This window comes from Malus domestica, chromosome 09 (genome assembly GCF_042453785.1).
Source record: "Malus domestica chromosome 09, GDT2T_hap1".
Lineage (NCBI taxonomy): Eukaryota > Viridiplantae > Streptophyta > Magnoliopsida > Rosales > Rosaceae > Malus > Malus domestica.
Genome location: NC_091669.1, coordinates 6,427,193 through 6,699,140, shown reverse-complemented (window position 1 = coordinate 6,699,140; position 271,948 = coordinate 6,427,193). Strand labels below are relative to the sequence as shown.

Below are 271,948 nucleotides of genomic sequence, written 5' to 3'. Positions count from 1 at the left end.
AGTTGCAGTTGAACACCATTAGGCCATGCCAAGCAAATAACAACCCTATAACTACAAGACTTTGTGCATCGAAAAGAGCCTCCTTCAAATCAACACACAAATTGCCTTGCGCAAAGTTTCTTAACAAACTTGAGATTTTTCCCTTCCCTTTCTTTCGGCCAACACATCTTCAGTTTGGATAAACAGTATTGTGAAGACAACTGGCGACATCTTCAGTTTGGATAAACAACACTGGAGCCATAGAATCAGCTAGAGCACCTTCAGTTTGGATAAACAACACTGCTTTGAGACTTATTATGTAAGTCTCGGTCGACAAGGATATTCGAGTCCTTGTTGGAAAATGTCATCTCATCACCCTTCTCGGCGAAGTGAGGTGTTATCAGGTTACTACATTCGGCACACTGAAAGCCAAATTTGATATTGAACTTTGCAGAACTAGCAGCCTTGTCTTCAGACTCTAAAACCCAAAGGTCGAGACCTGTTCCTTCCTCGACCGCAGTCGCAAGATCAAGAAATCAGCAGCGCCCCCAATGCCACATCAATATATTGTACTCCTCGGCCGAGCTTGGCCGAAGAGTTGGCACGCCCCGCACATAACTGAAGGACGTAGTTAATTAACTTATTAGTTACTCAATCTGAACGCTACGTAGGCTTGATAGTTTTTAAGATCAACAAAACGAGAAACAATTAACTAAGGGGTGGAGTGGTAGCGAATCTAGTGATTTAGCTTCTAAAGTAGTGAGCAAAATCCAATACTTAAAATGAAAATTAAAGAAAGTGTGTTAGGTGTCAATCTTATCCAGTTGTAGAGCCAAACGTGTATATGCTAATCTTCCACTCATGTGATAATATGCCTTTCTTTGCTTTAATGTCGATGCAGGCAACGTGCACCCTATTGTTTTTTAATTTCAGTCCACAACCATTTCCTCAGTTAAACACCATAGGATCATGTATTGTATATGAGAAGAGAATCACACCTTGGGAATCCATCAAAATAAACAAGCAACGTGAGAGAAAAAAATGGTTTAATTAGTGTGATCGTCATACGAGGTGGTACACCACGTGTCTTTATATAAATTGTGAGTTATGTGTGTTAAAAGATTAATAACTTAAAAATTAAAAATTTTCACTACTTGCATAAAAACAGGTGGTTTCCGTCACAACTAAAAATTTCTCGCTATAAATTTGAAGCGAATATGGAAATATAATGCCAAGTGAAGCACCACAGTGTTGCACCATGGTCCTTAATGTAATAAAATATTTGATACACTGTTATGGTTTACTGTGAGAATAAACAACCGTGAATCTAAAAGTATGGTAGCGATAAACAAAGATGGGAATAATATTGTCAATATGAAAGTTTCATTAAATTAGTATTGTTAAAAATAAAAAAAATAAAAAAAATAAAAAAAATAAACGTTTTTTTTTATAAGCATGCATAGAGCTGCTTATACTTTCTGTTGTTTTAGATCCATATTATTGAAAGAAAAAAAAAACATTTGTTTCATCTACAAAACACATTTAAGACCTCAACTTTTTTTAAAAGCTACTTTTAAAAATTATTTAGCACCCCGAGCTAGCCTTGTCATGTGAATTATTTTCCACTTGGTTAGCTAGATATAGCAAATCATATCTTATTATTAATCAGAATTACACCTAAAATAAATTACTCCACTAATTTTGGCAGCTATTTTATATGCTAGACCTTTTCTCTGCCTATATATGAAACTTGGTTCCCCAAGTTCTAAGCCACCCCAACTACTAAAACATTACTTTCATTTGAAATGATTCAAATATCACAAGTAATGCAAGGAAGAGGAAGCACTAATGGTGACCAAGTTTCTAAAGGCAAGGCATGTCGCAAAGAATCGACCACAGAATTTTCTGGTGCTGTAAACAACAAGAATAGTACCAGCAGCTGTGATCGTCAGTGCAGGCGTAAACAGCAGGCTGAGGAATCGCTCCGAACTGTAATGTACTTGAGTTGTTGGGGTCCAAATACATGAAAGATGAGTTTTAATTACCTACTAAAATATATCTGGAAATTCAACTCCCAGTTAACCTGTTAATTAGTGTTTAATTAGATGGTCCATACAGATGCACTGATGTGGTCATCTTACTAGTCCTTTTGTTTTCTACCGTTAATAATATGTACAGATAATTTTGTAGAATTAATTGTATGCATCAAGATCGATCTTGATCTTCCCTCTTTCCCCGTGCAATGTAAAAATATTATGCGTTTTTTATATAAGATGTTGTTGACACTTCAAAAATGTCATCATGCAGTTCTCTATGTATAAATTTTCCCTTGTGCTTTTAGAAAAGTGGAGTGCAGATCTTTATAGAGTCCCAAAACATCTCTTTTATATCTTAACGAAAGAGAGAATTTTAAAAGATGATGAAACGGGATGAAACAGATGAGAACGGTTTTTAATTTAGTTCCTTTATTTCATTACCCCTCCCATGAAGTTTGTATTTGTTAAGAACAAAATTGCAGAGCAGCACAAGGCAAGTATTTATGTAATTAGTTATTTTACCTTGCAAAAATTACATCCCATATGTGGGCTTGAATCCAAAACTCTCTTTTTTGAAGGAAGTAAGCTGCCCTGCCTAGATCTAGTATAATGAGGAGATAGTGCATTACATGCACAGTATACATCTATATAGTTAATTGTAGTAACCTAATGCGATCCGTCTCTCTTCCACTTCAATCTTCTTCTTCACGGCATCATAGATCGTAGGAAACCATATTTCAGAAGACTTGTGATGATGATCACATTCTGGTTTAAATTTTTTTTCTTGAGAAGCAGGCATGATTCATGTTGCCTAGCTTCTTATTTAATCATTGCTAATTTAATCAGTCTATACATCATCTAATTTTTACAAAATTAATTTTTTTTCATTTATTCCAAGAATGTGGCTTTTCGGATCTTGTTAAACGGGATTTGGTTAAAATTTGTGCTTCTTTATTGGAGTAATGGTTACTAGCTTTTAGGGTTAAAAAAATATTGATGAAAAATGAGCTTAAGTTTGTAAATAATGTGATAACCAAGTGACAATTCATTTTCATCCTAAATTATGTAAGGGTTGATGTTGATTGATTCTAACAACAAATGAGTTAAGCCATCGCAGCAACTTGAGTAGAGCCACGTTTAGGATTATTGAAACCGTAATTCGAAAATTAGCACTGGAAAAAATAATAATAGGTCAGTGACCAAAATTTGCACTCCAAAATTCCACATAAATACCCATACTAAAAAACGGATCAAGTTGGTACGCATATGACACAAATTCAATAGGGCGAAAACAAATCCAGTACAATACGCAGTAGCACGAAATGAATCATATGTATCCGGCACACCTTGCTGAAAGATGTAGATAAGACCATAACCAAAGGAAGCAGTAAAAGATGTAGCAGGGATGAAAGGGTGCATGGACGATGGCATGATAACCTGTACAATTTTTAACAAATAAGCTGAGATCATAATATCCCTCTTCCATTACTTGCTTGATCAACTATTGTAAAACAAGCTGCAAAATCCTCAGGTTTTTTCACAGAAAACCACTGCATAACTTGTCACGTTATATATAATAACTGCACAAAGAACAAAGCCAGCTAGCTTCCGGAATTCAACAAATCTCACAACAACTTTTTCTTTCGTCGCTTTTGAATCTATCTGGTTTTAGCCTCAATTCTCTCCCCTATATATTCATTCACTAAAATTAGTGGTACCGTGGAAATAGCCGAGTGAAAGTTTGAATATATAAAGATGTAAACAAGAGGACTTAGAGGAGGGTGGATCGAAGCGGTTAGCGTTCTTTAACTTTTAATTATACATCTTAAAAAAGAAACAATAATGTTTGAACCTCTTGCACTTGTATGGTCAAAGGGCGGGGCAACTAAGTTTTATAGCATTATTTAACTTATAATTATAAGCTATATAACTGGTTTTGCATCTAAGCTGAGGTCAATTAGAGAATGAAAATGATTTGTGCACACTTACTTTTTCAGCACTAGTTGTCTTTAGTCATTAGATTGAACAAATGAAATGAGAATTATAAGGTACACAATTAAAAGGCGCTGAGTGAGCAGAATGTGAAAAAGGGTGTAAAAAATACTCACCATAAAAAAATTCTCAACTAAGTTAACCGTAGAGATATATAAAGGATCCCAGATAAATTAACTGACATATAGCTTAACATGCTCAGTTCTCCAATTAAAAAAAGTTTTATGTAGCACATGTTGAGAAATTTCTTTTGAACACCGGGTGGGTATAGCTCACAAACTTTGTTAAAAATGCGATTGTTGAGTTTTTCAAAAGATTTCTGGAAAATAGTCCTACTACTTACTAAATCTCGTAAGTGATTTTTGTTGAATTTTTAACCTGAAAAAATAAAAGAATCAATAGAAATATTAGTAGTTCCACAATAGATTCCGATAGTTGGAATAAATTATTTGGCGATCTAAAACATCTTTGGAATGTTCTGCATGAAGTTTAAGACTTAAAGTGTAAAAAATTCCACAAAAATATGGCCATAATTGTCCGATGTGATGATTGATGGGTATAAATTCGTCAAAAATGTGATTGTCAAGTAGCAATTGATGCTTTAATTAATTCATTTTTATGCTAAATTATGTAAGGTTTGATGTTGATTTATTCTAAGAACAAATTAGTGAAGTTATCACCTGTAACTTGTGTGACAGCCCGTCCCTAAAAATTATAGTTTTTATAATTTTTAAATTGTGAAATTACAAAAATGCCCTAGAAGTGAAGGTGTTGACTTTCATTGACCAACGCGTAGTGAAACATACTAAATATTATTTTAGTGTATTCCTAAAGTATTCGACGATACGAATGCATAAACGCAAGCAAAAGTGAATTTGGAGTTACAATTAAAGTTTTATGGAGCTACGAACCGAATGTATTTTGAAGAAATAATTTATTCTAAGAATATTATATTATTTTGTACTAAATGATTGGGCCACATGGGTGTGGCTGAGAAGGGGGAACCGGGAAGAAGAAGAATTAGAGGAGAAGGAGAGGGCTACTGCCCAATCAAAAAGAAGGGAGGGATGAGACTGACCAACCAAAGAGGAGAGAAAGGAAGGAAAGGAGGGAAGGTGAGTAGGAGGGGAAGTCGGGTCTTCTTCTTGACCCGCGCGACCCAGCCAAGCTTCAAGGCCAAATTCGTTCATTTTTCGGCTAATTTCTGGTGAATTGTCTTGAACCACTACCTGGAAACACCACCCTAGCCCTCCCTCTTCCATTTCCATCCAAATTTTGAAGGAATTTGGCTTAAGTTTGGTGGAAAAACTACCATGGGGTGCCGCGGGAAAAATTGCTCGAGATCCACCAAACCTAAAACTATTTCATTCAATTACCACTACCAAAACACTCCCCTAGAACCCAGGAACAAAGCCCAAGTAGTGGTGGAGGCGTTGGAGCAAGTTTGGAGGTCGAATCGAATCACACCCAATTCTAGGGTTTTGTACGGTTTTAGCAAAATTGGAGCTTTTCCCGGCCAAATTGGCCTTGGCTGCAGGTATAAAGTTTGCTCTACTCTTTGAGATCTTCATTTTTGTAATTTTTGAGAATTTTTAGAAATAGTTGAATTTTCCGGCGAGCCGGGACGGCCGATCACCATCCACGGCGGCTGGTGCAACAGCGCATGGCCAAGGGGCTGCCGATGTTATTCTTAGGCTAATTAGATGCCTTGAGTTCAGTTTTGGTAGTTGTATGACGTAGGTTGATTGTTGGAATCTAAATTCTCTACGTTACGTTAATAGGTCATTATATGAATCAAGAATCCGACCGTTGGATCGTCACCAAACTTTAATATGTTATAGTACATAATATTTGAGAACCACAGGAACTTAAGGATTGGGAATCCGACGTACAAATCTTCCCAAATTAGATTTGTAAGTTCATAAAATAAAATGTTGACCGCCACTTGATTTTAGCAATTAGCAGAGATCCAACCGTTGGATCATAATGAAATCTTAGGATGTTATTCTAGAAGTATAATATGGATCTTTGGAAGCAACGAATTGGAAATCCGTGATGCAGATCTTCCCAATTGAATTGCGTAGGGATGCGTTTTATGTAAATTATGTATTTTATCGGTCATAATTCTGAGATGTGATTCGATAATTGGTTATAGGTGACGATGGTTCGTGATGTCTCGATATGCATGCTAGGGAGTCGTAGCGCAAACCTCAGGTGAGTGGGTATTTTCCTTGCTACTGTATATATATATATATATATATATATATATATATATATATATATATATATATATATGATTGACAATCTCATAAATGTTTATAAATTGATTATTGCTTATGATTACTGTGAATGCTTTGAAATACTATTGCAAACTACGAATGGCTTGATCCCGATTAGGGTACGTAGGCAGTCTAACAAGACGTTAGATGCAGCCATATAATAAACGAGAATGAATAATCGAGATAATAGCCTAGTTTGGGAATGGGGCATTACAATTTATGCATTCTAGACCATTTGTTTATATGTTTATATATCTGGAAATATTATGATATGTTGAATTTTAGACTTAAATCTTGGTATTTTCATCTGTATATTCCTTGCACATAATTATTGTGAATGTTCCGAAATGCAAAGGTGAATTTATGTTTTAAGCAACTCCAACACTGTCGTACATGTTGCAATAGTAGGCAACTCCGGCATTGTCGTACAAGTTGCTTATGAATCGTACATGTTGTATTAGATGCATTTAAAGCTCATAAACCTGCACCCCGGTGTTAGTGCTTCCGCTCGTGACCAGGGCACAGTACTTCACGTAATGTTCACTTCCCGCACCATACGCTCACCTTGAATTCAAGGTAGGTGCACATGCCTGTCGTACATGCCACTATAGATGGTTCTGACTCGTAGGTGACTTTTCACATGATTGTAGCACTTGAGCGTATTCATTCACACCCAGTCTTGTCGTACAGACCACTACAGTGGTTCCAACTCGTGTGCAGGCGTAATGCCTTATAGGTCACTATAGGTGACTTTGGCTAGATTGATTGATGAGATATAAATATGCTATATAGGTCACTATAGGTGACTCCGGCTAGATTGATTGATGAGATATGAATATGTCGTATAGGTCATTATAAGCAACGTCTAAAATATCGATATTATCGGCGAAATATCACCGATAATATCGTTTTTTTTTCAACAACGATATTTTCACAATGTTCCACTTGATTATCATGATAATATCGCTTTCTCTCTCCGTCGTCGCAACAGCAGCCGAGGCTCCGTCGTCGCAGCTGCCAAGATATGCGCCTCTCCCCCAGTCTCGCCGTTTGCCTCTCTGTGCACCACGACTTTTTTAGCTGTCGCGACTCCTCTCTTTGAAATCCATCGAATAAGAGGAACTCGCAACTCAAAACAGAAGAAGAGGAAACAATAAAAAGGGGGAGAATTTATAGAGGGAAAACGGAAAAAAAGAAGAAGAAGAGGAAACGGAAAGAAGGTTCATCGATTATTAGAGAAGGAAAGTCAAGATTTGTGACTGGGAAGTGAGATGCGGCGAGACCTCCTCGAAGGATCCAAAGAAGAATCCAGAGAGAGAGATAAGGAAATAAGAAAAATTGGGAAAAAAGTAAAGTGGGAGAGAGGTTTGGTTGGATTGGGAAAGGAATACAGAGCTCAGAGTAGACAGGCGGGATGATTGAGAGAGAGAGGGAGAGAGAGAGAGAGGAGAGGAGAGAGGAATTGAGAAGAGGTAGTGAGGTGTGAAGATTGAGGAGAGGAAGTGCAAAAGGCACGAAAACATTAATAGTGTCTTTGTAAATTAATAAAAAAAATGTATCTGACATTGAAGAACACATGCAAGTTGGATGGACACCAAAAGCATAAAAGTCCTATTTTTCAAGGCATCATGGGGAAGGATGCAATGATGCAGGCACCTCTTCATGATTTTATTTATGATTTTATAGGTTTCTGATCGGTTTTGGTGCTCCAAAGTTCAAAGTGAGACACCAACCCAAATAAAATCATAAATAGAAAAGAGAGGATTTTGGAGATGATACCAATGTGGTTTGGTTAAGGGATGTGCTTTCTAGTAGTTTTATTTTATTATGAACCACCCCACCCATTACATGGGATTTTTACTTTAAAAAAAAAAAAAAATTAGATATAATCATTTAAAATGTCTTAAGTTATATGACATATATGCTTAATATATTTTTAAATTTTGGACTTGCTTGATACTCTTTTTGTATTTTATCATTCTTTTGTTATCTTATTCATAGATTTTATAAAGTATAATTTTTATGTGTCAATATGCACTTAATTACAAGATATACAAGAAATTTACCTAAATCCGCCTAGGCGCCCGCCTAGATCCCACCTAGCCGCCTAGGCGCTAGGTGTCAACCTGCCGCCCGACTAGCACCTAGCGTTTTCTTAAACTTATTTCATTAATTACTACATATCTTAATTTTATTTATTTACAGCCAATTCATCATATATAAATGATTATGGTGTACCCACTTAGATTCATTAGAAATTGAATTGAACCTGCATACTTGCACGCATGATTCGAATTAATGTTATATTTCCCAAAAAAGTAAAAAAAATCACAGATGATGAGAGAGCTTTGATTCTCTCTGATTTTTATTATTGAGCATTAGCATTGCTATTTTTACTCTATGGCTTGTATATTGGGTGTTATTGAGCGCCACTTTTACTAATGGTACGAAATTATTCACGCATGGCATGTGAACCATGCATTTACATCTTTGAAAGAGAGAATAATTTTTGGAACTTGCTATTATATGGCAAGGGTGTGTCAAGTATGTTTTAGCTTATAAGTTATAAAATTGGGTTTGCATCTAAAGTTATAAGGGTAACTCCAATTGAACGAGCTTGTCTATTGAGATTCTAATCAAGTATAATTTTCCGTTCCTTGATTGCGGATTAAAGCATTTGGGTTGTTCGACCTTGAACGGGCTAATTTGGAAGTGATCTAAGTAGAATTATCAGAGATATGAGCCAAAGGTCCATTCCAGCAACACTGATATCGTCTCAAACTTGATGATTACCATCTGCATAATCCGTCAGGTGTGAGCTTTTATCACAAAAGACCTCGGTTTTAGTTGGAGTGGGGTTGAAATATTAATTTTTTTTTCTTCTCAAAGATACGTTCGATATGGGATATTTCAACACGCCCCTCATGTGGGACCCAATTAGTGGGTCACATTTTGAGAGATCCACACATTGACAATCACTAGAGAGCCAAGGGGACTCACCCATCACGTGGTAGTACGAGCCCGCTCTCTGACTGTGATACCAAGTAGAATTATCAGAGAGACGGGCCAAAGGTCCCCTCCAACAACACTGATATTGTCCTAAACTTTGTAACTACCACACGCACAATTCGTCAGGTGCTGAGTTTTATCATAAAATGCCTTGATATTAGTTGGAGCGAGATTCCGATATTTAAACTCTTATTTTCTCAGAGATACGGTCAATATGGAATATTTCCACAATCTACACGTTCAAGGGTATTCACCCTTGAATATGCCGACTTGTAAGTGAACTACCTCGAGTGGAAGTGCATACGGGGTTGTTGGCCACGAACTGGAAGTGAGTTCAGGCTTACGACCTCAACGAGAAATGTTCGACCTTGAATGGTCCAACTTGGAAATGTACCCCTCGATTTGAACAAGGGATGACAAATCTAGGTCCAAACACAATTACACTCGAAAGTTGCTTATATATCTACATCACTAAATTTGTACCATGTGTTTGGTCTGAAAATTTGCCACTCATGAAGGAATATGAGAATATAAAAGACAAAGTCTCCTAGTGGTGATACACCAAATCTTGAATGTACTTAGGGCTGGTTTGGTATTACTGTACTTTGAAAAAAAAAACAGCTTCTGATGTGCTGTGAGCAAGGTATTAAATATCGGTAATATCAGAAATATCGGTAGTCCGAAAACACGGAAATATCGATGGAAATATCGGGATAATATCGATATCGATAAAAATTACATGGAAACCACAGAAATTGTAAGAAAAACTTGGAAATTTTTATTGAAACTTTGCAGGATGTTTATTTAGTCAATTATTTATTAGTTTATCACAAAAAATTGGAAGGAAATGCATTGCATGATGGATTTAACATTATCAAGTTGATTATATAGCGAGATGACAAACATTGTGAGTGTAGAAAATATGAAGTAATTAATGAAAGAAGTCTAAACTAAACACACCATAATCATTTATATATAATGAATTAGTACAATATTTTACACTTTATACATTGCATGGTAAGATACATGAGTGACTTAGTACCACATAGAGTTCCTATGAGGTTCAAATTTTTCACTATTTTCATCATCTCTATGTGTAGAGTGAGTGTATTGTGAAGAGTAGTTATCAAATGATAAATCCCCAAAATAGTTTTGCATGTAATTGTTAACATGCCACCCATATGGATTCGAGATTGGTTGACCTTGTCCATAAACAAAATCATTTGAAGATTGAGTCTCGAATTGTTTCCATGAGTCGCTTGATTCCATCCCAACAGGATTGGGATATGAAGGGTAGGGAAATGGTTGGTTATGAGTATAACCATAGTTACTACTTCCCAATCCAACAGATTCCGAAGTTATAAATAACGAGTCATCTTCTTGACTTGACAAAATCCCCTTGCCTCTTTCTCTACGAGTATAGTCCTTCCCTATGGCACCAATTCCTGGTCTTGCCCGCCTACTGCCATGGTCATCATCCTGTGTTGCATGCGTGAAGTTTGCCTCACCAATGAAGGGGCTCATAAATCCGGGAAGTGGTACAACATAGTTTCCATATCCACCACCACTACCTCCAGCTCTACTATATCCTTCATCATTCCCACATCCGGTGGTAGGTGAGTCTGTTGATCTTGTATTAGAGCTATCATTAGTATCAGCACGATGTTGTGGTTGTGTAGGATTGGAAAAAGGTGGAATTCCAGTGTTTCTTGGTCTTGGGCGCAAAAGTTCTTCCAAAGAGTCAGCGCTGCTAGATCCCACCTCCTCCTCTAATACTCTTTCTACATTTATCCTTTCATTACGTGATTCTTTAGCAACTTTGGGAGCTGGGTTGCCTTCATCATTATCTAAATGAAGAGGTCCATTGATAAAGTTGGTTACCCTCTGTATCATCATCTTCACCAACAATATCAAACACATCTAGTGGGTCACCACGGTCGACATGATCTATTTCTGCTTCCTTATCTCGAATTTGAAGCTTCATGTTGTAGTAGCAATAAACTAATTTTTCCAACCTACTATGAGCCAACCTATTTCTTTGCTTTATGTGTATGAGTGCAAATGTGCTCCAATTTCTTTCACAAGCAGATAAGGAAGCTGTTTGTGATAATACTTTGATTGCTAACTTTCTCACAGTTGGTGCATCGGTCCCATACATGATCCACCATTCAGCTACAATGAAAAACAATGTTGATAAGCCTAATAACTCCAACAAATTCTATTATAAACTTATAGTGAAATATGTTTACACTCACTAGGAGACATTGTTGTTCGAGCAGCAATTGACGTTAGTTCTCCAAAAGTTATTCTTGCATCTTTAAACCATGTTAGCTGAATTCAATAAATCGTGTTAGTTTAATCCAACAAAGTAATTATTATAATTTAAGTAATTGTGTACCTCATTTCCAAATTGGCCAACTGCTGGTGATGCATGGTCTAATTTAGAGTATACATTATGTACAACACGTATAAGGGTACCATCATGTCCAACACCGGGTCTGTATTGGTATCGAGGATTCAAATAATATGCTGTTCAGAGAAACACATACTCTAATAAGAGAAATAATACTTACGCAACTAAAGAAATGAATTGCAAATTATGACATAATTTATACCTGCTGCATGCAAATCGTGGTATAATGTTTTATACCATCGGTCTTCAATTATCTTTATGACCCACCTTGCACCATGTTTTCTTTCCAATTCATCCTTCACTACACGCATCAACTCATATACTGCCCCCATAGTAGGATACACTTATGTGTCAACAATCCGTAAAACCTTGTAAAGATGTTCAAACACTTGGCACATATGTTCTGATTGAGTCCAAAAAGCATGATCAAACACTATACTTTCCACCATACAACCTGCATTTGAGCGGCTGAAATTGTGGTTGGCCTAATCGTCACTAGTGAATAGTTGCTTCAACCCTATTTTCTTCTTAAGTAGGCTGTCTAATGCAATATAGTTGGTGGCAAATCGAGTGGTAGCTGGACGAATAATTTCTCCTTTGCAAAATTCACGCATCTTTGCCAACAACCAACTGTGATTGTAAATATAATTTGTGATCGTTCTAGCTCTTTTGACCACAGTAGCAACATTCTCTCTCTTCCCCATTGCCTCAAACATGAGATCAATACAATGTGCTGCACATGATGTCCAAAACACATTATGATGCTTCATTAACTTTTTTCCAACTTTGACAAATGCAGAACCGTTGTCGGTCACGACTTGGACAACATTATGCTCTCCCACCTCCATGATTACATCTCTCAATAATTTGTAAATATACTTGTAGTTCTTTATATGGTCTGAAGCATCAACAGACTTCAAAAAAAAATTGTCTTTCCCTTGGAGTATACCATGAAGTTTATGATAGACAATCTGGTCGGGCTGGTCCATCCGTCACACATGATTGTGCAACCATTAGTTTCCCACTTTGACCTCAACTTGTTAACATACTCACCAATGTCTTTATACTCCATATCCAAATATTTGTTTCTTATCTCATAGGGAGTGGGAGGTTGTACTCTAATACCGGCATGTTGACATCCCACTACCATATTTTTGAAACGATGTGATGATGCTTTCTGAGCAGGGACATTTTCATAGATAAAGAACTTGCTAATTAGACGCCACATTCCCTCCTTCACATTACCTCCAGTGAAATAACTCCAAACACTCTTTTGACGTGCTTTGGACGACTTATATAAACTTGGGGCTATTGGTGGTGTTGGTTGTGATTCTCTAAGACTGCCTCCCCGTCTCATTTGTGCACCACCACTTGTCCCGGAACCTTGTGTTCTATTAGGAATTTTATGAAGGTGTTCTCTTTCCCATGCTGACTGTTTGGAGGCACGTAATGCTTGTTTCAAACTGCGTCGTTCTTCAGGTCCCATGTCATCATCACATTCGTCCTCATCGTCATCATCATCACTATCAACCGCTTGGCCATAGACTTCTCCCCGTAACCCAGGTCGAATATTTTCCATTCCATGTGTTATCTTTTCCTTCTGTTGTTTTTTATTTTTTAATAATGTGATGATGAATGCCTTCACTTCTGGGGGGACATTATCGCATCGTTGGACATTTTTTGCTGGATCTAATCCACTAAGATGGTACTTAAGTCGTGTCACTCCGCCACTCTTTATTACCCGACCACAATATTTGCAAATTGTGCCATGTTTGTTTCCGTCTATTGGGTTTCCATGTTCCCAAGCTGGATTACGTTTAGTAACTCCACTGGACATCTTAAACGTACCTATATTTATTTTTCATGAAAATTAGACAATTATTTTTTGGCCAAAAAATATAGTAGTGATGACGGTTATATAAGAGAACCTAAATAATAAAGTTATTCTACAAAAGAATTAAATACGAAGTAAAGAAATGATTCTAAAAATTTAAGTAATTATAAAAATAATATGGAATAATAAAATCTAATATTAATGAATAATAATCCAATTTGATAAAAAAAATAATCCTAATATAAAACATAGTGATGAATAATAATCCAATTTGATAATAATCCAATTTAATAATAATCCAATTTAATGAATAATCCAATTTGATAATAATCCAATTTAATGAATAATAATCCAATTTGATAATAAAAAAAACCTAATATTAATGAATAATAATCCAATTTGATAATAAAAAAAAACCTAATATTAATGAATAATAATCCAATTTGATAATAAAACCTAATATTAATAAAATAATAAATAACATTAAACATATTAAAATTATCCTAGGGAATAATTATACAACATTACTTAATTACTTAAAAAAATTAACATGTAATTGTTAACATTACTTAATTACTTACAAAAACTAACATGCAAGTATTAATTACTTAAAAAAATTAACATACGAGTCCACACAAATTTTTTTGTTGTTGTATAAATTACAATAATATAAATATAAGTTTGTAAACTTACTTTAAATATGGAACCCTTTGTGTTCAAGCTCTGGAATGGATCTGGAATGACTTTGAAAGGGGTCAGGGAAGAAGAAGAAACGAAAATGCTCTGAATGGCTCTGATACTCCACCTCTTGAAAGAATATCACAGTGGCAGCTTTGAAAGGGGTAAGGGAAGAAGAAGAAACGAAAATGCTCTGAATGGCTATGTACTCCACCTCTTGAAAGAATATCGGCACACGGTTTTGAATGAAACCACCATCCATGGTTTGAAATTGTACAAGTTATAATTATAAAAGTGGTCTGAAATTGTCAAAATAATTGTAAAAGTTGTCAGGAATCCTAAGTGAGTCATGTGTCCTCCTAACAGGAGGAACCCCACACACACACACAACGCACGCAACCACACACGCACACAACGCACGCACACAAACATCACACACGTAGACACAACCTCTGTCTCTCTCTTTCTCGATCCTTCTCTATTCTCTCCATTCTCCACTCCCACACACACACACACACACAGATCCCTCGATCTCTTTTCTCCCTTCTCCCACACACACACCACGGTCTTCTGCTCCTCCCTCTCCTTTCTCTCTGCACCGAGACCCACATACACCTCTCATTTTTGTCTGCATCGAGACCCACACACACACCACGGCCTTCTGCTCCTCCCTCTCCTTTCTCTCTGCACCGAGACCCACATACACCTCTTATTTCTCTCTGCACCGAGACCCACACGCATACCATCGCACCTGCTCCAGCGAGTTCCTTCAATCTATCCGGTTAGGTAAGCTTTGGGTTTTTCTTTTTATGTTCTAGATCGAAGCTTAGATGTGAAATTGAAGTTCTATCTCGTGTTTTTGCAAGGTTTTTGGGATGAAATCGACTCGGGAATAGGCACGCCCATCTCCGGCGAGGCCGTGGGTGTCGACGAACTTTCCGAACACCTCCGGCCATTTCACGGCAAACGGACGTTATAAAAACGTTCATCTCGTCTTCTATTTCATTTTCATACCTAGATCAGAGTTTAGGGGGCTGTTTTACAGTCGGCTGGAGCTGTAGAAGCTCCGGCGTTCGTCTTCGACTTGCACAGTTTCAAAATTTCGCGATAATACCGCGATATTTTGACGAAAACCCCTTGGATACCTATTAAAATATCGGTTCGGGGAAAAACCGATAATATCGGCGATATATCGCCGATATTATTGGCATTTTGTTCCTTAGCTGTGAGAATAAGCTCATTTTTGCTGCTTCACGTTTTTAGTTTTTTTTTTCACCCAAAACTGTGAAAATAAGCTGTTTTTAAGTGTTTATCAAACACTTTTTTGAGCTCAGCATTTTTTGATACTCACTTTTTATAAAAGGAAAACTAATGAAAAGGGTTTCAAAACTTTGAGTTTTAACCAAAAACCACCTACTAACTTTATTTAATGATAAGGACAAGAAAAAAAAGTACATAACAAAAGTTTGGTGTAGCCCCTAATTACTACACCAAGTACACCCGCGAGAACTTCGTCAATTACAGAGAGGTCGAGGCCAATGACGACCAAGCCCTCCACGAGCTTTTCCTCAGGGCCTACAATCAATCCATTTAGGTCCCCAACAAGGTAAATAATGGTGTATGATCTAGATGAATATGGAAGGAAAGGGCACAAAGAATAAACAGAGTTTGATTTTTCTTTTTGGTCTTTTGTCGTGGTGAATGCTTCCATTGGTGTAAGCTAGAAAGATCTCACTCCTAAGTTCCCAACCCACTTTGGCATTTATCATTGTGGACGTAGTGACCTTGTTGTCATGTTCTACTTTCAAGTTTCTTTCTGAAACATCAATTTTTTTTTGACACTTTCGTGTGAGGTTCTAGTAAACCCAATTAGGGTTTCTTGCGATTGCAATACTCAGTGGATGAATCTGCGACTGATAAGTTGAAGAAAATTTGCTTCGCTTAGCGCGCTTGCCAAGTGTTCGTTGTAATGCTCGAAAGAACACAAAGATATCTAGGCTGCAAAATGTGACTTAAGTTATAATAATGAAAAAACTTGAATTAATTGAGTCATCATCTGTGCCAATATATGTGGAATACTTTTGTAAAGTTTCAGGAAAACCTAATGCCAACATTGATGAAGGGAAGAAATAGAGATTTGTTCAGAGTTCAAATTGATTTTGCATTTAAAATGTAAGAGAGAAAGGAACGCGTGTGCATAGCCGTAGTGGTTGAAAGGATGTGCAACACAACAGAACATCCACCATTGAAAAGGTGAGGCCCTTGAGGGCTTCAATGGTGCCCTCTTCTCCATTGGGCATGAATTCACAACAACCATCTGTAGCAGTCCCTCCTATGGCTGCTGCATGGTTCTTAAGGCATTCCTTGTAGTAAGTTTTCATAAACAATTTCGTAAGTTTCATAAATAGTGTCGTAAGTTTCATAAATTGTCATAAGTTTTCTTAAACAGTGTAGTAAGTTTCATAAACAGTGTACCATTAGTCCGCGATTTTTTGTCATTTTTATTAAAATTATGTATTTTTCATTAAAATTTAAGTTCTTTTGTCTTTTTTATTAAAATTTAAGGGGTTTTAATTAAAATTTAGGTCTTTTTAATTAAATAAAGTTATAGCATGGTTTTTTTATTAAAATAAACTTAGCCCAAGTCATTTTCATGAAAGTTCCCTTGTATAAAAGTACATCAGTACTAAATCAGTACTTAGTGACTCAACTTCCTTCCCTTTGTCATGGTGCCCTTTCCATCTCCTCCTATTTGTGCGGTCACAGTTAAGCCACATAAACATTTTATATTGATTTTTTATAAAGATAATAAGACAAAAAGCAATAGGAATATAAAATATTAACGTGACTTAATCGTGACCGCACAATAGGATGAGATGGGAAAGACTCCATAATAGGAGGGCAGACAATTTGCCTCCTTAGATAGTGTGACAATTACACTAAAAAAATTCTCGCAGATGTTAAGAATATCGTCAGCATTTGACGCGTGATACCAAATGAATCCAACACGTGTGACAACAAAGAGATCCACGAAATGGAGGCAGATTGTCTGCCCTCTGATTACCATGCCCTTTCCATCATCTCCTACATTGTGCGGTCACGGTTAACTCACGTCAACATTTTATATTGATTTTTTTATAAAGATAATAAAACATATTGACGTGATTTAACCGTAACCGCACAAATACGGATGGAAATTGCATGGTAAAAGAAGGGCAGACAATCTGCCTTTCCACGCTATTGCATCAGCAATTGGTAGCAGGCCACATATGACGTATCAACAAGCGAACTACTGGCATCACTCTTCAAACTTCGTGCCAAAATAATTGTTTTTTTCTCACAATCCTCACCAGGCATGTAAACAATGGTTTTCACTTTCATTTTTGCCAAACAATGGTGGCTTAAATGGATAATTAAATAGAAAAACCACGTGCCCATGTGGCAGCAAAATGTTGTACTTATCCGAATCTTACCTTTTATGTTTAGAAGTTTTAATAAAACACTTTTGATACTGTTTATTTTTAACATTAAAGATATTTTTAATCTAAAAAGTCAGTCTTGATATTATTCACTTACACATTTATTTTATCATTTTGAGTAAAACTAAAGTTTTTGAGGAATTTTCGTTACTTTTCCTTTTATTTTTTTCATCATTTCAACCCCCTACATACATGGGCGAAGCTACATAAGGGCGAGGAGGGGCGGCCACCCCTCCTCTCGTCGGAAATCAAGCCCAGGAGTGGTGGTTCTGCCTCTCTGATCCCGTCGAAAGTGATGAAATTCCGTCTGGTGCTCTGGCTTTCTGGGTTTCCCTTCTGCTGCGTAGCGCAGGCTGCGCGTAAGCTGTCTATTTTTTTCAAAATACCCAAGGCCAAAGAAAGGAGGAAGGGAGACCTGTAATTTGCAGTTTCTGAAATGGAGTTTAGGTTCCAATGAAGAAAACGAGGGAGGAAGAAGAGACTCTCTCCCTCCCATCCCATCCCACGTGTCCTTGTAAAATTCACCCAATTTTAACTATTGTCCAACCAATTTGCACCACCTAACTTGATATTTACATGTACTTTTCTTTTATTTGTTTTTTAGTTATTGTCTAATTAGTTTGCCCACATAGTTTTCAAACTACGTATTTGCCAATCTTATTTATGTTAAAATTAACTATAAATTCATACTAGCTTCAAAAATATTTTGTTGTATTATGAACTCGTAATGCTTTGAATTTTTATGTCTTACATGAAATTCAACAAATAACAAATAAAATTGTCAATATTTTTATATATTATGTGTTTTTTAATCAATTTTTTTATAGATATTATCACTATATAATAAATAAACACTTATTTATACGTACAACCTAGTTCATCTAGATCCTCGCCTAAGCGTTGGGTCACGTCCACCGCTCATCCAGCACTTACGTCTTAGAACTTTACTCGTTATATAGTTATGTAATGACATGATACAACAAGAAAGGATAAAGGATGCTTAAATCGTCCTCCACATAATAATGTAGTTCAAATACTCTTTCGAATATTTTGGTCAGTGCAAATTCTCCTACGAATATTCTGGGTAGTTCACATAATCTTCTTGCCAACCCAAGACTTGGACCTTGAATGGATGTCCACATTTTTTAGGACCTTAAACCTTTTAAATGACGCCCCTCCCCTCAACAATTTCTGGCTTCGCCACTGCCTACATAAATAGTAACTCGTCATATCTTCATCAACACTATCAAACATTCACATTCACAGCTGAGGAGTTTCAAATAATCAAGAGTAAATTTAAAAATCATGAGTTCAACAAGAAGCAAAGTTATAGTGGCTGCAAGTGTGGGAGTTGTGGAGGCATTGAAAGAACAAGGAAATATGTGCAGATGGAACTCTGCTTTGAGATCCATGCACCAACAAGCCAAGAACCAAATTAGGTTATTTTCTCAGGCTAACCGCAAGCTCTCTTCTCCTACTTCGTCAGCTCTGAGCAGATCAGTGAGAGACGATAAGGTGAAGAAATCAGAGGAGTCTTTGAGGACAGCCATGCACTTATGCTGCTGGGGTCCTAACTAATTGAAGTGACCAAAAACACCAAAGCAAATATTATTGCTTGCATGTTTTTCTTCAATTAAGCGGTTTGCTGATGGCACAACCCAACCGTGAAGGAACTTATGAGTTTTCATTGGTGATCGTTTGGGGTTGTAAAATTGGGGCCAAATTCATGATGTTTGCTCAGGGCAAATTGATGTAAATTTTTTGCTCTAATTATCAATTTATCATATGAATTGATTTATATATTTCTATTGCTGTCTTGATCTACTCATTAGTGCTCTTTTATTTTAGGATGTTATTTTTAGGGCTTTTTAAGCTATTAATAACATTACATGTTAGAACGTTTGGACTTTCATTATAAAGTCGATTGACATAAAGTTTGGACTTCCATTGTAAAGTCGACTAACAGAGTATTTCAGTTTACTTATAAGCTCATAGACCGTCCTCCTTTCATTAATGTTGAATTTATTTTTATTTTTAATACGTCTCTCATGTGTAACAAATTTTTAAGTCTAATATGTAGATAACACAATTGTAGTGATGAGGTGCGCGTGCCTATTGGACTTTATGTGACAACATGCTCTGATACTACAAAAAAAGTTAAAATGCCATTATAAAATCAAGGGATAATATAAAAAGGAGCCTAACTTACGTATAAGTCAATGCAAAGCCCTCTACCTATCAATATAATACTCAATCTCAACATAAACATTACATTATAACCACAAAGTACATAATTAAAAATGAATTAGTGCTTGATAAAGAAAAAAAAGAAGATGAAATTGGGTTAGTTCATTATCAATCTTGAGCAGAATTACAAAATACGAGTTAGCTTGTCAAACAACGCGACAATTTTCACTTATACAATTCCTCCCATACATGAGGCTTAAATGGATTTTATAAGCAAGACCGTGTGCTTGTTTGTAGTCTAGTGGGCACTGAGTTGCTTCTTCCCACCCAGCCCAATTTTCTCTCCATCAATGAGTGTGACAGAAGTTAACACTGGTAATGACTAATGAGTGTGACAAAAGTTAACAAATATCATTGGCTTTACACTCTCTGAACGCCCCTGGTTTTGGTGACAAGGCCCACCTTTTGTAATCCCCCTATATAGAGAGCACTTGATGCTCATCTTCTTCATCGAACTCTTAAAACGTTCACAATCACTACTACAGAAGTTCAGAAGATCAAAGAGAGAAGAAATCATGAATTCAAGCAAGGCTATAGTGGCAGCAAGTGTTGGAGTTGTGGAGGCACTCAAGGACCAAGGGATTTGCAGATGGAACTCGACTTTGAGATATGTAGGTCAAAAAGCCAAGAGCCAAGTGAGGTCATTTTCTCAGGCCAACAACACGCTCTCTTCTCCTTCTGCTTCGGCTCTGAGTAAAGTGAGAGATGAGAAGCTCAAGAAGTCAGAGGAGTCTTTGAGGACAGTCATGTTTTTGAGCTGCTGGGGTCCCAACAACTAATTCAATGACTCATTCACAAAAACAAGAGCTAAGATTAGGGTTGTAAATTAGGGCTAATTGTCAAGCTGGCTTGGGGCCAATTGATGTAAATTTTGAACAATTACCATATAAAACAGAAATTGTTGCTCAGAATTTCTTCCTCGATCTTTTTTCTTTATAATTATTAGCCAGTAGTTACTTTGTCCTGAGGGGAAGATTTATCATCCCATAATAGCTTTAAGTTTTGCTAGCATTCAAGAAAAAATTTAGAGGTCTTTCATATGGATTCAAAATAACTAAAAATTGAACTTATTTCAAAAGTCAAAAGTCACTAAAAATTGGATCTATTTCAGAAGTAGGCTATAAAATTGAACCTATTTTAAAATTTTCCAAAAATTTATTCAAAGTTTACAAGCCTGTGCAAGCACGCTATTTATGGGTGAGATGAGGAAGAATGCAAGGACTCTGGAAATCACTGACACTTTCCCATGGAGCGACAGAAATACTACAATTCACTTCCTCTTTTCCTTTGAAACTCGTGAACATAGTTAAGTATTTAGAATCCGGATCCACGGATTCTTTTTGTGAGAATTTTGAAATTCGTTAATCATATTATTTATCGTATATCGTGTGATTAAAAATTATTTTAAATATTTTTATTTAAAATTAAACATAAACAGTATTTTACAAAAACTGATTCCACGATATACAATGAACGGACATAATTACGAATTTCTAAGATCCTCACCAAAAGGATATGGAGAGGATCTTGTTGGAAGTTGAGATGGTTAAATATCCAACATGATTCTCTCCAAATCTTTTTGGTGACGATTTTAGAGATTCATAAATTTTGTCCGTTCATAATACATCATGTGATTAATTTTTATTAGGTATTATTTATGTTAAATAAAAATATTTAAAATGATTTCTGACCGTATAATATACGATAAACGAACATGATTCATGGAATTTCAAAATCCTCACAATGAGAATTAGACCAAGATCCGGATTCGTTAAATATACTGAAGACTATTAGTTAAGAGTATTGAAGTACGAGGCTTGTAGATGAAGTGACTGGACTGACTGGACTTGCTTGGGAGTAATTTTGGTAAGGCTACAATCATTTCAGGGTAAAATCACTTGAAAATCAAATGGTGAGTCACTTGAAAGTCAAGAAGTGAGAGCAGGTATCATCAGAAAGTGAACGATAACCTTTATTGAGGAGAAGCATTACACAAGAAAAACCACAGAAGAAAAATCTGGATCAGGAATGAGAGGCCAATCATGCTAAAAGAAATACTGCAATTACGAACTCATAAAAAAGACCACCACCCGGAGAGTACAAATCAAGACGGAGAAATACTATAACGGCATCACGAGAAAAAGATTACACAACCTTTTGATGATCATGTAATCGTTGGCAAAAAAAACACCTCAGCACGCCCTTTATGTGCGGGGTCATTTTAAGTATAAATCGTAGATAACATATCTTAGTTGGTGTGTAGGCACGCAGACCTTTCTGAAGAGAGTTGAAGTTCTACCATAAAACTAATTAGTAAATGAAGAATAACCCAACTTATTTATAAGCCTATACAAAGTCTCTCATATTATCAATGTGAGATTCATTCTCAAATGTCCCCTCACGTGCGGGAAATTTTCAAACCTAACATGAGGACAACACAAACAGGGTGATGTGGAGCATGTGGGACAACTTACTCTGATAGGACGAAAAAAATTGAGGTTTCATCATAAAACTAATGGGCAATATAGCGAGCAGCCCAATTTCTTATAAGCTTGTGCAAGGTTTATTATTTCACCAATGTGAGACTCTTTTACTTTCACATCCTCACATGCCCTCTCATTTGTAGTGAATTTTCAAACCAAACACGTGGACAATATGAATTGGATGATGCAAAACATTTGTTTGTTTTAAAAATTTGCCACATGCGAGGGGGCCGTCTGAAGATGTGAAAGTAAAAGAGTTCCACATTTGTGAAAGAAAAAATCTTGCAAGGAATTATAAGAGATTGGCTTACTTCTTATATTGTTAATTGATTTTATAATGGAACCTCAATTTTCTTCATGATATCAAAACATATTGCATCATAGACGAAACCCAACAACTACAAGCGTTCCACGTCCCCCAATTTATTTTATCCACATATTGAGCTAGCAAATTCACTACTCTCAAAGTAATTTTTTGAACAAAAAATTAATATTGCTACAGCGGGTTTGTCACTCTCAAAGTAATTGGATATGGTTGTTTAGCTGAATAGATTTCCTTTTATCACCACGTAAAAGGCCCCTTCCTCCCGTACTTGAGGCTTAGATGGATTTTATAAGGAAAATCGTGTGCTCCTTTGTATAGTTAGTGGCAATGAGTGTGACGGAAAACCCGAAAATAAATATACCATTGGCCTTACACTCTAAACGGCAGGCGGATCCTTTCCAGATCCTTTTTGTGAGAATCTTATGGATTCTTAAATTATGTTTGTTTATTGTATCTTGCGGTCAGTTTTTGTCAAGTACTATTTATATTTAAATTTAAATAAAAATATTAAAAATAATTTCTGCCACATGATGTACGATGGACAGACAAAATTTAAGGATTTCTAGGATCCTCATTCCTCTAAACCGCCTCTAGTAATTGATGGAAAGGGCCCACCATTTCTAGTTCCTATATAAAGAGCACTCCTTTCTTATCTCCTTCATCAAACATTTAACATTCACAATCACTACCAAAAGAATTCAGAATATCAAAGGAGAGAAAAGAAATCATGGGTTCATCAAGCACAAGCAACTGTATAGTGGCAGCAAGTGTTGGAGTTGTGGAGGCACTCAAGGACCAAGGGATTTGCGGATGGAACTCTGCCTTGAGATATGCAGGCCAACAAGCCAAGAGCCAAGTGAGGTCATTTTCTCAGGCCAACAGCAAGCTCTCTTCTCCTTCTTCTTCAGCTCTTAGTAAAGTGAGAGATGAGAAAATGAAGAGATCAGAGGAGTCTTTGAGGACAGTCATGTACCTCAGCTGCTGGGGTCCCAACAACTAGTTCAATTATTCATTCACAAAAACAAGAGCTAATTAAGAGTGCATGGTTTTGTGTAAGCGGTCGCTGATGGAACACCCCATGAAGGGCTTCTTGAGTTATTAGCACAGGCAATCGTTTGAGATCGTATGATGCAGGCACTTGATGTCTGCTCGGTCGTGGCAAATTGATGTAAATTTTGATATGTTATGACAATTGCAATATAAATTACCACATACATATGTATATTTCTGAGAATTGTTGCCTTGAGCTATTGAGTTTAATTAGGAATTTCTTATGGAATTTGAAGTTTAATTAACTATTGCTCTCACAAAAATTGTTCTACGATGGATTGACAAAAGCGCCTACTATACTCTCACTTTCCTTGAAATGTAGGCGAACGTACTTAAGTGATTTCAGTTTGAGACAAAACTCTATGTATCCCTGTTAACTCTATTATTTGGATATTTTAATTTTTCAAGTTTTGTATACTTATTTATCTGAAAGAGTTAATTGATTCAAAGAATCAGAAACATCCAGCTATGCCAAAAGATAAAGGAGCAAAAACATCCGATTAGACCAAAGGAAAAGAAATAGAAACGTTCAAGTCTGAAGCTAGGATAGATGAGATCCCATTCAATCCACCAAACCGACTGATCGAATCTGATTCAATCCGATTGTAAATGGTTTTGAAGATTTAAAGTATTACTTGGAGAGTAATATTACACTTACCAATATATGTGGATCATATCTCTATTAGAGACAGTACAAATAATGATATAAAATATGTGGTAAGAGAGTTATATCTTTATTAGAGACGATACAAATAATGGTATAAAATATGTGGTAAGATTAATATTTTTGTTACTTGGATCCCTAAATATCAAAACCAATATGATTGAATCGGATGACGACCTACATGATTGGATTGAATTTGATGACTTTATTAGTGATGTCCAATCCAATAGTTTGTTTCATCCTTTTATCCGTATGACTCTCAAATCTCAATATTTCCTATGAATCATTCTTTTAAAATATAGGAAAATTGTTAGGATATAAATTTTAGGGTTAATCTCAGTTTATTACTATAAAGTTTCTTGATTTTCAACATTGATATATCAATTTTTTTTGTTCCAGTTTGGCATCGAAAATCATAATTCTGGGATACTTTCATACTTCTGTTAAGTTTTCGTTAAAAACTTTGTTAACTGATAACGTGGCGTCCACATGAACAAGAACTGGACGCCACGTGTGCACGTAATTATTAAAAAATTAAAAAATTAAAAAATTAAAAAATTAAAAAAAAATTAAAAATTAAAAATGTTAAGAGCTTGTTTATACCATATTTAGGGTCTCGTATTTAGATCTCATACAAATACGCGGGGGACTTAAATGTAATTATGTGATAAATGAAGAGGCAAATATGTAATAAGTGAAGAGCCCTTATTCTATAAAAGGACTCCTCACCCTCACAATTGGGGGAGGCCATTTTTTAGGCCAATTCCTAAGGCTCCTCACCCCCTCTCAAAGCTCTCACTCTCAGAGCTCTCTCTCCCTCAGATAAATACAATATCAGTGTGGACGTAGCCCAAACCTTGGGGTGAATCATGATACATCTTGTGTTATTTACATTTCATGCAGATTCACGGTCGATTTACGTTGTTCCAAGACCTCCGGTTTTATGCATCAACAGAGCTGATGACTTTCTTAGCAGCTCTGCACATTTCTGCAACTCTTCCCATAAAAAACCAACTCACCCATTACAGCCACTCCAAATTCCTCACAACCCAAAACCAACTCACCTCTCTCTTCCCCCATTTCTATAAAAACCCACAATTCCAGTCAAGATATCAAAGAAATTGGACCCCAAAACTTGTGTATGCAGCAACAAATCAACGGCTTGGATCACTGAACAAGAACAAGCCTAGGAAGAAGAAGAAGATGCAGAAGCGGAGGAAAAAGAAGAGCTTCGAGAAGATGCAGATGCAGATGCCGGAATCCCAAAGGCTAGAACCGCCACTAACAACCCCACTAAATTTCTCCATCCTTTTCTTCCTCCTCTCTTCTAAATTTGGGGTTTTTTTTACTTTTTCAAATTTTATGGTTTTCTGGGGGCAGATTTAAGAAGTTTGGATGGTTGAATTGATTAGCAGTCGGAGGTGAGAGGGTTAGAAGAAATCTCAGAGAGGTGGAGAGACTTTGAAAATGTGGATGCTGGGGGGGGTAAGACTCGTGAGAGTTTTTGAGAGTTTTGGTTTTTAATTTTTAATTTTTTAATTTTTAAAATTTGTAATATTCACGTGAACTCATATTGACATGCGCTCAATTATTATTCACTTGAGCGCCACTTCATTTAGTTAACAGAATTTTTAATGGAAAACTTAACGGAAGTGTGAAAGTGTCCCAGAATTATGACCTTAGGTACCAAACTAGGACGAAAAAAAACTTGATGTATCAAATGTTGAAAATCAAGAAATTTCAGGGTAGTAAACTGATATTAATCTTGAATTTTATATTGAAAAAAAAATTTACATGTACTTATAAATAGTTGAATTATTTTTTATATTGTCAAATGGTAATGTTAGAAAAAAATTAAATTTTAAATTAAATTTACAAACTAAGTGGTGTACTACCAATAAAAAATAAGCACGGTAGTTAACACTTAAAGAATAATTCAATCATCAACGACCACATCATTTAGTTTACAAAATTTAGAATGATAGAAACTTCAACTTCCTTTGAAAATGAGATCTCTAATTTTTAAAAGGGTATTGCATCCACACACCAATTTTTACTTCTTACACTTCTCTTAATTTTTAACCGTAAGATCAAATGAATTGAAGGAGTTCAATAGTCAAAACTTAATAAGACTGACTAAAAATAGGTGTGTTAATAACATTTTTCTTTAAAAAAAGTTGGAGTCACTGTTTTAGAGCCTCATAAATTAAAACAAGTGGTGTCTCCTCTTCTCCAAAACTTGAGGCTTAAGAGAAATTTTTAATTGTGACGGGAACACAGGTGGTACATCACGTGTTTTTATGTAAGTGATGAGAAATTTTATTTTTTAAATTATTAACTTTTTAACACACATATCCCACCATTTATATAACAATATATGGTGTACTATCCGTATGATGGTCACACTGAAAAATCTCTTGGGGCTTAAATGGGTTTTATAAAGGAAAATCGTGTGCTTTTGCTTGGCCTACCCAACCTAATTTTGTCGCCTCTATCAATGAGTGTGTCTAGCTTGTAAAAACCATTGGCTTAATTCCCATGGGTTTTCCCCTCAGCCACATTTTATGGGCTTCCACTTTCCTTCCACATTCATGGACTTAGTTGAACTGCACTCTCTTCATATAAAGAGCAACACCCACTCACCAGTTTCTTCATCAAATCAAATTTCAAACACATCAACCAAACATCAGTTTTATTTACTTCCAATTTTCCATCAAGATTATTGTGTTAAAAATATATATAGACAGTATGACTAGTTCATCAGTTGCAGCAATGAGCGGTTGGGTAGTGGCATCAAGTGTTTGAGTTGTGGAGGCCTTGAAAGACCAAGGGATCTATAGGTGGAATTACACCATGAGATTTCTGCAGCAGCATGCCAAGAACCACTTTGGTCATTTTCTCAGGCCAACAAGTTCTCTTCCTCATCTTCTGCTTTGGTCTCAAGTTTTACACAAGATGAGAAAGTAAAGTAATCTGAAGAATCTCTGAGGAAAGTCATGTACCTCAGCTGCTGGGGTCCCAATTGATCATTCATTTGGCCACTCTTTCAATTTGTAGTTAAGCAAGAACTCGCAGGCCATTTGATCAAACAAGTTGTAGACTGTAGCCTGAAGGAATTGTAACTTTTCATAACAAAATGTTAAATACTAGGGCAGCCAAGCTAATCCAAGTCTAGATATTCGGAGTGTAAAGTTTATCCTCCCGTCTTGGAGAGCTGACCCATATAGGTGTCGAGGAATTGGTTTACCCTCTCACACTGGAGAGCATGGTTGGTCCTTCGTCGGGTGCAATTCATGCGATGAGTCCCTAAGAAGGGCGCGTTCTTCTTTTAAAGTGCATAAGTGATCAATTGTTGTAAGCATATAGCCGAGCCAAGTTGTGATTACTTCTGAATTCCTCATTGAAAAACGAGTGAAACGAACGAGAACTTAGCTATAAGGTAGGAATTGCATAACAACTGGGTAATCTTTGGCTTGTGAGGTGGTGCCCGTCGAGCTTCTTGAGTCTTCAAGCTTTGATGTAGCGGGAGGTTACACATGGTACTTCTTCAGATTGTAGGCGCTCCACTGCTTTTCGATCTTTTTATCGTTTCATGGTGGCGAGGGTGTAATTACTCTTGCCGCCTACTTTGCCAATCTTGTATAGACCTTCCCAGATGGGATCCATCTTTTTGGAGCCTTCTCTAGGGGCAATGATAAAGGCTTTTCTAAGGACTAGATCTTTGGGATGGAACTGCCGGATCTTGGCCCTTTTGTTGTAACTGGAGAGAAGTGGCTACTAGTAGGTTGTGATGCGGGTGATGGTCTACTCGCGCTTCTCCTTTGCCAGATCTAAGCTTGTGGCCATCTCTTTATTATTTTACTCAATGCTTGGAAGTAGAGCAGTGATACTTGGCTTGATGACATTGGGATGAATGATTGCTTTTGAGCCAAATGCCAAAGAGAAAGAAGTCTAACCGGTTGCTCGTCTTTTGGTGGTGCGATATGCCCATAAACATCTGGGGAGTTCGTCTGGCCATTTTCCCTTCTTGTTGGTGAATGATTTCTCGAGGCAGTCGAGGATCATCTTGTTGGATGCTTTGGCCAGCCTATTGTCTTGAGCATATCTTGGCATAGACATGTGCTGCTTGATGCTATATTTTTGGAAAAGCTTCACCAAATCTTTGCCTACGAATTACGGGTTGTTGTCAGTGATGATAGATTGAATGATGCCAAATCGATAAATGATATTCCCCCATATGGAGTGCTCTATGTTCGTCTAAGTTATGGTCTTCATGGGCTCTGCCTCTACCCATTTGGTGAAGTAGTCGGTTGCCACGATCATCATGCCTCTGCCCCTAGTAATAGGCGGCATAGGCCCTACTAAGTTGATTGTCCATTGCGTGAATGGCCAAGGATTCGTCTGCGAGTGTAGCTCACTAGCAGGCAGTAATGGTATCGGCTTGTAACGTTGGCAACGGTCTCATTTTTGTACTAACTTCTTAGCATCTTGGTGTATAATAGGCCAACAGTAGTCTGTGTTAAGAGCCTTTTATGCTAAGGATCGACCTCCAGAGTGATTTCCACAAACGACTTCATGGATTGAGCTTAGAACATTCAGGTTATTGGGAGGTGCTAGGCAGCCGAGTTCTGTGACACCTCGGCTGCTAGCTTTGCCTCTATGCTTGGCTTGTCTAGATACTCCACCAGAATATAGCGTTTGAGTTGGTGGTTGAAGGCGAAGCCTAGGCCGGCTAGTGTATCCACGTGAGCGTTGTCTGCTTGTGGAACTTGAGTGATAAGTAAGTCTGAAACGCCTCAAGTAATCTGGCTAGTGATTAGCTAGGAATCAGAATGAATCGCGAGTTTTTCACTGCCAAGCCTTTTGCTATTCAGAGGACTGCTAGTAGGGTCTCATATTCTGCTTCGCTGTTGGATGCTTTGAAGCCTAGAGTGATCACCTGCTCGAGCATTGAGCCGTCTTGGGTGATAAGAACCACGGCTGCTCGCGAGCCTTTGTAGTTGGATTCGTCGTCGACATGCAAATGCCAGAAATCTCCATTGAGGGAGCATGTGTGGCTAAAGTGTGCTCGGCTGCCTTCGGGGCGTCATTGGGCCGCTCTGTTGCGTTGTCAAGGCTAGGCGTGAAGGTGCAGTAAAGAGCCGTGGAGTTGGGGCCATGTTACATGTAGCAGGGGATGCTCAACTGTCGGTATTGGGCCACTCTTAGAGCTGAATAATAGAACAATGGTCGGCTAGGGCCGTGTGACACGCAGCAGGAGGTAGTGCTCAACTGCCAGTATTGGGCCCCTTTGAAATATGTGAAATGTGGCATGTTGAACTTGCGTAGAGGCTTTGCCTGCTTAATCTCGTATGTGAAGGGTGACCTGCTTATGTTAGTCATGTTTCGTCATAGTGTCTCGTCGGTGACCTTGTTGCGTTGAAATTACACAATCGTTTGGTCAAACGTCTCTCTACTTCTTCCTCAATTTACCTTTGTTGAGGTATTAGAGCTCTCGGCTACCCCCAATCGTGACTTGTTGGTCTAGGCTGTTCTTCCATGTGTTTGGCTTGTCTATACCGCGGATGTGGTGCATATAGCTCGTTCCTAGCAAGTGAGCGAGTTCTTCGCAGAATGCCGATTGAACTTGAGCCAGATTGAGTTACTGCTTCTCTCCGTCCGTCGTGCTGCCTACTCCGATATGAGGTGGATGATGCTCATTGCGGGCTTAGCCATAAATGAACACTTCGCCTGGAAGGTTGCTCATGTTGACTATCAGAGTGTGACCCTAACCGTGAATATATGCTCGTCTGTGGGCTTAGTCGAGAGTGCACGCTCCTCCACACTCTAAGACGGGAGTATACGCTATCTCGAGAGCCCAATCGGGAGTGTATACTACCTGAACGCTCGGTTCGTGGCTGGTCGAGTGGCTGCTTACTGGGACGCTGCTGGAGATGTTCTTTGTCTGCCATTATCCTACTTCAGGACACCTCATCTGGGGCACGTTGCATCTCGGTGTGCTGCAAGAGCTGGTTCACCAAGGTCGTTTGTTGTGTGAGGGCGCTTGCCAACTCTATGAATTGTCGAGACAAGTGTTGTTCTTCATTTGGGTTGGAATAGCTTGGAAGGAATGCGTCTTCTTGAGCAGTGGAAGTGTGGTAGACTCCAGGCGTGAGATTTGAGTTGGGAAATGCCAAATCTGCAGAAAAATGTGGTGAAGATGCTCCATGTTCGATCATCGGTCAGAAAATTTAGAGCTAGGACGGTTGAACTAATCTTGAATCGATTCGAGCTACTTGAAAGGCCACTGGAGTAGACTGGGCTGCGGAAGCAGGTTGGGCCACGAGAGTGAGCTGCTTGGCGGGAGCAAGCTGGGCCACGGGAGTGGGTTGCTCGGCTAGAGCAGGCTGGGCCATGAGAGTGGGCTGCTCGGTTGGAGTAGGTTGTGCTACGAAAGTGGCTGCTCAGCGACAGTAGGCTGGGCCACGGGAGTGGGCTGCTCGGCGGGAACAGGCTGCTCGTAGTGTGATGCATATGGGTTCTAGGCTTGGGCTCGGCTTGGCAACGCGTTGAGTTCACGTTGGACTTGGAGTGACATGGCTTGGGCCGTGGTAGCAGTGCCATGGACCATGCCGCGGGTAGTGGTGACCGTGGTGGCCATCGCGGTCGTTGCCATGGTGGAGCCATGTAGCGATGGTGCCGCTCCTATGATCACATTTAGCCTCGTGGATTGCTGTGGTCCCATTTCTTGAATATTGGAATTTTCACTTGTGGATTTTTCTAAATTTCTAGCCATTGTATTTCTCTTTTACGTTTTATCAAATAATCTTTGCAAATAAAAAATTCTAATAATAAGAACGTACGAAAAATCTACACATGGACAAGAAAACAGAAAAACCTTTTGATGCGGGAGTCTTTTACGAGCGTGTGACTCTTCTCTCAATGAAAGCACCAACGTATGGATGCAAATTTCTTCCTCCTTCTTCTTGGACAAAATTGCACCTACAAAACAATCAACACCTTAGGATCAAGGCCAAGAGCCTCACGTGCCCACGATGAATGAGGGGTTTTTGGCCGAAAAACCTTCGATGCCAAAGTTAGAATTTAGAGAGAAAAGTGTTTAGAAAGTTTTTGGAGTTTTGCAAGAGTGTTGGAAGTGAATTTTGGAGAAGAAAATGGGGTTTTTATAGGAGAGGGTGTAGCTTATGGTTTAATGTGTGATTTAATGGATTACTTAGGAAATTAATCCATTAATTGGTTAATCAACACATTTTGGTATAAATATTTTGGGGGTTATGTGATTTATGTGAAATATTTTGTAAGTTATGGAATGATTACCTTGTGGAAAATATAGGATGAGGATGGATGAAATAATTTTGAATTTGTTACCTATTTTGGGCACTTTTGATTTGATTGACGGGGATGATGTCCGCTGCTAGCGCGTAGGAATCCCAATATGCCTCAAGGGTATTTTTGTCCTCTTTTACCCAAAAATTCACGTGTCGCCTTGTGATTATTTTTGGCTCCACAATTATATCTTACCCTAGGATTATTTTTAGGTTTGTGCAAATTGTAGAGTAGAGCTGTAGATGGCAGTCAGCTTTTAGCCTCTTACAAATATTGTTACCATAGAATTATTAGGGATGAAAGATGAAAATTTATGCAAATACTGCAATTACGAACTCATAAAAAAGACTACACCACCCGGAGAGTACAAATCCAGACGGAGAAATACTATTAACGACATCATCAGGAAAAGACTACATCACCTTTTGATGATCTTGTAATCGTTGACAAAAAAATAAAAAATCTCAGCATGCCCTTCATGTGCAAGGTCATTTTAAGTATATATAACATGTGGATAACATATATTAGTTGACGTGTAGGCATGTAGACCTTTGTGAAGGGAGTTGAGATTCTACCATAAAATCAATTAATAAATGAAGAATAATCTAATTTACTTATAAACCCATACAAAGTCTCTCTTCCCACCAATGTGAGATTTATTCTCAAATGCTTCCTCAGATGTGGGAAATTTTCATACCTAACATAATGACAACACAAACAGGGTGGTGTGAAGCATGTGGGACAACCTACTTTGATAGGACGAAAAAAGTTGAGATTCACCATAAAACTAATTGGCAACATAGCGAGCAACCCAGTTTCTTAATTATAAGCATGTGCAAAGTTTATCATTTCACTGATGTGAGACTCTTTTACCTTCACATCCTCACACACCATCTCATTTGTGATGAATTTTGGAGCCAAACATGTGAACAATATGAATTGGGTGACGCAAAACACGTGTTTGTTTTGAAAATTTACCACATGTAAGAGGGCTGTGTGAGGATGTGAAAGTAAAAGAGTTCCACATTGATGAAAGAAAAAACCTTGCAAGGAATTATAAAAGATTGACTTACTTCTCATATTGCCAGTTGATTTTATGATGGAACCTCAATTTTCTTCATGACATCAAAACATATTGAACTACAAACGGAGTCCAACAACTACAAGTGTTCCACGTCTCCCAATTTATTTTAAGGAAAACTAATGAAAAGTAAAAAAAAACTTTAGTTTTAATGAAAAATGACAAATAAATGTGTAGTGAATAGTACCAAGGAAAGGTAAAAATGTTGTTTTTCGTTAAAAATGAACAGTAATGAGAGTGTTTTGTTAAAATTTCCTTTATTTTATCCACATATTTAGCTAGAAAATTCACTACTCTCAAAGTAATTTTTTGAAAAAAAATTAATATATTGCTACAACGGATTTGTCACTCTCATGACACACTTATGTACCCATAATCGGAATCAATTTACGGAATTAGATTTCAATTACAGGATACACCTTTGTTTATGTAATCTTGGAGAATCAAAATACATGTGGGGTCCACACGCATTAAGGAATCCAACTCCTAATTTTGGAGGAATTTGACTCACTACATGAGGAAGGTATTTCAATTCCTTGACACTTTAGGAATCCGAAATAGATTTCTTCTACCAATTATGCCCTCACTTGTTTATTATTATCCCAACATTGCCCTTCATTTGACACTCATTATGCCATCTTTTAATAAATAATTAAAACCTATTTGTATAGATGAATTTTATTATATAAATTTAATTAAGAATTTAATTTAATTAATTAGCATGAAAATAATTTATTTATGTAAGGGCAATTTAGTAATCAACTTAGTTTTCATTCCGATTGAAGGGAATTAGTAAACAACTTATATGGACTCAACATCATTTTTACTCCGATTCCAGATAGTTTTACTAAACAACTTCAACATGAATCTGATTCTGATTCCACCTCATTTCAATTCATTCTTAATCCAATTCATTCTCAATTCAATTCATCTCAATTTGATTACAAATTAGTAAACGTACCCTCAAAGTAATTGGATATAGTTGTTTAGCTGAATAGATTTCCTTATCACCACGTGGAAGGCCCTTTCCTACCATACTTGAGGCTTAGATGGATTTTATAAGGAAAACCGTGGGCTCCTTTGTGTAGTTGGTGGCAATGAGTGTGACGGAAGGAGGCAGATTCTCTGCACTTCTATTTCTCGTGACTTCTGTTTATGTGGTCACAGTTAAATCACGTTAACATATTATATTACTATTCATTTTTGACATATTATCTCTATAAAAAAATAATATAAAATGTTGACATGTTTTAACTGTAACTACACAAAACAGGAAAGCACGGGAGGACACGAAAAATTGAAGGGCAGAGAATCTGCCTCTGTGACGGAAACCCCAAAAATAAACATACCATTGGCCTTACACTCTCTAAACCGCCTCTAGTATTTGGTGGAAATGGCCCACCATTTCTAGTTCCTATATAAAGAGCACTCCATTCGTCTCTCCATCAAACATTTAACATTCACAATCACTAGCAAAAGAATTCAGAATATCAAAGGAGATAAAAGAAATCATGAGTTCATCAAGTGCAAGCAAGGCTATAGTGGCAGCAAGTGTTGGAATTGTGGAGGCACTCAAGGACCAAGGGATTTGCAGATGGAACTCTGCTTTGAGATATGCTGGCCAACAAGCCAAGAGCCAAGTGAGGTCATTTTCTCAGGCCAACAGCAAGCTCTCTTCTCCTTCTTCCTCAGCTCTGAGTAAAGTGAGAGATGAGAAGATGAAGAAATCAGAGGAGTCTTTGAGGATAGTCATGTACCTCAGCTGCTGGGGTCCCAACAACTAATTCATTTGTTCATTCACAAAAACAAAAACAAGAGCTAATTAAGATTGCATGTTTTTGTGTAAGCGGTCGCTGATGGAACACCCCATGAAGGGCTTCTTGAGTTATTAGCACAGGCAATCGTTTGAGATCGTAAGATGCAGGCACTTGATGTCTGCTCGGTCGTGGCAAATTGATGTAAATTTTGATATGTTATGACAATTGCAATATGAATTACCACACATATATGTGTATTTCTGAGAATTGTTGCCTTGAGATATTGAGTTGAATTAGGAATTTCTTATGGAATTTGAAGTTTAATTAAATATTGCTCTCACAAAAATTGTGCTACGATGGATTGACAAAAGCGCCTATTATACTCACTTTCCTTGAAATGTAGGTGATTTCAGTTTGAGACAAAACTCTATGTATCTAACCTGTTAACTCTATTATTTGGGTTTAATTTTTCAAGTTTTGTATACTTATTTATCTGAAGGAGTTAATTGATTCAAAGAATCAGAAACATCCAACTATGCCAAAAGATAAGGGAGCAAAAACATCCCATTAGACCAAAGGAAAAGAAATAGAAACATTCAAGTCTGAAACTAGGATAGATGAGATCCCATTCAATCCACCAAACCGACTGATCCAATCTGATTCAATCCGATTTTAAATGGTTTTGAAAATTTTAAAGTATTACTTGAAGAGTAATGATACACTCACAATACCACTACTACAAAAGGGGATATTACTGTCGGATTAAAAACGACAGGAAAAACCCCTTACTATCGGATTATTGGGCAAATCCGACATTAAATCGTGCAATGTCGGATATAGGAACCGACACCATGAAGCAAAGTAAATAAAATAAAAAGGAACAAAGGCGTCGCTTAAAAGCGACATTACGACTGACGTCGCTTACGACTAATGTCGGTTTGAACCGACATCAAATAGTAAATAAATAATTATAATATCACACTTGGTGTCGCTTCCAACTGACATCAATTGAGTTAAAATAATAAAATACGCAAGTTAACGTCGATTACAAGCAACACTACACATATTAAAAATAAAAAAATTTACACATCCTCACGTCAGATTGTAATTGTTATATTTTGACATATTTTTTCAAGTCTTCACGTCAGTTTTTAATTAATAACAATTACAAAAAATTATATGAAAATAATTCCAACCAATATATCATTTATAGGCCAAGTCTTAGTCAACCATTAACAAAAACTCATAACAAATATTTTATATTTCAAATAACATACAAAAACTCATCCCTCATAACAAACACCAAATTTGACATTACAAATACAACATACAAAAAACAGAAATAGAAACTATAAACGCTAGCACAAGTGTCATACATATCCGACAAGAAAACGAACCACACTATTCAGCGGAACCAGAGCCTGAATGTGACCCCGTTCCTTCTCGAGTTCCTTCTCAAGATGCTTGTTGAGATCCTCCTTGTGATCTAATAAACCTCGTCATGTCCACATCTAAAGGACCACCTGCAAGCATGCCAGAAAAACCTCCAATTGGAACATCCAGGCAAATCCCATCATGAGAAGCCATATTGGGTCGATATACAAGCATTTGATATGGCGGCTACTGCTGCATGTATGCCATGGGCTGTGTCAGATACATCGGATATGGAGGTTGCTGATTATAGCCTGTATACGGATATATAGGTGCACCAGAAGGCTGATTTTAAGGTGACTGTTGGGTTCCTTATGGGTATGGATATGGAGGAGGAGGCTGACCCTGGCCTGATTGTTGGGTTCCCTGGCTATACGGTGGTATCAGTTGAATTTTTTGCAGTAACAACTTAAACAGCTGATTCTATTCATGCTGCTGGCTGCGTGTTTCTGCAAGCATAAATTCTAGATATGCCATCTGTTTAGAATGAGCTTCTTCCTTCCTTTTCAATTCATTGTTCTCGGTCAACAACACTGCCACTGAACTCTTGGATGATCTTCTGGAAGAATTAGAAGAAGTTGAGGAAGATGCATATAACACCATATCCGGAGTCACCCCATGTCCATACCCTCGTACTCTATTATGACGCTCAGGACCCATCATCTTCACATAAACCTGGGTCCTAAGCTCATCACCATCATCATGCCCAGACTCAATCATAGTTTGAATATTCCCCTCCATATTATCTTGCAATAAAATTTTTAAAAATAAGAATTCAACTATAGATAATAAAATTTAATAACAATGATATACTACAAAAAAAAAAAATCAATTACCCCAGTGTGCTCCGATGTTTCATCAATCCAAGTGCAATCCTTTCGAGTATGACAGTGACGAAAAAACGAAACAGGATCAGCCTCCTTGCCATGCTTTTTCCGCTATAATTATAAGTCAACAAAAAAAAAGAACAATTTTCACCAACCATCAAATTATAAATAAATTTCTACCAATAATATATTAAATTTAAAAATATCTACAATTCTTGAAAATGAACAACCCTTACAAGTTCTGCCCTAACTTTTGCATAAAACTTTGCACCAGTTGTGTGGTTCATCGTTTTCAACCGCCGATTATACTTATTTTTTGCAGCAATCTCCTAGAAAAAAATAATTTATTAAACACATTACAAACTTTAATAAAATAAATAATAAAAAGTTTACCTTCGTTTTTTCTTTGTTCCAGTAGGAGACCAATGCAGCCCACTGTTGAGGATCCACATTAGGAGGAGTTATCTGGTACTCCTCCACTGGTTTACCAGTATAATATTTTTTTTTCAATTTATTTCTATACTCCTTATGCGCATGCTCCGCAATATGAAGTGTCATGTGCCGGATCATTGGCATTTTCGCCATATCCTCTTCTTGAAAAATAATAGTTTCCTATACGCATAAAAAAAATTCAAGCAAATTAATTATTACTACAAACATTGACTAATTATACTCTCTTCTAGTAACAAAAAAATAATTCTACCTTTATTCTTATCCAAAAAGCTTCTCTGTGATCTTCCTTGATTTGACTCCAATCACTCACCAACGGCATATGTCTAAAATCTCTTACCTCTGCCGCTACATGTTTTGAAAATGCACTGGAATTTTCACTAATGCATTTTCTCGACGCATCAAAACAACAAACTTGTTCCTTCCAGTTGAGAATCGACATTCCCCGTCCTCGTTGAGTTGTTCCTTATAAACAAAGAAAAAACAATTAAAAACCATGGACCTAAACAAAAAAACTGAAAGTAAAAACCATAATAAATTAAATATGAACAACCTTCAACTTCTTCCTCTTTGAAATGGGGTTCGTCAGCATGTTCATCTTCAAAATGATCCATAACAAAACAATTTGTTGCAAGAAGTAAAAAACTAAAAAGTGAAATGAGAGAAGAAGTGGAAAAACGGACGAAATTGGGAGGGATATGGACAAACTGAATTTTGGGAAGAAAAGAAAGTGCGGGCGAAATGGGGGGGGGGGGAAGAAGGGGATTAAATATGGATGCTAACATGGCGTCGGTTAAAACTGACATTAAACCACTGACGTCGCTTTAACACCTACTGGTGTCGAAATAATTGAGTCAGTGTCAGTTTAAACCGACAATACCACTGATACATTTACTGATAAAATTAAACTCACCTACTTCTAACAAAATTTAATGAAATAAACGTTGCGTCGGTTTAGCTACACTTGGTGTCGGTTCAAACCGACACCATCACTGACACAGTTACTACTACAATTAAATCTAGACTTCTGACAAAATTTAATCAACTAGCGACAACATCGCTTTAGCTTAATTTGGTGTCGGTTTACACCGACACCACCACTGACACATTTACTACCTCTACACACTTCTGACAAAAGTTTTTAAACCAGTGTCGCTTTAATTAAACTTCGTGTCGGTTTAAACCGACACCATCACAAACACATTTACTGCTGCATCTAATCAGACAACAACTTTCTAACATAGTTATTTGAAATTTACATGGCGTCACTTTAGTTAATCTGGATGTCGCTTAAAATCGACACTATTGTCTGACAAGCTTTAATGATGTGGTCGTTGCATCAGTTTAGTTATATTTAGTGTTAGTTTAAACCGACACTACAACTGACACACTTTATTGCCACATTAAATCATACAGCCGCTTTCTGACCCACTTCACTTACGAAGTGACTAATTGAAAGCGGTCTTCCCAAGTCCACTTCACGTCGGTTTTAGCCGACACTACCTCACCCATGCCGTCACCTAAAAGCAATAGCAAAATAGTTTTAAAAAAAATGTTTAACCCATAAAAAATAAATATCGAGTTTTTTTTTTTTTTTTGTTATCTCATATAACATTTTAAGATTTTAATAAATAAAATTGAACTTAAACCATATACGTAATAGAAAACAAAAATATTGTCTAATTAATACTTAAAACACATAAAATAGTTACTATATTTATTCCATGTCTTCATCTGTCGTGTCGTCGTCGGCATTGTCATTACTAGCAAACTGGGTAGGCAACGGTAATGATTCATGAAAATGAGTCTCTTCCACGCCAACCCTTGTATGGAAATTTTCATGGTCAAGTATCTGATCATCCAAATTTGGTACCCCATAATCTTCAATTGCATCACTATCCTCTAATATGTCAAACAAATCCCTTGGCTACGTTCAAACAACTACGTGCCAATCTTTTTCAATTGTGTCCTCGACGTAAAATGCTTGTAATGCTAATATGAAAGGATCCTTTTTAAATCCTAATCGACTAAAGTTCACCATAGTAAGTCTTCATTCCTCGTGGACTTTCACTATTAACCCATTCGCACTTAAATAACATCACAGCTCGACCCCTATCTCCTGGCTCAGCATGACCACAATATTTAACTTCGAACATATCTACAACTCTACCATAACAATTCACTTGCCCAATTGCACCAAGAACATTTGCGGGTACAAAGATACCACAATTTTGATTCTTATGCTTGTCATCCTCAGATTTTATACGAAATCTGAACACATGAACAATGTGACTTTTATATCTACTCACAACCTTGCTAGGATAATTAGCTAGCCAACGCAAGTCTTGAGATATCAACGTGTCATTAGGATGACATCTTGAATTCATCTGTAATAAAAATGATGATAAAAGTTGACATGATAACTATAATCATGTTATAATTAAAATGTAAAAATATAAATAAATAATGTGATTGTTGTATCAACTCACATGTTGCTTGAACCATTCTGGAAATTCTTTCTTGCTTAGCTCCTGAATTTGTCGCATAGTTAACCTTTCTTGACGATGTTTCATTTTCAAGAATTCTTCATGTTGCCTGGGCATTTATATCCAAATTTAGATAATTAATTTTTCAAAGTTAAGAAAACCAATAAAACATTAAGACATGAGATTAAACGTTCTTACCTTCTAAATCGGTGAACTTCATCACAATTATTTAGAATGTATCTATGGCACTGATCAAGAACATTTAGATCGAGCTCCACATTTTCTCCTGAACCCATATAACATCATTTGGAGTAAAAAATTGATAACCCACCATACACTCCATGTCCAATACCATCTTCATTTCGGCCTTTACGGGTGCGACGAGACTCGACATCTCTAAGATACATGGAACAGAAGGACAAACACTCATCCACCAAATATGCTTCAGCAATAAAACCTTTAGGACGACCCTTATTATGAACATAGTGATTCAACGTTTGCAAATACCTACAATTATAAACGAAACACAAATTATTATAATTATAAATTAAAGCTATGACTACAATTGTAAAAAATTTATAAAAATTTATTAACTACCGTTCAATTGGATACATCCATCTATATTGAACAAGTCCTGCAAGAGCTGCTTCATCTGCCAAGTGAACTAAAAGGTACACCATTATATCAAAAAATGCAGGAGGGAATATTTCTTCAAGTTGACATAATGTCAAGGCAATTCTTGAATTCAGTTGCTTGAATCCTTCCTCAAACTCTTTCTTACTACACAACTGTTTGAAAATTGCACTCAACTCTAATAATACCATAGTAACAGCTTTAGGAAAAATCAGGCGTATTGCGAACGGGAGTAACAGCTACATTAAAACATGGCAATCGTGACTTTTCAACCCATGTATTTTTCGTTCATTCACATGCACACATCTCGATAATTTTGAAGAATATCCATCGGGGACCCGAATGGTAGACAACAGTTTGCAAAACATAGTTTTTTCTTCTCTTTTCAACGTGAACAATGCTGGAGGTAGAAATGTTCTACTTCTTTCTCTACATGGGTGTTAACTACGTCTTATGTTCAAGACTTCAGGATCTGCACGTGCAGCCAATCCATCTTTAGACTTTTCTATATCTAGCAATGTTCCCACCACACTGTCACATATATTTTTCTCGATATGCATAACATCGAGATTGTGTCTAATCAACAGATGCCTCCAATAAGGTAGTTCATAAAAAAATAAATTTCTTCTTCCACTGACTGTTACTACTTGTACTGCCCGAAGTTCTTTTTCTGCGTTGCCCAATAGAAGCATCTTTCTTTGGTTTTCCAAAAGTAAATCTCAATGTAGAAAGTTCTTGGAGACATTGTAAACCAGTCCACTACCTTGGTGCACTGTAGTGCTCTCGAAGACCATTAATATTCATGGTTTGCCTTCGAAACCTATGATTATCTTAAAGAAAACATCGATGCCCCATATAACAAATCTTACGACTCGCCGACAAGTAAATAGATTCTTTATCATGCATGCAATGAGGACAAGCTTTATAGCCATGTGTACTCCATCTTGACAACATTCCATAAGCTGGAAAATCATTTATAGTCCATAAGACGGCAACCTTCATTGTAAAACTTTGGTTGGAATATGCACCATAAGTGGGAGTGCCCACCTCCCACAACTCATTCAACTCGTCAATCAGTGGACGCATGTATACATCAATCTCTTTACCAGGACTGCGCGGTCCTGGTATTAAAAGAGACAACAACAAATTTGGTTGCTTTATGCATATCCAGGGCGGCAAATTGTAAACAGAAAGCACCACATGCCATGTGCTATGGTCATGCCTCATTTTCCAAAAAGGATTAAATCCATCACTGGCCAACCCTAATCTGACATTTCGAATTTCTGACTCAAAATCCGGATATAAATTATCCAAATGCTTCCATTCTGGAGAATCTGAATGATGCCTCATAAACTCATCCTTAGGACATTCAGTTGCGTGCCACCTCATATGTTCAACAGTATACTTCGACATAAAAAATTGTTGCAATCGTGGTTTTAAAGGAAAATACCACATAACCTTAGCTGCGATTTTTTTTCTTGAGCTATCCTCTGTGTTGGTAATTTTATATCTTGATTCACCACAAACCGAGCACACGGTCAACTCCAAAGTATCTTTCCAATAGATCATGCAATCATTGGGACATGCATCAATTTTCACATACGTCAGACCCAAGTCATTTATAAGTTTTTTTGCATTATAACAGGAATCAGGCAAACAATCCCCTTTAGGCAACATTCTTTTAATTAACTCCAGTAAAGTGGTGAACATCTCGTCTTGCATTCCCGCTAAACACTTGATCTGATACAGTCTTACAACTGCTTCCAATTTCTTAAACTCTTTACATCCTGGCCACAAATCTTGATCTGCCTCTTCAAGCAACCTAAAAAAAGTCTCCTCCTCTTCTGGACGCCTTTCCCCAATAAGGGGTTCAGTAGACGGCGCAACACCTTCTTCTGTTAATGGTTAGACAAATACATCATTAAGAAAATCATGCATACCAGCCACCTCATCTCCTGTTTCTTCTTCTCCGATTGCCACATTTTGCTCTCCAATATTTTTCTCACCATGATGTCACCACCAAGTGTTTTTATAATCTTTATCCGTATCATACAATATGAGATGTTCAATAACAGTGTTCCTAACAAAAGTATATCGATTACAACATCTTTTGTAAGGACATCTAAACTTATCAGGGCCAACACCATTTGCAACTGCTTGATCCAAAAACAAATTAATTCTAGCTATATAAGCTTCCAAATTTCGAGCTATCGTCAACCAACTCATGTCCATGTTTTACCGCTTTACGAGGGCAAAATATTACGTTGACACTAAGATGCCTACAATCTTTCAATCCCTATCATGTAGGCATAACTATTAGAATTTTCAATTTCTATCTTTCAACCCTCGAACTCTATCACGATTGCAATCTTTTAATTTTGAGCACCTATTATAGTAAAAACAAATTAAAATAACAACAAAAAGTTATCAAAATTATGCTCATCTAATCCATTCTAGTAAATAACAACCAAAAGTTATCAAAGTTATCAAAATAACAACAAAAACAAATTAAAATAACAATTAGAGTGCAAAACAAATTAATTTAACATAATATATTCTTATATTACTAAATATTATAAGTTTATGTTATATTTAATATGTCAATTTCACATAAATGCTTATAAATATTATTCATTTCCCTTTTCTCATAACAATTCAAGTGACAAAATTAATTAATTCGACTAAATATTTATTAATTTAACAAAAATAGTATAAATTTATCTAAGTACTTAAATTAGAACTTTTAAATAAATAAACTTGTGTATTATACAATATAAAAATTAAGGAATTTAGTGATAGAAACCCGAATTATGGAAGAATTCCGTCGTCGATCAAATCTTTATGTACTTAACCAGCTCAAATAAATTTCCTACAAAAATAAATTGTAAATAAAAATTAAACATAAGTGGAGAAAATAAAAATATTAGAAGTAAGAAAAACTTACTGTTGTGAAGAAGGAACAAATGAAGTTGGAAAAACAAATAAGAAAGGTGCAAGAGAGAACACGGGATGGTTTAAAGTTGGAAGAACAAAGGTGCAAGAGAGAACACGGGAGGGTTTGAAGTTGGAAGAACAAAGGTGCAAGAGAGAACACGGGAGGGTTTGAAATTGGAAGAACGAATAAGAAAAATGCAAGAGTGGAAGAAGACAACACGGGGGGAAAGTATATAAAGACAATTATTCTGTCGCTTACAACCGACACCGGATTTTAAAATATTTAAAAAAACTAAAATCTATGTCGCTAAGAACCGACGCAAGCTTTAAAATATTTAAAAAAATAAGGACAAGTTTGCGTCGGTTAAAATCGACGTGTCCCTGACAGTCTTGATAGTCGCAGCATGCGGCCTCGAAATAGGCCAAGTTTGCGTCGGTTTAAACTGACGTGAGCCTGATGTGGCGTCGAAATAAGGAAGCTTTTGCAACCCTGATTGAAAAGCTCTCCTACTTTATGTCACTTAAAAGCGACACCAGTATTTAAAAATATTAAAATGTATGTTTACGTCGGTTTAAAAACGACACTATTATTTAAAAATATTAAAATGTATGTTTACGTCGATTTAAAAGCGACACCAGTATTTAAAAATATTAAAATGTATGTTTACGTCGGATTAAAAGCGACGCCATTATTTAAAAATATTAAAATGTACGTTTAAGTCGGTTTAAAAGCGACACTAGTACTTTATGACGCTTATAAGCGACAGTAAATCCGACGTCATGTTCAGTTAGTGTCGCAACTGTCTTATTCGCCACTATATTAAATTAAATCGACACCATCTACTGACACTATAAGACCATTTTGTAGTAGTGTACATGTGTGTCCTATCTCTATTGGAGACGATTCAAATAATAGTATAAAATATGTGGCAAGAGAATCCTATTTCTATTATAGACGATATAAATAATGTCATAAAATATGTGATAAGACTAACATTTTTGTTACTTGGATCCCTAAATATCTAAACCAATATGATTGAATCGGATGACGACCTACATGATTGGATTGGATTTGATGACTTTATTAGTGAGAATCCAGTCCAATCCAATAGTTTGTTTTATGCTTTTATCCTTTGTAGGTATTTGGTATAACTCTCAAATCTCAATATTTTCTATGAATCATTCTTTTAAAAATAGGAAAATTGTTAGGAGTAATATTGGAAAAAAAAAAAACATGTACTTATAAAGATTGGAATTATTTTTTATATTGTCAAATGGATAATATTAGAGATATTAAAATTTTAAATTAAATTTGCAAACTAAATTATGTGTTACCAATAAGAAATGTAATGTAGTCAACACTTAAGTAATAATTGAATCATCAATGACCATATCATTTTGTTTACGAAATTTAGTCTTCCTAACATTATCCTTATCAAATTAGTTTAATAACAGAAACTTCAACTTCCTTTGAAAATGAGATCTCTAATTTTAAAAATGGTATCGCATCCACACACCCATTTTTACTTCTCACATATCTCTCAATTTTCGACCGTCGAATCGAATGAATTGAAAAATATCAATAATAAAAACTTAATAAGAGTGTGAAAGATAAAAATAGATGAGTGAATAATACGTTTCTTTGAAAAAAAAAGTTTGAGTCACTGTTTTAGCTCCATAAATTAAAACAAGGGGATCTCCTCTCCTCAAATGGATTTTATAAAGGAAAACCGTGTGCTTTTGCTTGGTCCTACCCAACCTAATCTTGTTTCCTCTATCAGTGAGTGTGACCAGCTAGTAAAAACCATTGGCTTAATTCCCATGGTTTTCCCCTTTCCCACATTTTATAGGCTTCCACTTTCCTCCTACATTCTTGAACTTTAGTTGAACTGTCACTCCCTTCATATAAAAAGCAACGCCCGCTCAACGGTTTCTTCATCAAATCAAAATTCAGACACATCAACCAAACATCAGTTTTATTTACTTCCAATTTTCCATCAAGATTATTGTGTTAAAAATATATACAGACAGTATGACTAGTTCATCAGTTGCAGCAAGGAGAGGTTGGGTAGTGGCAGCAAGTGTTGGGAGTTGTGGAGGCCTTGAAAGACCAAGGGATCTGCAGGTGGAATTACACCATGAGATTACTGCAGCAGCATGCCAAGAACCAACTTGGGTCGTTTTCTCAGGCCAACAAGTTCTCTTCCTCATCTTCTGTTTTGGTCTCAAGTTTTAGACAAGATAAGGTAAAGCAGTCTGAAGAATCTCTGAGGAAAGTCATGTACCTCAGCTGCTGGGGTCCCAATTGATCATTCATTCGGCCACTCTTCAATTTGTAGTTAAGCAAGAACTCGCAGGCCATTTGATCGAACAAGTTGTAGACCGTAGCCTGAAGGAATTGTAACTTTTCACAACAAAATGTTAAATCTAGATCTTTGAGATCTCTGTAATTAATGTATTTACAAATTAATATATGAGAACTAATTTGTGATGCGATCAACATTAACTTAGCCCCTTTTTTTCTCTCTTTGGATTACATATATTCCTTTCCCTTCCAATTTCATTGGTGAACCAAAGTATTTTAATCGACATAGCAGTCAACAAGTCCCCGTCCACCAAATTAGCCATAGATTCAATTAGTTTCTTCTCTTAAATGAGGATATAACTTCTGTGTTGAATAACTAGTATGTATCGATATGTTAGCTCTTGGATTGTGGGGCAACAGTTGGAGTTGTGGAAGCCCTGAAAGACCAAGGGGTATGCAGGTGGAACGACTCCATAACACTGATGCACCAACATGCCAAGAACCATCTGACCAGGTTGTTTTCTCAGGCCAAGGAGCTGTATCCTTCTCCTTCTGCTGCTTCTAGGGTTTAAAGCACAATCATGAGAGAAGAGAAAGCAAAGCCGTCAGAGGAGTCTATGAGGAAAGTTATGTATCTTAATTCTTGGGTTCCCAACTGAGACCCAATTAAATTCAGCTTAAGTCATTGTAATTTGTACCTACTTTGGAAACATCTTATGTCGGCACATTAATCTTTATTATCAATTAATTAAGAAAGGGAGGAGAACTTCGTTACAGAATACAAAGGTCGGAGATTCATCCCCGAAATATAATTTTTGGAAAAACTATTTTTGTTCACGTACCCATCAATTACTCATTGGATGAGTTTAATCTATCTACTATAAAAATTACAAAATTTAAACTTATGTAACAATAATTCAATTAGCGAGCAAAAATGTACTATTAATTTTTTGAATCGTACCTCACCTCGCTTGTGCTAGAAAATGATTATCTCTTACCCCAAGATTATTTTCAGGTTTGTGCAAATTGTAGAGTAGAGCTGTAGAGGGCAGTCTGCTCTTAGCCTCTTACAAATATTGTTACCATAGAACTTATTGGGGATGAAAGATGAAAATTTAGGCAAATAAAGATCCCTGCAGAGCTACCAACATGTAGTAATTAACAACATGATCGACGCCACTGTCTACACAAGTGGGAGAATCTTCTTCAGAAAAAAAAAAATGGTGTCAAAGAAGAAGGGGACTATGAAGCAATCAGAAGAACCACTTGGACTAATAATGTACTTGAGTTGTTGGGGACCCAACTGAGCTGGAAAGATCCTATTCCTGCCCACTCCCATGTTTATGAAATCATTATCAAGCGTTATGTATGTTGTGTGTTTTTGGTCTCATTATATCCTTTTAATTTGTTCAGAATGATGAAATCACATTTTCCTTAGAGTTTGACACATAGAAAAGCAAATAATTAAAGGAAAACTAATGAAAATGGCTTGAAAACTTTAAGTTTTAACGATAAGGACAAAATAAAGGGTAAAGTGAATAGTACTAGGTTTGACTTTTTAATGTAAAAATGTGGTTTTTCATTAAAGTGAATAATACCGCGGGTTTTTTGTTAAAACTCCCAATAATTAATTGAATGTCATCTCTAACAAAAATAAAACAATAAAACTTTGAATTCTAATTAACATAGTCCTATTATTATGTGAAACTAATCATCCGATTATTTGATACTATATACATTAGTTATGTGCCCTTTAAATTTTAATTACCTGTCGTGTTCGCAATTTTTGTATAAACATTAGTGTGTACTATCAAAATATAAACATGCATCGAGTGATTTTGAAGTCGGGGATTAGATTGATGTGTATAACATAATTTAGAGAGACACCCTTCAATATTAAGATTCACTTGTCAATTAATGATCTAAGTAAGGATCGATCATGAAATTAGAGCATGCAATTATGTAGCTGCATCTTATACGGTAGTGCTCCAATCTCCAAGCAATAAGCCTCCTTGGGTTGATCAAGTGAACAGTACAGCGGACTTTTCGTTAAAACTCTCTTATATATATATATGCATTGTAAGAAAAATAAAGGGAACAGAAGTAACTTTACGCAAAAGCTGTTTGAACTTTGTAATTTTCCCAAGTGAAAAATGGCAGGTCCAAAACTATGGTGTATGAAATATGATTTCATTGATTTGGGACGTGGGAAAAAGATGAGATGCCTTTCACAAGAAGGAGGGCCACATCGGAATATCACTGGAGTTGCTGATTGCAGGGTCGTTATCTTTGACGGCACCACTATAGGAGAACATGTTCTAATGCCCTAAACATCATTACCTATTTTAATTATGGTCTCATGCGATTGATCCGGTCTTTTTAAAACAAAAGTAGAATGACAAAAGAATAAAAAGAGAGACGAAAGGAAAAAGAAATCGCAGGAAGATTTGAAAGAAAGTTTGGATTTGGTGCATGTCATATCCGAAGCTATAGTTCTTCCACCACTGATTTGGGTATTCTTCCTATAGCTGTCAATTTTCTGTTTGGAAATTAATACCAAGCTATCGATTATTGTTTGGTAATTAAACTGTACTATGATATTTGACCAAACGATTTCTAAACTGTTCCAATGTTTAGGAAGACAATTGTACTTAGACGTAAGAGGGTATGGACATTAATGAAATTGATTGACCTTGTTCAGATGTGTTGATATTTTCGGATTTTGTAGCTTTAGCGTTCATCACATTACATCTGTAGTCATGTAATAAGAAATATATAATTGGTGGCAACTATGCTCTTATAGACTATAGTCCAATAATTTTAATGCAGATTTTGGCATAGTCACTCAACTAAAATTGGAATTCCCTCTCATTGGTTTAAATCGGACTACGACGTTACTTGAATCAAAAATATAAGTTCAATAGTTTGAATGAAATTGAAATGTATAAGTGCCCATAATATGTTTTTAAACTTGATCCTCAGCTGCCAACTGCCAGCCAACAACAACAGAACAGATTGGAGTGAGTAAAAGTAACCACCGCCAGTTCCGACAATCCAAAAAGTCCAGAACGAAAGGTCGCATTCATCCGCATTCGGCGTTCGCATTCCATAAAGACCTTTCACAAACGCTACGTACCACCAAAGTCTCAATCTTTCAACTTTCGCCTTCAATCCGCGCAAAACGAAATCTCTCTTTTGACTGTTTTACCACCATCTCCGGCGAAACCCGTTTGCCTGCGGCACCGCGAAGTGATTTCCGGCGAGTAGGGTCGACAATGGCTGTGGAGGCTGAGAAATCTGGGCCTGACGGGAAGCTTTGGAGTCTGTTCAAAATACCGTTTTGGCAGTCCGGAAACGCCTCTTCGTCTTCCTCTTCGTCATCGTCCTCGTCCTTGTCTTCTATGCATCATAATGTTCACCACCAGCTGGGTCACGAGTCTGCGGCTGAGCGTACGGCTCTTCATTCTGCCAGTACGGTGTCGTATGTGACGAAGTCTTTGCTTCCTGCTCGGAGAAGGCTGCGTCTTGATCCTCCAAATAAGCTATTTTTTCCATGTTTGCCCCTTTTACTTGTCTATATAGTTATCTTTGTTCTTATGTAATAATTCTGATCTAGGTTTTTGTTTTTTTTAGATTGTGTAATTGGTTGCATGCATGATATGTCTGTTTGTGAGCTTAGATTGGTGCTTTGCTAATATAAATGCTTACAAAAAGCCACATTCTTTGTTCTTTGATTTGCTTAAGTTTCATGATTTGTTGATTTCATGAGTTAGACTATAAATGACTTGGGACCGTTTGGGATTTGCTTATATGAGAAATACTTGTGCTTATAAGCACTTTTCTAGAAGTGATTTTGTTTTAAACTCGTAGAACAACTTCGAAGTTTTTTGCCAAAAGTAGTCAGAAATGTTTTAATTGTCACAAAACACTTTTAACCCTTCAAAAATCAGTTCCAAACAAGCCTTACAGTAATTCCAAATGTTTATTGCTGATATGGTCAATTCTTATTGGGGTCTCTATCTATGTCTCATATGCTCTCTTCTTTGGCTTGTTTCTGTTGCATGATGTATCCATCTGTGTGGTTGGGAGTGGATGCATTTAATCTGATCTGGCCTCTTCTCACATTATTAGCTTCACCTAGGATTTCTTGTAAGATTTTCACTCAGAAATATTTGCTATCATTATAAAAGTGTAATGTTGGCTGAGTTCCTTTGCTGGTATATGAATCAAGCTAGATATATTTGGCCTCACAATGTATTTGTTTCGTCCGAAGATGAACCTGGTAAACAGGTCAGGAGTGCAATTGGAATAAAGAACACAAGCAAAACTATTGTAGCTTTCAAGGTATGGATTGAATCCTCTAAGTTCCCCTGTTATGTATTTTACATATCTGAAACTAGTCATATCTAATTGGACAAACTGACCTTTTGACCAGTACTATGATCAAATTCGGTTAACATAGTTTTGAAAATTGTATAGCATTGGATGACAGTATACATCTAGAGTTTTCCTACTATAAATTTGATGCGACTATCTAACTGCTTACGTGTTGATTGCTTTAGTTCCAAACAACTGCACCAAAGAGTTGTTACATGCGTCCTCCTGGGGGTATACTTGCTCCTGGTGAAGGTCTTATTGCAACTGGTAATTCTTACTTCATGATCTTCCATTTTCGGGTTATATTTCACTTCCATATATTTACAATGAATAACATACTTGTTAGTCATATTCTAGTAAGTTCATCGTTGAAAATTGTAATTTTAATGACAGTTTTCAAGTTTGTGGAACCTCCTGAGAACGATGAGAAACCAGCTGTAGACCAGAAGAGCAGGGTTAAGTTCAAGATCATGAGCTTAAAAGTGAAAGGAGATATGGACTATGTGCCAGAACTGGTATAGTTGCAGGCATTTCTTATATAACTTTAACCATATTTAATTACATTGGTTTTCCCCTACATACTTTTACATTCCCTCAAAGATAATATCAGTAAAATGTTTGTCTATAACCTTAGGCGCCATATGTTAATAAGTGAAAATTCAGATGTCATGTACTACATTAGCAAACATTTGGCAGAATTCTAATTCAAGCTTCCTTATAATTTGTTTAGGACATATATATTTCTTCTGCAACAGTTTGATCTCGCAATATCTGATTTATACTTGAAATCTATTGTATATTTTTTATGTTATGACAAGATAGAAACTAGTGTGCATCATAATTCACAGACGTTAAACATTAACTGTGACATGTGTTTATGCAGTTTGATGAGCAGAGGGACCAAGTCGTGGTTGAGCACGTTTTGCGTGTTGTTTTTCTTGACCCTGAGCGCCCTACCCCTGTAAGTAGATAGATACATCTCTAGTTTGTCATTTCTTTCACTATATATACATTTTTTGATTGTCTTAGCTTAGCCTGAGTAATAAGCCTTTTCACTTTCAATTTGTTATTTTATTAAGGCAATGGAAAAACTTGAGCGGCAATTGGCCGAGGCTGAGGCTGCCCTTGAATCACGAAAAAAGCCTCCAGAAGAAGCAGGTCCCCGGATTGTAGGGGAAGGACTTGTCATAGATGAATGGGTAAGGCATTCTCAACACATTTTTGTTTCTTTTGGTAGAATGACGGTGTTGAGCGTTATAGAATTCTTCTTTGTCACATTCTTACTTGTGGTATGTGCGGTTTCCTTTGTAGAAAGAGCGCAGGGAAAGATACCTAGCGCAGCAGCAGGTTGAAGGGGTTGATTCAGTGTAGAGTTGTGTCCCCTTTTGTTTAGACCATTTCTTTCTATAGTGTGGAAGTTTCAATTAATATGTGAAATTGAATGATCGGCTTATTCATGTATGGGAGAAATTTGAATCTCCATCTCCAACCTTATAGCCTGTAGATAGTATAAATGAATGTTTTTATTTTGACAGAAGATATACTCTCTGTTCTGATCTGGCTGGCTGTTTTGCCACATTTTTGTTTTGAGACATGCAACACGAACACCTCTCGATACGGCGAATTTACTGTTTCCTTGCTGAATTTGCAAAAATTATATGCAATTATTTGTGCCATCTTGATTCATATCACTAAAAACTTCATAAAAGTGTGGTTTCTAAACACTTATACAAGTAATTATAATTTGCTATTGCCTAAAGTTGACAGCTTGAAAGAGAGCAATACTGAGGCTGCGCTCCATTTCTTAATTGTATGGAACTAGTGGAAAGTAGGAGTGGGCACGGTTCAGTTCGGTGTTGTTTTGAGTGAAATCGAAACTGAAATCGAAACTTTTTGCGGTTCGGTTCGATGCGGTTTTGAAGCCAAAACCGAAATGAAACCAAACTGTTTAGTTCAGTTTGGTGCGGTTTTAAATGGTTTCAGTTTTTTTTTTTTTTTTTAAATACATCTGCCATGAGTCCATGACATTGGATCATTTATACATCTGCCACGCAAAAATTTTAAGGCTTTGCAACTTTACATGCATAATCTATGTAGTAGATAACATGTATCAATGATCCAATGTCATGGACTCATGGCAGAAGTATATTATAATTGCCTAGCAAATAGACTTGCATGGTTGCACCCTCAAATCTATGAGGAAGTTGTGCATTATTTCCATTACAATTTTGATTTCTCAATATCACCCGTTGATCACATATCCAATGTAGGACAACGCATTCAAGTGCCCACCCCTACTCATGAGTGATGATATTATGTCGAAGAGAAAGAAAGTGATTATTGCTGATTCTAGTGTGGTTGGATTCATACTAAATGTATGAACTCTAACAAACAACATATTGAAACATGACATCTAATATGGACGTTTAATTAAATGCTTATTAATATTTATGGTGCGGTTTGGTTTCTATTTTGGTGCGGTTTTCAAAAGCCAAAATCGAAACCAAACTGTTTCCTACTTTGCGGTTCGGTTTCAAAATCGATACCGTTTCAAAACTGCAAAACCGAACCGTTCGATGCGGTCCGATTTGTTTCGTGTTTTGATTTTGATTTTCGGTTTTTAAGTGCCCACTCCTGGTGGAAAGTGGATTGAGATCTGAGTTTAATTCTTATTTTCTGGTCCACTAAAAATAAATTAAAATATATGCCAATCTTATCCATCAAAGACCAGTTCTTGGGATCCCTTTTATTTTCACGGTCTTGCTTAACTTATGGCTGCATGCATGTCTATGATCTTTGAGATTCTAGTTTACGATTTTTTTAGCCCGATACAAAGAGAACCAAAACTCAAAGCTTAAACAATAAAGAAACACAAATTAATAAAGGGGTAATGCTACAAATTATGTATAATGTTCAGGAGATTAAAATTTTAAACTAAACGATATGGTTGGTGATTATTGGATTATTACTTAAGTATTGATTAATGTGTTTACTTTTTATTGGTGACACATCATTTAGTTTTCAAATTTAGTAGTGTTAATATGCTTGCTTTATATATATATATATCACCAATAAGAAATAAACAAGTTAATCAGCACTTAACTGATAATTCAATCATCAACAATTACATCATTTAGTTTACAAAATTTGGTTTAAAATTTGGTCTCCCTAGCATTATCCTTTCATTAAAGATCCCTTTATTGTTGGTGAAATCTCTTTTTTTTTCTTTATCGAAATAAATTCGTTAAAAATAGTAAAAAAAAGTTCGAAGTTTCATTAAAACGTTGTAAAAAGTTCTATCTACATGTATTTCTTTGAGAGCAAGTCCACCGGGGCTTGCTTTGCCCAGGACCCAGCACAAAAAACAGACTGGCCCTCAGTCAATTTGCTCCAGCCCACAAAGTTACCTGGCACCCAGCCCATGCTAGGCAACAGACTAGCCCAATTTTGACAGACCCAAGAGCCGGCCTATTTGGCTGGCGCGTGCACGACACTCGCGCCCAGGGCGAGTAGCCGACAAGCTTGCAGAGAGCTGTCAGCCCACTTGTGCTCCGGAGTGATGCGGCATGCTTATAGCCGTTGGATTTCCAACGGCTAGTTTTTCTAGACCGTTGGATTTCCAACGGTAAAAAAAATTTAAATTTGACTTTTAAAATGGACCGTTCGATCATAGATCAACGGTCCACATTAATTAACTAAATTAAAAATTATTACAAAATACAGAAAATTAAAAAAAAAAATTCTATAAATACCTAACCCTCATCTTCCACCTTACACCACATTTCAATATTTTCTACACTTTCTACCAAAGCTTTCATATACTTTTTGTGCCAAAAAGCTTGTGGTTGAAGAATAAAGAGTATTTGATGAGTTTATGTAATTTCATTTTAGTGTGTTTTTTTTATAGTTTCTTTGATGAGTTTATGTAATTTTATTTTAGTGTGTTTTTTTTTCAAAGTTTATTTTATGAGTATGTAATTTTATTTTAGTGTGAATTTTTTTTTTAAGTTTATTTGAAATTTTATCCAAAATTGGTTAAAAATCTTATCCGAAATAAACTAAAAAAAAAAAAAACACACCAAATAAATGAGCTGGGTGCCAGCGCATTTTTTTAGGGGTGGAGATGCCTTGGCCTATTACTGTTCACTCCAGTCTATAACTGTTCACTTGAGTGGATAAATGCGCTAGGTGCTGGCGCAAAGTCCTTAGGTGTGGACTTGCTCTGAAGAATAGGTGTGCAGTAATTTGAGCTAGACAGATGGCAAAGTTATCCTCTAATAAAAAAGATTATATGATGTTGGAATAAGGGGAAGATCTTATCTTGTAAACTAATTGGAAGGTAAGCCAATGACAATGGTTAGGTACCTGCCTCTAATTCTTATAAATTAATCCCCAACTGTGTATTATCGCTTTCACAACCTTATTTAACAATGGAATTCCTGCCTGTAATTACAAATTAAAAAGTAATCACTATGTGATACTATCTAGACTCCTTGAACCCTTTTTGGAAGATCTGTATGTTCAATCTGAAATTTTATTATATATTATTCATATATCTTAAGTGATAGCATGAAACACTGAGAATGAAAAATCAACCATCCTCATTAGTGGATTATACTTAAACCAATAACCTGCATTAGTTCAAAATCTATTAAAAAAATGAATGGATATGTAACACATTTTGGTATCAAATACCAGCAGCACAATTGGGTTTCTTTTTATTTTCTCATTGTTGGCAGAAGTCTAAAAGCGATTATTGTAAAAGCACTTTTGGAGCTGTAGATATAATAGAGATATAATAGAGATACAAAATGGGGACCAATTCTTATTATCTGTACAATTTCCACCGGCTCCCCCACCCTGATATTGACTAGAGCATATTGTAAACACAATTATTATTTTGAAAACTTTCCTGATGGGGGTGGACCTCTTTAGTGAAATGGAAGCCCCACTCTAATTATATGAAGGCGACCCATTTGCACTAATGATAAGACTAGAGCAAGTTGTAATCAGTTTGAAACCCATCCTAAACTCAAACCCTAAGATTATCTAGCACCTAAATTAAGTGAGATTCAAAGACAGAATCGAATACAGAACTTTTGTAATGCTATTTATAACTTGAGCTACAATCCTTTTGTATTTCACGATTTATCCTAGTGTGTGCTAGAAAATGCTAACAATCTTAAGATTCCTCTTCCTCTCACATTCAAAAAGGTCATTTCTCCTAACTTTTGTATCTACAAGTATTTCATACATGTTATACCACGTCAAATAATTAATTAAACTTAATCAGATGAAAGAAATATCTCTTTTAATCAACAGAGGTGAGAACTCGAATTGAAAAGGTGTTTTCAATTGTAATAGAGATTACTACTAAACCAATACCTAATTAGTTATAATATGAAAAACAAAACAGAGAAAAATGAATATACAAACCCCTTCATGCAAGTTTTTCCTTGCATCAACATGATTGATGATACCGTACAACCTTTAACCAAAATTTTCTCAATGTTTGTACTAGTAAACATTAGCACGATGATACCGTACAAGGTACAGCCAAAATTTTCTCAAACATACATGAAATGGAAATTTGAAGAGAAAACAAAGTTCTGTTACAAAACAAAATGAAAATTTAATGTTGTCGGTCGAGTTTCAACAGAAGGAGAAAAAGACGTGACCGTCGGATGACCAACAGACTGAGATCAAACACCATTCGATCACGCTGCATGAAATCTCACCCGTCCAAAAAGCTCAAATCAGTATACTAAAAGTAAAAACATAAAATTATTCATTTTTAGAGCTTCAAACCCGAGGATAACAAAGACGAGAGACCCACGTGATGGCCATGCATGCACCCATGAGTACGAGTATGAGTATGACCGCCCAAAGGCGCCAAAGGGAACAACAGCGCCAACCGCCTCTCACGTGTCCCTCTCCCTCCATAACCCCATCGTTTTCCGATCACGTCGGAAAGACGAAACTGACCCTTGAGAAGAGTTAGCCGATTTTATAAAAACTGGGGGAATAGGACGAGTGGCGAGCCCCATGCTGATAGAGGATGTGAGGGCAGCAGGGGACAATGAAACGTAGTTGGACACCTGTTTGCCTGATTGGATCCATGAACGGATGAACCGATGAGTCATGAGATGAACGGTGAAAGGGAATTGGATCCCATGCGAATTTATTTTGTGGGGATTTCTTTACCATATATCGTGCACTTAGAAATCATTTGATTTTTTTTATTTAAAATTAAACATAAATAATATCTGACGGAAATTGACCATACGATATACGATGAACGGTTATGATATGAAAATTTATAGGATCCCATAAAATGAATCAGAAGAGGATCCGTTTCCCGAGGAAAGTTCGGATAAGCTCGACACCTGTTTGCCTCATTTGCTGGCTGCCTTCTAGCTAGTACAAAAGATTCTCTTTCTCCTCATTTCTTGCAATGTATTTTTCTTCCAAGGGGTTATAATAGTCACCATTGTATTCATTAGTATGGAATGAGTTTAAATTGAGTAGTGCTATCGACTCCAATTTTTGTTTCTTATACTTTTTTTTTTAATTTTCGATCGTTCGATTAAATAAATAAAAATAAATTCAATGATAATTCCAATTTTTATTTCTTACATTTTTTTTTAATTTTTAATCATCTGGTTTGAATAAATAGAGAAATATCAATGATAAAAAAATTAATAAGCGTGTGTGAATAACAACATTTATAAATTTGAAAGTTGTATTTATTCAATACACAGATTTGAAATTTAAATTTATCGAGCGATTATAAACAAAATGTTTTAGTATTGAGTAAAAATATTCTCCATTTATTTTCGGTTTCATATCACAACATATCGCGATCAATCTTATCCTTGTTAGAAAAGTCTAATTAGGAATGGAATATATTGTCTAAACAAGTTTTAAAGCAATATAATGAGTAGTATGATGTAATGATTGCTACACGTTATTTTTTAATTGATAAGTTTATTTTGGATCTCGCTTTCGTTCTTTAGTAAAACATAACTTGTGGAAAAAAGGATTAATAGAACTAAAAGTCCAAAATTTCTCCAATAAGTTAATTATCAAACTTTAAAAAGATAAATAGCTTCATCTTTCGTATTTTCTTAATATATTTGTAAGTTCTTTAGAGGAGCATTGGTAACTCTTATTTTTTTAAACATAAATCCATCTATCTTACAACCAAATGAAACCCAAAATTCAAATTGACATACGATAAAAGATTAATGTATCGTTACAAATTATTTACAATTTATTCCACATACGCCAATTATGTATGAATTTTTTTATTACTTACAATATTGATAAATATCGTTTCAGTAATTATAAACCCCGAAAAGTCCTTATTTTCTTTACAATATTGATAATTTCGTTTGAGTAATAATATCATCCTATAAGTCCTTATTTTCGTCAAGTTTTTTTCTCTCCCCAGTTTAACATTTTAAAATTTAAATAATAGGTGCCAGAGAGAGATTGAAATGCCTCTGTGAGTCTTCCGGCTCCTAAAAATGGTGGATAATGTCTCCCTTAAAAAAAAAAAAGTAGATGCACTATTTGTGGGAGTGAAAAATTGTAGTTTCTATGTGGATGGCGCTTTACAACACTCGTTAAAAGCAATAATGTTTATACATCCTAGTGTGGGTTGAATGTTACGAATTTTATGAATTTTAACATGCGTCAAATGTTACAAATTTTCAAACAAAACATGATAATACAAAAAAATAAAAAAGTAACAGAGTACGTCGCCGTTAAACTTCACAAACGAAAAAACTGACTCTAATACTATTAAAAAATTAATTAAAACTAATAAAAATATATATAACAATCGAATTAATTAGAAGCACGTACAAAGGTTTTTCTTTCTCCGAATCTCACTTTACCCTAAACTGATGAACATTAATTACATCAATTTGCGAGAACAAAACAGCACATCACAAATCAAACTCGCGATCAATTGAGGATAAATCACAATGTGGATTTTGGACACAATCAATTATGAAAACCATCGACACATCCAAAGCAAAGACAAAACGCTAAAACTAATGGGCCACCATGCATAACGAAAATTGAGTTTAAATCTTCCGTATTTATTTGATTTATAGTTTTGATCATTAATTGATACGTGTTAAATTTAGACAAAAAGGTTAAAAGTGGTTAAACTTTTAAACACATGTTATGCATGTTAAAAGTCACAAAGAGACCACATACAAATAAACACAAAAAATTTAATCAAAATCACCACTTATTTGCCACTTAGTACTATGATCTGCTGGTATTCCTCTTCACTTGTGAGTGAGAGGTCTTAAGTTCAAATCTTGTGGAAGACGAATTTAATATCAAATTAGATTGTCTATTATGTTGCTTAACCGAACACCTTCTTTTCTTAGTGTAAAATATATCTTTGTATTGAAACAAAGTCACCACTTATTTTCCCAAAACTACTTTCCACTCGTCCATAAACCACCGGTTTCACAAAATAAGAAGATTCACCTCCTACCTTTGCCTATAAAATAATCGTCTATGTCTCCACAGTTCAACACTCAAACGAGCTTCTCCGAAACACAAGCATCAAACAAACGACTATCTCACCTTCATTTTTCAAGTTAAAAATATCTTTTTACAACGAATCAATTGAGCCGAGTTTGGATGGCGCCGAGCGTGGCGGTGGTGCAAGGCCCTGCTGACCAGGGCCATAAGTGGAAATCCGGCCTAAAATCATTTCAGCTAAACCGGAGTCGCTCATCTTTCTCTGGCGGCGAAGCATCATCGGACCTCCGACCGTTATCCGGCGCAGTTGGGTCGGGCTTCTCCGGAATGTTGGTAAATTGCGAGGAAAGACGGAACCAAACTGACGAGTCCCTCCAAAAAGTCATGTACTTGAACTGTTGGGGGCAGGGCTGAGGTTGCCGGAGTTTGGGATTTCCAGCCGAACATAGTTGGAGTTTTGATCGGGAGTTTCTCCGTTAAAGAGCGTCATGAAAAAACATAGTTGAAAAACGGACAACTCAATTATGGAGATAACTCGGATGGATGATTTATGTAAATTGTAAATCTTGAGAGTGGAGATAATCATAGAGTAAGAGATCTCAACGGTTTAGGTGTTTCAATTGTGTTTTTATAAACTTTTTATGTCAGTATTATTTACAATTGTACTACGAACTAACATCCACAAATCCTCAATTGACAAAGGACAAAGAAAAATTTAATACTACGAAGTAAACATTAACAAAAAGAAAAGCTATAAATTGAAAGATCAGAATGATCAACTCTGCAATCGTTGTTATAATTGAAAGGTTTGAATGATTAACTCTGCAATCAGTTGTTAGAATCAATATGTCTTTGTTCATTTGAAAACATTGAGACCCTTATGAATTGAAAGGTTCAAAACGAACTGAAATAAAGGAGAATAAGGATGAAACACGGATGAAAATGTTGACCGAATTTGGTACAATTTGAATGAAAAAAGTTTATCAATTTAGTTTCATTTTTCAAGTTGATTTTTTTTTTTTTTTAAATGAATCAATTACGGTGAGTGTGGTGGTGGTTCAAGGTCCTGCCAACTAGGGGCATAAGTGGACATCCAGCGTAAAATCCTTTCAGCTAAGCCAGAGGCGATCATCTTTCGCTCGCGGAGATGCATCAACAGATTTCCGGCTATTAGAGTTTGATTTTCTGGGTAGTCTCAATGAAACAGTAAGAACACACAGAGAACAGAGTTTCTAAGATTTCAATATATTCAACTTGTTCTCTAAGCAAGAAGCTCAAAGAATATGATTTATCGTTGGAGGAGTGAGACACAACTTCACTCTCTCACAACATTACAAAGACATCACAACCATTCATTTCTAAGCCATCATGTAAGACGCTTACACATGTCATGAGCTATGACTCATTACCATCTAATTCTAAATACCAATTGGAATATGATCCAAGGGTTCACATTAAATCCTACACACTGTTTATAATGAAACCATCACAGCAAATACATTTATACTCCAATACTCCCTTCTAAATGTTTTGCTGATTTCACACCAAGAGCAGTTCTCAAGTATTCGAATCGATCCTTAGGAAGAGCCTTGGTAAAGATATCTGCCAATTGCTCCTCTGTGCTGCAATAGTGTAGTTCAATTGTCCCATCTTGAATGGCATCTCTTATAAAATGATACCTCCGATTAATATGCCTGGTTTTATGATGGAACACTGGATTCTTAGACATGGCTATGGCAGAAGTGTTGTCACACAACAAAGGTGTAGCCTCCACCTGTTCTTCTCCAAAATCAGATAAAACAAACCTCAACCATATTGCTTGTGTTGTAGCTTCTGCAGCACTTACATACTCGGCTTCTGCAGTAGATAAAGCCACATTGCATTGTTTAACAGAAGCCCAAGAAAACACTCCTGAACCTAAACTAAATGCATAGCTCGAGGTGCTCTTCATGTCATCCAAGCTTCCTGCCCAATCACTATCACAGTAGCCTATCAACACAGCAGCTTTTCCTTTCACATATTCGATTCCAAAATCCAATGTGCCTTGTACATATCTCAAGACTCTTTTAGTTGTCCCCATGTGTTTTCTAGTAGGTTTATGCATGAACCTTGCCAGCAAACATGATGCATACATTAGATCGTGTCTAGTAGCTGTCAGGTATAACAGACTACCAACCACTGTCCTGTACAAACTTTCATCAGTATCCTCACTCCCATCTTCCTTAGATAACTTGTCATCAACTGCAAGTGGAGTTTTTACAGCTTTACATTCTTTCAATCCAAATTTCTCAAGTAGTGACTTGGCATATTTCTTCTGATGAATAAATATACTCTTATTAGTTTGAATTATGCCCAGACCAAGAAAGTGATGTAACAATCCCAGATCTGACATCTCATATTGCTTCATCATATCCTTCTTAAATTCTTGAATCATTTCATCAGAATTCCCTCTGTAGATAATGTCATCTACATACAGAGATACAATAAGCACACTTGCATCACTGAACTTTGTATACAAAGTAGCTTCACTATGGCTTTTCTTAAAACCAGATCGATTGAAATAATTGTCTATCTCATCATACCAAGCTCTGGGAGCTTGTTTCAGACCGTATAAAGCCTTTTTCAACTTGTAAACCTTATCTTCTTGTCCTTGAACTTCAAATCCCTGTGGTTGATTCACATATACTTCCTCATGTAGTGTACCATTTAGGAATGCAGACTTAACATCTAATTGAAACAACTTCCATTCCTTTTGAGCTGCCAATGCAATTAGAGTTCTAATGGTATCAAGCCTTGCCACAGGTGCAAATGTCTCATTGAAGTCCACTCCAGGCTTTTGAGAATAACCCTTAGCCACTAGCGGTGCCTTGTTCTTCTGCACTGAACCATCCAGATTAAGCTTTGTTTTGTAGACCAATTTTACACCAATTACAGGTTTATTAAATGGCATTTTGACCAACTCCCATGTGTCATTCTTTTCGATCATCTCAATCTCTATGGACATAGCTTTTCTCCAAGCCTCATCTCCTGATGCTTCTTCAAAACATTCAGGCTATATTACACAGAAATGACACCTTTCATAAATATCATTCAAGCTTCTGAACCTTAAAGGAGTATGATCATACACTTGTGAACCAGTGTGATCTATTTGCTCTTTTTGTCTTGAAGAAGAAGCAATAACTTGCTTATGTTGCTCATGTAGTAATTCTATGCATTCAAATACTGCATCATCTTCAGCAGCTTCAACCTCATTCTCTTTGCTTCCATCAACGTCACTTGGAATTAAGATGGACAGAGTCTTCTTATTACCAGATTTCCAATCCCAACAAGAGTTCTCATCAAAGATTACATGTCTAGAAATAACCATCTTGTTAGTTTTAGGATTGAACAACCTGTAACCCTTTTCACAAGTTCCATAGCCAAGGAATATGCACATTACACTTGTTGCATCCAGTTTCTGCCTCATCTGTGATGGAACCTGTGCATAACATAGGGATCCAAACACTCTTAAGTGTTTTACTCCAGGCTTTCTTCCACTGTAAGCTTCAAATGGAGTATTCTTATGCAAAACCTTGGTAGGACATCTATTGAGAATGTAGACTGCAATGTTAACTGCTTCTGCTCAAAACTCAAATGGAATCCCTTTCTCCAACATCATGCATTTAGCCATTTTTACAATGGTCCTATTTCTTCTCTCAGCAACACCATTTTGTTGAGGAGAATAGGCCACTGTGAGTTGTCTTTCTAGACCAAGATCTTCACAATACTGAGAAAATTCCAGAGAAGTGTACTCCCCTCCCCTGTCACTTCTTAATTTCTTCACTTTGAATCCACTTTGTAATTCAACAGTTGCCTTGAACCTTTTAAATATGCTAAATGCTTCAGACTTGTTTCTCAGAAAATAGACCCATCCCATTCTGGTACAATCATCTATGAAAGTGATGAAATACTTGTTTCCAGCTTTGGTAAGTGTTTGCATTGGTCCACATATATCAGTATGTATTAACTCCAATGGTAGTGCAGCTCTCCAGTTTGTTTCTTTAGGAAAAACATCTCTAGAATGCTTTCTAATGGCACATCCCTCACATACCGTGGAGTTAATTCTAAGCTCAGGTAAACCAATCACCATGTCATGCTCTTGAAGTTGCATGAGAGCATTCATATTTAGATGCCCGAGTCTTCTATGCCATATCTCAGCTGCTTGTTTAACACTTGCCTTCATAGCAATTTGTATTCCTGGTTGCAACTTCAAAGGAAAGCTTCGATTTCCTTTCATAGGAATTTTAACAACTAGATTAGAGCATGTAAAATCTTCATAAATTCTGACTTCAATTCCCCCAAACACAAGATAATATCCATACTCCATCATCTGTCCCACACTCAATAGATTCTCCTTTAAACCAGGTACTAACATGATCTCCTTGATGTACCGTTTGCCTTGCTTAGTTGCAACCATTAACTCTCCTTTTTCAACTACATTAACCAACTCCCCTGTGCCCATCTCAACTTTGGCAGTAACACTTCTATCAATGTTCTCCAGTAAATCTTCTCTTCCTGTTATGTGATTACTGTAGCCACTATCAACATACCAAACGTCTTCTCCCTTCTTCACTACAGCAGCTATACACACATAGAACATAGTTGGATTGTTCTCCACTTGTTTGGCATAATTGGCCTGTTGAGTAACCTTCTTTGACCTGCAATCCTTGGCAAAATACCCTGGCTTATCACAGTTATAACACCTTGGTTTCCCCTTGAACCAACACTCTCCAAAGTGAAGTTTATCACAGTACTTACAAGCATTCTTGACATTATCAGAAGGCCCAGTAAATTTTCCTTGATGGTGTACAGATTTGTTATCCCATTTCTTATTCTTTGTCTGCCAGTTCTTTGTGGGTTTAAAACTTTGATTGCCATTGTAATTGTTCTTCCTAGGAGCTATACTTAAACTAGCAAAGGCTTTTTCCGTATTATTTTCAGAGTGTCTCTCAATTCTTTGCTCATACCCTTTTAGAGTAGCAACTACATCCTGCACATCAACTATCTCCAAATCCCGTGTATTCTCAATCACAGCTACAATACTATCATAGGATCTAGGAAGACTAATCAATAATTTCTGCACTATTCTTTGATTTCCAATACTCTCACCATAACTTTTCATTTGTGTAATGAGATCAAACAAACGCACAAGATACACAGAAAATGATTCATGTTCACCCATTCGAGTATATTCAAAATCACGCCTTAAGCTTTGAAGTTTTACAGATCTCACCTGTTTATCTCCAATAAACTCCTGTTTCAGTATATCCCAAGCCTCTTTTGCTGTCTCCAGAATGGCAATCCTTAGAAAAATTTCATCTGACACAGCTCCTTGAATAATTCCGAGAGCCTTAGCATCCTTGATCATGTTTTCCTTCAGATGCTTTAGCTCAGCTGCAATGAGTTCTTCTCCTTCTTTCTTCGCCGGAGGATTATACCCCGTTTCAACCATATCCCACAGATCGTGAGATCTGAAGATGGTCTTCATCTTTATCTGCCAGAAATCAAAGTTTTCTCCATTGAAAATCGGTGCTCGAAGATTAGCACCACTCGATCCAGCTATATTAGACTTGTTATCGAGTTACCCAGAGATTTTCAGATCGTTCTTCAATCGCAATAAACTCGATTCTCTGTCGAGTTCCTTAGCTGCAACCCTTGTCATAGATTCACGCCCAGATTGAGATCCAACCTGGCTCTGAGGCCATATTAGAGTTTGATTTTCTGGGTAGTCTCAATGAAACAGTAAGAACACACAAAGAACAGAGTTTCTAAGATTTCAATATATTCAACTTGTTCTCTAAGCAAGAAGCTCAAAGAACATGATTTATCGTTGGAGGAGTGAGACACAACTTCACTCTCTCACAACATTACAAAGACATCACAACCATTCATTTCTAAGCCATCATGTAAGATGCTTACATATGTCATGAGCTATGACTCATTACCATCTAATTCTAAATACCAATTGGAATATGATCCAAGGGTTCACATTAAATCCTACACACTGTTTATAATGAAACCATCACAGCAAATACATTTATACTCCAATACCGGCCATTATCCGGCACAGTTTGGGTTGGTTTTCCAGAGTGTGAGAACTGCACGGAGAGACGAAACCAGCCCTACAAGTCTATCCAAAAAGTCACCTACTTGAACTATGTGGGGCTAAGGGTTGAGGTCTTCTTTGGCGAGAATTAGTGGGAGATTTGAATTGGGAGTTGTGGTTGACTTGTTACAGAGTTGTGAAAAAAGATGATCAGAGGAAATGAACAACTTGTGGATGAAAACATTTATGTAAATTGTACAAAAATCTTGAAATTGTGGTGATGAAATGGAGAATGATGAATAAAAGATGGCTGTTTTTAGTATTTCAAATAAATTAAATGAATACATAATTCCCCATTACAAGTAAATTAACAAAGGCTTTACAATTTTCTTTTAGTCCTCCTCTCTTTGGATGACTATGTCTCCTCTTGTTTCTTTTCATTAAGGCCTCGTTTGGCAGCTCGTATAAAAGATCGAATAGTACTAAATATACGAAGCCAGTTGTTTGGAGCTTTATGTGTGAAATAGCCACTGGATTAAATAATCAGGTCCCTCAAATTTAGTACACCATATACCCACTTAGTTATCTTATCGAATACCTTCGTATAATTAGTCGGGTTCACGTCGCTCTTTGCTCCTGCGCGAACTCCTCCTCAACCAAGGAATTGCTGCGCTCTCTGTCTCTCCCTCCCTCCCAACCGCCACCAGAGGCTCCGACGACGGAGGAGCCCAAGAAGGAAGAAAAGCCAGCTAGGTAGACGAAACGCAATACTCCATAAGAAAGGAAGCTCGCACAGCCAAAACCTAATACTAAAACCGCGATTTCAGTTCTCGATTTCTTCTTGGGTTTTGGGTTTTCTATTTCTGAGTACTTTAATTCACAATTTCTTTTGGGTTTTCTACTTCTACTTCTGGGTTTTCTTATGGATGAATGAAGCCATTGATCATGGGTCAAGGACGGAATGAAGAACGAACGAAAGTACACTTTAATAATGGTTCTTTAGCTTTATTTCGGCGAGTCTTCAATCTTGGTCCCAGCTCATGAACAAGCAAGGTGGGGATCCCATTCCTTAGACCAAAACGACCTCCTTTGTGGATTGTTTCTATGGATTATTCTATCAATATTTTTTTTCTTAAAACTAATATGGAAATTGAGTTTTATAAAAAATAATAATAGTACTATTTATCCACTAAAGTATCAAATATAGTATTAAATAATCAGTCGTTATTCGAGACTGCACTAAACGCTCGATTAATTTAGTCAGTACTATCCGACTATTATTTATCTTGTCCAACTGAAATAGTCAATACAGTTCAAATCGGCAAACGAGGCCTAATAGTTTAACTTCAGTCTATGTTTATTGTTTCTTCAATTAAATTTTGATCATACAACAGTAATTATTCAGTCAATTCTTATATACTAACTAATACATGCATTTAATTGACTCCAGTATCGGATTCGTACATATATACATATATATACATATATAGGGTAAATTACACAGAACTACCTCAACTATTGGGTTATTAACAATTTCATACCTCGTCTTTAAAAAGTTTCAATGTCATATCTCATCTAAAAATTTGTTACAATTTCATACCTTCCGTCAATTGTCTGTCAATTCCTCCGTTAAAATGCTGATGTGGCAAGTGATGGGACCCATTTTCTATTAAAAAATTAATTAAATATTAAAAAAATTAAAAAAAAAAAAGAAACCCATCTTCCTCATTTGTCCCCCCCTTCCAAACCCAGAACCCTACCCCCACCTCCCCCTCAACCCCCAATTTCTCCCTCCCTCTCCTCCACTCTCTTCACCTCCCCTCCCGAGCCTCCTAACCACCCGTCTTCCTTCCCTCACACCCTTTCTCCCTTCACTCCAGAACCCCCCACCACCCGCGCCCCTCTCTTCCTCCATCTCCTTCTCTCTCCCATGACGTTCGTCCCCCTCCCTCTCTCTTTCTCCTCCTTATTTTCCTCTTCATGCTTCACTAACCTCTCCTCCCATCCTTCACTAACCATCTTCATCTGGTGCAGGGAAATAGGGGTCGGGGAAGAAGGGATCTGGGTTTTTTTTTTTTTTTTTTTCTAGGTTGCAGGTTGGGCTCGAGTGGGGGGAAGACGAACTAGGGGTTTTGAATGGAGGGAATGGGTGTGGATTTAAGGAGTGAGGTGTGTAGAGAAGGGAAGAAGGTGGGTGCGAGGGTTGGTGCGGAGGAGGAGGTGGATGATGGGTGCGCAGTGGGTTTGGGGAAGACGGGAAGGGGAAGAAAGGGGTGGGTTGCAGGGAAAGGGTTTTGGGCTTGGAAGGAAGGTTTTGGGGGGTGGGGGGGAGGATTGATGGGGAAGATGCGAAGGGAATGGGGGGTTGGAGCTGTTGGATGGAGGAGGAAGAGAGGATGTGGGGAAGGTTGGAGATGTTGACGTAGGTGGGGAAGGGGTCGGGGGTTGCAGGGTAGGGGAAGGGGAAGGGGTCGAGGAAGATGGGTGTGGGTTTTTTTTTAAGGGTAAATTATTATTTTAATAATATTTTATTAATTTTTTTTTATAGAAAATGGGCCTTGTCTCAAGTCACGTCAGTATTTAATAATGAATTAATAGACAACTGACGGGTATGAAATTGTAGCAAATTCATAGATGAGGTATGACATTAAAACTTTTTAAAGACGAGGTATGAAATTGTTAATAACCCAATAGTTGAGGTAGTTTTATGTAATTTATCCATATATATATATATACACACACAAATATACATATAATTAATCTATATGTATGTGTGTATACATATAAACTGAAACATTAATGGATTTGATCCTTTACTTTCTGCTACAGGTTGAAGGACTAATCTATTCAGGCAAAAACAAAAAAGAATGAATAAAAAGAGAAAAGAAACTGGTGAGCGCAGCAGGAAATGACATAAAAATTATAGGGCAAAAGACTGTTTACTATCCTCAAGTTTAATGGTTTTCAACATTTAGTACATCAATTTTTTTTCGTCTCAGAATCATACCTAAAGTGTAAATTTTGGGACAATCTCATACATCCGTTAGTCAAACTGTTAGTTCTCCCGTTAAGTGATGACGTGGCGCCTATGTGGACAATGACTGGGCGCCACGTGTCATTAAAAATATTTAAAAAATTAATTAAATAATTAAAATTAAAAAAAAAATTAACAATCCATTTTCCCCCTCTCCCTCGTGCCCCCAACCCAGAGGAAGAAGAAGGAGAAAAAAAAAAAAAGCCGTTTGCAACCCAGAAAAAGAAGAAGGAGGAAGAAGAAGGAAGAGAGGAAGAAGAGAGTTTCAGGAGAGAAAGGGGAGAGTTTCGGCCAAGGGGAGGAGGAGAGAGAAATGAGATGGCGAATGAGGGAGGAGGAAAGGAGAGAAAGGAGGGAGGGGAGAAGGAGGGGAACAGCCGGGTCTCTCCTTGACCCGCGACCCGACCCGTATCATTCTTTGTTTTCGGACAAATTTTCACCCATTTTTCCGGCAAATTGCACTACCTAACCACCTAGAATCAACTTCATGACCTTCCCTCTACCTATTACATCCCAAATTTGGAGAGATTTGGTGGTGAAAATGGAAGAAACCGTAGGGGTGCGGCGAGGTGGTGTGACGGCGATCCGCCATTTTTGAAGTAAATCTCGTCAACCACCACCACCATTAGACTCCCGTAGAACCCAGGAACAAAGCCCAAGCAGTTGTGGAGGCGTTGGAACAAGTGGGTCGCGGGGGGGGGGGGACAAATTCATCTTTGCCGATTTAGGGTTTTTTTTTTTTTCTTCTTCTTCTTCTTCTTCTTCTTCTTCTTCTTCTTCTTCTTCTCCTTCTTCTTCTTCTTCCTCCTCCTTCTTCCTCCTTCTTCTTCTTCCTTTTCTTCTTCTTCTTCTGGGTTGGTAGACAGTTTTTTTTTTTTCTTCTCCTCCTTCTTCTTCTTCTGGTGTTGCAAATTCTTTTTTTTTTTTCTTTCTTTCTTCTTCTTCTTCTTCTTCTTCTTCTTCTTCTTCTTCTTCTCCTTCTTCTTCTTCCTTCTTCCTCTTCTGGGTTGGCAGACAATTTTTTTTTCTTTTTTTTTTCTCCTTCTTCTTCCTCTGGGTTGGGGGCGCGGGGGGAGGGAGAAAATGGCTAGTTTGTTTTTTTATTTAAATTTTTAAATTTTAAATTTTAATTATTTAATTAATTTTTTTAATATTTTTAATGACACGTGGCACCCAGTCATTGTCCACGTGTGCGCCACATCATCACTTAACGGGAGACTTAACAATTTGACTAACGGATGTATGAAACTGTCCCAAAATTTACACTTTAGGTATGACTCTGAGACGAAAAAAAATTGATGCACTAAATGTTGAAAACCACGGAACAGGCGGCAAAGCCTGCTCAATGCGCAATATTCGCATTATGCACAACACAGTTAAGGTAGATTTATTAAACAAATATATGTAGTTACTTTCGATAAGCCGTCTGGTAATCTACTAATCTCTGCTCCTCTACCTAGCTATAAATATGGCTCTGCACTGCCTCAAAACATCACCCACACTAAACACGATTAGCTTCTTACTAAAGCTAATCAATTAGAATTCCATTGTTCAAAAAGGAAACATTAAGAAGGTAGAGATGGCTAAGTCTAGCAACAAAATGGCAACACTACTTAACTTGATTCTAGTGCTCTCTCTAGTTCTTATGATTTCCATTGCTGAGAGTAGAAAGCTCGGCAGTAAGAATATTTATTCCATTAATTTCATTTTCATCGTCTACATACATTAATTACTTATTGCGTTTAAATTAATTCTTTTTAGTTTCAAATAAATATTAAAATAAGTTTCAAGTTTCTATATTGATGCAATGCAATGTTCCACTTGAATTTGCAGAAAAGGCTGTGGCTTGCGACTCGGTTTATGTTGCCGAAGAGGGTGATACATGTGAATCTGTTATTCAAAAGTTCCAATTGGGTGCTGACTTCTTTCTTTCAATCAACCCTAATCTCAACTGCGACAACTTTTTTGTGGGTCAGTGGCTTTGTACTGAAGGGACTATGAACTGATAAGCTGCAGTAAGTTCATGCTCAGTACAGAAAATATATGCATCATTGTACGAATAAAGAGGATGAGCTTTGACGTCGTCTAAGGCATCGTTTCTCCTCTAGTAATTGTTATTCCCTTGATGAGTTATTTCTTCACCTTGGAAACTGATGGACGTTGTTATCAGTCATTATGGCTGCAGCAACTTATTCCGTTTTATATAACACAGCAAATTAATTAAACTTTTCTAGTAGTGTTATTTGTTTTCTAGTAGTTACAAACTAGTTAATCAAAGTCGAGTGACATAACTGACTTGATCATATCATGCGACTAATGACAACTGTTTATAATTTACATTACCAAACCGAAACTTCCCAAAAACAATAGAAGGTTTTCCCAACACTATGCCTCATATACATTTATTCAAATACCGAGCAAGTCACAAAAATATCAAATTTAAAAGTAAAGGCCAAATCGGATTAATAGTCCATGTGGTTATAGGATATTCGGAAGAACGACTCCATTGTAAAAGATATAGGAATTAAGCTTTTGTGGTGAGATCCGTTGGGATTCAAAGCCAAAATTGAAAGTTTAGCTAATTCTTCCGTTAATTGGTTGGAATGACTCCCCTTCATTGGAGACTGTGTGCTTCATTACATTTGAATTTACTTGGCTTAACTGGTTTTCGATTTCCAAATTAATGTGCATCTTGGTTTACAGGCTTCTTCTTCTTTATGATATGTGTTTTTTCTTTTTTTTCCTAACCCATTTCGTTTGAGTCGGGTTTCTCCGGAGTGTTGGGAAATTGCAAGGAAAGATGAAACAGGTTGATGAGTCCATCCAAAAAGTCATGTATTTGAACTGTTGGGGTTAGGGCTGAGGTTGCCGGAGTTTGGGATTTCCGGTGGAACATAGTTAGAGATTTGATTGGGAGTTTCTCCGTTAAAGAGCGTCATGAAAAAACTTAGTTGAAAAACGGACAACTCAATTATGAAGACACTAGTAAAAAAAAATAGGTTGCACGACGACATTTTGCACGATGAACAAAAATTCGTCGCACAAGATGCACTTGCGCGATAAAAAAAAACTTCGTCGCACAAAATAGAAAAAATAGAGAAAATAAATAAATTAAACTTGCGCGACGAAAATTTCATCACTTTACGTATTCTTGCGCGATGAATATTTTTTGTCAGCTTAAAGTCAGCAAGAAAACACGGGTAATTTAATTTGTCGCGCAAGTTCCACCAACTTTTCACCTTCCAATACATCTGAATCAGGTAAATCTGAGGCTATTTAATGCAGATGTTTGAGCGACAAAGAGTTCGTCGCGCAAAGATCCTAACTTTGCTATAAATAGGCACTTCTACTATCCTTTTCTTCACAATTCTGTTCGTGCTAAGATGGCGGATAAAAACAACAATGAGAGTGTGCGCAAGGCCGACGCGCATGATATGAGAGAACATTTTGCGTTTGCTCATGCAATTGCTACAGCTATGAGGAATAATTGCCCCACTGCTGAGTGGCGTTCTTGGAAAGATGTGCCGGGAAATGTGAAAAAGCTTGTGATGGATGAACTATTAGTAAGTATATTGTTGATGGATCAATAATTTAATTTGCGAAATTTTTAGTTATATGTTGGAATTAATTATATGTATATATGTGTAACAGCGTAAGTATGTTTTTGATGATGAACCAAAAGAACAATTGATGAAGTTGCTGGAGGATGCGTTGGAGGAAGGTTACAATATGTGGCGTTATGAAGTCTTGACCTAATGTAAGCACCCTGGCTATGGTTTATATGTGTTTTTAATCTTTAATGAATATCGTACTTATGCTGAAAATAATTGTATGGATGAAGACATAAATTATTTGTAGAATAAATATTTAAGGTATTAACTATTTTTAGAATAATATATTAGGTATTAATTATTTATAGAATAAATATTTAAAGTATTAATTAATTTAAGAATAAATATTTAAGGTATTAAATCGTTTGTGAATATTTGTTTGTAATTACAAAGTTTACGTAAACATAGATATCTATGTTTACGTAAACTTTGTAATTACAATTATTTTATTATATTCGTCACTCAATATATTGCGCGACGAATATGTGTTTGTCACGCAGTGCGTTGTCTGAATGCGTTCAAACCTTCCAATTTATTGCTAATTAATGACACATTTTGTGCGACGACTATTTCGTCGTTCAAATTGGCATTAGTGCTATATAAACACAGTTTCAGAGTCGAAGTTTTCAAAATTTTTTTTGTTTAAAAAAGAATGGCCGATTATGGGGAAGGCTTTGGGAAAAAGAAAGTTGTAGTACGAGTAGAAAGGTACCGACGGAAGCAAGTGCCGTACTTTGAAGGCAAAAATTTGGCTGAGGTGTACGCCGAATTCATTTATGACATTGGGAATTTGGTGCGGAGGGATTGTTCTGCCGAGTTTGAGTCTTGGAAAAAGGTCCCTGAGGAGCTGAAGAAGTCCATGCTGGGAGAGTTATCGGTAAGTTTATGGTAAATAATGAAAAATTATTTTTGATAAAACGTAATATTTTTTAAATTACTAATTTATTGTTATTGGCATTAATGTAGGTTCATTGGGATATTGATGAAACCGATGAGAAGCAACGAATTTATGTGGATGGGCTTTTCAAGCAGAGATTCCGGAAGTGGAAGTTTGATGTGTTGCAGGCGAGGGAGGATTGAAGTTGATGAGGGTTGTTTTTTTTTTGTTTTTCGTTTTTTTAAATAAGATTTTGTGGACTTTATGTTGAATTTAATGAATAAATATATGTTATGTGGATGAGTATTAATATTTGCAGTTATTATAATTTTTATTTGGGATCCTAAATTAGTTTTGTTAATTAATTTAATGTTTAATTAGGTTTGAGTTTTTTATTTGTAATAAAATAAAAATTTACAGTACATACAAATAAAGAAGGAAAACATAAAAAATAAAAAATATAATTTTTAGCGCGACGAACGTCTTCTTTCGTCTCGCAAATAACATTTGAGCGACGAATACAGGCATTCGTCGCGCAAGAAATATTTGCGCGACGAAAAAGTTTTCTTCGTCACTCAAAGGTTCTTTGCGCGACTAACATATTATTCGTTGCGCAAAATCGTTCGTCCTTTTTTTATCTAAAATCAGCCTTGTGCAGAGGCAAACTGCAAAAAATTTGTAGATTGGGCCTCTGCACTCATCCCTGTGATTTTGCTGAATCTGGTATCCGTCATTTTCATTTTCTCTCAATTTCATCATCTAAACTACTCCCTCCATCTTCTCTAGGTTGATCGAGCTATCTCGGTGTGTTTGGTAAGCGTTTTTTGTCGTTACGGTAAAAGTATTAATGTAAATTCATACTAACGCCATTAATTTCGTTCTCTATAGGGATATTGTGTGTGATTAGCCATTGGTGGATAACGATTGAAAAGGTAATTTTTTTGTTTTATTTTTTAAACATACACCATTAATTAAATTATGTTGAACTTAGTTTGTTATGTTTATATTGTGCTATGAAATTATATTTATATTATGTTGTTAAATTTGTACTTAACGTACAAATATGTGTTGTGATGTACGGAGTTAATTGAAATTAACTTCGTACTTGTTTTTTATTTTTAGTAAAACTTAGTTTCCCGTTTAAGGATTAGTTGGATTTTGCGCATGGATGTGAAAGCATGACTGCGGTCCAATTAATTCTTGAATTGTCCCATTATTTGGACAGTTTGGGAATGCACGGTTATGACTCGTAGTTTATGGTTGAAGGATTAGGTTTCAGTTGTGGAGATTTTGGTATCATCTCTCTACGTTCTTCGGGTCGTACACCTGAAGAACTGTATCGAGATGCTGCCGAAATTCATCCACGTCGAAATCTAATCTGATGTAGTTGTAACTTATGTGACATAACTATGCATTCCCGAATGGGATAGGGCCCATACTGGAGGCATAAGGTGACATTATCAGTTTGTATGAAGTTGTTGTGATTGTTGTAGTGTGATTGTTGTATTGTTATTGTGGTTCCAAGAATTATGGACAAGACGTGGATACAGAACCCGAATAGATGCACAGATGCATACTTGGATGGAATCGAGGATTTTATTGACTTTGCAAGTACACATAACTCGGGTGCAACTAGAATTCGGTGTCTTTGTAGGAGGTGTAACAACACGTTAAGGGAGACAATGGAAAATGTTCGATTTCATTTAGTAAGGAATGGAATGATTGAGACATATAATACTTGGAACCATCATGGGGGACAATTAGACAATGCTTCGTCTTCAAATGCCACAAGAATGGATTATGTTGAACCTATTGTTGATCCTAATGAACAAGTCATGGAGATGTTTTTCCATTTGCATCAACAAACACCAATAATGAAGAGGAAGATGACGTGCCTACACCAATGGACAATGCAAAGTTCGAACAATATGAAAAACTATTAAAAAATGCCAACCAAGAGTTATACTCGGGGTGCGAAAGTTTTTCCGTTCTCACGACCATTGTGGAACTAATGCATGGAAAAATAAAGCATTGTATGTCGAACCAGTGTTTCGATTACTTTTTGGAGGTTTTCAAGAGAATGCTTCCCTAGGGCAATTGTTTGCCGAAAGACCATATAGACGCGCAAAAGGTGTTGAAAGGTCTTGGATTGGGTTATGAAAAAAATTCATGCTTGCAAAAACAATTGTATTTTATTCTACAAAAGTATAAAAACATTGGATAAATGTCTTGTATGCAATGAGTCGAGGTTCAAAATGACATCTCATAATAGAACCACTAAGATCCCACAAAAAGTCATGTGTTATCTGCCCCTGAAACCTAGGTTGCAGCGATTGTATATGTCGTCGCATACTGCCACAAACATGAGATGTGATGTGACATCCTGCATATGGGGAAGCATGGAAAGAGTTCGATCGAACGTTCCCCGAGTTTGCTGCTGATTCTCGTAACGTTAGATTGGGACTTGCCACTGACGAATTTAATCCGTTTGGGGTTTTAAACCAACACCACAGTACTTAGCCGATTTTCGTATTTCCGTATAATTTGCCACCATGGAAATGTATGAAAAAAGAATACATGATGATGACTCTATTGATAACTGAGGATCTTGGTAGGTCAATCGATGTATACTTACGACCATTGCTGGATGAGCTAAAAGATTTATGGACACACGGTGTGCGCACATACGATAAATGTACTGGCAAGATGTTCACTTTGCGGGCTGCAGTGATGTGGACTATGAACGATTTCCCCACATATGCAATGGTTTCCGGGTGGAGCATCCTGTATGCAAGGAAGACGTAACAGCTAGTTGGCACGCTGGAAAAGTTTGTTACCTTGGTCATCGAAGATGGTTGCCTTGGGACCACAAGTGGTGAGAGAAGGATAAAGAGTTTGACAGGGAGAAAGAGCATCGCCTCAGACCCAGAGAATGGTCCGGTGCTCAGATTTTGGAACAGCTTAACCGTTTTGATTTTGCTCATTTCGGGACCAATGTCACTAGGACAAGACCTGCTACACATATGAATTGGACGCACAAGTCTATGTTTTTTGAGCTCCCGTATTGGTCTAAACTAAATTTGAGACACAACCTCGATGTTATGCATGTTGAGAAAAATGTATTTGACACATTGGTCAGCACAATTCTAGATATTAAAGGCAAGACAAAGGACACGATCAAAGCTTGTCTTGATTTGGAACGAATGGGAATACGACGAGGTTTATGGATGAATAGGGACAATGATAAAGGCAAAAGGGATCTTGCATTTTTTTTCAATGAAACCAAATGACAAGAAAGAATTTTTAAAGTTTTTATCGTCTGTAAAGTTTCCCAATGGGTATGCTTTAAATATCGCGCGTTGCATGAACGTTGACGAGGGTAAATTAGCTGGCTTAAAGAGTCATGATTGCCATGTGGTTCTGCAACGCCTACTTCCTGTGGGTATTCGACATCTCTTGCGAGTGTAGTGAAACCAATCATGTTGTCCAGTTTTTTTTCGCAATTGACGTAAAAAACGTTACAAAGAATGGACGTTAATCAGTTGCGCCATGACATTGTGTAAGTTCTATGCAAGTTTGAGATGATATTTCCTCCATCCTTCTTCACAAGTATGATACACATGATGGTTCACTTACTAGAAGAGGCATTGCTTGCTGGACCAGTTAATTTTCGATAGATGTATCCAATAGAAAGGTATATATTCCTCATCTTTTTTATTAATCGATATTAAATATATTACGATTAGTAATATGTGTATCGTATCATTTTCTTTTGGCAGGCTTCTCGAAGACTTGAAGAAAAGTGTACGAAACAAAGCGAAGCCCGAAGGATCCATTATACAAGCTTGGGTGTCATATGAGGCACTTGCATTTTGTGGAATGTATTTAAAAGATGTTGAGACAACTTTCAATCGTCCTCCTTGGAATAATGACGGGGGTGTGAGAAAGGAGAAACTTTCAGTTTTTGCCAAGGTCGCTCGACCATTCGGAGATCCGATTTGTGGCGAGTCGTTTTCCAAGAAGGACATGGATGTAGCACATTGGTTCGTACTCAAAAATTGTGATGAGACACTGTCACACCTAGACGAGCATGAAAATATGATGAAGCAGGCACATCCTTCACATTTGTATGCCAAGAAACACCGTGAATTGTTTCCGCAATGGTTTCTCGAATATGTAAGTTTGAAGTGTTTTGTATTGGACATATATATTGTACCAATTAAGTTGCTCGAACTAACAAATTTAAATGTTTGTCTAATATTAGGTGAATCAACTGAAAGCATCGAATTTCCCCGTGTACAGTGAAGAGTTATATAACTTAGCGTTCGGACCAATTCACGTTGAATTGTACTCGGGCTGCCATGTCAACGGCGTCAAGTTCTTAACGGGTGCACGAGATGACAAGTTGTGTACACAAAACAGCGGTGTTCATGTCCCCGGAGGAGGCGAAAGTATAGACATTGAATTCTATGGCAAACTAACAAGTGTCATGTAATTGCTTTATAAAGACCGGTGCCAAGTGATCCTATTTAAGTGTCGGTGGTTTGATACACACCCAAATAGGCATGGAAGTGTGAAAACAGATCATGGATTACTATCAGTGAACACTACCAAAACTTGGTACGATGACGACTCTTACATATTAACAACCAATGCAAAACAAATTGTGTATCTAGATGACCCTAAATCCGGGAGGGGTTGGAAAGTTGTTCAGAATCATAGGCACGTGTATGCTTTACCAGAACAAGACCGTACTGACGACGACATCAACAATGTTGCTGACCAACGTCTTGAATCTTTCATGGAAAGTGGTGCGGAAACACTCCGAGGTACTAATCTTATCCAAGAACCATTTCAGATAAATAGAGTATCTTCAATCGAAATACCGATTCAGTCCATCACGATTGACCTTGGTAATATTCCACAATATGATGGTCCAGTGCGCATGAACGACGATGGTGACGTACCGATCGATGATAAGGAATGGGAGACTGAAAAGGATGATAGTGACGAAAGTGAAAGTTATTATAGTTCGTATTAAGATTAAGGCAATTTATTTGTAATTTTTTTGTAAAACACATGAAATGTTTAATGCATTATATAGAGTGACGGAAAAAATGGTATGAATGATTCCCATTTTATATGTGAATTACTTTGTAAATAAAGTTGTTTTGTTTGTATTTTATAATAAATTGTAAACAAAATAAAAAATAAAAAAAACCAATTTAAAACACAATTGTGCGACGCATAAAATTTTTTTGGTCGTGCAAATATACTTTCCGCGATGAAATATATGTATTCGTCCTTGTGGCCTAAATCTAACCTGAGATATGTTTCTGGATCGAGGATATAGCATAGAAATAACTCGGGAAAGTGTTTTCTAGATTTTCCGACGAGCACTGTCACTTTCGAGGCAATTTTCGGCCAAACTACAACGATTTAGCCAGCGTGCAAGGTATCAATCTCTTCGTCTCGCTAAGTACTACAACTTTCCTTTTTGTTTCACCCAATTGTGTTGAGTATTGAAGAAGTTATACTCATTTGAATCTTACCCAGTTTCCGGCGACCTCCGAGGCTTTCAAGACATTTTCCGGTCAAACCATGGAGAGTTAGATGTCGTGTCAGGTATCATGCTCTTCGTCTCTTCGAGAACTACAACTTTCGTTTTTGAATCACTCGATTTCGTTGAGTTTTGACAAAGTTATGGCCGTTTAAAGTTGATGTAAAATTCTAGCCTTCTTCTTCCTTGGGTCCGGCGACCCATCAAGAATAGGCATTTTGGGGCTTTCCTGCTGAGCCCAACCCAAACCCATTTCTGTTTTCTTATTATTTTGTTTTATTAAATTGTTTAAGTTAGTGGCCTTTGGGCTATTGTAAATCAAGGCCTTGGGCCCATCCTCCTTAAAAGCCGAAAACCATTTACTTTAAGTTGTTTTATCTTATTTACTAAACTAAAGGCCTTTAGGCCATTTTCCTTTAGGGTCTTAGGCCCGTGCATCCTAAGACAACCCTCTAACCTTTCAAAACCCTTAATCCTAACCAGTCCAAACACTTTATGGGAAATATTCTGTTAGGGAATATTCTAAGAATATTCTATTGACTTTTACAAAATTTATCCGGGACCCTTCTTAGGGTAATTCGACGTCCTGAATCCGTTTCCAACGTCCGTTTTCCCAAATTCAATTGTTATAATAGATTTTTATTAATTAGACCATTTATGTGCTTAGGGGCAATATTTGTGATGTTTTCGTGGTTGCTAGTTTGCGTGGCTCTTCGGCGGCTAAGTACTGTGAGTGAACCCCTTTTAAAAATGCATGTTTTAATAGTAGAAAGGCATACATAAAAGGCATGATTTAATGATTACGTTTTATGAAACGCTTTGAGATAACATGCTTACTGAGGCTAGTTTGAATTATTACTATTTTTCCTATAACCCGTGTTCTTATAGAATATCTGATGGATGACGATATGATATTTAGAACATGTTTTGAACACCTTTTTATGGTATAGATGATGGATGACTTTATACTATGAAGTTGTTTTTCAATATATATATGTTCAGTGGTTTTGTACTTACCTAGTGGTCATTTCCGCTACGGGACGTAGGGATAGATTCTGGTTCATCCCAGACGACGGTTTGGTGTTAGCATAGGGCCTGGAGTGTGTTTCCTCTGGCTATTTAGCACAGGGACGGGGAGCCGGCATGAGGCCTGAAGTGTATTTTCCTCTGATTGTCTGCTCAGAGACGGGGAGCCAGCATGGGGCCTGGGGGTTATCGGACAATTCACTAGTGATTATTATATATACAAGTTATGATTTGAGACATTGCACGGCATGCTAGGTTTCGGAAAACCTATATTTATCATGATATATATGTGTTTTCATAAAACCTGGGGGTTAGTACGTTGATAACTGTTGTACTATATATATATATATAGATATATCAAATTGGTCCACTCATGATTGTTTTGCGCCCCCTTCAGAACTTAGAATCGAGACATACAATTCCGGCATCAAAGCACTTCCGCATTGGCATCTTCGAGTCCTCTCGGTGTAGGACCCATTCCTTGTTCATTCAATTTTTATATTATTTCTTTTAGTATTCTAGTTAGTTATATGCTCTGAACACGTTCTTGAAATGCATATTCATTAGTCTTTTATATTTATAAGTCTTATTTACTCCTTATTTTCAGCTTTTGCACTCAATAAATGACTTTCGTCACCCTCGGGTGTCAGCCAGCACATGCCTATCCTGGTATTTGGGGAATATCAGGATCGGGGCGTGTCACCGGGAGTTTGATGATCCGCATGTCGCTCTTGAGGAGGGATGTCCGAAAGAGTTGGATGACCGACAAGACAGTTGGGTTTGGCTTTGAGGTCATTTTAAGGACCCAACATATGTGGTGCGTTTTTAATGACAACTTCTTTCATTTTACTTTTTTTATTTTTTAATAATGTTTATTATTAGTTTTTTTAATTTTCTTTAACTATTACAACTAATACATTTATTTTTTGTATAACAGAAGAAGGTGAAGGCGAACAAGATCAATCGAGAGAAGAAGACTCTTATCCACCATTCGAGTTCGAGGCCTTTCTCTTATAGGATGGAGGCGCAACGGAAGGTATATATTACAACTTTCATTTCCAATTTTAAATGTCGCTAATAATTTTTTTTCGTACTAACATTTTTCTTATCTTTTTCGATTTTAGGAGGGTTTAAAATTTCCGGAGATCAACGTCTTTGCTGACGTTTATGTTGGGCCTGGGAATGAGTTGACCCAGTCCCTTCATGTAAGTAATTTCTTATGCATTAAACATTTATACGAATTCTTTCATATTGTTTTCTATTAATAATCCATGTTTTTTTTCACAGGCAACTATGGTGGAAAAGCGACAGGTGGTGCTTCAGGAGTCTGCCTCCCACCTTCCCTCGGACACGCCGATGGAGTCTGTAGATCCCCCTGAGGATGTAGGGTTTCACATCGTCACAGAGACGTTGGACCAGACTTTCGGTCGGAGGCCAGGGACATATTGTCGGGGGATGGGAAATGCCAGGCGTCGGGAGACTGGAGCCTCGTCATCCTCGCAGTCAAAGACCAAGGTTACGGCTTTGACGCAGGAAGTCGTTGGGTTGAGGAGTGAGCTGGCATCGTACAAGTCTCAAATGTCAATGCTTGTACAAGCCCTCAGTTCCTTTGGAATACATCTCCCCGGTTTTTCTACACCATCGCCCTCATAGCCCTTCCACACCGAGCAAGCACAGCAATCAGGCCTGTTGACCTCCGACCCTGTCCCCAACCAGCAGCAAGATTACGAAGCACCTCCGAATGACATGCCTATAGATTTTGCCTCTTTATTTTCGTAGTTTTGTTCCCTTTTTTTTATAAACTTTATATTTGTACGTACATTTTTATTTATATTATAAATAAAAAAATTATTCATTAATTTGTTTTTTTTTTCTTTCTCATTAGTATGAAATCTGTTTTTTTTTTCCTTTTATTCTATTTTTTAATTAAAAATTACACGTGCGCGATGATGAAATGTCGTCGTGCAAAATTAAGCGCGTCTTACTCTTCGTCGCGCATTACCACGCGCCTACTATAGATTTCTTCGCGCAAAAAGTTTTGAGACAAATTACCCACAAACGCACTTGTACTCATTTATATCGTACAACGAAAACCTTTGTCTGTATAACTTTCACGCAATGACTAGTAAAGCGTCGCGCAATTGTTAAGATGTGCGAAAAATTTGAAGATGTTCGTTGCACAATGTCTTTTTTTTCACGAGCTTTGCGCGACAAAATATGCGCGACGATTTTCTGATTGCCATAGTTTATGTGCGACCAAATAATTCTTTGCGCGACAAAATGTCCCTAGTCGCGCAAACTATTTAATGTAGTAGTGAGATAACTCGGATGGAATGATTTATGTAAATTGTACAAATCTTAAGAGTGGTGATAAAATCATGAGTAAGAGATCTCAACGGTTTAGGAGTTTCAATTGTGTTTTTATAAACTTTATATGTCAGTATTATTTACAATTGTTTCTCAATTGAAAACAATTGTACTACGAACTAACATCCACAAATCCTCAATTGACAAAGGAAGCAATGTTTAATACTACAAAGTAAACATTAATAAAAGAAAAGCTATATGAACTGAAATGTTAGAATGAACAACTCTCCAATCAGTTGTTATAATTGAAAGGTTTTAACCATCAACTCTATAATCTGTTAGAATCAATGTCTTCAAATGGTTCATTTGAAAAAATTGAGACCCTTATGAATTGAAAGGTTCAAATCTTTCATTTGAAAAAATTGAAACCGTTATGAACTGAAATAAAGGAGAATAAGATGAAACGCGGATGAAAATTTTGACCGAATTTGGTACAATTTGAACGAAAAAAGTTGATCAATTGAGTTTCATTTTTCAAGTTGAAATTTTATAAAAATGAATCAATTACGGTGAGTGTTGTGGTGGTTCAAGGTCCTGCCAACTAAGGGCCTAGGTGGACATCCGGCATGAAATCCTTTCAGCTAAGCCAGAGGCGATCATCTTTCGCTCGCGGAGATGCATCATCAGATTTCCGGCCATTATCTGGCGCAGTTTGGGTTGTTTTCCAGAGTGTTGGGAATCGCAAGCAGAGACGAAACCAGACATACAAGTCTATCCAAAAAGTCACCTACTCGAACTGTGGGAGGATTCTCTTGGGATCAACTTTGTAAGGATATTAATATTTGTGTTTAATTTTAAATAAAAAAATCAAATAATTTCAAACTGCACGATGCACAGTCAATGGCTAAGATGTGAGGATCATAGGATTCCTGCAATTTGGATCCAGATGGGATCCAAATCCTTATAATACACAGGCGGCTAAGCCTGCCCAATGATATTCGCATTATGCACAACACAGTTCATATAGATTTATTAAACAAATATATGTAGTTACTTTGGATAAGCCGTCTGGTAATCTTTGCTCCTCTACCTAGCTATAAATATGACTCTGCACTGCCTCAAACCATCACCCACACTAAACACGATTAGCTTCTTACTAAAGCTAATCAATTAGAATTCCATTGTTCAAAAAGGAAAAATTAAGACAGTGGAGATGGCTAAGTCTGGCAACAAAATGGCAACACTTCTTAACTTGATTCTAGTGCTCTCTCTAGTTCTCATGATTTCCATTGCTGAGAGTAGAAAGCTCGGCGGTAAGAATATTTATTCCATTAATTTCATTTTCATCATCTACATACATTAATCACTTATTGCGTTTAAAATTTAAATTAATTCTTTTTAGTTTCAAATAAATATTAAAATAAGTTTCAAGTTTCTATATTAATGCAATGCAATGTTCCACTTGAATTTGCAGAAGAGGCTGTGGCTTGCGACTCGGTTTATGGTGCCGAAGAGGGTGATACATGTGAATCTGTTATTCAAAAGTTCCAATTGGGTGCTGACTTCTTTCTTTCAATCAACCCTAATCTCAACTGCGACAACTTTTTTGTGGGTCAGTGGCTTTGTACTGAAGGGACTGTGAACTGATAAGCTGCGACAAGTTCATGCTCAGTTCAGAAAATATAAGGATCATTGTATGAATAAAGAGGATGAGCTTTGATGTCGTCTTAGGCATCGTTTCTCCTCTAGTAATTGTTGTTTTCTTGATGAGTTATCTTTATCTTGTAAACTGATGGATGTTGTCATCAGTCTTCAGTGTTTAATGCAATGTCGCCCAGCTGCATGGGCTATATATATGGCTGCAGCAACTTATTCCGTTTTATATAACACCGCAAATTAATTAAACTTTTCTAGTAGTGTTCTTTGTTTTCTAGTAGTTGCAAACTAGTTAATTAAAGTCGATTGACATAACTGACTTGATCATATCATGCGACTAATGATAACTGTTTATAATTACATTACCAAACCGAAACTTCCCAAAAACAATAGAAGGTTTTCCCAACACTACGGCTCATATATATTTATTCAAATACCGAGCAAGTCACAAAAATATCAAATTAAAAAGTAAAGAAAAATCGGATTAATAGTCCATGTGGTTATAGGGCATTCAGAAGAATGACTCTGTTGTAAAAGATATAGGAATTAAGCTTTTGTGGTGATATCCATTGGGATTCAAAGCCAAAATTGAAAATTTAATTAATTCTTCCGTTAATAGGTTGGCGTGACTCTCCTTCATTGGAGACTGTGTGCTTCATTACATTCGAATTTTCTTGGCTTGCTTGGTTTTTGATTCCAAATTAATGTGCATCATGGTTTACATGCTTCTTCTTATTCATGATATGTGTTTTTTATTTTTTTCCTGACCCATTTCGTTTGGGTCGGGTTTCTCCGGAGTGTTGGGAAATTGCAAGGAAAGATGGAACAGGTTGATGAGTCCATCCAAAAAATCATTATTGAAACCGGTTTGTATGGATAGGTTGAATGTATGAGTTGTCATCCTCACTTTAGCTAAGTAGGCTAAAGTCACTTTCCATAGCTTGTCATTCACCTTACATCAACCTTTCCATAGCTTGTCATTCACCTTACATCAACCTTTCTTAGTTGCTTGTAAAAGCTTCTTTACTTGTAATTTGGTTTTTGCTTTTCCACTTGTTAGGGCAGATATTAGGGATTGTGTTTGTGTAGTTATCCTATAATCTATTGTAGCTTTCTTTTGGTTCTCTATAAGAGTTGTCTTCACTCTCTTGTAACATTTATAATGAAATATACAACAAATATTGAAACTAAAACTCAACATGGTATCAGAGTAGGAACCATAGGGTCCTAACTCTGTTCTTTTTTTTACTTATTCATTTGCTCATCATCGATAGAGATGGCAGAAGAAAATGTGTCTAGTGCCGACAGTACCTCATCCTCCTCCCCAAACTTAACCCAAGGGGTTGAGAACAATCCAAATCAACGACTCTGCTCGGTGCTACTGAACGAGTTCAACTATCTTCCTTGGTTAAAAGTTGTGTCACTTGCTTTAGGGGGAAGATCGAAGCTAGGGTTTATCAATGGAAGCTATGAGCCCCAGAATCCACTTCACCAACTTACGATGCATGGCATACTACTGATCAACTGGTCATGTCCTGGTTACTTAACTCCATGGAGCCAAAACTGTCTGAGCTTTTCAGCTACTCAGAGTCTTCCCTTCTCTTATGGGAGTCTGTTAAAGACATGTATGGCAGCTAAAACAACTCAGTTTGCATTTTTCAACTGAAGAAGAGTGTGGCTAGTTTAAAGCAAGGTGATCACTCATTTGTTCAACACCTTGGAAGTATGAAATCCATATGGAATGAACTCGATATGTATCGTCCACACACGACTGATTCCGCTATGATACTGAAAATGGCTGATGAAGACAAGGTTTTTCAACTCTTAGCAAGCTTAGGAACGGAGTATGAAGACATGTGTAGTCACTTGTTAATGACTTAAGAGCTGCCCTCCTTTACCATTGTGTGTCATGCAGTCCAGAGAGAAGAAACTCGACGAAGAGTGATGAACGTTGAGCCCAAATCCAACTCTGAAGCTAGGGTTTTCACGACAAATCACAAAGCAACTGGTGATAGGGTGCTTGGCAAGAAAGCAGACTGGAAATGTTCTTATTGCAACATGAATGGACATTTGAGAGAAAAATGTTGGATTCTTCATCCGGAGTTAAAGTCTAAGTTTGATAGGGAAGGCAGGATGATCAAAGATAGGAAGGGTGGAGTCACTCCAAAAGCATTTCATTCAGCTTGTTCCTCAACTGATGGAATGGCTAATTTCTCAAAAAATCATGTGTCCTTGATCAACGAGTTTGCTGCTTTTCTTCAAAAGAAGCAAGGAAGCACTGAACCTGATGAAATGACACCTGAAAACCCTACTGCAATGCTAGGGAAATTTGCTGGATTCTTGGCTGACTCAGAGAACACATCGAAAGGCAATATTCTAGGTATTATCAATGCCATTTCCACTACTCTTAATGTAAATGTTACACATGATTTTTGGATTATTAACTCTGGTGCCACTGATCATATAACTAATAAACCCTCTAGTCTCCATGATTTTCAAAGAACTATTGATTCAATTCATGTATCTGTTGCAAATGGGAAAGGGGAACCTATTCTAGGGAAATGAAAGATTAGATTGCTAAGTGAGCATACTGATTCCACTACTCTTTATGTACCTTCTTTTCCTTTTCAACTCTTGTCAATAGGAAAAATCACAAAAATCTTAAACTGTCTTGCCATATTTTCCCCTCACAATGTTGTGTTTCAAGACCGAGTTACTCATAAGAAGATTGGTGAAAGGTTCTTCTTGAATGGACTCTACTATCTCTCAAAGAAGTCTAATTTTGTCAAAAAGCTCAGTGTCAACTTAAGTCAAGTTCAGGAACACCAACTCTGGCATCAACGCCTTGCCCATCCCTCAGAACATGTGATGACCAAGTTGTTTCCCTTTTTTTTTTTTTTTGTAAAAACACATTGGAGTGTGAAACTTGTCAAATGTCAAAAGCCACTAGATCCTTTTGTTTCCTTTAATTCTAGAACTAGTAAACTTTTTTAGTCTGTTCACTCTGATATTTGGGGTCCTTCTCGTGTAGAATCCTTTGATGGGTATAGATATTATGCTACATTTATTGATGACTATTCTAGAGTAACATGGTTGTATCTTTTAAAACTTAAAAGTAATTTTTTGATGCTTTTAAGGACTTTCACAACCTAATCAACAATCAATTTTCATCTAAGTTATATATGTTAAGATCGGATAATGGTACCGAGTACACTTCCAATAACATGAGTAATTACTTGAGCAATCATGGCATTTTGCATTAAACAAGCTGTGTTAGTACACCACAACAAAATGGTGTGGCAGAGAGAAAGAATCGAGACTTATTGGAGAAGATTCGATCACTTATGATCCAAATGAATGTTCCTAAGAAATTTTGATCTCAAGCTCTACTCACTGCCACGTACATCATTAATAGACTGCCAACTTGGGTGTTGAATACTAAATCTCCTTTTGAAGTCATGAAGGGCAGGCCTATAAGCTTGTCTCACCTCAGGACCTTTGGTTGTACTTGTTATGTGTACATTCAAGCTCTCCATCGTGACAAACTCGACCCTCGAGTTGTCAAATGTGTGTTTATGGGATACGCCAGTTCTCAAAAGGGTTACAAAGTGTACAACCCTAACATGGGGAAGCTGGCAGTCTCTAGAGATGTGCGATTTGATGAATATTCACCTTATTTCCACAAAAAGGTTGGAGACTAATGCTAATATGGAAGATCTTATGGACCTATTTCCACTACCTATTCCAGCAGAAATTCATGAAGTCACTCATGCTCATATCAGCACTGATAATTCTCAACTCACTAAGAGTGTAACTGATACAGTGCCAAGCTCCTTTGAACCATCAGAAGCTCAACCAAATCAGCAAGCTATAAGTGCACTAAGAAGAAATCCTACACGAGATAGACATCCACCAGTGAGGTTACAAGAGTATGTTACTTACACTGCAAGACATCCTATCTCTGCAGCCATTTCTTATCACAGATTCTCATCTTCTCATACTTCTTTCCTTAACAAAGTGTCCCACACTTTCGAACCAAGGAATTTTCATGAAGCCACATGCATGCCTGAGTGGCAAGATTCTATGGCTAAATAGCTTCAAGCTCTAAATGGCAACCAGACATGGAGTGTGGTGGATCTTCCAAATGGCAAGAAGGTCGTGGGAAGTAGGTGGATATATAAGACCAAATTCAACTCCAATGGAAGCATTGAAAGACACAAGGCATGGTTAGTAGCTCAAGGCTTTACTCAAACCTATGACATTGACTTTAAGGAGACCTTTGCTCCTGTTGCCAAAATGAACACAATGAGGGTATTTTTATCTGTGGCAATCAATAATGCATGGCCCTTATTCCAAATGGATGTGAAGAATGCATTTCTTCATGGGGATCTTGAAGAAGAAGTGTACATGAAGTTGCCTCATGGTCATCCAAGAGAAAATGAACCCAACAAGGTCTGCAGACTTCACAAAGCCATATATGGTCTCAAACAGTCCCATTGAGCTTGGTACTCGAAGCTTAGTTCATTCCTTGAAGCTGCAGGGTTCAAAAGGAGTCATGCTGACTCTTCTTTGTTTGTTCGAAGTAGTATTGCTGGCAAATTGGTTGTGCTTAAATATGTTGACGACCTAATTATTACAGGTGACAATATAAGTGAAATCAAGACGCTTAAGCAGTCACTTCACCAAACATTTACCATTAAAGACTTGGGGCCCTTGAAATACTTTCTTGGAATTACGGTGCCTACCTCTTCAAAGGGATTGTTCTTGAATCAAAGAAAGTATGTTCTCGATCTTCTAGATGAAGCTAACATGATGGAATGTAAACCAACTCGGACACCCCTAGCTAGCAAACTTCAGTGGCATGAAAAAGGTGAACCTCTCTCGGACCGTAGTGTTTATTAGCGAATGGTTGGGAAACTTATTTATCTCATCATTACTAGGCCTGATATCTCATATTCAGTTAGCCTAGCCAGTCAGTTCATGCACTCTCCTACTCTAGTTCACTGGGAAATCGTCAAGAGAATACTTCGATATCTCAAGGGCTCAGTAGGAAGGGGGATAATTATGAAGAACAATGGATCAAATCACATCTTGGCCTATACAGATGCTGACTGGGCTGGAAATGCCCTTGATCGAAAATCCACAACAGGTTTTTGCACATTTGTTGGAATGAACCTTGTCACTTGAAAGAGCAAGAAACAAACTGTTATTGCTTGATCTAGTGCCGAAGCTGAGTATAGGGCTATAGCAGCAACAGCCTGTGAACTCATATGGTTGAAAGATCTTCTTTCCGAGCTCGGATTCACAAGCATGACACATATGTCCCGTATTGTGATAACCAAGCTACCATGCACATTGCCTCCAATCCAGTATTCCATGAAAGAACCAAACATATTGAAGTTGAATGCCATTATATTCATGCTCAAGTTCAATCCAAGGTGATAGACACCATGTTCACATGCAGCCACGATCAACTTGCTGATTTATTCACAAAAGCACTAGACTCTACTCAGTTTCAGCATTTGTTGTGCAAGCTTGGATTAATCAATCCCTTGATCCAGCTTGAGGGGGTTGTATGGATGGGTTGTATGTATGAGTTGTCATCCTCACTTTAGCTAAGTCATAGGCTAAAGTCACTTTCCATAGCTTGTCATTCACCTTACATCAACCTTTCTTAGTTGCTTGTAAAAGCTTCTTTACTTGTAATTTGGTTTTTGCTTTTCCACTTGTTAGGGCAGATTTTAGGGATTGTGTTTGTGTAGTTATCCTACAATCTATTGTAGCTTTCTTTTGGCTCTCTATAAGATTTGCCTTCACTCTCTTGTAACATTTATAATGAAATATACAACAAATATTGAAACCAAAACTCAACAATCATGTACTTAAACTATTGGGGTTAGGGCTGAGGTTGACGGAGTTTGGGATTTCTTGCAGAACATAGTTGGAGATTTGATCAGAAGTTTCTCCGTTAAAGAGTGTCATGAAAAAACGTAGTTGAAAAACGAACAACTCAATTATGGAGATAACTCAGATGGAATGATTTATGTAAAATGTACAAATCTGAAGAGTGGAGATAAATCATGAGTAAGGGATCTCAATGGTTTAGGTGTTTCAATTGTGTTTTTATAAACTTTATATGTCAGTATTATTTATAATTGTTTCTTAAGAGAAACAATTGTATTACGAACTAACATCCACAAATCCTCAATTGACAAAGGACAAAGCAATGTTTAATACTACAAAGTAAACATTAATAAAAGAAAAGCTATATGAACTGAAATGTTAGAATGAACAACTCTGCAATCAGTTGTTATAATTGAAAAGTTTGAATGATAAACTCTGCAATCTATTAGAATCAATACGTCTTCAAATTTTTCATTTGAAAAAATTGAGACCCTTATGAATTGAAAGGTTCAAATCTTTCATTTGATAAAATTGAAACCCTTATGAACTGAAATAGAGGAGAAGAAGATGAAACACGAATGAAAATGTTGATCGAATTTGGTACAATTTGAATGAAAAAAGTTGATCAATTGATTTTCATTTCAAGTTGAAAATTTTATAAAAATGAATCAATTACGGTGAGTGTTGTAGCGGTTCAAGGTCCTGCCAACTAGGGGCATAAGTGGACATCCGACATGAAATCCTTTCAGCAAAGCCAGAGGCGATCATCTTTCGCTCGCATAGGTGCATCATCAAATTTTCGGCCATTATCTGGCGCATTTTGGGTTGGTTTTCTAGAGTGTTGGGAGTTGCAGGGGAGAGATGATGAGTAGAATTTATTGGTACCACACATATTGGGCCTCAGACTTTGATACATTGGGCCTCAACATTTGGGCCTCATTACCCATCCCATAATTATGTAAAAGGAGGAGCCCCTTATTCTATAAAAGGGGACTCATCCCCCCTCACAAATGAGACTCTGGGATACCCCCAAAACATACAAGTCTCAAACAACTCCGAGACAACACTCTCTTCCTCAGGGGGACTCCCTTTGAGCTTGTAATCCATACATACAGTTACATACATACATAATTAACATCAGTGTGGACGTAGCCCAAACATTGGGGTGAACCACGATACATCTTTGTGTTATTGGGCATTTGCATGATTCACGGTCGAATTTACGTTGTTCCAAGACCTTCCAGTTTTGTGCATCAACATTTGGCGCCGTCTGTGAGAATCAATACAAAAAGCTATGTCGGTTCTCTCTATATTTTTCATCTCACCATCGTGAAACCTTCACAACCTCACCACTGTCCACCGTGGATCTGCAAAACCCAAGAAACAACCAACTCATCTCTGCTCATCTATCTCGCTCCACCACCACCTACGTCGAGCACGGCCCCTGTACCTCCTCAACCAGATTACACTGACCCCACAGCTACCCTGATAGTGAAGAGTTATCGACCCAGTCCAAATACCAGAGTGAAGAAAATCCAGAAAGCAACAAGCTTTGAATGCGAGTGCAACTCGGGTGAGTCAGTGACCGAATCAGGAGGACCCTGTCGAGTCCGAGTTCGAGGGTGGCGGTAGAAAAGAAGTGGGTGGGCAGAGAGTACATCTCTCCCCGCGAGCTGGAACCTTCTCCCTCCTTCCTTCAATTTTCTCTCGTTGTCTCTAATTTTCCCACCAAGCAAAAACCAGAAGAAAACTAGAAACATTTGCTTGCACGATCTTTGAAGCAAAATCCTTCACACCCAAAAAAAGCAAAGAGCAAGAAGGACTAGACCACTCTCTCTCTATGTTCTCCATCTGAATCCCCAACAAATGGCCTCGCGAAGGCTTTTATCCTCTCTTGCCCGGTCCTCCGTTCACCGGGCGCCGTCCAAATCTTCGATCTCAACGTCTAACCCGAGGGTCACATCCCCATCTCCGTCTTCCCGATCCGCTTCTCCCTGCGGCTATCTTCTCAACCGCGCTGCTCAATACGCGACCACCGCCGCCGAACCCCAGATGGTTTCAGCGTCTCCGAAGAACAAAGATTTCGGGAAGGGAAAAATCATCGACGAATTCACCGGGAAAGGCTCGATCGGGCAGGTATGCCAGGTGATCAGAGTCGTCGTCGATGTAAGGTTCGAGAAGGGGCTTCCCCTCATCCCGAGCCAACCATATACAATCGACAGTCAAGATCAGAGCTTTTCCGTCGTCATCTCGCCGGAGTGCCATGGATTCTGGTACGACGCCGTTCTGGTGGTTCCCGCAGTCGTTTTCATGGTGTACCGGCGTTTAAAGCTAAGAAGAACGTCATCAAGCTCTCCAATGAAGGATCATACATCATGATATCCTATTATGCCCTTATCTAGGTCGCCAGCCTTCTCAACCTCGCTTGGTGCGCCCTTCAGGCATGGCAGTGCTCAAGAGGATTATGCAAGTGGGGTTGAAGCTTTAGCTCATACTTTCTTGGTCTCTGGGATTGTTGTTAGTGCAGTCATGTAAGACGGATCTGCTCACAATTCGGGAAACCAACAATAAAAGCAACAACGAGCATCACATCTGACCCAATATGTCGGGAAAGCTTCGGACCCCATGCCCATTTTCTGAAAAAGCCATGAGAAAGAAGGAGATAAGATCATTTTCTTTTTTTTTGTTATTTTATTACTTTATTATTGTCTATTAACATGATGGCATATTAGTTAAATAATAAAATCGTTCATTTACATGTGATATCACAGTGATCATTATCATAAAACGTGGTAAAAGTCTGTACATCCATTACACCATTTACATTATATAATGATTTTGTCACATGCTCACTGTCAAAAACATTACAAAGCACATCACATAAAGTTATATATATATATATATATATATGTACATACATACATACATATATGTACATACATACATACATATATGTACATACATACATACATATATATATACACACATACATATGTATATATATATGTATACACATACATACATACATATATATATATACACATACATATGTATATATATATGTATACATATATATATATATGTATGTATGTATATATATATATATGTATATCTATATATATGTATATATATGTATATCTATATATATGTATATATGTATACTTTAGTGGAGTGATGATTGACGAATGGAGCAGCAGCTCCTCATTGTTTAGGCTCTGCATCTTTCTCTCTTCTCTGCCAAAAGAAATAAAACACTTTACTTTTTCTTTTCAGCAGACATCATTACGTTTTCATCATTTATTTAATATGTTATTGATATATGTTATGATGAAAGTAATTTTTATTATTTAAACGTTATGATAAAACCTTCATCATGAAGGGACAAAAGGAAAAAATAAAGAAAGCTTTACCTTTCCTTTTCAAAAAACATCATTATATTTCATCATTTATTTAATATTTTATTGATATTATATTATGATATTTGTTAACATGTTGCCTAGTGACATATATTTAACTCAAGTACACGTCCAGTATTTATTCATGGCTTAGAATATTATGATTGTCATTAAACTATGTCACTTATACAACATGTGATTTACCACACGGCTGAATAAATTATTTATTTATAGAAGGCACATAGTACAATATTTTGCCTTGACAAACTTTGTAAATTTGATTTATTCATTATACGGTCGTACTTATACTGTCATTTATTGTCAGAAATTATTGAGCAACTAGATCCACTGATCAACATTGTTGCTGATTAAAGAAGTCTACCAATTTATAGACTGATGAGCCACGTGCTCATGGTAATCTCTTGTCTGACCGAACACCCATTTGCTCGGACATTCGCTTATTAGGACACCTATGTGCCTGGACCCAACTCGATGACCCTACAGATAGCCCTAACTTGATGACCCTCTGTATGGCCCCAACTCAAAGACCCGACTTGCAGACCAGATCCGTGGATCCGACACATAGACCCAATATGTGAACCCGACAAACGGACCCAAATCATGTCGAGAATCAACTCAAACTGAGTGCATGTCGACATAAAGTAGATACTTGCAATGAGGAATACCACGAGCCGAGCCACCTCATAGCGAGCATAGCCTCTAGCCGAGTAGCCTCGCAACGAGCATCGCATCCAACCGAGCAAACGCCTCGCCGCGAGCATAGCCTCTAGCTAAGCAGCCTCGCAACGAGCATCGCCTCCAATCGAGCAGTCTTGTAACTTGTGATACCTCTAGCCGAGTATTGCTTTATGTGGAGCATTGCCTTGGGTTGAGTACTGGTTCAAGACATCTAGCTACTTCGGCTCACACATGGACTGGATTTGAAGTCTCCAGCCAAAAGACTCTCTTAACTGAAGATTTGGGGACTACTGTTGGTACCACACATATTGGGCCTCAGACTTTAACTCATTGGGCCTCAACATTTGGGCCTCATTACCCAGCCCATAATTATGTAAAATGAGGAGCCCCTTATTCTATAAAAGGGGACTCCTCCCCCTCACAAATAAGACTCTAGGATACCCCAAAAACATACAAGTCTCAAACAACTCAGAGACAACACCCTCTTCCTCAGGGGGACTCCCCTTGAGCTTGTAATCCATTCATACAGTTACATACATACATAATCAATATCAATGTGGACGTAGCCCAAACATTGGGGTGAACCACGATACATCTTTGTGTTCTTGGGCGTTTGCATGATTCACAGTCGGATTTACGTTGTTCCAAGACCTTCCGGTTTTGTGCATCAACAGAATTTATATTATATATTTAACCCTATTCTTAGTATATTTTGGAAGAATTTTGATACGTTGAATTGTATTTCTAATATAGGACTTTTAACTTCTTCTGGAGCAAAATATGGTCAAATGGACGAATTTTCGAGTAATTTTAGTTGGAGGACGGTCGTGAGTCACTTAGTTTAATCTTATCAAAATATCATATTTTTCCACCAAGCGGTTATTTTCTGGCAATAAAATAAATGAGTGATGCGCAGTACTGAAATAGTGACGTTTTAGGCTTGAATTGCGTTTTTGGAGCCCAAAATGACCTTGGATGGGTTGTGGCCTTCTGGAGATGTGTTCAAAATGTCTTGATCTTCAAAACAAGCTATCATGGGCTGGATTTGGAGGATATATGAGGATAAAACGTAGATGGACAAGTGCTTCGAAGATTCTCCTAGTTTAATTAGGACTTTATTTTCTAAGATATTTTATTATTATTTAGTTTCCTAGTTGGAATAAAAGACCTATGTCTTAGGGTTTGTGCGATGGCTTAGCAAATATATTGCTTTGCCGTCTACAGTTTTTCTCCACGCTTATTGTTATTCAACTTCAGAGACAAAAAACTTTGCTAGGGTTCTTGGAGATTTTCTACTTTAAGGTGTTATTCCTTTTATTCTTAATAATATTTTCTATGATTTCAATTATGAATATGCGTAACTAATTCCTTTTGTTAGAGCGAAGCCTTGAGCTTTAGCATAAATATGTGATTTTTATTTAATTGCTTATGATTGATTACATGCATACTTTGAATTATTGATCACTGTGATTAAAACTATCTAATTGTCTTAATGCCTGATCACCATTAGGATCTTTAGAAAAGTATTTTGATGCAATTTTTGTTGGAATGTTCCCTGAAATTGACGCTGGCTTCTTGTGATTAATAATTGTAATTTCACTTAGGATGAACGCCACGTCTTAAGGGTTGCATGGTTTTTCAAAGGGTTTTCTTATAGCATAATGAGTCTCTCATGTTCAGATTTGATCCGAACGTTCGGACGGGTTGCATGTTAGATATACATTCTATGTTGGAGGTTCCAAGTAGAATATAAATTAGGAAGACCTAACCTTCAAAGTGGCATGTGTAGATTATAAGTAATTGGTTAAAATACATAGGATTGTTAGGTGATAGTGGAACCCTAGTACTCTTATAAATTGGTATTTAAAACTCTTTTCTTTTGTAATATTAGTTTTTAATTAAAATTCGTTTTTAATATTATCCAATTTCAGAATCTCTTTTCTCAAATTTTAACTAATTAGGAATTGTTTCTACATAAATTATCCAAATAGTTCTTGAGGAGAACGACTTTGCATGAGCATCTATACTACAACATCCTTGTATTCTTGCAAGTATATTCTTGCAAGTATTTCATGTGATTTTGACCCTATTTGCATAGATGTTAAAAATCATATCAAGAGACGAAACCAGCCCTACAAGTCTATCCAAAAAGTCACCTACTCGAACTGTGTGGGGCTAGGGTTGAGGTCTTCTGGCGACAATTAGTTGGAGATTTGAATTGGGAGTTGCCGTTGACTTGTTACAGAGTTGTGAAAAAAGATGATCAGATGAAATGAACAACTTGTGGATGAAAACATTTATGTAAATTGTAGAAAAATCTTGAAATTGTGGTGATGAAATGGAGAATATTGATGAATAAGTGATGGCTGTTTTTAGTATTTCAAATATATAAATGAATACACAATTCCCTATTACAGGGTAGATTAAGAACGGCTTTACAAATTTCTCCTCTTGATTTCTTTTAATCCTCCTCCTCTCTTTGGATGACTATGTCTCCTCTTGTTTCTTCTCATTAATAGTTTAACTTCAGTCTATTTTATTGTTTCTTCAATTAAATTTTGATCATAAGACGGTAATTATTCAGTCAATTCTTATATACTAACTAATTAATACATGCATTTAGTTGATTCCAGTGTCTCAAATACATATGTGTGTGTGTGTGTGTGTCTACATATAAACTGAAATATTAATGGATTTTGATCCCTTACTTTCTGCTATAGGTTGAAGGACGACTAAGCTATTCAGACAAAAACAAAAAAGAATGAAGAAAAAAAGTAAAAAAATGTTGAGCGCAGCAGGACATGACATATAAATTATAATACGGAAGAGATCCAAATCCTTATAATACACGGGCGGCAAAGCCTGCCCAATGTCCAATATTCGCATTATGCACAACATAGTTCAGATAGATTTATTAAATAAATATATGTAGTTACTCTGGATAAGCCGTCTGGTAATCTTGCTCCTCTACCTAGCTATAAATATGGCTCTGCACTGCCTCAAACCATCACCCACACTAAACACGATTAGCTTCTTACTAAAGCTAATCAATTAGAATTCCATTGTTCAAAAAGGAAAAATTAAGACAGTGGAGATGGCCAAGTCTGGCAACAAAATGGCAACACTTCTTAACTTGATTCTAGTGCTCTCTGTAGTTCTCATGATTTCCATTGCTGAGAGTAGAAAGCTCGGCGGTAAGAATATTTATTCCATTAATTTCATTTTCATCATCTACATACATTAATCACTTATTGCGTTTAAAATTTAAATTAATTCTTTTTAGTTTCAAATAAATATTAAAATAAGTTTCAAGTTTCTATATTAATGCAATACAATGTTCCACTTGAATTTGCAGAAGAGGCTGTGGCTTGCGACTCGGTTTATGGTGCCGAAGAGGGTGATACATGTGAATCTGTTATTCAAAAGTTCCAATTGGGTGCTGACTTCTTTCTTTCAATCAACCCTAATCTCAACTGCGACAACTTTTTTGTGGGTCAGTGGCTTTGTACTGAAGGGACTGTGAACTGATAAGCTGCGACAAGTTCATGCTCAGTTCAGAAAATATAAGGATCATTGTATGAATAAAGAGGATGAGCTTTGATGTCGTCTTAGGCATCGTTTCTCCTCTAGTAATTGTTGTTTTCTTGATGAGTTATCTTTATCCTATAAATTGATGGACGTTATCATCAGTCTTCAGTGTTTAATGCAATGTCGCCTAGCTGCATGGGCTATCTATGGCTGCAGCAACTTATTCCGTTTTATATAACACAGCAAATTAATTCAACTTTTCTAGTAATGTTCTTTGTTTCTAGTAGTTACAAACTAGCTAATCAAAGTCGAGTGACATAACTAACTTGATCATATCATGTGACTATATGATAACTGTTTATAATTACATTACCAAACCGAAACTATCCCAAAAACAATAGAAGGTGTTCCAACACTACGGCTCATATAAATTTATTCAAATACCGAGCAAGTCACAAAAATATCAAATTAAAAAGTAAAGTCCATATCGAATTAATAGTCCATGTGGCTATAGGGTATTCCGAAGAATGCCCCGTTGTAAAAGATATAGGAATTAAGTTTTTTTAGTGAACTCCATTGGGATTCAAACCCAAAATTGAAAGCTTAGTTAATTCTTCCGTTAATAGGTTGGTGTGACTCCCATCCACCGGTGATTGTGTGCTCCATTACATTCGAATTTTCTTGGCCGCTTGCCTAGTTTTCGATTTCTAGATTAATGTGCATCCTGGTTTACAAGTTTGTCCTTCTTCATGATGTGTGTTTTTTCTTTTTTTTCCTGACCCATTTCTTTTGGTGTGCCTTTGCATCTTGTTTTGCAGGTTTAGACTTTCTAGGTTTTCCTTTAGAGGTTTTAGGCCTACATTCCCTCTCTTTTCTTGTATTTTGTTTGTTTTCTTAAGAGGGGTCAGGTTTATGTCTCACCCTCTTTTCTTGTATTTTTCATTTTATTATTATTTCTTATATTATCAAGAGTAAGGTTTATGCATCATGACTAAGTGTAACTTCTTTTTCTGATTCAATAAAAAATTTCCTACTATTGAGGTTTCCCTAAGAAAGAAAGAAAAATCCATGCATGAATATCTAAGGGAAAAAAAAACCTTAGCAGCTAGCATAAGGAAATGGATGGTGAGTCAATTTCATATTATATATTTTACCATATTCTTAGTTTATTTTGGTTAATATTTTGGAAGAATTTTGATACTTTGAATTGTATTTTCAATATAGGTCTTTCGACTTCCTCTGGAGCAAAACAGGACCAAATTGACAAATTTTGGAGTAATTCCAGTTGGAGGACGTTTGTGAGTCACTTAGCTTAATCGTATCAAAATTTGGGATTTTTCCACCAAACGGTTATTTTCTGGCTATAAAATAAAAGAGCGATGCGTGTTGTTGGAAAATGAAGTTTATGGGCTTAAACTGCGTTGTTGGAGCCCAAGATGACCTCATATGGGTTCGTGGCCTTTTGAAGAAGTGTTCAGAATAGTCCAAGCTATAAATCCAGCTATTTTGGGCCAGTTTTGGAGCTAATTTGGGTTCAAAACGTGGCTGTGCAAATATTTGGACGAATTTACCAAGTTAATTTAGGATTATGTTTCTTATTTTATTTCAATTTATTAGGTTTCCTAGTTTTATCCTAAGACCTTTTAGGGTTTTATTTTGTATGAGTATAAATAAGATATTTAGCCATTAGGTTAAAAGGGGGGGGGGAGAGAACGCATGAAATTTTTGGGAGAGAAGATTTTGTGCGAAACTTAGAGATTTCAAGACTTTTACTTTCAAGGTGTTTTCACTATTTTTCTATTTCAATAAAGACTTTATGATTTTTATTATGAATATGCGTAACTAATTTTCTTTTGCTAGGGTGAGGCCATGATCCTTAGCAAGAATATGTAGTTTCTTCTTAATTTGCTTATGAATTCATGCATGCAAGTTTTGAATTTTTAATCACTTATTTAAATTATCTATTTGTCTTAGTGATTCGCGACCATTAGGATATTTAGAAAAGTAATTTGCTGCAATTTTGGCGGAGGGTTGTCCCTGAAATTGACTAAGGCTTCTTGTGATTAATATGTGTAATCTCTTAGGATGGATGACACGTTTTAAGGGTTATATGGTTTTTCAAAAGGTTTTCATAAAACTTAATGATTCTTACATGTTCACATTCGATCTGGACACCACAAACAGGTTGCATGTTAGATATACGCTCTATGTTGGAGGTTCCAAGTAGGATATATTTTAGGAAAACCTAACCTTCAAATTATGCATGTATGGTTCATAAGTAATTAGAAGAGCTACATAGGGTTGTTAGGGTGATAGTAGAACCCTAGTATCTTCTCATTTTGAATTCTAAAAATTGTTTCTTTCTCTTTCTTTAAAATTGCAGTTTTAAGTAATCTTTTTAATTAAATTCGTTTTTCTTAATTTAGGTCATTAAATCACCTTTTTCCAAAATTTTGTTCTAAATAATTAGTTGAGAATTGATTTGGCGTTAACCTATTTAAATTAATCCTTGTGGAGAACGACCTTGCTTGAGCCAACTATACTACGACAATCTTGTTTCTCTTGCAAGTATTTTAGGTGTTTTTAACCCTTTTGCGCAGGTGGTAAAAATCCTATCAAGAAATTGGCGCCGCTGCCGGGGATTGATTTAATATAGATTTTTGTTTATCTTATTCAAAAATAATTATTCCCGTTTATAATTAAAAAAACAATTAATTTCATTTTTTTATTATATTTTATTCTCTGCAGATTGTGCATTGCATGGTTTGTACCAGATCATAAAAACAGCAACTTGCAAATTTTGATTCAGAACCTGAACGAACAGCTAGACAAAGACGAAGAGAGAAGAATCTGCAGTGGGAACCTTCACTACAGGAAACAATTTTGCATATCCTATTTACTGGGGTTTTGGATAGCACAGAAGTTATGGCATTTGTTCTACCAACAGCGGGTCAACCACTGAGGGAATCCCTGGCAGCTCATGCCATAGAGGTGCCAAGCTGCATTACCTATCCTGAAGTTGAAGATAGGTCTACGTTTGAGATACGACATCATATGTTGGAGATTTTGCCCTCTTTTCACGGTTTGTCAACAGATAATCCTAACATGCATCTAACTGAATTTCTGATGAGGTGCAAAAATATTTTGGTGAGAGGATTTTCAGCAGAATCTATCAAACTCAGACTTTTTCCGTATACTTTGGATGGTGCAAGAAAATGGTTACTTACACTTCCATCTAGAAGCATTACCTCGTGGAACCAACTCAGTGCTGCGTTTTTAAGCAAATACTACCCAGCTTCAAAAACACTTGATATGCACACTCAAATTTTAACATTTGCTCAAAAGCCTAATGAAGCAATTCATGAAGCATGGGAACGTTACAAGGCTCAGGAAATGTCCACATTCAGGCATTAATGGTAACACTCAAATGAATTTATTTTACAGAGGGCTGAATTTGACTATTAAGACTCTTGTTAATGCTTCTTGTGGAGGAACATGTTCAGACAAAAATGCACTGCAAGCGTATCAATTGTTTGAGAACATGGCGACAGAATCTCAACAATGGGCAGTTGATATACCTCAGACCAAGGGTGTTTTTGAGTTGTCCAGTGGCTCACCTCATGTATCTGCACAAATAGAAAAGATGGAGAAAAAGTTAGAAAATTTTGATGCAAAATTTGACATGCTTTTACAAAGAATGGCAGCACCTGTGCAGCAGGTTGCTGTTCAGCAGCCTACTACAGCAGCGTGTACCATTTGTGGCATCACAACATATGATTTTACAGGCTGCCCACATAGGGACACATATCCGGAGCATGTTACTAAATAGATTAATGCATTCAATAATTATCAAAGGCCTAGGAATGATCCCTATTCAAATTTTTATAACCCGGGGTAGAGAGATCACCCAAATTTCAAGTGGGATAGAGATCAACAGGTTAAACCACAGTTTCAACAACAAATACAGCAACCTGCTGCTCAAGCTAAACCTTCTTGGGAAGTTGCAATTGAAAAATTGGCAGATCACACTAAGGCAAGTTTTGATGCAACAAAACAAGAAATTCAGAAAACCAACCAAAACATTCAGAACATACAAGTAACAATGAAAGATCTACAGCAACAAATGGGGCAGTTTTCACTCCAGTTTTCGGGCAAAGAACCAGGAAAATTTATGACAACCGTGATGCAGATTGTAACGTTGTTAGAATATTGCGTTGTGGTAAAAGTTATGACAATAGTGATGTAGAAAATACAGAAAACAGTGCTGGAACTACATGGGCAGCACATGTGCAGCCACAAACAGTTCTAAAATTTATGCAGAATCTGCACAGCCACCTGACAGATCTGAAAATACACCAGTACCTGCTGAAGAAATTACAGAAAAGTCCGAACGAGTTTATGTGCCACCTATGCCATATCCGGAAAGATTAAAGCCACATTCAAAAGATCAACAATTAACAGATTTCATGAAGACTTTGGCTAAAGTTCAGATTAATCTACCATTAATTGAAGCAATCAAGAACATTCCCTTATATGCCAAGTTTTTGAAAGATGTGTGCACAAAGAAAAAGAAGCTTGTGGATTTCGAAAAAGTGATTCTCACAGAACAATGCAGTGCAGTTTTATTACAAAAACTGCCACCAAAGAAAAAAGATCCAGAGAGTTTTACAATTTCATGCACAATTGGAAATTCTGATTTTAAACGCGCTTTAATTGATTTGGGTGCTAGTGTTAATTTAATGGCTTTTTCTGTTTTTCAGCGGCTGGGACAAGGAGAAATCAAACCAACATTAGTTATTTTACAGTTTACAGATCGTTCGATGCTTATCCAAGGGGTATTATTGAAGACCTTATTATCAAAGTGGACAATCTCTGCCTTCCAGCAGATTTTGTGGTTTTGGATATGGATGAAGATATGTAAACAACACCAATTATTTTGGGGCGCCCATTCATGGCAACTACTAGAACTTTGATAGATGTGGAAGCTAGCACATTGACACTTAGAGTATAAGAACAGTCTGTTATGTTTAATTTATTTGAAGCAACTAAGAGGCCTAGTGATATGCAAGATTGTATGAAAGTTGACGTGTTATAAGGCATCATGCATGCAAATATTATGCCCAGTTTGACAGCAGATCCACTGTTAAAATTTTACATGGTTTTGAAGACATAAAAACAGAAGATAAAGAGGCTTTCGAGTATGTTACAGCTTTGGAAAGTGTCCCTTTACACCAGCCAAAGTGGAGGCATGTTTTTGAGAGTTTGGGAGAACCAAAAACACCATTACAGCCTTCAAAAATACTACCACCTAAGCTGGAATTGAAGCCATTACTAAAACACTTAAAATATGCTTATTTGGGTGCTAATTCATCGCTACCTGTTATTGTTTCTGTAGATTTATCTCCAATTGAGGAAGACAAATTGCTGAGCATTTTGAGAGATTTTCAAGATGCCATTGGGTGGACAATTGCAGATATTAAGGGGATCACCCCAACACTCTGTATGCACAGAATTTTGATGGATGAGGGTGTCAAACCCACCATTGATACTCAACGCCGATTAAATCCAATTATGAAGGAAATTGTTCGAAATGAGGTTATGAAGCTTTTAGATGCTGGAATGATTTATCCAATTTCAGGTAGTACATGGGTAAGTCCTACTCAAGTGGTACCTAAACGCATTAGAATTACAGTTGTGAAAAATGACAATAACGAGCTTGTGCCTACACGTTTAACTACTAGGTGGTGAATATGCGTTAACAACAGGAAGATCAATACAGGTACAAGAAAAGATCATTTTCCTTTACCATTTACTGATCAAATGTTAGAGAGATTGGTTGGTCGGGCTTTCTATTATTTTTTAGATGGGTATTCAGGTTACAATCAAATTTCAGTAGCACCAGAAGATTAGGAAAATACCACCTTTACATGCCCTTTTGGTACGTTTGCTTACAGAAGAATGCCTTTCGGATTATGCAATACACCTGCAACATTCCAAAGCTGCATGATGAGCATATTCTCAGGTTTGGTTGAACGAGTTGTTGAGGTATTTATGGATGATTTTTCTATTTTTGGGGATTCGTTTGATCATTGTTTGCAGAATTTATCTTTGGTTCTTGAGCGTTGCAAAGAAACTAATTTGGTATTGAATTGGGAGAAATGTCATTTTATGGTTAAATAAGGCATTGTTTTAGGGCACTTAGTATCTAGCAAGGGTATTGAGGTTGATAAAGCTAAGATTGATGTTATTGCTAAGTTGCCACCTCCTACTACTGTGAAGAGCATTCGTTCGTTTCTTGGGCATGCTGGGTTTTACAGACGGTTTATCAAGGATTTCTCCAAGATTAGCCAACCTTTGTGTAACTTATTGGCTAAGGATGCACAGTTTGTTTTTGATGATGCATGCTTGGAGGCTTTCAACAAGTTGAAAACACTCCTAACTTCAGCACCAATTATTGCAGCTCCGGACTAGAACTTACCATTTGAATTAATGTGTAATGCATCAGATTATGCAGTTGGGGTAGTTCTTGGACAGCGGAAAGACAAGATTCCTCAAGTCATTTATTATGCCAGCAGAACTCTCAATGATGCATAGTTGAACTATGCAACCACTAAGAAAGAATTGTTAGCAGTTGTTGCATTAGAGAAATTTCGTTCTTATTTAATTGGGGCTAAGGTAATTGTCTACACAGATCATGTTGTTTTGAAGTATTTATTCTCTAAAAAGGATGCTAAACCTCGACTTATTCGGTGGATTCTTTTACTTCAAGAGTTTGATTTGGAAATTAGGGACAAAAAGGGCAGTGTAAATGTGGTGGCTGATCATTTATCAAGATTAATAAATTCTGCTACTGCAGAAGAAGACATATTGCCTCTTAATGAAAATTTTCCTGATGAACAATTGTTGGCTGTTCAGCACAAAACATCATGGTTTGCAGATTTGGTTAATTATTTGGCCAGAGGAGTTATTCATCCATATTTTAGTTATCAGCAGAAAAAGAAATTTTTGGCAGATGGGAAATTTTATTTTTGGGATGAGCCGTATCTGTACAAATATTGTCCAGATCAGAATATTCGCAGATGTATTCCAGAAGAGGAACAGAACAATGTTTTAAAGTTTGCACATCATTATGCTTGTGGTGGACATTTTGGGCCTAAAAGGACAGCAGCTAATATTCTACAAAGTGGGCTGTTTTGGCCTTCTCTTTTTAAGGATGCTAATAATTGGTGTAAATCTTGTGATCAGTGTCAGAGAGTGGGAAATCAATCCAAACGGAATGAGATGCCACAACATGGTATATTAGTTGTTGAATTATTCGATGTTTGAGGTATTGATTTTATGGGACCATTTCCATCTTCACATGGCAATCAATATATTTTGGTGGCGGTTGAGTATGTTTCTAAGTGGGTCGAGGCGATTGCAGCACCAACTAATCAGGGATCAGAGGTTTTGAAATTCCTCTAGGGGTTATTTTTCCACTGTTTGGAATACTGCGAGTTATACTTAGTGATGGGGGAAAGCATTTTATTAATAAACAGTTTATTACATTACTTGCAAAATATGGGATAACTTATCGTGTTGCCACTCCTTACCATCCACAAACATCAGGACAAGTTGAGGTTTCAAATAGGGAAATAAAGCGTATTTTGGAGAAAATAGTTGGCGTCACTCGTAAAGACTGGAGTTTGAAATTAAATGATGCACTTTGGGCATACAGAACAACATTTAAAAAACCGATTGGGATGTCCCCATTTCGGCTTGTGTATGGCAAGGCTTGTCATTTACCTATGGAGTTAAAGCATAAGGCGTTTTGGGCTATTAAGGAGTTAAATTTTGCTTACGATTCAGCAAGGGAAAAGCATAAGCTACAGCTCAATGAGCTTGATGAAATTCGTCGTGAGGCTTATGAAAATGCACGCATATACAAAGACAAAACAAAAGCATTCCATGACAAACAAATTCTCAGGAAAGAGTTCCAGCCAGGGTAGAAAGTGTTGTTATTCAGTTCCAGATTAAAGTTATCTCCATGGAAATTGAAATCTCGTTGGAATGGGCCCTACTTGGTTACTAAGGTTTATCCACATGGAGCAGTTGATCTAACAAGCGAGATTAATGGCAACACATTCAAGGTGAATGGTCACAGGCTGAAACCATATTTGGAGTCACCCTTCAATAATGCAATCAAGTCAGTGACTATGAAAGATCCAGCGATTTAACCACCGGGCTTCTGTTCAGTCTAGTTACAGACATTAAATAAAGCGCTTATTGGGAGGCAACCCAATTTTCTAACGCTTTCTTTTCTTTCTGTCTCTTTTATTTCATTATTTTCAGTCTAGATGCATCTAAATTCCTAGGCTGTCATTTAGTTTCAAAAATAATCATAAAAAAAACAAAAAAACAAAAACAAATAAAAAATAAAAACTTTTTACTTGTTTAATTTTTAATTTACAGTTACTATTTTCTATATTCTATCTCTGATTTCATAATGTGGGTTTTTGCAGACAGCAACCAAAGTAACCAAGTAGATTATTCTAGGCTAGAATCATGCACCCAGCAGCAAGTCTACATTACCATTAACCACATTTCTCGACTATACTGAAATATAATGCAGAAATCTAAAGGATCTTGCAGAATCTCATATCCAGCCACAAAAAGATAGACTATTATACCTTTGTTTTGCTACGCGGCCATTTTTCAATGCAAGCCTTAGACACCATTGAGCTGTTTTTGTGGATCTCCAGTGTTCCTGCAACAAAACAAATCAAGTTGATAAGTACTGAGGAGCTTTCATTATTTTTATGCAGATCTACACCTTTTAGTTTCAAAGACGTCGGGTATGCCATTATTTAAGTTTGGGGGTGAGTTCTTTTTCCGTCCTCAGAATGGGTCAAGTCCAAAAGGTTCGTACATATGTTCAGGGGTGATCCAGGTTGTCATTCACGAATATTATAGGGAGAAGCAGTGTTCTAAGTTCCAAATGGTCCACATACATGGTCCCCATACAGATCTCAGTGTTATTTATTTTGTCCAGTAACAACAGTCTCCGGTTATTCCTTATATTAAGTTTGGGGGTGATCTCACAGATAATACATGCATGCCATACTCATCTACATAAGTTTACATATTCAACATGAAGGCTAGTAGAGATAAGGGTTATACCTTTCAAATTCGAAGTCGCTACCACTTGGACTCTTGTTTTTCCATTTGAACCGCTAAATATGCAGCTTGGGTGCTTTTTTTTCTCTCGGGTATCAACTGGATCCAAGCTATCTACACACACATAGATAGAAATTTGAGATATGAACTGACATTTCACTATCTTTGCGGTACGTAGTAAGAACATTTCAAAACACGCATTTGTACCTTTTGCATGCTCGAATCTGTGCGGTCCGAGAGGTTTCTTTTGTTTTTCTCCCTACAGATGATGGATCTGTGAGTATCCTACACATATTTTCCCTTCAACTGTCATCATTCATGTAAACCAGCAGATCTTCAACACGCATGAATAGCACAGTCGCATGCGAGTATGGATTGTTACCTTTGATCTTCGATTTGTGTTATTTGTGTCTGGCTTGGCTGTTTTTTGTCAAATCTGGGGTCTTTATCCTTTCTTCCTTTGTCATGCCGTCATCCAAGCCTTCGAACTCCACTCTGTGCATAACTCAGAACACAGATGGGTGTTATATTTTTTTCCGTCTTTTGGTCATTCACATCATAGAGAAATGTTACTTAGAAACTAAAATCAGAACCAAAGTGTAGAGGAGACTGAGTTTCTACCTGCTGATGGATGAGTTTTGGATTATTAGCTATGGATCTATGAAGATTGGGTGTCGGTGCCCCTCTTTTGTTATGGATCCGAGAACCCTCGCAGAGAAACCAGTTGCATGTGTTAGTTTTGTAATTTTCCCGTGCAAATCAGCTTAATGGAACGCAATTGTAGCAAGGAAAGAGTTTTACCATTGAGATTTCGGGTTTTGTTAACGCAGCATTGATGTTGCAATGAAGTTGGAGGAGCAGCTAGTGTTTTCCAGTGTAGAGAAATGAGAACCATTTTAAAGAAAAAAAGGGCTGAGAGAAATGTGAGACCTCTCAGTTTCTATAGAGCAACAGGCTTAGGATTCTTCAATATAATCAGAAATGAGAGAGAGGAGAAGTTTTGAAATCGTGAGCTTTGGGCTCGAGGAAAGCAGTGAGCCGTTTGGCTCTATGCTCGAGGTTATAAGTGCAGGCATGGGAGGGAAATCCAAAGTTTTTCACAAGCCGGTAAGCATGTGAGGTGTACGGATGCATTCCGTGTGTCTTCATTGCTTTTGTATTCTTTTTAGCCCATCACGTTTGTTCTGCACAATGGGTTTACACCCACACGTTTTTCAATGGGCCCTTATGTCATCCTTCCACTGCCCAACATTTTTCCCATGCTCAATGGTTTCCAAGTCCACCCCAAGATGCTCAGTCAGCCTATATAGCGCCACTTCCAGGTCACGAGTTCGACTCCAGGTGTATCCACTTCCTTTTCTTTTATTTTATTTCTTTTGTAGTGGATCATTTTATTGTTTGCTTGTCTTTTGTTTTATTTTCTCATTTTATTTTTCGTCTTTCTCTTTCTAGTTATTTAAGGAGGATATTTATTTTTATTTTGTTGTGTTAGTTTTTTTTTCTTTCATTTTTATTCTATTTTCCACACCTTGAGGACAATGTGTGATTTAAGTTTGGGGGTGGGAATTAGAATTTTTAATTTTAATTTTTGAGTCAATAAAAAAAATTTCATTCTTTTTAAGTTAATATCCATAGATTATTTTAAACGTTAGAACAAATGGACATGGTAAAGATTAATCCCACAGTAGTCTTTTCTATTTATCGTTTCTTAGACACTAATTCATGGGTTATACTTTGACAAATTGCACATTCACATCAACATGGTTTTGTGGGGAGTGAGATTGAAGCATTTACTTTTAGTCTAAGTTTAATTTTAATCTTTGTTTTAAGTAAATAAAATAAATGAGCGATGTACAGTACTGAAATAGTGACGTTTTAGGCTTGAATTGCTTTTTTGGAGCCCAAGATGACCTCAGATGGGTTGTGACCTTCTGGAGATGTGTTCAGAACGTCTTGATCTTCAAAACAAGCTATCATGGGCTGGATTTGGAGGATATCTGAGGCCAAAAACGTGGCTGGACAAGTGCTTCAAAGATTCTCCTTGTTTAATTAGGACTTTATTTTCTAAGATATTTTATTATTATTTATTTTCCTAGTTGGAATAAGAGACCTATGTCTTAGGGTTTGTGCGATGGCTTAGCAGATATATTGCTTTGCCGTCTACAGTTTTTCTCCACACTTATTATTATTCAACTTCAGAGACAAAAAACTTTGCTAGGGTTCTTGGAGATTTTCTACTTTAAGGTGTTTTCATTCCTTTTATTCTTAATAATTTTTTCTATGATTTCAATTATGAATATGCGTAACTAATTCTTTTTGTTAGGGTGAAGCCTTGAGCCTTAGCATGAATATGTGATTTTTATTTAATTGCTTATGATTGATTGAATGCATACTTTGAATTATTGATCACTGTGATTAAAACTATCTAATTGTCTTAATGCCTGATCACCATTAGGATCTTTAGAAAAGTATTTTGATGCAATTTTGGTCAAAATGTTCCCTGAAATTGACACTGGCTTCTTGTGTTTAATAATTGTAATTTCACTTAGGATGAACACCATGTCTTAAGGGTTGCATGGTTTTTCAAAGGGTTTTCATAAAACATAATGAGTCTCTCATGTTCAGATTTGATCCGAACGTCCGGACGGGTTGCATGTTAGATATACATTCTATGTTGGAGGTTCCAAGTAGAATATAAATTAGGAAGACCTAACCTTCAAAGTGGCATGTGTAGATCATAAGTAATTGGTTAAAATACATAGGATTGTTAGGTGATAGTGGAACCCTAGTACTCTTATAAATTGGTATTTAAAACTCTTTTCTTTTGTAATATTAGTTTTTAATTAAAAATCGTTTTTAATATTATCCAATTTCAGAATCTCTTTTCCCAATTTGTAACTAATTAGGAATTGTTTCTACATAAATTATCCAAATAGTTCTTGAGGAGAACGACTTTGCATGAGCATCTATACTACAACATCCTTGTATTCTTGCAAGTATTTCATGTGATTTTGACCCTATTTGCATAGATGTTAAAAATCATATCAAGAGACGAAACCAGCCGTACAAGTCTATCCAAAAGGTCGCCCACTCGAACTGTGTGGGGCTAGGGTTGAGGTCTTCAGGCGACAATTAGTTGGAGATTTGAATTGGGAGTTGCCGTTGACTTGTTACAGAGTTGTGAAAAAAGATGATCAGATGAAATGAACAACTTGTGGATGAAAACATTTATGTAAATTGTAGAAAAATCTTGAAATTGTGGTGATGAAATGGAGAATATTGATGAATAAGTGATGGCAGTTTTTAGTATTTCAAATATATAAATGAATACACAATTCCCTATTACAGGGTAGATTAAGAACGGCTTTACAAATTTCTCCTCTTGATTTCTTTTAGTCCTCCTCTCTTTGGATGACTATGTCTCCTCTTGTTTCTTCTCATTAATAGTTTAACTTCAGTCTATTTTATTGTTTCTTCAATTAAATTTTGATCATAAGACGGTAATTATTCAGTCAATTCTTATATACTAACTAATTAATACATGCATTTAGTTGATTCCAGTGTCTCAAATACATATATGTGTGTGTGTGTGTGTGTCTACATATAAACTGAAATATTAATGGATTTTGATCCCTTACTTTCTGCTATAGGTTGAAGGACGACTAAGCTATTCAGACAAAAACAAAAAAGAATGAAGAAAAAAGGTAAAAAAATGTTGAGCGCAGCAGGACATGACATATAAATTATAATACGGAAGAGATCCAAATCCTTATAATACACGAGCGGCAAAGCCTGCCCAATGCCCAATATTCGTATTATGCACAACACGGTTCAGATAGATTTATTAAACAAATATACGTAATTACTCTGGATAAGCCGTCTGGTAATCTTGCTCCTCTACCTAGCTATAAATATGGCTCTGCACTGCCTCAAACCATCACCCACTCTAAATACGATTAGCTTCTTACTAAAGCTAATCAATTAGAATTCCATTGTTCAAAAAGGAAAAATTAAGACAGTGGAGATGGCTAAGTCTGGCAACAAAATGGCAACACTTCTTAACTTGATTCTAGTGCTCTCTCTAGTTCTCATGATTTCCATTGCTGAGAGTAGAAAGCTCGGCGGTAAGAATATTTATTCCATTAATTTCAATTTCATCATCTACATACATTAATCACTTTTTGCGTTTAAAATTTAAATTAATTCTTTTTAGTTTCAAATAAATATTAAAATAAGTTTCAAGTTTCTATATTAATGCAATGCAATGTTCCACTTGAATTTGCAGAAGAGGATGTGGCTTGCGACTCGGTTTATGGTGCCGAAGAGGGTGATACATGTGAATCTGTTATTCAAAAGTTCCAATTGGGTGCTGACTTCTTTCTTTCAATCAACCCTAATCTCAACTGCGACAACTTTTTTGTGGGTCAGTGGCTTTGTACTGAAGGGACTGTGAACTGATAAGCTGCGACAAGTTCATGCTCAGTTCAGAAAATATAAGGATCATTGTATGAATAAAGAGGATGAGCTTTCATGTCGTCTTAGGCATCGTTTCTCCTCTAGTAATTGTTGTTTTCTTGATGAGTTATCTTTATCCTATAAATTGATGGACGTTATCATCAGTCTTCAGTGTTTAATGCAATGTTCCGTTTTATATAACACAGCAAATTAATTCAACTTTTCTAGTAATGTTCTTTGTTTCTAGTAGTTACAAACTAGCTAATCAAAGTCGAGTGACATAACTAACTTGATCATATCATGTGACTATATGATAACTGTTTATAATTACATTACCAAACCGAAACTATCCCAAAAACAATAGAAGGTGTTCCAACACTACGGCTCATATAAATTTATTCAAATACCGAGCAAGTCACAAAAATATCAAATTAAAATGTAAAGTCCATATCGAATTAATAGTCCATGTGGCTATAGGGTATTCAGAAGAATGCCCCGTTGTAAAAGATATAGGAATTAAGTTTTTTAGTGAGCTCCATTGGGATTCAAACCCAAATTGAAAGCTTAGTTAATTCTTCCGTTAATAGGTTGGTGTGACTCCCATACCGGTGATTGTGTGCTCCATTACATTCGAATTTTTTTGGCCGCTTGCCTGGTTTTCGATTTCCAGATTAATGTGCATCCTAGTTTACAACTTTGTCCTTCTTCACGATGTGTGTTTTTTCTTTTTTTCCTGACCCATTTCTTTTGGTGCGCCTTTGCAACTTGTTTTGTAGGTTTAGACTTTCTAGGTTTTCCTTTAGAGGTTTTAGGCTTTACATTCCCTCTCTTTTCTTGTATTTTGTTTGTTTTCTTAAGAGGGGTAAGGTTTATGTCTCACCCTCTTTTCTTGTATTTTTCATTTTATTATTATTTCTTATATTATCAAGAGTAAGGTTTATGCATCATGACTAGGTGTAACTTCTTTTTCTGATTCAATAAAAAAAATTCCTACTATTGAGGTTTCCCTAAGAAAGAAAGAAAAATCCATGTATGAATATCTAAGGGAAAAAAAAAACCTTAGCAGCTAGCATAAGGAAATGGCGAAGAAGAAGAAAATATCTTACACATCGGTCATGTAAATAAGGAAAAGAGAGAAGGTATTAAACCCGGTAATCTGGGCAATGCAAGGTAAATATCTAATTTGGATACAGTCACGCAATTACCCTCATTGATACTACTATGTCAAGATTTCAGCAAGATGGGTCAACAACAACTCACAAACTAACCTATACCTTTCCCATCATATATCTTACCGCATGCACAACATGGCATGTACAAGGATTTTATCATAAAAGTCATCGACGTAATTAGAAGTTGAACCATTCAATATAAGTCATATTTAAACTTATCAATTATTCAATGTGAAATTCTTGTATTTTTTTAAATCATCACATAAATAAGCTTAAATCTAATTTAGTTACAAACTAGCTAATCAAAGTGGAGTGACATAATCATATATCTTACCGCATGCACAACATGGCATGTACAAGGATTTTATCATAAAAGTCATCGACGTAATTAGAAGTTGAACCATTCAATATAAGTCATATTTAAACTTGTCAATTATTCAATGTGAAATTCTTGTATTTTTTAAAATCATCACATAAATAAGCTTAAATCTAATTTAGTTACAAACTAGCTAATCAAAGTGGAGTGACATAATTGACTTGATGCATGTCATGGAGTGAAATCTTTTGCAGTATTTCATGTTAGGAAACAACAAGAAAGAGAGACAAATGGGCGAGCAGGACATAGCAAATAATACAGAGACAGCTAAGCCTGCCCAATGCGTGATATTCCCAAAACACACAACACAAAATTGCCTAAACAAAAATATAATTACTTTGGGAAACCAAAGCAAACACACTAGAAAATGGACGTTAGCCAAGCCGGCTTCTAAATAGGCATACCATCTCTACCTATAAATATAGCTTTACACTCTCATCAAATCATCACCCAACACACTAAACACACTTGTTTTTTTTCATCATCTCCTTTGCTGAGGGCAGCCAAATAGGCAGAGTAAGTTTTATGGTATTAGAATTTTAATTATCGAATTATAGATGATAATCACTTATCATTGTTTTTTTTAAGGAGCTGCTATTGGGACTCTAGCAAGTATCATGCATTGCACACTCCCCTCCCCTGTGTAATATACAAAACAAGGGGAAAATGCAGATTGACTTTTTAAGAGTGCTAACGACAGTTTTCTTTGTGGGCTTATAAGGGATATTTATATGTTGTATTTTGTGTTTGATTCCTGTTTTATGAATATTTGATGGTGTAGTTGGGTTTGGGGGTGTGAAAGCAACTGCAAGATGCCAAAACTTTTATGGGGTAGAAGCTGGGGATACTTGCAATGGAATCATGGACAAGTTCAAGCTGAGTGCTCACTTCTTTGCAATCAACCCTAACGTCAACTGCAACACCATCTGTCGGTCAATGGCTTTGTATTGCTGGAACAGCAAAATAAGTTGGGAGCCTGAAGAGGGAGAGTTCGAGTTCAAGAAAAATAAATGCACGAATAAATAGAGCACAAGCAAGAATCAGTGTTCTTTCCAGATTTCACTTTTTCTTTTAAGTTTTCAATTTTGTTGAAAAATAAATAAATAAAAAGACGTTGTTGAATCTTATTCCTATGCTGAGCTTTGCCTCTTTATTTTTTTTATTTATTTTTAGGGAGCTTTATATATAGAGACAAAAACTTTTACCACATTTTAAGAAATTTCACTAGTTTTTAAACATGTCAAGAAGAGACAAAAATATAAAAACAACCAAAGTCCAGGCCAAAAAAATAGAAACAATGTTTTGAATACCAGTCATACCTCTAAGGCTCTAGGATTGTTAATAGAACTCAACTCTCACAACACCAACAAAATTAATATGTGTCATGAGCTCAACCCATCCTCAACTATTTCTGCAAAATCAGTTTTGAAACAATATGTAGAATCAATTACTATCATTTATTACTAGAACCAGTTCAACCGTCCTCGACCATTTTTGTAGAATCAGTTCAACCCGTCTTCGATCATTTTTGCAGACTCAGTCCTTGACGATCTTTGCAGAATCAGTTCTCAACCATTTTTCCAGAATCAATTCAACCCGTCCTCGATTATTTTTACATAATTAGTTCAACCCACAGCCTCAAAACCCCTAAAACCCTAAACCCCAAAACCCAAAATACAAACCCCAAAACTACCCTAACCCCTAAAACCCAAACCCTAAGGGGGCGTTTGTTTGCCCTCACTAAGTATCACTAGACTAGACTGGACTAACTATTAGTCTAGTCCCGTGTTTGTTCCACAGTGGGATTATATTTAATGAGACTAAAGGGGACTCGCACGGACAAACTCCTTCGCTAGGAGTTCTTAGCGAAAACCCCCAATACCCATGGGATTGCTAAGACCTCATCTACTTCATCTTTGTATGTTACATCTCATCCTCTCTCTGCTCTCTATTATCTTGAGCACCGACAACCACCATCACACCACAACTCGCTAACTCCAGTGAGATCACACCACCAGCCCACCACCACTCTTTCCCTCTCTCCTCACCCCGAACCCAAAATTTTGAACTAAAGAAGATCCTGCTCTTACTGTTGTTCGTCCAGCTCTAGTCGTCTACTCTGCTTCGCTGCACTTCGAACTCGACCTTGGACTCGTCTGATTCGCTTCGAACTCAACCTCGGACTTGTCGACTTCACACAATTGACGAGATCTTGTGAACCCAATGGTGGGTGAGCCACTAGTGCGCTTGAAGGAATATGGGAGGCCAAGAACGCTGGACCCTACGACGGCGATGGAGAAGTTGGCTGGATTGGGACGACAACGGTGTGTTCTGAATCAAGGGCAGTAGCTTGGGATTCTTGTTTTCATTTGGTTTTGATTTAAATTGGGTTTTGATTTCGAACTGGGTTTGATGTGATCTGGAATTGGCATTTGATTTGCGTTGTAATTGTTTGAATGATCTGCACATGTGGAATGAATTTTGGGGAGAGAGGAAGAGAATGTAGAAAAAGAAAAAGAGACTAAATAATAAAATATTAATATATATTAGATTAAATAATATAATATTAAAATTTGTTATTATCTTGCTTCCAAGGTCTAAAATATCGATATTATCCCCATATTTCCATCGAAATTTCTGTGTTTTTGGAGTACCGATATTTCCGATATCATCGATATTTTAGACCTTGATAGGAACTCTATGTGGTACTAAGTCACCCATGTATCTTACCATGCAATGTATGAAGTGTAAAATATTGTACTAATTCATTATATATAAATGATTATGGTGTGTTTAAACTTCTTTCATTAATTACTACATATTTTATACACTCACAATGTTTGCCAGCTCGCTATATAATCAACTTAAATCAGTTAAATTCATCATGCAATGCATTTTTTTCCAATTTTTTTGTGATAAACTAATAGATAATTGACTAAATAAACATCCTGCAAAGTTTCAATAAAATTTTCCAAGTTTTTATTACAATTTCCGTGGTTTTTATTCAATTTTTATCGATATCGATAATATCCCAATATTTCTATCGAAATTTCCGTGTTTTTGGACTACCGATATTTTCGATATCATCGATATTTTATACCTTGTCTGCTTCTTAGTCTGACATTGCACCAAACGCTTCACTAAGCTAGTCCAGCTTAGTCTAGTCTAAGCCAGCCCAACTTTGTCCCTGAAGCTAGTCCAGTCCGAGACAATCCAGTAACAAACGCACCCTAAACCCATAAAACCCAAGCCCCTAAACCCTAAACACCAAAACCCAAAACCCTTAAAAAACCCTAAAACCCTAAACCTACCCTAAATCCTAAAATAACCCTAAACCCTAAAACCTTAAACCCTAAAACTCTAAACCCTAAACCCTTAAAACTCAAAAACCCTAACCCAAGGTTGTGCCATCACGGATAGGATTGCAAAGCAAATTGTGTATAATAAAGAGAAATTTAGTACCGATCATAAACGAAAATAAAAAAGATTAACCATTGAACTCTTGTTCTTGATCTCCCTTCCTATTGGTTTTGATCCAGGCTAAGGATAGAATTGTAAAAGACACGTGATTCATGTAGTGAAGGATACGTCTATTGACCGGTAAGTATGTACAGAAAACGAGAGTAAGTGTTATTTACACAATGTCGCTAAATTTGTGAAATAACATTGTATAGTACATGCTCCATTTTCCATAATCTAATTAAATGTGCATTTTCCAATTCAAACACATCCGACAATGGGTGAAAGATGATTGGTTAGTCTTTCCAAAATGTAACCGTATCGTTGCATTTAATTCACGTTAAATAAGTGTGATTTATTCTCTTTATTAAACAAATTTCGAAATTCGGATTCACATCTAAAAGTAATCATTGTGTGTTGAAATATTTGGTACTGTCAATTCGTACATTGGCAGGCGAATCGAGTGCATCAATGGTGCGGCCCCAACAATCAGTCAGGAAGTGAAAGACAAACTCCTGGGAGTCCATTGTGGTGTTTTTAGCCACGTAAATCTGGCAGCCTGACAATGTTAGTGTCATTCGTGGTAAGTTAAGAGAAATGTGTTAATAATATCATCCGATAAATTAACGAAAACGACAAACATAACAAAAAGGATGAACCTTAATCTGAGATACTTTAACAAATTAACAACCTGTTTGTCTTCTCTATAAATATTGTGTACAAATAAAACTCCAGTAATTCAGCATAACCCAATGTACCATTGAAGGAGTTTTGTACAAGTGAACCAAAGTGGATTCGTCTTCAATCCAACAGACAGTCCCTTCAGTTGGGCCACATCTGATGAAGTGCAACGGAAGTTCACTGCTTGGAGAAGAATAACTCAACTGACATACGCTTCAAGATTTGACTGGCAAATTACAATTGAAGATGAACAGAAAAATAGGCTTGTCTGAGAAATGGTAGACAAATGGGCCTTATCTTGCCTCATTTCTCGAATCTAAGTACAGGTTGAAAAACAGAGTAAGGATAATGAACATAAAATAATAGCAAATTTACTAATAAACTGGCTACAAACATATGCAAAAGGTAAAAACGAATCTGTCCAAAAAAACGAGAGAAAACATTAAATCTCGTATAGAAAACAAACTTTAACTCAAATCGGAGCGTCTATAGGAGCCGTTTAGCATCCAACGGCTACGATTACATGGAGTATCAGGCTGGCCCCAACGTCTAAATTTCTTCCCAACGGTCAAAAATCTCAAAATACAGAGAAAATCAATATCCTTTCTCTCTCTCTCCTCTCTCTCTCTGTCACATCCAAGAATCGCAAATCAGCAGTTACAGTACAAAAACCCGTCATCTAATCTTCCATATCCTCCTAAAATCGTTCGAACCCAGTGAGCGAAAATGAGTGTTGTTGAATACCCAGACGCCATTAACGCACCAGACCTTCAGGTTTGGAACAACGCCGCCTTCGACAACGAAGACTCCGAAAGCGGCTCCTCCGTCGTAAAAGCTTCCTGGTCCGAGCTACTGCAACCCCTTTCGCTGATTCGTTCTTCCGAGTCGTTTGATTCGGGTTGCAGCAAAGAGAACCTGAGCCCAGAGATTCTGAAAACCCCTGTCTGTGTCAAATCTTTGGTGCCCTTCAAGCCGCTGGACACAAATACGAATCTTGAGCCCATCTCGGTGGTCGCGAAGAAGAAGGGTATTGGGGAGGTTGAAGAAAGAGAAGAGAAAGTTCGAGATGAGGGAAAGATCGATGCTGAAATTGAAGCGATTGAGAAGGAGATTAGTCGATTGAATTCGAGACTCGAAGCGCTTAAACTCGAAAAGGCTGGGAGAAACGAGAAGGCGGTAGAGAAGCGCGGAAGGGTTGTGGCGGCGAAGTTCATGGAGCCGAAACAGAGTGTGAAGAATTTGGACGGGTTGAAAAAGATTGAGTCTTTGATGATGAGTGTGAGGCCAAAGGTTAATCGGAGAGGAATGAGTTTGGGGCCCTCTGAGATTATAGCTGGAGCAGAATTTCGGAGGCCGAGTAAGCTCGAGATCACCCCTGTTCAGGAAACCCAGAGTCGCCGGAAATCTTGCTTTTGGAAGCTTCAGGACATTGATAAATTGAGGGCTACAAAAGAGCGGGGCAAGAGTTTGAGTTTGAGCCCGAAATCACGGAAAACTGTGTCCAAGGCTCAAGCTCCTAAACAGGCAGCGACTACTGTTGGAGGGTCTAAGAGACCTGTGAAGAAGGAAGACAAGGTTCTTGCATCAATTGAACCCAAGAAGCTTTTTAAAGACGGAGCCGAGAAGTCTGCGCCCGCCAAGAAAACACCATTCAAGCCTGGGAGGGTTGTGCCTAGCAGGTACAATCAGATAGGGAATTCGGCAGTGAGTGATGGCCGGAAGCGGTCTTGGCCCGAGGATGACAAGGATGACAGCAAGCGGTGTGACAAGAGGCGGGTATCCTTGGCAGGGAAGCCGCGTGGCATTGGCCGTGAAATGTCCAGGAGTCAAGGACCGGAGTGCCGGGTGAAGAAGAGGTGGGAGATTCCAAGTGAGGTAGTGGTGTACCAAGGTGTGGCGGAGGATGGTAAGTCACCTTCAGTTGTTGCTGAGATAGGAGATGTCCTTCCAAAAATTAAGACTGTCCGATGTGGTATTGATACTCCGAGGGGTTCGGGGCCAGCCAAAAGGGTTGCTGAATTGGTTGGGATGAAATCCTACTTTAGCACCAATGGGGAGGTTTGCCAGGGATTGAATTTTGCAGAAGCGGATGCTGAGGAAGAATAAGTGAAATCGCCGAGGAACTTCACGTCCACTGAAATTTTTAATTTTTGTTCTGAAATTTAGCTTGATTTTCGATTAGCCATAACTCTTGTTATGGAGTAACTATGCATTTTGTATTGATTAATCGGGTTTGTAAGTCTGGTTTCTCTGCTATGCAATAATGGATGAAGCTACTTTTCTTGCTTCCTAGCAAGATGAGTTTGTTTCAGCCTTTACAATCTGAGTTATCAGTCTGCTAATAAAACAGTTTCACTCAAAGAAAAATGTCGAATTTGAATCATGTTTGATACAAATCATTCGAAAATAGGCAAAGAAAGTGATTTAATAGATACTATACCAATTGACAATAGCGAGAGACCTTCAAATCGAAAACCGAATAGTCTGCTAAAAACAACAATTTTGCTCGAAGAAAACTGTCGAAATTTGAGTCATATTTGATACAGCATTTCGAAAACGAGCAAGGGAAGTGAACGGCAGATTCAAAGCACTATACCACTACTGTTTGCTCCCTAAATTCGCCATGGGCCTCGTTGGCATGCCGGAAATTTACTCAAACATGAAATTGGTGGGTGTGGGCGTGCCACTACAAGATGCTGCTAGTAGACGGGATCTAAATGATTGAGTTTGCGGCTGAGTTTGGCTTCAAACCAAGAGATTATGCCATTGAGTGGGAGTGGCTCAAATCAAGGTTCTTTGTTTGCCTTAAAGATAAGAACTTTACTTATATGTAGAGATTGAACAATATGTAAATAGCAGGGTTGCTAGAAGTGTGAATGACTGAGGAAAGTAAATGATTAGTGTTGTACATAAATGTATTTGTTCAAAGTACAAAGCATTCTAAGTATAGAGGGATGCCAAACTGGAAATGAGTTGTATAGAAAATAAAAAGGAGATCCATACTACTAGTGAGCAGCAGAGCTAATAAACAAGGAAAGCAATGGATGCTTGGCTAAAGCTAAATGTCTACAAGGAAGCTGATCAGCTAATTTGAGTAAAATTGATTGATTGGTTGTTTGAGTGTTCATAATCCTTCTGCCTCTGTTTCTTTATATAGAGATTTGAAAGAGCGCCCTTGCTGAGAACAATGAACTTGCCCAAAAGACGCTTGGCTAGCTTGCATTGTGAAATAATATTAAAAGGGGAACTTGCATTTCCACCACGTGTTTTCACCACTTGCAATAAACTATTAATTAAAAGAAGCAAGTTAGCCTTTTTCACCATGTATCCTCTGTCAAAATGTTTGTGTATTCCCATCCACTTGCATTAGGAAAATATGCAATTGTTGTTTAAGCAAAGCTCTTGACAAACCTCCACCACCCAAACAAATGGGAAAAACAATATTATAATGTCCAATAACTCCACTTGCAGCCAAATATCTTTCCAAGTTAGCCTTCTTGCACATTAATCCTCCAAATACCATATTTTACCCAAATAGCCCAAATAAGTGAAATGGTGCATATTTTAGGTGCAAACAACTACACCAAACTATATCTTGTAGGAATATCCCAAGAACCTAACAGCATGTATTAGGATTACAAAAGGAACAATATACAGAAGAACAATATGCAACCAATCCTGCATACGCACACTGCATGGCATTATCGCCATGCATGCCTACGAACATGAGACACTTACCTGATGCCATAGCCGCTTCTGGTGCAAGATCGAAACAACCTTCTACTTCCAATACCTCTTTTATGAACTCAACTAACGAAATAGGTTTGTAGTGTTCTGAGATTCAGCGGTATGGAAGCAATGACTGCTTCTTAATTATATACTTAGGGTTTCTATCAATTCCACCCTATTAACGGAAAGGATATCCACCCTAATATTCTCTAATCAATCATAGTCCTATCATGACTCATTTACCTTATATTCTCTTAATGAAAAGACCCTAAACTGATTGCAAGATGTTAGGACTCCAATATATTTACTTCTTTAAGGTTCCGAGAATCATGGAAGATTTCATCAACTTGATTGCCAAGTCAACTACTCTTTCAAGGACTCTCGGTATAAGTCATTGTCATTCACAAATGGTTTTACATTCTCCCACTTGAATGTCAATGAGAACCTCTCAATGAAATAAATATATATGGTGATCACTAGAGTCCACTAAAGTTTGCAGCCATGCCCTTTCGTAAGTAACCTGTCACTCTTGAGATTAAGTGCAGAACCAAGGAAATAAAAATACAAGTAAGACTGTATTTTACCTCCATGATCACATACACACTTATCTCAAAAGTACTGTGTTACTAATGAGATCATGATGTTCAGAACTGGCCATCTAAATTCCAGTTCTTTACAATACAAACTGATTCTTTCATCAGTACAAAATCATCTGTCAAAGAACTTCAATTATTAATTCTCAATGCAATTGTCAAATAACAATTCAAAATAACTTAAGGAAAACATTTATCAATCAATTGAGTGCTTACTCCCACTCATTAACTGAATCAAAAGTCTCTCTAATTCCCATATTGTGAACATGCCGCTTAAAGACTCCCACTGATAAAGCCTTTGTCATGGGATCAGCTATCATCATCTCAGTGTTGATGTGTTGTATATCGACTATCCCTTTTCTCACCTCATCTCTAACTTTCAGATATTTTATGTCCATCAGTCTACAAGCCAAGGATCTTTTGTTGTTCTTCGAAAAGAATATTGACACCTTGTTATCACAATATATCCTCAGTGGTTTCTCAATGTTGTCGACAACCCTTAGTTCTTTCACCATATTTCTCAACCAAATAGCTTGTTGAGTTGCTGCATAACATCCAATGAATTCAGCTTCCATCGTGGAAGATGCAATAAAGCTTTGCTTTGCGCTTTTCCACGAGACAGCTCCACCTGCAAGTAAGAAGATATAACCATTGGTTGATTTTCTGTCATCCACACATCCAGCCAGATCCGAATCTGTGTATGCCACCAATTGCAGATTATCAACATTGCTATAAGTTAGCATGTAGTCCCTTGTCCTCTTCAAATACTTGAGAACTTTCTTGGCTGCAATCCAATGAGCAGTGTCAGGATTTGATTGAAATCTTCCTAGTACGCTTACTGCAAATGCCAAGTCAGACCTTGTACACACCTGAGCATACATCAAGCTGCCAACTAAGGATGCATAAGGCTTGTCCTTCATGCTTTCTTTTTCCAACTCATTTTTTGGACTTTGTTCAGTACTCATTTTATCCCATTTCCCAATAGGCAGTTCCCCACTAGAGCACTTCTCCATGTTGCATCTTTTGGTGACTCTATCAATGTACTGTTTTTGCAAAAGACCAAGTACTCTTGTGCTACGATCTCGTATTATTTCAATGTCAAGCACAAACTGAGCTTTTCCTAAATCTTTCATATCAAAATTTTATGTCAACAGTTTCTTGGTTGCATGTAACAATGATATATCCGAGCTTGCCAACAATTTATCATCAACATAAAAAACCAAGAATATGAACTTAGAAGCACTGACCTTTAGATACACACACTCATCCATCTTGTTCTCTTGAAAACCTGCTGCCATCATCACTTGATCAAACTTCTTGTTCCACTGTCTTGAAGCCTGTTAGCCCATAAATGGACTTGTTTAATTTGCAGACCAATGATTTTTTCCCCCTTTCAACAAATCCTGGTGGTTGTGCCATGTAAATGTCTTCCTCCAAGTCTCTATTGAGGAAAGCAGTCTTGACATCCATCTGATGAAGCTCGAGATCAAAGTGTGCAGTGAGAGCTAGGATAACTCTCCTGGAATCCTTGGTAGACACGGGAGAGAAGGTTTCATTGTAATCAAATCCTTCTCTCTGTGTAAACCCTTTAGCCACCAATCTCGCTTTATGTTTGTCAATTTGTCCCTGGGAGTCTCTTTTTGTCTTGTAGACCCATTTGCAGCCCACTACTTTTGTAACTTGCTGATCATGTGGAACTAGGGTCCATACATTATTCTTGTGCATTGAATGCAGTTCTTCTTCCATAGCTACATACCATAACTTTGATCTAGGACTCGAGACTGCTTGATTAAAAGAGATAGGATCATCATAATCTCCTACATTATGCTCAGCTTCATTTAGATACACAAAGTATGATGAAATGTTAGCCTTTCGATTTCGTTGAGATCTCCTTACAATCGGTGCTTCCTGTTGGACTTCAGTTGGCATGGGGAATGATGTAGCTGCTGCTTCATTGAATTCAGTAGGAGATGATGCTGCAGTGACCTCAGTTGGTGTAAAATCATTTGCATGGTCAGTGTAACCAGGATGCACTGACTCACTCTCTTGAAAATTAACTGTGTCACTTTGGGGCAGCATTCTTTGGGGTATTTCTGTAACTGGGACAGTGATTGCTTGCAGATCAAGTAATGGAAGACTCGTTGTTTCTTCAAATTCGGATGCTGCATTAGTTGAATTACTGATGGAACTCTCTTTGATAAATTTGGCATTATTTGTTTCCATGATTCGAGTACTGGAGTTGGGACAATAAAATTTGAATCCTTTAGACTTATCTAGATAGCCAATAAACCAGCAACTTGTTGTTCTTGGATCCAACTTTTTCTCGTTAGGGTTATAGAATCTAGCCTTAGCTTTGCACCCCCACACGTGGAAGTGATTAAAGCTAGGTTTTCTCCCCGTCCAACATTCAAAAGGTACCAACTTTACTGACTTACTTGGAACACGGTTCAAGATGTAATTAGCAGTCTTCAGTGCTTCTCCCCAAAGAAAAATTGGCAGTTATGAATGTGCAAGCATTGAACGAACCATGTCCTTGAGAGTTCTGTTCTTTCTTTCTGCCACTCCATTTTAGTGTGGAGTTCCAGGAGTTGTATATTGAGCAACAATGCTATTTTGTTCAAGGTAAGTTGCAAAAGGTCCTTTGTGCTGTCCAGTTTCAGTATACCTGCCAAAATACTCACCACCTAAATCGGATCTCACAATCTTAATTCGTTTCTCCAGTTGTTTTTCAACCTCCAAATGAAATATTTTAAAACAATCAAGTGCTAAAGACTTATCAGAAATCAAAAACACATATGAGAACCTTGAAAAATCATCAATAAAAGTGATGTAATAATTGTTTCCACAGATAGTTTTATGTGGAAAAGGTCCACAAATGTCAGTATGAATGATTTCCAGCAAGTTTTGACTTCTGTTTAATCCTAACTTTCTTGTGTTCGTGAGTTTTCCTTTAAAACAGTCAATACACTCTTTGAAATCACTAAAATCTAGTTGTGGCAATAGATTGTGTTGAGAAAGTGTTAACATTCCCTCTTTCGAAATGTGTCCCAATCTATTATGCCAAAGCATGGATGATTTTTCAGAAGTTATCTTGCTATTGGAACCGTTTATTGACACATTAAAACATTCATTGTAATAACTACAATCCATTTGCCACATGTCGATTTTAAGAAAAGCACTACCGAGCAAGGTGTTCAAATTATTAGAATGGAAAAACTTTACACTTTCATTGTCTCCAACAAAGGTAATTCCTGACTCAACTAACTTTGATGCTGAAATCAAACTCATTCGCATGGAAGGTACAAATAAAACTGGACTCAAATTCAAAATAAAACCAGACGCTAAAACCAATTTGACACTCCCTATGGACTCTACGGCCAGCTTGCTCCCATTTCCTACAAAGACATTGTAAACCTCATTGTCTATCTCCCTTGTTTTTAGAACCCCTGCAAAGAATTGGTTATGTGGATGGAGCATCCAGTGTCAAACCACCAGCTTTGAGGAGGAATGAAAACCAAATTTGACTCAACACACACAAAAACATTAATTGTTTTACCTTTTCTAACAAGCCAGTTTTTGAAACCAGTGCAATTCTTCCTCATATGGCCTGTTTCTTTGCAGAAATAACACTCATTTTCCTTATCAATTTCAGTGTTCACAGGTTTAAGTTTGTGAGATCCTTTAAAAGTGTTCGTATTCTTAATTGGAGGGGAAGAAATGACCTTCTTTTTCTTCTTGTAGGCAGCATTCACAGAACCAGCATTTGGAGCCTTTATACCTTTTTCAGTTTGAACAAAGTGCACTTCCATAGTCTTATCAGTCTTCAGCCTGTCTTCTTCTTGAGCACACATTGAGATTAACTCATCAATGCCCCACTTGACTTTTGAAGTGTTATAAGACACCTTGAGCTGTCCATATTTTGCAGGTAGTGAATTCAGTGCCATGTGCACCAGAAACTGATCAGTTACAGCCACCTCAAGGTCCTTTAGTTTTTTTAGCAAGATCTGTCATTTTGAGAATGTGCTCACGCACACTCCCCACTCCATCGAACTTTATGGAAGTGAGTTGAGTGAGAAAAGTGCCAGTCTCAGCCTTCTCAGATTCTTTGAACTTTTCCTCAATAGCTGCAAGAAAACCTTTGGCACTGGTATGCTTTGGGATTCCTCCTTTCACCGACTGAGCCATGGCCTTCTTCATTATCATCATTGACATCCTATTCGCTCTCTCCCATTTTTCAAATTTGATTCTATCCTCAGCAGTGCTTGTATCAGTGAGTCCTGCAGGCTTATCTTCTCTTAATGCCAAATCCAGATCCATCAAACCCAGCACGATTTCAATGTCCTCTTTCTACTTCTTAAAATTCAAACCAGTCAATGTTTCAATACTGGTAAAATTGAGCGATGTGGTGTGAGGTACTGCATCCAGTAAACAATCAATTTATTAATATTTGATATAAAATGTCAAGACAGATATGGAGAGAATAACTTTAGTACAAGTTTCCTCAGTTCTTCAAGAGCATATAAACACAACAACATCTTTGGACTGAAGTCGCTTATATTAATTTTGCATAATCCAAACATAGAACACAAGGGCAATATATATATATCCAACACTTTTGAGCAGATGGATTACATATTCTTGTCAGTTCCATGCTCCATTATACACTAACTCATTTGAATTTCAACAATAGTAATTAAACACCTTTAGGCAGATTAATTATTTCAATTTAATCAAATGAGTCAGATCCAATTAGATTGGACAACAAGCAACCAAAGCATGCTAAACACTTTTGAGCAGATTAGCTATTATGATTCTTGTAAATATATTCATCAGTTTAACATTGATGAACAAATTCTCTTCTAGTCAGTTTATGATCCATGTTCTTTGCTTCTTTCTTTTCCATCTAAACCTGATGCCAGGTTAAAACAGCAGCAATATATATACATATATAAAAGAAAAAATATCATCAGTGCAGCGGAAGTTTATTATAACAGGAATCTTTTGTCCATGGATCATATTTGTAAGACTTTAATATTGAACCCCAACCACACTGTGTGGCTCTGATACCACATGTAGGAATATCCCAATAACCTAACAGCATGTATTAGGATTACAAAAGGAACAATATACAGAAGAACAATATGCAACCAATCCTGCATACGCACACTGCATGGCATTATCGCCATGCATGCCTACGAACATGAGACACTTACCTGATGCCATAGCCGCTTCTGGTGCAAGATCGAAACAGCCTTCTACTTCCAATACCTCTTTTATGAACTCAACTAACGAAATAGGTTTGTAGTGTTCTGAGATTCAGGGGTATGGAAGCAGGGACTGCTTCTTGATTATATACTTAGGGTTTCTATCAATTCCACCCTATTAACGGAAAGGATATCCACCCTAATATTCTATAATCAATCATAGTCCTATCATGACTCATTTACCTTATATTCTCTTAATGAAAAGACCCTAAACTGATTGCAAGATGTTAGGACTCCAATATATTTACTTCTTTAAGGTTCCGAGAATCATGGAAGATTTCATCAACTTGATTGCCAAGTCAACTACTCTTTCAAGGACTCTCGGTATAGGTCATTGTCATTCACAAATGGTTTTACATATCTCCCACTTCTAATTACTTACAATCGTTCATGTCGTTAGGACCAACAAGCTCCAAACTACACGAATTCATCTCCTGCATTAAACCCAATGCCATGTCCACCTTCCCCATCTTCTTCAGGTTCGTGATTAGCAATTGATAAACATACAAGGAAGGACGAATCCCTGGCCTTCATCTCATCGAAGAATCGGCATATACAGTATGGACTGGCATGGATTTATGAAGTAATGTTAGACCTCCCCCACTGCTAACGTTTGCAATGCAAGTGAGAAAAAATTAAAGTATACAGCGTTTCATTTGAAATAAAATGCCAAAGATCTTCCATGTACCGTAAAATACAATCGGCAAAGAGAAAACGACAAAATCCTTCCAAATAGAAACTATGCAAGCTTGTATAAAGATGCATGTTAAAATAACAGAAATTCTTTGTACATAACGTCTTTTCTTTATTAAAAAAACAAACGCACATTAATATTTTAAAAAATATATCGATATTGGCAATCTATTATTTTCTTTAATTAAAGAACGTACGTCATTTTCATGAACAGACATGGTCCTAAAAGTCACAACAAGAATCTTGGACAAAGAGGAACGTTGATGAAAAAGCCTAGAGGCTGTCTCAAAGAAAGAATGTCCCCCATTGCGAAACCCAAATTTTTCTGTTTCTGATTCTTTATGGGAAGAAAAGGTTTAGAAAGTTACAATGGCGGAATATATTTTTCTTTGATTTAGAGAAATACGAAAACTGGGGAGCGACAGATTCTAATGGCCGGGGTATGCGAGGGTCCGAGGTCTAAAGGTTAATCGGACACACTGCTTTTCTGGGTCCGAGGTTGACTTGTCAAACCGGAGAGTTAGGAACACAAGTAAAGTTAAAAAATGAATAGTATCATGAGTGTTTCATTAAAACTTCTTATAATAAAAAAAGTAAAAGAAAACCACCTCACCACATGGGAGATTTTTCGATATGCATGTAACACGGGACAATAATCATATGTAATTATATAATTAGAGTAACATTTGAAAAAAAAAAAATTTCTCACTACTTAATAATAATAAGTGTTGTACTGCCTCGTGTTGAAGAATATCTCCACATAGAGGAAGTCAGCTACTAACCAATTTTTTTAAAATCTTTAACTGTAAATTAGGTTTTTTGTTTCAAATAAAATTAAAATATATAAAAAAAAACAATACAGATTAAGCTAAAAAAGGAGCAAATTGCAACACGCGTTCACGTGGCATTCATTCGGTCAGTCAGTCATTTACATTCCACAACTATTTCGCTAAATTTGTCATTAAAGCATCTCCAGAGGTGGTAACATTTGGATAGCAAAAGCTAGATTATAGCTATGCTGCGTTTTTTTTCAAGAAAGTAACAACCTGATTAGCAAATTAAAGAATTAGCAACTCCAACAGGATCCTCTCTGGATCATTTTGGTGAGAATTCTAGAAATCCATGAGTTATGCCCGTTTATCATACATCGTACGATCAGTTTTTATGAAATACTGTTTATGTTTATTTTTAAATAAAAATATTTAAAATGATTTTTAACTGTACAAGGTATGATGAACAGACACAATTCACAAATCCTCGAGATCCTCACAAAAATGATCCGTCGATGATCCGGACTCTTAGCAACTTACTTTGTATATTTACAAGTTCATTTGCTACTTGTAGTTATCAACTTTTCCAAGTTAGCAACTTTTAAAGAAAATTTTTGCTAACTCTTGGAAATGCTCTTATACCAATCAAACATGTATCATGTGAGTCTGTGACATTGTGTTGATATTGTACGTGCCATAAAATAATCCAATTATTTGCCCGAAAATTCTAATTCAATAGAATGTATAGAACAACATATTTACTGCAGCAAGTTCGACATATCGTACATTCAGAAGAATTGATAAAACAACCAATCTACTGCAGAAACGGCGACATTCGCACATTCAGAAGGATTTGATACAACAACATATTTACTACAGTACGTTCGACATTTCGCACATTCAGCAGAGTGTACAAAAGAACATATTTACTGCAGTAAGTTTCGACATTTTGACAGTAAACGAATCACATAAGCAAATGCAAACACTCATCATGGCACAACAATGAACCTAGCTAATAAGAATATCAATTTAAATGTGCCAGAAATGCGCTTTGCCCTCTTCAAATACGACTTGAATCTCTCCCGAAAATGAATCTCCTGGTCCAGTCCGATACCACAAGAACCCTAGTTCGCCAGCTCACTTGCTTGCTGAATAACGAAAACATCGTATTAAATCAGATTCAATTGTGTGCGTATTGTATTACAACTTACAACAAGTAAGCAGATGTGGAATACCTTGCATATACAGAATACCAGAGCCACTGTGTGCTATGACCCATGGAAACCCAGTCTCCGGGTAGCTCCGCTGCTGCTTGCTCTCCCCCCAACGGAGCAAATTGCCCGAAATGCTTGTACCTAGTGATTCACAGGTTACCGTTAACACATTGGTTAGAAAAATAAAAAGAAAGCAAATGAGATATATAGTATGAACTTGATATTGTACATTGTGTCAAATGAAGAATCGTCAGAAATTTAGCATGAAAATAAGAAGGCATTTATGGAAGTTCTTGAAACTTTCATTGCCATTTTCAAATCATGAACAGAAGCTGCCATTTCATGTACTAAACATTTGGGGATGACAATTTTTGTGAAGCTATATGTGAACGAGTGATAGCACAATTTGGTTTCCACTAAATGCCATTAAGGCGAATATTTGTGTTGTTTTCCAGGTGAATCTTTGAAGTATATGGTTGAAAGACAAGTAGAAGTCAAAAAATCATATAACGTGAATAGGTTATATGACATGCAGTAATAAATGGCACGAGTGAGCACATACCGAAAGGGAAGAAACTCATGTTGCCCAGAACTTTTAAAACGCCTCGGACCTTCAGGATGCTCTTTGCAGTGCTCTCTCCGGTTAAAGCAACTAGAAAGATATGTTCCCTGTTGCGCAGCAACCTGAATGCCAAAAGAGCGTACAAATTGAGGTCCCTTTCTTATATTTGGTCGACCTGAAATCATACGTCACAACCAAGAAAGAAGTTTACTCCAACCATAAGATTAAAGACATATACCTGAGCAGTTGCAGGCAGACTCTTCATCTGTGAATCCACTTGAGAAAGGGCTAATTTAAATTCTTCCACGGTCACTTCCTTCTTATCACTACCATCGAGATCTTTCCATAGGTCTGTCACATCCTGCAGATGCCTGCTCTTTAAATAGAGTTCCACTTGGGGGTACCTTATGATGATGTCGTCAACTACATCTCGAAATTCATCAACTGTTAAGGTACCAGAGTTATCTTTGTCCGCAGCTTTAAATATGGTGAAGATATCTTCCTGAAGATGACAAGATAGTGATTAAGTATAAGTAAACAATAACACGTATAAAATAGCTTCAACTATAAGTTTAAAAAGGTTGAACACACTCTGCATACCATGATTTTACGTTGACTAATTGAAGCACAATCACCAATGGCATACACATCTTCACATCCCTTTACACGCAGCCATTCGTCAGTTACTAGAACACGTTTATCAGCCTGCACATTGAGCAGAAGATAAATTATGACTGAATAACCATGTCGCCCATAGAACAGTTGATTATACTGTAAATTCTGTATTTCTCGGTTGTGTATGTGCATAAAATTTATGAAACAAACCTGCCCAATTTGTTGCATAAAGTCCCTCACAACTGGACGAGTCCCAACACCAGTAGACCACACAACCAACCCATGTGGTATAGAGCAAACCTCTCCCTTCGATTTCACCTTCATCGTGATTTCCTTATCAGAAACACTGACAACCCGACATCCTGTTTGAACATCGATACCATCTCTAGTAAACTTCTTCTCGGCAAAAGTACTAATTCTGTCGTCAAACCTACAGTGTGAGGATATGAATTCTAGTTAGTTCTCTGAATGAACTTGCTATTTGCTCTTAGATATAATAAAAGTTCATGATTAAATCGGGTTTATTATCAAAATGGTTCCAAAAAACAATCAATAATCTAAAACATGAGTGCATCCTTCGTACATGTTCAAGATGTGATCTCCAGATTGGATAACTGTTATTTTCACAAGATCCTTAACCATAGGATATAACTTGACTAAATCTTCTTGGAAATAATCATGCAGCTCTGCAGCAAATTCCACACCAGTAGGACCTCCTCCAACAATTACAAAATGAAGATTTCTCCTCCGCTCTTCTTCACTTAGACCTGGAAGTACAGCCATTTCAAAGCAATCTATCACACTCATACGTATCTTTTGAGCATCTTCCACTTCCTGCATGAGAAGCCAAATATGTTTCGTTAGAAAAAATTCATATCAGCACCTTATGAAAGAAGTGTAAAAGCAATTTAGTTTTGCTGAAAAAGTTCAATAAACCGGACTTGCCTTCAGAAAATGACAGTTCTCCTTGACACCAGGGGTGTTAAAAGTGTTCACTTGTGCTCCTAAAGCTATGACCAAGTAGTCATATTCAAGGGAAAATTCCTTATTTCCCACCAAGTTTTTGTCAAAATTAGCCCGCAAGGAAACATTTTTATTTGCTGCATCAATCTTGACGCATTCTGCTTCCCAAAATTTGATCTCTCCATTTCTCTGCCATGAAATAAAAGTAAGGCACACACGACTTGTATATCAAGTAAATGATGTTTAAGAAGAAAAGAACAGTGCGATAATGCATGTCTCAATTTGAGACAAATCTCCATTAATTTTTCATATGAATTGGAACCGTTGAATTTGTCATTTACCTTTTTTATGATATTTCGAATGGGTTCTACTATGCTTCGTGCTTCAACCGTCCCACATGTGACACTCGGTAACAAAGGAGTAAACGCAAAATAATTTCGGGGTGAAACAACCTGAACATCATAAGCTGAAGCATCCAGGTACTTAAGGAAACTAGTACCAGCCCATCCTGTCCCAAGCACCACCACTCTCTTTTTCCTAGGCTCGTTTTGATTAGGATCAACAATAGGAGAGCCAACGTTGGACTGCGATTCTGCATACGCCAGGAGACCTCCGCTACTGCAATAGTCCAAACGGAAACCAAAACAGAAAAAATATGATCGACAATGAGGTTAAGCGAACGAAGTTTTCTTCTCTTTTTTATAAATTGTGCATTTTGTGTACATTTGCTTGTCTCTAAACATGTGGATGGATGTCAAATTGGCAAAAACAAAACATTGTGAACTACTAAAAAAGGTTAGGATTCAAACAAAACAAAAAGGTAAAAAGACATGCTTTAATAAAGTATTATAAATCTTCAACATAACCCTTTTAGTAGTAGATCTATGTCAAGTTACTTGGAATATGTAAAGTAATTGTTAATCTACAAGCTAATCAAGCAAAAGGCTAACTTAAGGGGTGAGGATTCTTTTCCACAGTGAAAGATCACATGAAAAGAATTAACAACCTTAAAAGGCATGTTTGGTTGCTCAGAACACAGAGAGAAAATTAAATAAATTCAGCATAGCTAAGAATCCAAAACAAACATTTGCAGTCTATTTTCTCAGTAACCAAACAAAATCTAGTGTCTGGTGGCTGAGAAACTGAGATTCAAAGAAAAGTTTAGATTCAGAGTTAATGAGCTGACATTTTGCTTAAACTAGAGAAAAAAAAAACTGACACTTCGTTGAAATATAACCAAAACTAAAAAAGAATGTGTCTTTATATGCTATGATAGAAAATATTCAACCCAACTCATTTTCTGGTCATGCATTTTCTCAGAAGCCAAACAGATCGAAAAGAAAATAACATGGTAGGCAAGAAAATTGCGAACCTGATAGTACAGAGCACCAGAAGCTTGGAGGCAGCAGGGTGGCCATTGAAAGCTCTTGAAGCTCTGGTGAAGAAGGACAAGATCGTCATTTGGGGTTGACCAGAATCCAGAGGCTGATCAAGTGAGAAGAGACAGGTCCTCAAATCGCTCAACAAGAGCAGGGAGTGAGTTGCGGAGCAACTGTATTATTCATTAATTGACTAAAATAAAATAAAATTAGTCACTATCTAATGGACGCGTGCCACTTGCTAACTTGAGTTATTTTGTTGGATGAGGAAACTGAGTTGGTCCCACTCCTCTCCATCGGACAGTCGACATGTAGCCTGTAGGTAGGCTGCACCCTACAGTATTGCCAATGTGTGATCCAATTATTTTGCGGTTTATCCTGAGTCATCTGTTCATCATTTACGTTTGAAATCAACCAATGTCTTCTTTCACGTTTGATTGTGATTGGATGCAACACATGAAGAACGACGTGATATCAGGGAAATGTTTTAATTTGGACGAGGAGTGTCTGTCCTCCCGTACCTTTCTATTTTGTGTGGTTATAGTTAAGCCACGTCAACATTTTATATTATTTTTTTATAGAAATAATAAGACAAAAATGAATAGTAATATAAAATGTTGACGTGGTTCAACTGTGACTACACAAACAGAAAGACACCGGAAGTGAAAGTGCAGACAATCATTGTCCTTTTAATTTTAATAGTTTAAGTATTACGTAGTGTTATCAATTATCGTCATTGCTCTATATTACGCATGATGTTCAAAAATTCAATTCCTATCGTACTTATACATGTAATGTTATAAAAAAATGACAAAACACTGACACACAACAATTAATCTGATGATCCTGTCCCACACAATAATTTTAAAAAATTAGGGAATAAAGCAAGCAATGGCCAATGGGCAATGAACAAGACCACCTACCATTGCCACAATCATGATCTATCCAACGCTTACTAAGCCACCTTATCTTCTCTCTTTGGATTGAAACAAGAACTACCTACCAAAACAACAAGATGTTCTCTTTTGCATTGGGTGCGTAGGTTTAGTAGCGTTACCTACCAATGAATGCTGTTTGCGATTTTAAAAAGTAAAACCTATATTCAATAAAAATCGGCACGTGATACATTTAGTTGGATAAGATAAGGCTATCTCTCCAAAACAACAAACATAAGTACCCTGCCTCCATTTTACATCAAAATGGGTAAACTTCACAATTGTAGGGACCCCATATACAAGGGAAACCAAATAAGGCAGAAAAAAAGTTAACATGAAACGATGCTACCTGCCTTACCTACAACATTCTTACTTAGCGATTTAAGCCATGAGATAAGAACTTGAATTTTAGAATTATAAAAACTAAATTGTTACTAGCAGTTGAGCTATTCATATCGTGAATCGATACGAATATTTGATGACTGAAAGAACAAAAGAAGAGAAAAAGAATATGAGTTTACAAGTTGCTCAAAGCCAATCTAGAAAATTTGTAAGAGAATCAACAATCAAATTAGGAATGCCAAACAGTTTTCTTTTTATTTCCCCTTTCGTTTTTCACGTCAATGCTTTATTCTCACAAAAGAAAACAAACATGAGGGAAACTCAAGTTCGAATCGTTGTTGATAAAAAATTGATCGGGCACATAGTTTCCTTGTAGTTCTAGTTGCCAAACTTTCTATTCCAACTCTAGGAAAATCCGTGTTGTCAATTATGGATATACTAATGTTAAATCCTTTGTTCTAGACCAATTTTGTTTTTAGTTTTTATCTTCTGAAAGTTAGATGTAAAAAAAAATCTCCTCTTTATTCCTTTGATACAAGCGACATTCTATTTTAAACTAATACAAACGACATTCTATTTTATTTCCCTTTTGATAGAAGGGGTGTGGCGGGAACATATCTTGAAGTATGGTTACACGCACATTTGCACTTGAAAAATACATAACATAAATTTAATCTGCTGCTATTATAGGTTTAGTTTGGAAGGGCAAAAACCATACAACGCACAAACAGCTTGGGTAATGTGTAATTGAACCCTTGAAGTATTTGTATAAAATTGCTAGTCGTCGGGGTGTTTATTCTAATATACTATACTATTTTCTAAACTGCTTGCCAGTCATTGCTCTTCCAATGCCTATCGACCTTCTGGCAAACTCATGGTGACTGTGTTTTGGGAAAAAATGGTAGGCGTTTCAGAAGAGTGAACATGACTGGAATTTCTGTGTGTTGAAAAGGCAGGTTCTTTGGAAGATGGAAGAGATGTAGATTCATTGCCCTGCAGCATACGAATTATTGAAGACATTGTTGGTTGATCAGCTGGAGCTTCTTGAACACACAAAAACCCTACATGGATGCACTTCAAAGCTTCATCAAGCAGGCATGTTTCCCTTACTGATTCATCAATCACCTTCGTTCCTCTTCCGTCTTTCCATATCTCCCATGCCTAATAAAAATGTTGAACTTACGGTCATTTGCGAATATGGAAGGCTTAAAAACATAATGATAATGAGTTAGAGTAATTTTTCAGTGCTTACCCATCCAGCAAGAGTCGATGAATGTTCAAAGCGATAAAAATCAGCATTCTTCTTTCCGCTTACAATCTCCAATAACAACACTCCAAAGCTAAATACATCTAATTTCTCAGAGAAATGACCATATCTCGCATATTCGGGTAACATGTAACCGCTGCACATGAATAGACAGTATGTATAGAAGTAAGCAATAGAACATTACTTGAATGAAAACGTGTGCGAGATATATGTAGACTTACTATGTGCCAACAACCCTATTTGTATTTGCTTCAGTCTAATTCATCCCGAAAATTCTTGCCATTCCAAAGTTTGAAATTTTGGGGTTCAAGGTTCCATCCAACAGTATGTTACTTGCTTTTAGGTCCCTGTGGATGATTTTCAATCTCGAGTACTTGTGGATATAAAGTACTCCTTGAGCAATGCCGTCTATAATTTGAAAACGTCTTCCCCAATCTAGTTCTCCTTTTTCAGATGCATCTGATGATTGGAAAAACCATGAAGAAAGATGAGCAAGTGTTTTTCTTTAATTTCCTTTTAGATCAAAAGTTGGACACGGTGCATTTGATCTTGCAGTACACGGCATTTAAACACAAGGAAAACAATTTGCAGAAACAAAGAATCAATACGTCATTATCATGCATATATATAAGTACACATACCAAACAAAAGTTTGTCCAAACTCCGATTGGGCATGTACTCGTAGATCAATATCATTTCCTCGTCTTCAAGACAGCAACCCAATAGCCTAACGAGATTGGTATGTTGGAGCTTAGCAATAAGTTTTAACTCATTCATGAACTCCTGTTGTCCTTGGCCTGACTTTTTTGATAACCTTTTTATGGCTACTTCTTGATTTTCACCCAAAATTCCCTGTACAGAGGAAGAAAAGTGCACAAGAGAAAAGTTTGTAAAAGCAAAAAGGAACGGTCGTAATTTTTAAAGGATAAAATTATTTTTGAACACCCTTTTTTCTTCTCACATCTATGTGTAATTTGTCCCGTGATTCGTCTTTTTGGAATTATTCGATTCAAAAATTATAAATAAACAAGGGTGTATGAGAAGAAAAATATAATAGTATTTAGAGTACACAATGGAAGTGTCACCTTGTAGACAGGGCCAAATCCTCCCTCTCCGAGTTTATTAGCTTCGGCGAAATTGTTTGTAGCAGCTATTATAGCCCTTAAACCAAAGATAGGCAGTTCTGCATCGTTCTTTTCACCATTTCTTTTCCTATGCTCTCTTTTCTTTTCCAATGTTTTCTTCCGTAAGTAATAGCCAAAAATGACAACCAGCAAACCTGTGATTATTGAGACAATTGCAATCACAACACCAACATTCAATCCCTTGTTACTTTGAGAACTCTCAAACTCAGAAGCTGCAAGTCTGAGGTATAAAGTTCTTCCTTGTTTGTCACTTGATGTTGGTTGTTGCAAATCCAAGAGTTCTCCGTTCCAAATCGAACATCCGCTGCTGTCATAAGCAAAAGCAGTGCAAGAACAGCTTCTAAGGCAGAACGGTTCACATTCCGCAATACTCCCAACCTCCATAGTGTAATTATTTTTAGGCAATGACATGCTAGGAAGTTCAAGAAACCGGTCTGGCTTTCTGCTCGCAGTAGTAGCATTTCCACAATGCAGATCGGTTTTTCTCGAACACCCACCAGAGTAGTCCTTTAAATCCCAATCTCTCATCACCTTCGGCTCAAAACCTTTCAAGCAATTACAGGCGAGGGGACCTTCCTCATTGCAACTTCCGAAGGCCCCACACAAATCATAAACTTCACATTGCTTTCTCGGTTGAGACCAAACCAAATTCCATTGCGTGGAATTCTCAATCCATGTCAGCTGTTGAATCTGGCCCGAAGTAAGCAACACGAATCGAGATATTCTCCTAGGATCATAAACAGAATGGGTGAAATAACCTTCGGTTGCGTTGGTAACATAGCTGAGGTTGTATATTTTTTTATTGAGCCCCGTACTTACCAAGCGGAAAACCCTTAATTTTGCATCCCATGATCCACTAGTCCAATTCTGCCTAGACCTATTCCACATTATGAAAAACGCACTGCTTCCGTTCGGGTCTAACTCGAGCGAGAAAAGACCTGGTGCAGGATCCTCCGAACTCTTCCATGAAGTAAGAATTTGGGTTTGTTTGGTAACAGTGTTAAACCTAATTCTACCTCCTGGCAGCCAAGTATGCGTTGGATGATCAAAGCTCTGCCATAACGGCTCTGAACTATTACTAGACTCGGCTCTCAAGACCAGGTTTCCGGTATCCAAAAGACATGCAGTGGCGGAGGAGGAGGAGGTTAAATTCGTTGACCAAACAATCGCTTTGGACTAGTTAAGCAGGACTAAATTACCATCTGAAATCATTAGAACTGAAGAAAATATATCGGAAACTGGGTTTTCCCTGTTTGCCACCCAAACAATGGTCCTCTCGGATACTACTCGGTCGGTGTACCACATGCCTATGTAGAAGTTTGAAAGTTTACCTGGTTTGAAGAAACCGAGCTCAAAAATCCTACCTGGGGAGACAATGGTTTGATTGCCCGAGAGAGAATGGTTTTCGCTGATCGTGGCAGCTGCTAGGTAAACATGGTACTCGAGAAATGCACATAATAAAATAACGGAGAACACGAACTTTGAGTTTGGTTTGGTATTCATGGCTGCACAAAGAATTCAGCAGGCAGGCAAAGATTTACCGTATGCATGTTACTGGAACTTAACCTATATGCCCTTTTTGTGATGATCATTGCAAATCAACTAAGTCAACTATTCAACCCTTCACATACGGTTCATTAGCTGGAAAATGAACAAAGTCTTTGGAAACTTAAATGCATGGGAAAGGGCATGAACATTGGCCTCCCTCTGTCAAAGCTTCTGATAGTATTGCGGTTCTATTCAAATTCATCAATACTCTACGGTTACGGTTCTGTTCAAATTCATCAATACTCTATAGTCTACAATGTGTAAACCCTGGAGGCATCACATATCCAAAACCCGAGAAGAGATGGAGGTATGAGTTAGGTTTAGAACATGTTCGAGTTAGATTGCTTCAACTTCAAGCTAATGTACCGTACTAAGCACTCATGCTTATTGCAACTGGTAATGCTAGGACGACCAAATTTCTAAACCAAATTGTTTAAATTAAATAATGTGGAACAAATAGGAAATAAGCACATTAAAAACATTCAAGTAAAAATCCAATCATCAACATTCACATCATTTGGTTACAAAATTTGGTTTAGAAATATGGTATTTCTAGCATTACTCTAATACAAATTTTGGTTCATGTGTTAGTGACGCTTTGAGCTTAAATGTTGATAATTATCATAATCTTTTCCGATCCATACAAGTTTAACTAACAAAAATTGATCACAAAAACAAAAATATGTTAAAATTTTCAAATTCCGATTACAACAAAGTTTACAACATTCATAGACAAGTAGACGTCCGTTTTTGGCCTGAATTCCAATAAAAAAATTTGTACAATCTGAACCCATCAAGACATGATTAATCGAAGGTAATGATTTTCGCATGCCATTTTCTCCACCAAACATCCTCTTGTTTCGATCCTTGTTTGTACCAATTGATCCTCCTGCAAACAAATTAATCAGTACACAATCTAAATCCTCCAACAACAAATTGATTAGCAGGGCTTTGCGTTTGCCTGCCGATTTCTTTAATTCCAGCTCGGCCGCGAAATGCGCTGGGAACAGAAGATAGCTAATTTGATTGAATTCGAAAGCCATAATCATAGGGAAAAATAATCCACATACGAAGCCAAAAACAGCTGGGGAGAGGAAAGGTTCAATTTTCTAGGGCACTCGGTGGAGACGGGATGGGGCCTGTAGATTTTAGAAATTATTCACTATATAAATTTCTAGGGTTCTCAGTGGAAACGGGGTGGGGCCTGTAGGCTACTGAGCATACATTTTGGAGTCTATTTTCTCTAATTAAATAAAGTCAGCATAGCTAGGACTCCAAAACAAACATTTGCAGCCTATTTTTCTCAGTAACCAAACAAAGTCTAGCGTCTGTTGGCTTAGAAAACTGAGATTCAAAGAAAAATTTAGATTCAGAGCTTATGAGCTATGACATTTTGCCTGAACTAGGAAAAAAATGATGCTTCGTTGAAATACAACCAAAACTAAAAAAGAATGTGTCTTTATACGCTATGATAGAAAATATTTCAACCCAACTCATTTTCTTGTCATGCATTTTTCTCAGAAGCCAAACAGATCGAAAAGAAAATAACATGGTAAACAAGAAAACTGAGAACCTGATAGTACAGAGCACCAGAAGCTTGGAGGCAACAGGGTGGGCAGCCATTGAAAGCTCTTGTGCTCTGGTGAAGAAGGACAAGATCGTCATTTGGGGGTTGACCAGAATTCAGAGGCTGATCAAGTGAGAAGAGACTGGTCCTCAAATCACTCAACAAGAGAAGAGAGTGAGTTGCGGAGCAACTGTATTTTTCATTAATTAACAAAAATAAAATAAAATAAGTCATTATCTAACGGACGCGTGACACTTGTTAACTTCAGTTATTTTGCTCGATGAGGAAACTGAGTTGGTCCCACTCCTCTCCCTCAGACAGTAACGTGGTTACATGTAGCCTGTTGGTAGGCTGCTTCCAACAACTGACTTTTCCGACACGTGACGTACTATATAGTATTGCCAATGTGTGATGCGATCCAATTATTTTGCAGTTTATCCTTGGGTCATCAGTTTCATCATTTACGTTTGAAATCAATCGATGACGTCTTTCACATTTGCTTGTGCGTGGATGCAAAACGTGAGGAACGGCGTGATATTAGGGAAATGTTTTAATATTTGTAGCTAGAGTATTACGTGGCGTTATCAATTATCGTCATACCTCGTATAATGTATAATGTTGATCAATTTGATTCCTACCGCACATATAGATGTAATTTCATCAAAGTTAACACAATACTGACATATGCAATAATTAACCTGATGTTCATGTCCCAGGCAATAATTTTTTAAAAATCAAGGAATAAAGCAAGTAATGGTCAATGAGCAACGAACAAGACCTCCTACTACTCTCACAAGCATGATCTATCCAATGCTTACTAAGCCACATTATTTATCTCTTTTGACTGAACAGGAATTACTTGTCAAACTAACCAGAGGGTCTCTTTTGCATTGTGTGCAGAGTTTTAGTGACGTCACTCACCCAATGAACGTTGTTTACGCTTTTAAAAACTAAATCTTATATTCAATAAAAGATTGACACATGAGTTGGATAAGATGAGACTATCTCTCCAAAACAAAAAGCATAAGTACCCTGCCCCCATTTTGCATCAAAATGGGTAACTTCACAATTGTAGGGATCCAAAATATAAGGGAAACCAAATCAGGTAGAAAAAAAGTAACAAGAAACAATGTTACCAACCTTATCGACAACATTCTTATTTAGCGATTTAACCCATGAGACAAGAACTCGACTTCTAGAATTACAAAGACAAAATATCACTAAACTAAATTGTTATTAGTGGTTGGACCATTCTTATTGTGAATCGATATGAATGTTTGATGACTGAAGAACAAAAGAAAAGAGAGGGAATATGAGTTTACACGTTGCCCAAAGCCAATCGAGAAAACTTGTAAGAGAATCAACAATCATATTAGGAATGCCAAACAGTTTTCATTTTATTTCCCCTTTGGTCTCGATTCTTTTTCTTTCTGCTTTAGCTGAAAACACAAAAGCTAGTCCCGATAAAGAATCAACACAACCATGGGTTTCAGGGTTGTGGAGAACAATAATGCCGAAACTGGCAGGAAGCTTTATTCGACATCAAACTGATGTCCTTACTGGTGCTAATTGTAACCAAACTGACTCTTACATTACATTGGTGGCAATCCGACTCAAATTTATGTTATTGACGCCGTTAGAGTGGTGCATTCGTTTGTTGATCCATACTGCTATGTTGGTTTATTTTGCAGCTGTAGCTTGTAAGTGAAACTATCCTAGGTCCCTCAATTTTCTAGATCGAAGCGATATTCACTGTCTATTTATATTCACTAACAGTTAGTTTAATTGATTTACTAGTCTCCTTGAACGCGCTCACGCACATGGAGAAGACTCTTTTATAATGACATTGTTTTACGCACAACTTATACAATTTAAATGTATTTATCTATGTAGATTTGAAAAGTGAATTATACATTAATAAAATCAATGTAACCTTATTATATATTTGATAGAAGCAAAATATCTTTGTACACAACATTTCTTGTGAAAACTCTTTCGTGACCGTGTAATTCTCCTTCCTTCATCAACCATTACTCTGTCTAACCCCGAACCAAATTACAATTTGGTAGGGTTCAGATCAGTATGCAAGGGCGTGCAGAAGTTGTACCAAACTTTTCAGAATTGGTTTTGTTTTGGTACAAAACGGTATGGATTCGGTTTTTTAAAAGATGCATACTAATTAGGACACGAAATATGATGCATTGTAGCATTGTAAGAGAAATATAACACAAACCAAGCATTGGAAAATAGCTAGGTGATGAATACACGGATTGCACAAATAATTAGGACATGCGGTTGAGTTTAATTACAGATGAAGATCGAAGATGTGAGAGCAATGACCAACTAACAAATGAGACTTTGATTTCCGAACGAATATGTTTGGTTCCAGTTCTTTTGGAATCTTTAAACAGAATGCCACGTGAAAAATGTTGTACCGCAACCATCTTATGCTTTTTCCATTTCAGACTACATATTTTCTAATGGATAATGAGGTAAATTCCCTAATCTAAGACTCGTCACAATACAAAATAGTTCGCTTTCTTACCCGTCGACTCTCAAGGAATGTGTGGTTTGAGATGGATGGGAAGGTTAAACAGTGCTCTTTCAAACTACCAGTATCGCAGGACAACCACTCCCAATTTGCATACATGCTTAATTTGTAAAAAAGCCAGAGCATCGTTTTCAGGGGATACTGACTTGCGGTTGGTAAGAACATCAGGCAACTTTAGCCTATACTTCTTTGCCATCGATCTGCAAATTTTCTTCCCATTCAAAGAAAAAAAAAACAGAGAAACCATCTGAAACAGTGCAATCAGCCAGAAAAAGAAACTCTTCACACGACAGACGATCGACACAGAGAGAGAAGCAGTGTAAAAAGATCCAATCTTTAACCAAACAATCTAAACCCTAAACCCTACCAAAATTACAAAGGAGAAGAGAGAAATAAAATAAAAAAATTAAATATATATGCACCACACAGAGATTGGATAAACATTTAACGATGAAATATAGCACAGCTGCAATTAGGGTTTCATCAAATTTTGAGTAATTAATCCTTGAAATTAAGCTGATGATCTAGATTCAACAGAAGTTGAAACGAAATTAGTGAAAGGGAACAAACCTTGATCCATTTGACTTGCACCAGAAAACTAAAATACCACGAATACTGCTGAGGACTAATCAAACAACAGTAAAAATTAAACCCTACTTTATATTTTTTTTAATTCGAAAAAAGAAAGAGGGTAATGAATTTTCTTCACAAACCTCTCTAACCCAATTAAGGGCGCTCCTATTAAGTCCTTTAGGGTGCGTTTGGTACGCAGACGGGACGGAATGGGACGGGACGGAACGGGACGGGACGGAACGAAGGTGTAATTTTTGAAAAAGACATGGGGTATATTTGTCTTAAAATGGTAAAACATTGTGTTCCACAAACGTGGAACAAACTCGTTCCAGGGGGGCAGGTGGGACGCAAAAACACCCAAAATCTGTCCCGTGGAACAGCCCGTTCCACCCATTTTTGGCGCACCAAACGCGGGACGGAACACCTCGTCCCGTTCCGTCCCGTCCCGTCCCACGTACCAAACGCACCCTTAGTGAACATATTTCTTCTGGGTTCTTCCTTTACCTGCACAAAAAAAAAAAAATTAAAAACCCACAAACCAAAAACTTAAAAAAAAAATCAATTCACTCAACAAACTCAAGTATAGGTAGAAAGATCGTCAGGAGAGTGATCAACTTTCTCTCTTGGGCCGAGACCAAATTCATGCGGGATTGGGCGGAATCAGCAAAACTCCGCCAAAAAACCGTCACGGTTCTAGTCTCCATCTTTGAGCACAGTTGATTTTGAGGTGTGGGTATCATATCAGATGGAAGAAAATTCGGATACGAATCTATAGGCTCCGACCTTGTGCGATTTCGTTGCCGTATGAAAAAGTTTATGATGAAATGAAGTTTTTCGAGTGGATGAATTAAGGAGGAGAAGAATATCTGCATGCAGCAGATGAAGAAGAAGCAGCATCAGCAGCGGAACCAGAAGAAACAGAGGCAGAGGAGGCCGATACAAACGGAGCAAAGGAAATGAAGCAGAAGAAAAGGAGGGTAACCCAATTGACCTCGAGGGTATTCCAATGATCCTAACAGACATTAACCCCAAATTATAATTAAATACTGTTTACATGACGAAAATGTCCCTGGATTATTTGATGTAGAATTTTTGTCAAAGACAATGACACCAAATACTGTTCATCCCGCTGCTGGCTTTATATATAGACTAGCCTCCCTGCACACGCTCACGCGCGTGTGGATGGCCCTTTTATAATTACAGCATTCTATGCTCGACTTATACAATTTAAATGTATTTATCTACGTGGATTTGAAAAGTCAATTAAACATTAAAAGAATGAATGTAACCTTATCACACATTTTGATGGAAGCAAAATATTTTTGTACATAACATTTCTTGTGAAGACTCCCATAAATTAACAAACACATAAAACACACAGGAAAACAACATAACACACTAATTATGAACAAACCAACGAAATTAGGACTTCAATTTAAACACGATTAAAAAGCGACTTGCTGTTTAGCTCACTAACCCCATTGAATGAAAACAAATTCAATCAAAAAACAAAATATATTAATGCCACACATGTACAAAATGTTTGTGGGGATGAGCAGCACCAATTTCCATTGATATAATTAAACAGTATACATAAACAAAGAAATCATCTTTACATCTTGCAGATCAACTTTCATAAAATACATCAATTGATCATCTAACAAATAAAAAATAAAGTTGAAACCTTTTCCAAGCAGATGCTACACATACAAAGAGAGATTAATCTTAAAGACCTTAATATCCAGCTTTGGATAATTGGTAAGTATATGCTACAAATTCTGACCTTAGCTTAGGAGCAATGGAATTTGATTAGAATTATTCAGAGTACAAAAATACGCGTAAACACATACGAAATTCTTGAGCCGCACGATATTGCTCAATATATCATGGAGTATTAATCAATCAGATAACCACAATCAAGGCAACAACAATAAAAACAAAAGAAAAAATTCCATGCTTAAAGTAGAATAAGTTCACTTCTGTTGTAACGAATCAACATTAGAATCAAGCAACCAAGTTATGAAATACGAATTAAAAATGTAACTATTTAATGTGTCTATAATGAATCTGTGAAATCCAATAGTTAAACCCTAAAAAGCTACTAATAACAACAACAACAACAAAGCCTTTTCCCACTAAGTGGGGTCGGCTACCTAAAAAGCTACTAATATCAGTAAAAAAAAAAACAAACAAAAAAAGCATATGTTTCCAACGTATGAAGAAAAGTATGATGCTTCAGTGCAGCAGCAGAGTTGGAAGTCAGAGTCCTATGATTGGTGGCATATTATCTTTGAATTGAATTTTGATTCTTTCATTTGATCAGATTCAAGATTTCGAAACCAAATTGGACCCCTGATTCCCCTTTAATTACAGAATATGCCCCTAAAAACTCAATAAATTAGAAACAAACTAAAACCTGGGATTGGTGAAGTCCGTACCTTGGAAATTGCTTAACAAATGCTACCAGATTACTTCTCTGAAGAGGTGACTTTCTTCGAAGATTACTCAATATCAATAGCGTCTCCATCTGTGGGATGAAATAGCAACTGCCCCTAAATTAAAGCAGGAAAAAGTTCAATTTATATTGGCTAAATAAACTTGAGGGTTGCATAAATCAAGTTATTACTAAATACGAGAATCCATGATATTCACTCTAATGTAGGCTTTAACTAACCAAGGGCTGAAGAAGTCTCTCTAGCTTCGAGTAGTGACATGCCATCAGGGAGTGCAAAATCACAAACTGTGATCACAACAGGTGAATTCAGATCACCTTCAAACATTCACAATGGAATAATGTAAATAATAAATAAACTGATTCAATATATTCTTAAAAAAAGACCCTAAAAACATCCCTAATTAAACCCACAAAATACAATTAATCTAGTAGTTTAATCCAAGAAAAGAATTTCTTCAAATCAGAACGGGAGCCAAGCTTTGTGGTATTAAATTTCTTTCAATCAGAATGGAATTCAGCTTGGATTTTCTCAAGAATTCCAAGAAAGATATATACATTTGGTGATAATCGTACATAACATTCATACAATATTTTCATATCTTGGATAAAAATTAGAAAAAAGAAAAGGTACCTCCTGCCGCTGCTCCTGAAAAGCCAAAAAAATTAGATCCTAAATACTAATTATATGCAGATAATTTGCTTGTAGCTAAAGAACAGAAGCAACACAAACACGCAAATAAAAATTCATCAAATTTGAATTCGAATTCACAGGAAACAAATACATAAATCCATGAAAAAAAAATTTAGCCATATGTAAAAAGAAATAAAGTGTAAAGTAGATGATTTCATCAGAGAGCTTACCTCTGCAATCGTTGCCGACTTGAAGAAATCAAGCATCTGTAGCAGCGTTCAGAAAGAGATTTGACGATAGTGTTAGATTGAACTGATAAGGAAAACACCATTGAATAAATTAAAAACGGAAAGTTAAAAAAAAAAACCCCAGAAAATGGTACAACCAAACTGTAAATTTCCATTTGAAAAATGCTAAAATGTAAACTGAATTGAAAGTAAAAGGAAAAGGAGGAATAAAAGGCAAAAGTTAAAGAATAATACCTCAATGTACCTAGCTAAGTAAATCCTGAGGGGCTCGATATAGTCCTCAAGCCCTAACGTGGCCATCGCCCACAACAAACCGTCGCCTTTGATGGTCCTTCGCTTCTCCTTCTGGCACTTATCGCTGGCCCTAGACACCCCAAAAAACCCCAATTCAAAATCAACACAAAAAATTCCGATTGAAAAGCAAAGTCAATAACAGTAGAGACAGAAAGAGAGATAGAGAGAGAGGTGAAAATTACTCGCTGGTGACGAAGCTAATGAATTCGGAGACGCATTCCTGGACGGTGTTCGACTGATCGGCGCGAGCAGAGAGATGAGATCAGAAGGAGAGAAAAATTAGGGTTTGAGAGAAACCTAATCCCAAAATAGGTCGAAGAGGTATGAATGCAACTGAGAAAAGAACGGTTTGGAAGAGTGTAGAAGAGGCAGGGCATTAGTTTATTAAAAACTAAATTTACAAAATTACCCTTGGATTATTTTATGGAATCATTTTTGCTGTTTTGATTTGTTTTTGGCCTAGAGGCATTATGGTCCAAATATTTTTGTCGAAGCCAATTACACCAAATTGGCATGCTGGCTTTATATATAAGAGATATATAAGAGATTATTGACTTGATCTGCATGGTGCATTGAGGTACCGTTTGGTACGCAAACGGGATGGGACGGAACGGAATAGGACGGGATGGGACGAGACGGAACAGGATGGAACGAATGATGTAAATATTGAAAAAGATAAGAAGAAATTTTGTCATAAAATGTTTATAAATTTGTGTTCCACAGATGTGGAACGGGTCGTTCCAGGGGGAAGAGGTGGAACAAAAAATCAGCCAAATTTCATTCCATGGGACAACCCGTTCCACAGTTTTTAGACGCACCAAACGTGGGACGGAACGGCTCGTCCCGTTCCGTCCCGTCCCGTCTCACGTACCAAACGGTGTTCCAGCTCGACAGGGGGGAATGTGAGGATTCGAATCCAATTATTCTTGCAGGCCAGCAACCCCTCTTCTGGCGGAAAGCCCATCATCACCAGCCCAATCCTCTTGTAAAAAAAACTTAAAAGTTTAACATGATCGGGAGCATAAAGTGTTTAGTGATATTTTCTAATAATAAAGGAGGCATCAAGTTCAAATCCTCATCGATAAAAAATTGATCAACTTGCCATTCGGTAGATTCTATATGATGATTGTCAACTTTTCCATTCCAACCCTAGGAAAATCCATGATATCAATTATGGATATAGTAATGTAAAATCCTTTGTTCCATACCCTTGTTTTTTAGTTTTTGTCTTCTGAAAGTTAGAAGGTGTAAAAAAATCTCATCTTTATTCTTTTGATACAAGTGACATTCCATTTTAAACTAATATAAATATGGTTGTGCCAAGGAATGCGGTCGGACCATATATTGAAGTACGGTTACGCCTGCATTTGCAGCTGAAAAATACTTAACATAAATTTAATCTACTGCTATTGTAAGTTTAGTTTGGATAGGCAAAAAACCATAAAACACACAAATAGCTCTGGTTCGCGGTGTTTATTCTAATATACTATACTATTTTCTCAACTCTTGCTAGTCACTACTCTTTCAACTCCTATCGCCCTTCTGGCAAACTCATGGTGACTGAGTTGTGAGAAAAAATGGTAGGCATTTCAGAAGAGCGAACAAGATTGGAATTTCCGTGTGTTGAAAAGGCAGGTTCTTTGGAAGGTGGAAGAGATGTAGATTCATTGCCCTGCAACATACGAATTACCGAAGACATTGTTGGTCGATCAGCTGGAGCTTCTTGAACACATAAAAACCCTACATGGATACACCTAAAAGCTTCATCCAGCTGGCATGTTTCCCTTATTGATTCATCAATCACCTCCATTCCTCTTTCTTCTTTCCACAACTCCCATGCCTGATTAAAATGTTGAATTTACGGTCATTTGTGAATTTGGAAGGCTTAAAGACAGGATGATCATGAGTTTTAGAATAATTTTTCAGTACTTACCCATCCAGCAAGAGTTGGTGAATGTTCAAAGCAGTAAAAAGCAGTATTCTTCTTTCCGCTTACAATCTCCAACAACAACACTCCAAAGCTGAATACATCTAATTTCTCTGAGAAATGACCATATCTCGCATACTCGGGTGACATGTAGCCGCTGAGAATGAATTGACAGTGTGTAGAGAAGTAAGCAATAGAACATTACTATAATGAAAACATGTGCCAGATATATGTAGACTTACTATGTGCCAACAACCCTATTTGTATTTGCTTCAATCTGATTTATCCCGAAAATCCTTGCCATTCCAAAGTCTGAAATTTTGGGATTCAAGTCTCCATCCAACAATATGTTACTTGCTTTTAGGTCCCTGTGGATGATTTTCAATCTCGAGTACTTGTGGATATAAAGTACTCCTTGAGCAATGCCTTCTATAATTCGAAAACGTCTTCCCCAATTTAGTTCAATTTTTTCAGATGCATCTGATTGGACAAACCACGAAGAAAGATGAGCAAGTGTTTTTCTTTTCATTTTAGATAAAATGTTGGACACAGTGCATAATGTGCATCTTGCAGTAGATGACATTTGCACACAAGGAAAATAATTTGCAGAAACAAAGAATTAATAAGTCATAAGCTTGTATTTACCAAATAAAAGTTTGTCTAAGCTCCGATTGGGCATGTACTCGTAGATCAATATCATTTCCTCATCTTCAAGACAGCAACCCAAGAGCCTAACGAGACCGGTATGTTGGAGCTTGGCAATAAGTTTTAACTCATTCATGAACTCCTCGTGTCCTTGGCCTGACCTTTTTGATAACCTTTTAATGGCTACTTCTTGATTTTCAGCCAGAATTCCCTGTACAGAGGAAGAAAAGCGCACAAGAGAAAACATTTTTTGAAGTTCAAAGTAAAAAAAATCATATTTTCGAAAGGGGGAATGATTTTTGCACAGCTTTTTTTTTTCCTGCACACTCCTATTTATTTTTGTCCCTTAATTCTCCTTGGATATTTGTTTAGGTCAGAAATAAACAAAGGTGTTCAGGAGAAGAAAAATGTACTTGTATTTAAAGCACATGGTGGAAGTGTCACCTTGTAAACAGGGCCAAATCCTCCCTCCCCGAGTTTATTAGCTTCAGCAAAGTTGTTTGTAGCAGCTACTATAGCCCGTAAACCGAAGATCGGTAGTTCTGCATCATCCTTTCCACCTCCAACATCAAATTTACTTTTACTCTCATTATGGTTCTTCTTATGCTCTCTGTTTTAGTCATAGTGTTAGAACACGTTTGAAAGAAAAAGACAGAGAGAGAGATGAGATCGGTGGTAGCAGTACCTTTTCTTTCCCGTAGTTTTCTTCCATAAGAAATAGCCAAAAATGACAACAATTAAACCAGTGATTGTTGAGACTATTGCAATCAAAGGGGACGGCTTAATTACACCTGCAAAGAGAAGAAGAAGATTTTGTTGACAACATAAAGATAATGGCGCCAAAATAATGATCACTAATTGCGACACGAATAATCATTCTATTATTACTATTATTACGTTTTTCCTTGATGTCAGAAGCTGCGGCTCTGATGTATAGAGTTCTTCCATCACCTTCATTTGCTTCAACTTCATGCAGATTCAAGACATCTCCATGCCAGATTGAACATCCATTGTCATAGCCATAAGCAGTGCACTGGCATTCATTTAAGCAGGCTGATCTACAACTTTCGATACTTAGAAAACCTTCATATTGTCTATTATCAGGGAATGACCCGCTATTTACTTCTAGAAACCCATCTCCCGCAGCATTCCCACACTTCACACCGGTTCTTCTTGAACATCCACCAGAATAAAACTGCAAGTCCCAATCACTCTGCTGGTTTGGCTCAAAGCCCTTCAAACATTTGCAGTAGTTCAAGGATGTGGGTTTGCAACTGGAGAAAGCCCCACAAGAAGCATAAACATCACACTGTCTTGGTTGAGACCAAAACAATTCCCACTGCTTGGAATTCTCCATCCTTAGTAGCTGAATCTGTCCCGAGGCAGACAGCAAGTATCGAGATACAATTTTAGGATTCTTAGGAGAATATGTGAAATAACTTTCGTTCTCATTCGTAACATAACTATAATTGAAGATATAATTTAGCCTCATTTCAGGAATCGCGTTGAACATATGTGAAGTTTCATCCCATGATCCGCTGGTCCAATACTGTTTAGACCTATTCCACAGTAAGATAGATGAATTGCTTTCATCCAGAGCTAGTTCAAGAGAGTAAAAACCTGGTGCAGGATCCTCCAAATTCTTCCATGAAGTGAGAATTTGGGTATGATTTGTAATTTTGTTGAATCCAAGTTTACCTCCTTGTAGCAAAGTATGGGTTGGATGGTCAAAGCTTTGCCATAAAGGCTCTGATGTATTATTACTAGAGCCCGCTTTCAAGACAAGGTTTCCGCTATCCAAAAGAACTGCTTGTACAGCACCAGAATTGGTGGTGGAGTTTAAATTTGTTGACCAAACCGGGGTCTTGGACTCGTTCACGAGTACTAAATTACCATCGAAGATGCTCAAGACCGAAGAAAATCTATCAGATACCGGTATTTCCCTATTTGCTACCCAAACAACGGTCATCTCAGATGCCACTTGCTTGGAGTACCACATGCCTATATAGTAGTTTGAAAGCTGACCTGGTTTGAAGAAACCTAGCTCAAACATCCCACCTGCAGAGACAATGGTTTGATCGCCCGAGAGAGATTGGTTTTCGCTGATGGTGTCAGCTGCAAGGGAAACATGGGACTCGAGAAAAGCACATAGTAAAGTAACGGAGAACAAGAACTTTGAGTTTGGTTTGGTATTCATGGCTGCACAAAGAATTCAGCAGGCAGGCAAAGATTTACCGTATGCATGTTACTGGAACTCAACCTATCTGCCCTTTCTGTGGTGATCATTGCAAGTCAACTATTCAACCCTTCACATATGAACAAAGTCTTTGTACAAAATCGGTCACACTTGCAGGGACGTGCTGAAATTTGATGATGTGAGGAAAAGTTTGTCCCACATCAGTGAGGGACATGCTTTGCTATGGGCTTATATGATCTTGGGTTATTCCTTATATTGCTAATTGGTTTTATGGTGAAACCCTAACTTTCTTCATGGTATCAGAGCTGGTTGTCCCACGTATGAAGCCAAACGACCACATGTGCTCCACGTCACCCTATTATGTTGTCCACTTGTTAAGCTCGAAAATTCACCACACGTGAGAAAGGTTGTTGAGAATAATTCCCACATTGATAGGAAGAGAGACCTTACATAAGTTTATGATTCCCACACTAATGCTCGCTACAAATTATGGGAAGAGATGGAGCTTCGGTTCAAGAGGTTTTGAGCTTAAATGTCGTTAATTATATTAAAATGTTTTCCAATCCACAACTAACAAATATTAATCACAAAAACAAAGATATGTTGAAAGTTTTCAAACTCCCATTACCCCAAAGTTTACAACAACATTCATTTACAAGTACAAGTCTGCTTTTGGTTTGATTCCAATCAAAAGATTGTATAATCTGAACCCGTCCATACTATAACGATCCGTCTCTAAATATTACAATTTTTTTTTTAATTTTAATACGTAAATTTACAAAAATACCCTCCAAAGCAAAAACTTTAACTTTTGTTGATTGCATTATTGTGTCACGTAAGATTTATTCGCTTAATGTAACCTCATAGTACTCGTCGTTACAATTGAAGATATTCCTTTTGCTCGTGATCTCTCTCTCTCTAGAATTTTCTCTCTCTACAACTCTCTTTTTCCAATCAAAAAATTGTACAAAGATTCGAAATTAATAAAATTGGTCTCTAAGATTTGAAATTAATAAAATTGATTCTTGAATTTGTTCACAAACAATCATTTTAATTATTCCATAAAAATCTCTATAAAATAAGAATAAAATAACAAATTACCCCCAATGTTTTTATCAAATCATTCTAGTCTATTATTTATTATATTAAGGGTAATTTTGTCATTTTGATCTAAACTAAAATTGAAACCATTTCTATTGATTTCAAATCACAGAAACTAAAATGAGAAGTTAAACAAATCTCAAGAACTATTATGGTTAAAAAGGACAATTTAAAATGAATCAAAAAATAAAAGAAACAAAATTAGTGTGATTAGTTGTAGTGTTGTTGTTTAACTTCAGTCTTGACCAGTAACAAAAGATGAAGCTGATGACAACACTCCACTTTATGAGTTATTTCAGACCCTACACCTGATCGGAAAAGGATAAGGGTATAGTTGATGGAGAACATTCTTTAATCCTAACAAAACAATAAACCCTAATCAACAAAACAAGCAATTAGCACAAAAAACAACGGATTTTGATGCAGTAAGTAAGATTTAAAACCTCTGTTAAATTCATTAATATCATATGCAATGTAGCTTCGTCGAGGGGTTCTCCTTGTAAACAAGGTCTCAGCTCCACTACACCTAAAAAGGCGGATTGAATCATCACAGGCCACAACAATCACAATCAATTAACAACATAACAAACAACTAATCTAAATCTTAGACAGACAAAAAACCAAACAATTGAACAAAAACATTTGACTGGGACGGTAATTATGATTAAGACCTCAGTTAAATCCATTAAAATCATATGAATGCAGTTTCACTTAGGGGTTCTCCCTGTAAACAGGGTCTCAATTCCACTGCACCTCGAAGAAGCGGATTGAATCGTCATCGGCAACACAAAGAACACAGAAATACAAAATAATAAAGAAAAACAAAATCAAATTAATAAACAGAAGGCTCAGAGTATGAAACAGCTCTCTCAATCACGAATTTTCTGAAGCAGAACTGGCGTAAAGCTGTAAAATTTAGTCATCACCGCCAACATTAATCAACAAAACCCAAAAATATCACTGACCAAAATCAGCATATCAAAAGCTTAAATGGCTCATATCAAGAAATTCAACCATTGATTATCACATTCTACTTCATCGATTGCTCTCAGAAGCGCAGATAATTTGTAATCATTGCCAAAATTTCATAAAACAATATCAAAATACATAACAAGATCGAAATTCTGAAAATTTAGCGGACGTTTTTAGAGGCAAAACTATGAGAAGAGAAAAACCCCCACGTTTGACACCACAATAGGATCTGCGCCTCCATGACTATCTCTGTTTTCGGAGATTTTTCAAAAACAGGCTTAAGGTGTGTCGAGGCGCATCGGATCGTACGCTACTGAAAATTGACGAAAAGATTTAGGGTTTTTGTGAGAGATGTAGCGGTCGATTTGACACAGAAAAGTCGTGGAGTAAAGCGAGGCTAAACTGCAACACTTGACGGCGACGTTTTAGCACGAGCATTAGGGCTTTCTTTTTGAGTGAAAGTACTATCAGAGAAGCCCGGGGTGCATCGTGCGAGGTTAAAACGGGAAATTGCAGAAATTAGAGATTAGGGTTTTGACTGTACGAATGGGAATTGGGGGAATTCCGGGAAAGCTTGGATGGAGGCTGGATAGTATGAAGAGGGAGTGGGGGGTTCGAATCCAATTATTCTTCCAGGCCAGCAACCCCTCTTCTCGCCGAAAGCCCATCATCACCAGCCCAATCCTCTTGTAAAAAAAACTTAAGTTTAACATAGTCGGACGCATCAAGTGTTTAATGATATTTTCTTTCAATATTGAAAGAGGCATCAAGTTCAAATCCTCATCGATAAAAATTTGATCGACTTGCCATTCGGTAGATTCTATATGATGATTGTCAACTTTTCCATTCCAACCCTAGGAAAATCCATGATGTCCATTATGGATATAGTAATGTAAAATCCTTTGTTCCAAACCCTTTTTTTTTTTAGTTTTTGTCTTCTGAAAGTTAGAAGATGTAAAAAAATCTCCTCTTTATTTTTTTGATACAAGCGACATTCCATTTTAAACTAATATAAATATGGTTGCGCCAAGGAATGCGGTGGGAACATATATTGAAGTGTGGTTACGCCTGCATTTGCAGATGAAAAATACTTTAACATAAATTTAATCTACTACTATTGTGGGTTTAGTTTGGACAGGCAAAAACATGAAACACACAAACATCTCCAGTAATGTGTAATTGAACCCTTGAAGTGTTTGTATAAAATTGCTAGTTGCTATTACTCTTCTAATGCCTATTGACCTTCTGGCAAACTCATGGTGACTACATTGTGGGAAAAACTAGCAGGCGTTTCAGAAAAGCAAACAGGACTGGAATTTCTGTGTGTTGAAAAGGCAAGTTCTTTGGATGGCGGAAGAGATGTAGATTAATTGCCATGCAGCATACGAATTACTAAAGACATTGTTGGTCGATCAGTTGGAGTTTCTTGAACACACAAAAACCCTGTATGGATACATCTCAAAACTTCATCGAGCCGACATGTTTCCCTTACTGATTCATCAATCACCTCCATTTCTCTTCCTTCTTTCCACAATTCCCATGCCTAATTAAAATGTTGAATTTACGGTCATTTGCGAATTTGGAAGGCTTAAAAAAGGAATGATCATGGGTTGGAATAATTTTTCAATACTTACCCATACAGCAAGAGTTGGTGAATGTTCAAAGCAAAAAAAAGCAGCATTCTTCTTTCCGCTTACAATTTGCAACAACAACCCTCCGAAGCTGAATACATCCAATTTCTCAGAGAAATGACCATATCTTACGTACTCGGGTGACATGTAGCCGCTGCGCATTAATTGACAGTATGTAGAGAAGTAAGCAATAAAACATTACTTGAATGAAAACATGTGCAAATATATGTAGACTTACTATGTCCCAACGACAATATTTGTATTTGCTTCTGTTGATGCACAAAATCAGTGAGAACTTTGGTACAACAGAAAGTGTTAAGTTTGTGACCTTTGCTAGATTGCTCCGGTCACTAGTGTGGATAAGTATGTAAATGGATAGAGACAGGGAAGCAAACACAAGATGTACATGGTTCACCCAGATTGGCTACATCCACGAAGTAGAGGAGTTCTCATTAATTGTGAAGGGTTTACACAGGTACATAGGTTCAAGCTCTCCTTTAGTGAGTACTAGTGAATGATTTAGTACAAATGACATTAGGCAATATTGTGGGAGAATGATCTCTTTTTATAGAAGAGAGTTTCTAGCTTTGTTCTGACATTGACACGTGTCGTGTTGTGATTAGCTTCCGATGTTGACACGTGTCGCGCTATGATTGGCTTCTGATGTCAACACATGTCGTGCTGTAATTGGCCTCTTGGTTGGAGGGAAACTCTTCTGGGTCCTTGATGGTATAACGTTGACCGGTGCTCAGTAGTTTTGGGATTGGTCAAGTATAGTACAAACAGTGCTCCCCTAAGTTCCCGAGTGAGGGAAGCTCCTTAGTTGGGGACTTGCAAGATCCAAGCCGCTAAGGAATCACGAAACTTCTAAGTACTGAAGTGTGGTATCATTTTCACTTGCCTTATCTGTCTCATAGGTAGATGTGGCATTTTCTTTGGAAGTACTTTTCCTCCATCCAAGGGTGGTATCCTTAACCGGTGAAGATGCACAAGGTAATGTATCAATTTCACTTGAAGCTTACTTGTAGTTTCAAGCTTGGTCAAGCACGATACAAACCATGTAGTATGAGTCTCCCAAGTCGCCGAGCTAGGAGATCCGCCGAAAGAGGTGACAGACAAGGTAAGCAATCAGAGTTCCCAATAATCAGTCCCAGATCAGAAGTTTGATTTCGAGTTCCGACTGATTGTTCTCATTCTCTCTATCTTGCAGACAGTAGGAAGGATAAAGAGAAGAAAAAAGAGAAGAGATGATATGAGGTACTTTTGCTTTTGAAGAAGTAACTTTCCACAGGCTTATTCTTGAACTGGGCTGAAGGGTTTTTTTGGTTTCCTTCAGAGTATAAGGCCTACTCAAGAATTTGAGAGTCAAAACAAGTTCATCAAATCAAAAGTGCATTCGACCTTGATGATATGGGATACTTTTGTTGTTGACAAAGTAATAGATGAATCGGCATGTGTTCTGTTACGCTTGACTCCACATGCTTCCTTGTATCCTTCTCACTTGCCCTATCTATTCCTCAGGCATATGTGGTATCTTTTCTGGAAGTATAAGACGTTGAAGATGAGTACTCAAGAGCAATGCCAGGTAAGTAATCAGGCAAAGAGTTCCAAGTAGTCAGTTCCTGACTGGAAGCTTAATTCCAAGTGCTGACTGATTACTGTCTTTCTCATTGTCTTGCAGGTAAGAACAAGGTCAAAGGAAAAGACAAGGAAAATGCATGATATGGGATACTCTTGCTTTTAACCCTAATGATATGAGATACTCTTGCTTTTAACCCTGATTATCAGGGGGAAAATAAGCTGAGTATTTCGAGAAACTCTGTTGAGAGTGCCCTCTCGGATATGAAGAAAAGTTAAGCATTTTTTTTATTTACAAGTTTGCCTGGCTGTGGAGGATGAAGATCGACATATATAGGAATTGTCCCAACAACGAGTAGTAACGCTGTTCCTTTACCCTTCTTGGTCATAGCAATGTAGTGGGAATTGCAAGATTCACGTGTTTTAACTTTGTCAGAGCACTTTGAAAAAGTGGTATGTGGTATCTGGAAAGCTGATGTTGCGTGTGAAGATTGCAGATAAGCTTTATCCAAGGAAATCTGGCTCTTAAAGTTTGAAGAACGGTGTCTCTTCGGTTTTCGAATAAGCAATCATGTCGGGGATCTGGTTCTCGAGATTCGGAGAACGGTGCCTCTTTGATTTTTGAGAAAGCAATCCTGTTAGGAGTCTGGCTTTCGAGATTCGAAGAGCGGTGCCTCTTCGATTTTTGAGAAAGCAATCCTGTTGGGAGTCTGGCTCTCGAGATTCGGAAAGTGATGCCTCTTCGATTTTTGAGAAAACAATCTTGTTGTGAGTCTGGCTCTCGAGAGTCGGATAACGGTGCCTTTTCAATTTTTTAGAAAGCCATCCTGGTGAGAGTTTGGCTCTCGAGATTCGGGGAGCAGTGCGCCTTCGATTTTTGAGCAAGTAATCTTGTTGGGAGTGTTTTCTCGATGTGAGTAAAGGTTGGGCATTTTTGCAGTCTGCCTTGCCACGGAGCACGGATGTTGACACACACAAGGACTTTCCAGTTATCAAGCAGTGGTGTTGTTCCTTTACCCTTGTGGTTAATGGTAGGGTAGCTGGACCTTCAAAATTTATATGTCTAAACTTTGTCAGAGATCTTTGGTAAAGTTATATGTGGTACCCGAGGAGCTGATGTTGCGTGTGGGGATTGTCGACATATTTTACTCAAGAAAATTTGCTTCTCGAAATCCAGAGAGTGGTGCCTCTTCAATTTTTGAACAAATGGCCATGCTGCCCTTTCTTTTATAGGGGCACCAATTGTGTGGAGGAAGTACGTTCAAAGAGTTATTGCTTATAGGAATTTTCCCCTTATTTTCGTACTTCAGAGATTTATTGGACCTCATTTCTCCTTCATCATTTTTTAAAATATCTGGCCCATCCGACCGTCGTTTTGACTTGAACTTTGGTGAAGAAACAGCTATGTCTCCTCAAGACAACATATGGCGCCTATCCTTCTTATCCCCTACTGGTCCTCTTATCGTTGGGAACTTTGTGATAAAGAATGAAATGACCGCTGCGGTGGTGGCCAGGAACCTTCTCACTCCCAAAGATAACAGACTACTTCCCAAATGGTCCGATGAGTTGGCTGTTAAAGATTTTCTGGCTTTCAATGTTCAGTGTGCAGGTTCTGTGTCTAATATGGCCCAATGCCTATTTGTTCGAACCTGCCAACTTGAATCATTGGCGGCTGAAGTGATAAGTTTCAAACAGGAGATTAGAGGGCTCAAGCATGAGAATAAACAGTTGCACATGCTCGCACATGACTATGCTATAAACATGAAGAATGAGCTTGACCAACTGCAGGAATATGATGGTTAGATTTTACTTGATCATAAAAGGTTTGTGAGTTTGTTCCAAAGGCATTTATTGCCTTCGTCTTCTGGGGTTATACCGCGTAATGAAGCTCCAAATGATCAACCTTCGGTGTCTCCTCCTTCTGGGGTTCTGCCCAGTACTAAGGCTCCGAATGATCACCCTTCGGTGCCTACTCTTTCTGGGGCTCTGCCGACTGCTGAGACTTCTCCTGAGCAATCTTTATGAAGGCTCCTTCTTGTTTGTTTATTTTGATTCATGTATATGTACATATTTGTAACTTATCAGAGATATCAATAAATAAGCCTTGCTTCATTTCAACGTATTGTGTTAAATACACCAAAGTCTTCTTCACTATGTTCTTTGAATTTTTTCTTTTGTTGAAGTTTGTATGTTAAAGCTTTGTGAGTGAAGCATGTAGGTTGAGGTACTGCTCCCTTAATTTCCCGAGTGAGGAAAACTTCTCGGTTGAAGACTTGAAAAATCCAAGTCCCTAAGTGGTCGTGAGACTTCCGAGTATCAAGATGCATTAGCATATGGTAGGAGTCACCCAAGTCTCCGATCGAGGGAGTTGACGAATGAGGCATTTCCTTTCTAAGTGGTAGCCCAAAACTCCTCCTTCATATATATTTGTTATGAAAGTTGTTAGGCCCAAAGAAGATGAGGCCTAGGCAATTTTTTTTTTCGATTTTTTTTTCTTTCGAATTTCCAATATATATATATATATTAAAGCTTTGTAGGTGAAGCTTTGGTGTTGAAGCTTTGTAGGTGAAGCTTTGAGGTTGAAGCTTTGTTGGGTACCATGAATTGATTTTGCTTCACACTATCTTGATCAAGAGTGTGTGAAGCTTTTGTGTTGAAGCTTTGTAGGTGAAGCTTTTGTGGTGGGTGAAGCTTTTGTGGGTGAAGCTTTTGTGTTGAAGCTTTGTAGATGAAGCTTTGGAGTTGAAGCTTTGTAGGTGAAGCTTTTGTGTTGAAGCTTTATAGGTGAAGCTTTGGAGTTGAAGTTTTGGTGTTGAAGCTTTTGTAGGTGAAGCTTTGGAGTTGACGCTTTTGTTGGGTAATATGAATTGATTTTGCTTCACACTATCTTAATCAAAAGTGAGTGAAGCTTTTGTAGGTGAAGCTTTGTTGGGTACCATGAATTGATTTTGCTTCACACTATCTTGATCAAGATAGTGTGAAGCTTTTGAGAATTTGTAGTTGCCCTCCATTTGTTGAAGCTTTTGTTGGTGAATCTTTTGTGGTGAAGCTTTGTAGGTGAAGCTTTGTTGGGTACCATGAATTGATTTTGCTTCACACTATCTTGATCAAGATAGTGTGAAGCTTTTGAGAATTTTTAGTTGTCCTCCATTGATGAAGCTTTGTTGAATTTCCCTTTTTTTTTTGGGAAACTAGAAATTTGAAAATGTGGGAGAGACAACATATACAAATTTTGCTTCCACACTGTTGAGCAAGAGATTGTGATGCAAGCCACACCTTGTAGTAGTCGAAGGTTTGGATGAACCATATAAATTGAATTTGCTTCGAACAGTCTTGATTAAAAGTATGTGAAGCTTTCTACGAGTTGTAGTTGCCCTTCATTGATGAAGCTTTTGTTGGCACCATAAATTAGTTTTGCTTCACACTGTCTTGATCAAGAGTGTGTGAAGCTTTTAACAATTGTGGTTGAACTCCTTTGATGAAGCTCTTGTTGGCACCATAAATTGGTTTTGTTTCATACTGTCTTGATCAAGAGAGTGTGAAGCTTTTGAGAATTGTGGTTGAACTCCTTTGATGAAGCTCTTGTTGGCACTATAAATTGGTTTTGCTTCACACTGTCTTGATCAAGAGTGTGTGAAGCTTTCAAGAATTGTGGTTACCTTTAATTGATGAAGCTCTTGTTGGCACCATAAATTGGTTTTGCTTCACACTGTCTTGATCAAGAGTGTGTGAAGCTTTTGAGAATTGTGGTTAAACTCCTTTGATGAAGCTTTTGTTGGCACCATAAATTGGTTTTGCTTCACACTGTCTTGATCAAGAGTGTGAAGCTTTTGAGAATTATGGTTGCCCTCTATTGATGAAGCTCTTGTTGGCACCATAAATTGGTTTTGCTTCACACTGTCTTGATCAAGAGTGTGTGAAGCTTTTGAGAATTGTAGTTGCCCTCCATTGATGAAGCTCTTGTTGGCACCATAAATTGGTTTTGCTTCACACTGTTTTGATCAAGAGTGTGTGAAACTTTTAAGAATTGTGGTTAACTCCTTTGATGAAGCTTTTGTTGGCACCATAAATTGGTTTTGCTTCACCCTGTCTTGATCAAGAGTGTGTGAAGCTTTTAAGAATTGTGGTTAACTCCTTTGATGAAGCTTTTGTTGGCACCATAAATTGGTTTTGCTTCACACTGTCTTGATCAAGAGTGTGTGAAGCTTTCTACGAGTTATAGTGCTTGCATTGTTACAGAGGAGAAATGTTTGAAGCAAATGCAAGAGGGCTAAATAGCTTAATCTTCGTATGTCATGCACTGAAGTTGTTGTTGGCTTGCAATAAGACTTTGTTGATGACTATAACTTTTGTTGGGCATAAGTGTTTCCCTAGTTGAGTTGTTAAGCTTGAGGGTTTTTGATTATTTGTGAATGCTAGGAGTTCGCATGTATAAGTTGTACCATTCGTCTTCTGGTAGGTTGAATGAATGGTGAGTTGCTTTTATCACTTGGTTGGTGGTACGAAGGTGAGTTCCTTCATCACCTTTCATCACATTTCATCACCTGGTTGGTGGCACGAAGATGAGTTCCTTCTTCACCTGGTTGGTGGCATGAATGGCAAGTTGCCAACTGATATTAGAGTACGGGTTGTAGATTTCATCACCTGGTTGGTGGCATGAAGAAGAGTACTGGTTGTACATTTCATCACCTAGTTTGTGGCATGAAGATGAGTTCCTTCTTCACCTGATTGGTGGCATGAGTGACAAGTTGCCAAATGATATTAGAGTACGGGTTGTATATTTCATCACCTGGTTGGTGGCATGAATGAGAGTACGGGTTGTACATTTCATCACCTGGTTGGTGACATGAAGATGAGTTCATTCTTCACATTTCATCACCTGGTTGGTAAGAATAAGGGCAAGGTGTTGAGGCACATTGTAGCATGTGTCGAATGACACAAAGTATGTTGAACCCTTTCGAAACATAGTTGGCTTATGTATGAATGTGCTGGGATGTATGATTGAACGAATATACTGTGAAGATGTTCGTTTATTTGTATAGTCTTGTTGACATATACTTATACTTTGTTTCATGTTGGAAGCATTCATGTTGAAGCTTTGAACCCGAGTGTTTCATTGCTAGGAATGTAAGAAGATTAGGACCGAGTTGTCTAAATCACCTCTTTATTGAATTCATGCCAAATAGTCTTCGTTACATAAGATGTCGAACGGCTGAAGCTTAACACTTGTACAATGTGAGTTTACTTGTAATAGTACTTCAAGTGATCAGCGTTCCATGGATGGCTAAGGGTCTTGCCATCGGAGCTTCTAAACTTGTAGGAGCCAAGGCGACTGATGCCAACAACTTTCAACGGTCCATCCCAGTTCAGACTAAGTGTTCCTTCACTCGAGACTCTGTCGCAGAGTAATCTTTTCTTCAATACACAGTCCCCTACTTTGAAATAACGAGGTTTGACCCTTGAGTCATAGTAGTTGGAGATGCGCTGCTTGTAGGCGACATTCCTCAAGTGAGCCTGGTTTCTGTGTTCCTCGACTAGATCTAAGTTGAGGGTAAGTTGTTTGTCATTTTCGCTTTGCCCGTAGTTTTGGACTCGGAACATTGCTTGCTCAAGCTCAACTGGAACAACTGCATTTGTACCAAAGGCAAGTGAGAATGGGGTTTCTCCTGTTAATGTTCGATACGAAATGCGGTATGACCAAAGAACTTGGGGTACGAATTCTGACCAACAACCTTTAGCCTTGTCCAAGCTGGTTTTCAAAGTTCGCTTGATTATTTTGTTGATGGCTTCGACTTGTCCTTTAGACTGGGGATGGGCTGGAGAGGCAAAACATGTTGAACTTAGAGCAGAACATCCTGAACTTATTGTTGTCGAACTGTCACCCGTTGTCAGTGACTATCACATTGGGAATGCCAAATATGCAAATGATGTTCTTCCATACGAAGTCTTTTATTTTTGCCTCAGTAATGGTTGCCAAGGGTTCTACTTCAACCCACTTTGTAAAGTAGTCGACTGCAACGATTGCATAGCGGACCTTGCCATTCCCTGTAGGCATTAGGCCGATCAAATCAAGTCCCCATTGGGCGAAGGGCCAAGGGCTGATCATAAGAGTGAGCGGCTGGGGAAGGGAATAAGGAATAGTTGCGTTGCGTTGACACTTATCACATAAGCGAAATGTTCTGATGGCATCTTGGTAGAGTGTTGGCCAGTAATATCCTTGGCAAAAAGCCTTGTGTGCTAAGGATCGAGATCCAGCATGATCTCCGCAGACTCCTTCATGTATTTCCCGAAGTACAATTTCCGCCTCTGCGAGCGTAAGGCATCTTATGTATGGTAGGTTAAAACCCCATTTGTAAAGTTTGTCATTAATGATCAAGTAACGGGTAGCCTTGTATCGAATCTGCTTAGCTTGGACTTTATCGTTTGGGAGGGTACCATGCGTAAGGAATTTATAAATCGGGGTAATCCAACTATCCCCCTGTTGTAAGTTGCACATTTCTGTGGCCATGGTGCTTGGTGATGCTAACAATTCGACCTGAATTTTTCTCCCAATTTTGTTTTCCACTGCTGAGGCAAGGCAAGCCAAAGTGTCTGCATGACTATTTGCCACTTGAGGAATTTAGGTGATCTAGTAGTGGAAGTGCTTGAGCAACAATTGTGTTTGTGCCAAATATGTTGCCATGGAGCTATCCTTAGCGTCAAAGTTGTTGGTGACCTGGTTAACCATCAATTGGGAGTCACTGAAGATATCAATTCGTTTAACCCTAAGGTGTTTGGCCAAACGTAAGCCTGCTAGAAGGGCTTTATATTCAGCCTCATTATTCAATGTCTTAAATTTGAAACGAAGAGCATACTCCATTGCCACTTTGTCAGGGGTCATAAGGACTAGTCCTACTCTACAACCCTGTTGGTTGGACGAGCCATCAACATATAGACTCTATGTTGGGGCTGTTGGTTCTATTTTCTAAGCTTTCGAGGGTAATGAAACCACTTCTTTAGGCGTAGAAACAATGTCAACAGGATATGTGAAGTCGGCGATGAAATCTGCCACTGCTTGGCCCTTCTTAACTGGCTTTGGTTGGTAGGAGATGTCAAACTCACCTAATGCTATAGCCCATTTGATCATTCTCCCCGAAGTGTCAAGACTTTGGAGTATATGTCGAAGATGATGATTGGTAACCACGATGTTGGAGTGTGCTTGGAAGTAAGGGCGAAGTTTTCGAGCAGACATGACCAATGCTAGAGCTAATTTCTCAATGTTGGAGTATCGTGTCTCCGCATCTTGTAAGGCTTTGTTAACGTACTAGACAGGCCGTTCGACATTACTATCATTTCGAATGAGAACGGAACTTACTGCTGAAGCCGATACCAATAGATAGATAATGAGAGTGTCGCCAACCTCATGTTTGGAGAGCAAATGGGCTTTACTTATGTAGTCCTTGAGGTTCTTGAATACCTCGGCACATTCATCAGTCCAGATAATGTACTTCTTACTTCTCTTAAGTGCTTTGAAAAAATGAGCACATCTGTCTGTGGTCTTAGAGATGAACCTAGTTAAGGCTGCCACCTTGCCAGTAAGGCTCTGGATGTCTTTTGAAGTTATCGGTTCCTTCATGTCGAAGATTGCTTTGATCTTCTCGGGATTAGCCTCATTGGCTTATCATGAAGCCTAAGAATTTGCCAAAGCCTACGCCGAAGGCACATTTGTTGGGGTTCAACCTCATTTGATACCTCTTCAGAATGGTGAAAGTTTCAGATAAGTTAGTGATGTGTTGGTCAGCATGTTTGCTCTTGACTAGCATATCATCAACGTAAACTTCCATGCTCTTCTTAATCTGTTCGACGAACATTGAATTGACTAGTCTCTGATAAGTCGCTCCTGCATTCTTTAGGCCGAAGGGCATGACTTTATAGCAATATAGTCCCCTGTCAGTAGTGAAGGCTGTGTGTTCTTGGTCCGGAGGGTTCATGAGGATTTGGTTGTATCCTGAGTAAGCATCCATGAAGCTCAGGAGTTCACACCCTACCGTAGAGTCTATAAGTCAGTCAATGAGAGGAAGAGGAACGCTATCCTTCGGGCATCCTTTGTTTAGGTCAGTGTAGTCGACACACATTCTCCACAAGACCTTTTGGAGCAAGATACTTTCTTTGGTCGGATTTTTCTTAACAAGGACCGTATTTGCTACCCATGTTGGGTAATTGACTTCACAGACGAAGCCTATGCCTTTGGGTTTTTCAACTTCTGTCTTCATTGCTTCGTATTGTTCAGCGTCATAAGATCTTCGCTTCGTCTCACCGGCTTGGTCTTGGGGTTAATACTCAAGCGATGACATATGATATCGGGAGAGATGCCTGACATGTCCTCGTATAACCAGGCGAAGACCTCAGTGTTCTCTTGCAAAAAAGAGATCAATGCCAATCGAATGGGTGGTGATAAGGTAGTGCCAATCTTCACCATACGATCTGGATAATCTTTTGAGATAGAAACCTTCTCTAACTTTTCAGTGGGTTGTGCTTGCTGGGTGAAAGAGTCGTCTCGATGATCGTCGGGTTGACTATTACCACCGTGAAGATCCAAGTTGGCTTCTTCTGGGTTGGTCTTTATGACTTAGTCATGTATAGAAAGGGTTTCCTTGGGCACATACAGGTGATGTTGCTTGACCGAAGTGTTGTAACATGATCATGCACTAAGTTGATCTCTTCTGATGTAACCATTGCCATAAAGGGTTGGAAATTTCATCAACAACATATGTGTGGATACCATGGCCTTAAGATCATTGATGCATGTGCGTCCAAAGATGACATTGTATGTCGTTGGGCAATCAACCACCAAGAGTTAGTGGTAATGGTAGCTGTGTAAGGGCCTGTACCAATGGTGAAAGGTAAGTGTATGCTCCCTAAAGGTTGCATGATATCACCGGAGAAGCTTATCAGAGGAGAAATCGAGCGATTGAGCAAGTGTTCAGCTACATTAAGTGCTCTGAAAGCTTCAACAAACATGATATTGACCGAAGCCCCCGTGTCTACCAGGATTCATCGTACTTCAAAGTTAGCTATGTGAGCTTCCACGATCAGTGGGTCATTGTGAGAGTAGATGATACCGCTTTCTTCCTCAGGGTAGAAACATATTGGATCCCATTTAGGCTTTTGATACTTGCCTCCCCTGATGTCTTCCACATGAAACACTTGTTGGCTAGGCCTTAAAGCTCGTTCGCTGTTTTTCATAACCATGTTGGAAGATTTAGATATGGGTGTGCCGCCACTTATGGAATATATCACATTCACCTGGCGTTGGTTACGGTTACCCCTTAGAGGGTGAATGAGGAATTGATAAATTTTTTTTTCACTTGCCAAAGCTTCAATATGATCACGAAGGGTGATACACTTCTTGCCGTCATGGTCGTTATGCTCGTGGTAGCAGCAAAACGTGCCTGTGTTCTTCGTGGGCTTTTAATCCGGGTGCCTCGGCTTTGGCTTCGGTATCAGGTGTGCTCTGCTGGGGTAAATGGCCACGCATGTGGCGTTCAAAGATGTGTATGCCTCATACCTCGGGGTAGGGCCTGTCCTGACACGTGCTTGACCCACTGTGTTTACTGCCTGGGGTCGGGGATTATCGTGGCGATACCCTTGGTTATCACGGTAGTGTCCCTTACTCCTTTTACTAAAATGGGACTGGTGAGGATGAAAATCTTTCCTTTTGCCTTGAGATTGATATGTTTGTTGACTTGGCAAAGTATTAAGTAAGGTAGGGGAAGGCACCGCTGCCGTTTGAAAGGTTAAAGTTTTCTCATTTGGGTGGGTATGGCTTCCACTTCCCACTTGCTGATAGGGGATGGTTGTTGGGAGTTTCTCTTGGTATGTCATTGCCTCGGCGGAGACATGGTTATAAGTCTACGCCATCACCTTAGAGTAAGTCTTCCAAGTGTTGGCATTGATCATATACTTGAAGAAACAACGGGAATACTCATGGCTGAAGCGGCCAGCATACATACGTAATGACTCGTCTGGCTTGTGGCGAATAGTGTATAAGTCATCCGTAGAGTGCAAGCGATCGGTCTGGAAAATGTGTTGAGAAACAAACAGTTTCCTCAATTCCTCAAATGAGTCTACCGTCTCAAGTGGAAGACGGCAATACCAGTTTAGGGCTCCGCCAGAAAAGGGTGGAGGGGAAGAGAAGACATCGCTATTCGTCGGTGTGCATCCGGTATGCCATGGTGGACTCAAAGAGGTTAAGGTTTTCAATCGGATCCTCCTTTCCAGTATAGAGTTGCAAGCTAAACTTCTGCTTGGTCTTTGCTTGGAGGGGGGTGTCGAGGATCCTTCTTGTAAAAGGGCCAGGCCTAGGTTGGTTCCGATCAGGTATCTCAGCTTGTCGTTTAGCCTTCAATTTGTTTACTTTCTTAAGGAGCTGTAGGACAAGAGGGTCTTGAGTGGAGTCATGTACCACTGGAGCTTTATTTTATAAATCTCCATCTCCTGTTGGAAGTAGGAAGGTTTGATCAAGAGCATGTGATTTTTCCCTAGACTCGCCGTACTGACTTCCAAGGTATGTCTGTCGGAACATCTCTGAGTCCCCTATACCTTCATGTTTCTCTAAGACTTGTTGCCCTTTCCCCAAATTAGTAGTCGGCCTGGGACATGGGAGGGGACCGAGTCTTTCAGAGACCCTTGGGTCATTGATCTTCGAGCTTACATGGATGAGATTGTCTCGACGTTGCTTTAGGAAGTCTTGACAGTCGTAAAAGACAGCTTTCAATCCTTCCACTCCTTCTGTAAGGAGGTGCCTTCCTCCACTCCTCCTGCTTTGGGTCGAAGCAGCTGGGTTGAGAGAAGTCTTATGTTGGTCGCCATTTCGATGAGTAGCTCGCTCCTCAACAGGAATACCCATGTCGAAGGCAAATGACCCTCCGTGTTGGGGGGTACCCAGTTGATGGTTGACTTCCACAGGGGTGATGAGCTCGTGTGTTTTAGTATATCTAGCCTCGTGGAGCATCTCGAAAACCTTCTCATACTGCTCTTGGAGGATCTCATTCTTCATCGCTATCTTGTTGTTCTAAGCCTCCAGCACATCGACTTTAGCCTGAAGAGCAAACTTATTTTGTTCATTCTTTCGTTACTTCGCACCAGGTGCAAGATGGGTGTCATTCTGTGTGCTGTGGCTTCCTTCACTCCCCATGTTGGAAATGGATGCCTGGTTAAAAGAGAGTGTACGAATGGTGGAAACCAGCTTAACAAAGTTGAAGAGAGTGGGAATAAGTGTTGTTCCCACAGACGGCGCCAAATGTTGATGCACAAAATCAGTGAGGACTTTGGTACAACAGAAAGTGTTAAGTTTGTGACCTTCACTAGATTGCTCCGGTCACTAGTGTGGACAAGTATGTAAATGGATAGAGACAGGGAAGCAAACACAAGATGTACATGGTTCACCCAGATTGGCTACGTCTGAGGAGTAGAGAAGTTCTCATTAATTGTGAAGGGTTTACACAAGTACATAGGTTCAAGCTATCCTTTAGTGAGTACTAGTGAATGATTTAGTACAAATGACATTAGGCAATATTGTGGGAGAATGATCTTTTTTTATAGAAGAGAGTTTCTAGTTTTGTTTTGACATTGACACGTGTCATGTTGTGATTGGCTTCCGATGTTGACACGTGTCGCGCTATGATTGGCTTCTGGTGTCGACACGTGTCGCGCTGTGATTGGCCTCCGGGTTGGAGGGAAACTCTTCTGGGTCCTTGACGGTATAACGTTGACCGGTGCTCAGTAGTTTCAGAATTGGTCAAGTATGGTACAAACAGCTTCAGTCTGATTTATCCTGAAAATTCTTGCCATTCCGAAGTCTGAAATTTTGGGGTTCAACAGTCCATCCAGCAGTATGTTGCTTTTAAGTCCCTGTGGATGATTTTCAGTCTGGAGTACTTCCGGATATAGAGTACTCCTTGAGCAATGCCTTCTATAATTTTAAAACGTCTTCCCCAATCTATTTCTCTTTTTTTTTTCAGATGCATCTGATTGGACAAACCATGAAGAAAGATGAGAAAATGTTTTTCATTTCATTTTAGATCAAAAGTTGGACACAATCAGTGGCGAAGCCACGTGAGGGCGAGGAGTGGCCGCCGCCACTCCCCTCGCCAGGAAACACCACTAGAGAGCTGGGTTCGCCACTCCTCTCGGGCCTCGTCGGAAAAACCTGGTCCATCTTCTCCTCTGTTTTTGCTGGGCAATCTGTTATGCTATGCGCAGCAGCAGCAGATTGCTGTTTTTTTTTTTTTAAATCCAGGCCAAAACGACGTGGTTTTGGGCTTGGTAAAAAAAATAAATTTTTTTAAAACAAAACAGCGCCGTTTCAGCCATTACCAATCTGTTTCATTTCTCCATTGGGTTCGCAGCCACCCAATTGGGTGTCTCTTGTTTCTGATTCCCCGCGAGCTTGTACCTGTGCAACTCGAGAGTCTTGTGTTCGAGCCTGACGACAAGGATTAAAACTTCGTTGCCTCACTGGGTTGTGGTGGTGGATCTGCTCGTAGAAATCGTACGGCTCCCAGATGTGGTCCAGAGGCAACGGCGGCGGCAACTGCAGTGACATCCTCACTAACGATTATGCCGTTGTTTTTGGTACTGTCTTTAATTCCATTGCTGACTCAATTCAAATTTTTATAACCCCGAAACAATAAAAGGTGAAAATTTGGGTTGTGTTTGTGTGGATTGGAAATTAATTGCATTGCATAGAATTATAGCGTAATGTTGTTATTTATTATTAATTATTGATATGAACCATTTGATGAATGAAATTGTTGATATTGATATGAATGAATATTGATGAATGAAGATTAGTGATGAATTTGTTGATTATTGATAATTTGAATTATTGAATAATTTAAATAATTACTGATATTGAGTAATTGAATTGTTAGTTTAATTAGTTATTAGTCATATAATAAAGTTACTCTAGCATTAATACATTACGAGACTGTAACTTTTTAGTTATTAGTCATAACATAAAATATCGCCAACAATAATTGTAACTTCTTTGTATTGGTATATTATTGTCTACTATGTAAAGAATTTGATTGTTCACATTGTTTTAGAACCCTTTACGCTTTTAAGTTTCGCCCCTCCGCTCGACAATTCCTGGCTTTGCCACTGGACACAATGCATTTGATCTTGCAATACATGGCATTTAAACACATGGAAAACAATTTGCAGAAACATAGAATCAATAAGTCATTAGAATGTATATATATACCAAACTCCGATTGGGCATGTACTCGTAGATCAATATCATTTCTTCGTCTTCAATACAGCAACCCAAGAGCCGAACGAGGCTGGTGTGTTGGAGCTTGGCAATAAGTTTTAACTCATTCATGAACTCCGGGTGTCCTTGGCCTGACCTTTTTGATAACCTTTTACTTGATTTTCAGCCAAAATGCCCTGTATAGAGGAATAAAATCGCACAAGAAAAAAAATTTGTTAGAGAAGTGCAAAGGAACGGTCATGTTTCTAAAACGAGAAATTATTTTCGAACACCCTTTTTTCTCCTTCAGCACACCCATGTGTACTGTCTCGTGATTCTTTTCTTTGGAATCATTCAATCCAAAGGTCATAAATAAACAAGAAGTGTGCATGAGGAGAAAATTTTTATTTAGAGTACACAGTAGAAGTGTCACCTTGTAGACAGGGCCAAATCCTCCCTCTCCGAGTTTATTAGCTTCAGCAAAGTTGTTTGTAGCAGCTATTATAGCCCTTAAACCAAAGATCGGCAGTTCTGCATCATTCTATTTCTATGCTCTCTTTTCTTTCCCAATGTTTTCTTCCATAAGAAATAGCCAAAAATGACAACAAGCAAACCTGTGATTGGTGAGACTATTGCAATCAAAAGGGATGACTTAATTACAGCTGCAAAGAGAACAAAAAGATCATTAGGACAACATTAATATTAATGGCTCAAGACAAGAATAATCATTGTCTTATTACGTTTTTTCTTAATGTCGGAAGCTGCAGCTCTGATGTATAAAGTTCTTCCGTCACCGCCATTGTTATCACGTTCTTTCAGATCCAAGACATCTCTATGCCATACTGAACATCCATTGCTACTGGCATAAGCATAAGCAGTGCAACGGCAGTCATTTAAGCAGATTGATCTACAACTTTCGATACTAACAGCATCTTCATATTTCATATTTTCAGGCAATGAATGGCTATGTATTCCTAGAAACCCGTCTCGAGTGGCATTCGCACACTGCACACTGGTTGTTCTTGACCACCCACCAGAATAAATCTGCAAGTCCCAATCACTCTGCCGGTTTGGCTTAAAGCCCTTCAAACATTTGCACGAGGGTGTGGGATTACAACTGGAGAAAGCCCCACAAAAAGCATAAACATCACACCCTTGTCTTGGTTGAACCCAAAACAAATTCCTCTGCTTGGAAATCTCCAACCATGTTAGTTGCTGAATCTGCCCCAAGGCAGATATGGAGCATCGAGATGCAATTCTCGGATCATAAAGAGAATAGGTGAAATAACTTTCGTTCTCATTCGTAACATAACTATAATTGAAGATATAATTTAGCCTCATTTCAGGAACCAGGTTGAAAATATGTGAACTTTCATCCCATGATCCGCTGGTCCGATACTGTTTAGACCTATTCCACAGTAAGATATATGAATTGCTTTCATCCAGGGATAGCTTAAGAGAGTAAAGACCTGGCGCAGGATCCTCCAAATTCTTCCATGAAGTGAGAATTTGGGCATGATCGGTAATTTTGTTGAATCCGAGTCTACCTCCTGGTAGCCAAGTATGGGTTGGATGATCAAAGCTTTGCCATAAAGGCTCTGACGTATTATTACTAGAGCCGGCTCTGAAGACAAGGTTTCCGCTATCCAAAAGAACTGCTTGTACAGAACCAGAACTGGTGGTGGAGTTTAAATCTGTTGACCAAACCGGGTTTTTGGACATGTTCCGGAGAACTAAATTACCATCTAAGATGGTCAACACAGAAGAAAATCTATCAGATACTGGTATTTCCCCAACACTACTTGGCTGCTGAATTCTTCAGCAGCCAAGTTCTTTCCGTATTTCCCTATTTGCTACCCAAACAACGGTCATCTCGGATACTACTTGCTTGGAGTACCATATGCCTATATGGTAGTTTGAAAGCTGACCTGGTTTGAAGAAACCTAGCTCAAACATCCCACCTGCAGAAACAATGGTTTGATTGCCTAGAGAGAGATTGGTTTTCGCTAATGGTGTCAGCTGCAAAGGAAACATGGGACTCGAGAAATGCACATAATAAAATAACGGAGAACACGGACTTTGAGTTTGGTTTGGTATTCATGGCTGCACAAAGAATTCAGCAGGCAGGCAAAGATTTAACGTATGCAAGTTACTGGAACTTAACCTATAAGCCCTTAAGTCAACTATTCAACCCATCACATACAGTTCCTTAGCTGGCATATTAGACTTTACATTTTAGAAAATACATATTGAACCCTTTAAGTGTTGTATAAAACAGCTAGTTGTCGGGGTGTTTATTCTAATATACTATACTATTTTCTCAACTGCTTGCCAGTCACCGCTCTTCCAACGCCTATCGACCTTCTGGCAAACTCATGGTGACTGTGTTGTGGGAAAAAATGGTAGGTGTTTGAGAAGAACAAACAGGACTGGAATTTCTGTGTGTTGAAAAGGCAGGTTCTTTGAAAGGTGGAAGAGATGTAGATTCATTGCCCTGCAGCATACGAATTACTAAAGACATTGTTGGTCGATCAGCTGGAGCTTCTTGAACACACAAAAACCCTACATGGATACACTTCAAAGCTTCATCGAGCCGACATGTTTCCCTTACCGATTCATCAATCACCTCCATTCCTCTTCCGTCTTTCCACAAGTCCCATGCCTAATTAAAATGTTGAACGCATGGTCATTTGTGAATTTGAAAGGCTTAAAAACAGAATGATCATGAGTTGGAATAGTTTTTCAGCACTTACCCATCCAGCAAGAGTTGGTGAATGTTCAAAGAGATAAAAAGCAGCATTCTTCTTTCCGCTGACAATCTCCAACAACACCACTCCGAAGCTGAATACATCTAATTTCTCAGAGAAATGACCATATCTCGCATACTCGGGTGACATGTAGCCGCTGCACATGAATTGACAATATGTAGAGAAGTAAGCAATAGAACATTACTTCAATGAAAACATGTACCAGATATATGCAGACTTACTATGTGCCAACAACCCTATTGGTATTCGCTTCAGTCTGATTTATCCCGAAAATCCTTGCCATTCCAAAGTCTGAAATTTTGGGGTTCAAGACTCCATCCAACAATATGTTACTTGTTTTTAGGTCCCTGTGGATGATTTTCAATCTCGAGTACTTGTGGATATAAAGTACTCCTTGAGCAATGCCTTCTATAATTCGAAAACGTCTTCCCCAATCTAATTCTCTTTTTTCAGGTGCATCTGATTGGACAAACCATGAAGAAAGATGAGCAAGTGTTTTTCTTTTCATTTTAGATAAAATATTTGGACACAGTGCATTTGAACTTGCAGTACATGGCATTTGCACACAAGGAAAACAATGTGCAGAAACAAAGAATTAATAAGTCATTAGCATGTATATACCAAACAAAAGTTTGTCCAAGCTCCGATTGGGCATGTACTCGTAGATCAATATCATTTCCTCGTCTTCAATACAGCAACCCAGGAGCCTAACGAGATTGGTATGCTGGAGCTTGGCAATAAGTTTTAACTCATTCATGAACTCCTGGTGTCCTTGGCCTGACTTTTTTGATAACCTTTTTATGGCTACTTCTTGATTTTCAGCCAAAATTCCCTGTATAGAGGAAGAAAATCGCTCAAGAGAAAATATTGTTAGAGAAGTACAAAAGAACGGTCATGTTTATGAAAGGAGAAATTATTTTCAGACACCCTTTTTTCTCCTTCTGCACACCCATGTGTACTTTGTCCCGTGATTCATCTCCTTGGAATTATTCAATCCAAATGTCATAAATAAACAAGGTGTGTGCATGAGGAGACAAATGTATTAGTATTTAGAATACACAGTGGAAGTGTCACCTTGTAGACAGGGCCAAATCCTCCCTCTCCGAGTTTATTAGCTTCAGCGAAGTTGTTTGTAGCTGCTATTATAGCCCTTAAACCAAAGATCGGCAGTTCTGCATCATTCATTTCACCTCCAGCCGCAACTTTACTTTTTGTTCCCAATGTTTTCTTCCATAAGAAATAGCCAAAAATGACAACAAGCAAACCTGTGATTGTTGAGACTATTGCAATCAAAGGGGACAACTTAATTACACCTGCAAAGAGAAGAAAACGATCATCAGGATAACATTAAGATTAACGGCTCCAAGTAAGACATGAATAATCATTCTCTTATTACGTTTTTTCTCAATGTCGGAAGCTGCAGCTCTGATGTATAAAATTCTTCCATCACCATCATTTGCTTCAAATTCTTGCAGATTCAAGACATCTCCATGCCATATTGAACATCCATTGCTGCTGTCATAAACATAAGCAGTGCACTGGCATTCATTTAAGCAAGCTGATCTACAACTTTCAAAACTAAGAGCGCGTTCATTTTGGCTATTTTCAAGCAAGGACTTGCTATTTTTTTCTAGAAACCCGTCTCCCGTAGCATTCCCACACTTCACACTGGTTCTTCTTGAACATCCACCAGAATAAATCTGCAAGTCCCAATCACTCTGCCGGTTTGGCTCAAAGCCCTTCAAACATTTGCAGTAGTTCAAGGATGTAGGTTTGCAACTGGAGAAAGCCCCACAAAAAGCATAAACATCACACTGTCTTGGTTGAGACCAAAACACATTCCACTGCTTGGAAGCCTCCAACCATGTTAGTTGCTGAACCTGTCCCGAGGCAGTCATCAAGCTTCGAGTTACAATTTTAGGATTGTTAATAGAATATGTGAGATAACTTTCGTTCTCATTCCTAACAGAACTATAATTGAAGTCATTAAATAGCCTCAATTCAGGAACCATGTTGAAATTACGCAAACTTTCATTCCATGGTCCGCTGGTCCAATACTGTCTAGACCTATTCCACAAATAGATACATGAATCGCCTTCATCTGGGGCTAGGTGAAGAGAGTAAAGACCTGGTGCAGGATCCTCCAAATTCTTCCATGAAGTCAGAATTTGGGAATGATTTGTAATTTTGTTGAATCCAAATTTACCTCCTGGTAGCAAAGTATCAGTTGGATGATCAAAGCTTTGCCATAAAGGCTCTAGTGTATTATTACTAGAGCCCGCTTTCAGGACAAGGTTTCCGCTGTCCAAAAGAACTGCTTGTACAGAACCAGAATTGGTGGTGGAGTTTAAATTTGTTGACCAAACCGGGGTTTTGGACTCGTCAAACAGAACTAAGTTACCATCTAAGATGCTCAATGCCGAAGAAAATATATCAGAAACTGGTATTTCCCTATTTGCTACCCAAACAACAGTCATCTTAGATACTACTTGCTTGGAGTACCATATGCCTATATAGTAGTTTGAAAGCTGACCTGGTTTGAAGAAACCTAGCTCAAACATCCCACCAGCAGAAGCAATGGTTTGATCGCCGGAGAGAGATTGGTTTTCACTGATAGTGTCAGCTGCTAGGGAAACATGGGACTCGAGAAATACACACACTAAAATAACGGAGAACACGAACTTTGAGTTTGGTTTGGTATCCATGGCTGTACAAAGAATTCAGCAGGCAGGCAATGATTTACCGTATGGATGTTACTGGAACTTAACCTATATGCCCTTAAGTCAACTATTCAACCCATCAGACAGTTCCTAGCCGGCACATTAGACTTTGTACTTTGTAGAAAATTCTATGCATTAAGTCAACTGTTCAACCCATCACACGCAGTTCCTAGCTTGTACATTGTCCTTCCTCTGTCAAAAGCTTCTCCTAGTATTACGCTTCTGTTCAAATTCATCAATACTCCACTGTATACAATGTGCAAACCCTGGAGGCATCACATATCCAAAACCCGAGAAGAGATGGAGGTATGTGTTACAATAAGGACATGTTCAAGTTAGATTGCGTCGACTGCAGGCTAATGTACCAAACTAAGCACTCATGCTCGATACAAATTATCATAATCTTTTCCAATCCATACAAGTTTTACCAACAAAAATTGATACAAAAACAGAGATACGTTGATAATTTTCAAATTCCAATTTACCACACGTCTGTTTTTTGGTCTGAATTCCAATCAAAAGACGGTACAACATAAACCCATCCACACATGACGAATCCAAGGTCATGATTTCCACGCGCCATTTTCTCCACCAATCATCCTCTTGTTTCCATGCTTGTTTGTACCACTTGGTACTCCTGCAAACTAATTACTCACTACAAAATCTAAATCCTCCAACAACAAAAAGATCAGCTGGGAACAACAGATAGGAAGGAGTCCATTTAGCGGGCAATTCAAAAACCAAAACCATTGACAAAGAATTCACGGACGACCCTGAAAACGGCTGGGAGAGGAAGGGTTCCTTTTTTTAGGGTACTCCCCCATGGAGACAGGGTGAGGCCTGTAGGTTTTAGAAATTATTATCACTATATTAATTACTTAACCCCAATTCAGTTAATAGAAGTATCCAGCAGCAGCTATTGAGCATACATATCAATTCATCACAAGAGTCGATTCCAACAAAAAATTAGATAAAATTTAACACAAATCACAAAATAAATGAAACAAAATTAGTGCAATTAGATGTAGTGTTGTTGTTTAACTCCAGTCTTGACCAGTAACACAGGATGAAGCTGATGACAACACTCTAATTTATGAGTTATTTCAGACCCTACACCTGATCGAAAAAGGATAAGGGTATAGTTGAAACTCAAAACCAACATTTAAACACAATACACAACAAAACCACATGACTGCAATGCCTCAGCTACATTGTTTCTGTCAAGGGATCGTAGTTTCCATGAGTAGGTTCTACCTGCACAAATGCAAGTTCTCGCTTCCGCTACGCCTCAAACACGTTGGATTGTAACATCATTGACGCCTAAACATTACTTAATCCGAACAAAATAATAAACCATATTCAACAACACAAGCAATTAGGACAAAAACAATGGATTTTGATGCTGATGAAGACTTAAAACCTCAGTTAAATCCATTAATGTCATATGCAATGTAGCTTCGCCGAGGGGTTCTCCTTGTAAACAAGGTCTCAGCTCCACTACACCTCAAAAAAGCGGATTGAATCATCACAGGCCAAAGGACAAGAAGATATCACCAAAATTTAACACACCAATCACAAGCAATTAATAACATACCAAACAACAAATCTAATCTTAGACAGACAACAAACCAAACAAGTAACACAAAAACATTTTACTAGGAGGGTAAGTAAGATTAAAACCTCAGCTAAATCCATTGAATTCATATGAACGCAGTTTCACTGAGGGGTTCTCCCTGTAAACAGGGTCTCAATTCCACTGCACCTCGAACAAGCGGATTGAATCGTCATCGGCACCACCAAAAACACAGAAATCCATAACACTAAAGAAAAACAAAATCAAATTAATAAACAGAAGGCTCAGAGTATGAAACAGCTCTCTCAATCACGAATTTTCTGAAGCAGAACTGGCATAAAGCTGTAAAATTTAGTCATCACCGCCAACATTAATCAACAAAACCCAAAAATGTCACCGACCCAAATCAGCAAATCAAAAACTTAAATGGCTCATATCAAGAAATTCAACCATTGATTATCACATTCTACTTCATCGATTGCTCTCAGAAGCGCGGATAATTTGTATTCATTGCCAAAAATTCACAAAACAATATCAAAATACATAAAAAAAAAAAAAATCCAAATTCTGAAAATTTAGTGGACGTTTTTAGTGGCAAAACTATGAGAAGAGAAAAACCCCCACGTTTGACACCGCAGTAGGATCTGCGCCTCCATGACTAGCTCTGTTTTCGGAGATTGTTCAAAAACAGGCTTAAGGTGTGTCGAGGCGCATCGGATCGTACGCTACTGAAAATTGATGAAAAGATTTAGGGTTTTTGTGGGAGATGTAGCGGTCGATTTGACACAGATAAGCCGTGGAGTAAAGCGAGGCTAAACTGCAACACTTGACGGCGACGGCGGCGTCAGAGGGAGGACGCTTTCCGATGTCTGAATTCGTCGAAAACGGACGCATTTTTTATGTACGTCCTCCGTATATATACCATACTCATGTTGTCTCTCTCAAAAACAAGTTTAACTGATTTTCTTTTTTCTTTTTCTTTTTCTGTTTGTGTTTTTGGGCTCGTCCCGATAAAGAATCAGCACAATCATGGGTTTCAAGGTTGTGGAGATCAATAATGCCGAAACTGGCAGTGGAGCTTTGTTCGAGATTAAACTGATGTCCTTACTGATGCTAATTGTAATCAAACTGACTCTTACATTGATGGTAATTAGACTCAAATTGATGATATTAACGTTGTTAGAATGGTGCATTCGTCGGTTGATCCACACTCTTACGTTGGTTTGTTTGTTGACTTATAATTCCTATAATTTAGAATTTCCTCTTTAAGATGGATCCCCGTGTAATATGAGTAATATGAGAGAAATATCTTTGTAATCTTCTGTAATTATTCTTCCCTATTTAGTTAGAATTAAGATTGTATATTCTACCTTTTCCTGAGAAGAATAAACACATCATTCAAAGCATTCTCTTCTTGGCACCAGAGCCTAGGTTAAGAAAAAAACCAAAAGCCGTTCCCTATGCGCAGAACAAAACTCCTAGTCGCGCACCAGTTGTGCTACGCCGTCCGACCAGCGAGCGACGCCGTCGTTGCTGACCCGAGTCCACCGCACCGATCCGTATCTATCATGATCCACTGCTGCATCGCACCCAAATCGAAGCTCGCGTGCCTTGTAGCTCACGAACCGACATCGAATCATTGTTGCTGCAATACCGACACCAACCCAGTTGTCGATTAGCTGCTTCTACTGCTAAATCGACGGGAACACCTCTCTTAAAATCATTGCTACAAACCAATCTTACTGAAATCAATTTGAACCCTTCCCATTTGCACTTGCGCGTGTTTTGAAAGCCCCATGAGGAAGAATGAAAAAAACAGGAAAAAAAAAGAGAAAAGAAATAGAAAAAGAAAGAAAACAAAAAGTAAATGATTGTTTTTTATTTTGAGTTTTTGAGGCCCACGGTTTGTATTGTTTTTTTATCTTGAGTTTTTGACGAAAATTTCTTGTGATTAATATGTGCAGGTGCATTTAGGATGAATACTACGTGTTAAGGGTTGTATGATTTTTTTAAAAAGTTTCACAAAACTTAATGAGTCATGCATGTTTAGATGTGATGGCGGATCCTTAATGCTTTCTTAATTTGATTTCTACAAAACTATTTCATTTTTTCTCATTTTTAATAAGGAAAACTAATAAAAAGAGCTTGAAAACTTTGAGTTTTAACGATAATAACAAAATAAATGGTGAAGTGAATAGTATTAGGATTGACTTTTTAGTGTAAAAATGTGATTTTTCGTTAAAGTGAACTGTACAATAAGCTTTTCGTTAAAATTCAATTTTTAATATTGCAGATTGATTTACTTTTATTAATTAAATTCGTTTTATTACATTAGGTCATGAAAATCAATCATCACAATTTTTGTTTTACAATAATGAATTGAAATTTGGTTTGTTTCGAATTATTTAATAATCCATGTGGAAACTATTTATACTACAATATCTTTGTCATTTTTGCAAGTATTATATGAGTTTTTAAAACTGTTACGTGCGTGGTAAAATCCCTATCACTGGTATTTCCCTATTTGCTACCCAAACAACAGTCCTCTCAGATACCACTTGCTCTCAGATGCTACTTGCTTGGAGTACCATATACCTATATAGTAGTTTGAAAGCTGACCTGGTTTGAAGCACTAGTACAAAAACATGTTTGCGCGACGAAAACTTGCGCGACGCATTAAATTACGTCGCGCAAAGACGTTTTGCGCGACGTACGTACCCCTACGTCGTGCAAAACAGCTTTGCGCGACGTTACTTTGCGCGACGAAGAACTACGTCGCCCAAAACGGCTTTGCGCGACGTACGTACACCTACGTCGTGCAAAACGGCTTTGCGCGACGTAGTCCGTCGTCGCGCAAACTTTTGGCGCCAAACCCTTAGAATTTACCGCTTTTTCCCACCTTTGCGCGACGCATGCCCACCTACGTCGCGCAAAGTTGTTTTGCGCGACGTAGGTGGACATGCGTCGCGCAAAGTCACAAACTTTTTTTTCTTTTCATTTGATCAGTTTGGGAGGCAGAAACTGCATACCCAGTTGCAGCAACTACCTCCATCGCCCATCTCTCTCTTCAAAATCGTCTACCAGATCAGGTTTGAAGTTTGAATTACTAGGAATAGCCATAATGCCTAAATCTGTAATCGTTAGAAACAATGTTATTATTTTGTATGTCTTGCTCTCCCCAATTCCCACATTAGTTAACACAACTAGTTTTTATTTTGGATCTATGAATAACAACAAAGGAATTTCGTAATTCTAATCATCAACAAGATCTCCCCAGTCCAAATAATTGCTAGAAAAGGGACAACTTTTTGAACTCTCCAGCAACCAAAGCCCCGAAGTAACAACCAAAATTTGATTTTCTCCCAAAGTTCCTCAACTCCACACCTTCACTTTGCTCAAATATCCGCCTTCCATCTGAATTACTACTAACACCATGCACTGCAGGAGACCATTTCTTTCTTACCCTTACCTTTGTTTCTCAGGGAGCAAAGAAACAGAACTCCGACCTAATTTACATTGTCAACCCCATACAATCTCCACCACATAGTTGTAAACATATGATCCACACTCCTTTCGCCCTCTTTGTTGCACAAAATGCATCAGTGAGGTGAAACACACACAAAAGGCAATTTCCTGGATCATATCACATGTATCCTCCAGTGAGCCAGTCCAAGCCAAAACTTTTACTTTTGGTGGAACTCTTGCTTTCAAATCTGCCCAAAAGGTTGGATGGAGTCCTGGATTAGCAGCTTTGCTTTGATTTGAGAATCTAATATACGACTTACATTAGAACTCCCTTCAAGTATCAATTTTCCATTTCTTGCATCAACGTTATATTATAATGCAATATACACACACACATTCTGATACCAGTAACATTGCAGAGATCTCCTCCATCTAAATTCCATTCAGATTTCTTAACCCGAAATCCGAACCATTGGCTCGTTGAAACTAATTTCGTACAATGCGTTTCCCATCAAATTCAATGGTATATATATTTAGTAAGTACATTTTAATTTATTTATTTTGTACTCATAAGCAAAAGCAAAAAAAAAAAAAAAAAAAAAAAAAAAACTTTGCGCGACGTAGGTACACATGCGTCGCGCATAATAGCTTTGCGCGACGCAGGTGGACCTACGTCGCGCAAAGTTTTTTTTTTTTTTTTTGGGTTCTTGTATTGCCTTTTTCTTTTGTGGTATCCACTTGTGTAAATGTTTTAAATTGATGATCAAATTAGTTTATTGTATTCATATAGGATTAAGGAGTGTAGCTATAAAAAATCATCAAAATCAGAGTTAAAACTACCGTTAAATTGTGCTTTTTCATTTATAACCGTTGAAAAGTTTTGTCCCGTTACTTGATCTCTGAATGTTTGTTTTTTGCAATTTTTGGCGGACGCAATCTCGAAGCATGTACAAATAAGTTTGACGGTTGGATCGTTAAAACTAGTTTCGTACAATGCGTATCCCATTAAAACGATAGATTCCCTAACACTTAGAGTTTATTTATACTATCATTAAGTTTAACATAACATTTTGTGGTATCCGTTTGTGTAAATATTTTAAATTGAGGATCGAATCGGTTCGTTGTATTCATATAGGCTCAAGGAGTGTAGCTCTAAAAAGTCATCAAAATCGGAGTTAAAACTACCGTTAAATCATGCTTTTTTGTTTATAACCGTCGAAAAGGTTTGTCCCGTTACTTGATATCTGAATGTTTTTTTTTCTCAATTTTTGGCGTATGCGATCTCGGAATATATACAAACAAGTTTGATGGTTGGATCGTTGAAATTAGTTTCGTACAATGCGTATTTCATCAAAACGATAGATTCCCTAACACTTGGAGTTTATTTATACTATCATTAAGTTTAACATAACATTTTGTGGTATCCGCTTGTGTAAATATTTTAAATTGAGGATCGAATCGGTTCGTTGTATTCATATAGGCTCAAGGAATGTAGCTCTAAAAAATCATCAAAATCGGAGTTAAAACTACCGTTAAATCGTGCTTTTTTGTTTATAACCGTCGAAAAGGTTTGTCCCGTTACTTAATATCTGAATGTTTGTTTTTCTCAATTTTTGGCGTATGCGATATCGGAATATATACAAACAAGTTTGACGGTTGGATCATTGAAATTAGTTTCGTACAATGCGTATCTCATTAAAACGATAGATTCCCTAACACTTAGAGTTTATTTATACTATCATTAAGTTTACACATAACATTTTGTGGTATCCGCTTGTGTAAATATTTTAAATTGAGGATCGAATCGGTTCGTTGTATTCATATAGGCTCAAGGAGTGTAGCTCTAAAAAATCATCAAAATCGGAGTTAAAATAACCGTTAAATCGTGTTTTTCGTTTATAACCGTCGAAAGGTTTTGTCTCGTTACTTGATATCTGGATGTTTGTTTTTTTCCAGGTTTTGGCGTATACGATCTTGGAATATATACAAACAAATTTGATGGTTGGATCGTTGAAATTAGTTTCGTAGAATGCGTATTTCATCAAAACGATATATTTCCTAACACTTGGAGTTTATTTATACTATCATTAAGTTTAACATAACATTTTGTGGTATCCGCTTGTGTAAATATTTTAAATTGACGATCGAATTGGTTCGTTGTATTCATATAGGCTAAAGGAGTATAGTTGGAAAAACTCAACAAATTGGAGTTAAAATAACCGTTAAATCGTGATTTTTCGTTTATAACCGTCAAAAGGTTTTGTCATGTTACTTGATATTTGGATGTTTTTTTTTTCCAATTTTTGGCGTATGCGATATCGGAATATATACAAACAATTTTGACGGTTGGATTGTTGAAATTAGTTTCGTACAATGCGTATTCCATCAAGTTCAAAGGTATATATATTTATTAAGTAAATTTTCGGTAAAATTTATATTTGAAAAAAAAAAAAAAAATCTTGCGCGACGTCGAAATGTATACCTGCGTCGAGCTATTTGTCATTATTTTGGCGGGGCAATTATGAAAAATAGGCGCTTTTTTTTAAAAAAAAAATCCCAAATTTTCCAAACCAAAAGCCTTCCACTCTCTCATCTCTCTCACTCGATCTCTCTTCCCAAACCAAAAGCCTTTCGGTCTCTCATCTCTCTCACTCCAGCCGACTATCCTCCTCAACCAATTCCACCCGAGTACCAGAATCACTCTCAGACTCTCAGTCCCTCGACTCCCTTCCCTCGACTCTCCAACTCTGAATCGTCCTCCTCCTCGTAGTGCTCACCAGCCATCACCCCATCACCCCCGCCGTCGATTCTCTCCTCTTCGACAACACCCCCGCTGTCATCCATCTAAAATTTAGGTAATTTTGATTTAAGGTTTTGTTATTAATGTGAATTTCTGGTGTAGGGATTTTAGGGTTTTTAAATTAGAATTTGTAGATTGATGATTGTTCTGTTGCCACCATTTAGGGTTTTCCTAAAATTTGAATTGCATTTGTAGATTGATGATTGATGGCTGGTGTTATGTATGTTTATAGATGATTGGTTGAAATTTCATGCGTTCATTTGAGTTATAAGTTGTATGAATCTAAGAAATATTTAAGGTCAAAACTAATGAACCTGACTTAGTAGCCGTAAATCATAGTTAACTACATCCTATGACTTTTGAACCGAGTTGAGATTTCCATAACCAAAGGGTGGGTTTGGTATTCCGTTTTTCTTTGGCTTCGGTTCGATTTTTTTGGGTTTTCGATTTTTCAAACCTATTCCTACTAGCCAATGTGTATCATCTGTAGTATCACATTATCTTTCATTAAATATGGTTAATGTTAATGCGTTTGTGCAGGGAATTGGGTTTGCTGCTCATTAGGAATTGGTTTTAGTGAATTGGGTTTTATTTGGTTTTGTGCAGGGAATTGGGTTTATCACATAATCTTTTCTTGAGAAAAGCTGCTAGTGAAGTTCAGCTGTTTTCACAGAATTTATTTGATAAGTTCTGATAGTTATTGCTTTTATCTGTATGTTGCTTTGGTGTTCAGATATCCCCAACATTAGCTCCAGTTGATGCGTTGGAGAGGTATACTCAGATATCTAGTCATTCTCTTCATAGAACAAGCAAACCAGGAATTTTATCGATTGATATTCAGTCTAACAAGGTATGAGATTGTGTTTACCTCTGCTATTATATCATTTTGTTTAAGCATCACTTCCATATGGGTATTTGACTCCAGTGAAAGACTCTTAGGTTCGTACTGGATGTTGCATGATTTTGCTCTTCAATACTGCCTTTGTACTATTAGAAGTGCATTTTGATCTTTAATGTTCATATATCTACAGTTTTAGGTTTAGGGATGATCCTAAACCAAATGTCTTGAAATGAAGAAAACGAATTTAGTAGGAACAAATCTAGAATTTATTGAGCCTTGAAGCTCTCTTGTTTTAGTGTTCTTTTGCGTAATGGTATTTGATGAGAATTTAGATCTTTTGCATGCTTTTCCTACCTTAATCCACACTTTACACTGATCTTTTGTCTTCATGGTATATACGGGATTATGGATTAAGGACAAAGTCATAAATCCTTGTGTGTCTGTCCTGTGTATTTTATGTCATTGAACTCAGTTATGTTTCCATTTTGCTGATCAAGTATTACTTTTTGGCTTTATTCTCGCAGAATCTCATTGCAACTGGAGGGGTTGATACAAATGCTGTAATCTTCATTACTATTTTATCTTCTCTATTTACTGGAGTTGTCATTAGCTTTGTTTGTCATTCATTATTAACTTGGCCACCGCTAAACTCTGCCTACCTCACAGTTACAAGTTTAACCTTGGGACTTTTTATGTACATCTATGTGGATCTACACGGATTTAAATTTATATTCTAAAGTTACTTTTTATGCAACTGGGGGTGGTGATCAACCTCCCTGACCCAAACACAAAAAGGAGATCAGGAAAAAAAGAGGATAAATTGGAGTCAATAAAGAACTTTACATGCATGCAATTTAGATGTTATTGCATAGGTTGTAAGGGTGTAACCAATCAGATATTCAACCTAGTGTACTCCATCTTTTGATGTTGTATCATCATTTTTCCCCTTTAATGTTGCAGACAGTTCGCATATGGCAAGGCTCTGATGATGGGAACTATAACTGTAGGCACATTGTGAAGGACCATACTGCTGAGGTAAATGGTTTGGACTTGAGTTCTCCAAAATTTGTTCAAAGTTAAAGCCCTTTTAGGCGGACAAAATATGTAATGAGCAGCAAATCCAAAAAAGGACCGCAGTGAATCTTCCTCTTTGTGTACATTTTTGCTCACAAAATACACATACTGCCACGGTTTAACTAATTTGATCCTTCCTCTTCGTGAAACGGGTGCCTCTTCTTCCAGATTGTCCACAGGAGAGGTCAATTCCTTGAAGGAGGAAGTGACAACCCTAAGAGGTCAGGTTGCGGCCCAGGGCGACCATATTAGGGCCCAGGACGAGAGGATGAATATGATTGTTCAGGCCTTAGCGATGTCCGGCCTCCAAATCCCGACGATGCCAGCACCTAATGTTGCTCCACCTTCGACTTCCCAGCCATTTTGCCCCGACGATACCGAGTAGCATGATGTATTAAACTTAGAAGACTTGTAGTTTTTTATTTTTTTGTTCGGACAAACATACATTTTCATATATTCTATAATTATTTACTTTTTCTTGGTTTATTAATTATTTTTTAGAATGTAATTATGATATTTATTAAAAATTAAAAAAATAAATATAAATGACAAAAAAAAAATTAAATAAATAAAACTTTGCGCGACGTAGGTAGGCATTACGTCGCGCAAAGTAGCTTTGCGCGACGTAGATCCTGCGTCGCGCAAAGATACTTTGCGCGACGCAGTGCCTACCTACGTCGCGCAAACCCTAAACCCTAAACCCTAAATACTTTGCGCGACGAAGGTTCGTTTGGCTAATTTTTGGGCGACGTATTTTTGACTTTGCGCGACGACGGTCCTACGTCGCGCAAAGTATTTTTTGTACTAGTGAAGAAACCTAGCTCAAACATCCCACCTGCAAAGACAATGGTTTGATCGCCCGAGAGAGATTGGTTTTCGCTGATAGTGTTCAGCTGCAAGGGAGATGTGAGACTTCCAAAATGCACATAATAAAATAACGGAGAACTCGAACAATAAGATTGGTTTGGTATCCATTGCTGCACAAAAAAAAGAGAAGCTAGAATTTAAACTATACTGTATGAATTCCAAGTCAACTATAAAAGGGTCAAGGGTAAATGAACCTTGACAACGAAAATCTTGTTTTTCTTGCTATTTAATATTGATCAGTACGTAGCTGCCATTACGACCATGTCTTCGTAGAAGGTTTTTTTATTTTTTATTTTTTTTTATTTTTTATTTGTCAAATAAAAGCTATAGAAAAGGGCATGAATATGGGTCCAGATATAATGTTACGTCCCACTTAGTGATACGATTATTATATAAGATATTACCATTGAAACATTCATTATATCCATGTATGCAAGATTTAAATGTAACTTTCCGGACTACTCAGTCAAACGTATTAGGATCGAAAATGTTGAACTTTTGTTCCTTCACTTTTCAATGATTCTGACAGTAAAATTATATTATATTATATATATACACTAAAGAGTGATGTTATTCTTACCTCAATATCTTATTTTTCCACTCACCTTTTAATGAATTTTTTAATTACAAATTTGTCCATTTACAAAAAGATTAATAAGGACATTAATTATCTTGTTTTGCTTAATTTAAAAAAAAAAAAAAAAACAAGTTGGGTATGGGAGACAATTTGTCTACCTTAAACCTTAACTCATATTTTCATCTCATTTCATTCAGAGAAAGTAAAAAAAAAAAAAATAGCAATAGACTTAGAAGATGACTTTTTCATTGAATATGTAGAAAATGAAGCTTAAACAGAAGAGGTCGAAGATTATGTTTCCATTGAAAAGGTAGAAGAATAATTTTGTGTGTAGGTCATTTGAATTTGCCTATCGTATTTTTAAATTTGTCGTTGTCGAAATATTTTGAATTTGGATACCTCTGTCGTTTCTATTTGAATTTGCAGACTTTAGTAATTTTCATTTACATATTATTTCTTATATTTTTTAAGAGACAATTTTATAATTTCATATGTACATATATATTAAAGGTTATTTTGGGAATAATAGTGAGCGAGAAAATAACATTTTAATTTTTTAACTTTTTAAGATAGATGAAAATATAACGTGGGTGAGAAAAATAAGATAATATGGTAAGTCTTGTAGCTCTCGTACTAAAAGAGAAACTTTCAGGTAAATTCCCATGATGTCCTTATGGACTCAAAACACTGTTACTTTTACAATGTTCTTCCGTTTTTGCCCTTTTTCATCTTCTGTTATTTCATGTATGCCGCTGTTATCCACGTGTTGACGGTGGATGTCTCTCGAACTCTCCAGGTGTGCTTTCATTTCGATCTCCTCTGGGATTGCTACTACGTTTTTCATTGCTCTCTCAGCCTCCGACTGCAAATGGAGCTCAAGCTCCTCCTCACTGACCCTCCACCTCTTCCTTCATCCTCCACTTCGAATCGAATCACTCGCTATCTCTCTCCAACTCATCCCATTCTGATTCCCCCCAATCCCATTCCCGATGGCATCCAAGTCCAAATTCCTCTTCATTGGCGGCACTGAAAAGTTCATCGCATAGGCCAGCGCCAAGGCCGGCCACCCCACCTACTTTCTGGTCCGAGAAACTACCCTCTATAACCCGGCAAAGTCCAAATTCCTCGAGAACCTCAAGGATCTGGGCTTCAATTTTGTCCTGGTTTGTAAAATTTCCAGCATTTTGTAGCTTTTTGATCCGATTAGCCAATTGGGTTTTGCTTGATTTGAGTGGTTTTTTTTATTATTTATAATTTACAGGGTGATCTGTACGATTATGAGAGCTTGGTGAAGGCGATCGAGCAAGTCGACGTGGTAATCTCGACGGTGGGGCACGCGCAGTTGGCTGATCAGGCCACACATGCTATAGAACTTAACTGGGTGATGTGCTTTGAGGTAAGATTGCTCAAGGATGTGTTCAAATAAGATTAAATTCAAGTTCATAATTTTGGTATAAATGTAAATAGCGAATTTCCTTTCGGTTTTCATTTTTTTTTCTCTCGAGGACCTGACCTTCTCTGTTTGCTTCCACTGATTTAGGGTTTAGGGCTGTATATTTATTTCTTTTGTGTCAATTATTAGAAAGAATGCACTGGACATGGAAATTCTTTGGATTTACAAATGGTTTTTCTGTTCAAATTTTCTTTTTGTTTTGTTTTTGTTTTTAATTTGTAGCCTCCGATTGGGTATGTGGGTGATTTTGATTTTTCTTTTGGGGGCTTTTGTTTGCAGTTTTGGAACCGCTCTCTGCTCATGCCCTATGATAGCATTGGTGACCTCCCTTTCAAAAAAAAAAAAGATCTTTCCAGTAAATAGGATTTATGAAATGCTTAATTTGGGTCTGGGGTTGCTTTTTTCTCATGATAAAATTTGGTGTGTGCCATCCGGAACAGTTATTAGGCATTTTGATGAGGTTTGTTGCAGTAAAGGGGGCGGCTAGGAAAATGTTGTAATGGGTTTTCAAGAATAGCTCTGCGGCTTGGAGGGATGAGACGACTATGGTGGTTTTGGTGCCGGTGGGAATGAATATTATAGGTCCATATTTTTGGGATAGGCGTCAGAGGCTGCGGTATGGGTGGTTGCTTATCATATGAAGGTCACCAATGACTAGTAGGTTTGATTTTTTGCCAATTTCTTTACTGTTATTCCAGTTTTTTAATAATTTTAACAAGGCGTCATGGCTACAAGTGATGAGCTGGAGTATTTTTTTCAAATAACTATATTACATTTGTACTGTATGCATGCGTAAGAAAAATCCAAATCTTACTACATGATCTTAGGGCTGTGTGTTTGTGTTTGATAAACCAATGCATTCAGAGAATACGAGTCGTTGCGTCTGGTTTGGATATGTGTCTATGGTACCCCCATTTCAAGGCAAATGAGAGCGCTTGACGATGGTAACCCAATGGCTTTCTTCGTTGTTTTTCCTCAAAAAAAGTATCATGCGAAATTAAGTGTCGATTTGCTATGTATATTTTGTCGGAGTTACGCTTTGATGAGCTTAGATTCCTATAAGGTTCAATATTAAAATGGCATGAATATGCACAATGAATGGTTTGAGAGATGTTATTAGTGGTTTTGCGAGTGGTTAAACCTTCTAAGCCCTATGCTAAGAAGTCATAAGAGTCTAATCTTTTGTTTGAGAAAAGTGAGGATCCAAACAAGTTGAAAGGGAAAGAACAAACATGTATTCATACAACTATCTAATTCGATCATGTGTTGTACCATAAATCTGCACATACGATTTGATTTGCAACAATGGCAATGATGGGAAGCATTAAATTTAACTACATTTGCAGATTGTACTGTAAATCAATTTTAATATTATGGGAATTTGGAGTCAGCATATCACTTTCTGCAAGACTAAAGATTGGTTTATAATAGATATGTAGATCTTCTAGAGGATAAACACTTCATCAATTCAAAGTAACATTAGTTTCTACTCAACCACTGCATGCACTTTTGGACCATTTTATATGTGAATTGGATGAGAAAATGTTTAATTTTTGTGTGTTTAGATAAGTACCCAAAATAAAACAATTCTGTCTATTGAGGATATCATTGCTCTGATTGGAGATGATGGTGATGGAGTTATTGGACAGGAAAATTTTAGACTATTCTTTCTTCTTCCTTCCATGAAATTATAGTATCACATCAGGATACGTTTCGAGATATCTTAGTGCACTTAAAACATGCCTTAAATTTTGAAATCTGACATCATTTTGCGAATCACATTTTCTGAAGTCTTCTATGCAAAATATCCGTTGGAGTCAAAACTTGTTACTCAACCCGATCTTCTAACCAGAATAAATCTAGAGGCATCCTTGAAGTCCCTTAACTATTTTAAATAGATATCCTTATACGATCAATCACATGTCAGCCGCAATTGGCCGACTGTGAAGGTCACCAACTACTCAAGCAAAACCCACCTCAGTTAACTTATGGGCAATGTATTAAACGTCTGTTAGGTGTATATTTTATGTTAGAAAATAATGTGACGATTATACCTTCATGAAAGAAGAGGTAGTAAAAAAGAAATAGATTTGATGAAGACACAGAAGCGAGTGAATCATATAGGCAGTTTGTAAATTCTTAGACCATACATACAAACCGAACGCAGCATCAAAATTCTTTTGTTCCTCAACTAGCATTTCTTTTCTTCTTCTTCCCTCCCTCATCGACATCCTCAACTGAATACTTCTTCGTTTAATAGAGTTGCAATAATATTCCTATACATGTTGTCATACCCCCATGAGCTTGCCAAAGGTACTGACTGGTTGTTGATTTCAGGTTCACGTGCAAATGTGACTGGCGGGTCAAGTTCCACAAGGAGGTGGAAGCTGAAGAAGAATTGGCGTCACCCTTCAATTTTTCAACCAAAAAGAGGTAACCTTTATAAATGATTTATACGAGCTGCTCTGTTTTGTATCTCTGAAATTTGAGTTCTTTGACCAAAACCATGAATAGTGATTAGTAAATATTTCGCATTTTGTTTTCTAAGGGCCATTTGTGTTCTATTTGGGCTGTATTTTGAGTCATGTAATTCAAATTGCAAACAAAAGGCTATAGAAGATAAATCCAGTAGACAAGCGCTCAAGGGAAAGTTAAATTTGAAACTACACTAAGTAATGTTAAATATTTAGTCTAAATCTGAAGACCGAAAATAAAAATGACTTGGAAGCTAAACTGAGTAGAGTTAAATTTTTAGTCTCAAATATCCTTAGGCGGACATAAAATTTTGACCCCAACATCCACAACAACAACAACAACAAAGCATTTTCCCACTAAGTGAGGTCGGCTATATGAATCCTAGAACGCCATTGCGCTCGATTTTGTGTCATGTCCTCCGTTAGATCCAAGTACTCTAAGTCTTTTCTTAGGGTCTCTTCCAAAGTTTTCCTAGGTCTTCCTCTACCCCTTCGGCCCTGAACCTCTGTCCCGTGGTCACATCTTCGAACCGGAGCGTCAGTAGGCATTCTTTGCACATGTCCAAACCACCGTAACCGATTTTCTCTCTTCTTTCCTTCAATTTCGGCTACTCCTACTTTACCTCGGATATCCTCATTCCTAATCTTATCATTTCTCGTGTGCCCACACATCCAACGAAGCATCCTCATCTCCACTACACCTATGTGTTGATGCTTCACCGCCCAACATTCTATGCCATACAGCATTGCCGGCCTTATTGCCGTCCTATAAAATTTTCCCTTGAGCTTCAGTGGCCTACGACGGTCACACAACACGCCGAATGCACTCTTCCACTTCATCCATCCAGCTTGTATTTTATGGGTGAGATCTCCATCAAATTTTCTGTTCTTTTGCAAGATAGATCCTAGGTAGCGAAAACGGTCGCTCTTTGGTATTTCCTGATCTCCGATCCTCACCCCTAACTCATTTTGGCCTCCGTTTGCACTGAACTTGCACTCCATATATTCTGTCTTTGATCGGCTTAGGCGAGGACCTTTAGATTTCAACACTTCTCTCCAAAGGTTAAGCTTCGCGTTTACCCCTTCCTGCGTTTCATCTATCAACACTATATCGTTTGTGAAAAGCATACACCAAAGAATATCATCTTAAATATTAAGTTTGTGATCTTCGCTAGATTGCTTCGGTCATTAGTGTGGATAAGTATGTAAATGGATAGAGACAGGAAGCAAACATAAGATGTACGTGGTTCACCCAGATTGGCTACGTCCACGGAGTAAAGGAGTTCTCATTAATTGTGAAGGGTTTACACAGTATATAGGTTCAAGCTCTCCTTTAGTGAGTACAAGTGAATGATTTAGTACAAATGACATTAGGAAATATTGTGGAAGAATGATCTCGTAATCACGAAACTTTTAAGTACCGAAGTGTGGTATCGTCTTCACTTGCCTTATCTGTCTCATAGGTAGATGTGGCATCTTCTTTGGAAGTACTCTTCCTCCCTCCAGGGGTGGTATCTTTAACTGGTGGAGATGCACAAGGTAATGTATCAATTTCACTTGATGCTTACTTGTAGTTTCAGGCTTGGTCAAGCGCCATACAAACCATGTAGTAGGAGACCCCCAAGTCGCCGAGCTAGGGGATCTGCTGAAAGAGGTGACAGACAAGGTAAGCAATCAGAGCTTCAAGCAATCAGTCCCTGATCAGAAGTTTGATTTCGAGTTCCGGCTGATTGTTATCCTTCTCCTTATCTTGCAGGTAGCATGAAGGATAAAGAGAAGAAAAGGAGAAAAGGTGATATGAGATACTTTTACTTTTGAAGAAGTAACTTTCCACAGGCTTATTCTTGAACTGGGCTGGAAGGTTTTCTTGTTTCCGCCAGAGTATAAGGCCGACTGAAGAATTTGAGAGTCAAAACAAGTCCATCAAATCTAGAGTACGTTCGACCCTGCTGATATGGGATACTTTTGCTGTTGACAAAGTAGTGGATGTATCGGCACGTGTTCTGTTGCGCTTGTCTCCACATGCTTCCTTGTATCCTTCTCACTTGCCCTATTTGTTCCTCAGGCAGATGTGGTATCTTCTCGGGAAGCATAAGATGTTGAAGATGAGTACTCGAGAGCAATGGGGTTCCAGGCAGTTAGTTCCGGACTGGAAGCTTGATTCCAAGTGCTGACTGATTGCTCTCTTTCTCCTTGTCTTGCAGGTAAGAACAAGGCCAAAGGAAAAGACAGAGAAAAAGCATGATATGGGATACTCTTGCTTTTAACCCTGATGATATGAGATATTCTTGCTCTAGTGTAGCTTGTTTGCAGAGGTATTCTCGGGGGGAAAGAAAGCTGAGTATTTCGAAAGGCTTCGTTGGGAATGCCCTCTCAGATATGAGGAAGGGTTGAGCATTTTTGCAGGTCTGCTTGTCCGTTGAGGATGGATGTCGACATATATAGGAGTCTCCCTAACAATGAGTAATATTATTCTTTTACCCTGCTTGGTCATAGCACGGTAGTGGGAGCTGCCAGCTTCACGTGTTTTAACTTTGTCAGAGCACTTTGAAAAAGTGGTGTGTGGTATCTGGAAAGCTGATGTTACGTGTGAAGATTACAGACAAGCTTTATCCAAAGAGATCTGGCTCTCGAAGTTGAGAAAGCGGTGTGAGGATTACAAACAAGCTTTATCTAAGGGGCTCTCGAAGTTGAGAAAGCGGTGCCTCTTCGGTTTTCGAACAAGCAATCCTGTCGGGGATCTGTCTCTCGAGATTCGGAGAACGGTGCCTCTTCGATTTTTGAGAAAGCAATCCTGCTAGGAGTCTGGCTCTCGAGATTCGGAGAGCGGTGTCTCGTCGCTTTTTGAGAAAGTAATCATGTTGGGAGTCTGGCTCTCGAGATTCGGAGGACGGTGCCTCTTCGATCTTGAAGCAAGCAATCTTGTTGGGAGTGTTTTCTCGAATGTGAGTAAAGGTTAGGCCTGTTTGCTAGTCTACCTTGCCACGGAGCACAGAGGTTGACCCACAGGGACTTTCCAATTATCCAGCAATGGTCCTGTTCCTTTACCTTTGTGGGTAATAATATGATAGCTAGACCTTCAAAATTTATGTGTCTAAACTTTGTTAGTGCTGCTTCTTTGCTATTCTTTTACCCTTCTTGGTCATAGCGATGTAATGGGAGCTGCAAGCTTCACGTGTCTAAACTTTGTCAGAGATTTTTGGCAAAGTTATCTGTGGTACCCGTGAGCTGATGTTGCGTGTGGAAAGTGAATGATTGAACAGTAACATTCACGTGCTTTCTACTTCACTAGAAATCTTCGACAGAATGCCCGTAATTTCCGCAAAGTTGAGTGTGCATGTGACAGGTGCTGATAAGGTTGAAAAAGCAGGTGCCTCTTCGATTTCTGAGATCGGCCCTCGTGGTCTCTGAGCAGCCCAGCTTTTGAGAAAGCAAGCGCCTCTTCGATTTCTGCAATCGACCTTCGTGGTCTTTGAGCAGCCCAGCTTTTGAGAAAGCAAACGCCTCTTCGATTCCTGAGATCGGCCATCGTGGTCTCTGAGCAGCCCAGCTTTTGAGAAAGCAAACGCCTTTTCGATTTCTGAGCAGGCGCCTCTTCGATTTCTGAAGCTCCATCGAGTGCGGATTTTTATAGAGGCTAGTATTAAGTTCCAAAGCACACTTGAATCTCCACCAGTAGAAGCTCCCTTCTTGCATTTCTAAGATCTTGATTTGTCCGACCTCTTTTCTCTTCAACACCTTTGAAAATGTCTGGCCCCTCCGACCGTCGTTTTGACTTGACCCCAACATCCAATTTAATTAATTCAATTTTGGTGAGTGAGTTAAGAGTGTTTCTATGACTGTATTACTGTGTTTGATAAATAAATGATGAGTTGGAAATAGTTTCTTGCTAATGTTTTTCTTAGGTGTACTAAATTGGATTTTGGTTTGGTTATTTCTGAACTTTTCACGTGACTTTCATTACCCAATAGAGAATATGAAAACCCCAACCTTAATTTCGTAAATTGATTTTGGGACATGCAAATGAAATCGGGCATGGTAAAATCTTGCATGGTAAAGTTATGACAACTTTCCCTTCGTCTGTATACTTTCATTCAATTTAATTCAAATTCAATTTATATGCAATTTAAGGTGATTCAATTCACTGAGTGATCAAATTCTGTTTTTAATTTCCTCCTTTTTGATTTTTTAGTTCAATGTTGTCGTACAAAACAAAGGAGGGAGATACCATTAATGGAGTTATGGATTTGGATGTCTTCAGTGGATTAAAACTGGATTTTTTTAACTTTATATAGTTGTAAACATATGCAATTTAGGACGAGATAGAGCCATAGGTTACGAAAAAGTCCTTGAGCATCCCCAATTTGTTTTTCTTGAGCATCACCAATTTTTGTAATGTAATATACGAATGTAAATAACACTTGATTAACATATGGATGTAACACGTATATAAACCCCACTTCTTAGCATATATGTTTTAGCACTTTCCACATCTTCAACAATGCTTCAAATCCCGTAGCAACACGCGGGTACATTTTCTAGTGTATTAACTATTTGAACACCGTCATCATATTTTTACTCCGTTTGGTATACGCATCATTTTCTTTCTAGATAAACTTTATTTCTTTGAAGTTTCTGCGGGGTGCATTCCAATTTAACCCTTTAAATGCTTGTATAAAACTTATAGTTATCATGGTAGTTCTATTCTAATTTAATACATTACTAGCCTTCATGAACGCGCGTGAGCGTGTGTAGAAGATATTTTTTAAATCACGACGTGGTACGCACAACTTACACGTTTTAAATGCATTTATATGCATAAATTGACAAAATGAAAGTCAAATATTTGACGTAATAAATAATCTTAGATCATGCTAGAAGAAATCTCTCATAAATCAATTAAAGTAGTTGAATTCACATAATAAAATCGGTCTCTATAGAATTTACAATAAGAATAGAGAAAATAATATTTAATGAACAATTGATTAAATCACATTATTGCTAGTCTATTGTGAAGCTAAAGCCCACCCCCTCTCTCTTACATAATATCGTTTGTTAAAAACAAAATTATTTGACAACTAATTTAATCACATTATTATCCGCATGCGAAAAATCTTTTTTATAACCGGCATTACACGCCTCTTAAGATGTTTTGAACGTGTTTAAAAATAGAGAAAATAATATTGAATGAACAACTAATTGAATCACATTATTGCTAGCCCATTGTGAGGTTAAGTTTACCCCCTCCTCCTTAGTATAGATAATGTTGTTTGTTAAAAAAAAAAATTAATCATTTGACAATTAATTTAATCACATTATTATCAACATGCGAAAACTTTTTTTTATAGAGAGAAAGAAGGGCAAGAGGAAAAACAATGAAAATGAGGAGAGAGAGAGACGTGAGGGATATGGGTGGACACGGTTTAGTTCGGTGTGGTTTTGAGTGAAACCGAAACCGAAATCGAAATTTTTTGTGGTTTGGTTCGGTGCGGTTTTGAAGCCAAAATCGAAATGAAACCAAATCGTTTAGTTCGGTGCGGTGCGGTGCGGTTTCAAACTGTTTTGGTTTGGTTTTTAAGAAAAAAATGTACAATTTGCAATTTAACATATTAATAAGCATTTCCCAGTAGCAATAGGAAAAAGACATTTGTTATATAAACAATTAGCATGTTGCATGCAGTTGTGATGTTAAAACATGTTTGTGCAACAAAAGGATGTCCCGTACAAGGTATAACATAATACAAATTGAATAACTTTGAATTCATTAAACGTGAGCGAAACTTTTATACTAGAATATGTGATATCATGCTTCAAATGAGTGGACTTCATTAGATCATTGTTCGACTCTTGATAACAAGATTAGTCCACCCTTGTACATATATGTGTGTGTGTGTGTGTGTGTGTGTGATGGTATAAAATAACAAAGGTCCTTCAAGTTAATGAACGAAAGAAAGTGATGAATAATGATATTCTAGTGTGGTTGAGTCCGTACTAAGTGCATGGATTTTAATAAACAACCAATTAAAACATGAAATTTAATATGGACATTTAATTAAATGTTTATTAATATTTGTGGTGCGGTTCGGTTTCGGTGCAGTTTTCAAAAGTCAAAACCGAAACCAAACTGTTTTCTATGTTGCGGTTCGGTTTCAAAACCGAAACCGTTCAAAAACCGCAAACCCAAACCGTTCGGTGCGGTTCGATTTGGTTCGTGTTTTAGTTTGGTTTTTGGTTCTAAGTGCCCACCTCTAATGAGGGATGAGAGATGAGACGCGCCGGGGGGGGGGGAGAGGGATGGAACTCCTTACATTTTTTTAATCTTATTTTTTTGTCCAACAACCCATTACTTTATATTTTATTATGACTAAATTACCAAATTATCATTGCATGATTTGATATATTATTTTGGACAGGTTTTGAATGGGGTGACTCCAAAATTTTGTCGCCATCCGTGAGACTCTCGCTTAACCATATATAGATAGATATTCTCGCCTGCTTGCAAGTCAACTAAGTCAACTATTCAACCTTCACAGATTGTTTATTAGCTGCCATATGGACCAAGTCTTTGTAGAAAAAATCAATGTATGGAAAGGGCTTAAATCCTTCAATTATGGATATACTAATGTAAAATCCTTTGTTCTATACTAATTTTGTTCTTATTTTTTGTCTTTTGAAAGTTGAAAAATGTAAAAAAATCTCCTCTTTTTTCTTTTCATACAAACAACATTCTATTTTATATTAATATAAATTGGTTTGCACCAAGGGGTGGGGTGGGAACATAACTTGAAATATGGCTATGCCCATATTTGCAGCTGAAAAACACTTTAACATAAGTTTAATCTGGTGCTATTATAGGTTTAGTCTAGATGGGCATAAACCATTAAACACAAACACCAGTAATTCATTTCTCTTTCGGTGTATGCTTTCTAAGAGACTCAACCTCACAGCTGAGGGGACTTTTATTTCTCCAATTGAACCCTTGAAGTGTTCGTATAAACATATTTGTCGCAATGTCTTTTTTTCTAATTTAATACACTATTTTCTCAACTGCTTGCTAGCCACTGTTCTTTCAACCCCTACCGACCTTCTGGCAAACTCATGGTGACTGAGTTGTGAGAAAAAATGGTAGGCATTTCAGAAGAGCGAACAGGATTGGAATGTCTGTGTGTTGAAAAGGTAGGTTCTTTGGAAGGTGGAAGAGACGTAGATTCATTGCCCTGCAACATATGAATTACCGAAGACATTGTTGGTCGATCAGCTGGAGCTTCTTGAACACACAAAAACCCTACATGGATACACTTCAAAGCTTCATCGAGGTGGCACGTTTCCCTTACCGATTCATCGATCACCTCCATTCCTCTTCCTTCTTTCCACAACTCCCATGCCTAATTAAAATGTTGAATTTACGGTCATTTGCGAATTTGGAAGGCTTAAAGACAGAATGATTGTGAGCAAGAATAATTTTTAAGTACTTACCCATCCAGCAAGAGTTGGTGAATGTTCAAAGCGATAAAAAGCAGCATTTTTCTTTCCGCTTACAATCTCCAACAATAACACTCCGAAGCTGAATACATCTAATTTCTCAGAGAAATGACCATATCTTGCATATTCAGGTGACATGTAACCGCTGCACATGAATTGACAGTATGTATAGAAGTAAGCAATAGAACATTACTTGAATGAAAACATGTGCCAGGTATATGTAGACTTACTATGTGCCAACAACCCTATTGGTATTTGCTTCAGTCTGGTTTATCCCGAAAATCCTTGCCATTCCAAAGTCTGAAATTTTGGGATTCAAGGCTCTATCCAACAGTATGTTACTTGCTTTTAGGTCCCTGTGGATGATTTTCAATCTAGAGTACTTGTGGATATAAAGTACTCCTTGAGCAATGCCTTCTATAATTCGAAAACGTCTTCCCCAATCTAATTCTCTTTTTTCAGATGCATCTGATTGGACAAACCATGAAGAAAAATGAGCAAATGTTTTTCTTTTCATTTTAGATAAAATGTTGGACACAGTGCATTTGATCTTGCAGTACACGGCATTTAAACACAAGGAAAGCAATATATTTGCAGAAAAAATCATAAGTCATTAGCATATATATACCAAACAAAAGTTTGTCCAAGCTCCGATTGGGCATGTACTCGTAGATCAATATCATTTCCTCCTCTTCAAGACAGCAACCCAAGAGCCTAACGAGATTGGTATGTTGGAGCTTGGCAATAAGTTTTAACTCATTCATGAACTCCTGTTGTCCTTGACCTGACTTTTTTGATAACCTTTTTATGGCTACTTCTTGATTTTCAGCCAAAATTCCCTGCATAGAGGAAGAAAATCGCACAAGAGAAGAAATTGTAAGAGAAGTAAAAAGGAACGGTCATGTTTCTGAAAGGAGAAATTATTTTCGAACACTCTTTTTTGTCCTTCTGCACACCCATGTGTACTTTGCCCCGTGATTCATCTCATTGGAATTATTCAATCCAAAGGTCATAAATACACAAGAAGTGTGCATGAGGAGAAAAATGTTTTAGTATTTAGAGTACACAGTGGAAGTGTCACCTTGTAGACAGGGCCAAATCCTCCCTCTCCGAGTTTATTAGCTTCAGCGAAGTTGTTTGTAGCAGCTATTATAGCCCTTAAACCAAAGATCGGCAGTTCTGCATCGTTGTTTTCACCTCCAGCAGCAAATTTACTTTTAGTCTCACCATATCTATTCCTTTGCTCTCTTTTCTTTCCCACTGTCTTCTTCCATAAGAAATAGCCAAAAATGACAAGAAGCAAACCTGTGACTGTTGTGACAATTGCAATCACAAGGGACGGCTTAATTAAACCTGCAAAGAAAAGAAAAAAATCACTGGGACAACATTAAGATTAACGGCTCCAAGTAAGACATGAATAATCACTCTCTTATTACGTTTTTTCTTAATGTCAGAAGCTGCAGCTCTGATGTATAAAGTTCTTCCACCACCGTCACTTGCTACAAGCTCTGGCAGAAAAACATCTCCATGCCATATTGAACAATAACTGTTGCTTTCATAAGCATAAGCAGTGCAATGGCATTCATTTAAACAGGCTGATCTACAACTTTCGATACCAAGAGCGTATCCATATTGGTTATTTTCAGGCAATGAAATACTATGTATTTCTAGAAACTCGTCTCCCAATAACCCATCACCCGTCCCATTCGCACTAGCAGCATTCCCACACTGCATACTGGTTCTTCTTGAACACCCACCAGAATAAATCTGCAAGTCCCAATCACTCTGCCGGTTTGGCTCAAAGCCCTTCAAACATTTGCAGTTGTCCAAGGATGTGGGATTGCAACTAGAGAAAGCCCCACAAAAAGCATAAACATCACACTGTTGTAATGGTAGAGACCAAAGCAAAGTCCACTGCTTCTCCAACCATGTTAGTTGCTGAATCTGGCCCGAGACAGACAAGGAGCATCGAGATACAGTTTTTAGATCGTAAAGAGAATAGGTGAAATACCTTTCGTTCTCATTCGTAACATAACTATAATTGAACATTTGATTTTCAGGAGCCACCTTGAAAATATGTGAACTTTCATTCCATGGTGCACTGATCCAATACTGTTTAGACCTATTCCACAATAAGATATATGAACTGCTTTCGTCCGGGGCTAGCTCAAGAGAGTAAAGACCTGGTGCAGGATTTTCCGAATTCTTCCATGAAGTGAGAGTTTGGGTATGATTTGTAATTTTGTTGAATCCAAGTCTACCTCTTGGTAGCCAAGTATGGGTTGGATGATCAAAGCTTTGCCATAAAGGCTCTGATGTATTGTTACTAGACCCCGCTCTCAAGACAAAGTTTCCACTATCCAAAAGAACTGCTTGTAAAGAACCAGAAGTGGTGGTGGAGTTTAAATTTGTTGACCAAACCAGGGTTTTGGACTGGTTCAAGAGAACTAAATTACCATCTAAGATGCTCAAGACCGAAGAAAATCTATCAGATACTGGTATTTCCCTATTTGCTACCCAAACAACGGTCATCTCAGATACTACTTGCTTGGAGTACCATATGCCTATATAGTAGTTTGAAAGCTGACCAGGTTTGAAGAAACCTAACTCAAAAATCCCACCTGCAGACACAATGGTTTGATGGCCAGATAGAGATTGGTTTTCACCGATAGTGTCAGCTGCTAGGTAAACATTGGACTTGAGAAATACACATAATAAAATAATGGAGAACACGAACTCTGAGTTTGGTTTGGTATCCATGGCTGCACAAAGAATTCAGCAGGTGGGCAAAGATTTACCGTGTGCATGTTACTGTACTCAACCTATATGCCCTTTTCATGGTGGTCATTGCAAGTCAACTAAATCAACTATTCAACCCTTCACATTCTGTCATTAGCTGGCATATGAACAAAGTCTTTGTCACATCCCGGCCCGGGGGTCCATCACATTTCGGGCCCGCTCCACCACCGTAATACGATATTGTCCGTTTTGGATCCCTACCACGTCCTCATGGTTTTGTTTCTGTGAACTCACACGAGAACTTCCCAGTCGCCCATCATGGGATTGATCTCGCGCGCTACTCGCTTAACTTCGAAGTTCCAATGGAACCTGAAGCCAGTGAGCTCCCAAAAGACCTCATGCTAGGTAGGGATGAGAATATACATATAAGGATCATTTCCCTGGGCAATGTGGGATCTTACCGTCTTTGTAGAAAATTCAATGTATTACGGTTCTATTCAACTTCATCAATGCTCTACAATGTGTAAACCCTTGAGGATTCACGTATCGAACACAAGAAGAGATGGAGCTATAGGATTAGGAAATGTTCGAGTTAGATTGCCTCAGCTGCAGATCTTTTTTTTCTTGAACACCCACCAGGGTAGTCCTTTAAATCCCAGTCTCTCTTCGCCTTCGGCTCAAAACCGTTCAAGCAATTATAGGCGAGGGTGCTCACCGCACAAATCATAAGCTTCGCATTGTTTTCTCCGTTGGGACCAAACCAAATTCCACGGTATGTCCCACAATGACAACTGTTGAATTTTCCCCGAAGTATGCGTCACGAATCAAGAAAATATCTTTGGATCATAAAGAGGGTAGGTGAAGTATGCGTCACGGAAGCAATGCATATCCAATACTGTAGGATCCACAGTATGGGAAGATACGCATTGCTTCCGTTCGGTCCAACTCAAGCGAGAAAAGACCCTGTGCAGGATCCTTTGAACTCTTCCGTGAAGTAAATATTTGGGTTTGTTGGATAACAGTGTTAAACCCAATTCTAGCTCCTGGCAGCCAAGTATGCATTGGATTATCAAAGGATTTCCATAACGGCTCTGATAAACTATTACTGGACACCGAGAAGTTTCCGGTATCCAAAAGAAGTGCAGTGGCGGAGGAGGAGGTTAAATTGACCAAACAGGGGATTTGGACTCGTTGAACAGGACTAAATTACCATCTGAAATCATTAAAACTGAAGAAAATTTATCGGAAACTGGTTTTTCCCTGTTTGCCACCCAAACAATGGTCCTCTCGGATACTACTTGTTTGGTGTACTACATGCCTATGTAGAAGTTTGAAGAGTTACCTGGTTTGAAGAAACTGAGCTCAAAAATCCCACCTGCGGAGACAATAATTTGATCACCCGAGAGAGATTGGTTTTCGCTGATGGTATCAGCTGCTAGGGAAACATGGAACTCGAGAAATGCACATAATAAAATAATGGAGAACACAAACTCTGAGTTTGGTGTGGTATCCATGGCTGCACAAAGCATTCAGCAGGCAGGCAAAGATTTACCGTATGCATGTTACTGGAACTTAACCTACATGCCCTTTTCATGGTGATCAGTAAGTCAACTAAGTCAATTCTTACGGTTCATTAGCTGGCATATGGACCGACAACGACTTATAGAAAATTCAATGTATGGAAAGGGCTTGAACATTGTTCTTCCTCTGTCAAAGATTCTGGTAGTATAACGGTTCTGTTCAAATTCGTCAATGCTCTACAGTCTACAATGTGTAAACCCTTGAGGCATCACATATCCTAAACCCGAGAAGACATGGAGGTATGAGTTAGGATTAGGACATTCAAGTTAGATTGCTTCAACTGCAAGCTAATGTACCAAACTAAGCATTCATGCTTACTATAAATTATGGTTCATGTGTTATTTCAATAAGGTTACCTACGATCATGATTCCTTCGGTTCAAGAGGTTTTGAGCTTAAATGTTGTTAATTCTCATAATCTTTTCCAATCCATACAAGTCTAACTAACAAAAGTAATCACAAAAACAAAGATATGTTGAAACTTTTAAGACTCCCATTACCAAAAAGTTTATTCATTTCCATGTCTCTGTTTTTGGTCTGAATTCCTACAAACTGTACCCATCCAGACATGATTAATCTAAGGTAATGATTTCCCCATGCCATTTTTCTCCACCAATCATCATCTTGTTTAAATCCTTCGACAACAAAAAGATTAGCAGCATCAATCCAAATTAAATGAAATTTAACATGAATCACAAAACCGTAAATGAAACAAGATTAGTGTGATTAGGTGCAGTGTTGTTGTTTGACTCCGGTCTCCACCAGTAACAAGAGATGAAGCTGATAGACAACACTTCAATTTATGAGTTATTTCAGACCCTACACCTGATTGAAAAAGTATAAGAGTATAGTTGAAACTCAAAAACACATTTTAACACAAGACACAACAAAAACACACAACCTAAAACTACGACTACGATGATTCAGGTACATCGAATCTGTCAAGGGATCATAGTTTCCACGAGTAGGTTCTCCCTGCACAAAAGCAGGTTCTCACTTCCTCTACGCCTCAAACACGTCGGATTGTAACATCATTGACACCTAAAAATTCAATAAACCGGACTTGCCTTCAGAAAATGATACTTCATTGAGATATAACCAAAACCAAAAAAGAATGTGTCTTTATATGCTATGATAGAAAATATTTCAACCTAACTGTAGAAACTGTATATTCAATATAATAATAATTTGAGATATGACAATGGTAACTCCCGTAATCGCTTAACACTAACTCATTTTCTGGTCATGCATTTTCTCCAATGTTTTAAAAGGCTCGCCTCAGGGCGCGCCTAGGCGCCCTGTGAGGCTGGGCTTGAGGGATGCCGCCTCTGTTTTCAGGGAGTGGGCGGAAGGCGCCGCCTAGGCGCTCCTCAAGAGAATTTTATTTTTAATTTTTTTTTATTATTACTCCCAAACCCAAATTTTGGGTAAGGTTTTAACTACCTCACACATCTTCCTTGCACTATCATCTCTCTGCCTTGTTTTCTGATTTTTATTTTTTATATAATGAATGTATGTGCCGTCTACGTGCATTGTTATATGTGTGCTCATTATACTTTTCATCCTCTATTTTATATATATAATATAATATATATGTGTATATGTATTTATAATATATGTGTGTGCTCGGGATGATTATTGATTAATAATCTTCTTCTTTTTTAATATAATATATGTGTACACTCCGTATATATATTAAAAAATTTAGGTCATGTGAGGCTTCACCTCATGCCAAACCGATCGAAAAGAAATTATCATGGTAAGCAAGAAAATTGAGAACCTGATAGTACAGAGCACCAGAAGCTTGGAGGCTACAGGGTGGCCATTGAAAGCCCTTGAAGCTCTGGTGAAGAAGGATAAGATCGTCCTTGGGGAAAAGTTGACCAGAATTGAGAGGCTGATCAAGTGAGAAGAGAAGAGACTGCTTCCTCAAATCACTCAACAAGAGGAGAGTGAGTTGCGGAGCAACTGTATTATTCATTAATTAACAAAAATAAAATAAAATAAGTCATTATCTAACGGACGCGTGACACTTGTTAACTTCAGTTATTTTGCTCGATGAGGAAACTGAGTTGGTCCCACTGCTTCCCTTCGGACAGTAACGTGATTACATGTCCCTGTAGCCTGTTGGTAGGCTGCATCCTTCAGCTGACTTTTTCGACACGTGGTACTATACAGATTGCCTATGTGTGATCCATTATTCTGCAGTTTATCCTTGAGTCATCAGTTTCATCATTTACGTTCAAAATCAATTGTTGTCGTCTTTCACGATTGCTTGTGTGTGGATGCAAAACGTGAAGAACGGCGTGATATTAGGGAAATGTTTTAATGTTCATAGTTAGAGTATTACGTAGTGTTATCAATTATCGTCGTTGTTTTGTCTAACTCATATATACATTAAATTTTATCAAAATTAACATAATAATGACACACACAATAATTAACCTGATGTTTCTGTCCCACAATAATATTTTTGAAAATCAGGGAATAAAGCAAGATGGCCAACGAGCAATGAACAATACCACTCCTATAAGCATGATCTACCCAATGTTTACTAAGTCACATTATCTCTCTGTTGATTGAAACAGGAATTACCTGCCAAACAAACAAGAGGTTCTCTTTTGCATTGTATGCGTAGTTTTAGTGGCGTCACTCACTCAATGAACTTTGTTTATGTTTTTTAAAAGTAAACCTTTTTTGATACATGACACATTTAATTAAACTATCTCTCCAAACAAGAAGCATAAGTACCCTGCCTCCATTTTGCATCAAAATGGGTAACTTCACAATCGTAGGGACCCAAAATATACGGGAAGCCAAATCAGGTAGAAAAAAGTAACAAGAAACAATGCTACCTACCTTGCCTACAACATTTTTATATACCATACTCATGTTTTCTCTCTCAAACACAAGTTTAATCCTTTTTTTTTTCTTTCTCTGTTTGTGTTTTTTGGCCTGGTCCCGATAAAGAATCAGCACAATCATGGGTTTCAAGGTTGGGGAGAACAATAATGCCGAAACTGGCAGCGGAGCTTTGTTCGAGATTAAACTGATGTCCTTACTGGTGCTAATTGTAACAAAATTGACTCTTACATTGGTGGTAATCGGACTCAACTAGAATGGTGCATTCGTTGGTTGATCCACTCTTATGTTGATTTGTTTTGTTGTTGTAGCTTGTAAGTGAAACTATTCAAGGTCCTTAAATTTTCTAGATCGAAGTGATATTCACTAACTGTTTGTTTAATTGATTGATTATTGACACTTGATCTGCAGGGTGCATTCAGTTCCTCTATAGTTTGAGCAGACTGGTGCATGTTCGAATCCATTTATTCTTGGAGGCCAAGCAGCCCCGCTGCTTGCCGAGAGCTCATCATCACCAGCCCATACTCTCATCAATAAAACTTGAGTTTAACATGATCAGGCTCATCAAGTGTTCTAGTGATATTTTGTTTTTCAATGTTGAAAGAGGCATCAAGTTCGAATCTTCGTCGACGAGAAAACTGATCGGGCACATAGTTTACTTGTAGTTCTAGTTGCCAAACTTGCATTCGGTAGATTCTATATGATGATTGTCAAATTTTCTATTCCAACCATAGGAAAACCCATGTTGTCAATTATGGTTATACTAATGTAAATCCTTTGTTCTAGAACAATTTTGTTTTTAGTTTTTGTCTTCTGAAAGTTGGAATATGTAAAAAAAATCTCCTCTTTATTCTTTTGATACAAGTGACATTCCATTTTAATTTAATATAAATACGGTTGCACCAAGAGGTGTGGCGGGAACATATCTAGAAGTACGGTTACACCCACATTTGCAGCTAAAAAATACAACATAAATTTAATATGCTGCTATTATAGGTTTAGTTTGGATGGGCAAAAACCATAAAATGCACAAACAGCTCGAGTAATGTGTAATTGAACCCGAAGTGTTTGTATAAAACTGCTAGTTGTCGGGATGTTTATTCTAATATACTATATTATTTTCTCAACTGCTTGCCAGTCATTGCTCTTCCAACGCCTATCGACCTTCTGGCAAACTCATGGTGACTGCATTGTGGGAATAAATGGTAGGCGTTTGAGAAGAGCGAACATGACTGGAATTTCTGTGTGTTGAAAAGGCAGGTTCTTTGGAAGGTGGAAGAGATGTAGATTCATTGCCCTGCAACATACGAATTACCGAAGACATTGTTGGTCGATCAGCTGGAGCTTCTTGAACACACAAAAACCCTACATGGATACACCTCAAAGCTTCATAGAGCTGGCATGTTTCCCTTACTGATTCATCAATCACCTCCATTCCTCTTCCTTCTTTCCACAACTCCCATCCCTGATTAAAATGTTGAGTTTACGGTCATTTGCGAATTTGGAAGGCTTAAAGAAAGGATGACCATGAGTTTTAGAATCATTTTTCAGTACTTACCCATCCAGCAAGAGTTGGTGAATGTTCAAAGCGATAAAAAACAGCATTCTTCTTTCTGCTTACAATCTCCAACAACAACACTCCAAAGCTGAATACATCTAATTTCTCAGAGAAATGACCATATCTCGCATACTCGGGTGACATGTAGCCGCTACTCATGAATTGACAGTATGTAGAGAAGTAAGCAATAGAACATTACTTCAATGAAAACATGTACCAGATATACGTAGACTTACTATGTGCCAACAACCCTATTTGTATTTGCTTCAATCTGATTTATCCCGAAAATCCTTGCCATTCCAAAGTCTGAAATTTTGGGATTCAAGCCTTCATCCAACAATATGTTACTTGCTTTTAGGTCCCTGTGGATGATTTTCAATCTCGAGTACTTGTGGATATAAAGTACTCCTTGAGCAATGCCTTCTATAATTCGAAAACGTCATCCCCAATTTAGTTCAGTTTTTTTCAGATGCATCTGATAGGACAAACCACGAAGAAAGATGAGCAAGTGTTTTTCTTTTCATTTTAGATAAAATGTTGGACACAGGGCATAATGTGCATCTTGCAGTAGATGACATTTGCACACAAGGAAAATATTGGAAGTTATTATTGGAAGTAGGGTTAAATGTTGGAAGAATAATGCAAGCTTTTGTCTAGTCTTAGTGCTAGTATAATTAAAGTGATAATGTTCCCTCATAATTGTAAAGTTAAGTTAGTGGCTTAAGTTAGGTAGGGTGGAGGCCATCACCATGTGTGCTTTGGCTGTCACCATGAGTGCTTTGGAGTGCTTTGGCTGTCACCATGAGTGCTTGGGCTGTCATTGTCCTCCACCTCTCGTTTTCCCTTCTACTTTCCCGTCTCTTCCTCTATATGTATTTTTGATCTTGTAACAGTTAATGATATGAAATAGACATCAAAACATCAATATGGTATCTGAGCAGGAAAAATAACCTGCTTCTGCACTCCCACCATCTGATCGTACTCCATCTCCGATATGGCGGAAGAAAATTCTTCTTCGTCTGAGGCGGAAAATTCCCAGATACTTTCCTCCTTAACTTTGTCTGAGGTGGATGTCAACCCAAATCAAAGATTAAGCTCGGTCTTGTTAAATGAGTTTAATTACTTACCTTGGTCGAGAGCAGTGAGTCTTGCCCTAGGTGGAAGGTCCAAGCTAGGGTTCATAAATGGAAGCATCGAAGTTCCTAATGCTTCCTCACCAACATATGAAACCTGGCTTTGCAAGGATCAACTAGTTATGTCATGGCTCCTAAATTCCATGGAACGTAAACTAGCTAAAATATTCAGTTATTTTGAATCATCATTCAAGCTATGGGAGACAGTCAAGGAGATGTATGGCAGCCAGAATAATGCTGCACGTGTGTTTTAATTGAAGAAGGACATTTCCAACCTATAACAATAAGGAAAGCCCTTTGTTCAACTTCTAGGCAGCATGAAGAGCAGGTGGAATGAGTTGGAAATGTATCGCCTCATACAACTGAAGCGTCGGTACTACTGAAAAGGGCAGAAGAAGACAAGATATTCCAATTCTTGTCAAGCTTCGATTCAGGATACGAAGACCTACGAAGTCACATACTCATGAACCCCGAACTACCTTCATTCACCAGTGTATGTGCAACAATCCAACGTGAAGAAGTACGAAGGAAAGTTTATGAACATTGGCACAAAGACCAGTGTAACTGAAGCAAGGGCTTACCTAACCAACGAAAGAAAATACAATGTGAATAATCCACACTTAAAGTGCCAACACTGCAACTATACTGGTCATGTTAAGGAGACATGATGGATTTTACATCCAGAACTAAAGCCGGAGTTCATGAAGGATAACAAGGGCTCACAAAGACTGAACCGTGCAACACACAAAGCCAACAATACATCTGCCGCAACCTCACATGGGTTTGATGCACTCAAGAGCTTCACAACAAATCCGGCTGCACTCATAAATGAGTTTGCAGCATATCTTCAAAGCAAGAAAGAATGGAATAAGAGTGATCAGATGGTCCGTTTTGAAGATGGAAACTCAACAGCATTGCTAGGCAAGTTCGCTGGTTTTCTGACAGACACACAACACATACCCCGAGATGACATGCTAGGTATCATGACTGCTTTCAAAACTGCTCTTAAAGTAAATATGATGCATGATTTTTGGATTGTTGATTCGGGTGCCACAGATCAGATGACCAATCATGTTTCTAAGTTTCACACGTTTGAAAAATTTTCACAACCTTCTCAAGTCTCAACTGCCAATGGTGAGAGTTCCAAGGTTTTAGGAAAGGGAAATATCAACTTAATGTCGGGCAAAATTGAGTCAGTAGCCTTATATGTACCTTCTTTTCCATTTCAACTTCTATATGTGGGAAAAATCACCAATACCTTGAATTGTTTAGCCATCTTCTCTCCTTACAATGTCATTTTTCAAGATTGTCTCACCAAGAAGACGATTGGTGAATGGTTTTACCTAGATGGTCTCTATTACATATCAAAGAGCTGTCCCAGAGGATTTCAAGCCAAGTCCAATCCATCCCAGGATAGTCAATTGTGGCATCAAAGTTTAGCTCATCCTTCCCAACCTGTTTTGTCATCGTTGTTTCCAAACTTAGGGAATGATTTAATTTCGTGTGAAACATGTCATTTGTCTAAGTCCACTAGATTGCCTTTTAACTCATCCTTATCTAGGACTAGTAAAGTTTTCGAACTAGTTCACTCAGATGTATGGGGACCAACGTTTGAATCGTTTGATGGTTATAAGTATTATGTAATCTTTGTTGATGATTTCTCTAGAGCCACATGGTTGTACCTTTTAAAGTCTAAGAGTGAAGTGATGGAAGTTTTTAAAGATTTTCACAACCTTGTTAAGAACCATTTTTCCTCTCAAATTCAAACCTTAAGATCTGACAATGGCACCGAATATATGTCCCATGTCATGTCACAATATTTGAGCAAGCATGGTATCATGCATCAAACAAGTTGTGTTGGTACACCTCAACAAAATGGTGTAGCCGAAAGGAAAAATCGTGACATACTGGAAAAAAACGAGAGCATTAATGTTACAAATGAATGTACCAAAGAGATTTTGGTCACAAGAAGTCATGGCGGCTGTGTACGTCATCAATAGACTTCCTAGCCGAGTCTTGGAGTTTAAATCTCCACTTGAAGTCATGAAAGGAAGAAAAATCGAACTTTCACATCTTAGAGTCTTTGGTTGTGTATGTTTTGTTCATGTTCAGCCACAACATCGAGATAAATTGGACCCTAGAGCTCTCAAATGTATTTTTCTTGGTTATTCATCAACACAAAAAGGATACAAGTGCTATGATCCTCAAATGAGAAAAATAATTGTATCCAAAGATGTACAATTCCATGAAGCTAACCCTTTTTTCAGCAAATCACATGAAGCCACAAGTCAGGGGGGGTGTTTCTTAGACCTACTTCCTCTACCAAGAATCAACACTCCAGATGTTTCAAACGACAGAGGTTCTAACCATGACAACATTGATGAATCTCCTACACCTCTCACTGAAGTCAACAATGAAGGCACTCACCCTGATGGTTCTGTACATGATGATGACAGCGGCAACATGGAAAATCTTCAAAGTGTGGCTGATAATTTAAACGAGGATGAGACAACTCTCCCAGTACCTCGACGCAATCCTCGACGTGATAGACAACCTCCCACGAGGTTTCAAGATTTTGTCACATATAAACCGAGACATCCAATCTCCAATTGCGTGTCGTATCAAAAGGTAACTCCATCTCATGCTGCCTTTCTTAACACCATTTCAAGTCACAGTGAGCCTCAAAACTTTCATGAGGCTAATAACCAAGTTGTGTGGAAAGAAGCAATGCGAGATGAACTCAAAGCACCAGACCAACACAACACCTGGAGCATCACCAAACTTCCAAAAGGAAAAAGGGCAGTGGGCTGCAAATCGATCTATAAGATCAAGTTTAATTCTGATGGTTCGATTGAGAGGCATAAAGCCAGGCTGGTGGCTCGAGGATTCACTCAAACATTTGAGGTGGATTACAAAGAAACATTTGCTCCTGTTGCAAAAATGAACTCAGTTAGGGTCATATTGTCTATTGCCGTCAATAAGGGTTGGTCCATGTACCAAATGGACGTGAATAACGCCTTTCTACATGGTGATCTTAAAGAAGAGGTCTATATGAGATTGCCACCAGGACACCCTCAAAGCCAAGAGCCTGATTTGGTGTGTAAGTTGCATAAGTCGATTTATGGATTGAAGCAATCGCCTCGTGCTTGGTATTCAAAACTAAGTTCCGTCCTTCTTAGTGTTGGTTTCAAAATGAGTAATGCAGATTCATCATTATTTGTTCGCACAGGAGATGTGAGCAAATTAGTTGTGTTGATATACGTGGGTGACTTAATAATTGCAAGTGATAATGTTGCAGAAATCTCCACACTCAAACAGTCACTTCAACAAATATTTGCGATTAAAGATATTGGGGTGTTGAAGTATTTTCTTGGAATCGAAATGGCATATTCTCACAAGGGACTATTTCTTAATCAACGAAAATACGTCATGGACCTACTCAAGGACGCTAATATGAGTGATGCTAAGCCTGCACTTACCCCTCTCGATAGCAAGCTCAAACTTGACTTGGGAGGCACGCCACTCTCGGATATTAGCTTCTATCAGAGGCTTGTTGGCAAGCTGATCTACCTAACGATCACCAGACCGGACATCTCATATTCAGTAAGTATCGCCAGTCAGTTCATGCACTCCCCCACCATCGAGCATATGAACCTTGTCAAAAGGATCTTACGTTACTTGAAAGGGTCCGTTGGTCGTGGCATCCTCATGGCGAAGAATGACAACACTCAAATCATGGGGTACTGCGATGCAGATTGGGCAGGAAACGCCATCGATCGCAAGTCCACCACTGGTTACTGCACCTTTGTTGGTGGAAACTTGGTCACGTGGAAGAGCAAAAAACAAACTGTCATCGCAAGATCAAGTGCCGAAGCTGAATATCGTGCAATGGCCCCAACCGCGTGTGAGCTAATATGGCTGAAAGAACTTTTATGTGACTTAGGTGTGTTCACGGCTCAACCAATGACCTTATTTTGTAACAATCAGGCTGCCATGCACATAGCATCAAACCCCGTCTTTCACGAGAGGACGAAGCATATTGAAGTCGACTGCCACTATGTCCGTGAACAAGTACAGTCGCAGGTGATTCAGACGCATTATGTAAAAAGCTCCGATCAGCTGGCTGATATATTGACCAAACCTCTGGCTTCTCATCAGTTTCAAAGGCTCCTCTCCAAGCTTGGATCCATCAACCTTCTGGATCCAGCTTGAGGGGGAGTATTGGAAGTTATTATTGGAAGTAGGGTTAAATGTTGGAAGAATAATGCAAGCTTTTGTCTAGTCTTAGTGCTAGTATAATTAAAGTGATAATGTTCCCTCATAATTGTAAAGTTAAGTTAGTGGCTTAAGTTAGGTAGGGTGGAGGCCATCACCATGTGTGCTTTGGCTGTCACCATGAGTGCTTTGGAGTGCTTTGGCTGTCACCATGAGTGCTTGGGCTGTCATTGTCCTCCACCTCTCGTTTTCCCTTCTACTTTCCCGTCTCTTCCTCTATATGTATTTTTGATCTTGTAACAGTTAATGATATGAAATAGACATCAAAACATCAATAGAAAATAATTTGCAGAAACAAAGAATTAATAAGTCATAAGCTTGTATTTACCAAATAAAAGTTTGTCTAAGCTCCGATTGGGCATGTACTCGTAGATCAATATCATTTCCTCATCTTCAAGACAGCAACCCAAGAGCCTAACGAGACTGGTATGTTGGAGCTTGGCAATAAGTTTTAATTCATTCATGAACTCCTCGTGTCCTTGGCCTGACCTTTTTGATAACCTTTTAATGGCTACTTCTTGACTTTCAGCCAGAATTCCCTGTACAGAGGAAGAAAAGCGCACAAGAGAACATTTTTTGAAGTTCAAAGAAAAAAAAAATCATATTTTCGAAAGGGGGAATGATTTTTGGACAGCTTTTTTCTCCTGCACACTCCTATTTATTTTTGTCCTTTAATTCTCCTTGGATATTTGTTTAGGTCAGAAATAAACAAAGGTGTTCAGGAGAAGAAAAATGTACTTGTATTTAAAGCACATGGTGGAAGTGTCACCTTGTAAACAGGGCCAAATCCTCCCTCGCCGAGTTTATCAGCTTCAGCAAAGTTGTTTGTAGCAGCTACTACAGCCCTTAAACCGAAGATCGGTAGTTCTGCATCATCCTTTCCACCTCCACCTCCAACATCAAATTTACTTTTACTCTCAGTATGGTTCTTCTTATGCTTTCTGTTTTAGTCATAGTATTAGAACACGTTTGAGAGAAAAAGACACAGAGAGAGATGAGATCGGTGGTAGCAGTACCTTTTCTTTCCCGTAGTTTTCTTCCATAAGAAACAGCCAAAAACGACAACAATTAAACCAGTGATTGTTGAGACTATTGCAATCCAAAGGGACGGCTTAATTACACCTGCAAAGAGAAGAAAAAGATTTTGTTGACAACATCAAGATAATGGCGCCAAAACAATGACCACTAATTGCAACACGAATAATCATTCTATTATTACGTTTTTCCTTGATGTCAGAAGCTGCCGCTCTGACGTATAAAGTACTTCCATCACCTTCATTTGCTTCAACTTCATGCAGATTCAAGACATCTCCATGCCAGATTGAACATGCATTGCTGCTGCCATAAGTATAAGCAGTGCACTGGCATTCATTTAAGCAGGCTGATCTACAACTTTCGATACTAAGAGTACCATCATATTTTCAATTATCAGGCAATGACTCTATTTAATTTTAGAAGCCCATCTCCCGTAGCATTCCCACACGTCACACTGGTTCTTCTTGAACATCCACCAGAATAAATCTGCAAGTCCCAATCACTCTGCCGGTTTGGCACAAAGCCCTTCAAACATTTGCAGTAGTTGAAGGATGTGGGTTTGCAACTGGAGAAAGCCCCACAAGAAGCATAAACATCACACTGTCTTGGTTGAGACCAAAACAATTCCCACTGCTTGGAATTCTCCATCCATAGTAGCTGAATCTGTCCTGAGGCAGACATCGAGTATTGAGATACAATTTTAGGATTGTTAGAAGAATATGTGAAATAACTTTCGTTCTCATTTGTAACATAATTATAAATGAAGTTATGATCTATCCTCATTTCAGGAAGCACGTTGAAAGTATGCAGACTTTCATTCCATGGTCCGCTGGTCCAATACTGTCTAGACCTATTCCACAATAAGATATATGAATTGCTTTCATCCGGAGCTAGCTCAAGAGAGTAAAGACCTGGTGCAGGATCCTCCAAATTCTTCCATGAAGTGACAAATTGGGTATGATTTGTAATTTTGTTGAATCCAAGTTTACCTCCTGGTAGCAAAGCATGGGTTGGATGATCAAAGCTTTGCCATAAAGGCTCTGATGTATTATTACTAGAGCCGGCTATCAAGACAAGGTTTCCGCTATCCAAAAGAACTGCTAGTACAGAACCAGAACTGGTAGTGGAGTTTAAATCTGTTGACCAAACCGGGATTTTGGACATGTTCAAGAGAACTAAATTACCATCTAAGATGGTTAACACGGAAGAAAATCTATCAGATACCGGTATTTCCCTATTTGCTACCCAAACAACGGTCATCTCAGATGCCACTTGCTTGGAGTACCATATGCCTATATAGTAGTTTGAAAGCTGACCTGGTTTGAAGAAACCTAGCTCAAACATCCCACCTGCAGAGACAATGGTTTGATCGCCCGAGAGAGATTGGTTTTCACTGATGGTGTCAGCTGCAAGGGAAACATGGGACTCGAGAAATGCACATAATAAAATAATGGAGAACACGAACTTTGAGTTTGGTTTGGTATTCATGGCTGCACAAAGAATTCAGCAGGCAGGCAAAGATTTACCGTATGCATGTTACTGGAACTTAACCTATATGCCCTTTTTGTGGTGATCATTGCAAGTCAACTAAGTCAAGTATTCAACCCTTCGTACACGGTTGCTGGCATATGAACCTAGTCTTCGTAGAAAGTACAACGTATGGAAAGGGCATGACCATTGTTGATGTGTTATTTCAAGTTAGATTAGGAAATGTTGGAGTGAGATTGCTTCAACTGCAAGCTAATGTACATACTAATCACACATGCTTGCAACAAATTATGGTTCATGTGTTATTTCAATGGGGTTCAAGAGTGTTTGAGCTTAAATGTTGTTAATTATCATAATCTTTTCCCATCAATACAAGTTTTACTAACAAAAATTGATCGCAAAAAACAAAGATATGTTGAAAATTTTCAAATTCGCAGTACCACAAAGTTTACAAGAAGATTCATTTACAAGTCTAAGTCTGTTTTTGGTCTGAACTCCAATCAAAAGATTGTACAATCTGAACCCATCAACACATGACTAATCGAAGGTAATGATTTCCACACGTCATTTTCTCCATCAATCATCCTCTTGTGTCGATGTTTGTTCGTACCACTTGATTCTACTGCAAACTAATTAATCACTACAAAATCTAAATCCCCCAAAAACAAAAAGATTAGCAGAGCTTTGCCTTCCTATTTTTTTAATTCCAGCTTGGCCTGGGAAAGCGCTGGGAACAACAGATAGGAAAGGGTCCATATAGCAGCTAATTCGATTGCATTCGAAAAACAAAATCATAAGAGAAAGAGAATCCACGGACGAAACGGCTGGGAAGAGAAAATGTTCCTTTTTAGGGTACTCTCAAGAACATAATCAGTGGAGACGAGGTGGGTCCTGTAGGGTTTAGAAATTATTATTACTATATAATTTACTTAAACCCAATTCAATTAATAAAAGAGTCCAGCTGCAGCAATTGAGCATAAAGATGTCACCACCAACATAAATTTAGATGAAATTTAACATGAATCACAAAACCATAAATGAAACAAAATTAGTGTGATTAGATGTAGTGCTGTTCCAGTCTCGACCAATAACACAAGATGAAGCTGATAGACAACACTCCAATTTATGAGTTATTTCAGACCCTACACCCGATCGAAAAAGGTAAGGGTAGAGTTGAAACTCAAAACCAACATTTCAACACAAAAAAACCAACAAAAACACGAATCCTAGAACTATGATTACAATGCCTCAGCTACATCGTTTCTGTCAAGCGATCATAGTTTCCACGAGTAGGTTCTCCCTGCGCAAGGGATCGGACTTGCCTTCAGAAAATGACTGTTCTCCTTTACACCAGGGGTGTTAAAAGTGTTCACTTGTGCTCCTAATGCTATGACCAAGTAGTCATATTCAAGGGAAAATTCCTTATTTCCCACCAAAGTTTTGGTCAAAATTAGCCCGCATGGAAACATTTTTTTGCTGCATCAATCTTGACGCATTCTGCTTCCCAATATTGGATCTCTCCATTTCTCTGCCATGACATAAAAGTTAAACACACACGACTTGTAGATCAAGTAAATAATGTTTAAGAAAGAAAAGAGCAGTCGATAATGCATGTCTCGATTTGAGACCAATCTTCATTAATTTGTCTTATGATTAGGATCGACAATAGGAGGGCCAACGTTGGACTGCAATTCTGCATACGCCACGAGACCTACCACTACTCCAATAATCCAGACGGAAATCAAAACAGAAAAACTATGATCGAGAATGAGGTCAAGCGAGCGAAGTTTTCTTCATTTTTTTTAGAAATAATGCACTTGGTCTACATTTGCTTGCCTATGACAATGTGTGTTATGAACCCAAAATAGGTCTCAATTGTGATTGTCTTAATCGGTGATTTAGAGATTTAATTGAATGTTTTATGCGTTAGTTTTTATTATTAAGGATTGCTAAATATGCCAGCTGGCATTTTAAGGAGTGGAGTCTGTATAAAAGGAGCCCAGCTCGCAGGAAACAAATCAGAACAGAATTTATAAGAAAGAAATTAAATACAAAAATATCTGGATCTCTGCTCTTTCATCTTCCTTCCCTCTTCCTCTCTATCCTCTGTGTTACTTGCAGGTTGATTAAGGGCTTAGAGATTTCGATCTTATCAATGTGGATCGAACAATTCAAACAAAAGAAAAAGGTAAAAAGACATGCTTTGGTAAACTATTGTAAATCTTCAACATGACCCTTTTAGTGGTAGATCTATGACATTTTGCTTAAGCTAGGAAAATAACTGATACTTCATCGAAAAATAAAAAAAACTTAAAAGAATGTGTCTTTATATGTTATGATGGAAAATATTTCAACCCAATTCATGGTAAGCAAGAAAATTGAGAACCTGATAGTACAAAGCACCACAAGCTTGGAGGCTACAGGGCGGCCATTGAAAGCTCTTGAAGCTCTGGTGAAGAAGGACAATATCGTCATTTGGAAAAAGTTGACCAGAATTGAGAGGCTGATCAAGTGAGACGAGACTGCTTCCTCAAGTCACTCAACAAGAAAAGAGTGAGTTGCGGAGCAACTGTAATATTCATTAATTAACAAAAATAAAATGAAATTAGTCATTATCTAACGGACACGTGGCACTTGTTAAGTTTAGTTATTTTACAGGATGAACCGATGAGGTAACCGAGTTGGTCCCACTCCACTCCCTCGGACAGTAACGTGATTATTGAAGTAATACTAAGGAGATTAAATTGTAAACTAAATTTTATAAACTAAATGATATGGAAGTTGATGATTAAATTATTGGTTAAACGTTGGTAAGCATGCTCATTTCATATTGGTGACACATTAATTAATTTGTAAATTTAGTCTCCTTAGTATTACGTTTGATATCAATCAATGTCGCGTCTTTCACGTTTGCTTATGTGTGGATGCAAATGTGATGAACGATGTGATTTTAGGGAAATGTTTTAATGTTAATAGCTAGAGTATTACGTAGTGTTATCAATTGTCGTCATGCACTGTATAACGTATGATGTTCATCAATTTGACTCATACAACATATGTACATGTAATTTTATCAAAATTGACATACATTGACACACACAACAATTTACCTAATGTTTCCATCCCATGCAATAATTTTTTGAAAAATCAGGTAATAAAGCAAGCAATGACCAATGAGCAATGAACAAGACCACCTACCACTCCCACAAACATGATCTATCCAATGCTTACTAAACCACATTATCTCTCTCTCTTTTGATTGAAACATAATGTACCTGCCAAACTAACAAGAGGTTCTCTTTTGTATTGTGTGCATAGTTTTAGTGGCGTCACTTGATAGGTATTTTACCACCTACAAAAGTAGGGATAAAATCAAACAAAATACTTGCAAGAGAACAAGGTTGTTGTAGTATAAACGGCTCAAGCAAGGTCGTTTTCCGCTGGCATTATTTAAAACAATTTATGAGAAACCCTAATCCTAGTTAACTATTTAAAAACAAAGATTAGAAAATGGTGATTTAAAAACAAAGATGAGAAACCCTAATCCTAGTTAACTATTTAAAAGGAGCCTAGCTCCCAGGAAACAAATCAGAACATAATTTACAAGAAAAAAATTAAATACAAAAATATCTGGAGCTCTGCTCCTTCATCTTCCTTCCCTCTTCCTCTCTATCCTCTGTGTTACTTGTAGGTTGATTAAGGGCTTACAGATTTTGATCTTATCAATGTGGATCGAACAATTCAAACAAAAGAAAAAGGTAAAAACACATGCTTTGGTAAACTATTGTAAATCTTCAACATGACCCTTTTAGTAGTAGATCTATGTCAAGGTACTTGGAATATGTCACATCCCGGCCCGGGGCGGATCACTTCCCGGGCCCGCTCCACTACCGTAGCACGATATTGTCCGCTTTGGGCCTCTACCCCGCCCTCACGGTTTTGTTTCTGGGAACTCACGAACAACTTCCCAGTAGGTCATCCATCCTGGAAGTGCTCTAGCCTCCTTCTCGCTTAACTTCGGAGTTCCGATGGAATCCGAAGCCAATGAGCTCCCAAAAGGCCTCGTGCTAGGTAAGGATAGGAATATACATTTAAGGATCATTTCCCTGGGCGATGTGGGATGTCACAATCTACCCCCCTTAGGGGCCCGACGTCCTCGTCGGCACACTTCCGGCCAGGGATTGGCTCTGATACCATTTGTCACATCCCTGCCCGGGGCGGACCACCACATCCTGGGCCTGTTCCACCACCGTAGCACGATATTGTCCGCTTTGGGCCCCGACAATGCCCTCACGGTTTTGTTTTTGGGAACTCACGAGCAACTTCCCAGTGGGTCACCCATCATAGGAGTGCTCTGGCTCCTTCTCGCTTAACTTCGGAGTTCCTACGGAACCCGAAGCCAATGAGCTCCCAAAAGGCCTCGTGCTAGGTAAGGATAGGAATATACATTTAAGGATCATTTCCCTGAGCGATGTGGGATGTCACAGAATATGTAAACTGATTGTAGGCCTTCAAGCTAATCAAGCAAAAGGGTAACTTAAGAGGTGAGGATTCTTTTCCACAGTGAAAGATCACATGAAAAGAATTAACAACCTCAAAAGGCATGTTTTGTTGCTGAGAAAACAGAGAGCAAATTAAATACAGGAGAAATTAGGTTCTCATCCTTTCTTTTTTCCACTTCATTGATTAAAATCTTATTCCTTTTCAATTTTTTATCAAGGTCCTTGGTATTAATAACATCATTAATTATTTCAATAATAAAATATTTTTTATTTCTAAATATATTCATTTAATGTTAAAAATGTTACAATTAGTATATTTATATTTATGACTAAATTTTTTATCATATATTTTTAGTTTTAGTTTGTATCCATTTTTAATTTGTAATTCTTTTTTAACTTGTACCATTTTTTTTTCAGTTTTAATTTGTACCTATATATTAATTTCTTTTTGTGCCTATATTCTTTTAAAATTTTATTTGTATTTGTACCCATATATATTTTTGTATTTGTACTTTTTATTTTGCTAAATGTACCCATGCTAATTATATGTACCCATTCATATAAAACTTTTTAATCTTAAAATGTACTCATTCTAAAATATACCAATTTGTTATATGTAAAATGTACCTTTTTTTATATAAAATATATTCAATTTTTTTCTAATCTATTTTTAAACTTATATGGGTACATTCTTTTTTCTTTGATTTTAAAATGTATTCATGTCAAGTTTAATTGAAGAAATTTACTAATATTATAAAGCCTAATATCTTTTTCTTTTTTTGTGATTTTGAAGAATGTATCCATGTTTTTGTCACAGCCCGTTCCGGAAATATATATTTCGAGGACGTGAAATGACGATGCTGCCCTTGACGTTACTAAGGTGAGTGTGTGACATACTTTGTTCATAAAGTTTATTTTCCTAAGTTTGGAAAATTTTATTAGCTTAATGGGTTGTTATTTGTGTGGTTAAGGTTTAGGGTGGACCACACACACTCAGTCTTCTCTCTCTCCCTTTCCCCTGTGCTTTCCCTTTCTCTTCCCCGTTATATCTCCCTCACCCTTCGAAATTGTACGGACATGGACCAAGGACATCAAAACTCCACGGATCGAAGCCAAAAAGGTATGGTTCTTCATCCTTTCGACCTCCTGAGTCGTTTGGTGCTACTTTTAGGAAGTGAAACCTTCGAAATCACGTGGAACCCGAACCCCCATTTTATGTCACTATTCATGCAATCGTGATATGTTGCATTTCAGGGAATTCTAAGCTTATAGTGAGCTTAGTGAGGTCCCAAGGAAGCTCGGAGTGCTTCGTTTGAAGGTTTTGGACGTTGGAATCACTAGGTTCGATTTTGGCCGGTTTTTCTTGGAAGTTTTCCTGTGGGATTTAGTTGTTTTTAGAGCCTTAAAAGTAGTATATTGTGAAACTACATGCTTAGGGCTTCATTTTGACATAAAATATGAAGAAAATGGGTGAAAAATGAAGGAGAACAAGGGGATTGAAAAATCCCCAGTTTTCCGGCTACCGGAAAACACAGTCCGGCGAACCCAGGGAAGAAGACGCGCGTGGGGGGCACGTGTCCCCGTGCCTGCCCTGGCGCATGCCACGTCAAAAAATTATTTTAAAAATTCCTCGACGTTCGTGACGACGAGTAGGTCGATGTGGTATATTCACATACCCAAATTGAGCACCGTGTGAGAAGTTATTTCGATTTGTCGGTTATGTGTTTTAATTAACATTTTTATAGTTGTTTCACATATAGGTGACACCTATCCCGAGGACAAGCACATCTAGGGACGTCACGGGGGTTACGACCCATCGACTTACCAGTGAGTGGGCAGTTTTGTTTTCGTATTACCTATATACTATTGATTTTCCCAGAAAATGAAATTATATGAAAATACGTTTTAAAATGTCATGCATGCATACTATGAGATATATGAATTGATAATTGATGCATTTATATATATGAATTGGTGCTGTGGACGTACAGATAAGTTTCTCGTTATTTATATGATTTATTATAATGTGAATTGCATTGAGAGCTCATAACTTGCACCCTTGGTGTTAGTGCTTATATTATTCACCGCACCGCACGCTCACCTTGGATCCAAGTAGGTGAATGTCGTACAGACCATGTGAGGGTTCCGACATGCTAGTCGTATAGATCGCTAGAGGTGGTTCCGACTAGTAGGTGACTTTAGATTATGCGCGCCGATGATTGATGAGAGAAGCACTAGAGCGTATTCGTACACCTTTTCTATCGTACAGACTACCTTAGGTGGTTCCGATTGATGTGCAGAGTAGGGCCGTATAGGTCACTGTGGTGACTCCGGTTGGGTCGGATAATGAGCTATAGAATGAACCGTACAGGGCCAGCCGAAGGGTCTCCGGTTATTTCATTATATCACCTGTCATATTGATGCATCCATATTTCAATCGTTGACATTATTGCTTGGCATATTTACTGGATTTTGATAAAATTGATGTTTTGAGCAATTTGAGCAAATATTATGCTATTATGTTATTTTCTGGGAAAGTATACAAGTTTTACAGTGAGGGGTTAGAAATGTTTTAAATGAAATGTTTTAGAAAACTTTGGTTTTACTGACCCACTCAACTTTGTTTTACGCCCCTCCAGGTTCTAGTTAGCAATTGGTGGCTCACAAGGTTCTCTTCGGCGTTCTGACATACGTCCTGCATGTAGGACTCACTTGCGGGTGTTGTAATTTAATTATAGTCCTACTTGACTGCACCTAGTATTTACGCTCTGAAATTGTGTGTTTTACTGTTAAACTCACTTTATCATGCTAGTTGGATATTATTGCTAGTAGTTGTTTTAAATTCCTGCATATTTCTCTTATCTTTTGCTTCCACGTCGCACTTTTGGCTACGTCACACTCACGTGACGGCCATCACGCCTTGATTCTAGGATTGGGGTGTGTCAGTTTTGATACAATAAATTTTTTGGTTAATTTTGATGAATGTATCCATGTTTATATACACACACACAATAGTATATTTATTTTTTTAATATTTTTAATCCCACAATAAAAACTAAAATTTCTAATTTTTAATTTAAAAAAATATAGTAACGTACATATAAATAAATTATCACATTAATTTCAGTAACATCGATCAAAAATTAAAAACAAAGAAGATTTCAATAAAAAAATATTCATAACCAATGACCGTATCCAAAATCTCCCTTGAATAAATTCAGCATAGCTAAAACTCCAAAACAAACATTTGCAGTCTATTTTCTCAGTAACCAAACAAAGTCTAGTGTCTGGTGGTTGATAAACTGAGATTCAAGGAAAAGTTTAGATTCAGAGTTAATGAGCTGACATTTTGCTTAAACTAGGAAAAAAACTGATACTTCATAGGAAAATAACCAAAACTAAAAAAGAATGTGTCTTTATATGTTATGATAGAAAATACTTCAACCCAATTCATGGTAAGCAAGAAAATTGAGAACCTGATAGTACAAAGCACCAGAAGCTTGGAGGCAGAAGGGTGGCCATTGAAAGCTCTTGAAGCTCTGGTGAAGAAGGACAAGATCGTCATTTGGGAAAAGTTGACCAGAATTGAGGGGCTGATCAAGTGAGACGAGACTGCTTCCTCAAGTCACTCAACAAGAAAAGAGTGAGTTGCGGAGCAACTGTAATATTCATTAATTAACAAAAATAAAATGAAATTAGTCATTATCTAACTGACGCGTGGCACTTGTTAAGTTCAGTTATTTTGCAGGATGAACCGATGAGGTAACCGAGTTGGTCCCACTCCACTCCCTCGGACAGTAACTTGAAATAATACTAAGAAGATTAAATTTGTAAACTAAATAATATGAAAGTTGATGATTAGATTATTACTTAAACGTTGATAAGTGTGTTTATTTCCTATTGATAATACATCAGTCAGTTTACAAATTTAATCTATATATTTAATTTCCTTAGTATTACTCCATGTGGTTAGTAGGCTACATCCTACAACTAACCTTTACAACACTTGGTACTATACAGTTTTGTCATTGTGTGATCCAATTATTTTGCGGTTTATCCTTTGAGTCATCAATATCATCCTCTGCATTTTATATCAATCAATGTCGCGTCTTTCACGTTTGTTTATGTGTGGATGCAAACGTGATGAACGACGTGATTTTAGGGAAATGTTCTAACGTTAATAGCTAGAGGATTACGTAGTGTTATCAATTATCGTCCTGCTCTGTGTTATTTATGATGTTCATCAATTTGATTCCTACAACACATGTACATGTAATTTTATCAAAATTAACATAACATTGACACACACAACAATTAACCTGATGTTTCCGTTCCACGCAATAATTGTTTGAAAAATCAGTGAATGAAGCAAGCAATGACCAATGAGCAAGACCACCTACCATTCCCACAAGCATGATCTATCCAATGCTTACTAAACCACATTATCTCTCTCTTTTGATTGAAACAGGATTTACTTGCCAAACTAACAAGATGTTCTCTTTTGCATTGTGTGTATAGTTTTAGTGGTATCACTCACTCATGGAGTTGCTTACGTTTTTAAAAAGCAAATCTCTATTCAATAAAAATCAACACATTACACGTTTAGTTGGATAAGATGAGACTCTCTATCCAAAACAAGAAGCATAAGTACCCTGCCTCCATTTTGCATCAAAATGGGTAACATCACAATTGTAGGGACCCAAAATATACGGGAAACCAAATCAGGCAGAAAAAAGTAACAAGAAACAATGCCACCAACCTTACCGACAACATTCCTATTTAGCGATTTAAGCCATGAGACAAGAACTCGACTTTTAGAATTATAAAGACGAAGTGTCGCTAAACTAAATTGTTATTAGCAGTTGAACCATTCATATCGTGAATCAATATGAATCTTTGATGACTGAAGAACAAAAGAAAAAAAGAAAGAATATGAGTTTACAAGTAACCCAAGCCAATTGAAAAAACTTGTAAGAGAATCAACAATCATATTAGGAAGCCAAACAGTTTTCTTCTTATTTCCCCTTGGTTTTCACGTCTATGGTTTCATCTCAGAAAAGAAAACAAGTACGAGAGAAACTCAAAAGAAGAAACTTGAAGCAAAAAAACTAAGCCCCAAAACTGACACATTTTATTTGTACTTCCTCCATGTATATACCATACTCATGTTGTCTCTCTCAAACATAAGTTTAATCTTAACTTTTTTTCTTTTCTCTGTTTGTGTTTTCGGGCTCATCCCGATAAAGAATCAGCACAACCATGGGTTTCAAGGTTGTGGAGAACAATAATGCCGAAACTGGCGGCGGAGTTCGAGATTAAACTGATGTCCTTACTAGTGCTAATTGTAACCAAACTGACTCTTACTTTGGTGATAATTGAACTCAAATTGATGATATGATATTAAATGGCGCATTCGTTGGTTGATCCACACTCTTACGGTGGTTTGTTTTGTAGTTGTAGCTTGTAAGTGAAACTATCCAGGTCCATAAATTTTCTAGATCGAAGTGATATTCACTAACTGTTTGTTTAATTGATTTATTATTGACTTGATCTGCAGGGTGCATTCAGTTCCTCTATAGTTCGAGCAGACTGGTGCATGTGTTCCAGCTTGACAAAGCTTGAGTTTAACATGATCAGGCGAATCAAGTGTTCTACTGATATTTTGCTTTTCAATGTTAAAAGAGGCATTAAGTTCGAATCCTCGTCGATAAAAAAACTGACTGGGGACATAGTTTACTTTTAGTTCTAGTTGCCAAACTTGCATTCGGTAGATTCTATATGATGATTTCAAATTTTCTATTACAACCATAGGAAAACCCATGTTGCCAATTATGGATATACTAACGTAAAATCCTTTGTTCTAGACCAATTTTGTTTTCAGTTTTTGTCTTCTGAAAGTTGGAAGATGTAAAAAAAATACCCACTTTATTCTTTTGATACAAGTGACATTCCATTTTAATTTAATATAAATACAGTTGCACCAAGGGGTGCAGCGGGAACATATCTTGAAGTATGGTTACGCCCATATTTGCAGTTGAAAAATACATAACATAAATCTAATATGCTACTATTATAGGTTTAGTTTGGATGGGCAAAAACCATAAACTGCACAAACATATCCGGTAATGTGTAATTGAACCCCTTGAGTGTTGTATAAAACTGCTAGTTGTTGGGGTGTTTATTCTAATATACTATACTATTTTCTCAACTGCTTGCTAGTCACCGCTCTTCCAACGCCTATCGACCTTCTGGCAAAGTCATGGTGACTGTGTTGTAGGAAAAAATGGTAGGCATTTGAGAAGAACAAACAGGATTGGAATTTTTGTGTGTTGAAAAGGCAGGTTCTTTGAAAGGTGGAAGAGATGTAGATTCATTGCTCTGCAGCATACGAATTACCGAAGACATTGTTGGCCGATCAGTTGGAGCTTCTTGAACACACAAAAACCCTACATGGATACACTTCAAAGCTTCATCGAGCCGGTATGTTTCCCTTACTGATTCATCAATCACCTCCATTCCTCTTCCGTCTTTCCACAACTCCCATGCCTAATTAAAATGTTGAACGTATGGTCATTTGCGAATTTGAAGGGCTTAAAAACAGAATGATCATTAGCTGGAATAGTTTTTCAGTACTTACCCATCCAGCAAGAGTTGGTGAATGTTCAAGGCGATAAAAAGCAGCATTCTTCTTTCCGCTCACAATCTCCAACAACAACACTCCGAAGCTGAATACATCTAATTTCTCAGAGAAATGACCATATCTCGCATATTCGGGTGACATGTAGCCACTGCACATGAATTGACAGTATGTAAAGAAGTAAGCAATAGAACATTACTTCAATGAAAACATGTACCAGATGTATGTAGACTTACTATGTGCCAACAACCCTATTGGTATTTGCTTCAGTCTGATTTATCCCGAAAATCCTTGCCATTCCAAAGTCTGAAATTTTGGGGTTCAAGGCTCCATCCAACAGTATGTTACTTGCTTTTAGGTCCCTGTGGATGATTTTCAATCTGGAGTACTTGTGGATATAAAGTACTCCTTGAGCAATGCCTTCTATAATTCGAAAACGTCTTCCCCAATCTAATTCTCTTTTTTCTGATGCATCTGATTGGACAAACCATGAAGAAAGATGAGCAAGTGTTTTTCTTTTCATTTTAGATAAAATATTTGGACACAGTGCATTTGATCTTGCAGTACATGGCATTTGTACACAAGGAAAACAATGTGCAGAAAGAAAGAATTAATAAGTCATTAGCATGTATATACCAAACAAAAGTTTGTCCAAGCTCCGATTGGGCATGTACTCGTAGATCAATATCATTTCCTCCTCTTCAATACAGCAACCCAGGAGCCTAACGAGATTGGTATGCTGGAGCTTGGCAATAAGTTTTAACTCATTCATGAACTCCTCGTGTCCTTGGCCTGACTTTTTTGATAACCTTTTTATGGCTACTTCTTGATTTTCAGCCAAAATTCCCTGTATAGAGGAAGAAAATCGCTCAAGAGAAAAAATTGTTAGAGAAGTACAAAAGAACGGTCAATTAAGGTGAGTATAGAATATATGTTATATTTCACTATCATGATTTACAATGGAGATGCTCTTTATAGGAGCCAAATGAGCGGACAACAACTAATGGAAATAGTAAAGAAAGACTAATGGACAATTAGTGGACTAGACAAAATTATGAAAGGCATGTCTAATGGAAGTATTCATGAAAGGCTAGTGGACAAGCAATCAATGTGTTGAGAAGAAGATTCCCTTTTACGCCCCCGCAAGATGGTGGTCCCGTCAGAGACACCGATCTTGGATCGTAACAATTGGAAGCGTGGACGAGGAAGAGCTTTTGTGAGGACGTCTGCAAGCTGATCCTGAGTAGAAACATGTGAAACTTGAAGAAGCCCGCGATTGACGCGATCACGAACAAACTGAAAATCAAGTTCAATGTGCTTCATGCGAGAGTGAAGAACAGGATTGACACTATAAAAAGTTGCCCCAATATTGTCGCAGGAAATGGTTGGCTTATCCATTGAGGAGACACCAAGCTCATGGAGAAGGGATTGAAGCCAAGCTAGTTCAACAGTAGTAGAGGCTATGGCGCGGTATTCTGCTTCTGTGGACGATCGAGCGACAGAACGTTGTTTGCGAGAGCTCCAAGAGATTAAGTTGCCTCCCAAATAGATGACATAACCCGTGGTAGACTTACGGTCATCACGATCACCAGCCCAGTCAGCGTCTGAGAAGGCATATAGACGAGATGAGGCACTGCAGCGGAAGAGAATGCCATGAAAAATAGTGCCTTTTAGATAGCGGAGGAGACGTTTCAAGGCCTGCCAATGAGACTCAGTTGGTCGATGCATGAACTGTGAGAGTTTGTTGACGGTAAATGAGATGTCAGGGCGGGTGAGACTGAGGTATTGGAGACCTCCAACAAGTTGTCGAAAGGTAGTAGCATCAGTGAGAGGAGAGCCATCAAAGAGAATCAAAAGAGTAGAGGTAGCCATTGGTGTGGTCACATCCTTAGCACCATCCATTTTAGCTTTAGCGAGAAGATCATGGATGTATTTATGTTGAGAAAGAAACAAACCCGTGGTGGTGGGTATCACTTCAACCCCAAGGAAATAATGAAGGTTCCCCAAATCTTTGACAGAAAAACGATTTGCCAAGGCTTGAATAAACGTAGAGAGGAGACTGGAATTATTTCCTGTAAGAACAAGATCATCAACATAAACTAGAAGGAAGATCACATCATTATCCTGACGAAAAATAAAGAGAGAGGTGTCTGAGATGGCATTGACAAATCCTTGATTGAGCAAAAAGGTGCTCAACTCCTTATACCATGATCGGGGTGCCTGCTTGAGGCCATATAAAGCTTTGCGAAGTTTGCATACATGTGTTGGAACAGTAGATTCACCGAACCCGGGGGGTTGTACCATGTAAACATCTTCAGAGAGTGATCCATGCAAAAAGGCATTGTTCACGTCTAATTGACGAAGAGGCCAACCATGAGTGAGAGCCAAATGAAGAACAATACGGATGGTGATGGGTTTGACAACTGGACTGAAGGTGTCTAAGAAATCCACGCCAGGACGTTGGTGAAAGCCTTTAGCAACAAGGCGTGCTTTGTACCTATCAATGCTGCCATCAGAATGTCTTTTGATGCGGAAGACCCATTTGCACCCAATAAGATTCTGTGAAGGTTGAGGAGGAACAAGCTCCCATGTGCCATTGCGGATTAACGCATTGAACTCGTCGGACATTGATGCACGCCAAAGAGGATCTTTGATAGCCTGAGAAACACATGTTGGTTCAATGGGAGAAGGAAGTGGGTGTTTGGTGGCAGTGCAAAGTTGTTTAGGTTTAAAGATATTGTTTTTGGCTCTAGTGGTCATGGGGTGATGGTTGAAATTATTTGGTGGTGGTGGTGGGGGTAAAGGAATGATAGATGTGGGTATGAGATGATGTGGGGATGGGGGGTGAGCAGTCGCAGATGGTGATGGTGCAGGGGAGAGACACAACTCCGAGACCTCCGAAGGCGTTTGAGTGGCAGCATGCTGAGAAGAGGTGTGTGATGGAACTGGTGGCACGTCAGCAATGTGAGCAGGAATGGAGATGACGGCTGGAGTGACAGCAGACCATGCAGTGGAGTCGGGGGAAGGAACTGAAGGGATGACGGAGTCACGAGAAGAAAAAGGAAAAGTGTTTTCATCAAATCGAACGTGATGGGAAACAAACATACGACGGGAAGGGAGATTAAGACATAGATAAGCACTTTGAGTAGAGAAGTAACCAAGAAAGAGACATGGACGAGATCGAGGAAGAAGCTTGTTGGAATTATAGGGTCTTAACCAAGGGAAACATAAGCAACCAAACACACGAAGCTTAATGTAGTTAGGAAGATCACCAAAGAGAGCTTTGTATGGAGAGATATTATTGAGAACATGAGTGGGCATCCTATTAATAAGATACACAGCAGTTTTGAAAGCATATGACCAATAAGTTAGGGGTAAGGATGCTTGGTGGAGAAGGGTTAACCCTGTTTCGACAACATGGCGGTGGCGGCGTTCAGTAACACCATTGTGTTCAGGAGTTTGTGGAGGAGTGGTGAGGTGAGTGATGCCATTTGTGGAAAGAAAATGTTTGAGTTTAACATATTCTCCTCCTCCGTCAGAGTAGAAGGTGATTATTTTGGTGTGGAAGTAGTTTTCTACAAGAGCTTTAAAGGTTGTGAAGATTGAGAAAACATCGGATTTGTGTTTCATGGGATAAAACCAAATATATTTCGTGAAATGATCGACAAAGATAACATAGTATGAAAAACCATCAGTAGATAAATAGGGAGCAGGACCCTATACATCACTATAAATTAGTTCAAGGGGACGCTTACTAACAAGCGTAGAATGACCAAACAGGAGCTTGTGGCTCTTATTGCAATGACAAGAAGTGCAAACAGAATGAGTTGAAGACATAGGAATGGAGGAGGTACGTTGGATTTGAAGATAGGTTCGATGGTTGGGGTGACCAAGCCTACGGTGCCACACATTGGAGGAGTCCATCACACTGCTCATAACTTGTTTTTGAGGCATCAAGCACGGCCACTCATATGTATCGTTCTTATTCGGGCCTCGAAGAAGTGCCGCTCCCGTGTTGAGATCCTTGACAAGAAAGGAATCAGGAAAAAATTCAATAGAGGTGGCATTTTGTCTATTAAATTTGGCAATGGAAATAATATTACGGGAAATGGAAGGAACACACAGGACATCATTTAAGTGAAATGGGGTGGTAGAGGAAGAAGAGAGTGATGTGGAACCAACATGTGTAATACTTAAACCTGTTCCATTACCAATAACAATCTGATCAGGACCATCATAGGTAGTGGAGTCCGGGATGTTCCTGGAGTCAGAAGTGACATGGTGAGAGGCACCCGAGTCGAGCAGCCAAGGAGATGATGTTGAGGGGCGGATAGTGGTGTGGTTGACCGTGGGTGGAGCGGAAGAAAGTTGAGGGCAGCGTTTTGCACTATGCCCTTGAGTACCACACCATTGACAAAAACCACGATACCCCATAGTAGAACGACGATGATTGGAGTTGTGGTGGTTAGCACGGTTAGAGTTGTAGATGGTATTTGTTGGACGTTGTTGGGAGGCTTGTGTGGCCCTGAAGTCACGTTGGAAGGAGCGGGGAGCTTGAGCAACAAGGGTAGTCATAGGAGTAACAGCAGCTGGTGGTGCATCCCGTTGGAGGAAAGTTTCATGTTCAATGAGTTTGTCATACAGATTTTCAAAGGAGATGGAGGTATCGCTAGCTCGAACAACGGCAACGATTTCTTTGAAGGCAGGTCCAACACCATTGAGGACGTGTAGAACAACATCATCGTCGGAGAGTGGAGAATCAATGATGGCAAGCTCATCAATGATAGCTTTGATAGCTTGTAGAAAAACTGACACAGGTTGTGTATCACGACGCATGAACGTAAGACGCTCTTTGAGGTTGAGAACCCGAGAGCGTGTTTTGTTGGCATAGAGCTTGGTGAGCTTGTCCCAAGCCTCCTTGGATGTTTTAGAGGAGGAAATGAGAGATATAATCTGTTCAGAGACAGAAGCTAAGATAGCATGTAGTAGCAGCTGATCTTGACGAATCCAGAAGGTGTAGCACACAGTAGAGGAGGCAGCAGGACGTGGTTTTGATCCATCAATGTAACCCATCAGGTCATACCCAAGAAGCAGGGCATTGAATTGAGCTCGCCAGGAAGGAAAGTTGGTGGGTGTGAGTTTTAGAGGTAACTGAGCAGCAGCGTTAATGGTGACAGGAGTGGGCAAGGGGGTGAGTTGGTGGATTCAGCCATGAGGATCGGGAAAAAAAAATTGCTCGATGGAGCTTTGTTGCTCTTGATACCAAATTAAGGTGAGTATAGAATATATGTTATATTTCACTATCATGATTTACAATGGAGATGCTCTTTATAGGAGCCAAAGGAGCGGACAACAACTAATGGAAATAGTAAAGAAAGACTAATGGACAATTAGTGGACTAGACAAAATTATGAAAGGCATGTCTAATGGAAGTACTCATGAAAGGCTAGTGGACAAGCAATCAATGTGTTGAGAAGAAGATTCCCTTTTACGGTCATGTTTATGAAAGGAGAAATTATTTTCAGACACCCTTTTTTCTCCTTCTGCAAACCCATGTGTACTTTGTCCTGTGATTCATCTCCTTGAAATTATTCAATCCAAGGGTCATAAATAAACAAGGAGTGTGCATGAGGAGACAAATGTATTAGTATTTAGAGTACAAAGTGGAAGTGTCACCTTGTAGACAGGGCCAAATCCTCCCTCTCCGAGTTTATTAGCTTCAGCGAAGTTGTTTGTAGCAGCTATTATAGCCTTTAAACCAAAGATCGGCAGTTCTGCATCATTCATTTCACCTCCAGCAGCAACTTCACTTTTTGTTCCCAATGTTTTCTTCCATAAGAAATAGCCCAAAATGACAACAAGCAAACCTGTGATTGTTGAGACTATTGCAATCAAAGGGGACAACTTAATTACACCTGCAAAGAGAAGAAAACGATCATCGGGACAACATCAAGATTAACGGCTCCAAGTAGACATGAATAATCATTCTCTTATTACGTTTTTTCTCAATGTCGGAAGCTGCAGCTTTGATGTATAAAATTCTTCCATCACCATCATTTGCTTCGAATTCTTGCAGATTCAAGACATCTCCATGCCATATTGAACATCCATTGCTGCTGTCATAAACATAAGCAGTGCACTGGCATTCATTTAAGCAGGCTGATCTACAACTTTCGAAACTAGGAGCTGGTTCATATTGGCTATTTTCAAGGAAGGACTTGCTATTTTTTTCTAGAAACCCGTCTCCCGTAGCATTCCCACACTTAACACTGGTTCTTCTTGAACATCCACCGGAATAAATCTGCAAGTCCCAATCACTCTGTCGGTTTGGCTCAAAGCCCTTCAAACATTTGCAGTAGTTCGAGGATGTGGGTTTGCAACTGGAGAAAGCCCCACAAAAAGCATAAACATCACACTGTCTTGGTTGAGACCAAAACACATTCCACTGCTTGGAAGCCTCCAACCATGTTAGTTGCTGAACCTGTCCCGAGGCAGACATCAAGCCTCGAGTTACAATTTTAGGATTGTTAATAGAATATGTGAGATAACTTTCGTTCTCATTCGTAACAAAACTATAATTGAAGTCATTAAATAGCCTCAATTCAGGAACCATGTTGAAATTACGCAAACTTTCATTCCATGGTCCGCTGGTCCAATACTGTCTAGACCTATTCCACAATAAGATATATGAATTGCTTTCATCCGGAGCTAGCTCAAGAGAGTAAAGACCTGGTGCAGGATCCTCCAAATTCTTCCATGAAGTGAGAAATTGGGTATGATTTGTAATTTTGTTGAATCCAAGTTTACCTCCTGGTAGCAAAGCATGGGTTGGATGATCAAAGCTTTGCCATAAAGGCTCTGATGTATTATTACTAGAGCCGGCTATCAAGACAAGGTTTCCGCTGTCCAAAAGAACTGCTTGTACAGAACCAGAATTGGTGGTGGAGTTTAAATTTGTTGACCAAACCGGGGTTTTGGACTCGTCAAAGAGAACTAAATTACCATCTAAGATGCTCAATGCCGAAGAAAATATATCAGAAACTGGTGTTTCCCTATTTGCTACCCAAACAACAGTCATCTCAGATACTACTTGCTTGGAGTACCATATGCCTATATAGTAGTTTGAAAGCTGACCTGGTTTGAAGAAACCTAGCTCAAACATCCCACCAGCAGAAGCAATGGTTTGATCGCCGGAGAGTGTCAGCTGCTAGGGAAACATGGGACTCGAGAAATACACACACTAAAATAACGGAAAACACGAACTTTGGGTTTGGTTTGGTATTCATGGCTGTACAAGGAATTCAGCAGGCAGGCAAAGATTTACCGTATGGATGTTACTGGAACTTAACCTATATGCCCTTAAGTCAACTATTCAACCTATCACACAAGTTCCTAGCCGGCACATCAGACTTTGTACTTTGTAGAAAATTCAATGTATGGAAAGGGCTTGAACATTCTCCTACAACGTGGAAAAAGCATCACATATCCAAAACCCGAGAAGAGATGGAGGTATGAGTTACGATAAGGACATGTTCAAGTTAGATTGCGTCGACTGCAAGCTAATGTACCAAACTAAGCACTCATGCTCGCTACAAATTATGGTTCATGTGTTAATTCAATGAGGCTACGATCATGAATCCTGCGGTTCAAGAGGTTTTGAGCTTAAATGTTGTTCATTATCATAATCTTTTCCAATCCATACAAGTTTTACCAACAAAAATTGATGCAAAAACAGAGATACGTTGATAATTTTCAAATTCCAATTTGCCACACAGCTTAGAACAACATTCATTTACGTGTCTGTTTTTGGTCTGAATTCCAATCAAAAGATTGTACAACATAAACCCATCCACACATGACGAATCCAAGGTCATGATTTCCACGCGCCATTTTCTCCACCAATCATCCTCTTGTTTCCATGCTTGTTTGTACCACTTGATAGACCTAGCATTTTGGACCCAATCTCTTACTATTAGTATTTGAATGGATGCTTAATGGGTCGGATCGTTAATGGATGAACCCGTTAACAACCCGTTAATTAACGGGTCATTTTGGGCCAACCCACTAGATCCGTTAACACCCGTTCGTTGAGGATATTTGAGTTTTTTTTTCTTGTGATACCTGCTGCTTTACTTGATCATACCTTCCCCATCCCAACTCTTTCGAGTTTCTTTTTCTTGGTTCCAAAATGTTATAGTCTGTTTCTTTTTTTATCATCGACAATCCATTGAATCAAATGAATCAGCAAATCCGGAAGGTTTTGATGAATCAAACTCTACGGATCGAACCGAAACCAGCAACCTTGAATTCAACTAGAAAAGAACCCAGTAATGTCAAGTCCCTATCGATTTTGAGATGAAAAGCTATCAACATTGTTGTTAATTTCGAGAGAAATCCCAGTTGGGTTTGATCATCATGGAACCAAATCAACAATCTTTTTCCCATTTCACAGCCAAGACATTGACAAAATTACAATCAGATCTAATCACGTTTCGAATTTCTAAATCAGAACACGAAATCTTAGAATGCCAATCGAGAAAGAGAGAAATACGAGAGGGAGTTGGAAGCGGTTCGATTCTGGCAAGGATGAACAGTTAAAAACCTGTTTCTTTCTGGAGTGGTGGCAAATTACCAAAAAAAAAAAAAAAAAAGTTAACGGGTGAAACGATGACCCGTTACCTCAACAGATTGAGTTTGGATGACCCGTTAACTTAACGGATCAGATTAAACCCAACCCAAACCCAATAAACCCGACCCATTTACAGGCCTACCACTTCATACTCCTGCAAACTAATTACTCACTACAAAATCTAAACCCTCCACCAACAAAAGGATCAGCTGGGAACAACAGATAGGAAGGAGTCCATTTAGCGGGCAATTCAAAAACCAAAACCATTGACAAAGAATTCACGGACGAACCCAAAAACGGCTGGGAGAGGAAGGGTTCCTGTTTTTTAGGGTACTCCCCAACGGAGACAGGGTGAGGCCTGTAGGTTTTAGAAATTATTATCACTATATAAATTACTTAACCCCAATTCAATTAATAGAAGTAGCATACATATCAATTCATCACCAGAGTCGCTTCCAACGGAAATTTAGATGAAATTTAACACAAATCACAAAATAAATGAAGATGAAATTAGTGCAATTAGATGTAGTGTTGTTGTTTAACTCCAGTCTAGACCAGTAACACAAGATGAAGCTGATGACAACACTCTAATTTATGAGTTATTTCAGACCCATAAAGGTATAGTTGAAACTCAAAACCAACATTTAAACACAATACACAACAAAACCATATGACTGCAATGCCTCGGATACATCGTTTCTGTCAAGGGATGTAGTTTCCACGAGTAGGTTTGACCTTGCACAAAGGCAGGTTCTTGCTTCCGCTACACCTCAAACACGTTGGATTGTAACATCATTGACGCCTAAACATTACTTAATCCTAACAAAATAATAAACATTATTCCGCAAAACAAGCCATTAGCACAAAAACAATGGATTTTGATGCAGTAATGAAGACTTAAAACCTCAGTTAAATCCATTAATGTCATATGCAATGTAGCTTCGCTGAGGGGTTCTCCTTGTAAACAAGGTCTCAGCTCCACTACACCTCAAAAAAAGCGAATTGAATCATCACAGGCCACAAGACAAGAAGATCATCACCAAAATTTTCCACACAGAAACATTTTACTAGGAGGGTAAGTAAGATTAAAACCTCAGTTAAATCCATTGAATTCATATGAATGCAGTTTCACTGAGGGGTTCTCCCTGTAAACAGGGTCTCAATTCCACTGCACCTCGAACAAGCGGATTGAATCGTCATCGGCACCACCAAGAACACAGAAATCCAAAACACTAAAGAAAAACAAAATCAAATTAATACACAGAAGGCTCAGAGTATGAAACAGCTCTCTCAATCACGAATCTTCTGAAGCAGAACTGGCATAAAGCTGTAAAATTTAATCACCGCCAACATTAATCAACAAAATCCAAAAATTTCACCAACCCAAATCAGCAAATCAAAAACTTAAATGGCTCATATCAAGAAATTCAACCATTGATTATCACATTCTACTTCATCGATTGCTCTCAGAAGCGCGGATAATTTGTAATCATCGCCAAAAATTCACAAAACAATATCCAAATACATAAAAAAAAAAATCCAAATTCTGATAATTTAGCGGACGTTTTTAGAGGCAAAACTATGAGAAGAGAAAAACCCCCACGTTTGACACAGCAATAGGATCTGCACCTCCATGACTAGCTCTGTTTTCGGAGATTTTTCCAAAACAGGCTTAAGGTGTGTCGAGGCGCATCGGATCTTACGCTATTGAAATTGATGAAAAGATTTACGGTTTTTGTGGGAGATGTATGGGTCGATTTGACACAGAAAAGCCGTGGAGTAAAGCGAGGCTAAACTGCAACACTTGACGGCGACGGCGGCGTCAGAGGAGGACGCTTTCCGATATCTGAATCGTCGACGACGGCGGCGGTTGTCCACCATCGCTGTACCCCCAGTACGCGTCCGCCACGTTTGAAGCTTGTCGACCGTCAATACTTGGTTTGTAGGCTCCACGGAGAGATATATGGGGAGCGGAGAGAAAGGAAGAGCAGAGGAAGATTAAAGATTATGGATTTTCCAGTAGAGAATGAGAGAGAGGAATAGTGAGAGAGGAGAGCAGAGGAGAGGAGAGAGGGGGCTCCCCTTCTGAGATCAGTGAATGAAAGTAACTGGAAAAAGCGTAGCTTCTCCATCCCTTTTCACGATGGCCAACACGCTTTCCTTCGAAGTTTTTATTTTCTGGTCATGCATTTTCTCAGAAGCCAAACAGATCGAAAAGAAAATAACATGGTAAGCAAGAAAATTGAGAACCTGCTGGTACAGAGAGCAACAGAAGCTTGGAGGCAACAGGGTGGCCATTGAAAGCACTTGAAGCTCTGGTGAAGAAGGGACAAGATCGTCATTTGGGAAAAGTTGACCAGAATTGAGAGGCTGATCAAGCGAGAAGAGAGTGAGTTGCGCAGCAACTGTATTATTCATTAATTGACTAAAACAAAATAAAATTAGTCATTATCTAATGGTCCAACTGCTTTCCCTCGGACAGTAACGTGATTACATGTCGTTGTAGCCTGTTGGTAGGTTGCATCCTTCAGCTGACCTTTCGACACGTGGTACTATACAGTATTGCCTATGTGTGATCCAATTATTCTGCACCTTTTTTTTTTTTTTGGAAGGATTATTCTGCAGTTTATCCTTGAGTCATCAGTTAAGTTTCATCATTTACGTTTGAAGTCAATCATTGTGGTCTTTGACGTGTTATTGTTCAGTATACTGCATGATGTTCAAAAATTCAATTCCTACCACACATATACATGTGATTTTATTAAAATTGACATAACACTGACACATACAATAATTAACCTCATGTTTTCGTTCTACACATACATTAACGAGCAATGAACAATATCACTCTGACAAGCATGATCTATCCAATGCTTACTAAGCCACATTATCTCTCTCTTTTGATTGAAACTGGAATTACTTGCCAAACCAACAAGAGGAACCATAATTGACATAATACTGACACACACAATCATGTTTTTGTCTCACACATAATTTTTTTGAAAATCAGGAAATAGCAAGCAATGGCCAACGAGTAATGAACAATAGCACTCCGACAAGCATGATCTATCCAATGCTTACTAAGCCACATTATCTTTCTTTTTTTATTGAAACTAGAATTACTTGCCAAACCAACAAGAGGTTCTCTTTTGCATTGTATGCGCAGTTTTAGTGGCGTTACTCACTCAATGAACGTTGTTTATGTTTTTAAAAAGTAAATCTTTTATTCAATAAAAGATCAATACATGACACATTTAATTGGATAAAATGAGACTGTCTCTCCAAAACAAGAAGCATAAGTACCCTGCCTCCATTTTGCATCAAAATGGGTAACTTCACAATTGTAGGGACCCAAAATATACGGGAAACCAAATCAGGTAGAAAAAAGTAACAAGAGACAATGCTACCTACCTTGCCTACAACATTCATATTTAGCAATTTAAGCCATGAGACAAGAACTCGGCTTTTAGAATTATAAAGACTAAAGTGTTATTAGTGATCGGACCATTCATATCGTGAATCGATATGAATGTTTGATGACTGAAGAACAAAAGAAAAGTGAAAGAATATGAGTTTACAAGTTGCCCAAAGCCAATCGATCGAAAACTGGTAAGAGAATCAACAATCATATTAGGAATGCCAAACAGTTTTCTTTTAATTGAGAGGAACTCACAAAAGAAAACAAATATGAGAGGAACTCAAAAGAAGAAACTTGAAGCACAAAAACTAAGCCCCAAAACGGACACATTTTATATGTACGTCCTCCATATATATGCCATACTCATGTTGTCTCTCTCAAACGCAAGTTTAATCCTGATTTTTTTTTTCTTTTTCTGTTTGTGTTTTTGGGCTCGTCCCGATAAAGAATCAGCACAATCATGGGTTTCAAGGTTGTGGAGATCAATAATGCCGAAACTGGCAGCGGAGCTTTGTTCGAGATTAAACTGATGTCCTTACTGGTGCTAATTGTAACCAAATTGACTCTTACATTGGTGGTAATCGGAGTCAAATTGATGATATTAACGCCGTTAGAATGGTGCATTCGTTGGTTGATCCACACTCTTACGTTGGTTTGTTTTGTTGTTGTAGCTTGTAAGTGAAACTATCCAAGGTCCTCAAATTTTCTAGATCGAAGTGATATTCACTAAATGTTTGTTTAATTGGTTTATTATTGACTTGATCTGTAGGGTGCATTCAGTTCCTCTATAGTTTGAGCAGACTGGTGCATGTGTTTCAGCTCGACAAAGAGAATGTTGACGGTTCAAATCCATTTATTCTTGCAGGCCGAGCAGCCCCTCTGCTTGCCGAGAGCCCATCTTCTCCAGCCCATACTCTCGAAAAAAAAAGTTGAGTTTAACATGATCAGGCGCATAAAGTGTTCTAGTGATATTTTGCTTTTCAATGTTGAAAGAAGCATCAAGTTTGAATCCTCATCGATAAAAAAAACTGATCGGGCACATAGTTTACTTGTAGTTCTAGTTGCCAAACTTGCATTCGGTAGATTCTATATGATGATTGTCAAATTTCCTATTCCAACCATAGGAAAACCCATGTTGTCAATTATGGATATACTAATGTAAAATCCTTTGTTCTAGACCAATTTTGTTTTTAGTTTTTGTCTTCTGAAAGTTGGAAGATGTAAAAAAATCTCCTCTTTATTCATTTGATACAAGCGGCATTCCGTTTTAAATTAATATATCTACGGTTGCACTAAGGGGTGCAGCGGGAACATATCTATAAGTATGGTTACACCCACATTTGCAGCTGAAAAATACATAACATAAATTTAATCTACTGCTATTATAGGTTTAGTTTGGATGGGCAAAAACCATAAAATGCACAAACAGCTCGGGTAATGTGTAATTGAACCCGAAGTATTTGTATAAAACTGCTAGTTGTCGGGGTGTTTATTCTAATATACTATACTATTTTCTCAACTGCTTGCTAGTCACTACCCTTTCAACGCCTATCGCCCTTCTGGCAAACTCATGGTGACTGAGTTGTGAGAAAAAATGGTAGGCATTTCAGAAGAGCGAACATGATTGGAATTTCTGTGTGTTGAAAAGGCAAGTTCTTTGGAAGGTGGAAGAGATGTAGATTCATTGCTCTGCAGCATATGAATTACCGAAGACATTGTGGGTCGATCAGCTGGAGCTTCTTGAACACACAAAAACCCTACATGGATACACCTCAAAGCTTCATCGAGATGGCATGTTTCCCTTATTGATTCATCAATCACCTCCATTCCTCTTCCTTCTTTCCACAACTCCCATGCCTGATTAAAATGTTGAGTTTACGGTCATTTGCGAATTTGGAAGGCTTAAAAACAAGATGACCATGAGTTTTAGAATAATTTTTCAGTACTTACCCATCCAGCAAGAGTTGGTGAATGTTCAAAGCGATAAAAAGCAGCATTCTTCTTTCCGCTCACAATCTCCAACAACAACACTCCGAAGCTGAATACATCTAATTTCTCAGAAAAATGACCATATCTCGCATACTCAGGTGACATATAGCCGCTGCGCATGAATTGACAATATGTAGAGAAGTAAGCAATAGAACATTCCTTGAACGAAAACATGTCCCAGATATACGTAGACTTACTATGTGCCAACAACCCTATTTGTATTTGCTTCAGTCTGATTTATCCCGAAAATCCTTGCCATTCCAAAGTCTGAAATTTTGGGATTCAAGGCTTCATCCAACAATATGTTACTTGCTTTTAGGTCCCTGTGGATGATTTTCAATCTCGAGTACTTGTGGATATAAAGTACTCCTTGAGCAATGCCTTCTATAATTCGAAAACGTCTTCCCCAATTTAATTCAATTTTTTCAGATGCATCTGATTAGACAAACCACGAAGAAAGATGAGCAAGTGTTTTTCTTTTCATTTTAGATAAAATGTTGGACACAGTGCATCATGTGCATCTTGCAGTACATGACATTTGCACACAAGGAAAATAATTTGCAGAAACAAAGAATTAATAAGTCATTAGCTTGTAATTACCAAATAAAAGTTTGTCTAAGCTCCGATTGGGCATGTACTCGTAGATCAATATCATTTCCTCATCTTCAAGACAGCAACCCAAGAGCCTAACGAGATTGGTATGTTGCAGCTTGGCAATAAGTTTTAACTCATTCATGAACTCCTCGTGTCCTTGGCCTGACTTTTTTGATAACCTTTTAATGCCTACTTCTTGATTTTCAGACAGAATTCCCTGTACAGAGGAAGAAAAGCGCACAAGAGAACATTTTTTGAAGTTCAAAGAAAGAAAAAAAATCATATTTTCGAAAGGGGGAATGATTTTTGCACAGCTTTTTTCTCCTTCACAATCCTATTTATTTTTGTCCTTTAATTCTCCTTGGATATTTGTTTAGGTCAGAAATAAACAAAGGTGTTCAGGAGAAGAAAAATGTACTTGTATTTAAAGCACACAGTGGAAGTGTCACCTTGTAAACAGGGCCAAATCCTCCCTCCCCAAGTTTATTAGCTTCAGCAAAGTTGTTTGTAGCAGCTACTACAGCCCTTAAACCGAAGATCGGTAGTTCTGCATCATCCCTTCCACCTCCACCTCCAACATCAATTTTACTTTTACTCTCATTATGGTTCTTCTTTTGCTCTCTGTTTTAGTCACACGTTTGAGAGAAAAAAACACAGAGAGAGATGAGGTTGAGTGGTGGCAGTACCTTTTCTTTCCCGTAGTTTTCTTCCATAAGAAACAGCCAAAAACGACAACAATTAAACCAGTGATTGTTGAGACTATTGCAATCAAAAGGGACGGCTTAATTACACCTGCAAAGAGAAGAAAAAGATTTTGTTGACAACATCAAGATAATGGCGCCAAAATAATGATCACTAATTGCGAAACGAATAGTCATTCTATTATTACGTTTTTCCTTGATGTCAGAAGCTGCAGCTCTGATGTATAAAGTACTTCTATCACCTTCATTTGCTTCAACTTCATGCAGATTCAAGACATCTCCATGCCAGAGTGAACATCCATTGCCGCTGCCATAATTATAAGCAGTGCACTGGCATTCATTTAAGCAGGCTGATCTACAACTTTCGATACTAAGAGCACCTTCATATTGTCTATTATCAGGCAATGACTCGCTATTTACTTTTAGAAACCCGTCTCCCGTGGCATTCCCACACTTCACACTGGTTCTTCTTGAACATCCACCAGAATAAATCTGCAAGTCCCAATCACTCTGCCGGTTTGGCACAAAGCCCTTCAAACATTTGCAGTAGTTCAAGGATGTGGGTTTGCAACTGGAGAAAGCCCCACAAGAAGCATAAACATCACACTGTCTTGGTTGAGACCAAACCAATTTCCACTGCTTGGAATTCTCCATCTTTAGTATTTGAATCTGTCCCGAGGCAGACATCGAGTATCGAGATACAATTTTAGGATTCTTAGGAGAATATGTGAAATAACTTTCGTTCTCATTTGTAACATAACTATAATTGAAGATAGTAAAGTCCCAGATATTAACTATACTCATTTCAGGAATCAGGTTGAAATTATGCGAACTTTCATTCCATGGTCCGGTGGTCCAATACTGTCTAGACCTATTCCACAATAAGATATATGAATTGCTTTCATCCGGAGCTAGCCCAAGAGAGTAAAGACCTGGTGCAGGATCCTCCAGACTCTTCCATGAAGTGAGAATCTGGGTATGATTCGTAATTTTGTTGAATCCAAGTTTACCTCCTGGTAGCAAAGTATGGGTTGGATGATCAAGGCTTTGCCATAAAGGCTCTGATGTATTATTACTAGAGCCGGCTATCAAGACAAGGTTTCCGCTATCCAAAAGAACTGCTTGTACAGAACCAGAACTGGTGGTGGAGTTTAAATCTGTTGACCAAACCGGGTTTTTGGACATGTTTAAGAGAACTAAATTACCATCTAAGATGGTCAACGCAGAAGAAAATCTATCAGATACTGGTATTTCCCTATTTGCTACCCAAACAATAGTCATCTCAGATACTACTTGCTTGGAGTACCATATGCCTATATAGTAGTTTGAAAGCTGACCTGGTTTGAAGAAACCTAGCTCAAACATCCCACCCGCAGAGACAACGGTTTGATCGCCCGAGAGAGAGTGGTTTTCGCTGATGGTGTCAGCTGCAAGGGAAACATGGGACTCGAGAAATGCACATAATAAAATAACGGATAACGAGAACTTTGAGTTTGGTTTGGTATTCATGGCTGCACAAAGAATTCAGCAGGCGGGCAAAGATTTACCGTATGCATGTTACTGGAGCTCAACCTATATGCCCTTTTTGTGGTGATCATTTCAAGTCAACTAAGTCAATTATTCAACCCTTCACATATGGACAAAGTCTTTGTAGAAAATTCGATGTATGTAAAGAGCTTGAACGTTGTTCTTCCTCTGTATGAACAAGTCTGCAGAAAATTCAATGTATGGAAAGGGCTTGAACGTTGTTCTTCCTCTGTATGAACAAGTCTATGTAGAAAATTCAATGTATGGAAAGGGCTTGAACATTGTTCTTCGTAGAAAATTCCGTGTATGGAAAGGGCTTGAACGTTGTTATTCCTATGTATTAATTCAATCTAGCCTTAGTAAGCATGTAATCTCATAAAGTACTTCATAAAACATAAGTATTAAATCATGTTTTTCATGTATGCAATTCTATTATTAAAACATGCTTTTGAAGGGGTCCACTCACCGTACACTGATGGTGCAAAGCTATACCAAAAAGGTATAACGGAATCACTGTTAATAATTGCACCTATTCACATAAAGGAGTACCTTTGGTCAAACTTTATTCAAACGATTGAATTTGGGAAACAGACTTCAAAAACGGGTCCAGGACGTCGAAATTAGCCTAGGAAAGGTCCTGAACGAAACCCCGAAAAGTCAACTCACAAAGTCAACGTTGACCTTTGACCGGTCAAAGTCAACGTCAACTATAACAGTTGACCGAGTCAACAGTCAACAGGTCAAAGGTCAAAGTCAACTGGGCTTGGGGTTTTGGGCTGGGCCGAAAGGCCTTAAGGGTTTTGGGGAAAGGGCTTTCAGCCCCCTTAACAGAAAATGGCCCAAAAGGGCCCCAACTCTAATTCAGAAAAATAATAAAACCTAAAAAGGTTTTGGGCTTGGGCTAGGGGCTTAATTCTAATGGCCCGAAGGCCTTTTGTCCTAAAACAACTAACAATTAACTAAAACAATTAAAAGGAATTTGGGCTAGGGCTTTTGGGCTTGACTCCCCACTCGGGCCTAAGGCCCGCTTGCCATTGGAACCGGCCTGGGAGGCCTGGCCTCGCCGGAGCACAACCACCGGAGCTTCACAACTCCGGCCGACTACCACACACAACCCTAGACTCTGATCCAGGTACCAAAACGAAGAACAAGACGAGGGGAGTGTTTTTATACCTTCCTTTCGTCGTAGAACGGCCGGAGATGGCCGAAAAAACCCCCGAGGTCGCCGGAGTTGGGTGTGCTTACACCCGGCTTGAATTCGTCCTACAACCTCCCAAAAACACGAAATACACTCATTTAAAACTCATTCCAGCAAGGTTCAAGGACGAAATAGAGATAATTAGGGACTTACCTAACCGGAAAAAATAGAAACTCGCCGGAGTTCCTTTCCGGGTTTCTAGGTTCGCAGCACGGGACAAAGGGAGAGAGAAGGACGAGATGGTGATGACGATGGACTTCCTCGCGCAGGGAGATGGGTGCATGCGTGCGGTGCAGAGAAGAGGGAGAGAAGAGAGATGTGAGAGAGAGCCGACAGGGAGAGAGACAGGACAAACAAGAAACAGAAAAGAAAAAGAAAGAAGGAGTTCACCGGGGGGGACAGAGAGAGAAGAATAAGAAATTGCTTGGGGTGCTGCCACGTGGTAGTGTGAGGAAGAAAAGAATCCAAGGCTTTGGATCCTGATTTGGTAGACAAATATGATGAAATTGATAGATTCAGAAATATTTAGGGGAAATTACACAAATATAATTTTATAAATGGGGGTGGGTGTTACACCACGGCACGGTGGAGATTCCGTAGCACGTCATGAGCATCGGGCTAAGGGGCGGTTGGGCAACTCAAGCGAACCACTCTACCTTACCGAGAGGGGCTAATTCAAACCCCTCAAGTAAAATAAGAATAGCCCCGACATTCAAAGCTCCATTTTTACCATTAGCAAGAACTTGTTTCAGTTGCAGATCATAAGGAATTTGAACAACTGGTAATGATTTCCCCATGCCATTTTCTCCAACAATCATCTTCTTGTTTCGATCCTTGTTTGTACCACTGGATTCTCCTGCAAAGTAATTAATCACTACACAATCTAAATCCTCCAACGAAAAAAGATAACAGGAATTTACCTGCCTATTTTTTTAACTCCAGCTCGGCCCGGAACCGCTAGGAACAACAGGTAGGAAGGGGTCCATGTGGCTGGGGAGAGGAAAGGTTCCTTTTTTAGGGTACTCCCTAGTAGAGACAGGATAGTGCCGTCAAGTTTTAGAAATTATTTGTATAATTCTTCACTTTGATCTTTGAAATTTGAAATCAATAAAATTGATCTTTAAATTTGTCCACAATCAATCATTTTGATCATTACATAAAAAATCTCAATAACATATGAATAAAATGACAAAATGCTCCTAATTTTTGTCAAATCATTTTCTCCTATTGTTTATTATATTAAGGGTAATTTTGTTATTTTAATCCTTATTTAACATATTTTTTCACTCTCTTCTATTGATTTCAAATCTCAAAAACAAAAGTGAGAAGTTAAGCAAATCTCGGAATCATTTTGGCTAAAAAAATCTATTTAAAATGAATCAAAAAAATAAAAGAAACAAAATTAGTGCGATTAGATGTAGTGTTGTTGTTTAACTCCAGTCTTGATCAGTAAACACAAGATGAAGCTGATGACAACACTCTAATTTATGAGTTATTTCAGACCCTTTGCCTGATCGAAAAAGGATAAGGGTATAGTTGAAACTCAAAACCTAACATTTAAGCACAATGCACAACAAAAACATAAAACTCCAATGCCTCAGCTACATCGTTTCTGTCAAGGGATGTAGTTTCCATGAGTAGGTTCTACCTGCACAAATGCAGGTTCTCGCTTCCGCTACGCCTCAAACACGTTGGATTGTAACATCACTGACACCTACCTAAACATTCCTTAATCCTAACAAAACAATAAACCCTAATCAACAAAACAAGCAATTAGCACAAAAAAACACTACTACAAAAGGGGATATCAGTGGCACTATAAAACCGACAAAAAACACCACTTACTGTTGGATTTTTGGTAAAAATCCGACATTAAATCGTGCAATGTCGCATGGTGAAACCGACTCCAATACGACCGTCACAAAAAGGGTACTAGCGTCGCTTATCCCCCTTAATCCGCCACCAAGAAGGAAAGTATTATAAAATAAAAAAGAATAACAGCATCGCTTAAAAGCGACATCGGTGCTTACGTCGCTTAAAAGCGACATGGAAATCTGATATAATGGCGGTCCAAACCGACATTAACTAACAAAAAAGCAATTAAAATATCACACTTACTGTCGGTCCAAACCGACATCACCTCAGTTAAATAAATAAAATAGTCGAGCTACTGTCGGTCGTTACCGACATTACCTTCCATCTCGATAAATAAAATACTTAGCTGATGTCGTCCATAAGCGACACCAAATATATTAATAATAAAAAAATTATTTTTCCATTTTTAATTAATAATAATTAAAAAAAAAATATATAAAAATAAATCTCACCATATGTCAATGAAAAAACAAACAATTTTAGGCCTAATCGGATAAATGGTCCTTGTGGTGACAAGGTAATCGGAAGATAGCCCTCATGGTAAAAAAATTAGGATTTAAACCCTCATGGTGCTAGTCCGTTAGCAAATTTAGTCCAAAAGTAATTTTTTCGTTAAATGTCTGTTAATTAAAGGATAAACGCTTTTGGACTAAAGCCTGACAACCTGGGATTACCATCCTGTGTACAAAATCAAAAACCCAAATGGTAAATAATAAAAACAGATAAACATGCGATTCACATCCTCGCGGAAAGTCCTTGTGTTGCATTCCCTTCTACTCGATTATAACAACAAAAAAACAAACAAACAAACAAACAAACAGATTAACCCCCAAAAAATTCAATCCAATTCGAAAAGCAGAAGACTTTATAACCTCCCTAATCAAACAAAACCCTGTAGGCATTGAGATCATAGTACAAGGCACGACCTTTGCTGCTGCAATAGTCAAGAGCCTGAGCAAGATACAGCGCCACCCTCGCCTCCTCCTGCAAACAAAAAAGATTCAATCTTTCCTTATTTTTTCTGAAAACAAAAATCTAGGACTGAGATTTATCAAAATGTTGAAAAGTGGAGGGAGGGTTGAGTTTAACGGACTAGGAATTGGCAATTGTCCGACGAGGCGAGCTTGTTGAATCGCTTAACGGCGATTAAGCGGCCGTTGTCGAGCTTTCCCCTGTAGACAATGTTCAGATTGGAGTTCCTCAAAATGTTGATCTTCAAAATGGTGATCCATAGCAAATCGGGAAGGAGAAGAGGAAAAACTGAAAAGGAGGAAGAAAGGGACGCACAGATGAAATGGGGAAGGAGAAGAAGAAAGACTGAAATTGGGGGAGAAATGAAAGCACAGATGAAATGGGAAAGTGAGGGGTTTAAATATGGGTACTTAGTTGGCGTCGATTTAAATATGGGTACTTAGTTAGCGTCAGTTTAAACCGACATGGATTGACTGATGTCGAATTAAAAACCACTGGTGTCGAATTAAATGTACAAGGTCTCAGCTCCACTACACCTATAAAAGGCGGATTGAATCATCACAGGCCACAACAATCACAATCAATTAACAACATAACAAACAACTAATCTAATCTTAGACAACAAACCAAACAATTGAACAAAAACATTTGACTGGGACGGTAATTATGATTAAGACCTCTGTTAAATCCATTAAATTCAATGTAGGGAAAGAGCTTGAACATTGACACAAATAACAGTATTACTGTTATTTCAAAGAGTTATTTCATGTGTTATTCAATGAGGCTACGAGCATGAATCCCTCGGTTCAAGAGGTTTTGAGCTTAACTGATGTTAATAATCATACAAGTTTTACCAACTAAAATTGATACAAAAACAGAGATACGTTGATAATTTTCAAATTCCAATTTTCCACACAGCTTACAACAACATTCATTTACAATTACATGTCTGTTTTTGGTCTGAATTCCAGTCAAAAGATTGTACAACATAAACCCATCCACACATGACGAATCCAAGGTCATGATTTCCACGCGCCATTTTCTCCACCAATCATCCTCTTGTTTCCATGCTTGTTTGTACCACTTGGTACTCCTGCAAACTAATTACTCACTACAAAATCTAAATCCTCCAACAACAAAAAGATCAGCTGGGAACAATTCAAAAACCAAAACCATTGACAAAGAGAATTCACGGACGTACCCGAAAACGCTGGGAGAGGAAGGGTTCCTTTTTTTAGGGTACTCCCCAATGGAGACAGGGTGAGGCCTGTAGGTTATAGAAATTATTATCACTATATTAATTACTTAACCCCAATTCAGTTAATAGAAGTATACAGCAGCAGCTATTGAGCATACATATCAATTCATCACAAGAGTCAATTCCAACAAAAAATTAGATAAAATTTAACACAAATCAAAAAATAAATGAAACAAAATTAGTGCAATTAGATGTAGTGTTGTTGTTTAACTCCAGTCTTGACCAGTAACACAAGATGATGCTGATGACAACACTCTAATTTATGAGTTATTTCAGACCCTTCACCTGATCGAAAAAGGATAAGGGTATAGTTGAAACTCAAAACCAACAATTAAACACAATACATAACAAAACCATATGACTGCAATGCCTCAGCTACATCGTTTCTGTCAAGGGATGTAGTTTCCACGAGTAGGTTCGACCTGCACAAAAGCAGGTTCTCACTTCCGCTACTCCTCAAACACGTTGGATTGTAACATCATTGACGCCTAAACAATACTTAATCCTAACAAAATAATAAACATTATTCAGCAAACCAAGCCATTAGCACAGAAACAATGGATTTTGATGCAGTAATGAAGACTTAAAACCTCAGTTAAATCCATTGATTTCATATGCAATGTAGCTTCGCCGAGGGGTTCTCCTTGTAAACAAGGTCTCAGCTCCACTACACCTCAAAAAAGCGGATTGAATCATCACAGGCCAAAGGACAAGAAGACATCACCAAAATTTAACACACCAATCACAATCAATTAATAACATACCAAACAACAAATCTAATCATAGACAGACAACAAACCAAACAAGTAACACAAAAACATTTTACAAGGAGGGTAAGTAAGATTAAAACCTCAGCTAAATCCATTGAATTCATATGAATGCAGTGTCACTGAGGGGTTCTCCCTGTAAACAGGGTCTCAATTCCACTGCACCTCAAACAAGCGGATTGAATCGTCATCGGCACCACCAAAAACACAGAAATCCAAAACACTAAAGAAAAACAAAATCAAATTAATAAACTGAAGGCTCAGAGTATGAAACAGCTCTCTCAATCACGAATTTTCTGAAGCAGAACTGGCATAAAGCTGTAAAATTTAGTCATCACCGCCAACATTAATCAACAAAACCCAAAAATATCACCGACCCAAATCAGCAAATCAAAAACTTAAATGGCTCATATCAAGAAATTCAACCATTGATTATCACATTCTACTTCATCGATTGCTCTCAGAAGCGCGGATAATTTGTAATCATCGCCAAAATTTCACAAAACAATATCAAAATACATAACAGATCGAAATTCTGAAAATTTAGCGGACGTTTTTAGAGGCAAAACTATGAGAAGAGAAAAACCCCCACGTTTGACACCGCAATAGGATCTGCGCCTCCATGACTAGCTCTGTTTTCGGAGATTGTTCAAAAACAGGCTTAAGGTGTGTCGAGGCGCATCGGATCGTACGCTACTGAAAATTGATGAAAAGATTTAGGGTTTTTGTGGGAGATGTGGCGGTCGATTTGACACAGAAAAGCCGTGGAGTAAAGCGAGGCTAAACTGCAACACTTGACGGCGACGTTTTAGCACGACCATTGGGGCTTTCTTCTTCAGTGAAAGTACTCTCAGAGAAGCCCGGGGTGCATCGTGCGTGGTTAAAACTGGAAATTGCACAAATTAGAGATTAGGGTTTCTACTGTATGAATTGGGGGAATTCTGCGAAAGCTTGGATAGAGGCTGGAGAGTATGAAGAGGAAGCGGGTGGGTTGGTGTTGTTTATATAGGCATCCAAAGCCCTACAGAAACCCTAGGGCTTTTTCTTCACACTTGTTACGGTGCTAACGGCGTCGTTTCGTGATTCATTGGTCTCATAGGCTTCTTATTACCATTTTACCCCTCTATTATTATTATTATTTTTTTAGTATATCAATATTTTGATACGGGGAATAAAAGTTCGGCTAAATCACACAATAAGCATACTAATTTGGTAATCCGCCATCATCAGATTCGAACTTAAGATCTCTCACTTTCAACTTTCAAGTGAAGATAAATATCATCAATACGAGTGACACATTTCTATGATTTTTGTTCCTGTAGTTTTAACGAAGTTCCATTTCGGTCCTCTCAGTTTCGGTCGTTGCGTTTTGGTCCTTTTAAAACTCATTTTGCAAATGGAGAGTGATAGAAACCTTTTGCATTTGCATTTTTTCACTTTTCAAAATATTATGTATCATTTGTTTACACAAAAAACAAAAAATTTAAGACTTTTGACTAAGAGTTAAACATGGAAAACAAAAAATATTATTTTAAAGGAACTAAATGTCTTCATTTTTGTATAAGAAAACACATATGTCATTAAGTTAGTGCAAAAGTTGCTAGCATTTTTCTTTGCGAATTTGCAATTCAGGGACAAAAATCATAGAGGCTGGTTTATATAGGCATCCAAAGCCCTACAGAAACCCTAGGGCTTTTTCTTCACACTTGTTACGGTGCTAACGGCGTCGTTTCGTGATTCATTGGTCTCATAGGCTTCTTATTACCATTTTACCCCTCTATTATTATTATTATTTTTTTAGTATATCAATATTTTGATACGGGGAATAAAAGTTCGGCTAAATCACACAATAAGCATACTAATTTGGTAATCCGCCATCATCAGATTCGAACTTAAGATCTCTCACTTTCAACTTTCAAGTGAAGATAAATATCATCAATACGAGTGACACATTTCTATGATTTTTGTTCCTGTAGTTTTAACGAAGTTCCATTTCGGTCCTCTCAGTTTCGGTCGTTGCGTTTTGGTCCTTTTAAAACTCATTTTGCAAATGGAGAGTGATAGAAACCTTTTGCATTTGCATTTTTTCACTTTTCAAAATATTATGTATCATTTGTTTACACAAAAAACAAAAAATTTAAGACTTTTGACTAAGAGTTAAACATGGAAAACAAAAAATATTATTTTAAAGGAACTAAATGTCTTCATTTTTGTATAAGAAAACACATATGTCATTAAGTTAGTGCAAAAGTTGCTAGCATTTTTCTTTGCGAATTTGCAATTCAGGGACAATAACGTAATTCCGCGACTTGTACAAGATCAACACGTGAGAGGCTTGCGTGTGGCATTTTTACACTTCAATGAAGTCTAATTTTCCCTCACTATGAGTCCTTCACTCGCGAGCAACTTATGATGAAGAAATCGACAACTTGCTATTGTCTTTAAATTGTAATAGTTGGTAAACTACAAAGGATTAATTTGTTTTGACAAAACTATAGGTACCAAAACTGAACTCGGCTAAAACTACATAACGAGCCAAGTATTTTCCTTTGCGAATATCCATAGATGAGAAGACAGAAAAATCGAATTCTGCAAGAAACATTTTCAGATTGAATTGTATGGAAGCCTAGCCACTCGAAATTTCTGACGTTGATGAATCACTGAATTGAATTCTAGTAAACCGATATGAAACATTGAAGTCAAAAATAGGAAAAACAAAACAGGATCACTACGCCGATCGAAATTACAGAGAGATGACATAGAAGGCACAATGCCACTGCCTTTGCAGTCGAACAGGCATATAATGGTATTCTTAGCGTTCATACTATCATCCATGTCAAATGCCGGTACCCGGCCCACTTAGCAGCAAGGCGAATTCCAATGGCTAAGCCTGCACCGAGCAAGGGCATTGGAAGCTTCCTATTAGTCACTACAATTTCCTCCTTTTTCTCTGATACCTTCTTTGAGTGGTGAAAAATGGCCAAGGCCAGATAAGATGCGATTACCAAAACTCTAACCCATGGTTCTCCTATGGCAGCCATCACAGCTGCTGCAGGCAATGCGGATGTAACATCATCCCTCTTTTTAACTAATCGTGAGTAACCGTAGAACCCCAATAGAATCGTCCAGAAGAAAGGCTCTGAGATGTAACCTGCCACTGCTGCATAGGCTACTATGCCAGATGCTGTGAGAAGAAAGGGTTGACAGTTTACGGCGTTTGGAACAACAGCTTCTGCGATAGCAAGAACAATGGATGCCAGTATGATCACTGTTGTCAACTCTGGAATTGGAGCGTATGCCACTATGCCAGAGTAGAAAGCGCGTATGGCATAGAGTGTTGTTTCTACGAATCTGATCACAGAAGTAATGGGATCACCAATGAAATGGAAGATTAGGGCCAGGATAAGTTTCAAGAGGTATCCCACAAAACTGACAACGCCCACTGCAGCCTTTCTCCAGTTAGCTAATTCCAGCAAGACAGCTCTCCATGCGTAGATAAGGAACACCAATGCTGCACGATCAATGAATATAGTATTTAGTCAGCTGCATAAGCTATTTTATAGTGCAATTTGTATTCGCAGAGAAGTATTTTGAGAAAGTTAAGAAAATCAAGTTGCCCTGGTTGTAAAACTAATATGTGCAATCCTCAACCGGCAAATAAATTATAAAACAATTTGTTTGAGCTTCCATTGAGGCTTCAAAAAGTTATAATGAGAATACGTTTTATAATACCACGGATGCGTGCATGTATCAGGAACTAAATAGTCTAAAACCAATACATTACCTCTCCCAACTAGTTTCTAAATTTTATAAGCATCCCCGATTCACCAAATCGTTCTATACTCATACAATCGCAATGAAAAACCATTTGTGCGAGAGAATACTGTTAAGCATGAAGAACTAAGAAACATTAATCAGAGCACTAGTCTAAATCATCTCCCACCATCTCATAAATCAAAAAACTTAATTGTGTTACATCGTGTGAAGATTTAGTCCCTAATGATATGCCCAATCAGACGGAAATTAAAACTATGAGAATACTCAAATTAGCCGAAGAACCCTTCTTTTCAAACACATTGTAATGCCTACACTTATTACAACCTGATAGCTCATTTTCCAGATGCTGGTGACAAATTCAAGAAGGCCTACTGACGCTCCGATTAGACATGTGCAAAGAAGGCCTACTGACACTCCGATTAGAAGATGCGACTATGGGACAGAGGTTCAGGGCCGAAGGGGCAGAGGAAGACCTAGGAAAACTTTGGAAGAGACCCTAAGAAAAGACTTAGAGTACTTGGATCTAACGGAGGACATGACACAGGACAGAACACAATGGCGTTCTAAGATTCATATAGCCGATCCCACTCAGTGACTTGGATTTTCCAAGTCTCCAACCAAGAAGTTTTCCTCACTCGGGAAATTAAGGGAACACTACCTCAACCTATATGCTCCACTCACAAAGCTTCAACATACAAGCTTCAACAAAAGAAAATTCAAAGAACTTAGCGAAGAAGGCTTTGGTGTATTTAACACAATACGTTGAAATGAAGGAAAGCTTATTTATTGATATCCCCGATAAGTTACAAATATGTACATATACTTGAGTCAAAATAAACAAACAAGAGGGAGCCTTCACAAAGGTTGCTTAGGAGAAGTCTCAGCAGTCGGTAGAGCCCCAGAAAGAGAAGGCACCGGAGGAGGATCATTCGGAGCCTCAGTACTGGACAAAACCCTAGAAGAATGAGGCATCAGAGGTTGATCATTTGGAGCTTCATTACGCGGTATAGCCCCAGAAGACGAAGGCAATAAATGCCTTTGGAACAAACCCACAAATCTCTGATGATCAAGTAAAACCTGACCATCAGATTCCTTCATCTGGTCAAGCTTCCTCTTCATGTTTGTAGCATAGTCATGTGCGAGCCGGTGCAACTGTTTATTCTCATGCTTGAGCCCTCTAATCTCCTGTTTGAGACTCATCACTTCAGCCGCCAATGATTCAACTTGGCGGGTTCGAGCAAATAGGCGTTGGGCCATATTAGACACAGAACCTGCACACTGAACACTGAGAGCCAGAGAATCCTTAACAGCCAACTCATCAGACCGTTTGGAAAGTAGTCTGTTATCTTTGGGAGTGAGAAGGTTCCTGGCCACTACCGCAGCGGTCATATCATTCTTCATCACGGAATCCCCAACGGTAAGAGGACCAGTAGGGGAGACGAAGGATGGGCGCCATATGTTGTCTGGAGAAGGCGGGGCTGCCTCTTCAACAAGGTTCAAGTCAAAACGACGGTCGGAGGGGCCAGACATTTTCAAAGGTGTTGAAGAGAGAAGAGGTCGGACAAATCAAGATCTTAGAAGTGCAAGAATGGAGCTTCTACTGGTGGATATTCAAGTGTGCTTTGGAACTTAATGTCAGCCCCTATAAAAATCTGCACTCGACGAAGCTTCAGAAATCGAAGAGGCGCCTGCTCAGAAATCGAAGAGGTGTTTGCTTTCTAAAAAACTGGGCTGCTCAGAGACCACGAGGGTCGATCTCAGAAATCGAAGAGGCGTTTGCTTTCTCAAAAGCTGGGCTGCTCAAAGACCACGAAGGCCGATCTCAGAAATCAAAGAGGCTTGCTTTCTCAAAAGCTGGGATGATCAGAGACCACGAGGGCCGCTCTCAGAAATCGAAGAGGCACCTACTTTTCCAGCCTTGTCAGCACCTGTCACACGCACACTCAGCTTTGCGGAAATTATGGGCATTCTGTCGAAGATTTCTGACGAAGTAGAAAGCACATGAATCGTACTGTTCAATCACCCACTTCCCACACGCAACAGTAGCTCATGGGTACCACAAATAACTTTGCCAAAGTTCTCTGACAAAGTTGAGACACGTGAAGCTTGCAGCTCCCACTACATCGCTCTGACCAAGAAGGGTAAAAGAATTGCAAAGAAACAACACTAACAAAGTTTAAACACATAAATTTTGAAGGTCTAGCTACCATATTATTACCCACAAGGGTAAAGGAACAGTACCACTGCTGGATAATTGGAAAGTCCCGGTGTGTCAACCTCTGTGCTTTGTGGCAAGGTAGACTAGCAAACATGCCCAAACTGTACTCACATTCGAGAAAACACTCCCAACAAGATTGCTTGCTCCAAAATTGAAGAGCCACCGCTCTCCGAATCTCGAGAGCCAGACTCCCAACATGATTACTTTCTCAAAAATCGAAGAGAGGGTAAAGGAACAGTACCACTGCTGGATAATTGGAAAGTCCCTGTGTGTCAACCTTTGTGCTTCGTGGCAAGGTAGACTAGCAAACATGCCCAACCTTTACTCACATTCGAGAAAACACTCCCAACAAGATTGCTTGCTCCAAAATCGAAGAGGCACCGCCTTCCGAATCTCGAGAGCCAGACTCCCAACATGATTACTTTCTCAAAAATCGAAGAGAGGGTAAAGGAACAGTACCACTGCTGGATAATTGGAAAGTCCCTGTGTGTCAACCTCTGTGCTTCGTGGCAAGGTAGACTAGCAAACACGTCCAACCTTTACTCACATTCGAGAAAACACTCCCAACAAGATTGCTTGCTCCAAAATCGAGGAGGCACCGCCCTCCGAATCTCGAGAGCCAGACTCCCAACATGATTACTTTCTCAAAAATCGAAGAGACACCGCTCTCCGAATCTCGAGAGCCAGACCCCCAGCAGGATTGCTTTCTCAAAAATCGAAGAGGCATCGTTCTCCGAATCTCAAGAGCCAGATCCCCGATAGCTTGTTCGAAAATCGAAGAGGCACCACTTTCCCAACTTCAAGAGCTGGATCTCCTTGGATAAAGCTTGTCTGTAATCTTCACACGCAACATCAGCTTTCCAGATACCACAGACCACTTTTTCAAAGTGCTTTGACAGAGTTAAAACATGTGAAGCTGGCAGCTCCCACTACCGTGCTATAACCAAGCAGGGTAAAGGAATAGCATTATTACTTGATGTTAGGGAGACTCCTATATATGTCGACCTCCATCCCTAACGGACAGGCAGACCTGCAAAAATGCTCAACCCTTTCTCTTATCTGAGAGGGCACTCCCAACGAAGCCTTTCGAAATATTCAGCTTTCTTTCCCCCCGATAATACCTCTGTAAACAAGCTATACTAGAGCAAGAATATCTCATATCATCAGGGTTAAAAGCAAGAGTATCCCATATCATGCTTTTTCCCTGTCTTTTCCTTTGGCCTTGTTCTTACCTGCAAGACAAGGAGAAAGAGAGCAATCAGTCAGCACTTGGAATCAAGCTTCCAGCCAGGAACTGACTGCCTGGAACCCCTTACCTGATTACTTACCTGGCATTGCTCTCGAGTACTCATCTTCAACATCTTATGCTTCCAGGGAAGATACCGCATCTGCCTGAGGAACAAATAGGGCAAGTGAGAAGGATACAAGGAAGCATGTGGAGACAAGCGTAACAGCACACGTGCCGATACATCCACTACTTTGTCAAAAGCAAAAGTATCCCATATCAGCAGGGTCGAACGTACTCTAGATTTGATGGACTTGTTTTGACCCTCAAATTCTTCAGTCGGCCTTATACTCTGGAGGAAACCAGAAAACCCTCCAGCCCAGTTCAAGAATAAGCCTGTGGAAAGTTACTTCTTCAAAAGCAAAAGTATCCCATATCATCTCTCCTCATTTTTCTTCTCTTTATCCTTCATGCTGCCTGCAAGATAGGGAGAATGTGAACAATCAGCCGGAGCTCTGATTGTTTACCTTGTCTGTCACCTCTTTCAGCAGATCCCCTAGCTCGGCGACTTGGGGGACTCCTACTACATGGTTTGTATCGCGCTTGACCAAGCATGAAACTACAAGTAAGCTTCAAGTGAAATTGATACATTACCTTGTGCATCTCCACCAGTTACAGATACCACCCCTGGATGGAGGAAGAGTACTTCCAGAGAAGATGCCACATCTACCTATGAGACAGATAAGGCAAGTCAAGACGATACCACACTCCGGTACTTAGAAGTTTCGTGGCTACGAGATCATTCTCCCACAATATTTCCTAATGTCATTTGTACTAAATCATTCACTTGTACTCACTAAAGGAGAGCTTGAACCTATGTACTTGTGTAAACCCTTTACTATTAATGAGAACTCCTCTATTCCGTGGACGTAGCCAATCTGGGTGAACCACGTACATCTTGTGTTTGCTTTTGTGTAAACCCTTCACAATTAATGAGAACTCCTCTATTCCGTGGACGTAGCCAATCTGGGTGAACCACGTACATCTTGTGTTTGCTTTCCTATCTCTATCCATTTATATACTTATCCACACTAATGACCGGAGCAATCTAGCGAAGATCACAAAAAGTGACCGTTTTCGCTACCTAGGATCTATCTTGCAAGAGAACGGAGAATTAGATGGAGATCTCAACCATAGAATACAAGCTGGATGGATGAAGTGTAAGAGTGCATCCGGCGTGTTGTGTGACCGTCGTAGGTCACTGAAACTCAAGGGAAAATTTTATAGGACGGCAATAAGGCCAGCGATGTTGTATGACACAGAATGTTGGGCAGTGAAGCATCAACGTACACAAAATGGGTGTAGCGGAGATGAGGATGCTTCGTGGGATGTATGGGCACACGAGAAAGGATAAGATTGGGAATGAGGTTATCCGAGGTAAAGTAGGAGTAGCCAAAATTGAAGGAAATATGAGAGAAAATCGGTTCCGGTGGTTTGGACATGTGCAAAGAAGGCCTACTGACGCTTCGGTTCAAAAATGTGACTACGGGACAGAGGTTCAGGGCCGAAGGGGTAGAGGAAGACCTAGGAAAACTTTGGAAGAGACCCTAAGAAAAGACTTGAGTACTTGGATCTAACGGAGGACATGACACAAAACCGAGCGCAATGGCGTTCTAGGATTCATATAGCCGACCCCACTTAGTGGGAAAAGGCTTTGTTGTTGTTGTTGTTGTTGTTGGTGACAAATTCATACAATTTTCTTCACATATGCATCAAACATTTCTAAATTTGAGGAAAGTCCTGGTAAAAAATTTCAATATAATTTCTAACAAGAAATTAACCAAACAAGCTGTATTTATACATGAAAGCAAGTTCCTTAATCAAAACGATATTCTACGCGCTCAAAGGGCACTGTAATTGACAACAATCCCAAATACTCAAACTTTCTCTGTTTTCTCTCCTTCATTACCAACATTTTCTCAGCAACCAAACAGATAGTAAAAAGAAGAAGAAAGAGAGGAGAACAGTTTACCTACAAGCCAAGGCCACCTAACAGGAGGGTCAGGAGCTTCCTTGGTCAAGTACCTGAACCTCTCAGGCATAGTACTCTCCCCTTTACTCTCCTCCTCAGCTGCATCAACACCCTCATTTTTCGCACTCGCACAAACCCTCAACTTTCTATCAAACAAAAACCCATTTGTTTTCCCGGAAAATCCAGGAAATTTCTGAGCTTGTATTGGGTTCAAACATTGGAATTTGGGTGAATTGCGAAAAGGGATTGTTTGGATATGAGGTCGGATTCTGGGGGGAGAAAAAGAAGCGACTTTGAGTCTGAGAATGGAGGGGGTTGGAGCGGAGATGGTGGGAATGGAAGTCGCCATGGCTTGGGATTTAGAGAGGGTTTGCTGCCATTATCGGTAGCAGCGATGGAGCTGCAGAATTAGGTGTTTTGGGTTTTGAAGGTTTGGACTTTTGTTCTTTGAGAAGGAAAAGATTTGGACTTTTTTGTATTATAGCCCCAAAAAACTTCACAATTGACCCATGCCACATACTATTAGGTCCGGCCCACTAAGACACCGAGAGAAAATGGAAGCAATTTCCGCTCTTTTTTTTTCTCGTAATTTATAGCATTTAGATTGAATAAATTAAACATGAAAAATATAAACAAGGTACACCATATACATAAAGTAAAAAAAAATATTCCAAAATTATATCTTAGGAGAAAAACTTCAGTAGAGCAGTCAACATCATTGAATTACAAGGGTTAAATCATGGAATTGGATCCGTTCTGTACCTTAGTGTCCGAAGCTTAGAAATCAAATCATTTGGGCTGCTGATTGGTGTGTAAAAGAAATCAAAGCCGTTGGTTTTGTGTGGTGGGCTAGGAAAATGAGTTAATGGGGATCGTTGGATTGAATTTGTGCGGTCCAGATGAATTGATCTCTAGGCTCCGGACACTAAGGTCCAAAGCGATCCAATTCCGTTAAATCATAGGCTAGAAATGCTAGTGTCATTGCCACATGGTATATCTAATGAACGCAATAATGTCTACTTGTTTTGGTTCATCTGGGCCGTGACAGCTTCTTATTTGGCGATCACACACAATTAACTATGTGATGCTGAAGATTAACTCTTGTGCAAATTTTTGTTTTCCAAAATTAGAATTTGCAACGCAGTTGTTCTAAATCCCAAATGCATTGAGTCAAGGGCTCTTACGTTGTTAGGGATGATACCTGATATGTACGAACACATTGGTGAAAACAATTCTAAGACGAGATGAAAGCCCTTGATTCAACAAGGCAGCTCAGACACTATGTTGAGTTGAGTCATTCAGAAATTCAGTAGTGAAAAAGTGATGAACAATTCTTGACAAAGACACTTGTTTTAGATCGATGTAACAGCGTGCGTGCTTCATCCACGCAGTCCAAAATAACTCAAGAATATATTTTTACATATACATCCTGGTGCCTAAAGCAACTCAATGCATCTTCGCTCTTCACCGTCTTCAAAATTCAGTCAAAACAGAAAATTAAGAGGGAATGAGAATAATGTATATGTGTCTTTGGGCATGTTTGTGAGCAAGGCATCTCTGAAGGCATCTTGAAGCTTGCCACTGGTTCGAAAAGAAATTCCTTCCTCATCATCTGATCTCTCCCAAAAATGCGGCTTCTCCATTAATGTCGTAGATTAGCGCCCCAAAGTACTGCATTATTTTCCACTGCTCAACATTACAATCTGCTGCATTGTTTTGAATTATTATGCCTTCAGAAGTGAACCCCTTTTAGCTATCAATTAAATTTTTTGGCCTGATATTTAACAGGCGAAAAGAAAGCTATTCGCAGTAGGCGAAACCGGATAACTTTCCAACACCTGATACTAGTCTTGATAAAGCACCCAACTAGTTCCAGATGATGCCTTCACTCCCTTCTTTTTCATTTCCCTTCTCATTTGTTCCGCTTCCTCGTGCCTTCCTAAGCCAGAATATATTCTTGCCAATAGTAAATAATTGGCAGGATTATCAGGCTCAATTTCGGACAGAGCTTTCCCTGCAATCTCAGCAAGCTCCAAGTCTCCGTAAGTTCTACATGCTGAAAGAAGAGCACCCCAAGCTTTAACGGTAACCTTCACCGGCATTTTCCTTATGACCTCATATGCCTCATGCAACCTCCCTGCTCTGCTCAGAACATCTACTAAACAAGAATAGTGATCACTATTTGCTTGCACACCATAATCCTCACGCATCCGACCAAAATAATGCAGTACTTCATCTGCTAATCCTTCAGCATGGCTGCAAGCCTTCAGTACTGCAAGAAAAGTAATCTCATCAGGCTCTACTTTCGCCAATTCCATCTCACGGAAAATTTCCAATGCAGCTCTTGCCTCCCCATGAAGTGCATACGCAGATATCAGACTACTCCATGCAACCACATCCTTTTTTTTCATATAGCGGAACAGATTACACGCATTTGTGAGACAACCACAACGCCCGTAGGCCTCAACTAGGCCACTACTCAATTGGGAATGCGAGTCAATCTCATTTCTCACATCATAACCATGAATTTCCTTAATAAACCTTAAAGCCGCTACACCAACAAAAGCACGTAACAGAGCAAGCAGTGTTATTAAATCCGGTTTCCATCCACGCACTGTCATTTTCCTATAGAACTCGACAGCCTTAAACGACCCATCATCCAATCCCGACATCCCAGATATAATGGTATTAAAAGTTGACACATCAGGTTCAACATCCATTGCGTCAAACAATCTCAAAGCACCAAACACATTACCGTTACGCGTATAAACCGATACAATAGCATTCCACACAACAACGTTCCTGTGAGGAATTTCATCAAACAGGTTGCGTGCGGTCGACAATGACACGCACTTGCCATACATGTCGACGAGAGCGGAAGCCACAAATGGGTTTGATAGGATGGAAGATTTGGTGACATGGGCATGGACGGAGACGCCGAGTTGCGGGCGGTGGACGGCGGAGCAGGACTTGAGAACAAGAGAGAAAACATGGGGGTCGAGAGAAAGGGCCAGTGAGGTCTGCATGTGGTGGAAGAGCGAAAGGGCTTTGTCATGACGGCCTTGGCTGACGTAGGAGGTTAAGAGCTTGGTGAAAGAAAGCAACCGTTGGAAGTTTGAATGGTTGTAGGACCCCATGGTGGTTTGAGCTTTGGGAATCAAACAACATCAATATTAAGTATTTGGCATTAAACAAGCAAGTTCGGTATAGTTTTGTTCCCTGATTTAGGTGGAGTGGAGCGTATCAACATGTCGTTTATTTATATTATTACACGTCGTGTGTCTCACTGTGTTTCGATTACATCTAAAAAAATTGCTGAAATTTAGCTCAATTAGAGTTTCGGTTTGTGAGTTAAAAATCCATGAGTCCTTGATTTTTTCACGATGAAGAGAAAAACTTGTTACATAACCTGACTGTCTTCTAACATCAAAGATAACAAACACGCAATGATTGGTGAGCCTCTTCGCGCTTATGGTTGGGGCCGCCTGGAGCTCTGGTTTGACGTGGGCTTCTTTATAGCGAAGAAAAGATTTTTGTTTCATTGACATATAGACTCTGAAGATTTGGTGCCATCCATTGCAAGGAATCCCTCAAGACATCATCGCTCACCTCCGTTGAAGAATCTACTGCTACCTCAAGATCGTCGAGAATTGGTAATGGCGGAAGACATGTCTTTCTCGTTTCTTCTGGAAAAATAAGAGCCTGAAACATTCAAAAGAAAAATAGAAACCAATCGGTAACATATAGGAATCTAGGATGAATATGTATATGCACTATGCAGAATTTGGAATAACACTTAAATCATAATCGAGCATGCATGCGTAAATACCTCAGCTTCGTTAAGGGACAGGCACATTTTCCTTGAGCAATCTAACGTTCTGTTTGTGCTGAAACGAGGGAAGCACTTCTCAAGAAACTTTCTGAGAGGAGAAAAATCTCTCTCTGTGAAGTTGAAGTTGATGTTAGCCTCCAATAAGTTGGGAGCAGTCAGAGAAAATTTGGACACAAAGGCACTTAATTGATCAGGAGGCAAATATCCAGTACTAAAAGCAAAAAAAGCTAGATTTGGAGTATTAATTTTGACGTTTGTAGCGCAGGCATTGCGCCCACAAAATGCAAGGCGTTTCAGAAGCGGATTACTGACTTGAATTGTATCCGATGACCAGTTGCTGCATTTGTATAACGTCAAACTCTCAAGAAGGGGAAACCTTAGACTTAGGTCATCTTCAAACCCTTCACCTGAAAGATTTGTATCAAAGAACTCCAGATTTCTAAGCGATCGACAAGAGGCAATGTCGAGGTGTCCATCTATGTGCACAGTACTTGAATCACCGCTACAAAATCTATATGATTCGAGATTTGTAGCTTCAACTTTGAATCTCACCACTTTCGAACACCAAATAACTTGCAAGGATTTGAGGCTTGAGCTCGAAATTTTGCAAAGAAATAACGGACATAAAATTAATGACAGAGACTCGAGAGAAGAGCACCCGGAAAATAACCGGACAAATCCCCTGTCAGTGTTGTAACCCAAATTCATTTTTTTGAGGGTCATAGTTTTCACGGAAGGAAGGCTTATAGAACCAATGTTGTATTTTATTCTCACATTCTCCAAACTTAGAGTGGTTAAAAATTGTGCATTGAGGATAGCCCACGGTAAGCAGTAGGATATGCTTCTGTCACCACGTTTTCTTTTGAGGATGATTTCTAACTCTTTAACGTTTTTCTCAGCCGCAAAATTCAACCACTTGTTTATGATATCGGCACCTCCAGAGTACCTCATTCGAAGCCTGAATATGTTTAGGTCTTGTTCATCATTCTCACGGCACTTCAAACATCTGTGAAGGAACTGGAGGAACTTTTTCCTGTCGGGTGTGTACTCACATTCAAACAGCTGCAGATCCTCGTCGAAATTTAAGACCGGGAGGGAGGAGAAAGACCACACGCGTCTCCATTGCTTGGAAAGAATGCTGGCCCGAACAGCAAGTTTGGTGGGGAGGAGTAGGAGAATATGGTAGATAGCAGACTCAGGTAATTCAGGTCCGTACCTGTCCACGGCCAGGGCATCACACTCTTGGCTTTGAGTATCACCTTGATCTTGATCATGACTTTTGATCTTTTTTATTACGTTTGCGCTGGTATCAAAATCTTCAGTTTTTCTTTTCTTAGTACTCTTCATGGACGTACCTTCATCGTGCCGTTTGATCTTTTTGATAATGGCTGCGCTTGTATCGCAGTCTGCGACTTTTCGTTTCGTAGTCATCATAGACATATATAACATGTAGTGATCAATCAATGAATTTAGAGAACAAGAGAGACAACAATATGTATCTGCAATTTTAACAGAGAATTAATATTGTCTCTAAAAGCTTGAATAGTACACTTTTATAACCACAAGGTCAATTGCTTGCTAAGCAATCAACGTCCCAATCTCCTTTGATTCCTTTTCTTTTTAGGTAAGCACTTTCCTTTTGGATTCAGAAGTTGTTTTCCAGAGTTAATTCCTCTACCATGGAAGAATCCTAGTGAAAAAAAATGCAATGGAATTGGAACTCCTATTATATGTAGGAATATGTCTTCCCTAAACCCTAAAATTAGGCATTGCAATAAATATAAATATAAATAAATAAAAAAAGAGTTGTAGAGTTCTATGCTGTATAGGAAAATCAGAAACCACATCCGCCTCAACTTGCGGGCCAGGACAAAAGAGATTTTTCAGTGTACCGGGAACACGGCCCAATGCACATTAAAACTTAAGGAACTGAGTGTTTCACTTCAATTGCATACTCATTCAACAGTCGGGTGCATGTATTTATATTAAGTTGAAGATTCCATCCAGGGTTTGATAAACCCTATTTACATGGAGTATTTGAAATTCAAAACGCAAACAGAAACGCAAAGAAAGTTACAGAATCTATGACCATACAACAAACGTTTGAAACAAGTCCTAGACTCACCCAACCTCTTATGAGATAAGAATTACAAATTAACTTAAACACTTCAAGTGGTGTTTGACTGCAACAGAATCACGACTTGGTCTAATAGTGTAATAATACAATTAGTTGGAATTTTTTCTTTTACATAGCCCATACTCTTGGCACACTGAAAAATTTCTCCCAGCGCGCGGATGCGGAACCACGGAAGTAGGATTTTGGCTTTGCCACTTTTATTTCTTGTTAAATTTTTTTTCCCGGATTAAAAGTACTCATTTACCAATGAACTATGCAAGAACTACAAAACAACTACTAAAGCACTACAAGTGCAAAAAGACATTCAAATGACACCATTCAAAATGTAAATTGAAAGTTCTCTGAATGTATGGCGTTTAGTTATTTTTAAGTCACCTTTAGTTTTTGTAATACGTTCCTAACAAATTAGCCTTAGTTTAATGAAAATTTAAAATCTCTCATTCAAACAGCCTATAATTCGGATGAGTCATCCCTGCAATTTAACCCGACATAGCTCAAAGCATCTGCCTTCATAAGTTTCGCTTCAGAAAACCAAAAACGTTCAATCATTCTAACGATTGTGAAGTAAAATAAGCAAGCACAATGCACTCATCTGATAATCCAACTTGGTAAATCAATTGTTACAGTTCTAAATTTTACACTACTATTAATTAACCATGTGTAAAGGTTTCATTTTCTTCATACACAGTGACGCGTAGACTATCCACAGATGGTGCCAACCACTCCAAGGAGCTCCCCAAGTCCTCCTCTTTCACGTCTGCTGAAGAATATGTTTGTACCTCAAGATGCTCGACAGTAGGTAACGGTGGCTGGCATGTCTTTCTGGTTTCTTCCGAAAATATAAGAGCCTAAAACAATCCAGAAAAAAGAATAAACAAAATTAGAAATCAATCAATCACAATACAAATGCGGAATTTGGAATAACATATATATATATGAACAGAAAATTTACTCATAAAGAGCCTGCATGCTTGCATAAATAGAATACCTGAGCGGCATTAACGGAAAGATTTAATTTTCTAGAGCAATCAAAGTTCCCAAGAAATTTTCTCATGGAAGACGAATAAGAATCGACGATCGGATCGAAGTTGATGATGATCATAGCCTCTAACAACTTTGGAGCACTGATAGAAAAGTTGGACACCAAAGTACCGAATTGAGCTGAAGACAAATAACCTGCAGTACTGAGCTCGAAAGAAAGTAGATTTGGAGTACTAAGCGTGACCTTTGCTACATTTTTGTCGTATCCATAAAGTGCAATGTGTTTCAGCTGCTGATTATCGACGTTAATGATTGACGATGAGATGATGCAGTTATTCATTGTTAAACTCTCCAAGAGTGGAAATCTTGAATCAAGGCCATGTTCAAACCAGGCACCTTCCAAGCATCTATCAGAGAAGTTCAGATTTCTAAGTGTTTGACAAGAGGCAATATTGATTTTGCTCATGGACGTGTAGCAACTTAAAAAATATTCGAGATTCATAGCTTCAATTTCCATTCCCACGATGCTACATTGAACAACTTTCAAGGATTTGATGCTCAAACTCGAAATCTTCACATCATCCTTTAATCTACATTGATTTAATGACAAATACTCAATGGAAGGGCACCCAGAAATTAGTTGGATGAATCCAAGTTTACTCAACACTACGGTCGTGAGGGACATAGATTCCAAAGACGGAAGGCTTATACAACTCATATTGTCCACTATTCTCACATTCTCTAAATTTAGTGTAGTTAAAGACTTTGCATTGAGAATGGTTTGCGATAATTTGTGTATGGCATTTTTATCAGGGCCAAGTTTTCTCTTAAGAATGATGTCTATCTCTTTAATGTTTCTCTCAACAGCAAAACTCGTCCACTTATCTATGATAGCCGTGCTTCCTCTCCCTCCGCCATACCTCATGTGAAGCGTAAGCTTGTCCACGGTGTATTTATCTTTCTCGCGACGCTTCAAGCACTTTTTCAAGAAGTCAATGAACAATTTGTGCTCGAGGGTGTGCCAATCACTGCCTGGCTCCTCATACTCATTGAAAACTAAGACTGGGATCGAAGACCACACTCGTTCCCATTGCCTGGAAAGAATGCTGGCCCGAACAGCGAGTTTGGTGGGGAGGAGAAGGAGAACTTGGGAGACAACAAGGTCGGGTAATTCGAACTCGCGTGTGACCACGGCAGTACCATGTTGGTTTTGAATGTCATGATTCTGATCCTGGCTTTTGGTCTTTTTATTTATGATTCTGATATCGTTACAAGCTTCGGCTTTTCTCTTAATCATATTGGCGTCTCTTTTTGCAAAACGGCGCTCGTAGTGATCAGATCAAAACAAGAGGACACTGAGTAAACTGATATTGTGCGATTTTAGTAGAAACAAAAACACATTGAGAAACCTGATGAGTAAGAAGAAGGATGGAAGGGTGTAAAATTGCGAAGACAGAAAAGAAGAAGCAAAGCTTCTATAATGATAACCAGAAGGCTTTTCCTACTCTCTTCCAAAAAGGCCAATTTTTAACAGACCAATCGTTTTCAACTCCTGTTCCTAATCGGAAACAACTCTCCTTTGGTTTTCTATGGCGGAATAAGAAATAAATACAATACAATCAATAAGTAATCCTTTTGGATGCAGGAGAAGGTACAGAGTTAATCATCTGATGCATCGCCAAATCCTAATAGAAAAAGAAAATGGTTTCAATAGTGGTTAGGCCATTATTTACGAAAAGAAAGCAACGGGATTCGGGATTAAGTTAAAACTCACAGTATTATGACTTCTATTTGTGACACCTAAAAACTCCTAGGATTTGAGGGGTCGAAATTGAAATTTTTACGTTTCATAACGCACATGAAGTTAAAGAGTTAAGAATTCCAAGTTACTGAAATCCATATTTTCGAGGGACATAGTTAAGAATTCCACACGTGCTCACGCATCACCCACTTGTTGTCCACGTGTGGGCTTGAAAATTAGTCACATGTGTGGGGGCATGTTGAAAGTTGAATAAGTGTGGATAGTGGTGACAGACAAGGCTAGCTAAGGGCTTATATGGAACCCCAATTTCATCATGGTGTTGGTCCAAAAGGAAAAAAGGCCAATCTTTGTTAATGGAAATTGAAGTTTGCGCACTCTTTTTTCTCATGCACTTCTTCCTTTTTCGAAGCCTTACGAAATGGAGAATCAAAGAACAAAGCAAATAGACTAGTTGAGAAGAGAGCGTAAAAATTAATGTCCTTCTTTGTTCTTTTTATTCTCTCTTTGTAAAGGAGGGTCGGCCTAAATAAAATAGAAACTGGTCAGAGCCGGCCCTGAGGGTGTGCAAAATGTGCCATCACACAGGCCCCTGATTCGGAAGGGCCGCAAATTTTCTTTACATTTAAACAGATACATAATATATACTTAAATGTGCAAGATAATAATAATTACCATACCAGCGCTAGTGGTGTAGGCCTTCAATCTTCTTGTACATGGCCTGTGTTTGAATTCTTGTGGAACTATTTTGCTATTTTTAAGTTTTGCAAATTTATTAACTTAAAAAGTTGATAAATTTTACACAAAAAACCATGTAACATATTTCAAACGGAACACCTTTCAAGACAAGAGACATTCTTGTCCACTCAAATAATACTTAGAATTTGGGGAACTTTAATGAAAAGCACCCGGTACTGTTCAATTTAACGAAAAACCACATTTTTACACTAAAAAGTCAATCCTGTTACTATTCACTTTACCCTTTATTTTGTCCTTATCATTAAAACTCAAAGTTTTCAAGCCCTTTTCATTAGTTTTCCTTATAATTTGGTGCTCTAATTTGTAGTATTTAAATTTTATAAATACAATTGAAAAAAAAATAACAAAGAAAGTACAGTATTAAGAAAAATGAAGGGCCTCCATCTAAATCTTGCACAGGGCTCCTAATGACACGTCCCGACCCCGATATTCCCCGAATACCCGGATAGGCACATGCTGGCCGACACCTAAGGGTGACGAAAGCCATTTATTGAATACAAGAGTAATGATTAGGATGAAATATTCATGAATAATCATTAGAATCTAAAGGAAATAAACAAAGTTTAAGGAAAAGTCTAGAGTGCACGGAACACGTTCTAAAACAAGATTCACAAAAGGAAAGATCATTAGAAGATATCACACAAGTGAGTGATAGATTGCTACTGGTAGGGGAATGCCTCGTACGTTGTGTCGTAGTCCTCGTTTCTAAGACCTGAATGGGGGCGCAAAACAAAGGCGAGTGGACCAAGTTCATATATACAATAATAATAAAACAGTTATCAAAATACTAACCCCCATAATTTATATAAAGAAAACTACTAGCATAATAAGTGATGGTTTTACTGAAAACCCTAGCATGCCAAAAATATCTCAAAAGACATATCGAGGAACACAAAATATCAAACGTCTCATAGATCGTCTCGTAGCGCGATGTACTACTAGTAAGATCACTGAATAAATAAATATCTCCCAGCCCTATGCCAGCACCGTGGTCTCTGCGCCCATAGCCAGAGATTACCAACTCCCAGCCCAATGCCTGCTCCGTGTCCCTCAGCCTGTAGTTAGGGATTATTTCTCCCGACCTAACTACCAACACCCGATCCTCGCCCCAGGCGGCATAGTGTCCGCTAGGTACGCACAAATAGTTACGCCTCTCATAAATAACCACTTCATAGTATAAAGTCATTCATCGTCTATACTATAAAGAAGGGTTTCTAAAACATGTTCTAGCATCCTATCGTCATCCATCAGATAGTCTACCAGTTCATGGTTTTTATAGAAAATACGAAATATTAAAATATAGCTCAATATAGGCCAACAATTAATTCATCACCAAAAACGAGATGATAAACAACATATTCCATAAACATGCTTAACATAAAAATCAATTCATAAACTCGTAAGGCATGCATTTTATTTATGCAATTAAACTAGGAAATTATGCAAGTTTTAGAAAGGGTCCACTCACAGATACTCCTTAGTAGTAGAGTTTTGCGGATAAGGATTAAGAATTTCCTCACTAGCAACTTCACCTAAGCACAAAAAGGTAATAAATAAATAAAATGATTATCTAAAGGATTTGGGCTTGAACTAAATAAAATAAAGGATTTGGGTTGAATGGTTAAAGCCTAATGGGTTTAGGGTAAAGGGTTTTGATTTTGGATAGGCCTAGAAACAAAAAGAATGGTGGTTTGGGCTTGAGCCCAAACCCACAACACACACACACAAGTAGTAGAGTTTTGCGGATAGGATTAAGAATTTCCTCACTAGCAACTTCACCTAAGCACAAAAAGGTAATAAATAAATAAAAGGATTATCTAAACGATTTGGGCTTGAACTAAATAAAATAAAGGATTTGGGTTGAATGGTTAAAGCCTAATGGGTTTAGGGTAAAGGGTTTTGGTTTTGGATAGGCCTAGAAACAAAAAGAATGGTGGTTTGGGCTTGAGCCCAAACCCACAACACACACACACACATGCACACACCTACACACACATATACACACACACGTGCACCAACACACACACACACACACACACACTACACATACACATAGGGCGCACACACACCACACACATACGCACGGCCCAACTCACACACACGCACTACACACACACACGGCCCACTAAGCCCAAGCATGACACGGCCCGCAGGCCAAATAACCAATAGGGAACTGGGCTGGTCCAAGAATGGGCTAAGGCTCATGGGTGTTTGAGAAGGCCTAGTGGCCTGGGTGTTGTCGGGGAAGAACACCGGAGCTGTTATAGCTCCGGTCGACGGCGAACCTGCAAACTAAAACCCAAACCAAGTACTAAAATGAAGAGGGAAGAGAGTGGAGTATTTTTCATACCCTAGCTTTGCCGTGAACGGCCGTGAGAGCTCAGAAAGAAACCTCAAAAGTCACAATTTCGTTTGAAAATGCGAGTAAGTTTCCCCCGTGCCGTTCCCGTCCTCAAAACCTTGGAAAACAACATAACTTTCATCACACAACGTCCCACAACAACAATGACAACTTAAAAAGGTAATCAAACTTACCTAGCCGGAAGAAATGGAGAAATCCGCCGAAGGTCCTTTCTCTGGGTTCCCCGACCTCGCTGCAACGGAGAGAGAGAGAGAGGGATGGTGCAAGGGAGATGATGATGATGGTCTACACTAGACCTTTCTCTGGGTTCCCCGACCTCGCTGCGACGGAGAGAGAGAGAGAGGGATGGTGCAAGGGAGATGATGATGATGGTCTACACTAGAGCGGCATGCAAATTTCCTGGGTTAGTCACGGTGCAGGGAGAGAAAGGGAGAGAGAGGAGAGTTCCCGTTCCCGTGAGAGAGAGAGAGAGAGATCTGCAAGGGACACTCGGGAAGAGAGGGAAGAGAAGAGAGCTGAGAACCTGCCACTTGGCAGTTTAGGAAAGATATGGAATCTAGATCAAGGGTTAGGATTAAAAGAGATAAAGGATTAAATTGATAAATTTAAATATGTTCTAGGGGAAAAATAGAAATAAAATAAAAATATGAGGGTGGTTGTAACACCTAAATTCTCAAGGCCGGCCCTGGTACTGGTCCAAGTAGATTGAGCAAGTTCTACTTGAGTCGTTGTAGTTTCAGTTCTTGTGAATTAACCTTACCTAGTTTACTAATTGTTGCAGTATGAGAGCAACAGGATATTGCCTTCAAAATTTTCAATTTTTCATCTTTCCTCTTCTTTTTTTTCAGGGTGGGAAAATCTGTTGTCAAAAACTAACAAAACCTACCAAGGTTGATCACATTTGGTTTGGTTTTCAATTTTATTTTTCATGTTATGGTAATAAAACCAAACTAGACCAGTCTATGGTTCGGTTGCCCCGTCTAATAACCTAACCAAAAAGCCGATCGATCATACTTTTTTAATTAAATGTGAAGAATACACACCGACCGTACACACACCATGATACAAGCTTATATACGCATGATGAACAATGTTGCAAGACACAACACACAAAAGGAAGAGGATCGATAGAAACCAAAGAATACAACGATATATAGGACAGGGAAACAATATTTGTGTATATTATGTGATGGATGAAAACTCTCAAAGCAACCATATGCTTCTACTTGGACACTACAGATAAGGTCATTGTGGCACCAAATTGCCTTACGATCCCAAAGCACCATTTAATAATAGATTCAACAAACTCAAACAGCTCACCTCCAGTAGTAGAACTACCAGATCAACCTCACTGCGACCAAACTCGCCTATAGCATACAGTGAGAATATGAACCACTGTCGTGGTTTGCACTCTCGCTTAGCAGATAAGGTCCTCTTTCATTCCAAAATCACTAATACAAGAAGCCAAAGGCTTGTTTCAATCAATAAACACAAAGCCTTTCCTGCTTTGTCCCCAACTGTATAGCCTGGCTGTCAATTTGCTTGTTTCAATTCCTTTTTTCCTTTCGGGAAACTACTTTCCTTTTGTTTTCAGTGGAGGAATGAGAACTAAAAATCGACCTAAAGAAAATAAAGATGCTTAAATAGATCAAACTTGTTTTCAAGCATCAATAAAACATCCCGAAGAAAATAAATGCTGAATTCTAGTACTCATCAGAACGATAAGCCTTACGGCTATAAATGTATATATGTTCTTATTACATCACTAATAGGTAGAGTCAACTATTAATTTTACCAACCATCTGTGAAGATTTCTGTTTCATTGATATAGGCTCTGCAGATTTGGTGCCGTGCATTGCAAGGAATCCCTCAAAACCAAATCTCTCGCAACAGCTGCAGAATTTACTATCACAACTGTCACATCCCGGCCCAGGGTCCACCACATCCCTAGCCCTCTCCACTACCGTAGCACGATATTATCTGCTTTGGGCCCCGACTACGCCCTCACGGTTTTATTTCTGGGAACTCACACGAAAACTTCTCAGTGGGTCACCCATCATGGGATTGCTCTCGCGCACTACTCGCTTAACTTCAGAGTTCCGACGGAACCCGAAGCCAGTAAGTTCCCAAAAGGCTAGGTAGGGATGAGAATATACATATAAGGATCACTCCCCTAGACGATGTGGGATCTTACAACAACCTTGAGATAATGGAGACTAGGTAATGGTGAGCAATGCGTCCTTCTCATTCCCCTTGGAAAATAAAGAGCCTATGCCATTCAAAAAACAGAAATCAATCAATAACAATAAAAAAAAATAACAATATATAGTAAAAATCGAGTCTGCCTACTTAAATACCTCAGTATTCTTGACGGATAGACTTAGTTTTCTAGAACAATCAAATTCTCCAAGAAAACTTTGTTGTGCTAGGATAGCACCAAACCCGTTGGAACCAACTCAAGCTAACCCACAGGAAATTTATCAAATGAAAATGCAAGAACAAAATATTAAAGACACCAAGATTTTAATGAGGTTTCTCAACAGTCAGTGTAACTGGAGTACGTCCTCGAAGCAGTAGGAGCTCACCCAATAATCCACTATCAACCAAATGGGAGTTTACAAAGTGTTGGCAATCTCACAACGTCCCAACTCCAATACACCCAATAACTCTCACTCACCAAAGAAACAAATAGAGAGGGAAATGTAGTGAATAATGTCCTCTCTATACAAAACTCAAAGTTAATACACAAATACAACTTCTTTGAGTGAGTACCAACAAAGAAAGAAATCACCTTTCTTTCTTCTCTTCAAAATGGGGCTGCAGCACCTCTGTTTTCTTCTCTGTTTTTCTGGTGCACTCTACCACTACAATAAAAAAATGCTCTCTATTTTCTGTACCTTCTACAACTCCCCTTCCGTTTCTCTTATTTCCAAAGGCTAAATAAAAAATTAATTTTCTCCAACATCATCATTTGTCATCATCACAAAGCAAGGAACAACATCATGATGTCTCCTTTTTTTTCTTTTTAACAAACATAATCATTTGTCTTTTTCTTTCTTTTGCTTTGTTTAATAGCTAAAAGGTGATGTTGAGTTGACACTTGGCCACAATTCAACAATCTGGCCAAGTTCCGAAAACGCCATGATAAGCCAACCAACACAATTGATTCAAAAAATCACTCCCAAACACTAGCAAGAGAACAATTCATGCCGAGCCAAATGCTCCAAAAAAACTCTTACTGCTCAACGCCTTCTTTATATAGGCAAAATGTGAGCCAAGTTCAAGTAATGAACAAACTTGGCGACACCAACAACCTTAATCAACATATCAGCGGAGTTGTCTTTAGTTGGAATCTTCTGGAGAATGATTTCCCCTTCACCAACAATTTCACGAACAAAGTGATAACGCACATCTATGTGCTTGGTCCTCGCATGATGAACCTGATACTTAGCCAAATAAATGGCACTCTGACTATCACAATGTACCTCCACCTGCTTCTGATCAACCCCAAAATCTCTAATCAGCCCATGTATCCAAATGGCCTCCTTTATAGCTTCAGCAACTGCCATATATTCAGCCTCTATAGTAGACAAAGCAACAGACGACTGCAAAATGGACCTCCAACAAACTGACCCTTTAGCCATAGTAAACACATAGCCTGTAGTAGACTTCCTTACATCTAGATCACCTGCATAATCTGAATCAACATAACCAACTGCAAAATGACCAATACCAGAGTCATCATTCTCAAAGCATAAACCAACATCTCGAGTACCATGGAGATATCTCAATATCCACTTAGCTGCTTGCCAATGCTCTTTACCTGGATTATGCATATATCGACTCAC

At 38.0% G+C, this 271,948-nt stretch overlaps 19 protein-coding genes, 7 long non-coding RNA genes, 26 other non-coding genes and 6 pseudogenes across 54 annotated transcripts; 10 read left to right on the top strand and 48 right to left on the bottom strand.

Moving 5' to 3' along the window:
- Positions 1 to 20,357: 20,357 nt before the first annotated feature.
- On the top strand, positions 20,358 to 20,857 carry LOC103442555 (uncharacterized). Its single transcript, XM_008381355.4, has one exon. The coding sequence runs from the start codon at positions 20,381 to 20,383 to the stop codon at positions 20,723 to 20,725; it is 345 nt and encodes a 114-aa protein (XP_008379577.2). The 5' UTR covers positions 20,358 to 20,380; the 3' UTR covers positions 20,726 to 20,857.
- Positions 20,858 to 27,123: 6,266 nt separating this feature from the next.
- On the top strand, positions 27,124 to 27,591 carry LOC103442554 (uncharacterized; annotated as a pseudogene).
- Positions 27,592 to 34,312: 6,721 nt separating this feature from the next.
- LOC103442553 (uncharacterized) lies at positions 34,313 to 34,899 on the top strand. Its single transcript, XM_008381354.4, has one exon. The coding sequence runs from the start codon at positions 34,387 to 34,389 to the stop codon at positions 34,657 to 34,659; it is 273 nt and encodes a 90-aa protein (XP_008379576.1). The 5' UTR covers positions 34,313 to 34,386; the 3' UTR covers positions 34,660 to 34,899.
- Positions 34,900 to 39,367: 4,468 nt separating this feature from the next.
- On the bottom strand, positions 39,368 to 42,691 carry LOC139198545 (uncharacterized). The gene is made up of 7 exons (XM_070827436.1): positions 42,604 to 42,691; positions 41,507 to 42,354; positions 40,424 to 40,614; positions 40,158 to 40,333; positions 40,025 to 40,112; positions 39,830 to 39,935; positions 39,368 to 39,727 (listed from the first exon to the last, which is right to left on the bottom strand). The coding sequence occupies exons 1-7, from the start codon at positions 42,689 to 42,691 to the stop codon at positions 39,368 to 39,370; spliced, it is 1,857 nt and encodes a 618-aa protein (XP_070683537.1).
- A 2,520-nt stretch (positions 42,692 to 45,211) lies between these two features.
- Positions 45,212 to 45,893, top strand: LOC103442552 (uncharacterized; annotated as a pseudogene).
- Positions 45,894 to 48,122: 2,229 nt separating this feature from the next.
- Positions 48,123 to 51,612, top strand: LOC103442551 (vesicle-associated protein 4-2-like). Of its 2 annotated transcripts, XM_008381352.4 has the most exons (8): positions 48,123 to 48,211; positions 48,681 to 49,253; positions 49,972 to 50,042; positions 50,261 to 50,342; positions 50,469 to 50,590; positions 50,959 to 51,036; positions 51,155 to 51,274; positions 51,387 to 51,612. In XM_008381352.4, exons 2-8 carry the CDS (start codon positions 48,974 to 48,976, stop codon positions 51,444 to 51,446), a joined length of 813 nt encoding a protein of 270 aa, XP_008379574.2. In that variant the 5' UTR covers positions 48,123 to 48,211; positions 48,681 to 48,973; the 3' UTR covers positions 51,447 to 51,612. The 2 variants fall into 2 exon arrangements, with proteins under 2 accessions (XP_008379574.2, XP_008379575.2); XM_008381353.4 differs by lacking the exon at positions 48,123 to 48,211 and having other exon boundaries at positions 48,672 to 49,847.
- Positions 51,613 to 82,185: 30,573 nt separating this feature from the next.
- LOC139188300 (uncharacterized) lies at positions 82,186 to 82,972 on the top strand. The gene is made up of 2 exons (XR_011571667.1): positions 82,186 to 82,396; positions 82,558 to 82,972. It is a non-coding gene; the product is annotated as an uncharacterized lncRNA (long non-coding RNA).
- A 17,567-nt stretch (positions 82,973 to 100,539) lies between these two features.
- LOC139198544 (uncharacterized) lies at positions 100,540 to 104,253 on the top strand. The gene is made up of 8 exons (XM_070827435.1): positions 100,540 to 100,927; positions 101,026 to 101,182; positions 101,362 to 101,914; positions 102,365 to 102,406; positions 102,521 to 102,648; positions 103,054 to 103,493; positions 103,593 to 103,711; positions 103,804 to 104,253. The coding sequence occupies exons 1-8, from the start codon at positions 100,540 to 100,542 to the stop codon at positions 104,251 to 104,253; spliced, it is 2,277 nt and encodes a 758-aa protein (XP_070683536.1).
- A 12,037-nt stretch (positions 104,254 to 116,290) lies between these two features.
- Positions 116,291 to 117,670, top strand: LOC103421553 (uncharacterized). Its single transcript, XM_008359597.4, has one exon. It carries the CDS (start codon positions 116,291 to 116,293, stop codon positions 117,668 to 117,670), a length of 1,380 nt encoding a protein of 459 aa, XP_008357819.2.
- Positions 117,671 to 120,098: 2,428 nt separating this feature from the next.
- Positions 120,099 to 120,899, bottom strand: LOC139198543 (secreted RxLR effector protein 161-like). The gene has a single exon (XM_070827434.1). It carries the CDS (start codon positions 120,897 to 120,899, stop codon positions 120,099 to 120,101), a length of 801 nt encoding a protein of 266 aa, XP_070683535.1.
- Positions 120,900 to 122,454: 1,555 nt separating this feature from the next.
- LOC114827098 (uncharacterized) lies at positions 122,455 to 124,203 on the bottom strand. The gene is made up of 4 exons (XM_029108727.1): positions 123,919 to 124,203; positions 123,443 to 123,869; positions 123,152 to 123,332; positions 122,455 to 122,689 (listed from the first exon to the last, which is right to left on the bottom strand). The coding sequence occupies exons 1-4, from the start codon at positions 124,201 to 124,203 to the stop codon at positions 122,455 to 122,457; spliced, it is 1,128 nt and encodes a 375-aa protein (XP_028964560.1).
- A 3,151-nt stretch (positions 124,204 to 127,354) lies between these two features.
- LOC103442543 (external alternative NAD(P)H-ubiquinone oxidoreductase B1, mitochondrial) lies at positions 127,355 to 131,717 on the bottom strand. Of its 2 annotated transcripts, none has more exons than XM_070805430.1 (10): positions 131,340 to 131,717; positions 130,309 to 130,585; positions 129,946 to 130,156; positions 129,588 to 129,834; positions 129,215 to 129,434; positions 128,990 to 129,094; positions 128,628 to 128,891; positions 128,390 to 128,511; positions 127,849 to 127,968; positions 127,355 to 127,761 (listed from the first exon to the last, which is right to left on the bottom strand). In XM_070805430.1, exons 1-10 carry the CDS (start codon positions 131,426 to 131,428, stop codon positions 127,674 to 127,676), a joined length of 1,743 nt encoding a protein of 580 aa, XP_070661531.1. In that variant the 5' UTR covers positions 131,429 to 131,717; the 3' UTR covers positions 127,355 to 127,673. The 2 variants fall into 2 exon arrangements, with proteins under 2 accessions (XP_070661531.1, XP_008379566.2); XM_008381344.4 differs by having other exon boundaries at positions 129,588 to 129,838; positions 129,950 to 130,156.
- Positions 131,718 to 133,126: 1,409 nt separating this feature from the next.
- Positions 133,127 to 136,743, bottom strand: LOC108174099 (receptor-like serine/threonine-protein kinase SD1-8; annotated as a pseudogene).
- A 502-nt stretch (positions 136,744 to 137,245) lies between these two features.
- On the bottom strand, positions 137,246 to 138,352 carry LOC139188223 (uncharacterized). Its single transcript, XR_011571516.1, has 2 exons — positions 138,157 to 138,352; positions 137,246 to 137,472 (listed from the first exon to the last, which is right to left on the bottom strand). It is a non-coding gene; the product is annotated as an uncharacterized lncRNA (long non-coding RNA).
- A 7,864-nt stretch (positions 138,353 to 146,216) lies between these two features.
- LOC103438338 (receptor-like serine/threonine-protein kinase SD1-8) lies at positions 146,217 to 149,854 on the bottom strand. The gene is made up of 7 exons (XM_070805429.1): positions 148,372 to 149,854; positions 148,160 to 148,265; positions 147,919 to 148,084; positions 147,475 to 147,685; positions 147,072 to 147,309; positions 146,836 to 146,986; positions 146,217 to 146,742 (listed from the first exon to the last, which is right to left on the bottom strand). The coding sequence occupies exons 1-7, from the start codon at positions 149,669 to 149,671 to the stop codon at positions 146,434 to 146,436; spliced, it is 2,481 nt and encodes an 826-aa protein (XP_070661530.1). The 5' UTR covers positions 149,672 to 149,854; the 3' UTR covers positions 146,217 to 146,433.
- A 1,130-nt stretch (positions 149,855 to 150,984) lies between these two features.
- Positions 150,985 to 151,093, bottom strand: LOC139188315 (small nucleolar RNA snoR97). Its single transcript, XR_011571683.1, has one exon. It is a non-coding gene; the product is annotated as a small nucleolar RNA snoR97 (small nucleolar RNA).
- Positions 151,094 to 151,213: 120 nt separating this feature from the next.
- On the bottom strand, positions 151,214 to 151,327 carry LOC139188313 (small nucleolar RNA Z278). Its single transcript, XR_011571681.1, has one exon. It is a non-coding gene; the product is annotated as a small nucleolar RNA Z278 (small nucleolar RNA).
- Positions 151,328 to 151,441: 114 nt separating this feature from the next.
- On the bottom strand, positions 151,442 to 151,555 carry LOC114827205 (small nucleolar RNA Z278). Its single transcript, XR_003776422.2, has one exon. It is a non-coding gene; the product is annotated as a small nucleolar RNA Z278 (small nucleolar RNA).
- A 58-nt stretch (positions 151,556 to 151,613) lies between these two features.
- Positions 151,614 to 151,706, bottom strand: LOC139188308 (small nucleolar RNA Z223). The gene has a single exon (XR_011571676.1). It is a non-coding gene; the product is annotated as a small nucleolar RNA Z223 (small nucleolar RNA).
- A 57-nt stretch (positions 151,707 to 151,763) lies between these two features.
- Positions 151,764 to 151,852, bottom strand: LOC139188318 (small nucleolar RNA U36a). Its single transcript, XR_011571686.1, has one exon. It is a non-coding gene; the product is annotated as a small nucleolar RNA U36a (small nucleolar RNA).
- A 241-nt stretch (positions 151,853 to 152,093) lies between these two features.
- LOC139188319 (small nucleolar RNA snoR134) lies at positions 152,094 to 152,239 on the bottom strand. Its single transcript, XR_011571687.1, has one exon. It is a non-coding gene; the product is annotated as a small nucleolar RNA snoR134 (small nucleolar RNA).
- A 739-nt stretch (positions 152,240 to 152,978) lies between these two features.
- LOC139188056 (cysteine-rich receptor-like protein kinase 10) lies at positions 152,979 to 166,961 on the bottom strand (annotated as a pseudogene).
- A 359-nt stretch (positions 166,962 to 167,320) lies between these two features.
- LOC139188221 (uncharacterized) lies at positions 167,321 to 170,511 on the top strand. The gene is made up of 2 exons (XR_011571514.1): positions 167,321 to 167,568; positions 169,141 to 170,511. It is a non-coding gene; the product is annotated as an uncharacterized lncRNA (long non-coding RNA).
- LOC139187609 (G-type lectin S-receptor-like serine/threonine-protein kinase At2g19130) lies at positions 168,281 to 169,909 on the bottom strand. The gene is made up of 3 exons (XM_070805427.1): positions 168,928 to 169,909; positions 168,621 to 168,849; positions 168,281 to 168,384 (listed from the first exon to the last, which is right to left on the bottom strand). Exons 1-2 carry the CDS (start codon positions 169,907 to 169,909, stop codon positions 168,698 to 168,700), a joined length of 1,134 nt encoding a protein of 377 aa, XP_070661528.1. The 3' UTR covers positions 168,281 to 168,384; positions 168,621 to 168,697.
- LOC139187646 (receptor-like serine/threonine-protein kinase SD1-8) lies at positions 170,322 to 176,187 on the bottom strand. Its single transcript, XM_070805425.1, has 6 exons — positions 172,352 to 176,187; positions 172,030 to 172,268; positions 171,577 to 171,787; positions 171,177 to 171,414; positions 170,941 to 171,091; positions 170,322 to 170,849 (listed from the first exon to the last, which is right to left on the bottom strand). The coding sequence occupies exons 1-6, from the start codon at positions 173,658 to 173,660 to the stop codon at positions 170,541 to 170,543; spliced, it is 2,457 nt and encodes an 818-aa protein (XP_070661526.1). The 5' UTR covers positions 173,661 to 176,187; the 3' UTR covers positions 170,322 to 170,540.
- Positions 174,696 to 174,803, bottom strand: LOC114827219 (small nucleolar RNA snoR97). Its single transcript, XR_003776437.2, has one exon. It is a non-coding gene; the product is annotated as a small nucleolar RNA snoR97 (small nucleolar RNA).
- Positions 175,094 to 175,208, bottom strand: LOC114827207 (small nucleolar RNA Z278). The gene has a single exon (XR_003776425.1). It is a non-coding gene; the product is annotated as a small nucleolar RNA Z278 (small nucleolar RNA).
- LOC108174101 (small nucleolar RNA Z278) lies at positions 175,354 to 175,467 on the bottom strand. The gene has a single exon (XR_003776423.1). It is a non-coding gene; the product is annotated as a small nucleolar RNA Z278 (small nucleolar RNA).
- Positions 175,526 to 175,618, bottom strand: LOC114827197 (small nucleolar RNA Z223). Its single transcript, XR_003776418.1, has one exon. It is a non-coding gene; the product is annotated as a small nucleolar RNA Z223 (small nucleolar RNA).
- LOC114827227 (small nucleolar RNA U36a) lies at positions 175,676 to 175,764 on the bottom strand. The gene has a single exon (XR_003776445.1). It is a non-coding gene; the product is annotated as a small nucleolar RNA U36a (small nucleolar RNA).
- LOC114827229 (small nucleolar RNA snoR134) lies at positions 176,013 to 176,109 on the bottom strand. Its single transcript, XR_003776447.1, has one exon. It is a non-coding gene; the product is annotated as a small nucleolar RNA snoR134 (small nucleolar RNA).
- A 5,054-nt stretch (positions 176,188 to 181,241) lies between the features above and the next one.
- LOC103415552 (uncharacterized) lies at positions 181,242 to 183,914 on the top strand. The gene is made up of 5 exons (XR_003775970.2): positions 181,242 to 181,568; positions 182,247 to 182,363; positions 182,879 to 182,914; positions 183,315 to 183,389; positions 183,597 to 183,914. It is a non-coding gene; the product is annotated as an uncharacterized lncRNA (long non-coding RNA).
- An 11,715-nt stretch (positions 183,915 to 195,629) lies between these two features.
- Positions 195,630 to 199,623, bottom strand: LOC103411419 (receptor-like serine/threonine-protein kinase SD1-8). The gene is made up of 7 exons (XM_029107949.2): positions 199,482 to 199,623; positions 197,718 to 199,195; positions 197,363 to 197,634; positions 196,910 to 197,120; positions 196,512 to 196,749; positions 196,276 to 196,426; positions 195,630 to 196,184 (listed from the first exon to the last, which is right to left on the bottom strand). Exons 2-7 carry the CDS (start codon positions 199,039 to 199,041, stop codon positions 195,876 to 195,878), a joined length of 2,505 nt encoding a protein of 834 aa, XP_028963782.1. The 5' UTR covers positions 199,042 to 199,195; positions 199,482 to 199,623; the 3' UTR covers positions 195,630 to 195,875.
- Positions 199,624 to 201,328: 1,705 nt separating this feature from the next.
- On the bottom strand, positions 201,329 to 201,437 carry LOC114827220 (small nucleolar RNA snoR97). The gene has a single exon (XR_003776438.1). It is a non-coding gene; the product is annotated as a small nucleolar RNA snoR97 (small nucleolar RNA).
- On the bottom strand, positions 201,382 to 202,586 carry LOC139188220 (uncharacterized). The gene is made up of 2 exons (XR_011571513.1): positions 202,381 to 202,586; positions 201,382 to 201,641 (listed from the first exon to the last, which is right to left on the bottom strand). It is a non-coding gene; the product is annotated as an uncharacterized lncRNA (long non-coding RNA).
- Positions 202,587 to 204,292: 1,706 nt separating this feature from the next.
- On the bottom strand, positions 204,293 to 207,620 carry LOC139187667 (G-type lectin S-receptor-like serine/threonine-protein kinase At4g03230; annotated as a pseudogene).
- Positions 207,621 to 210,688: 3,068 nt separating this feature from the next.
- LOC108174098 (G-type lectin S-receptor-like serine/threonine-protein kinase At2g19130) lies at positions 210,689 to 213,084 on the bottom strand. The gene is given in 5 exon segments (XM_070805426.1): positions 210,689 to 210,967; positions 211,198 to 211,369; positions 211,445 to 211,550; positions 211,648 to 211,868; positions 211,870 to 213,084. Coding segments are annotated over 5 exon segments (1,818 nt in total). The 5' UTR covers positions 212,952 to 213,084; the 3' UTR covers positions 210,689 to 210,730.
- Positions 213,085 to 214,010: 926 nt separating this feature from the next.
- Positions 214,011 to 214,111, bottom strand: LOC114827221 (small nucleolar RNA snoR97). The gene has a single exon (XR_003776439.1). It is a non-coding gene; the product is annotated as a small nucleolar RNA snoR97 (small nucleolar RNA).
- A 9,312-nt stretch (positions 214,112 to 223,423) lies between these two features.
- On the bottom strand, positions 223,424 to 231,453 carry LOC103411416 (receptor-like serine/threonine-protein kinase SD1-8; annotated as a pseudogene).
- A 1,787-nt stretch (positions 231,454 to 233,240) lies between these two features.
- On the bottom strand, positions 233,241 to 233,348 carry LOC139188316 (small nucleolar RNA snoR97). The gene has a single exon (XR_011571684.1). It is a non-coding gene; the product is annotated as a small nucleolar RNA snoR97 (small nucleolar RNA).
- Positions 233,349 to 233,621: 273 nt separating this feature from the next.
- Positions 233,622 to 233,737, bottom strand: LOC139188312 (small nucleolar RNA Z278). The gene has a single exon (XR_011571680.1). It is a non-coding gene; the product is annotated as a small nucleolar RNA Z278 (small nucleolar RNA).
- A 67-nt stretch (positions 233,738 to 233,804) lies between these two features.
- On the bottom strand, positions 233,805 to 235,092 carry LOC139188222 (uncharacterized). Its single transcript, XR_011571515.1, has 2 exons — positions 234,970 to 235,092; positions 233,805 to 233,951 (listed from the first exon to the last, which is right to left on the bottom strand). It is a non-coding gene; the product is annotated as an uncharacterized lncRNA (long non-coding RNA).
- Positions 233,810 to 233,923, bottom strand: LOC139188311 (small nucleolar RNA Z278). The gene has a single exon (XR_011571679.1). It is a non-coding gene; the product is annotated as a small nucleolar RNA Z278 (small nucleolar RNA).
- On the bottom strand, positions 233,982 to 234,071 carry LOC139188309 (small nucleolar RNA Z223). Its single transcript, XR_011571677.1, has one exon. It is a non-coding gene; the product is annotated as a small nucleolar RNA Z223 (small nucleolar RNA).
- On the bottom strand, positions 234,129 to 234,217 carry LOC139188317 (small nucleolar RNA U36a). Its single transcript, XR_011571685.1, has one exon. It is a non-coding gene; the product is annotated as a small nucleolar RNA U36a (small nucleolar RNA).
- Positions 235,093 to 237,356: 2,264 nt separating the features above from the next.
- LOC114826946 (receptor-like serine/threonine-protein kinase SD1-8) lies at positions 237,357 to 242,473 on the bottom strand. The gene is made up of 10 exons (XM_070805424.1): positions 242,300 to 242,473; positions 242,122 to 242,211; positions 241,415 to 241,477; positions 239,610 to 241,281; positions 239,407 to 239,512; positions 239,170 to 239,341; positions 238,727 to 238,937; positions 238,324 to 238,561; positions 238,088 to 238,238; positions 237,357 to 237,994 (listed from the first exon to the last, which is right to left on the bottom strand). Exons 4-10 carry the CDS (start codon positions 240,928 to 240,930, stop codon positions 237,686 to 237,688), a joined length of 2,508 nt encoding a protein of 835 aa, XP_070661525.1. The 5' UTR covers positions 240,931 to 241,281; positions 241,415 to 241,477; positions 242,122 to 242,211; positions 242,300 to 242,473; the 3' UTR covers positions 237,357 to 237,685.
- A 1,086-nt stretch (positions 242,474 to 243,559) lies between these two features.
- LOC114827217 (small nucleolar RNA snoR97) lies at positions 243,560 to 243,668 on the bottom strand. The gene has a single exon (XR_003776435.1). It is a non-coding gene; the product is annotated as a small nucleolar RNA snoR97 (small nucleolar RNA).
- A 2,206-nt stretch (positions 243,669 to 245,874) lies between these two features.
- Positions 245,875 to 248,033, bottom strand: LOC114826945 (uncharacterized). The gene is made up of 2 exons (XR_011571512.1): positions 247,611 to 248,033; positions 245,875 to 246,260 (listed from the first exon to the last, which is right to left on the bottom strand). It is a non-coding gene; the product is annotated as an uncharacterized lncRNA (long non-coding RNA).
- Positions 246,441 to 246,548, bottom strand: LOC114827218 (small nucleolar RNA snoR97). The gene has a single exon (XR_003776436.1). It is a non-coding gene; the product is annotated as a small nucleolar RNA snoR97 (small nucleolar RNA).
- Positions 246,840 to 246,954, bottom strand: LOC114827206 (small nucleolar RNA Z278). The gene has a single exon (XR_003776424.1). It is a non-coding gene; the product is annotated as a small nucleolar RNA Z278 (small nucleolar RNA).
- On the bottom strand, positions 247,100 to 247,213 carry LOC139188310 (small nucleolar RNA Z278). Its single transcript, XR_011571678.1, has one exon. It is a non-coding gene; the product is annotated as a small nucleolar RNA Z278 (small nucleolar RNA).
- On the bottom strand, positions 247,272 to 247,364 carry LOC114827196 (small nucleolar RNA Z223). The gene has a single exon (XR_003776417.1). It is a non-coding gene; the product is annotated as a small nucleolar RNA Z223 (small nucleolar RNA).
- On the bottom strand, positions 247,422 to 247,510 carry LOC114827226 (small nucleolar RNA U36a). Its single transcript, XR_003776444.1, has one exon. It is a non-coding gene; the product is annotated as a small nucleolar RNA U36a (small nucleolar RNA).
- Positions 247,751 to 247,896, bottom strand: LOC114827228 (small nucleolar RNA snoR134). Its single transcript, XR_003776446.1, has one exon. It is a non-coding gene; the product is annotated as a small nucleolar RNA snoR134 (small nucleolar RNA).
- A 1,625-nt stretch (positions 248,034 to 249,658) lies between the features above and the next one.
- On the bottom strand, positions 249,659 to 256,732 carry LOC103442887 (uncharacterized). The gene is made up of 2 exons (XM_008381679.4): positions 256,271 to 256,732; positions 249,659 to 250,529 (listed from the first exon to the last, which is right to left on the bottom strand). Exons 1-2 carry the CDS (start codon positions 256,617 to 256,619, stop codon positions 249,838 to 249,840), a joined length of 1,041 nt encoding a protein of 346 aa, XP_008379901.3. The 5' UTR covers positions 256,620 to 256,732; the 3' UTR covers positions 249,659 to 249,837.
- Positions 256,733 to 257,559: 827 nt separating this feature from the next.
- LOC103442542 (putative pentatricopeptide repeat-containing protein At1g03510) lies at positions 257,560 to 259,567 on the bottom strand. The gene has a single exon (XM_008381343.4). It carries the CDS (start codon positions 259,405 to 259,407, stop codon positions 258,115 to 258,117), a length of 1,293 nt encoding a protein of 430 aa, XP_008379565.1. The 5' UTR covers positions 259,408 to 259,567; the 3' UTR covers positions 257,560 to 258,114.
- A 216-nt stretch (positions 259,568 to 259,783) lies between these two features.
- On the bottom strand, positions 259,784 to 261,533 carry LOC103442886 (F-box/FBD/LRR-repeat protein At1g16930-like). The gene is made up of 2 exons (XM_008381678.2): positions 260,100 to 261,533; positions 259,784 to 259,972 (listed from the first exon to the last, which is right to left on the bottom strand). Exons 1-2 carry the CDS (start codon positions 261,531 to 261,533, stop codon positions 259,784 to 259,786), a joined length of 1,623 nt encoding a protein of 540 aa, XP_008379900.2.
- Positions 261,534 to 262,689: 1,156 nt separating this feature from the next.
- Positions 262,690 to 264,517, bottom strand: LOC114827097 (F-box/FBD/LRR-repeat protein At2g26030-like). Its single transcript, XM_029108726.1, has 3 exons — positions 263,228 to 264,517; positions 262,895 to 263,087; positions 262,690 to 262,760 (listed from the first exon to the last, which is right to left on the bottom strand). The coding sequence occupies exons 1-3, from the start codon at positions 264,515 to 264,517 to the stop codon at positions 262,690 to 262,692; spliced, it is 1,554 nt and encodes a 517-aa protein (XP_028964559.1).
- Between the last annotated feature and the right edge of the window lie 7,431 nt (positions 264,518 to 271,948).

Bases quoted from the DNA above. Each gene is read 5' to 3' on its own strand.
- LOC139187646 (XM_070805425.1), bottom strand. From the start codon at position 173,660: ATGGATACCAAACCAAACTCAAAGTTCGTGTTCTCCGTTATTTTAGTG. The intron at 172,269-172,351 runs GTAATAAGAGAA...TTCTCTTTGCAG, and splicing joins TTCCGACATTGAGAAAAAAC to GTGTAATTAAGTTGTCCCCT. The intron at 171,415-171,576 runs GTATATACATGC...TTGTCCAATCAG, and splicing joins CTTGGACAAACTTTTGTTTG to ATGCACCTGAAAAAAGAGAA.
- LOC139198543 (XM_070827434.1), bottom strand. From the start codon at position 120,899: ATGGAGAAGTGCTCTAGTGGGGAACTGCCTATTGGGAAATGGGATAAA.
- LOC114827098 (XM_029108727.1), bottom strand. From the start codon at position 124,203: ATGGATCTGGATTTGGCATTAAGAGAAGATAAGCCTGCAGGACTCACT. The intron at 123,870-123,918 runs GTGCGTGAGCAC...AAAAAACTAAAG, and splicing joins AGTTCGATGGAGTGGGGAGT to GACCTTGAGGTGGCTGTAAC. The intron at 122,690-123,151 runs GTTAGTTGAGTC...TGATTTTTCAAG, and splicing joins AGTTTGATTTCAGCATCAAA to GTTCTCATATGTGTTTTTGA.
- LOC103442543 (XM_070805430.1), bottom strand. From the start codon at position 131,428: ATGACGATCTTGTCCTTCTTCACCAGAGCTTCAAGAGCTTTCAATGGC. The intron at 130,157-130,308 runs GTAAATGACAAA...ATTTCATGGCAG, and splicing joins TTCGAAATATCATAAAAAAG to AGAAATGGAGAGATCAAATT. The intron at 129,835-129,945 runs GTCCGGTTTATT...TCATGCAGGAAG, and splicing joins CTGTCATTTTCTGAAGGCAA to TGGAAGATGCTCAAAAGATA.
- LOC139198544 (XM_070827435.1), top strand. From the start codon at position 100,540: ATGGGCAGCACATGTGCAGCCACAAACAGTTCTAAAATTTATGCAGAA. The intron at 102,649-103,053 runs GTTTGTTTTTGA...TTTGGAAATTAG, and splicing joins TTATTGGCTAAGGATGCACA to GGACAAAAAGGGCAGTGTAA. The intron at 103,494-103,592 runs GTAAATCTTGTG...TCGATGTTTGAG, and splicing joins TAAGGATGCTAATAATTGGT to GTATTGATTTTATGGGACCA.
- LOC103411419 (XM_029107949.2), bottom strand. From the start codon at position 199,041: ATGGATACCAAACCAAACTCAGAGTTCGTGTTCTCCATTATTTTATTA. The intron at 196,750-196,909 runs GTATATATATGC...TTGTCCAATCAG, and splicing joins CTTGGACAAACTTTTGTTTG to ATGCATCTGAAAAAAGAGAA. The intron at 196,427-196,511 runs GTAAGTCTACAT...ATTCATGTGCAG, and splicing joins AATAGGGTTGTTGGCACATA to CGGTTACATGTCACCTGAAT.
- LOC103421553 (XM_008359597.4), top strand. From the start codon at position 116,291: ATGAGTGTTGTTGAATACCCAGACGCCATTAACGCACCAGACCTTCAG.
- LOC103442551 (XM_008381352.4), top strand. From the start codon at position 48,974: ATGGCTGTGGAGGCTGAGAAATCTGGGCCTGACGGGAAGCTTTGGAGT. The intron at 50,343-50,468 runs GTAATTCTTACT...TTTTAATGACAG, and splicing joins TGAAGGTCTTATTGCAACTG to TTTTCAAGTTTGTGGAACCT. The intron at 51,275-51,386 runs GTAAGGCATTCT...TTTCCTTTGTAG, and splicing joins GACTTGTCATAGATGAATGG to AAAGAGCGCAGGGAAAGATA.
- LOC103442886 (XM_008381678.2), bottom strand. From the start codon at position 261,533: ATGACTACGAAACGAAAAGTCGCAGACTGCGATACAAGCGCAGCCATT. The intron at 259,973-260,099 runs GTATTTACGCAT...TGAATGTTTCAG, and splicing joins TGTCCCTTAACGAAGCTGAG to GCTCTTATTTTTCCAGAAGA.
- LOC114826946 (XM_070805424.1), bottom strand. From the start codon at position 240,930: ATGAATACCAAACCAAACTCAAAGTTCTCGTTATCCGTTATTTTATTA. The intron at 238,562-238,726 runs GTAATTACAAGC...TTGTCTAATCAG, and splicing joins CTTAGACAAACTTTTATTTG to ATGCATCTGAAAAAATTGAA. The intron at 237,995-238,087 runs GTAAGTACTGAA...CATTTTAATCAG, and splicing joins CACCAACTCTTGCTGGATGG to GCATGGGAGTTGTGGAAAGA.
- LOC139198545 (XM_070827436.1), bottom strand. From the start codon at position 42,691: ATGGACATGAGTTGGTTGACGATAGCTCGAAATTTGGAAGCTTATATA. The intron at 40,113-40,157 runs GTGGGTTATCAA...ATATGGGTTCAG, and splicing joins TATTGGACATGGAGTGTATG to GAGAAAATGTGGAGCTCGAT. The intron at 39,936-40,024 runs GTAAGAACGTTT...ATAAATGCCCAG, and splicing joins GAAGTTCACCGATTTAGAAG to GCAACATGAAGAATTCTTGA.
- LOC103442887 (XM_008381679.4), bottom strand. From the start codon at position 256,619: ATGGCGACTTCCATTCCCACCATCTCCGCTCCAACCCCCTCCATTCTC. The intron at 250,530-256,270 runs GTAAACTGTTCT...TTGATCGTGCAG, and splicing joins TAGGTGGCCTTGGCTTGTAG to CATTGGTGTTCCTTATCTAC.
- LOC139187609 (XM_070805427.1), bottom strand. From the start codon at position 169,909: ATGTCCAAAAACCCGGTTTGGTCAACAGATTTAAACTCCACCACCAGT. The intron at 168,850-168,927 runs GTAATAAGACAA...TTCTCTTTGCAG, and splicing joins TTCCGACATTAAGAAAAAAC to CTGTAATTAAGTCATCCCTT.
- LOC114827097 (XM_029108726.1), bottom strand. From the start codon at position 264,517: ATGATTAAGAGAAAAGCCGAAGCTTGTAACGATATCAGAATCATAAAT. The intron at 263,088-263,227 runs GTATTCTATTTA...GGATTGTTTTAG, and splicing joins TTTCCGTTAATGCCGCTCAG to GCTCTTATATTTTCGGAAGA. The intron at 262,761-262,894 runs GTTAATTAATAG...GGTTTTCTGAAG, and splicing joins AAATGAAACCTTTACACATG to CGAAACTTATGAAGGCAGAT.
- LOC103442553 (XM_008381354.4), top strand. From the start codon at position 34,387: ATGAGTTCATCAAGTGCAAGCAAGGCTATAGTGGCAGCAAGTGTTGGA.
- LOC103438338 (XM_070805429.1), bottom strand. From the start codon at position 149,671: ATGAATACCAAACCAAACTCAAAGTTCTTGTTCTCCGTTACTTTACTA. The intron at 148,085-148,159 runs GTACTGCTACCA...TGACTAAAACAG, and splicing joins AAAACTACGGGAAAGAAAAG to AGAGCATAAGAAGAACCATA. The intron at 146,987-147,071 runs GTAAGTCTACAT...ATTCATTCTCAG, and splicing joins AATAGGGTTGTTGGCACATA to CGGCTACATGTCACCCGAGT.
- LOC103442555 (XM_008381355.4), top strand. From the start codon at position 20,381: ATGCTCATCTTCTTCATCGAACTCTTAAAACGTTCACAATCACTACTA.
- LOC103442542 (XM_008381343.4), bottom strand. From the start codon at position 259,407: ATGGGGTCCTACAACCATTCAAACTTCCAACGGTTGCTTTCTTTCACC.